This window comes from Ursus arctos, unplaced genomic scaffold (genome assembly GCF_023065955.2).
Source record: "Ursus arctos isolate Adak ecotype North America unplaced genomic scaffold, UrsArc2.0 scaffold_1, whole genome shotgun sequence".
Lineage (NCBI taxonomy): Eukaryota > Metazoa > Chordata > Mammalia > Carnivora > Ursidae > Ursus > Ursus arctos.
In genome coordinates, this window is record NW_026622763.1 from 68,411,407 (window position 1) to 68,699,764 (window position 288,358).

Sequence of the window (288,358 nt, forward strand, 5' to 3'; positions counted from 1 at the left end):
AAAATGATAATTTTATATACATCATACATTACCACAAGCAGTAAACCATAGTATCAATTCTTAAACTCTTCTGACATCATTAGGTAGAAAAAGTCAGTCCTTTCAGGACAATTTCGCTCCTTACTATCAGGTCCGCCAAGGGGTTAGGTCTGAAACGGAAGTAGTTTGGGTTCTGTGTGTTTAGGATCAATCCCGGCACAGTGTTCCTTTGAGTATGGCCACTATTCAAGTTAGCTTTTGAGGTTTTTTGATGCTGTGAAACAACAACTCAATGAAGGATCAAAGGATGGAGAATTCAAGGTTGATTCATGAATTTTAAAGTGAGGATGTCTTATAGTATGGGGCATAATGTGAAGCAGTGAGGGCCAGGGAGATGGAAACTCGAGAGAACAGAAAGACCTTGTTTCAAAGAAAGAGAGAAAAAAATCAACAACTTAATCTCTCTAATGCCTCCGATTCTGACAGAAAAAAATTTGCAATGATGAAAAGAAGGAAGCAAAATACAGATGACTAGACCAATTTTCCTCACAAGACCAGGCGATGGCACACTATTTCCAGCCTTTCCAGAGAGGTCTTTGAAAATCTCCCACACAGGCGCCCTCCTGGATACGAGGACTTGAAGGTCTCTTCACTTTATGTTTTGCTGCCAAATAAACAGGCAGGGATTATCAAGTTAAATAATTTTGTGGAGTATACCACGTGCTTCCACAGATGACATGCAATTTGGGGCTAATGACCTGAAAGTTCTTGGTATGCTGCAGGGAGCTGGTTGACCAGGCGAAGTGTTTACAGGTATTGCTAAGGAAATGAACTCAGGCACTGAGTTGAGAGTATGTTTCTCTATTTTTCTATTTTCTGAAAATGAAATCCAATTTGCCTAATTTCAATTTACAGTCCCTTGCTTGCAAATGCAATCTGTTCCGAGTATAGGATCTTGTTCTTCCATGAATTTTTGCAGGAGCTCACAGGTTATCTGGTGTCCCTTTTGCCCCTTCGAAGCCTTTGCTTATGGTGCTCGGCTCTTCTGAGTACTGGATGAAAAGAGGGTTGACAGCGTGGCCACCGTTTGTGGTTAGCCAGCGTGGGGGGCATTCGGTCCCCTTGAGGTGTTTTTGCGTGGCGTTTCGGAGAAGGATTTTCACGTCCCCACTGAACTGATAACGACGAAGGCTCAGGCCCCCCCATTGCCTTCAATCATCTTCTTACTGTGCCAGCTCGGTGACTTTTTTCCAACTCCAGTTTTCTGGCACCAGGTCCCGCAGAGGCTTGGGGAAAAAATTCTTCTGGTGTGGGCTGCAGTGAAGTTCACTTCCAATTCCCTGTTAATGTGCAATCTGAAGTCTTATTCAGAGAAAATTTGCGTTCATGTTTGTGGCCAAAAGGAATGCAGAAAAGTGACAGATGTACGATGAGAGAAGAGGCAGCCTTTAATCATTTTGTTGTCAAAGCAGCTTTGGATCGCCCTTTGAAGAAAGCATTTTCTTTGCTGCTTCTGGAAAACTCGAGACTCATTCTCTCACCCTTTGCAGATTCCTTTACCAGACGGTTAAAGTCCGCACCGTATGCAAGACTTCCGGACGGGAGAGCCTCCCTACGAAGCCCCCCAGTTTATACATTCCCATTTCAGAGGAGGCCTTGGGATCCTTTTGCTCTAACTAGATAGAGACTCTGGTGACCTGGGTGATGCATAATCTTGAGAGGAGAGAAGAGAACGTCGGGTAAAGCCCAGAGACTGCCAGACTCGTTTTTGTTTGTGGTCAGGCCAGAAAGATCTCCTAGGGAGGCTGAGTGTTGAAGCCTATAACGTTTCCAAAGTAAAAGCCCTTTCTCCCTTAATCCCTGCGTGACTGTAATTAAGCAGGAGAGTTAATTGTATGTAAATCATGCATTACTGTAATTGGGCGCCACTGAACATTCATGTACATCTTGTTTAAAAGGGAAACATAATGTTATTCTGTGGATGCTGGTGCAGGGAAGTCTCAGCCCCTGGGGGGACGTTGGTAACGCCACCGGCTCTTTCCGAGCCTCCGGTGTGAGCGTCATCGTGAGTCACGCCGCTCCTGCTGTCCTTCCAAGAACTGCGCTGTGTGCCCTCCCTCGGAGGGGCTAAGGGCTGGAACCCGGGGCCCCCCTCCCATTTCTTTCTTAACCTCCGCTTACAGAGCCCTCGTTTTTCTCGTGCTACTCGTCTTTTCAGACCCAAACAATACTAGCCCATGGTTTGCTCTGCTCGGCAGTTCTGACCCCTATTTCCCCAGGCAGACCGAGATGGATTTGTCTTCTGGAAGCAGGGGCTCGTCCGCTCCCTTTCGTCCTCCCCTCTCCTGCTGCTCAGGGCCGCTCGGAGACGCCGGGACTTTGTGTCGCGGTGTAGTGGCATCGGTGCTCTCGGGCGGCCTGCGTTTGTGTCCCCGAGCGCGAGGGCCGGCCTGGGGTGGAGGGGATGAACTGTTCCTTTATTCTCTATCTGGAGAGCCGATCGAGGGCTTGGGGACAGGCTGTTGTGCAGAATATAAAGAATCTAATCTGCATATCTTGAGGTCAAGAATTGTGAGGAAGAAAATATGCACATGACAAAACTCTTATTTTAAACACATTCTCTTCCTCACCCAGAGGCCCGAGAAATCACTTCGAGAGCCGTGCCTTGACCTCACTCTGCCCAGCTTGCCAGCCAGCGCCTCACCCAGCAACCCCAGACCTGCAGCACACGGGCCTTCCGAGGCTTCAGGGCCAGAGGCCTTTCCGGGCGTCACCTTCCTGCTCCCCGTTTTCTTGAAGCCTTCCCCAAATCGCGCAACCCGGCTTACGTGCTGCAGACGCGCTTGTCCTGAAGGGCTACTCGAATGAACCATCTCTAAATTCCTCTTCCCATAACCACCCTTTCTCCTCCCAATCCAGTTATTTGCTGTCTCCGTTCCTCTCACCTTCTGGGGGCCTTGGCGCCTCTCTTAGCTCTTTCTCCCCTGTTTTCTTCTCCCCCCCACCCCTCATATGGTCAGTTTGCATTCGGAGGGTGTCTTGCTCGACATGCCATTGGTCCGGAGCTTATGGATATGAACAGGTGAGATCGCGTCTAGTTAAGAATTATTTTGTCAAGTAAGTAGTAAGGACCAGTGTTTTCAACTTTGTTTTGTAAACAGACTCTTGAAGTTACATGTAGCAGAACTTGTTAGAAGAATAGACGGTCTTTACTGGACAAGTTCATCCAGCAAAATTCTCTGTCCTTTCACAGTAGCTAACTTCAGCTCCGGTGACCACCGGCTGCTATTTGTGCATTAGGGAAATAATACAACTTTCTTATGGTATTTTTAATTAGTCAGTTTTACATTGTGTCCAATGTAAAGTTTGAAAGTTGGTTCAAGTATTTTGAAAAAAGTCACATAATACATTTTTGAATGGATAAAAGTAAAAATAAGCACATTTCTTAGCTTAGTCATTGCTGTTGTTATTTCACTTTACACTACTTACACTAACCCCTGGTTCTGAAAGAAATTGAATGCCTCAGTTGATGCCACTGAACGGCTTCTTACTCATAGCAATCAAGGCAGGGAAGGAGAGTCCCAGTTTGGGGGAGGACCCAGCTCAGAGGCTTGCACCATCACGAGCTGAAAATGACTTAAATGCAAATTGTCGGGGAATGACAGCATGGGCCCGGTAAGTTGTGGGCACGTGACAGTGACTTGGGCCGGGACTCAGACAGAGGCCTCTCCTGAGTGCCAGTGAAACAGGACTCCCTCGTGGTGAGCAGAGGGTAGAATTGTCAGGCATCTCTAGCTCCAGGCAGATGCAAGGTAGGCGGAGGGACAATTAAGGAGACACTGTCGATCTGGCCCCATCCTTCGTGGGCCCACTCTGGACGGCGGCTGAGCACCAGGCTGAGAGTCCCTTGCCAGGGCTCCCGGCGCGTTGAGAGTGGAAGGGCCCTGGCAAGTCGCGTGGGAGGGGGTGGAAGTTAGTGGTCTGGGAGACAAAGAGAAGGATGCAGAGGGATGCTTTGGGATCCTCCGCTGAGCTCTGAGGGCCTCGCTGATTCATGACGGAGAGGTTAAACCTTCCACGAGAAGCACACCGTGTGTGTGTGTAGTTCCATAAATGATGCTTACGTGACTGTGACACTTTGTAGCCTATCCTTTAGTGAGAATTCCATTCATTAAAAATTATTTTATTGTCTTATAAAAACCTCAACATATATTCACAGAAATTATCTGGAAGGATATATGCAAACACCGTGGTGTTTACGTTTCTGGCTTATCTGTGTTTTCTAATTTTAGTTAAATGTGATTTATTAGAACATGTACTCATAATTTGGTGCACTGCGGTGACAACCCAGGACATTAATCTGTGCTTTGTTTTCATAGCTGGACTCCTAAAAAGGCCTGTTTTTCAAGCCTTTGCTCTGTGGAGGAGAATTAAGCTAGATTGCAGCAGGGAAGTGAAGTCTTTGTGAAGTGAAGAAAAAAGGTGCTTAGGATATGGAGAAGAGAAGGGGAGAAAGCCCAGCCAGTGGGGACCCTCACAGAGAGGAGGGGCATCGAGCCCTCCAACGCCCGGCAGAATGGCTTGACTGTGTGTGTCTGGAGATCGACTGCCTCAGAGATCACTGTGGCTCAGCCTCCGTGGGTCAGGAAGAGCGACAGGGCACAGATGGCAATGGGAGTCCTAGGGACAACGGACCAGTTCTTGGTCCTGTCCTCTCTCTCACATAACACCTGATTTTGGACTTCTCATTAACTCTGAGTTAGGTTCTTGTGCTGAACTGAATTTGGATTGGAAAATAAAGGAAGACATCATTTCCTTCACTTCTTATCTGATGCAAGAGAAATCATGAGAAATAATTAAAAAGTTAGAAGTAAATGAAAAACCTGAGTTAGAATAACTCATTAGTATTACTGGAGATAGATATCAATGAAGGTCACATTCCCAGAGTAGGTGGAATTATGAAGTAGATTTTTGTCCAGAACGAGGCTGGAAGGAGGCCTGAATATGACCAGCTGGGCTGCACTTCACCCCTACCTTCCTGACGCTGATCGCGGAGGGCCATATTCATTTGTATGTTTACGCGTTAGTTATAAACCAATACCCTTACTTTATATAATCCTTCGTCCTTCATATCATGTGAATGCTCGTATAAAGATAGCAATTACTTAAATGAAAAGGTTTTTGTTACTGATAGCCAGATGATTAATTATACAACAAGATGTCAACTCTAATCGGGGAACAGTAACAGTGCAGGTGCCGCATGACTTTGGAGAAAGGAGGTAGCCTCTGAAGATAAACATTAGCAGAGAGTCTAGTATGACTCTGCGATAATCTCTGTCATATTTTGATAGTCTGCACGGACTTCTCCTCAAGGATTCATGAAAGTAAAGAATTCAGCCCCGCAAAGTCACTGCAATATTGACTCACTCATCCTGTGCCTGGAAACACACACAAGAGGTTTAACAGTATGAGCTTTATCAGGCTAGACCTTTTTTAAAATGAAAGAATGATCCCTCCTCTTGTTCAGACATGATGCCAGTGAACCCATTGGAAAAAATTAGAGGGGCTGTACTGTTTCTTAACTCTATATTGCCTCATTTTTCCAGAACCAGCTTTCTTGTCTCCACAAGAGACAATCCTTGGAGTAAGTGTGATAGCTTGATGCCTCCTAACTCTAGCTATATGATTCCCTTTACGTTTCACACAGCTGGTGAAATATGGTTTCTTCTTCTTAATTCCTTGTACAACTAATATTTATTATATCCCTGAAAAAAAGTTCCAGATATCAAAGGTTGACTCTGTGCATGTCATTGTTCTATGACACGGATTGTCTTGTTGACTTCTCACAGTAGCGATTTTGAGTATGGGAAAACATCTTTCTCTCCATTTTATTTTAAATATGATGCATACCGAAATTAGGCAACTTGCCCAAGGTAGAGTAGTTAGTGAAGTGGGACTTAGACTGGGACCCATTTCTGTCTTGCTTCAGAAGCCAAGTTTTAAGTACCACATTGTCCTTGGAGGGATCCAATCCCCCTCCCCACCCAGCCACCCTGAATCACCTCCTTCTATCTTGGATTCTTTAAATAGAACTGATAACTTTATAGCTTTGTTGTTGTTTTTCCTCTATTGTTTAATTAATCCTCTTCTCTCTCTCCTTTGCTAGAATGTAAGCCTGAGAGCAGAGACCTATTATCCACTTCATCGCTATATAACAGACCTAGAAGAATATCTGGTGTGGTGTAGGCACCCAATAAATGATTGTTGAATAAATGGAAACAATTGGCAAGGTGCTAATTTTCTGCTTTCTTGTTGCTCCCAGGCTAAAGGAAAGACAGACTTGTGTGGACAATTCAGGAATAACATGGGAAGTGCTGTAAGAGAATTGGGAAGACTGCCAAGGGAATCATGGAGGCTTCACTGAGAAGCTGCTATTTGCTCTGGGTATTGTGGAGAAAAGAAGGGTATAAAGAGAGCAATGAGCAGTGGATAAAATCTCAGAAGCAAGAAGTCAGAATTTGTAGAGAGAGCGAGGAAGTCATCCTGTGTATTTCACTGTGAAAAGCCACATCTGCCTGGCCTTGAGAGTCCTCCTGCAGCGTCCCCAAGCACTCTGAACTGACCATTAGCATTGCTTTCGTGACATTCTTCATAATTGTTCTCGGGCTCCTGCTAGGACTGTGAGATCTTTGACGCAAAGAACCTGGACAATCTGACAGTGAGCTTCTTTCAGGCGGGGGTTCTGCCTTACTTATCTTCGCATTCTCATAGCTTAGTATGGTGCTGCTAACTGGTGGCCCTCGGTACAGGTATCACGTAAAATAAATATATAATGAATGGGTGAATGACATGGCTTAATAGTAGTTTATTTAAAAAGTTTTAAATTTAAGTTGAGAACAAGCAGCAAAAACAGTCAATGTGGTCTTGGGTAGCAACAACGAAAGGGTAATGTCTGGTTTCTGAATATCTAGAACCTTGGAAATACAGAGATAGAAATGATAAGGAAAATAAGGCCTGTGATGTGAAATGACTTGCTCACGGTTCCACAACAAATTTGTGATCGGAGTAGGAACTTGAATTTAGAGATCGTGGCTCTCAGTTAAATTCGATTTTTTTACAAGTTCAACTATATTCTCTTCTGGCCAGACCACAACTGTGTAATTCTGAGCTCTACACTTAAAGAACTGTGTAGACAAATTAGAAGTTGTCCGAGGGCGCTGCGGATGCTGGGGGGGAGTGGAGACTGTATCACACGAAGATCAGATGAGAACATCAAGGATGTCTCACCTGGAGAAGCAAGTACTTGCAAAGGGGCTGCAGGGTGAGTGGAAAAATGGTCATATCTGTTTGAATATTTTTAAATACATGAGTCATTATTCCTTTGCTCCAGAAAGGAAAAATAAGAGCCATGGGTAGAAATCACAGAGAAGTAAATTTAAACTCAATCTGAGAGGAAAAATAATATCTCAAGATTAGAATTGACCAAGAGTAAATTCCAAATTATAAGAAATATGCAAGTAGAGATGATATGGATGATTATCTGTCAGGACTAGATTGTGAGTTCCTTTAAAGTAAAGATCCTGCTTTACTTGTATTTCCCTAAGACTTTGAATAGTGCTTGGCGCATACTGTATGTTCACTTAGGACTCGCTGGGTATCCTTTAAAAGGACTTCCCAAATGGGGTAGGTGAGCGTGGAGGTGAATAGGAATGCACCGTATTAATAACTCCATGGACTTTTCTAACACTTGGGTTTATGATTCTTTGATAAAAAATCCTGCAAAAACAGCATGCCGATATTTAGCGAAGCAAGTCATTTCATACTCAACAGGGAAAGGTCGGTGGCATTGCCTTTCCTTCAAGCTCCGCTAAGCTCTGTAGTGCGCCGCCGTTGTCGCTCTTCTTTTAGGGGAGGGTGTGTTTGCCATCGGCTGCAGTCTGACAAGGAGACCGCTGCCAGTCCACCTCTCCGCTTGCTGATCAAGCTAGAGCTCCACGCACACGTTCAAATGGCGTCTGTTTTGCACAAGTAGCACAAGACCGACTTATGGAAACCCTTGTGCGATGGTTATGCCCGTAGATTCACGCTTCTCGGAGTGCCGACTAACATAGAAAACCAAGTGTTTCAGAGCCCTAAATCCTATTTAGATTGTCACCTTTTTTTAAATGTTTTTATAAATATCATAAATATCACTTCAGGAAACTTATTTTTCACTGAATATTTTATATCCAGAATGTGTTGATTTGATATTTGTCTCTTTTTTTTTTTTTTTTTTTTGGACACAGGAGTGTCATTCCTTTTAGTTTATGCAGAGGTCATTGAAAGGAGGTAAAGAAAGCTCTAGATTTACTATATTAGCCACGGAAAGCTGGGGAGAACTAAGTGATAATAAGGCAATTATTTGTTTTGTTATTGACCTCTTATTCTCTGAGAATTTTCATATTTTATTTCTTCCCAAAGTGATCATACCTATTTATATGCTCAAGAATTCCTATCAACTTCCCACTAAATTCTCTTAGATGCTATGGGATTAATTTTGCTTTCTTATCTCAGCATATAAATATGCTTACAATGTATTTCTCTGTTTTTTTATGAACTATCATCATCACCGTAGTTCCACTTCAAATAATGGGTCAGCATTAGCCATAAAGCTATTCATAAGGAATTTGGTGGCAATTCTAACTTCTTTTTAAAGAACTCCGTGCTGTAAACGTAGCAAGGAGCTTCTGAGAATCTATGATTCTGGTGTTTCACTTTTAATGATGTTATTAAATTTTTCTGCAAGTTCTTAATTCCACTCACCTAAATGGAACAGATTTCGTGCTCTGTGTATACCTGATGTGTAACTTGTTCCCGACCCTTCAGGTATATGCACTTAACAGTGAGATTCTAAGATGCTTTCCAAATAAAAACCAGTATCTTCTTTCCCTCTCTTTTATGAGTTATAAAACACTTTCCCTCCCCTTTCTTCTTTGATTTAAGTTATGTGCCAGAGATTTTTCAGCTCTGGGGATGAAAATGGAAGACCAGGGAAGAAAGTTGATGAAATAGAGATGATTCAAAGATCTGAAATATTTTATCCTCACTCGATATAAAGTAAATTATTTTTTCTCTTTTCCAATAACCATCATTTCCCTTGATCTCGGAATCACTCAAAACCTAGCCACTGAGTCCTGTGTAAACTAATGCTCTGTCTCAGGATGTGGGGAAAGATGCAATACTGATGCCTGTACAGGCTGTACCGGCTTGATTATAGTGACAGTTATGAGATACCGCAAATTTAAGAATGCCAATTTTTTCTCATCACTGAGTATTTATTATATATAACAAATACATGGGAAAGAAAAAACTATATTGTGTGATATAAATAGTTTATTTACATTACAGAAAAAACATCAAGACAATGTATACTATTTCAAATATATCCATACATAATCAAATATAGCTGTAGTACATGTTTTCATTGGTGTAGATTACCACAAATGCAAGGCAACATGTGTAGATCTCTTGTCTTATTCTTTTGTCTATAATACTGTATTGTGTAGTCCCAGCTCTCGGAAGTCCGGCCACTGTGCAACATGCTCCCTTTAGATTAACCTCGTGGATGCTCTTGTTGTGTTGTCTGAACTGTAGTGCCCTGTATTTTGCTTCTGTCTGTGAATTCTGTTGCTTCTGGGGCATTTCCTAGAAGGTTGGAAAGTTTACAAATCTTAGTCCAGTGCTGTTACCTGAAGTTGGGTCCTACAATTACAGACTGAAGTTGTGGATTAAGCCAATCGTTAAAATATTTCAGACAAAAGAATTTATTATTAGTAGAAGCTGGGATTATTTTAGAAGACTTTTTTTTTTTTTTTTTGCTTTTCCTGCGGTTGTCTTTAAGCGTCTGTCGGGGAGCACTGCAGAGCAGAGGCAGAAGGTGAAGAGGAATACATTTACCTGGTCCTCAATCGCTTACTCAGGAAGGCACAAGAATGACTCAGCACAAGGCAACCAAGCGAGTTGTGAGCTCATCTAATCTCACTTTAAATGTCTTCAACAATTTTATATTTTAAATGTCCTCAGGATGAATGTTATATTGACATTTCAGTGCTAAAAGTTTAAATCCTATCCAACCAGAGAATGAGCCAACTCTTAATATCTGATATGTAATGAAAAGGGATATTGTTTTGGTTCAGCCTGGTATCATTTTTATGTATTAATACCGTAAGCTGGAAACATTAATTGGTGCCAACTACTTCGCTTCTATAAAAAGCTAAATTCAGTCAAATTACCTGAAAAGCTCTGGTCTGGTGTCTTTTCTCTTGCAATAAACAAATGCTTTGATGACACAAATAAGAACAACAATATAAATTTCATATAAAATCTTATTATAAGAAGATGGGTTTCAGAGATTATATATTCATATGTATGTTCATATATGAATACATATACATATTATATATACATATATATTTTACAGAAGTGTGGTAGATCTGTTAAAATGAACATGGAGCTGAAAGTCAAATGCAAGTAGGAGCTGGAGACAAAAAGATTGAAAATCCATCTTCTCAACTCTTTTCATTCCAGAGCATGTCTCTAGATGTCTATATTTTTATGACACATGCTGTATTTAGAAGGAGGGCAGATGTTAGACTAAAATAATAAAAACAAAGGAAGCAATTAGAAAAAAAAGTGGGAGGAGGGGAAGAGAGAGAAAAGAAGAGAGACCAGGTGATGGAGAAATTAAAAGAAAATTGAAGAGAATGAAGGGACCTCTGCCTGGTGCAGTCTGTCAATCTTTCAGCAATGGGATGTGTCAGAATAGGTCTTGACAGACAAGTGTGGTCAAGGTGGCCAGAAAAGGGGAGGGTTAGGGGAGGGGCAGATGAGCTGGGTGGAAAAATCTGGTTTTTGAGTAGAACATTCTCAAAGTGAATAGAATGAATCCACACTGGGGAAAGTGTGGCTTACGGACTAGCGTGGCTCCTGGAAAGACTTTGGAAGACTCGGACATCTTAAAAAAGCTTTATAAAATGCATTACAATAATGCTAATTTAGCTCATGTACTCTTCCTCAAAAGTAAATAGAGAATAGGTTTTGTTTTGTTTCAACATGTAAAATGAAAATAGCCATATGCCTTGAAAAAATGGCTTCCTTCTGATTTGGAGCTCAGCGTGGGCTGTCTTGAGCATCGGAATACACAACATTATCACCAGCCGCGGGGCAGTATGAGCAGGGCGCAAGCGCGCTGGCGCCGACGCTAGGCCGCCTGGACTCCACAGCTGTCCTTATCACTCAGCTGTGCCCACTTAGCGATTCGCTAACTTCTCATACCTCAGGGCTCCTGTTTTGAAAATGGGGATCACTGTTCCTTCCTCATATGGTATTAAATGTATCTGTGTGTGTACACACATGTATGGTACACACATATAACATATACACACACCACGCTTGGTGAGGTAGGGACCCTACGTATTCCAGCTGTTCTAACCTATGGGAACAGGACTGTGATCAATAACAAACTTGAGAACATCTGCTAGGGTACTGAAGGTTTGCATTTTTGTCATAATAAAAATTATTATGAGATGGAAACATGCGAATCCAATTATTATGAGAGGAGATCTATTAAATGGGAATTTGCTTTTTCGCGTGCTGACATTGTGTACATATCAGAAGGCTCAAGACCCTTAGCGTATATGGCACCACTGCTTGTGTTTTAGATTCTTTTCTATCTTTCCTTTAGACTCAGTATTTTTGGTTTCTTGAGTTATCTTTATGTTCCCTAGAATCTATTTTCATATAATCCATTGACTCACTTGGCATCTAAACGTGAGAGTCTAGTTATGAGCTCAACTTGGCTTGGAGCAGCACAGAGCTCCAGTCAATGATCTTCCCTTAAGCTCTTAGGCCCGGCAAGGATTTATGAACCATATTTTGTCTTTTTCAAGAGCAAATGCCACACTTGTCCTCAAAGAAGATAGTGCAGTATGGCTACGGAGATGTATTATGGCCTTTATTTTCTAAAGGTCTGATACTTTCTTTTATTTTCTTGTCTTTAGAAAAATAATTTGGGGGGAAACATTCTGATTTACTGTAGAGCTGTACAAATGAATGAAAGTTAAAATGGCTCGTGAATTTGGCAAAAGCCTTGAAAAACTTTCTGGGAACTTTTTTCTCAAGGAGAGTGAAATCAGGTCAGAAAGAAGTATCTTCAATAATATTTCCGGTTAGGCAGGGCATAAATAATACGGATTTGGTTGCCATGAATTTACACACTGATGAAGTTAAGCAAGTAAATACCTGGCCTTACTCCTTTACTCCAAGCACAGTGGCAGACGTCACTAATTAACCATGATTTTCTCTCCTATTGAAACTGGCTGAGGTCTCTGGATCCCTCTCAATCTAGCTCTCCAGGAAGCAATTACCATTTGATTGTTCTGGGGGTTTGATATAAACGCTTGTTGTCATATTTGCTGCATGTTTCCATATATCAAAGGTTTTCATGTACTACAACATAGTCTTTTTTATTATAGCTATTTTCTTTGAATTTTGTGATTAAAAGCTATTTTAACTTAAGATAAAAATGTACCTGTTGTTTCTATCAAATGTGTTAAAAATGATATCAGAGTTATAATTGGAAATATAGGTACCATAAATGAACGCTATACTTTAACACTCTTCTAGGCCTTGTATACAATCTCTTCTAACCCTTTTTGTCATACTGATCTGGGTAAATAAGGCAACACTGTCATCTAAATAGTCTGTTAGTAGTCTGAATGAAGACTGACTTTCTACAGCCAAAAGAGAAGAGCATATTTAAACAAAGATTGGCATCACATAGTAGAGAAAAACAAATCTTTGCTTCAAAAATAAACAATCCTCATCGATATGCAAAAATAAGGAAAATACTTTGTAGCACTCCAGCATGAAAATCGATGCTATTCACATGCTGTTATGATGAGGAAACAGGACTCCTGCGAACAGCTGGCCGCAGAGTCCGAAGGGACTCCTAAGCAGAGAAATCTAAGTAAGGCAAGGAGGAACAACAGATTCCTTTATCTCCGTGGCCATTGAGGACAGTTACTGACCTTGTGATGCAGAGAACCACCACGCAGATGACAGCAATCTGAAGGGTTCCAATCACAGCTGCGATTAACACATACTGAAATCGTACAGGGCCGGGAACAACGTACAGTACACTGTAGTCCTTTTTTTCACAGTGTTGTCCAGTATAACCAGCATCACACCTGGAAGAAATGGTAGTGTCCAGTTACCTGTAGCTGCTGGATTCATTTTTATAGTTGGCCCATACACATTTATCTTCATATCGGGGCTGTTTGTTTCCCTCTTTAAAAAAATGCTACTTTGTAGATATGGTTTTTGACTATTTATTTTCAACAAGATTTCTTTGTGTTTTTGGTTTCAAAGATATGAGGTTTACTTTTATACTTACTAATAAATTTTGAGGACAGGAGTGTTGGTATGTAAATTTTGAGGACAGAGAAGCAGTGGATGTCCAGAAATACTCGTTCTTTCTATATTTTTTTCAGGTGAATTTTTATTTAACTTGTTCTTTAATCAACTTAAATCGACATGATTACTTGAGAAAAGGTTTGTTTCTGAGGATATGGGTGTAAAACAGAGCTATTGCTTATTTTTGGATGAAGTGTTCTCTATGCTACAGTGAGAATAAATGTTGAAAAACGTTTAGCACAAGGGTACAATAAGTGATTTCTTTAATTTGTTGATCATAAAGTTGTCTACTTATGTTAGAGAGCTAAATTTCAGTAGGAAAAAAATAATTATGGTGTAGACAATAGAGTTCCGCAAAGTAAACCCATGTGCTATTCATCTCAGAATGAACATTGCTTCTCACTCACTGGACCCTCATCAGAAAGCTCCAGTCAACCATCAACGTGTTAAAATTAGCATTTGACAATGAAATGAAGGAACTGTTCACATAACAATACCAACAAGGGTCAACTTGTCAGTGGCTTTGTGCAACTATTTTAGTATTCACTTGGAATTTCTACATCCGGGGTCTTTCATCTTTGCCTCGAAGGGTTTAATAACGGGGACCCTGCTAAGGATGGCAGGGCAGCAGGAACAACCTCTCAGTTTTGTTCACTCTACCTGGCTTCACTGGAAGGTGGTAGTGTATTCAGTTAAGGAAAACATAAAAGGAAGACAGTTCTTGAGGGGAGAGAGAGATAGAGAGAAGAAAGAGTAAGGGAGAGGAGAAGCAGAAGAGAGAGAGAGAAATTCCTTTCGCTGTATAACAATACACAGCCTGTTTCATCATATGCCACTTATAGATTCTTTTAATACAAATACATTTGTTTTTCCACCTTGACTTTACCATCTTTTTACCATCTCAATAATTATGTTCTATTCATGAATATTCAGCAGATACTTATATTTATTAACTAAGTCCAGACAAGCAATTTCTTTGTGTCTCAACTGAGTTAGAATCTGTGGCGGTATAGCTAATAATCTCACTCTACAAGGCATGAGGATAGCAGATCCACAGAAAAGAGTATGTGCTCAGCAAAACCAAGACTGATAGTATTGATTAGAACACCTGAAGGACTTTGGAAAAGATGACCTCCCTAAAGCAACGACGTTATCTTAGGTACATTAAGTCTTCATCCATTCATTTCAGAAATATTTATTGACCACCTGTTATGTGCCAAGAGCTATTCTATGTTCATGGGAAAGAGTGATGAATAAAACAGAGGAGGCTGAGTCTTTAAGAAGCTTGTAATGCCCAAAGTACAATTTAAAATTCTACCAGAAGAGTATACATAATGGTATATTACATAGTACTTGGGTATGTAAGGCACACACATTTCATGGTTTTCGTGTGTGTGTGTGTGTGTGTGTGTGTGTGTGTGTGTGTATAGGAGAGGCAGTAAAAAGTTTTGCTGCTCATCACCCAGTCAGGCAAAATGTCATGCAATTCTTTGCAAACATCCAGAATTTAGTTCTCTGTTTTTACTTTATACATTTTAAAAGTTAAAGAGTAAAAACATTACCTGCAAGATGGCTCCTGCATATTGACAGAATGTTCACACTTCCCATGCATGCAGAAACCATTGTAATGTTCTGGGCAAGGTATATGGTGTTCTCTTGCACTTTCTTCTAACTTGTTAGCATTCTCTGTGAATACAGATAAAAGCAGGCACCCTTTGTAAATACTTTTTAGCCCAGTAAGATCAACCAGTGCATTAAGAAGCAAAGCTATAGTGGGAAAAGATATTTAAAAGGGCAAGAACTAAAAGGCCATGCTTCAGAAGAAAGACGAGGAATTGAAAGACAGACATCTTCACAATTGTGTTTAGAGATGAAACTGCAAAATTACCCAGTGCTTTTCATGCTTTTATGCAATTTCTTCCATCTTTAATAGCCAGTGATGCTTCTATGAGTTGTCAGACAGCTTTAATTTTCCTTGTGTGGAGACTGTACATTGATCATAAAATAATTCAAGAAAAACTATCTTATTTTTTGAATTTCAAAGCTCAACATAATGTCCCTAAGAGTAAATTGCTGCAATACCTTGATACTTTCTCAGTGTGGGAGCTTAAAAGTTAAAATATGGCTGTGTTCAGTTGTTAAACAGATGTTTTCCAAAACTAAATGCAAATTGCAACAAACGTATTCTTTCAGGCTTTTTTCATCTACTGTGAAGGGGAATTCTACTAGCACCCATACATTTTCTTATTGCCAAAATAAAGATATTGAAAGAGCAAATGTTATATCAGAATCATTTATGGAGATACTAACACAGTACATATTGAATGCTCTAAGTGTATTCCAATGCATAATAGCTGGCCTATGTTAACAACGTGATGCGAAAGTTAAACTTAATGATAATGAAAAAATTTGTGTTCTAAAGTGAACCCTCTCCTCTGCCATTAACAAGTTTTGTTTTCTCATGTTTCTACAAAGATATTAAAATATTTTTCCTGACCTTTAGCCTAAATACATTTGCTTCATATTTGTAATACTATCTCTAAATAGTCTTTTGATGATATTCATCTTATAATATAAAGTTTTGCCTTTTTTGAGTCTTTTCCATAATCTGTGACCTAACCTAACAAACTTTAAAATTCTTGCCTAAACACATGAAAAGTATAACTTTCTTGACTTCAGTCTGAGATATTCTTCAACCCCACGGTAAGCGAAGTAATGGAAGCAGCAGTAATGGAAGATTAAAAATGAATTATTATTTTTATGAAATAGATTATTTCCTAGGATTTCACCTACAGGTATAGCTTCTATTACAGTGCACCCTCCTAGCAGTCATGGTTGATGCATACATTCACCAGGAGAAAAAATACCTTTAATATGGGTGAATCGGACAAATACATCATTTATGTCTAAGCAGAGCTGTAAAATATCTATACATTTTAAGATCTAGCTAGTCATCTGCAGAATTTTAAGTTTGAAGTATACTGTTAAATATGTTAGGTGCTTTCCTGTGTAGGAATATTCATGCACATTTGTATGATGGGTAATATTTCAAATCACAACTCTAATTAATAAAGGATTTATGATAAGTATGCTGGTGAGACTGGAGATGGCATTTAAATCATTCCTTTGTTCTATATTTGTGTCTCTTTACCTATTTAGGCGATATTTTGTTTGTATTCTATTTCTACTTTGTTGAATGTTGTTAAAATGAATGAACCACCTTCCATGGAAAAGGCTAAAAATAGACAAAGTTTTCTCTTTTGGTTTCTCCCCCAAAAGCTGGAAATAAGATGTTGTTCAGAGAATTAATCTATCAAGGCAACAAAAACTGAAATAAATAATGTTGGGTGAAATTTCCAATATGGGAATATGTGACCAAAACAGAAGCAGGATGATCATGCTGTTTTGAGGCACCTTAAGGTGGCTTGTGGCCATTCGTGAATCTCTGGGGAAGGCTAGGCTCATTTGTTGCCGCTGCCAGGAGGCTACAAGCTACAGTGGTCAAACCATGCACCTGCCGTTTAGAGGCGACTTTCACAGGGAGGTTTGCCAGCCCCACTGCTGATGTAACGGACCAGCACTGATTCTCATTCTTCTCCCTGGATCTTCTCCCCATCACAAACTATTCGACACTTCTATTTAGTGTTTGTTAGTAACCCTTCAGTGCTTCCGCACACCTGCATGCAGGAGAATTTTCTGTAACTTGCCTACACTTCAGTTATACATTGTGATTTCAGGCATGGTATTTTTCAAACACATCTTATTAGGACTATTTTTCTTTTTTGTCAGTTATGAAAGAAGATCAAGAATTTTCTTAACTCAAAATCCATTTTTAGGCTATTTTATTTTTAACTCCATCTCTCGTCCCATACTGATTTTGTTTTTGGATTTGTACCATGTTCACAGTTACAAACCAAAGTCCAAGGGCAACGTAAGAGCTTGTTTGAGGGAGGCTGCTGCTTTAGTGTAGTAGGAACCAGATATTTTCACAAAGTTCATTATCCAGACAGGATGATCACGTGTGAGGGGAATAGTTTCCATCATAAAATCTGCTAATTAGTTTACACCATTCCTTATGAGCTTGGGGTGCCCTGTTATGCTGCTCATAGGGTACTGTCAAATAAGAAAGGTAGAGAGATTGAAAATAAATGAGTAGAAGAAATGATCCCTGAGCAAGAAAATGAGGAATCATCAATATATGTCAACAAATTTATAGTCAATCCAACCAAGTAAACCAGTTGATTGAAAACCTGAATATATAACCACTTTTAGTAATGCAATAGACATATTTTAGAAATGAGATTTGAGCATATTAAGAATAGAAACAGAAAATCTAATATTCCAACCAAATATGTGTATGGATGATAGTATTTGTGATCCTGATGTTTATGCCTAGGTATTCAAGCAATTCTGAAGCATTTAAAGATTGAAAATCATCTAAAAATGATACTTTGGAAGTCCGTATTTTTCATACAGTGGCTGATGATTTAGACGTCCATTTCTCTGTCCTCCATTGAGAAAGAGATTTAATGTAAAGGTTGTGCTCTTTCTGCCAAAGGAGATAGTGACAATGGTAGAAACTCTCCATGTTTTTGCTTAAAATCTTCAACTAGTTTCCTACTAAATGCTCACAAATGATTTATTCTGAAAGGGATCCTGACCCTTTTAAGAAACCATTCCTGGTATAACATGAGTTAATTGCAGCAGAGCTAACAGGGTTACATGCCCATCACTAGTCAATGCTTTAGTCAAGAGCTATAGAAATGGGTTGTTCTAAAGCACAGCTATATGTATTGTTTCTATCCTGGCACATTCAGGGAAAAAGATGGGGAAGGGAGGCAAGAAACAGAGGGAATGAGGACTGGCAAGGTTTTACCTTATCATAACTCAAGTAAGGGAAGTGGGTAGAAAAGGGACAGAGCGGGGCATAGCATTTCAGAGCCTTAAATCAATACAGCCCACACTGTGTGTACGTGTGTGTGTTTAACATTATCCCTGCCTTTTTCTCCCCCCAAAGCTGGAAATAAGATGTTGTTCAGAGAATTAATCTATCAAAGCAACACATTATGGACTGAAGCAGAAATATGACAGTATAAAACTTGCCTAAAACTATCCATGTAGCCAAAGAAAGAATGTTTCCTGACAAGGGTTAGAGCTTGACAAAAGAAGCTTCTGAAAGCCATGTTCTCTATTCAAGTGCTCTCCAGGGTGGTGCTGCCTTGAGAAGCCAACCTGAACTTGCGAACCTAGAGTCCCAGTTGCAGAAATGGATGCACAAAACTATTAGTGTCTGATGCTGCTATTCACTCAGTCAACCCATTTCCCTTGTTCTGATGCTCTGTTCTCTGAACAGGCTTAAAATAATTTGATTTCTATGTAGCCTACAGTACCACCTGGAGTTCTCATCCATTTGACAGTTACATATTTCATATGAGTTAAATTGATTGGTTCTGACTCTCTGTGTATTTTTTTTGGCATAAGTCAGCTTTTTCCAGCCCACTCAGTTCTGGCATTTTTTAAGATCAAACTTCTGCACCTACAAGCTAGAAAACCGAGCCATACCCATGGTGCACTGTAGTCTGGGAGGCCTTTTGAGGGCTGGTCAGATGATGTTTCTCTGGAGAGAGCACTACTTAGCTTTAATCAGGCCTTTCTTTGGGATATCTACAAATCTCTTGTACCACTGATTCCTGAGGAGTGGTCTGCTTCTGTGTAAGGGTTTCAGAGTAAGTTGGAAAGATCCTAAACTAGAGGTAACATGGAGGACTCACTGGATATTTGAGGGAGCCAGATTTCTACTGCACAATTTTAAGCAACTAGAGCTGTTCAGTAAGTGAGTGAGTGGTATAGTGAAGTAGTGAGTTTCTGGTGGTGTTAAAAAGAAGCCTTCTTACTATGGCTCAGATATTGTAGGGTGTTCCTGCGTGGGAGATTTGATTATTTCAGACCTCTAGGTTCTTTGAACTCTAATAGTAATATTTATTTCTACTGTTAGTATTTACTTAAAATAAATTACCAATAAATACATACTAATATTTATTGTAAAATATTATTTTTGATACTCTGGGAAAAAGAATTAGATAAGTAGGAACATTATTTAGGTATAGTAAATAAAGGAAATCACTTTGGCTTAATTATGGGGACATTTTACTTTATCAAAGCACATAAGATATCTTCAATATTTACAATGTCTATAATCCAGACGTTCTAGCATAAAGTGAGCTCTTTTATGCATTACCTTCCTTTGGGGGAACAATGTGTTTGTGGATTAAATTCAATTTTTAACATCATGCTTTAACATCACCAATTATCTTTGACAAGTGCAGGCACACAAGTGGTACTGTCTTGTTTACGATGTTTTTAACAAGCTTTTCCCATGGGCACACAAAATGTGCCACACTTTTCCAGAAAACTAAAATTTTCCATTTTTAATATGTTTATATAATACTTCTATTTTTTTACATTTAATAATGACAAAAGAAAACCCCAGCCCTGGAGTATTCATGTACCTGCACATCGGTACTCAATCTTACCTGTCCCCTACTTACTGCCATAGTTCCAAAGCCATTTGAAAATAGTTTATTTAACTAACGAGGAAAAAAAATCGTCTTTCTTTCTACTATATTTATATTGTGCCAGGGACAGAATCAAATTATGAATTTGGAAGTGAAGTCATGATTGTCCCCGTTGTTGATTAGAGTTGGTTTCAGAGAAGATATATAATTCTTAGGATTTCCTCTCCTTATCTTATCACGTATAAACATATGAGGTGGCAGTAAAGCCTCATATCTAGCTTGAATTGCAATAGAAGTTTTTTAAAGACCAGAAAAGCATTCCTATTGAACAGGTTCTGAATGTAATGCAATAGGAGTTCTTGCAACTTAACAAATTCCATAATAGCTTCACCTGCTGTCATAGTTTCTTCAAGGCACAGTCGAGTAGATGAGAAGAGTCTCTCCTTTTTTAAGCCTCTAAGACAGAGACTCAAATGAGAATGCCAGCTACAAGTGACAGGCGAGTGCAAGGGACACGAAAGCATTTAAGGACACAATCAATTCTCAAGTTTTGTAAAGAGCAGAGACTCAGTCACAGTGTTCCTAGTTATTTAATCTCTGTTAAAGATTTGGAAAATAACTTCAAAACAGAAACCAAGTCCTTTGCTACAAATGCAGCATTTCTTTTAGTAGTCAAACCTACTTTTTTTCCCAGAAGAGTCATTGAAACTATTTGGATCCAAAATTTTGCCAGTTAGGCAGTGTTCTGGGTTGGCAAGTAGGATGGGCAGAGATAGGGAGAAATTCTTTCTTACCCCACCATCAATCATGCACTAATATAAGATGTGAAATGTGATTATCCATATTACCTCTTGTGTATATAAATATTCCTGTTGGACACACAAATTAAAATAAAGCAGAAGAAAACTAATTTTCACGTTACTACATTCTCAGGCAAGGCCTTAATGACATTATTCAAGAATTGCTTGAATTTAAATTGGAAAAAGTACTAGCATCTGAAATAGAAATAGTAATTTGGGGACTGGAGTGATTGAAATGCCACAATATTGCACGATTATTTGCATGGGGCTTTATTATCTCAGTTCCTACTGGTAATATATTTACATAGATAAAAGCTGAGAAATCTGTACAATCTTGGGAAAGAAATTGTGTGTAAGCATTTTACTTATGACATCCAGATACAGTTATTATAATTCCAGGACTTGGCATCACAAGGCTAAATCACAGATTTAGCTATAAATTCTGGACCTCCAAAAATATATTTTATCTGTATATCTATATCTATACACACACACACATACATTATATAAAATAAATATATATATATCTGCTTATTATTAAAAGAAAAATAAGCAGATTTTTAGCCATTTGCTCTATCTTCTGCCCTGAAATGCCCTGCCTGGCTTCGGATGGCAGAGCCCTCAAAAGCGTGAAGGGAGCAGGCTACTGGGAGAAACTGTACTCGGCCTCTAATGGTCCTTTTCAAACTTCACCATTCAGTCAAGAGCCTATTAACTCTCAGCAAGTGGGTAACTCCTATAGGTTTAGAGGATTTAGCTTGAAGACCTTTTAAAAATATAGTATTTTATGGAACTTTAGATGTCTTTGACAACACTTCATAAATATCAGGCCTTGAGAAGAGGTAGGGATCGTTAACCTCTCAGGAGTCCAGAGCTGGACTTGCCTTAAGCTTATCTGGGACAACTTGCTAGAGCTTTCCCCACTGAGCTTTTGCTGCAGCAACCTTTCTTATTTCCAAGCTGCTCTTCGACGATGAAGTTAACTACAAACGTGAGAGAAAGAAAAAAGTACGGGAAGCCATTTTATGTCAAGGATACTCCTCTTCCCTTCTTTAGTCTTAAACTAAATCTATGCATTTCTGACGAAATTTATTTGCTCAATGGCTGACTGGGCATGCGTTCTTAGTGAGCCTGTTTGGTGACAATGCTGAAAATGACAGAGCAAGTGACAGAGGGTTCAGGTCCTGTTCACTTCCGCCTTCTGGGCTATGTGAGTCAATTATTTTTCCCTTCATAGGATGCATTTGCAGAAATGGTTAAATCGTTCAGAGAAACCTTTCTAGGTGACACATTTGTTTTCCTCTGTGACTCTGAAGTTATTAGCCAACAGAGAGTGAGGAGGATTTAGGCTGGAGCATTCACTGAAATACAGCAGAAATAAAGGTTTTAATAATGTAAATAGGACAAAAATGGCTTTTGGTAGTTTGTTATATGAATATTTCTTGAGTACCTACTACGTGTCTGGTGCTGTGCTATGTACTGTATGTAATAAACTCTATCTTTTGGTTGTCTTCCCATAATTTTGTTTGTCATCTTCTAAACATAGCCGAGAAAACAGATTTGCAAGACAAGCTGATGATAAATATTATCTACATTTACTGGAGAATCTGCAACATGCCCAACATTGTGTTAATACTTCACATGATAAAAATATTTCTTATTACAGCTCTTTAAGGTAGGTTTATAAAAATCCCATTTTGTAGAAATGAAGAAACATAAGCTCAAATAGGTTGAATGAAGAAACATAAACTCAAATAGGTTGAATGCTTATCTTAGAGATTTGCACGATGGATAAGCAGAACCAGGGTCAAATCCAGCTCTTGCCAATGTAACACGCAGACCATGTAGTTAAGAACTCATTAAAACAGAAGACAATACCAGGCCTCCATATCTTATTTATTGTTTGTCCTTTATGATTCCTGATTCTTTATCCCACCTGGATCCTACTCCTGCTCTGAAAACCAGTCCTTTTCTTTTCTTTTCTTTTCTTTTTTCTTTTCTTTTCTTTTCTTTTTTCTTCTCTTCTCCTCTTTTCTTTTCTTTTTTCTTTTCTTTTCTTTTCTTTTCCTTCTGTCCCGGGAGAGATACCTTGGCCAAGGCCAAACCATCATGAGTCCCAACCTCTCCATCCTCCTCAAGGGCTCTCTCCATCAGTGATCTCCTTCCTCTCCTGTATCTTCAGTTCTCTTTCACTCTTTGCTCCTTGCCACTAGCATTTAAACATTTTTGAGTGTCTTCCTTTTTAAAATAAGAATTCACAAACTTCTCTTAATGCATGTGCCTTCGTAGGCCTCTTATCTCCCTTCTCTTCTTCTTAAGAAGCTAAACTTCATATAAGTGTTGTTTCCACTCCTGTTCTTTATTTCCTGCACTAACTCCCATTCACTATTTACCCACTGCTTTCTGGTCACCCCTTCAGAGAAACTGCTGTGACTGCGGTCAACCCACAACAGCTTTATTAATAAAACTAGTAGTACTTAAAAAAAATGGGGGTGCTCAGGTGGCTCAGTTGGTTGAATGACTCTCGATTTTGGCTCAGATCATGATCCCAGGGTCTTGGGATCAAGCCCTGCCTCTGGCTCTGTGCTAGGTGGGGAGACTGCTTGAGGTTCTCTCTCTCTCACCCTCTCCCTCTGCCCCTCCCCCCTCTCAAATAAATAAATAAATAAATAAATCTTTAAAAAATGACAGGTAAGGTGCAATATGGTGGACAACTCTGGTATACTCACTAAAATGTATATATTCAGTATGACAGGAATAGATGCACAAGTAAAAGCCATATTTGCTGTGCTTCTTCAGTCTTCTTCAGTGAAAGACAAAAGGCTGGAGAGCAAAAATGTGTTGCTAACCATAAAAGACAAGAAAGACACCTATAAATGACTCGAAAGTGCAAATATAGGCAATTGATGGGTTGATGAGTTTGCACATTTCTCCTGAATGATGTCATGGCCCGAAAAGGCAATTAGAGAATTTATAGTGTAGATTTGGATTCATTTGCAAAGTTGGAGTACTGCCATATGTTGGTACCTGACCAAATTAATGTGACTGATTCTCATTGAAAGGGTTAGAAGGTACACCATCTTTTCTAATAGTCAACGATGAGACAAAATAATTTTAAGAAACAAATGTAGCTGATTGTGCTATGAGTATTTCTGAAAGCTGGTTTAACATTTCAAATTAGCATTCTAAATAAAACTGAGAATAAAAAAGTCATGGAGTCAACTCTAAGCAGAATTTTATAGTTTTTCTAAGAAGTAATTTCTGAACATAACATAGCCCCTGAACAGTTTAATGGCATTGAAAAGTTATTCTGTTTTGATGGTATTTCTCAATTATATCTCAGTATACGTCTACAAATCAAGTATCTTTGTGTTTAAGCAGAATAAGACAGCTAATAAAGGTGGTATTTTTTCCTAAAACAAAAATTTTAATGATGTGATAATCCATCTAAGATTTCCATGTAGTTTCTCCATTTAGCCTGTTACATTAGAGACATGATAACACAAATGAGCAAGTCTTTCTCAAGCCCAGTATTATACATTTTTTTTACCCTCAGTAAAACTTTCTAATGATTATCCAGTAATACAATAGCCAGATATTTTATTAGTTACTGTATTGGGTTGAATAATGCCAGCACCCCCCCCCCCCCCCGCCCCCGCCAAGAACTCATGCCTACCTGGAACTTCAGAATGCGATCTTATTTGGAAATAAGTAATCAGTTCAGATGAGTTCATACTGAATTAGACTGAATCCTAAATCCAATGACCATTCTTGTAAGAAGGCTACCCAAAGACACACAAGTGGAGAGTCATGTGAAGATGGAAGCAGAGATCAGAGCTATACTGCTACAAGCCAAGGAATGCAGGAGCCACCAGAAGAGGCAAGGAAGGATTCCTTCTCTCTTTGAGCCTTTGGAGGGAACATGGTACTGCCAACACCACCTTAATTTCAGACTTTTAGTCTCCAGAACTATGAGATTATAAACTTCTGTTGTTTTAAGTCACCCAGTTTGCGGTAATTTATTATGACAGCCCTAGCAAACTAATACAGTTACAGTCTAGCAATCAAACACTTACACTAATGAAATATATTTTCTAATAACCTATATGGAATCAGTGAAAATGAGCTGAAAGATTGGTTTCAACTAGTATGTGACTTCGGCAGTCTCAATTTATGTTTATTTTTCCAGCATAATTTTACTCTCAAAGTTTCTGAGTTTGGGTGATAAATGATATGATTACCTTAGTTTAAATTTATGTTGAGACATCTGCAGTTCATTGCATTTGCAACACAAAAACCATGTTTTAAAGGTGCTGATATGTCTAAGGATGCTAATAACTCCAGTAAAGAAGAATTTTTGAGGGGAGAGGAAAACTTCATGGAAGGCGCTACATTCATTTTTGATTTATTAATTCATCTTGTAAGAAAGGCAGTTATCTTACATAATCACTGTTATACAACTAATGATGCTGCGTTTTACCTTTATTAGAAAGAAGCAAATGACCAAGAATCAAACTGATACCAATGACCTTTCAACAAAAAGATTCCAGGTCACATATGGGGTATGATCTCCCACAGTATCTCTGTCTGTGTTTTCAGGATGCCTGAAGAGCTAATGCCTTATGGAATTCCTAGTCATTAAGAAAATGTTAGTTTATTTAGTATCTTCTGTTTAAGAAGGATGGGAGTTTATAGTACTCCATTAAGAAAATTTGAACATTAAATGTTCTTTGAAGTGTTATCCTTCAGTAAAATGCAAATCTTTTAAATCTAGGACAATTCATTCCCCAAATATTCTAAATAGCTGTGGTTTTATACTCTCTTTTTTTCCTTTTCTTCCCAGTTTTGAATAACTGATTTGCTTCTGGTACTTCCTTAATTTCTAATCAGTGATAACTTTGAATACAAAAAACTGCTCTCGAAATAGTTAAGGATGAGGTGTGGATCTTAGCTTCTTTCCACTTGGACAGCATTTAGGGCTTGAAATCAGTTATTAAGTAAATGGTACTTTGTAGTCTCAAGTGTTAGTTTACCTTTTAACAGGTCTAACACACTCCCAGTGTATTATTTATACTCTCCAAGTACACGGTTAACCACTCAAGAAATCAATAGGGGTTATAAAACATGCACAAATTTGAATTTGGAGAAAGTCAAACACCTATTTTATCCATTAGAAATAAAACAGCTGACATTTAGAATTGGAGCCTATAAGGAACTATTTATTTTGAAATAGAAAAAGCGCAAAATGACTGTGTCCAGAGATGGGAGTGGAGTATGGCATAGATAATTCAAACAAAGCACCTCACTTGTTCTATAATGAATGCTATGAGTATCAGCCCACGACTTTTGGCTCTTGGTGTGTGACTGTGTAGACCTTTGGATCCACAGTAGATAAGAAACATTTTCTCTTATGATGTTTTGAAATTTACTAGATCTTGGTTGTATCTATGCTTAATTAATTCATCAATTTATTTATTCAATTAAAAATATTGACTATTCCTTCTATATGCCAATTACTACAAGTACAGGATATACAGTGGTGAGTCAAACAGACAAAATTTCTCTCCTGAAGGGCATACACATTAGAGAGGCAGAGATGGGCAGTCTACAAAATGAAAAACAAATAAAAACCCAACATTTCAATTAGAAATGTTACAGGGAAAAATAGGGTGTTCAGATATAGCAGACTAGGGTGGGAGACCTACTTTGAATGTAAGGGAAGGTATAGTAGAGAAGGAAGAATGAAAAAGAGCTGGCCAGAAGAGCCTTGGGAAGACTCCCGGCCTGAGTGAATAACACAAATGGGAAAAGACTCTAACGTAGGGAAGAGGTGTTCCAGGAACCAGCATTGTGGCTAGAGCGGAGCAGAGAGAGGTGGAGTAGAGAGACAAGTAGGATGAGTAAGAGAATCAGTGAGTTCCTTTTTACATAGAACTTTGTAAGCCATGTTAAGGAGTACTGATTTAAAGTGCAGTGGGGGGGCGCCTGGGTAGCGCAGTCGTTAACCGTCTGCCTTTGGCTCAGGGCGTTACCCCGACGTTCCGGGATCAAGTCCCACATCGGGCTCCTCCGCTGGGAGCCTGCTTCTTCCTCTCCCACTCCTCTGCTGTGTTCCCTCTCTCGCTGGCTGTCTCTCTGTCACATAAATAAATAAAATCTTAAAAAAAAAAAGTGCAATGGGCAACCGTTTGGATAGTCTTGAGCACATCTGACTGATATGGAAAAATAGATCATTGAAGGGAAAGAAAAAGGACAAAGAACAAATAGGAGACCATTGTAGTAGTGTGGGTAAAAGACAATGTTTAAGTCTTCGAACTGGGTAGCAGCAATGAAGGGAGAAAACGAAACAACAAAACTTCCATTGCATATAAATCTTTAAGGTAGACTGAATATGACTTGTTTGTGTCCTGTAATATGGGAGGAATGAATCAAAGATGACTAGGTTTTTGGCTTGAATATCTGGGTAGTGTCTTTTTTGTGTAAAGGAGAAGACTGGAGGAGAATCAATTAAGCTCTGATGTATAAACATGATGGATCTCTGATTATGATTTTTGAAAATTCTATGTTTATGTTTCGGTATGTATACTATATAATTGATGTTAACTGGAATAAACTCATAGTTTAGTAAGAAGATTATTAAGGGGTGAAACAGTGAAATGTCTATTAATAATATTAAGCAAATTTATGTTTATTAAATGGAAATCTGTAGTAGGAGGAAGGACATCTAAAGTAGGAAGAAGGACAGTTATTATGGTCTACAAGGGATTTGAAGATGTAAATTTAAAGGCAAGATAAAAAATATCATGAAATGAAAGGGAAAAATTAGACTGTGAAAAAACATCACTGAGGAATGCTTTTAAGCAAAGCACTTTTCTCTCTTTTTGAAAAAATTATCACAAGAAAATATAAATAATTTAAAGATAAGAAGTTTGCTGTCTTCAATTTCCATTATATAAAATAGGTTCTATTTTGGCCAAAAGATTATTAAATTATATTATTATTTTACTCTGTTTAATGATTTGCATTTTTAAAGTTTTTTTTGTAGCTATTATTTTATACGTGACTGCAACACCCCTAAACATTAGGTAATGGACATGAATATGTGTGTGTGTGTGTGTGTGTGTGTGTGTGTGTATGTGTGTGTGTGTGTATTTTCCTTGATATATTAGGAGGTAGAGGCCAGAAATATTCAATTATTCCCTAATGTCATACAGTAGCTCAAAGGCAGAAAACTAGCTCCAGAGGCCATGTGTTCTCATTTTTTTAAAAGAACTTTTTTTTTAGAACAGTTTACATTTATAGAAAAGTTACAAAGATAGTACAAAGAATTCTCATATACCCACAACCCAATTTTTCTGTGTTTCCCTTCTTAATCTGGAGTTTTCTTCTCAATTTTTCAATGGCAAAGGATTGTCTTAGAGTTGTACATGTAGAGTTAGGGGAAAAAATGAAAGAGGCAGTCATCTGGATAATTCCAGGCCAGAAAACAATTTCGTCTGAAAGATATAGATAATTGAGACAGAAATGTTTTTTTGCCTGGAGAGATCCCTATGATTGCCTTACTCCCCCACTTGAATTTGTAGGTATAGCTAGGACTGAAGGTGTTTCACTTACTAATAGGAAACTGTGTATCACTCAATGGGAAGAATGTGTGGTTTTTGAGAGGGCTAAATTGCTTAGTTTCTATATTTTTTCTTAAAAATTAAGTATATTGGGTATTTTTCATTATAAAAGCAATTCACATTGATTTAAGAATAGTAGAAAATATAGAAAGTAAAAGAAGGATAGAAAGTCCTCATTGTTTACAACCTAAAGACAACCGCTGTCAACATTTAATTTATTTACTTCTAGCCTTTTTACTACATGTACTGTTTGGGTCTGTTTACTTAGATGATACATGGGACATTATTTTTTTTTAAGCTTTATGTCAGGCTGTGTCTAAGAGCTGATAGCAAATAGCAGGACAGCTCAACTGTTTAGCACGGTATCTGGTTAAGTAGGCCCTTCAGTCTATCTGGACGAGAACTGTACTAATTGGAAGTTCATAGCTTCTGTTAGTTGCGCAGGAGTTGATAGTGCAGAGACCAGAATTTAAGATATCATTGGTGGAAAAGGAAATGTACAAACTTTCAAAAACGAATATGGTATTATCCATCAGGAGGCTCAGAAGCAAAGACTCATGTTATAAATAAATCAATTGCAGCATCCTTTATAAAAATGAAAATTGGGAAACTACCAACATTTTCAGCAACAGTATAATATAGTTAAGTAAGTTGTAGCATAACTAAATGATTAAATATTACTCAAGTAGAAAAAATTGTGAAGAATTTTGAGGACACAGGAAAATGAGTAGGATACTAAAATATATAATGTGTGGAAGATACAAAAATCTCGAAAGAAATCACCAGAATTTTGACAGTTATTTTGATAATATCTCTGGGTAGCAGAGATAATTCCCTATAATATAAATATTTTATTTTTATAAAAAGTACACTAATAAAAAAAGTATCAAGTGATTCTTCCTTTTTTTTTTTAATGGGGAGATTAAAAAAGAATGATTTGGTCTTTGAGTTTAGAATTTACTTTTATGGGGCACCTTGGGGTGGCTCAGTGGGTTAAGCATCTGACTTTGGCTCAGATCATGATCCCAGGGTCCTGGAATCAAGCCCCACATAGGGGCTTGGGTGTCTGCTTGTCTCTCTCCCTCTCCCTCTCCCTCTGCTCCTCCCCCAACTCGTGCTTTCTCTCAGATAAATAAATAACAACTCCATCTCTATCTCTATACAATTTACTCTTATTTGATTAGCATAGATTTAAAGCTTTTTATTACTTATTAACAACTTCTCAGAGTAGAAGTGTGAAATCATACTTCCTTTAGCTTATTAAAACTTCAATATTCACTGTCTTCTTGTCCTTATACTGTTTTTAGAAAACAGATTCTCTAGTTCCCAAACTTGACTGAGTGTATTTCCATGCCCTTGGAACTCCACAATCTTTTCTATCATAGTTGGCAGTGCCAGGGATGAACTAATTGTTTTTGAGGGTCAGAACTTCTTTCATATTTCTATTTTTTATTGGTCTCAGGTCACTGGAAGCATACTACAGTGTCCCGACTGTGCTTAGACATGACAAGACTGTCCTTTCAGAGCTCTGCCAGGCTTAACCACATACAGTGTGGGGATCCTTGTCTGAGAGTCAGAACAATGAATCTTCCACACCAATTAAAGAAGATCAGTTTATATAGAGGAGATGAAGTATGCCCAGCAGAGGAACAGCTTTGCAGAATCCCAAGATCCCATCTGTCTTTGTGCTAAACAAAGTTGGACCCATACAAACCCTTTATCATCTTTTCAAGCTAGGTCATTCTAAAGAAATTAGGAGCAAAATATGAGCATGAAGTGCTTTAGGCACACTCATTTCTCTCTTATTCTCTAAGGATTTATCAGTTTTTCTAAAGGGTAGTGAACATAAGTGAACATAAGGCACGTTTGCTGTTAGGCTCATACAATTGATATGTTATATGAGTCAAAGTGCTTTGGTAAATGACACTGAATTTTTGGTAACATGGAAAATAATGTCTTTTCTCCTACAAATGAGGAGTTATGTCAAAGTAAGTTTAAGATCTAGATCCTGCACCTACCAGTTGTGGATTTAAAGCAAGCCACATACCTCTCTGTGGATCAGTTTCCTCACCTGCAAGGTGGGGATGATAATAGGGTTTGCATGACAGGGTTACTGTGAGGAATAAATGAGGAATAAATAGAACCCTCCGAAGAATAGCTAGCAAATAATAAGCACTTAATAAACTTTTAAGTTATTATTAGTTATTGTCATCACCTGTCCTCATAGTCATGTTTTAAAAACATATTATCTAAAGGAACCAAACAAGAATGAAGCAATAGACCTGGAAATATTCTCTGTATCTTTGCAAGTCATTCTGCTTTTGTTTTTACTCGCATGCACATCTGTGGAGAGATTCTCTGGTTCACACATTTATAAGAGATTGTTCAGCAGAGGGAAAAATGCAGACTTTGGAACAGAGAGAACCCAAATCTCAGCATGGACATTTAATATTGTTAGTGGTCTTCTGGCAAGTGACTTCCCTCCTCAAGACTTCTGTTTCCTCATCAAGAAAGAAGGAAACAGAAAAGCAAAATGGCAAATACAACGTGACATGACGACTGGGTAAGGAGAGAGGCCAAACAGCACGTGGAAGAATTTATGTCCAGACTCCAGCGTGAAGGTGGGGAGCAAGGGGCCTCTGCTTCATCATTTTTAAAATGGTTGAAATGACAGTCCTACCTGAGAATCTTGTGAGGCAAAAAGATTGCAGGTTTGGGAGCTTGACTTAATGTCTGGGTTCAGTTCTGGTCCCCCCACACCACACTCCCCAACTCCATGACCACAACCAAGTTATTTATCCTTTATGCATGTCTGTAAAATGTCTGTAAAACATTTAAAGCAATATCTGGAACATGGTAAGTACTCAATAAATTATAGTTATTTTTAACTAATATGCATAATGAGTAAATGAGCTTCTAAATGTAAAGAAGCATTTATTAAGCACAGTGCCTGGCCCATAATACGTGCTCAGTAAATGAAAGTGAGTGTCTTAATCATCATCATTCCCAGAGGAAGGTTATCTAAGTTGAAGCGAAAAGAATACATAAGAATTAGACAAACGAGAGAGGCATGTGAGTATTCCATATATATACAAAAACCCAGATGGCAGATAGAGCATGGCTTGTAGGGAAACTGGCAGTTTCTAGAGCATAGGGTAAAGGAAACGAGGGTAGGGGGTACGGATTAAGGCCTGCAGTACATGTCATACCAGGTGTTACAGCAGCCTGCTCTGAAGTAAGCGCTCACCGACCGGCCCGTGCAAATGCGTGTGGTGTTCCCGCTCACGGAGAGGCTGCCTCTCCGTCAGGAACTGCCGTTCCACTGTCATGCTGATCTTAGCCAGCCGTTGAGGATATGCTGTCGCTGGTGGTTTATGGAAGAGATTCAGTTATATTCGGTAGTAGAAACTTGCAAGAGCTCTGCGTAGACGAAGGAGCCCTCGATAAAAGCCAGGGGGTAGGATTATAGAGTCGGGAAAGATATACTTCACTTTGACAGTCTACAAAGGAGACAAAGCCATGGTGTCTCTATCTCTAATAAAATAATCTCTCTTCCATGAAGTCTTATGAAAGAAATGGAATTATCTCTTGGCAAAACAAAAAAAAAATGTATAACAGATTTAGGTCATTTTTCAAACGAAAGGCAATATTGATCGTGTAATTTGAATCACCTATTAATAACAAATCTTATGACTTGAAATGTATTCTTATGTCTTAAATACAAGAGGTGCTGACTCAATACGATCTATTATGATGGAAACGAGTTTGTTACAAGAAGATAACATCCATATTCCACTCTTTAAAAATAACTTTATGTTTTCTTATTTGATGGAATGATGAGATTCTGTAATACATTGGAAAAAACACGCATAATATTCATTCATTGTGGCAGTGTATCATAATTACTCAGCTTCCTTTTATCATTAATAATGGAAGCCTGTGAATAAAAACATACTAATATCCACCAGATGTTCGGAAAAACATAAATATCTCCAAATGTCAGCACATTTCAGCAAAAAGTCAACAAAATTTTGTCTACTTCTTTTTCCTTTTTTAGTTTTCTGAACATGTTCTTTGATACGATATTTTTAATCCTCATAAAGGATTTGCTTTTGGTGTCCTTAATATCTGCCACAAGAGACTGACTGCATAGTTCAAATGTAGCCAACGTACATCTTGCTACCCTTTTCCCTATCACTCTAGATGCCAAGAGGCAGGCTGGTGTAATGGAAAGAGATCAGCCAGCTTGGCGGTCAAAGAAGTATCAGTTTACACATTTTCTCGACTTCTTACTGGCTACGTGACCTTGGGAAAATTGCTTAAACTTTCTGAGCCCACGTTTCTTTATCTTTACAATGGTGATAATAATTCTTTCATTGGAGGGTCTTTTCAAACAGAAGCACTAATAAAATGCCAAGCACTCAGCCATATTCAATAAAAGGTAGCAAATATATTATTCACCTGAAGATGAATAATATATTCTGATTTCTTGGGTTCTGATTTCTTGGGTTCCTCTGACTACTGCATTTTCCCTTTTCTTCCACACTGATACCTTAAGCCTATTAAAAAAAACTTTTTTCCTAGTGTTTCCTTTCAGTGATCATTCTAGAAGCTTACTCTGTGAGCCCCAGCACCCTCATAAATATGCTATGAGCCCAACATGAAATTGTGATCTAGGCACTACCTGACAGATTATAGGTAGCCCCTCCTGTGTTGGGGAAACACAATTCCCATGTGGACTCCATAAAATGGAAAGTAAGAGTTGCATAAGAGAATTTATTATTATTATTTTTTTCCTGTGATGAATTCTATAGTCTTAACTTGGAAAGGAACAGATGACCTATGGTAAAAATAACACCTGGGTACCTGGTCCCCATGAATGGGCTGCCTGTTAGGATGAGGCTAATTAACTTTTCCAGAAGCAAGGAACACCCTAACAATGCAGAAAAAATATACGTTGTAGAGTGGTAGCCTAGTGTCCTGGAAGGATAATTCATTTAATATAAAGGAGTTATTTATCCCCATCTGGTAGTTTACATGCTGTGGGTTACCAGAGGGATTTTTCCAAAGTAACCATTTTGTACCAAGGTATGGTACAAATATGAAATAGGAAAGAGGTAAGAATTAGAAGTTTTTGCTTTTCTGGTACAACCTTTAAAATTTCACATGAAAACAACTCCTGGCATAGAGGTTAAGTATAGAAGACATCACAAGGCCATTGATTTCTATGGCAATCCCTTGATTTCTATGTCAATATTTGGAAGGAAGCAAATACTTGATAAGAAGTTGTCTCTTTCTCTCCCCCCCCCCCTTTTTTTCATCTGTGAGTCCCTTTTCTTCTAGCTATTACTAGTCAAGTATTGTGGGATTTGATTTCATTTTGGTTTGAATTTGGCCAGGTGGTCTATGACCTGAAGTGCCACAAATGTATTAAGAGGTAGTGAAGATGTGTTCTTCCATGTCTTGAGTCATTGCTACTCTATCAGTTTATTTTATTTTGATAAAGAAATTGGCTGATACTATACAAAGTCTCCCTTCCCCGGAATTCAGAGAGCAGCTTATTTATATGTAGATGTAGCTATATGACATTTTCAAATGCCATACATTTGCATATGAAGGTCTCTTTCTTCCCCTTTTAGTAAACAGTCTTTGGTATTACTTCCAAAGCAATGTTTAGAATTATATTTTCCATACAGGTCCTTCCTTAAAATGTTTTTTAAATGCCCAGTAGAGATAAAAAATTAAACCCTCAAACTGGAATACATTTTTGGGGGGTGAAAATTTATATATATCCTTCAGCATCTTCTTTTCTGTAGTATTGCTCTAAAAGGTCTGTAAAATGATAAAAATATTAATATGATCAAAATTTCTTAAGAACAAAGCAAAAATGACATTAATTTGATATGGAACTTCCTTTAAAAGTTCACATAGTTTTGTTTCTAGAAAGATGACTGTCAGTCTTATTTATTTATTCAACAAATAATTATTTAGTGTCTATTATACGCCAGGCATTTTTTTCCAGACTGCATTTACAGAACAAGAAAAATTCCCTGCCTTCATGAAGTTTATATTGTACCAAAAAAAGAGAGAAAACAAAAAGGTAAAAACACAAATACATTTCTGCTCTCACTCAACACTGTGAAGAAAAGCAAACATAACATTGGCAGAGAGAATGCATAGAGTGCAAGTGGACATCAAGTATGGCAGTCGAGCAGGCTTTCTCCTGAGCGGTGAGAAGTGTCCTGCTAGGGGAAGGTAAGAGGGAGGGGCATCTCCGAGAGCACAGAAGAGGCGAGGTTAGACATAACTGCCCAGAAAAACAGGTTTTGCAATAAGAAGCGTGTTTTTAAATACAACTCTCAAAGTGAAATGACCATTTATTTGACTTGAGAGTTTTAAGAAATGTGAAGTAAGAAGGAAGAAAGGACAAAAAAGGAAACAAAGGGGAGAGGATAGTGAGTGTTGTCACAACTTCTGCTTGCTTCAAGATCTCCCCGTTACAGGCCCCCTTGCTCTCCGGGGATTTATTCTTGGTAGTGTTTGCTTCTCCCTGTACCTGAGTTCTCTGGCACCCTCAGACTCAACTTCTAGTGGAGGTTTATTACCTCATTATTTTTAACTCCACTTCTGTCCAGACTTCCAGCCTCATATGCTTACTTCGATGTTGATTCCCTCAAGCAAAGCAGGGGAAAAACCGATGAAATATTCTCCCCTTCCTCATGCCGAGGAAACTTCACATCAGTTCTCCCCTTCTCTTGGCATTCATATCTGGTCAGTTAGCAAATCTGGTGACCTTTTATCTCCCGAATCCACACAAAGTCTGTTTCTCTGCGGCCATCACCGTCTACAACATTCAAGCTTCATTAACCTCCGTGTGGTTAATACTCCTACCTCATCTTGCCTAGAGGGATCCTTCCCCTCTAGCCTATTCCTCACTTTGCTGCCAGTGTTGTAGTTTTTAAAAATTTTTAAAAATTAAAAAAATTTTTAATAAAAAATACAACATCATTTAAGATATCTCAATATACCTCTATTGAGCAGAGGGCAAATTTCTACTTTCTTTGCAAATGAGTAAAGAGCCTTATTTGAAGCTCCAAACCACTATTCCAATTTTAGTCCATTTATTCCTCCTCCTTATTCCATGCTTCAGCCACTCCCAAGTATTTGCATTCCCTAAAAATGCCTGCTCATCAAAGCCTTTTTGCCTTTATCAATGCTGTTCCCTATGTTTATAATGATCTTTTCTCTCCTCTGCCAGGTGAGCCCAACGCAAATACCACCTTCTCCATGACACCCCTGACTTCTCATATTGCCAGTCACAGTTACTCCATCAGCTTGAATCTCTGCTCTATTACATAACCATCTCTGAGCTATACTTATTTCTAGAAAGGACTCATTATACTTCCTCCCAGGCAGGTTGTGAGGAGATAAGTCAGTGTGTTGTATATATAATAGAGGAAACAAAGTAAATAAAAATAAATATGGTTTTCTATTATCTTGTTTCTACTTCAACACTCTTAATGTTTTATTTTCTATTTGCTGTAAAAAAGTTATTTCATAATCATCACTTAGTATAAGAGTGCTTATTGGAGTAACATGCCTCTCTGAATTTAAAGTTAGAGAGAGGCTTGGGTATAATTTGCCTCTGAATTTCCTTATTTCCAAAAAGAAAAAAGAGAGAGAGATAGAAAGAAAGAAAGAAAGAAAGAAAGAAAGAAAGAAAGAAAGAAAGAAAGAAAAAGAAAGAAGAAAACATTACCAGTATCAGTGAGGAACTGATCACCGCTCATAAGATGTTCATCAATTAAAATTCTGAATCCAAATAACTAACTAATCACAGTCTTTGTCTTCACACAGCAGATTTTGTGGGTCTCAGGTTGTTTTGTTATATCTTCCATTCTGAAGTCCTGGGTACCACCATCCCAAGAACCAGAGCACTTTACCTCGAGGGTGTCACAGTTAAACTTACATCACTTGATAGTGTCTGAAAATAACTGGCACTGTTCTTGGTTTAGAATTTATTTTGATGAACTTGGGGCAACGATGTTGACGATAGCAAGAATGCTTCTGAAGAGACACTGTACTAATTGGCTAATCATTTTCAGGAATTTCATCATATTTATGCAAATTCTGGGGAAAGTCATTCTTTAGCTAGGACTGAACACTTCCGTCTCTGGCTTCGTACATCATCACTGTATAGGGTATAGAAGAGACTCTTACCTGGGAGACACTGAGATCATCTCTATAAGACCTGTGATGGACACATAAGAACACTAAGGCTAACCATAAAAGAAAGAAAGAAAGAAAGAAAGAAAGAAAGAAAGAAAGAAAGAAAGAAAGAAACCTTACCATTTGCAACGATGTGGATTGAATTAGAGGATATTATGTTAAGTGAAATAAGTCAGTTCAGAGAAAAACAATTATCGTAAGATCTCATTCATATGTGGAAGCTAAGAAACAAAACAGAGGATCATAGGGGAAGGAGGGAAGAATAAAATCAGATGAAATCAGAGAGGGAAAGAAACTGTAGGAGGCTCTTAACTATAGGAAACAAACTGAGGGTTGCTGGAGGGGAGTTGGGTGGAGAGATAGGGTAACTGGGTGATGGGTATTAAGGAAGGTACTTGATATAATGAGCATATACATATAACTGGGTGTTATATGCAACTGATGAATCATTAAATTCTACCTCTGAAACAAATAATATACTATATGTTAATTAAATTTAATAATAAAAACAAAAACCAAACAAACAAAGAACACCAAGGCTCAGGGAAGTTATGACCAAATGCAGGAGCTAACACGGGTCCCTGGGGACTACTGTGTAGCAAAGACTGGGATCAAGGGTGCAGTAAATCCCAATCCTGCGATTTTCCCACCTGGGTGGAAATGCCTCTCTTATTCAAAGATACGATAACCCATTTCACAGGTGATAGCAGGAGATAACGGACACAGGTAAAAGAGGGGGGAAAAGGTGAGGAGGGTGAATAAAGAGTTATACTAGTTTTAAAATTATATTAGATGTAAAAGAAAAGTGTTAAAATGATTTAGGATCAGTAAAAAATTTGACTTGCCCATTTTAGGGATTATGAATTTTATGTTAAGAATAATAGTTGAGATGTACCATCATATTGTTAAAGTTTCTGATGCTGAATCATATTTTTAATTAAAATTTTAATTTAATTTAAAATTTTTCATAGAACATAATATTTCTAGGCATTTGAATGTTGACAATTTTACCAGAAAAGCTTTTCTTTAACCTCTTAATTTTAAAAGGTTTGTTTCATTTATAAGGTGTGCTTTTAATCATTTGGAACCATTTCCCAAGACAGGAATATTGTGGAATTTATAATGAAAGTCATTTACCAGAAATTAGTTGGCAATAGAACTTGCAATAGACACCGGAACCCCAAATATATGCATTTTCCATTAAGCATGGGGAGACACTGAGCATAGTAATTTCCTGGTGAGAACTCTGGCCTATAGCAGGATTTCACTGCCTTTTATATATATCTGACACTTTCAAAAACATCTTATACCCTAATACTCTAAAAACACAATGCAAAAGGGAAATGACCAGTAATAGACATTGGTAGGTCAGGATAATATGACAAATTGGATGAACTGACAGGTAGGTGATGAATAATTTTAACATGACCCTAAAAATAGTGAAGGGATGTTTGCACATTGACACTTCTTTAAAGGCAGATAGATATGCATGACCTGCGTTTTTAGACAGGTGTCAGGAATATTGATGGTTGGTATGGGAATGATCATTTTCTTGGCACTGTTGCAGTAGACAGTTTGCATGATTAATGATGCATCTTAGTCTTTTTTTTTCCTCCTAGGGGCAGAAAGGGAGATGAACTTTTGTCACCCTGAGGAATGTAAGAATTCCGCCTGAAGGGTAAGGCAGGAGAGCTTTGTTCACCTAAAAGCACGATTTCTTTTTGGGGGGTGAAGAAATAGTAGTAAAATATACAAGTGATCTTGGCGATAGTTCCTAGAGGATGATTATCACATGCCCTTATTAACAGGGTCCTACCCCAGGGCGTAGAAGCCTTGCGTGGCTGTGAAATGTGGAGGGCAGGGAGCCTGGGCGCTGGCAAAACCGAAAGTGAACTGTGGCTTTGGGATGGATCTGATCACATACGGTGTTTGGTGTTTGAGTGAATATTAAGAACCACTCAAAAGAAACAGCACAAGACCAAGGCAGGAAGTAAGAGGTGAGATCATCTTCCTAATGTTTGTATTCATTTCAGGTTTTCAGAGACAATTTTCTGATTCAAATCAATTCAATATTGTTTCTAAATCCTGAACCTAGTGAGAAAGAGCTTTTCTTTTCCAAGAATAATACTGTTTGCTCAGGTTTTTAAAATGTCACATAGAACAGTGAATGAACTATGCTATTTCAAGGCTCAAAATTAAATACAAAGTCTAATAATAGTTTGTAGATGTATTCTGCTGAACCCTGAGTAGCCTATCTACTAAAAATATCATGGTAAGTAATGGTAAATATAAACTATGGACGCAAACGACAAAAGTTTTTTTTTCTTTTTCTTTTTAAAAGACTAAAGGGCAACCGTGGAAATCAAGTCCCAATGTGGGGAAAACTTGTTTATTAAAAAAAAAAGCATTTTCTTTTTTTATATTGGGAGTTATTAGCTAATGGATTTAGGTGATTAAGAAAGCAGGCAAGAAAAAAAAGCAGGCAATTTATATCTACAAAGGAATTTAAATACAGAATAGAGGCTCATTTATATGAGGAGAAGGGAAGAAGTGAGAATTTAATCTTTATGAAGTCAAGGGACTAGATTGTTTCTTTATTTTTTGTTTACCCAGAGAGGATAGGAGTTACAACTTAAAATCCATCCTTTGCCTTACTAGAAATATTTATGTATTTACGGATGAAATTCTCAGTAGGTAAAACTCATAACCAAAATGTGGGAATGATGGAGTGTGTCTTATCTGGAATAGGCCCTTAACATTTCTAACTCATAATTTTAATTGGCATACTGCTACATTCAAACTCTGTAATAGAGTTCTCTTAACAGGGCTAAATAACATTACCTTAGAAAAATACAATTTTTACTCAAATTCTGAAACATTCTATACATGTTGAGTACAATGAACTCTTCATTACTTAGGAACATACTGAGGGGGGGGAAATCGTTGTAATAATATGAATGGTTGTCCCAAATAGCCCTTGTGCTTTTGGAAAATGGAGTTTGAACAAGGCGTAAGCCAATCAGCAGGGAACAGAACTACCTGGGGCATAAATTCAAAGCTTTAGATATAGTCAAAAGAAGATTGAGTCGAACAGCCTTGTCATTTATTTACTTTTTATATCACTCAATTAATATATCCATATGCAGAAATAGAAAAAAATAGAAATTTAGAACCTAAAAATCTTCAGTTTGAATTTTGTTAAAATTAGATCAAATTATGTTATCCAAATTAGATAACTATTTCAATCTGAAAAATAATTAAAACTTTAATGACAATATGGAAAACATGTCAGAATAAGTTTTCATATCCTAAATTTGTGCCAATAATAATACCTTATAACTGCATAGTGAGTCACATCTCACAAAAGGACTTTCGTTTCTAAAAATGTGAAAAAGGCAGAAAATATATAATCATCATTTTAAAGATTCTCAGAAAGGCTAGGAGACTTTCCCAGATTGTATAACATTTGTAAATTGAGCAGCTAGGTTTAGAATTTATGTCTTTTGATACCCTGCCCAGTGTGTTTTCTACAAAATCAAAACATTTCAGTAGGGAATTAACAAACTTTATACAGAAAAACTTTCAATAAATGGATTTCTATAAATGGATACTTCTATGTTATTTTGTTTGTCCATTCTGGAAATATTTACTTCAATTTTTTTCTTTTAACAATTAACTTTCAGCATAAAGCTAATGTAGATGAAAAAAATCGTCCCACCTTTCAGAGATAGTCTGTTTCCAAAATGAACATCATAAAATTTTAAAAAACATTTACACAAATCTCTCAGTCAATTTATTTACCAACTCCTCTTTCTTACATACTTTTTTGTTCTAGTATAAAGGCCAATAGTACACATGCTATATGAATTGGTAGTAGTATAATCTAAGACAGAAAATAGCATTGCTGTGAAAGTTATTCATTTGTTTCAATACTAAAGTAATTACTGTAGCAAAGACTTGCTCATTTATCATTTCCTGTTGTCTCTGCTATTTTTTCAAGTTGTCTTTTTAAACAAATATCCTCATTGTCCTTGTTACAAAACCAATAACTTTATTTTACTAGCTACAACAGCAAACCGATGCGGCAGGTTTATTCCCCATTCTAAGGAGCTTCTGTGCCTGGGAGCTTCTAAACAGTATTGCCCATTAGTGTCCTTTCCTGAGGAGTGTGGCACAGTCTAGTCGACCACTAAGTTACCTTTAAGAGACACCTTCAGTTTTCCTCCCGTTTCAATTATGAACGTTTTCATGAATACCCGAGACCTAACGTCCTCTCAAGCATTTTGCTCCATGAACAGCAGGTTTTAGTCTTAAGAACTGCTGTTGGATACTTTAGTAGAATTCAGCCAGTTGATTTTACATATATTCCTGTGAACCAAGGTTTACAAATATTTATTCTGTGAAAGTGCCTGATAATAAAAAGAGGCTTTGAAATAGTTACTTTTGGCTTCTCAAAGAATATCATTAAAGATCTTTCAAACAGGTCAGCAATTTGGCCAAATTTGTAAGGAACAGTGAATGTGAACTAAAAGGTGATGGAGTTTTGAACAGAAGCAAAGCAGGGACCCAGGTTATTAGGATAACCTGGGAATAGTGAATAGTTAGGAATAGTGAATAAGATAAGAGGTCCAATTATGACTGAGACTTTCCTCAATTACTATGATAACTAAGAATATAACTTTCTTTTTAGCTAGATGAATTTTTATTATTCTGATAAGGCTTTTCAGAAACCGATATTCCCTCTTATTTATGAAACCCTGAAGCACATTTCTATTAATGGGACCACTGTCATTTTAGAAAAAGAATGTGTGTGTTTGAAGCAGTGAGATAAAATGTTTGGACTAAGCGAATGATCCTCGGTTTGGGGTTGTATCTCCTTTTGGGGCACAGGAGAATTGAAAAATGCTCAGGAAGCTCAGCTCTGGACTTCTTAGTGTCACTTAATTTCTAGAACCCATGTCATACATGCTCGACCATAATTTCTAACACTATAAAGCAGGATTTTCAAACCTTGGCACTATTGGCATTCCGGCTGGATAACTCTTGTTGTGGAGCCCTGTCCTGTGCATCGAGGGATGGTTAGCAGCTTCCCTGGCCTCCACCCACTGGATGGAAGCAGTACCCCCTCTCTCCCAGACAATCAAAAATGTCTCTAGACACTGTCATATGTCACCCTATCTGGGAACCTCTGTCATAAGGTAATGGTCAACAACTTGCCCTCAAGTTCGTGATTTCTGAACTAAAGCTGTATACTTGGCTATAGAATCCTAAACCCAGAAAAAAATATGCAATATTATTACCGAATTTTACTCATGGGAAAACTGAGGTTCTGAGAGGCTAAATACCTATTTAAGTTTCAAGTTAGCTTGAAGTTCGCTTGCACTAGAGATGAGACTAAGCCAAAAGTTTCTGCATTCCTATTCCAGCCTCTTTCTTCTACAAAACGCTATCTGTAAGTCATGTGCTCTGAAATTCAAAGGAATTAAGAAATAAATATGACCACTCATGCTATTGGATAATAATTTTTTGGAGAATTCAAAACAATAGATAACAAACATAATTTCTCATTGAGTTTGGAATAAACTAAGTAATCTTATTTCAGTTGTGTTATTTTCCTGATGATGATGATGACCATTATTACAATGAAGATGACAATGGTTTTCTTAGGGTAACATTACAATCAGCTCTGTTTCCTAAGCATATACCAATTCAAGGCCAAAGTGAACAGCTAAGAAACATGCTAAATTGCAGAAAGCAGCCAGCTAGAAAGTTAGAATATAGGCCTGATAATGTACTGCGATAACTGAGAGTTAATGACTGCTTATTGTTGTTGATGGGGTGTTATGATTAATATTGATTATTACACTTATAGAAGACAATGTGGCCACTTTACTAAAACTACCACATAGATAATCTTCCCTGGCCTGTTAGCTCTTTCTCATGCTTCCACCGCTAGATTTCATTAAAAATCAGAAACCAGAACAAAGGTATTTTTGCCAACTGTGGGGAAGGATGAGTAGCTAGGGATGTGGGGAGAGGCGTGGGATTTGCTCAGAGATTATTTCAAACAACTGGAAACCTCCAGCTTCCCTGGGGCGCTTTAAATAACAGAAAATAAATAGGAAGAAAAACCAGTGGTGCAAGATTTGTAAAATAATTGTGACAGTACATGAACAGTCAATCGGCAAAAGTGAATTTGGATGTGTATTGCCTGACAAAACACTAATTGCTTGTTGGTTTAAACTCTGTAGACTAGTAACACGCTCTTTCTGGAATACTTAATTTCTGGAGGACAAATGGGGCTTGCTTATAAGCTTCATTTTCTGAGTGATTTTTAAACATTTATTTAAATTTTTTTTAATTAGACATTTATTTCCATTATCAAATGAAAATTTTAATGAAATACTCTTGGGAGGAGTTTTCTGATGTATGACACACACAGCTTTGAATCTTAGAAAATGTAAAAGAAAGCGGAGAAACAGTGGATTTTTTTTTTTTTAGTGGCCTGGAATATATATTATAGGAATTATTATGTAACACTATCAAACACTGATAATTCATTCACAACTCTGCAGAACTCTCCATCTCATTCTGTGTGGGATAATTAATAAATTCATTTTATTTGTGTTTTGAAAACATTGTCACCATAAAGGACATTTGTTAGCATAGATGCTAAGAATTATCTTAGTAAATACCAAAAATATCAAACTTGCCTTTTAAGATTTATTCATTCTTCTTTGTTATTGGTCAGATGTCTTTGGATTATATATTAAAGAATGGCCTTCAAAGTTAACTTTGTGTAAAAACTTTTGTAGTTTTCACAGTGAACTTGAAGGACCTACCAATCCAGTATGGCTAATGCTGACATTCTGTACTAATGTTGTCATTTCTAGGGTTATTGAGTGAGATCCCAGAGGAATTCAGAAATAAGAACAAGATTGCTGTGTACTTTTCAAGAGCACCAGAATGCCTTACTGTCATGAAATGCTTCTGGGACAACAGGTCTAACTTTACCCTGATTAAACTGATTATATCTAGGAAAAGAGGTAGATTAGACAAGCATTAGCTAGAAATGGACATGGAAACTCAGACAAAAGAGAATAACACAGGGCAGTAGTGTTAGGTAAGCTCCAAGGGTGTCCTGGCTAAAGGTACTTGTCCTGATTTGAGGGTAGGGATATCTTTATTGTGTAGTCATTTGCATCTTAGCTTGATACCTTAAACATCTGAAAAATATATCGTCTATTCATGCTCACTCATTATGACTGGACTTCTCAGAGAATTCAACTCTAAGAAGAGAACTCATGGGTCATGGGACCCAAGTCGTCCAGGTAATGCTTTCTCATTACAAATCAATACACAGACATTGAATTTGGTTAATTTGAGTTCACTGCTGAACAACAGCTTACTCTTGGTGTGTTGAAAATTTAGATTTCTAAGTCTACAAGTCCAAGAGTTTTTATAATGAATTTAGTCAATATCCAATTCCTGCCCTGTCCTGTCCCAGTTGTCCATCTCCACTGAATCACCATGTCCATGATGTGTTGCCATCGTTGGTTCTCTACCCTAGACTAAGCCTATCTTTCTGCCCCCAATTTCTAGCCACTTCCCAAAGCTCACCAGGACCTGTGCTCCATAATCAGCAAACTCCCTTCTATCTTCAGAAGTTTTGCTGAAATTCTCATTTCTCTTCTTGCATCCTGAAGTACTAGCTTTCTCCTAGAACACCACATCCCTTTAGTCTTCTCACAACATGGCCATATTCTCTACCCTCTTCTATATCTCAGGACTCAGAGGTGGAGGAGGGTGCTGACCTTTTGCGTCCTTTTTACTATTACTGGACCACCTCTTCCCTTAAGCTTTATCACTGATTTCCATACATTGTTATGCCTGGAGTTTGGCTCACAAGTTAGATTTCTCTTGATTGCATTTGAACTCAAACTAAAAGTCTAAGCAATTTCCAAATGAACAACCAGGGGGAACAAGATCTGACCCATGAAACAAGTAACAGTGTTTAGAAACACAATTTTTCCGAGAGATTTTTAGTTTCACAGATATTTAAAAATATTTTTAGTTGATTATATTTGTACACAGTCCCAAATCATCAAGATGTGAGAACTGAATTTTTAATGTGTTTGATAATGTGGGTTCATAGATGTGAAGCATATCAGACTCATTAACAAAAGCAGCAATCAAAGTGCTCTGGATATTTCAATTTTTTGAAACTGCTTGAATTCTATTTATTAGTGTTATGGAAAACAGCGTGTCTTGCGATTATGTAGAACATTTAAGACATATCCTACTCTTCTTCCAGGTTTTCATGTTCTGGCCATACTTATACCAGTTTTCCTAGGAATGGAAATAACATGCTTGAGGTAAAAAGGTAAGTTAAGGTGGAGAGTATGTCACCTTCACTAGTGATATCTAGATGTTTGAGGTCAACCAGCTTTTCCTCTTTGCCTCCTGTGCAAAACAAAACAACAAAAACTGATCATCAAGGAAAAACAACTCTTTCGCTTGATGATCAAGTTTGGTTGTAAGCATTTATTTTTGACCTTGATGCTCTGGCTTTTCTAGGTGTGTGTGTGTGCGTGTGTGTGTGTGTGTGTGTGTGTGTGCTAACTGATGATATATAAACATGAACTTTTCTGAGTGGAAATAATGGTTTTCATAACAGACATAAATTCTTATATACCACATTCCTGTTATTTTTGCTTGATACCTTCCCATCACTATGATCGCCCATTACACAGGTTTCTTTTAAATAATGAATATGTAGGTCTTTCATACAAATATCCTGGGATATAAATGACTAATTTTAAAGATCAAGTAGAAAAGAAACATATGTGATATCATGATCTTGCAGTTCTGTCAAATCTTATGTCCTCCTACTAAATTTCTATTTGAAACTCATGTTTTAATAATCTGGTGGTCATGTTATTTTAAAGTAATCAAACTATACTGTACATAAAATTACGTTGACTGGAGGAAAACTGAAAAGTTAGTCATGTGAAAATTTAGACCCATCAGTGTGCTAAAGACTTGTAAATGGTAGGTGCTCAATGAATATTTCTTTATAGATGAATCAAAAAGTCAACCAGAATATCTTGCAACAAGTTGTTACATGTCTTAAGTACGAAAGAAATAAACCTTTTGTAATTGTATGAGTTCATAAATGAAAATATTTGTACAAAAACTGAATATATATCATATGGACAGACCATAGCCCATAAAAAATGTGTTATATTTCCCATAAGTAAATTTTCAATTGTCAGACCAAAAGGAAAATAATAACAGCTGGCTTACTAGTTTCTTGCTAATATCATCTATAATGTCTTTTAATTGAAACTTTAACCCTAAGGAAATAGGCTTATTATGTCCATTGAACAGATGAAGAAACTGAGGCTCAGAAAGATCAATTAATTGGCTCAACATTAAATAACCAAAGCGTGGCAAGTGTTTAAACTCAGCGCTGCCTGATTTTTAGTGGCCTTAATGACTAAACTGTCTGCCACACCTTTATGGAAGAGAAAGGTAGATGAGTAACACCTCAAGGTGAACAATTTGTTTCAGGAAGGATCGTTTCAAATAGGAAAAAGTGCACATAAATGATGCAGAATGCATTTATGAACTAGGGCATAAACACAAAGTTTTCCAGAGCCTACCAGGGCCCAAGGCAACTCTTCAGTAGAAAACCTTCATCTGTATTGCAAATACTATTTCTGTGTTTATCTATAACCATGAACATAGCATAATATTACAGATGACTGGCTACATGATTTTTTGGGGAAAACAATGAAAGCACAGAAGTTCAAGAGAGCAGGAAAAATTGTGAGCTAGAGTTCATAGAAAGCTTTATGAATTTTGCAGCACTCTAATGTCAATCCCAGAGGGGAAAATACTTGAATTGAGACACTTTCCCTCAGAAATCTTGAGAAAATCTTGACATCTTAATTCATTTCCTGAGCTTAAATATTCTAGGCTAGTCTGGTGGCACTGTAATAGCCTGGGCAAACATTTTTATTTATTTCACTGTTGATACCAATATTTGTGCTACAAGCTGCTGCCTGCATTTGCTCCTATTTATTTCTTTCCTACAGATCAAATTATTGGCCTAGACATAACATGCTTTCCGGTGAAGTGCTCCTTGTGTTCATGAGCAAATGGAAAAAACTTCCATTTTAAATGCAGATTTTTTTTCCACATGACTGAATTAATTCATGTTATAAATATGATATGTAACCACTTGATAGTCATGTCAATATATCTATAGTGGAAGAGCAATCAAGACAAATAGTAGATGAATCAAGCAAGTGCTATATTTGCATGGGTGGGTGGTCAATGTGCCAAAATACTGTGTCCAGTTCTGGGTCAGCCACTTAGCTTTTCAGAGCTACAATTTTACTTCCCCTAGTATTTGTAATCCTGATTTATTGGATTGACGTGAGAGCAAATAAGGTAATGTGAATGGATCTTTGTAAACCTAGAAAGTCTCACACACGTATTTTCTATTAATGTAGGATTACTTGGTAGCAAACACATCTCTTTGGTTTCTCTTGTCTATGTGGGGAAATAGAAAACAGAAGAGTAAAACTTAAGAATCAAACAAGATAGTGCTTAAATGATGCTTGTGAGATATAGACAAATCAAAGAGAGGAGTAACTCTTTGGAGCATTTCACAGCAATGTAGGTGTCACGGTGAAACATTTTTGAGTCTGGAACTCTCAAGGGGTTAACCTCGAAGGTGCAGAGTGGGTCCCAAAGTCTCTAAGAATGTTAGGTAGTGACACTTCTCCCCTGGTCCCATACCATTCACACTTTGCTGGATTCTGGAATTAGAGATGATGGTTTGAACCTTCGCTCTATCACGTACTCCTTTTTTAGTTAATCTCCCTGAACCTCCATTTCTCACCTGTCAAATGCATATAATATCTCCCTCACATTTCTGTCATCAAGTCTGAAGGAGACAATAACGTGAAAGGCCTTTGTAAATTGCAAAGGCTTCCACAGAGAACAAGTTATTATGACAATTCACTTAGACTAGATACCCTTTCAAGATGTCAGTTTCCTCTTAGTGTGAACAAAGGAGTCGATGGAATAATAGGATGTATGGAATTTGGTTTAAATGTATATTTCTGGTTTCTTTCTTTCATCTTTTAGACCTGAGCTTAATATATCTAAACTATTGCTTAAAGATAAGGAAGAGGTTTCTAAAGAGAACATTTCCCCCCAAATTAAGCCTCCCTCAATGTTACAAGAAATGGTGAATGGCCACAGTGTAATGCACCATTAGAAGACACACAGACTCCATGAATGCCTGTACCTAGACACAGAGCTGGGGAACCCTGGCTGCCTCCCAAGGCTGTGGAGATGACTCAGGACTAACTTTTCTCATTAACTGCTAATAAAAGCAGGGGAAATTTCTTTTCCCCATGTACATACTATAATTTAACATATTCTTTATTTTTATTCAGACTTTCTGACTGTTCTGCTAATCCAGTTCCTGTTAAACCTGTAGATACCTGAGGAAGATAAGCTGAACGCACTCCGCCTCATAACCATTTCCCTTGGTACTCTGTGTTATTTTTTTCCAACTTGGAAATATACATAAATATAACTCATTATTTAATCTGCCACAGAAAGACTATCGTTGACTTACACATATTTTAATGCAGTGCTCTAGAATCTTATAAAAAATTGTTATAAAAAATCCCCAGCCATGTGAAAAGCCTTGGCATATTTTATAAAAATCACTATTGAAGATATTATCCATTCTATGTTTTCCAGAGATAAGAAGATCTATGCCAAATACTTTTGAGAACTTAGCATTAGAGAAGTTATGTGTTTGGTTTCTGAACTAATTATTTTTTCATTTTTTTTATCAGGCAATGGAAACCTAAATTCCATCTTGGCAGAGCCCTAGAATGATGTGTTCACCTTTGTAAAGCCAGTGGAGTGCATATAGCAGGGACTCTAAATATTTGCCGAATGAATTGATTCAATCATATTTTCTCTTTTTACATTGGTTGCAAGGAAGCTTAGGGCTAAATGCAGTAGCTGTAATAGTCTGTGTTGCTGACATATTTATTTCCCTCTACAGTTCTGCCTTATGTTTCCACTTTCTCTTTAAACGAACTCATGGAATATATTTTAATTATAAGCCACTACAAATCCTTTTGGAAACTGGTGCAAAATGTCATAAAAGAAAATTCATTTTATTTTCTAGATGATAAAAGACAAAATCGTTTAAATTCATGGTTTGTTTTGCTTTTCGTGTGTGTGTTTCTGTGTATCTGTATATTTTTTACAACTAACAATTTATAAAATTAAGTACATTTTTCACTGGGAAAATATGCAGCTATTTTTCCTGAAGCATGATCAGACTTTTAGACAGAAAAGCAATACAATCAGAAAAGACACATACCAGATAAAGAAAAACAAAATGGTTGAATTTCATTTTTTCATTCCAAGACACGAGGGGAAATTTTTTAAAAAAAGAAAATGTTGCAGATTTCAAGAAGTGTAAAACATTTGCTATTTATAAAATATGCTATTTATAAAAACTTCCAGAAGGAAAGTTTAATATTAGCATTTTGAAACAATGGAAATCCCTGAAAGCTCCAGCTCTGTGGTTTTATACAATTTTCCTCTCTGAGCCTTTCTGCAAGTAAAGAGAAAGACCTCAATCTAAGCCCAAGTCTTAGACTGATGAAGGGAGAATGACATTAAGTAGCCTGTTTAGCTTATCGGACAGAGATCCTGTCACTCTGTCTTGAAACAGAGATCCAAAGCTCTTGATTCAGGACTTGGGTCTCGTTACAGGAGAGAGGGCAAAATAGAGACCCAAGTCAAGCACAACCGGAAAGGAATGCTGGCTGGGATGATCTGGCAAATGCTTTGGTTTCCTAGAGCCCCTTTCAGATGTATCTTGCAATTCAAAGCTCTGCACAAGTTTGGTCACCCTATAGCCCACCTCCCCTCAGTCTTATTGGAGGCATGGCTCTCTGTATTTGCTTTTTTGTGAATCGGCCCTTGCTCGTCCTTACAGCAGTCTCTATTTTATAAATGATATTAAATATGAGACATGGCATATTTATTTTTAGATTTCGGCTCTCTTTAAATTATTTTTCATTTTTGTAATCAGTAACGTGTGGTTTTTGTACTAACAGCGTTAAGGTAGGCTCAAACGGGAAAAATGGGGGTGTTGCTAAAGGTTTTTAACCTCTAGTATTAACAACATCTAAGAAAAAAATGAGAGTGTGTTAAGATCGGTACTTCCCTCCAGTGGGAGCATCTATCCATGTTTGTCTAACAAGGGAAGTGACTGCGACATTAAATGAGCTTGTGAGCAGATAGCAAACTTCTAGGAATGTGAGTCACACAGTTCCTGTTTTCCCTCCTTGGGGAGTTTTGAAAATGTGAAACAGAAATTAAGAGGAGAGTGACATACTGAGCCTCCATTTGGTTCCTTTTATTTTTCCAAAGTTTGTATCCCAAAATTTATGAAAATGCAAATACCACTGAAAGCCTGGAAATGTTGAAGGATGTGGCTATTATTTAAATATTGTCTAACAAGGGGTATACATCGTATTTTAATAAGATTACCAATGAAGATAAAGACATCTAAATTAACTTCCATGGGAGTTTTAAAGTATGTAATCAATGCTTAATTAGAAATTGCAAGCTTCAATTGATATTATCTTTGTTCCTGTCTTAAATTTGGATTTCAAAAAAAAAGTATGTATAAACTTTACTTTTATCTTAAAAGTTTTTCTATGGAATTTACTAGATAAATCTGATGTCAAACTAGCACACCTTGGACAACACTAAGGGTCTGAACGGTTTTCATTTGCACGGATTTAAAAACACATTTCTTTCCTTCTCATATTCAATAAAGGGATAAGATAGGAAATAATGCCAACTAAAAATATTGACATTGAAGGTCAGAAATTATCTGTTTGAAACCAAATTCAAATATGAATTTTTTTGGAACAAAAATTCAACTCCCAAACTCTTTGAAAATGGGCAATCTGTACATAGGTAATATGAGTGATAATGACAGAGTGATAAACTCCAATATGATATGTAATGTACAATTTTATAAACTTACATATATTTGCATATTGATGCTAATAAACTTGAAAAGTTTTTTGTTTCAGGGAGAAGCTTGATTTTCCTATGAGTTCAATGATGACTGTTTCAATAGAGAAGTTATTCATATAACATATACATTTTTGAAGATTTTTTTTCCAAGTGAATTAGTTTGCAAAACAAGTATAAAGGTATTTTAAGTTACCCTTTATATGAAAGTAAAATCCTTATGAAATCTTCGAATACTTTAGGCTACAGTAAAATTAAATAGACCAGGTAGTGGCTTATAATACCTTCAAGATATAGCTATTGTTTATAACAAAATATAGAATTTAAATTTGATTTCATTTAACATTTAAAATGTATATTATTAGCTTCAGACCTTGACTTTTCATTTTCTTTTATCACTTTCAATACTTCCCTGTGGATCAGCATATTCCAAAGTGCATTCTTGGGAATACCAGTACTGCAAAAGTGCCGCAAAAGCATGTGTTATTTATCAGATAATTGATAAAAGCTACATATTATAAGGAATTATTCATTATTATTTTAGGTGTGATAATAATGTAATTTTATTTAAAAAGGGTTGATCTTTTAGAGTTGCCAGCTAAAGTATTTATGAATAAAATGATGCAATTTCTGGGATTTCTTTGCACATATTTTGAAAATGCTAAAAGAGGATGCAGTTGGAGATGGGGTTAGGTTAGCCATGGGTTGATGTTACTGCAATTGAGTGATGAAAAATGTGGTTCATTATACTACCCAGCCTACATTTGTGTGTATTTTGTATATATTAGAACAAAAATTTAAAAAAATAAATAAAAGATGCATATCTTGTAAAAATTCTACAGTACACACAAGAGCTGTGAGGTCTTCTGGGTAAGAAAGCCATTTGTTTATCTGGGCTTCTCCCAAACTTATTGACCATGGACTGTTCTTTTCAAGGAATACCTGCTAATATCTCTCCTGGACATTTGGGAATAGCTATCCCATAGTAGAACTAATGTTTTTCCATGTATCATTGTCCATGATAATTTCAGGCTTCTAGCACATGAAAAGTTTTATTTACATGTTGAAAACCATTAAGATAAAAATGAAAAATTAAAAAAAAAATTTTGTTATTTCCAAATTCTGAGAGGTGTGACATATCCATAGTACAACATCCAATTAACATTTTTCAATTTCATTGAGATTAATTTTGTATATAAATATAATGTCAGAAATAGTGTTAAAACACAATTTCAGAAAAGAATGAATGATAATACATATTTTGAAAGATAAGAAGCATTTCTTGATTGACTGTTGACCATAAATGTAGTTATAACTGTCTAATAGTTAAGTGAAAAGCTCTTTAAAAAACAAAACTCTACATATATTATCAACATCAATAATTTTACTTTTATATTTTTAATCCTTTTAAAAAATTACCAATTTGTTAAAAACCTATTTGCATACCCATAAACTATTTCTCACCCTACAAGAGTTATATTAGATAGAAACAGTTCTCGAAATAATATTCTATAATTGCTAAATAGAATTTACATTTTTATATAAATTCTTGATAATTCTGCATAAGTCAAAAGCTACATTGTACTTTTAAAATAAATTATTATTTTAAAAATAAGTTACACATACTTTTTTAACTTTGCATTTAAAGACAGCCTATATTATTTATAGCCGTCCTTTCTAGCTATTTTAGAGACTAGCAAACTTTTTCATTGTTGACTTCAATGAAAATTCAAACAAGAATGTTTGCATTCATCACAATATACTGCCAAAAACTGCATTAATTTCCACTCATGCCCATTAATTTGATAAATGTTTTGTCATTTGTATCATTTGCACTGTCAAAACAAGTTAGTTATATTTCACTGACATTTTTGACAATTGCTTTAACTCTGGCAAAAAAAAAAAGATTTTATTTGCTTCAACAAAAATTCACTATTGCCTATTGAAAGTTTGAACCAAGCAAGAGAAGATTAGCACATGTCAGAAGTCTTGCAAGATTGAATTTAGGATCAATGGTAAAAAACAAAAAAAACCCCCAAAAAACCAAAAACCAAAACAAAACAAAAAAACGACTCCCCCAGGACTATTTTATAGAAGTGCTCATATTCTGTAGTAGAAAATATTATATGTACCTGCATAATCTGTTCTTGCATAATGCCCATCTTCAGATTTAGTAGTTGCAGTTGTGTTATCTGTGTTAAAAAAATTAACAATTAAGATTGATTAACTGCTTCCTAAACATCTAATGTCAAATTTATATTATTCTACCAATAGTACCCTCAGTGCGATTAAGGAAATCTTACAACTATTGTTCTAAGCTACCTTTATGCAAAGATAGATTTACATCAGTTTGCTTGAGAGCGTATAATAGTACGATATCAGCTTTCTAGAGTTTGGGGCAAAGAGAAGGTTCACAATCATAACTGAGATAAGGTGGAAAAAGGAATAACAAGTCAAAAACCAAGAAAATGTTTGTTTCTGAATAAGAAACAAAATAGAACATTCTCATACATCCTGCTTTAAAAAATGTTCTTGAAATATTTCTATTGAATGAAAACATAAAAATGGTGTGATTTGTTTTTAATTTCAAGGTTTTCTAGTAAATCCTCAGCTTCTTTGCTAAAGATGATTTTGACTTTTTTTTTCCCTGTGCAAAGAGAATGTCTGCTGAATATTGGCTTCTGTGTCTACGGCATTGTGAAGATACAGTCGCATTATATAGAAAAAGATACGGACTGTTGCTGATAGGCTCTCAAACTCCTATAATCACCATAAATGCTACAGTAGACTCTACTATCCATTATAAATCAGACCTGTCTTCTGGAAAGGAAATAGCTTGCCTAATAAGGAGTTATCTTCACTTTTCATTTCTACACTAAGACTAAAAACATTCTTTGAAATGAATTTTGGTACGAACATTACCTTGACATCGACCCAACGACATGACTTCAATTTTCTCCTGTTTCTGACATGATGCTTCTTTGATTTGACATGCATTATCATAAGATTTCCCATCAGAAGCACAGAGGGGATTGAAGTTGGTTTGAGAACAGTCGATGTTGCACACACACCTAAAGGAAGAGAGAAATAAAAATGGGTAAAGGGGTTTAATTGTATGGTGATTGTCAGTAAGGAGACTTACGAAGGCGATCACTTCGAAGTGTATACAAATATCGAATTATAACATCATGTCCCTGAAATGTATATCATGTTATATACCAATTTACTTCAATCAAAAAACCATAACATCAATAGTGTTGCTATCACATTATACATAAAACAGAAAGTGGAAGAATTGCTAGGTTGGCAACATACAAGTTGGCAAATTGAATTGTATCCTTCCAGGGAAATTCCTTCATTTTTCTACCTGAGATGAAAAGAAGCACAGAACTAATTGAAAATAATTCAAAAGATTGACAAATGGATAAAAAATAAATAAAAAGGGAAAATTCAGAAAATAATCATCAGTAAATCTCTGCCATTGGAACTTTCAAAACATGTACATAAACTTACATGCTGATAGCAGCAGAATTTGAATAGGGCTGAGGTAGCCATGAAAGTCTGCTTTACAATTTTCTCAAATGAGATCTTACAGTGTTACTTCTATTCTCAGGATATTCTAATGGTGAGAGCATGAGGAAAATGATTCAGAGGACATTTGCAAGAAAGTGAGCAAGGAGATTATTTGCAGTGCAATCAAGAGTTATATTTCTTCAGCTACATGAGGATGCACATGACATGTGCTAGCAGGAATCTTTGGTCGTCCTTAACATTTGGGGGGGTACAAAACCCTTTGAGAATCAAATGAAAGGTATGGCTCTCTCTTCAGAAATACTCATGCATGAAACAACTTTTTTGCATAAAATTCCAGAGTGTGGGCCCCTTGATGCCTGTCTCATCGACCCCTTTCCCAGATACACACTATTTTTTTTTCTAATTCTAGTTTTAAGTAATAAATACAAGTTGATTACCATTCATGATTTTAATATTTTTCTACAGTATACATAAAAAATTGCAAATTAATGAGAATTAGGTTGCCTGAATTAGACCTTTTCAAGCAAACTTTATATGACTTTTCCTATGTTCTTATAATTCTCTGTACTTTACAATCTATTTTGTTACTCAGAATATTTTTCATATGTGTGTAAATATGTTGTTGCCTTAGAATATAAACTCATATTTTAAATTTCTATTAATATTTACATTTCTTTTCTAAATAGATTATATGCTTCCCAAAGTGGTGAAGCACTCATTTTACTTCTGTAGATCCTACTTAGAGCTGGGCATATAATATAATGATTATAACAACTAGCTTACTACATGCTGGGTTCTTAACATGCATTGCTTTATTTAATCTTACAACAGCCATTTTCTAAACCAATGATAGCACAATTACAAGGTCAGAGACCTAGTAAATTGTGGAACAAGGACCGCCTACGGATGTGTTAAAGTAACATATAACCCCTTTCCTCTCACCATAGGCTGTGTATTAGAATTTCCTGGAAAACTTTTAAATACACTGATTTATAAGTAGGTTTCTGGGCCCCAGTAACTCTGGGGGCAGAGCCTAGGATTCTGCCTTCTTAGGCAGTCAGCCTGGCATCACATTCACTTCCTGGGAATCACTGCTTGATCCATTTGTTGATCAAGTGAGAGAAGCCTTGTCTACACACCAGTGCTTCTCAGAGTGTAGTCCTTAAACCATCTGTATCAGAATTAGCTAGATCTCTGTTAAAAGTGCTGGCAGAAATTGTGCCAATGCACTTATTTATTTATTTATTTATTTGGTAAGAGAATTGCTTTAGGAACACTTGGTTATTTTTAATTCACATATTTAGGAACAAATAGCTGGGACAGATGGTAACCACGTGCAAACGCTTAAGTCATTGAGGAGTGGTGCTCCCACCTCGGCCGCGATGCTGCTACTGGGGCCACAACGTTGCTACCTGGCCTGATTCTTGGCGTCTGAAAGACCTGAGACTGAGAGCTGCCCACATGTTCAAGAGCTTTTGGTCCTTTTCACTGTGCATTTGGGGAAGTGACTTTGTAGGTCAGCCTTGTTCTCCTTAACCATTTGTAGTAAATAAAGAGGTGAGGAGATTGACATTGTGTGTGTTTTAAAAGTTGGTTCCATTTACCTTAAAGCCCGTTTACTGTTGTGGTGTTGGACTCTGGGGACTATCTCCTTGAAAGACACTAACATAATTATCTGTTACTAACAGCAGAACAGAGAGAAAGTCATGTTTTCTCATCTATCTAAAGAGTAAATTATATAGGATACAAGGGCTCTGCAGGTATCTTCAAATTATTTTTAGTATCTGAGTTTATTAAACTTCATTAATTAGAAAATCATGCAGGATTCCAGGACCATAGTCTGAAACTTTATTGATAGTAGCTAAGTTATCTTTGTATTCCCTGCACCACCCAATACTTTGCATACACTCATTATTCAGTAACTGCATGTAGTAGATAAATGAATGAAATGAATAAATATAGTGACATGATCCCATATTCTTAAAAAAGGATGAAATTAATATAAATTATCCTTACTATATTGCCATAAAAACAGACACAGGGTAGCTAAATAATTTTCTTGGCAGATATTAAATGTTCTTACTGAGATCAAATAATGACAATAATACTACTAGCTTTCTTAATGATAGTGTTACATGCTTTATATGCCATTACTCCTTTTATCCTTCTATCTTTATGAGGTAGCTACTATTACTATCTCCATCTTACAGATGAGAAAATTGAAGCTCGGAGAAGTCACATAGCTTGTACAGGGAAGCTAATTTCCAATATAGGCAGTTTGATGCCAGAACCTACACCGTTCAACGTACTGTTCAGTACAATGAAAAATAAGGCAAACCCAAATTCCTACTATTAACTAATTAAAAGAATACTTTGAATGAATAGGACTTGAAAAAAGAAGACTATGTCTACTCTTGGAGTATTTATCATGATTTCATGACTAAGTCACAATGTCTCTTAGTCTCTGTCTTCCCAAACAAGTGATCCAGACTTTTTAGTATCATAGGGATTATCAGTGACTATTCATTTGAAGGCATTCTGAACTAATACCCAGTTATTAGAATGAATAACAAATCGATATGAATTAAATTAATCTGACTACTTAAGAGACCACTTGTTTAGACTATTTTATCCTTAACAAAATTCTATATAAAATTGTTTCTACTTTTTATAAAAACACACATTTAGACAGACACACACACACATACACACAAACACTCCAGCTGACTCTTAAGTTTTAGCACCAAATCTTTTCCAAGTTTCTCCTTCAAAGCTTTATGAGACCCTGGAATTTTTGAAAGTTCAGATTCACGGGGCAGAGAGATTTTGCATGTTGATATGATTATATGAATTTGTGTATGTGTGTGTGGAGAATGGGCTCTGTGGTGGCATTTACTTCATTTTTCATGTGCCTATTTATTGGTATATACCTTCACTTTACAACCTTCTTAAAGGCAATATGTCTTTTTTGTCTTTGAATTTCTGGAACCTAGTAAAGGGCATCATAGAAAGTCATCAATAAATGATTGTTGAATGAATTACTGAGAGAATGGCAGGGTGGACTTGGATGAAGTTAAAGAGATAGTTATTGTCTAAACATTAACACATAGAAGAAAGAACCAGTGATACGTTCATATAAACTCTCGCCTAACTCTCCACTTGAAGAAGGCCACCTGCCTCCTTTAATTTGTGTCCCACAGACAAAGGAGACAGACCACTAGCCCTTAGCGACCTCAATGTCACCAGAATACAGTTGCGAAAAGGACATGTTTCACCATGCAACTCACTACTCATATTTTGTGGTATTTGGGTGCAGTTTTTAAGAGCCAATATAATTTAAACGTGGTAGTGACTTGTCAGTTTATTGCTGTTTCAAACCATTGAAAAATACAAGGCTCCAATAAAAAGGTGACAGAATTATCATAGAGTGTAGTGGTGAAATTGCAGGTCACTCTGTGCTTTAGCAGTTTATGTAAATTAATCCAGGGTTTTTCTTTTTACAGAAATGAAAGGCAGATATTTTTTAAAACAGAAACTATCCCTTCTTCACTGCTTTTGGCAAATAATTGCATTATTATTCATTCTGAGAGGAGTAACTAGTTAATTACAGCATGTCACAAGTATTTTATGTGAGCCAAGGATTTGTAAGGCTGAGGACTGCACGGATGCCTTTAAGGGTTTTTTTTTTGTGTGTGTGTGTTTTCTTTCCTTTTCTTCTTTTTTCCAACCTATCTCAGTCTTTTGACATTTTGACACTGCGATTACATAGATCTCTTTTCTTCTAGGCTACAAAGAAAAAGAATCAGCCCTACTTGAAAATAATAATTTTAGGGGTCTGTATGTGGAAATACTACCCTCTGAAATCCTTCAAAGAAAATTAACATTGACTGAAAACCTTAGTTCTCTGAATTGTAAGAAAGAAGAGAAGCATCCAATAATTTAAAAAGACCACTTGATGGAGTAAAGAACTGAAATTATAGGAAGTAAAAGGTGGTGTCTGTGATGGCCCACATGCATTTATAATTATCTCATGAATATTTTGGGGGGCTTGACATTAGTTTAGTTCCCTGCCTCTCTTGAGATGTGTCCTCTGAGAAGATCTGCAATGAGTTAAGGAAACCTTTCCCTTACATTTAGGAATGTCTCATTGTCCTCCAGGGTGTACGGATGCAAAAGCTGCCAGGTAGCAAATTACTTATTCATGTGTCTGGTTGGTGGCTGCCCTCAGATTTCACTAGATTTCGTTTCATCTATTAAACATGCCTGTCACTTGTTCCTCTCTCAAGGTCCTTGACTTGCCCATTCCAAATATTGTCCATACAACATCCCTAATCAGTTTTAAAGTACCCAATTGTACTGCAGTGAGGATGGCTTTCTGGGTTGTTTTGAACCTTGACTGGTTTGTTCCCCTTGAGCCGGGTTGTCTCTGCGGCTATTATGCAGACCCTTTCTGGACCGGCCAGAAAATGAGGTCAGAGCCACTGTCTTTGCTCTCCATCAGAACTGTAATGGATGAGCAGCATTATATTAATAACAGCGAAACAGTGTGTATTTTTCATTCAAGACTCTTGTGATACTTTAAGCCCATTTACTCATTAACTCTCATGTAACTCCTTTTGATGGAACTTGATTATAATTTTTTATCTGTAAAGAAACTACAATTCAGAAATGACTGGGTTGTGAGGCAAAAAAATGAAATAAGAGATGTGAAAATCCACCAAAAACAAAAAGCCTCTATACAGAGTGTGGAAAAGCATTGACTGGGAGGTAATACTAGTAAGTCTACTCGATTGTTACTCAGGCGATATATGTGAGCTTGTTCATTTTTTTGTTTTTGTCTTTAAATTTGGGAAGGGCAATTCTGTTAGCTTTGAAATGTAGGAGGAAGGAATAATGCCCTTCTTCAGACATATTACCAAGGACTACAGTGGGGTTTTCCAAGGGGGACCAGGGTTATCTTGTACACGGAGAAGGCTTAGTTGTCATTAATATCTATCTCTTTATAAGGAGGTAAATATAGCAGCTGGTCTATTAGATGGAACGCCTTGGGAATATTGAGGAAAAGCCTAGGGCAACAAAGAGCTGGTCGATGGGTGTCTGAATGAAGAAAAACTAAGCTGAGAGACCCTTCCCTGGGGTGGTGTCAGAACCTTCAAAAACAGAATCACCTACTGAACAAGTGGAGAAATTCTTGGGTAAAAGACTGACGACCATGTATCAAAATTATGTCTAATACAATAAAGGTAGATGGGGAATGTGACTAGAGCTTGGAATTTGGTATCAGATAGACCAGTGTTTAATTGAGGCTTGATCATTACTAGCTGTATGGCATTGAACGAGTTACTTCTCTGAGCCTGCGAAAATGGAGATTTAAGATTGTAGGGGTTAAATGGAATAATGCACATAAATTACTTAATAAAGTTTCTGAGAAGTCGTAATTACCCAATAAATATTGGTCATCATTAACTTCTGGCTTAGCGGTTTCTAATCTTAGATGCAAAGAAAAATCTTCTGTGGAATAGTTCAACCTTGGGCAGCAACCCAGAGATTTCCACTTAGGAGGTCTTGTGTAAGGCTGCAGTAACGAACTGGAATTGTCAAAATTGCTGCAGGGGATTCTGATGTGCAGAATTACAGAAAATACTCTTTCTCACCCTCTAAGTCTAAGAGATTTTCTAATTTAGTGTATGTAACATTCACGTGAGAAATTCTGATGCACTGGGTCTGCGGTAGGACTCAATCAGCACTTTCAGCAAGTTCCTTAGCTCTTTCTAAGGCAAATAGCTTGCATAGCTTATTGGAAAACCCCAACTATTTTGGCTCCAAAACACCCTTTTCTCTCTTCCCTTCATTCCATCAGAAGGAACTTAATATTCTTGTTTAGTGTACATGATTCAGTGGCATGTATTAAAAGGTTTTCCTCCACATGCTACAGGTGGTACATGTGTGGTGTCAGGTGACAGGGACAGGTGGATAAATGCACTGATACTAAAACATCACTGGTGGAGCAGTCAGCAGAAGTGATTCACCAAGTAAAACCAAGGTAGAGTGGTGGGAAAGGATGTGAAGCAGATCTGTGATGGAGCAAATGAAGTGGGGAAATGTGCAGAGACAGACCCTACCGGGGAGCTGGGGAGCTGCAAATAGATCAGTCTAATTGGCATGAACTCTTCTCAACCAAAGTGGCAGGATATAGCACTCTGGACGGATTGTAAAGGGGCTCAATTCCATCTAAGGAGTGGTCTTTATCCTCTACACAATGAAGAGTCCTGAAAGCTTTTAGAGCACGGGGTGATGAGCAGGTCAACATGATGGAAGGGGTGTTTTAGGGAGATTACACTTGCAGGGGAGTGCAGGCAGAGGGACTAATCACCAGGCTATTGCTGCAAACTTGGGGGCTAGCAAGGAAAACCCAGGGCAGCGGTGTTCATTCCAATGAAGAAAAGGAAGAATTGATGGTGCCTAGTGGCTCCGTACTTCAGGTGTATTATAGTGAGGTACTAAGGCACAAATGTCACCACCATGCCCTTCCTGCTCTACCCTTTCCTGCTTTTTTCCTGATTTGTGTTGTGTTCCAAAGAGGAAACTGATGAGAGGAGCAGCCAGGCAGCTGTGTGTGGGACTCCGGAAGACACGATTTCCTGTTAGGGAGAGTTTTCTTTCTTTGCTGTTGGGACAGGGGCAAACAGAATTCCATCACGATAGCCATTATCACGTAAGCATCCTTACCTGCAGTTTAAGCAGAATGATTCTTTGTGTTAATGTGTACCCTGCCCGATTCCAGGACTGATTTAAGACAACTGCAACAGAACTGGCAGCAGGTGTCTATTAACGCCTGCTGCCTTAGAGAGCAAACAAGGCTTCCTCCAAGGCAGCAAGTGGCCCCACGCCCCTCGTCCACGGAGACAATACAGCTGAAGCAGGCTTTGACTGGAGCTCCATTTTCATGTATCATGCTTGCATTTTTCTCAGGATTATTTTTTCCTTTTTGAAGCAGCTGCATTTACATCTTAAAATAATCAAAGTAAACAATTCTTCTTACTCATATACATTTTTAAAAGTATCTTGAAGCAAAAATCCCTCATTAGCATTATGTGTACGCTCTTGCTCATTAAGCTGGAAAACATATTCAATAACCAAGGGTGACTCTGTGATTACTAAGAAGTGCGGTCGCTCTGACTGGACGGCTCTTACTACACAGTGAAGTCAGAAAGCATGAAAACCCCAGAATAAGAAGCTGGAAGTTAAAACAATACAATGAACTCAGCATTTGAATAAGGAGATGTACTGAATTCCCAGTCGCCCCTTTCCGTCAGGATCCTGTTGCATGTTCTAGCACTTTCCTTCAGGCCCAGCTGTGGGACTCCTACCCTCACTTCCACCAGCTCCATGTTTATATTTTGCAAATTGGCCCTCCAGTAGGCTTTCAATTGACCAAGGACTTTCAGGAGTAAATATGTTTGAACATCTTTACAGTCTAGATTTTCCACAAAACTACAATTTAATATCATACTCTTGGATTTCATCCATGAAATATAAAAAAAGTAGAGGAATAATAGGTCTGCATTGTGATAAAACTTCCAGTTCGAAAACATTGTCCAATACATTGTTCAGGTGGTTTTCATGATGATGGTTTCAGGTGCTGGCATGGACTCATTCCATTCATAATTAAAATGTGCATTAAATGATCTCCCTTATGCTTATGTCATCCTTTATTTTTCATTTATTAATCAAAGGGTCAATATAATTTAAATTTGCTTTTAAAATAACAGTAACTGTATATTATAACATGATATCAAAATTTCATTATTTGAATAATGAAAAAATATAATAAAAATATTCATAGGGGGCCACACGGGTGGCTCAGTAGGTTAAGCATCTGCCTTTGGCTCAGGTCATGATCCTGGGGTCCTGGGATGGAGCCCTGAGCCCAGCTCCCTGCTCAGCGGGAAGTCTACTTCTGCCTTTCCCTCTGTCCCTCCACCCAGCTCATGCTCTGTTTCTCTTTCTCTCTCAAATAAATACATAAATAAATAAAATCTTAAAAAAAATATTCACAGGGATGCTATGCTGTAACCCTACAAAGGGGAGGTGGGAAACATGACTGAGGAAGGAGGATGCCCTAACTTTATCTGTAATGTTATGGTTCTTAAGAAACAATCAAAAGCAAATATGGTAAAATGTTTGTGTTTGTTAAAACTAGGTGGTGAATGTCCAAATGTTACATTATTTTTGATAATTTCAAAATATAATTAAAAATAAAAATATTAGATTAGATTTGCTTAAAATGATTAAATTACCAAGCTTGGTAAATATTTTTTGCACTGATTGGAGCTGGTTAATGTATTTCTAAACTGTTTAAGCAAAGTTAAAATATATATATATGTGTGTGTGTGTGTGTGTGTGTGTATATAGAGAGAGAGAGAGAGAGAGAGAGAGAAATCCCAGGGGAATAAAATCACATTTCTTTGTAAATAACTATTTAAAATCGATCTTATGTCCGTATAAAAATGACTTTCAAGAAGAGTTTATTATACGAAGAGACTCATCTCTGTGTTTCTTCCTCTCTCCTCATCTTACTTGTTCGCCCACTGAAATGTGAAACTCGTGAACACATGGTGGCATTTTCGTTAACGGGCCCAAGCCAGCCTTCTTCATTGACTTCCTGCAGCATTGCCGGTGAGTTTTGATTGCTCTGAAGCAGGGCTGTATGGCGGTGCTGTCGTCCAGAAATAGTCATGAGCTATTCTGAAACCCTTGGGATGAAGGACTCTAAGTTAGAAATGTTTGAACATTTTGCCTTGAAATAAGAATACTGTAGTTTCTCAGAAATATTAAGCTTAAAAAGTAGTAAGGGGAAGGAGGTGGGACTGCCTCCCTGCGGCCAGCTCCCGGGGAAGGTTCTGCTGTCAAAGGTGTTGGGAGGGATGTAGCCATCGCTGCCACGCTTTCTTCATTTCTGTTTTCTTTCCCCTCATTTTCATTTATCACACAGCTCATTTAATTCAGTCGAATCCCCTCAGTGCAGTTGAGCACCTGCTTGGTACTAGGTAGTGGGCTAAACATCAGAGACGCCAATATGGCCTGGGTGATTCCTACTGGCAGCAGAGATCACCACTAAAGGAGAAAAACAAGTATCTATAAAATGGTGTCATCAGGGTGAGACTTTGTGGGAGTGAACAGCATGTTTTGAGAGCACTGAGGAGGAATAATGACTTCTACCTAGAGGCTCTAGAAAGGTTTCATAGAGACTGTGACTCTTGACCTGGAAGTTTAAGGGGGAGGAGAATTTCCGCAGATGGTTTCCATGATGACGCGTAGCAAGAGGACTTTGAAATCTGTCACTCTGCTGAGGATACCTCCCTAACAATTAACTTCTCACTCTCGTCCCTCGGTGGATGCCTCTCCTGTGTTTTCCTTTATACAGTAAGTGATACATCAAAACATTTTTCTCTTTCCCTAAAACTCTTGTGTCACATTCCATGTCAGAAATGACAGCCATTGTGTCCTCTTGAGGGCCCAGAGCCACAGAGGCTTCTGGAAGTCAGGCCAGGCCATTGAAAGAACCCCACTCAGGAGTCAGGGCTCTGGGCTCTGGTTTGGACCTTCTCATTCTCCAGCTGCTGGACCTCTGGCTTCAGGATACTGAAGGACAAGCTGACCCAGTGAGATGATGTCCAGGGTGGACCGCTCTAAAATTTTGACGCTTTGTTTCCTGATACTCCTATTATTAGTTATTTCTATTTATCTAGCACATCCTTGCCTTCCTATCATCCTATAGTCTCTGCTGCTTCTTTTATGCTAAAGCCTCTTCTAAATGAGTTTGACATTCATCAGAATGCTTCCTTCCTAGGGCTGATGCTTCTGCTACTGGTTGTTTACTCTTTCTTCATCTACAGCCTTACCCACTTGCCCTCCAACCTGTCTTGTGTTACAGGACAGCTGAGTGGGAAGAACATGGACTCATGAATCTGTTTGTATCTAATAAATGCATGATGAATAAATAATAGACTTAAATTAAAATCTTAATTCTGCAAGTTGCTTGACATATTCATAAAAGGTGGAAAATAACTCCTGGCTCATAATAACACCTACCTGAAAAGGTTTTTCTGAGAGTATAAATCAGAAAAAATGGAAGCAACTTCACGGGACATTTGGTGCCTAGCAGGTTCCGTTGCTTCCCTTGCTCATGGAGAGTTCATTCTTCATTTTGTATCAAATTTGTCTAGTCCTTGCCAGACTGGCCACCAAACTACAATATTTTTCCACATGCAATTAATTGATCAACTGAAGATAACCTTTGACCCAGTGTGGATGAAAGAACTACTTGGCATGAATATTTACCTAAAATCTATAAATTGAGGGTTTTTTTTCTGTCTTATTTGGAAGTACAAAAAGATTAATGTCTCTCTTTTTTTTGGTTAAAAAAGAAAGAAGCTATTAATAGATAGCATTTCTAATATTGTAGCTAATGTATTCTATCTTATTTTATTATTTTATTTTATTTTACTTTGGGAGGGGAGGGGGCAGAGGTGGCAGAGAGAGAGAATCTTAAGCAGTCTCCATGCTTAGTGTGGAGCCTGACACAGGGCTCAATCTCATGACCATAAGATCATGACCTAAACCGAAATCAATAATCAGACTCTCAACTGAGACACCCAGCTGCCCCTAATGTATTCTGTTTTAAAGATGAGATATTTGGCATTGTCCTCTCAACTTTAATATCATTGAATTTTATGTAACTTTCAAAAAGTAGAAACCTATTTACCTGAATTATTTTAAATTTACTTATTTGAATTACTAAAAATATTATAAATTCTTGTAAAATTTTAGAATATCATTATACTGAATAATGTTAAAAATAAATTTGTTTCTCTCCTCCTTGTTTTCTAGCCCTTGTTATCTCTGTCTTCTTCCTTACCTTATTCTCTTTCTACTTGCTTTCTCTCTAAAGTGTACAGTCTAAGTTCTTAGGAAAACATTTCCTGCCATTGATGGAGCTTACCATCTAACAGAGAAGCTTACTGTTCAGAACATGGAAAGGTTCAAAATTCTTGCTAATAATGTAGAAAAACATACTTTAAATATGTTGTCTATTAAGATGATGTAAATGTATTGTATTTATTTGCAGAGACAAAATTAATGAAATGAAAGAGATGAATCTAGTCGTTTTTAAGCACAGTAGAAACAAACTCAATTTATAGATTTTAGATAAATATACAGAGCAACATGCAAAAAGTCGCACTGAATTCTTTTATTCTCATTCATTTTTTCATGCTAAAGTTATTTGCTAATGGTGCTATTCTTTTTATTCTAATTAAAATGTCTGCATTCTGTTCTTAAGCGTGGCTGTGCAAAATGGTCCTGTTCTTGGTTTCATCTTGGAAGGTTTTTTAAGCTGTATAATCAAATGTGGACTTTCTTTCAGTAATAGCAAATGGCCACTACAGGAACACAGTATATTTTTTAAAAGAGGATTTTGAATTACTTCTAAGAGGAGAAATTGTTTTAATGAAATCAATAAGCTATTGACTATAACAAACACTAGAATTATCATAAGTAATTACCTGAAACTTGTAAATGGATTCATTATTTTAACTTTGTTTTTGACTATATATTATATATAGAATATATTAGGGATTTGATTTATCCTTACCCATGATATATATATCCATTTCATAAATTGTCAATCTTCTATCTTAAGCAAGTTATATTACAATCTCTTTGAATTCAAAACAATACTTACTATCACATATTATCTTTTATTTTTTCAAATAAGTATCTTTAAGTGCCACAGCATAAATGAGCATATCATAAAACATAAATAAATTCTATTTAAATAAATCAGCCTATAGTTGATTATAATTTAAAATCATTGAATACGTGTATCCTACGCCTTTTTCACTTACAAATGATCTACAGAGGTTTGCCAGTTGTCAGGCAGGCAGACTTGGGGCTTGCTGAGATCATTATCAGATTCCTATCAAGGCACCATTGGGACCAATGCCAACAATCCATACAGGATGCTCTCATTACTCATCCAGATGTTGTATCAGTCAGGGGCCCCTTCTACAAGAGCTGGAGTTCAAGCTTGTATTTTCCTTGATAAAATGTTAGTCCTAAATAAATAAACTGTTCTGTTCTCTAATTTGAGATTTTTCTAATATGAAAAAAAACACTTTTTAAATGTGAAGTTCTAATCAAGATAACATAATATAATTAAAAATACATAAAACATATAGAAAGAAATGGGACGACTTTAGTTTTGTGTTCATACACATAGATCAGAGAGTAACTTGGATCGCAAGAAAATCAAAATCTTGTACTGAGAAAAATTATCAGCATATAAATTGGAATACCAAAGTAAAGAAAAATTAGTAAGAGTGTATACAAATTAAAAATTCTCTTTTCTGAACACAGATAAAAAAATTAGGGGCTAATCTAGAATTAGGACATTATGATGCTCAGAATCGAAAAACAGCTAAAGATGTGTATGCATGTACACTATATTCGAAATCACCAGGGAAATGAAAGGGCCTCTCAATTGCTCTATTTCTTCTCTGCCTCCCTTGAGTCAGTTCACAGCACAGCCCAGGTGATGCTTTTAAAATGTAAATAAGATCAAATAATTTCCTTGCTCAAAACCCAGCAAAGCCTCCCCATCAACTTTAGAATAAAATCTATGGTTCTTACCATGGTTGATGAGGTCCTGCATAATCTGGCCCTTGGTTACCTCTCCAATTTCATTTCTTGTCAATCTGCTCCACCCTTTCGATGTTCCAACCGCACTGGATTTTTACTGCTTCCCGAAGACACCATCTATGCTTCTGCCACCAGGATATTTCACTCGCTCTTCTCTCTGCCTGGCATGTTCTAAATAATGACCTTTACAGACAAGTCCTCCCTGACTACCCTGTCAAAATCAGCACACTTTCATCTCCGAATCCTGACATTACATTGCATATTTAAGTTGTCTGTTTTCTCCACTTCCCTGTATACTATGTGTAAAAGGGACTCTGTCTGCTTTGTCTACTGCTATTTTTTTTCAGGCCTAGAACAATATCTGACACAAAATAGGCACTCAATAAATATTTGTAAATGAATAAATAAATAAATATACTTCTGACTTTAAAATATTCTTATATTTTAGTGATCTAGACAAAGTTTTGATTTGAATTATATGATTAATTAGATCAATGTATATTATTTTGCTTCAGTTATCAAGAAAAGTATTTCTGATTGTTATATACAATAAATATTTATTAATGTCTGTTAAAGATTTAGCCCACAGTGGATGTGCAGTAAATATTTGCTAAATAAATGGAGTGCCACCATGTACAAATTGTTAGACACTGGTACTTAATTATATATATATATAAAAAAAAAGGCTAAGTATGCCTGTTAGGTGGATTAAGTTGTTTTTAACATGTTGATGGATTTCATGTCCCAAGAACCAGTCTTCAGTAAGGGTAAAGGCCCCTACAGTTTGACAGCCTTAGGCTTCATGCAGTGCTTACAATTAGCCTTTTACATTTTTGGCGATGAAATCCATATTATATAATTTCAATCTTTTTTTTTTTTTATTGTGATGCTTAAGGTGGTGTGGACTCCCCATCTGTCAGAATCTTCTTATTCTGAACAAAAACTCAAATCAACTTTCTTTCTTTTAATGATTATTTAATTTGTACCAACCTTTGTTATTACTACCTTTAACATCATCTATCCTTTAAAGTATGAGTCAGTGTTTACTGTGGCCGTAGAGAATGATTGAAGGCTACTGTCTGCCATAAGCGTTTGCCAATCAAGCAGTTTCTTCATCTTTAAGTGATTCAATTTATTTGTCTGATTTAAGTAATTTGGTCATTTGATCATTCTGATCTGAATTCCAATTATACTTATATCAACAGCTCTATTTCATTTTAAAGATGCAGCAGCAACTACTGAAACTGAATAACTGGGTCTGTACTGGTTAAAAGTGCTCTCTGTAGGTTCAAAAATTTAGACAGAACAGGGGACAAATGTATTATCAATGTATTGCTTATATTATATGCAACCATTACTAAATCATGAATAGGAATCCAGAGGCATGTTAAATACTGCACAAATATCTTGGAGTGAAAGACTGCATTTTCACAGACATTTTTTTATTTTGACTATGGTTTCTGGAGACTACTAGTTAGAGGGTCTACTCTGCAGTTAATGTGGGTAACAAACAAGCAAATGCAAAGCAGACAATACCTCCCTTTGCCTAGCAAGATTTCTTAGGCAACAGCAATGATCTACTTTTTGGATACATATGCTGTGCCTAGGGAGACAGCATGTTGCTAGGGTGGTTTTTAGGTAATACTAGGGATTGGACTATATAAAGCTATATTTACAAAAATGATTTAAAAAGTTAAATCTAAAAAGTATAACTATGACTTTTTGGAATATTGTTGACAGAGGGACATTAAGATGTTTGAACACCATTCTGGAGACTGTCATCAAACTCTTCTTGCCAGGCTAGTAAGGACTAAAAACTGGTTACAGGGTTTTAGATGTTAATTCTGAAGGTGGTCCATTTGGCTACATATTCTGCAACATGTGTTTCCCTTTGAAAGAATTTATGATTAAAGGCTGAAACCGGGGCAGAATTGCACAATTTATAGTCTATTTCTTTAAAGGCTAAAGAATGATCATCTTTTTGATAATGTTTTTAAATCGCAGGAAACAAGTCTATTAAATATAGGAATCTTATTTAAGCAACCTATACTAAATAAAACATCTACTATATTTTTAAAAGAATAATCTATATGCAGGAAACAATGGTCATTTAATAAGCAGATCAAAACATATAAATAATAAGTGTGACATTTAGAAGACGGCTCCTTTCTATGGAAGGTACACACCATTTTACTTGGTATCATTTTCAAGAAAGTGGTATGAGAGCTGTCAGGTAGCTTGAGAGACTAGGGTCCGTCCTCTTTTCCTTGAAGCATAATGCCAGTGTCACAAAATGTTGGTGTTGTCTCACTATATCATAGCAGAGTGTCATAGTTCAAGCAATCACCGTGTCAGCCTAACCTAACGGCAGTGTACACTCGCAGTCATAGATAATGAAAAGTTTCACAGGACAAGACATTTAAAATGAATGTTGGCGGAATATAAGGTTTATACAGAGATGAACCAATATATCTATACCATGTCTTGAGTCATATAGGAGGATACTCACTTTTTAACCTATAAATTCTAAAGACTGCTTTAAAGGGAGAATGATGATGGTACCAAGTTTTGGAATGGTGGCCATACCATAAAAAAGAACTCGCATATGGACCAAAGATGATAGAATCCCATGAATTGAGAGATATGATTAACTCTGTTAACAAATTATTAGAAACATGCAAAGAGGTATTAGGCTACAGGGATCTGAATGGGATGATTCTCATTTCTGGTCAACATAATCTAATTATGAATATATATCTACCTTTGTTTATTAACAATTCATAATTAGATTAGATTGGTCAAGGGCCATTTACACTTTCAATCTTTTTGAACACTACAGCTTGACCACAGTAACCCAAAACTCTTTGACAACTATCTGCATTAAGCATTTAATCAAATAACTAATATAATTTTAATCCCATGCCTCGTCAACTGGGACATGAACTGTGAATCACTGATACTAAGAGACTGAGATGCACCTAGGACCCTGTGAGTTTACCTCACGGCCTTTCACACTTTTGTACATGATCTCTTTTACCAGCTGGTTATTAGAAGTTCAGTGAAATTGGACATTTCTCTATTTCAGCCAGCAAGTGAGATTCAGAGTCCAAAAGGTGCTTCGCTCAACTGAAGGAAGAAAAAAGAAACTAGGTTATATTTTCTTTAACGTTATCAAATTCTACATCTTTCACTGGGTAATAATAAGGCAGCATGGCAGAAAGCTGGAAAAGAAAAAAAATTACAAAAGGCAGAATCTTGATGTACTCATTTGTTCAGTCATTTACTCACTAGACTTGTGCTGAACATCTAACTTGTGGCCACATTGGTTTTTTGTTTTGTTTTGTTTTGTTCTCGTTTTTTGTGTTTTTTTTGGGTGGGTACAAAGGTAAAGACGCCTCTACCTACGGTTAAGGGCAAAGGGCAAAATATTAATTAGAGAGTGCCGTTCTAGAGGCATAAACAAGGTTGAGAGATTAACTGAGCGTGGATGTAGAGTGTCAAGGCTTCCTTGATGAAGAATGGAAGTTGGGTAGCACTTGGGCACAGGAGTGGGAGACAAATCTGCAAACTGGAGGGAAGAGCTTGTGCCCATGCACAGAGGAACAAAGCCACAGCTCAAGTTGCTGCAGGTGGCCTGTGTGTCAAGAAAGGAGTAGGGTGAGGTTGCAGAGGTAGGTGGGGCCAGATCATGGGTAGATCCATGACGGGCTAGGGACTTTAAACTTTACTAGGAAGGCTCACAGAGCTTTGCAGAATGGAAGCAGAAGAGGAACAGGGGTAGCGGGAATGGGTTGCAAAGATGGGGCCAGGAAGCAGGGAGACCCGTTCAAAAGCCACGCGCCCATACAGAGAAGAAATGGTGAGGCCCGAATGATCTGATTACCTCTGTAAGCAGCTGACCCTTCTTTTCCTCTTTTCACTTTCTATGTTAGTGTTCTTTCCTGGTTTTCTTGTACTTCTCTGGGCCCCCATTCTGAGCCTGTTTAACCTCTCCTTTTCTCTCTCACACTCTACAGGTTGGTGTTCTTCAAAGCTCAGTCCTATTTTCCCCTTCCTTCTCCTTTCATGGTGTTTCTCTAGGAAATCTCTTCTATTCACCACCTGACAGGTTCAAATTTATTTTTTCAGCCCAGAATCCACTAAAATCCAACCCCTGGTGTCTCACAGGCACCATAAACTAACATTAAAAAATTAAACTCTAGTTCTTTTTCCAGAAATTTACTTCTACTTCAGTTTTCCCACCTACATCAACCACATGGGCAAGCCAGAGCCGGGGCGGCAGGGTTGGTACTTACTTTCTCTCTTGCCTCTCACCACAACTACTCCTCACTCTCCCCTCTGCTACCTAAGATGGCAAGCTTATCTGAGATGACAAACCTCTGCTTGTTGGCAGAGTGAGAGCAAGGGACTAGGGGGGATGCTGGGTGGGGGGGACTCACTGTTTGATTCTGTGAGGATAATAAGTTCTGTTGAAGTCTGAAAAACACAAGCTCTGTTAGGGGCAATTTTAGTTTCTCTAAGCCTCAGATTACTACTCTCAGTCAATAAACATTCTTTCTAATTGGTAAAGTCATTTTAAAAAAGCCAGAAAAAACATTCTATATAACTATTTTAGACTTTTTACTCAGAAAAACATTAAAGTGGGTCAACATCTTCCCTTTGCTTATAAGGCTTTAGTTTATCCTTATTACAGTTATTTTTTTAACTTTATATACATTAAGATACCATAACTAACCACTTCCTGATTCTCCTTTCTTCTCAATTTTGCAAACAGTTTTTGTTTATTCACACTCTAAGCATTTAATCTAGTGTATTTGTCTTTCTTTCTATCATTGTATTTTATTCAATCATTATTTAAAAGGGGACTTGGTTGGCTTTGTCCAACTGAATTGGCATCTTGAAGTTGTCGATGTCAGATGGGGATTGGCTGGGAATGCCATTAAATCTCTTTCCTTTCTCTTACTCTTGCCCTTCCCCACTCAAGTCCTGTGATGATTTCTCTGTGAAACTTTGATCCAATTGCAGTTACAGTTTTTCCATGAAATTAGACAAATTATATTTTTGGTTTATTTGCAGTATTTTTTAAGGTAGAAAAATTAAATTTGCTACATTTATGAAGTAACCAGGATATACTGAGATCTTAATCTTAATTCACTGTACCTATGGAATCAAACCAGTTCCTTCTAACCACAACAACAGCAATATTATTACATAATATTGTTACTCTCTATTACACACCTTCACACAACATCTACTCTAATTCTTGGTATTTATTTTAAGGCAAAACATTCTTGGAAGTAATTCTTCTGGAAGGAAAAATCTGGTGAAATTGTTATGCTAACTTTTACTTTGTTTTATTTATAACAACATTTATTGTTTTTTAAAAGATTTTGTTTATTTGAAAGAGAGAGAAAGCATGAGCAGGGGGAGGGGCAGAAGGAGAAAGAGGCTGCCCCCTCAGCAGGGAACCCGATGATAAGGGGCTTGATCACAGGACCCTGGGATCATGACCTGAGCCAAAGGCAGACTCTAACTGACTAAGCCATCCTGGCACCCCTATAACAACATGTATTCCTGTAAGTTAAAAAAAGTAAATAAATATCTAGAAGTCTAACATTTTATTACTTGTCACTATTTGGATGGTTATTAGCACTATCGCAAAATATTGTGTTGAATGAGTATTTTTTTATATTAATGATTACCTGCCAACTGTTTGATTTCTATAAAAGAGGAGAGCCATTAAAGTAGATGAGGCCATTTTTTTTTACATTTATTATTGGAACTCTTAACATAAAAGATGTTAATAGATTACTGAACACAGAATCACTGAGAAGTATTAAGAATACCTTCACCTAGATATGCTACATAGAATTTGTCTTTTCAGCTCACAGTACTCTCAGATGTTTGAATAAAGGGCACTCTCATCTAACTTTGGCTAAACAATTTAAATAACAAAAAATAAAAACACATTGCATACCAGGAAATTAACTTTGACAATTCTGAGCTTAAGGAAGGAAAAGATAACTCTACCATAATGGTTGTACATTTAGAAAAAAATAATGTTAGTGTAAAAATAGCTTTCAAAATTTGTTTTCAGAATTGCTTCCTTCCTCTGAAATGATGATTATAACATGCACAAGATATTGCATTTATAAATATTGTCTTTTTTTAATCTTTAAGGTTCTTGAATTTCGTATTGACTTTTCATGATGGTTTATCTATATGAAAGTTTGCACATTTTTCTTTACTGGGAATAAAAAGCAATTAATAGTTGCTAGATGGCAATGCAAGAGGACAGAAAAGGTTAGTCAAATAATTAGAATAATACATAAATTATGCTCAAAATGATCAGAACATTACATGGAGAACTGGTTTTGCATGATGAGAATTATTTTAAAGGCCTTCAGGTTTCATAATATGAAGAAACTTACTGTAATACTATTTTTGTTTGCTCATATAGAGAAAGTGTTCTGTTTTGGAAATGCGTCTGAGCCGATACACACTAAAATAGTAGGTTTCATACTATGCTTCTAGGAAACGATTCTGTTGGGAGCTCAACCAAGATGTTCTGCCACTAAAATAAAATAATAACAGGTTTTTTTTCCAATTCTCTGAGAAAAACAGAATGTTTTTCTCTGATTTGTAAGTTTTTCTCCTCTACTTCTTTTTTTTTCTTTTTAGTTTCCTTGGTTCTTCAATTTGTAATTGGCATGGGCTGCTATGTGATGATGAAATGAATGAACCAAGAATTCATCCGTTAGAAAGCACAAATCTTGTGCGTGTTAATTCTCAAATATATGTTATAAATCATTATTCTTTATGTATTGAGACTTGCATACATATAAAAAGAGTCATGTTTCTGCAGGTGAATTTCCTCCTAGTTCTTTCAGTTCAATTAAAATACCATTGTTTCATGGAAATCTGCAAAGAATGTCACGATGTCCGGGTGCCCAAGCACTTAAGCACAACTGAGAATACGGAATTAAAATGCTAAATTTATTTATTGGATTTTTAAATGTTCTTGAGTGTAAATTGCAATCCAGAGATTTTTAGCTATATTTGAGAATCATGATTAAGTATGATGACAGTAGTTTATATTGTTTGAGCTCAACATTTTCTCTGAAATAGCAAAGAAAATACAAAGAAGTTAGAAAACACATTAACTCATGTCTGTGTTGGGGAATTATTTTCAAAAAGCTTTATGTTAAGTGACACTATTAATGGCTGCACATCTAATCTAACTCAAGACCTTGAAGATGGTCCCTGGTTTGCATTCCATTAAAAGTTTTTAATAAGATTTCAACAAAAAATAATAATAAAAAGCATTCTATTTCACCTTTGCTTCCCCTTAACAATTCAGAGTATCAATTATAACATAACCTTCATTTGACTTGCAACCATCCCTGTGCTCTCAACAGCATATTAAATTCTATGTGAACACTTAAAGGGCAAAATAAATGTCTTGTTTTACTTTTTAACTTTTGTTCCATTTTAAAGTGACCTCTCCAATGTGTAACACTCAACTATAAGCATTTGTCTTCTTATTTTACAAGCGTTTTGAGTGGTTGAAAAAGTGTTTTAAATAGTTTAGGAATACATAGTCCTTATTCACGTCTTAAAGAGAGACTGCATCTCACCCAATACAGGTGTTGTCTTTCTTCTTAAATTATCACACTAATACTATTCTGGGATTGGAAGAGTTGCTTAGTGGACTTCCCTTTATTTTACCAGTCTCTGGCTTAGGAGGGCTGATCACAGGATTCTTAGAAGAAATCGGCTAAGGCAGAATGTCAAAGAAAGAAAAAGGAATTTTAATTATTAAAAGTTCCAGAGTTTGCCACACCTTTGAAGGAGTATAGAAATTAAGGAAACAGAATAAAATTTGAAAAGAAGGAAAATGAAAATATACAGGAAAAACTGAAGGATAAAACAGATGAAACACGTTTGGTGAGCAGAGAGCTGTCATTTTTAAAAGCAGACTCAGCAGTTCCTACCCTCTGCTGATCAGTGAACAAATATACCATTAATCTGCTTTCACAATAGTGTTTCTCAAAGTCTGGTCTGCAAAGAGGATGAAATGAGGACCTCTGGGAGTTTGCTGCAAATGGGCGGGGTCAGCCCCATGGAAGCAACAGTGTAAGGCATGGGGACTCCAGACTGATTAGCTAGGATCCTTTGCCTGGAGGGTATCACTCCTTCAGGAATATTTTTGTTAATTTAACTTAGCCATGAGTTTTTCATTTATTATCAGTGGACAGTCTAAATCATTTGAATTTGGTGAAAAGAGCTTCAACATAGCTCTCAAGTGACAGCCAAAGAAAGAGCTAAGCCTTTGTATTATATAAATAAAAGTTCGTGTTACAACAAGGATCATACCAAATTGATTTATACTCTATTTTCCTTTTTGTTGTTGTTATTTTTTAAAAAGGAAGATTTAGTTACCGGTATCTTGCCTATGTATACCATTGATTTAATTAACAGGGGATGAGATTGTTAGCTCTTTCCCCCCTAAAATTCAGTATTTAACTTCTTATACATTAAGTTAACCGATTTAAGGAGGATACAAACAAAAACAAAACTAACATATTCTAGAGTACCTACAATTTGTGGGCTCAATTTGGTGACTGGAACTGGGAAGCAAAGTTTAGGAATCACATGAAGAAAAGCATGGCACGAATTGGGATCAAAGAGGGCCTGGAATTTTGCTAATGAACAAGGATTTGGATGACCTTAAAGATTGTCTTTTTAGGTATTGATTTTGTGGTAAACCTGGGCTTCTGATCGTAAGAACCACAGTAGGGGTACTTGGGTGGCTCAGTCAGGTAAGCACCTGTCTTCAGCTCAGGTCATGATCCCAGGGTCCTGAGATCAGAGTCCCATGTTGGGCTCTCTGCTCAGCAGGGAGCCTGCTTCTCCCTCTCCCTCTGCCTGCTGCTTCTCTCTGCTTGTGCTCTCTCTCTCTCTGTCAAATAAATAAATAAAATCTTAAAAAGAAAAGAAAAGAAAAAAGAAAGAACCATAGTATACCACAGGCCAATTTAAAGGATGACTATGGCTGGACATGAAATAAAGTGATATAAAAATAATGTTTATGAGTCTAAGATTCAGGACTCCATGTACCAAAGCTAAGAGTGAAAAAATGTAAGCAGACACGTGAAGTTTGGAGAATTGCCCAAAGGATCATCATAACCATGAGCTGTGGAGGATTTCGAACAGAGAAAGGACAGTGTTGGATGGGGTATGGGGAACCTAACAATATTCTGAAAATCTGAGTGAACTGAAGAGGACACATATCTTCAAACATGAAACTAATTCAGAAACCATATCTTTGGCTTATAGCTTAGTGCTTTCATAATTCAGTTATTATCGTTCCACTGTCTTCTGGAATTAAAATTTTCAGAGAAGTCTGAGGTCACTCTCATTTTGTTCCATTGTTCTGGATTCCCAGAAATCCCTTTTCTGCGTTGGTTCTGGGCCACAAGAAAACTAGCTGGAAGTGAGCAGCAGCCATAATACCCAGAAAGTATAGGAGCAGCTGCGGGCCACACTGATTGTCACTGACTTGTTGCTACCTCACGTCATCATGGGGCCGCCGCGGAGCCGGCAGCATCTCAAGCTCCCACGAGACTCCCTCCATCGCTTCTCTGGGTCCTGAGCAGGGGGATGTGCACTTCCACAATAAAAGGTACAAACTTCTGCAGATCACTTGTGTTGGTGAGGCTGGAGGCGTTAAGCGACAGATGTGTGTTCCAGTTGGTCCCTGACAGCTCCAGAATGTCCCTGCTGTCTTCCTGTCTCTTACTCAGCTTTTCTTTCTTACTCATGACCCTGATGACCTACAGTAATATCAGCGCCAGCACTAGATGCAGAGACAGCCATCTTTCTTCTTACTTCTTCACAGTTTCCACAAATGTGCAAGGTCTTATTCCCATATAAAATCCCTCATTCTGTAACATTCACAGTGGTGCTATTTTCTTGGCTGACCCTTTTTGAGGGAGTAGGTAACTTGTTTCTTTCCACCTAGGAGTTCATCAGGTCTTTTTTTTTTTTTTCTCTATCTTTATTAATAAAAGCATTTCCAGAATATGTTTTGGAATGGTCACGTATTTCACTAATTCATTGATTCTGCTTGAGAATGTTTTCTTTTAATCAGCACTCAGATTTTGGATTTTTGTTTACAACTCAAGAAAGTAGTTTCTGATTATCTGTTTAGTTCCAATTGTTTACCAATAAGAACACTTACTCTTTCTTGGATGTTTACTATTTGCCAGGAGCAATAATCCTATGAGGTAGGTATCTCCCAATGAGCATATTAAGTATTATGTTGGATTTCCCAATGTCATGAGTATGAAAAATAGAGAAGATGTTGGGGATTTTTATTTGGTTGATGTTTTGGCTTGCTTATTCATTGATGAACAAGTCCTGACTTACCTCAATCTAGTTGCCAATATACAAGGTGTGTGGATTATGATATGTGTTCCCTGACCTTTTCTCTATCTATCTATCTATCTATCTATCTATCTATCTATCTATCATTTATCTATCTATCTATCTATCTATCAATCTATCTAATCAATCTAATCTGTCTATCGCTTATATTTCTTGTTGTTTAATTACTAGGAAAAAGTTTCATTAGCTTTGCTAGCCAAACCTAATATTAAACTGAGAGCTCTTTCCCCTCACCACACCCGGAATCCCCTTTTTAGGGATGTTTCTGTTATCCTTAGATTACCTGAATTTGGGACAGGCTATACTTGTTGAAGGAAGGGTTAGCAACTTGCATTGATGGAAGATAATCACAAGTTTCAAAGTGATTAAGAGTCATGTTAAAGGAAGAGGAACACTAAATAGTCTTTTCTCTGAAATTCTGTGAAAGAACACTATAGATGGGAGGGCTTCAGGACCAAAGCTGGACCAGCTCACAGAAGTATTTGCAACGAATCTCCCAGATGCACTTACTTATTATTGTGAAAGCACAATAGTCCCATATTTCTTTATTCATGAAATAATTTTGAATGTGTTTCCCATATATGAGGGTCTTTCTTAGCTGATTTATCATACATACTGAAAGGGAATTATATTTTATGGATACTTTCCATTCTTCATTTTGTTACAAGTTACATTAAGTCAACACAAGCTATGTTAAAGCAACACATTATTTCAATTTAAATACAGCATAAGATTGTAGCCTGTAAAAAATTCATGGATGCCCTTCAGTATTTTGTTGTTTTGTTGTGTTTTTTAAATTGGATGGGTTCTTGTCTTTTTATGAGTAAAATAAAAAAGAAGCTATGAAATTTATCAAATTCAGTGGAATGCTTCCTTATGTTAGTGTCATACACCACAGAGCTGTGTCAGGCATGTAGGGAACATTGGTAGTTCTTGAATGGAATTCTAAAAGCAATTCTACAAAAAAATTTTAAAAATTTGTGTTAGAATTTACTTATTATAAATTGTGTATACCAGACCTATTTTCTAATATTGAAGACACAATTTAAAATATACACTCTGAATACAGGGTCAGTGTTTCCTGTGCTTTTTTTTTTTTTTTTTTTTTTTACCTTAAGGATAGGAAGATGGATGCTAGCGTTTACTTTTTCAAGCATTTAATTTAGAGTCTATCCTCAGTGTTATTTAACAGTTGTCCGATAGTTTCTATAAACACATCTTAAATTCAGTGTCTACTTCTATGTCAGTGACCATGGAAAGGCTGTAGCATGAAAAATAAACATATATTGGACTCTGAGAAGAATAATGTTGCCACCTCTTTATGCACAGAGTTTTCTAAATGAGGCTTATTGCATGGATAATTTCCTATAACCACAGGGGTCCAGAGCTGGCTGGTCGATCGGGAGAAAATTAACGAGGAACAGAGAGGCATGCACAAAGAGGGGAGGAATGAGGTGTACTATTGCCTAATGTAAAAGGAGATAGACTAATGTCCCCACGAAGGGAAGTGGTCAGATCCTAATGTCCCCATGAAGGGAGGTGATCAGATCCTTTACGCAGCTGGGACTAAATAATTGATCTGGAGAAAATGTACCGGCAGTCAGTGAGAAATCCATACTTTAAGTTACATCAGGTGTTGTGTTGGTGACTGAGAAAGTGCCTATGGTAGTTTTGCTTGAATGATGCCCACTTTTCTAGGACTGTTAATGGTGGTTCAGTTTCAATTTAAGGCATTTCTATTGAGCTTCTGAATTATTGAGTAGGGGATAATGATGGGCCTACGATCAAGTTGTGAACTTACTGGTTAAGTTAGTGCCGTGAAACATCTTATCTGAGAAAGAAATGCAACACACAGGAAAGCCTTTCACTATAATATAGGATTTTTGTTGAAAAAAAAAAAAAAAAGCATGGTTGGGGCGTCAGTGTGGCTCAGTTGGTTAAGCCTCCAACTCTTGACTTTGGCTCAAGTCATGATCTCATGGTGGTGAGATTGAGTCCTGAGACAGGCTCTGCGCTCAGTGGGGAATCTGCTGGAAATTTTCTCTCTCCCTCTCCCTCTGCTCCTTCCCCTCATTCTCTCTATCACTCAAATAAATAAATTTAAAAAAAAGGAAAAAAGAAAAAAGCATGCTGGTTGAGGAAGGCATAGAAAACAGCACAGTTCAAATCCAAGAATTTGGTGACTCTCTCAGCCATCAGTTATAAAGGGTAGAAATGTTTTTTTGTGTAATGAAAAGCAAAATTTCTGCTTCAGCATATTATCATGGTATAAAATTCAGTACTTGCGTTTTCTATAGGAAAAGATCTGAAGATGTGCCAGTGTAATAGAAAATCTGTCTGGAAGCAATACTTTGATTTCTGGCATATGTCTTTTTAAATTGGGAGATTTAGAAATGCATAAACAGATTTCCCAGTACTTCCTTCCTATCTAGGTGTGGTACTAGTCTAAAATGAAGCAGGATATGGGATGGGTGCTGGCTCGAGGGGGCGTGATAAACAGTGGGGAGGTGCAATGTCTGAGTGCAGTGCACCCCGAAGCAGTTCAGCTTTTGTAGCTTTGTACAAAGAGAAAAATATATACTCAACTGAACTATTTAACCAACACATTTATTTCTAAACTGCAGAGCTGAATTGTTGCTTGGGTATTCATACATTCTTACATGAAACATGATGAAAATTCAATGCATTTATTGCTCAAATGCTGGTAAGAAATTGGTAAAGAAATAAACACACATTGTGAACTTCTGCCCTCTACTCCATCCCCCTAAGCTCCTGCATGGCTCTCACTTTTGCTCGGTTCACATTATCATAAATCTGAAACAGAAAATATCATTCCTTTCTTGATCACACATTAGCCAATAGGTATTCTATCATAAGAAAATAGACCACTGTGAGGACACCAGTCACTTTGCCGCCAGAATTTCCCCGGAGTTGTTGGTTAGGGTACAGTGTGCTTTGTTTTGTTTGGGCATCAGAGGAAGAGGGAAAGCTGAAGTGTGAAGACAAAGGTGAAGAAAGGCATAACCCTACCGTGGCTTGGCGTGGGCACTTTGCAGCTGTAATAGATGACTATGTGTCGACGGGCATTAATATTTGATGTGCATCATCGTATTATCCTTTATGTGTACCTTCACAATATTGTGAAGGAGCAGGTTGCTCTAGACAAGGATTTATATGGCCAAGTGCAGTGACTTTTACTTGGTGAAATTAGCACACATCCTGTTCTTACAACGTCAAAAGGGATGCTTCTGTTTATCCTGAATAAACAGGCAGAGGCTGGGTCCAGCCTTTTTTAAAAACAGTGTATTATCTTGAGTGCATAAACAAGACTGACAAAGTAGTTTTTCTTAAATGGCACACTGATGCATTTTGTATTCTGCTCCGTGGAAACAAAGACTTAGCTTCTGTCGTTATAAAAGACCCTTGAAACAGATCTGGAAGTGAAAGCTTATGCATTATGGGCTAGACCAATGACGAAAACTGAAGAAAATGCTTAGATCTACAAAGACTTCTGCTCGTTTTTATTTTCTTTTTCTGAAAATTGAATACAAGCTCTTGGAAGCATTATTTGCTCACACAATGCCTGACCACATGTGCAAACCATTAAAAGGGCGTAGTTCCCCTGCCATTTTGATGTAGTCCAAAATAAAAATGTAAATGCTAATGGAACGGTTTCTCCAGATACGCTCCAGCCGTCCTTTATATCATTAATTCTCTTCTCAAATACAATGATTCATTCATGACAATAACCTAAGTCAGACTTTTTAGAGGTCAGAAAGAACCCATGCGTGAAGGGAAAGATGGTCCATGATGAGGGGGTAAAAAAAGAAACCAGTATATGTGGTTTGTGGAAAGATAAGAATCTGAAATCACAAAGGCAACCAGTCATAAGATCTAGCAACATTTGAGGAATACATTAAGGTCAATTTCTCTTATTGATTGTTTTTCACAAAGATCACTCACCAGAATATAAATCAAGCTTCCACGTCATCTATTCATTCATCCATTCACTCATTCCATAAGCATGTTTTCAGTGCTTGCTCTGGGTTGCATATTACATATAACAAAGGAGTGCCAGGATGCATATTGGGGAGGAACCCTGCCCTTGAGGAGATTGCCATCTAGTACAGTACCGAAGATAATATGCACATAAGTAACTACAGAATACAAGGGAGACAGGAGCAAGTCAAAAGAAAAAAATGATATGAATGTGGTAGACAGCATCCAACATGGCCCTTAATGACCCCAGCCACCTGTTAATTCATTTCCTTGTGTAATCCCCTCCCTTTGAGTGTGGGGCTGGATCCAGTAACTCTTCTTAGCAAAAGTGATGGGCAGGGCTTGTTTCATGGATATATGACCTGTCCACACAGGCCCTGCACTTGATTTAATGTTCTGTTGTCATCAACTTGAAATTTTATCTTCGAATTTCAATAAGTGAAATTCGGTGACACCATGGAGCTTGCACATGAGCAGAAAGGTGAGATTCAGTATGTGTGTGTGTGTGTCTCGTTTTCTTGGCCACCCAATTCCCATATAAATGTTTGTGATGCTCCATGAGCACAGTATCCCAGTGGAGCCTTGATTCATGGGAGTTCAGCGAGCCTCAAAGCAAGTACAAAGTCAGCAGTTTACTTCCACAATTGAGTAATTGGGACACTGACAGCCTGACATGATGTCCTTTCTGTTCAAATAGCTTGCTTAGAGCATAGGAAAAAGGCAATAGCATCTTAAGAAGCATGAATGACCAAGGAACTCCATCATATATATTTTTTTGCATGTTACTTCCCCCAATTAACCGACCGCTTGCACTAAAAATTATGACTTAGCAGGAAAAAGAAAGGATGTCCTTTTGGATGTCCTTGTCCTTTTGGTCCTTTCTTACTTACCAGTAAACAAAAGGTAGAGAGGGTTGGTAGGTTGTGTGAGCATCAAGACATAAAATAAAAGCAGTTGAGTTAGTTTTGTGTAGCAGTTTCCACTGTTGTGGTAAGAATGAGATGTACGTGCGTATACGAGCTACAAAGTACGACTGTATAATTTTAGTGGCTTTATATACAAATTAAAAGCTCTTATATTTGCATTTAAACTTGGCTTTGCACAATATAAAAATTAACAGTAAAATACATACTAATAATTTAAAATTTTAATCTTTTTCTATTCAGAAGGACATAGCAAATAGACATCACTATGACAACACAAGAAAGAGAGACTAACAGAAGAAAGGAAGAATGCCTTTAATAGAACTTTTCTCTGCTTTTCGAACCAGAGACATCACATTTTCCTTTTGCATCAGGCCCTGCAAAGGACAAACTTGATGATGGCATGTCACTTCTAAAATTAGGATATTGAAATATTCTGGCTTTAGTGATGGAGGAAATGGCATTGCTGGTAGAGGAGTCTATGCAATCTAGGCTAGGGCAACACTTCTCAAATCTTTTGATCACAAGACCCTTACAGTCTTAAAAAATACTGAGGGCCTCGGGATGCCTGGGTAGCACAGTCGTTAGGCGGCTGCCTTCGGCTCAGGGCGTGATCCCGGCGTTCTGGGATCGAGTCCCACATCGGGCTCCTCCGCTGGGAGCCTGCTTCTTCCTCTCCCACTCCCCTGCTGTGTTCCCTCTCTCACTGGCTGTCTCTCCGTCACATAAATAAATAAAATCTTTATAAAAAAAAATACTGAGGGCCTCAAAGAACTTTTATTTATGCAAATTATAGCTATTGATATTTACCACAATAGAAACTAAAGCTGAGGCATTTAAAAATTCATGTTTATTAATTCATTTAAAAACAATAATATATTTATTGCTTATTGACATAAATAACATTTTAATAAAATATTTTCTAAGAATAACATTAGTGAGAAAAATGGCAATGTGTACATTTTTGATAATCCCATAATGTTTAACTTAATGGAAGAAAGCTAGATTCTAATTGAATCTGTTGAATAACACATATTAAGTAGCCTATAGAAAGCTCCACTGTGTATTTGTGTGAAAATGAGAATGAAAAAGGCAAATAATATCTTAGTTCCTGGACTGCACATTGGGAACAACTGATCTAAGGCATGGAGATAGGAGAGATCAGAGTACATACTGGTTAAAACATGCTATAAAAGGAAAAAAAAAAATCTCAGGAAGATGGATCTCAGAAGGCTTGAGTATCATACTCAATATTTTCTTCAGTAGAGGGTTTGGCAGAAATTCTTTGTTGTTATCCAAAATCTACTCCTACTCTCCTTCTTGTTAAAGAATGCTTGATCCTATTCAGATTTTGGAAGCTCATGTTTTTTGGGGGGGTGCATGTTGTTTGGTCTTCTCCCTTTCCCATGATTGTTAGAAGCCCAAATATGAGACACAAACGGTAAAGAAAAGAAGTCTGCCATTGCAGGTGGTGATGGCAATGTGTAAGTTTTCTTTCAGACAGAGGCTTCCTCCGTCCTGCCCTTGGATGCAGGGCTGTAAGAATATGACGCATGAGCTTGCGGTAACCATCCCATTTAATGATGAGAAGCCCATGGGAATCTGAGAGAGCTGGCCCAGATCCTGGATATTGTTAAGGCAGTGAATTGTTGAAGATTTTGAAACTATGAACTGACAAGTCCCTTGATGTCTATGAAGATTGAACTGATCACCATGGATTGGATTTGAGGCACCAAATAGATGGCTATTAAAATAGTCCAAGTAAAGGTAATATGGGTCTGAAATATGCTGGTATCAACAAAAACAAAAGAGAATAGAACAAATGTGAAAAAATTGTGGCAAGAAAATCTGTAGGACTTGGCAGCTGAGTAGATGGACATTGGTGTGTATGGACAGGGGAATGGAAAGGGAGCATCAACAATGACACAGTTAATTCCTCACTTGAGGGATTAGAAAAATGGTGGTGCCAGAAACACTGCAGATGTAATGGGTTTAGGGGGGAGATGATGGATAAAATTTGGACATGTGGAGTGAAGGAGATACCTAAAATACACGGCGCATGGTTGGTGCTTAATAAATGTTTGTCATACTATCGGACATAATCGATCTGATATCTATAGGGTTTGTTTCCTCATATCCTTCATCATTTTGTTAAATTTTGCCTTCTTACGAAAAAGTATATATTATACTAAAAGTATAATATTCACTCCCCACTTTCTTAACGTGTGTTCAACATGTCCTAATTAAGTTCCACGTTACTTTCATGCTCTCTTTTTAACCTGTGCTTTTATCTCTAATAAACTACTTATATTTACTTATCATGTTTTCCTAATAGAAAGTAAGCTCAATAATGAAACTTTTTATTTGTTTTGTTCACTTCTGTAACTCCAGCACCTAGACCAACACCTGACACATAGCAGATAATAAATACGTGTTAAATAAATAAACGAATGCTCAGACCCTGGGAGTCAGAGCTGCAAAATATTTGTCGATCACATGCCTAAAGGTAGCAATTGAAGCCTCAGGACTAGATGAATGTATTATAATTGGATGCTGAACTCACAAAGATAGTATCAGATATTTACTGAGTACCAAGGATTGTCCTAGATGTCTTAGCATCTAACATTTATAAACATCCTGTGCGTAGACAGTTAGCTCTCCCACTTTATAGATGGAGACGCTGAGGTTCAAGAAAGTTTAGATAACTCAACTAACATCACAAAACTAGTGAGGGAGCTGGGCCTGTATGTAAAAGACCAGAATAAACTCTTGTGGAGAAGCTTTAACAGAAATTTCACCTCTAACAGATTTTAAATTGTGTTCAGCCATGTATGTAGTTTTCGAAGAAAGTGATCTGGAGTTATTCCTGCTTTCTGGCTTTGTAAAAGGTAGCAGTGACCCCTTTGTAAACTTTCAGGGAAAGTAACTCCCACCTTTGAAATCAGAAGATTATTCAGATAACTATACATACTTGTACACATCTCTTCTAAAGTCTGAATAAAGCAACAGTAAAGATTGATGAAATAAAAAATGAACATTCAAAAATAAAATTAAAATTAATCGGTCTACTGAAGAGGCAGAGCACTGTTAGCCCCATTGGTTTGCCACCTGGAACTGTAGTGAAGTGACCTGGAGGACCTTCGAAAAGGTGTACTACTAGCCGTGTAAGAGAGATTACACTTTTCTTAAAGTCATGTGTTGGCTGTAAGTTAAAGTTATCTGACTTAGAAGGTCAGTCCTGACATCCTTTCCCTTAATGCCTCAGAGGTGTTCTTCGCAAAGAAAATGACTACACGCTTATTTCGTCTAAAACAGACTCAGCATAAGGATGATTTTCCTCCTCCCATGAAAAAGCAGGCTATTAGTGGAGATAAGGACTCTTGGCTTCACAACATGTTTTTACATTTCGTTCATGGACAGGAGATGGAAAAACAAGATGAAAATGATTCTTTTATTGAGCATTCAATTAAAAAATGTCATGACTTCACCATTAGTTTGTATAAATCCTAGAAATGAGTTTTAAACGAGAGTGTGTTATTATGTAGAGGAAAAGATGGAAGTGTATAACCTTGGGCAGATCGTTTAACTTCTGTCTGCTTTACATTTACAGGCAGTAATACAAAGAGACAGGATTATATGATCTCCAAGGTCCCATCCAGCCAGATTTAACGCACTATGATTATTTGAGAGGCAATTTAGTGTGGTAGTGAGGAGCCTGGGCTCTGGAACCAGATTGCCTACATTTAGATCTTGCTTCGTTCCACTTATGAGCCATAATATATGACATACGGTTTATCGTGGCCCTGTAAGCCTCAGTTTCCTCACTGGTGAAGTGAGGATAACAACCCTCATAGGATCCTTTTGTATATTAAACATAATCTTCTTTATAAACTATTTAGCATTGGATTTAACACAAAATCAACAAATAATAGTGTGAACAATTGCTATTTATATTGCAAATTAAACTCTTTTTCCCCCCCAACAACAACAAAAAATAACTTTCCTAAGAATTTGGAATGGTGTGATTTTTCATGGTTTAAACTCTTTAATCTATTTAACACCCATACTATTTTTTGAAGTATAACAAATAATTCAAAGCATTCATTTCATTTATTCAATCCCAAATAATCAGTTTATTTTCACTCTCTTCCCATCCCCCACTTCAGTAGAAAAAGTGCTAGGATTCAAGGCCTATTTAAAAGGCTGCTTTGGAGACTTATGAATTTCTGAGATAAGCTAAGACACCATCACACAAGTCACCAATAATGAGAAAATGAATAATATTTCTCCAAATCACAGTCTGAATAATAAGGTATTATGATATAGGCAAAGAGGAACATTTTTGAGATATATGTTTATGAATAAAAAATTCAAACAGAACTCAAGTTAGTGAAGAATATTCTTATGCACCTTCCTAACACCCTTATATAATAAATGTTCCAATTCGCTTTATGTGGATGAAAACACTGAGACTCAGGAAGGTTAAGGAGCTTGCCTAAGGCCGCACAGAAGTAAGTGGCAACACCAAAATTTAAGGTCAGACAGTTTGACTTCAGCATCTGAGCTCTCAGACCGATTTTAGCATGAAAGTTCATTCAGCCTTCTGCCTTCTGTTTGTTTTACACATAGTCTATGGTCTCTCAAGACACTGATCTGCCTCAATCTATCTATCTACCTATATGGTATATATCTATTCATACAATCACCCGTCCATCTATCCATCCATCAAAACATGCTTTTGTCTATTAAAATATGACCAGCAGGATTCGAATTCTTGGCTCATGGCCAATGAATATAGTTTTCTCAGATATATTTTAAGTATAATTCCTCAAATTTAAAATTAGGTCACTACAAGTAGTTGAAGATTGAGTTAAAAAAGATATTCATTTCCCCCCTCTTCCTCCCTCTTTCTCATCCCTCCAAGGGGGAAAAAAATCACGGATATGTTGCACATTATAGGAAGAAAAAAAATTTTTTTTCTTTTCCTTTTACTAGTCTCTCGTCTCTACTAGTCTCCTTTTTTTTCTTTTACTAGTCTCTATATTTGTAGGCCTCCTATGGAAAATTAATTTCTGCTTTATTCTTGTAAGCTTGGTTTTCTCTCTCTAAACGTATCCCTCTCATCAGAAGCCAAACAAGCATTTTGCTCTCCCCTGTTTATAAATTGTTGTCCTATTTTATGCTTCTGATTCTGATTATCTCCAGTGCTTTTTTCCTCCTTTTTCATAGGTACTATGGTGCTGGAGGTCTGGAAGCACCACTAACTGTCCTCTCAACTTCCTGATCCTCAGCAAGTCAACCTAATGCATGTTAGGCCTGAAGAGGAGGCAGGGAGGGTGACACAGCCGGCCAGCTGGAGGACTTCACCAGTCCCCCCTAAAGAAGACGGACAGCCTGTTTCTCACTGGGTGGAGCGTGGATGGGCAGTGGGTATATCTACGGCCAAGTTTACAGGGCCACCCTTCCGCCAGGCCTTTGGGATAAACACACTGGAAGCTTAGCCAATGTTTTGATCCATTGGGGCTGCTATAATAAAAATACTAGAAACTGGGTAGTTTATAAAAACAGAAATTAATTTCTCACAGTTCTTGAGAAGTCCAAGATCATGGTACCAGTATCCAGTGGTGCCCACTTCCTCACAGATGGCTGTCTTTTTGCTATAACATCACAAGGCAGAAGGGGCGCGCTAGCATTCTGAGTTCTTTTTTATAAGGACACGAATCTCATTTATTAAGGCTCCACTCTTGTGACCTAATCACCTCCCAGAAGCCCTACATTCTATTACCATCACTTTGGAGGTTAGATTTCAACATATGATTTTGGGGGGAAACAAATGTTCAGACCACAGCAGAAAGTATCATCTGCCAACTTTGAGTCTCTGTCTTCTTTAATGACCCTTAATTTCCCCATTGTTTCCTGTCTCAAGAGTCCGTCTCACTCCACATCTATGTTTTCTCACTGATGTCATGTTTATCAGTTAGGATAAGATGTTATGTTGCAGTAATAAACATCCCACCTCAACATCTCAGTGCCTTAAAACAACAAAGATCTATTTCTTGTTCATGTTATGTTTCACCCAAGGGCCCAGGATGATGAGGCAGTCCCCTACTTGAACAATGCCAGTTACTATGCCAGAAAAAGGAAAGAACTTGGCAGAGTTTTGTACCAGTAATTATTTTTCATAAATATTTTGTGTCCTTTTATCTAGCAGTCTCACGTTTTGCTAGTCCAGGGTCTATTTTCATTGCTCCTTCCCAAATTCACTTTCTTTATTAGATGTCTCTGAATGCCTGCAGCTCTTTCCGTCTGCACCACACAACTTAACCTTTAATTTGCCTATGGGGCATTCCACGTGTTTCTGCCTTTTATCAGCTGAATCAGAATGTAACTTTCTCACCACCTTCCTCTCATGCTCCAAATCAACTCTACCTCCTGATCCCAGTTCCCATTATTCTTCCCTAGTGCTCAGCCTCAAAAATCTTAATTTCTCTTTGGCTCTTTTTCTAATCTCTTGCTTCTCATAATTGTGCTATAACCAGACTCTTCCGCCGCACCCATTGTGATCATGTGGATCAAGTGACACGGTGAGAGGGAAAAGCCCATCAGGGGCTCCAAATACAAGGGGATATTGCTCTTTATCCCTTTAACTGGTTTTCTTTCCTTCATTTATTTATTCATCATTCATGTATTCATGTACTTACTCAGGCCCTACGTGCTTTCTTGGAACTGTGTTTGTTACTGGGGGAGCCACAGTTCATATACAAGTCTCTCCGGGAGGTTACATTTCATTTGAGGAAATCACACAGCTACACTTTCAGGTAACTAGGTACTGACAAGATGGAAATGAGGGAAAGTGCTGTGGGATATGGGAGAAGGGGGCAATGACTATGTTCTGGAGTGGTCTAGGAAAGTTCAGGAGGGAGTGACAGTGCAGATGACTAAATCATATCACTTCCATGTTAACACATCTAAAGGCTTCTCAGTATACTTAGAATAAAATCAACACTTGTCACTAAGGCCTGCTGGAAGCTTCAGGATCAGGCTCCTTTTCAGCTTCATCTAAGACCTTCTTTTTAATTTTCTGGCTCTAGGTGCACTAAGCTTCAGTCATTCCTTCAGCACACCAAGCTCACCTGCACGCTTGTGCCTTTGGACCAAAGGTTCTCTTTGCTCAGAATTTTGTTTCTACAGATTTTTGCGAGGCTGGATTTTGCCCCCTATTTGATTCCAGTGGCAATCTCAGAGAGGGGCTCCCCACATACCCAATCTTAAGCAGCATCTCCCTCTCCCAGGACCCTGATTTTCAGAACATTTATTAACTGAAAGTATCTTGCTTGCTTACTATTTTATTTCTTTATCACTTATCCCCCTCTCCCATCTTTCCTCTTCTTAGCATGTCTATGTCACCATCTTGGATGAGAACCTCTCCCAAACGTAAGTTCTTTATGGGCCGGAACTTCGTGTCATACACAGTATTGTCAGGGCTCAGACAGAACCTGGACAGAACCTTAATAGCTAAGTAAATTTAGATGAGTTACTTAATACCTCTGTGTTTCAATTTCATCATATTTTTTTTTAAAGATTTTATTTATTTATGTGACAGAGAGACAGCCAGCGAGAGAGGGAACACAGAAGGGGGAGTGGGAGAGGAAGAAGCAGGCTCATAGCCGAGGAGCCCGATGTGGGACTCGATCTAGGTACGCCGGGATCACGCCCTGAGCCGAAGGCAGACGCTTTAACGACTGCGCTACCCAGGCACCCCCAATTTCATCATATTTAAAACTGGAATGCTGATAATACCTAACTTTTAGTTTTATGAAGATTACATCCATTAATAAACACAAAGCCCTTAGAGGAGTACAGGGCACAAAGTAAGTGCTCACTAATGCTTAGTTATTATTTTCAAGAAAAGTATAATCAATTAGAATTAAAATGCACATTTCAATCAAATATATTATTTTATTTCTTTGTCATAATTGACAATTCAATGCTGTATTTGAATGTTTTACAGTATTACATTTATGGGGTGCCTGGGTGGCTCAGTCAGTTGAGTGTTGGATTCTTGGTTTCAGCTCAGGTCATAATCTCAGGTTAGTGGGATCAAGCCCCACATTGGGCTCTGCACTCAGTGGGGAGTCTGCTTGAAGATTCTCTCCCTCTGCCCCTCCCCCCACTCTCTCTCATAAATAAATAAATCTTAAAAATAAATAAAGTACTATGTTTATGTAGGTATCTATGTTTATTACAGAAATATATCACTAATTTTCACTAATGTGAAGCTAGCAGTTATTTTTTTTTATTATTTTTGCATTTCCCCCAATTTTTGTGTACAACACGTCTTAATAGCCGCTGATTATAGACACTATAGCTAGTTGTGGTCTAGTATTACTTTTATTTTCCTGGATAGTACAATTTTGATTGTAGAAAGCTCATTTTAGAATGAGCTCAGAGAACAGAGTAAACTACTACGTCGAAGACTTTGAAAAGACTGCAATGAATAAAAAAAGAGCTGTGGTAAACAATCGTTAGAAGATCATCTGTTCCAAGTGCATCATCCTGATTTCTTATGTTTCATTCACAGCTTAGTGATGAAGGGATGAATGGATCCACTCCTGAGTAATTTTACTTGGCATTGGCTGGAAAAATCAGATATCCCTTTCCTCCATTTCTTTTCCTTCTTTTTTACTATAATAAGCATTTAGATCTTTAGTAATATTGATTGTTCAATTGGGTGTTGCATGTTATTTTGCAATTTGTTCAATCACTATTAGATAGTACACATCCTGTTTGTAGGGGAATGTGTCTGGAGCAGACTGATGCTGGCTGCCGAGGATGGCTTGCTGATTTGTTGTTTAGATGAACCAACACATACAATATATTACTATTTGGAAGTAAACCATTGAAGACTAGCAATAGTTTCTACCCAATTTAAAACACCTTTGGGAGGACAGTTTCTCTGTAAATAATGCTTATACCTCAGAAAGCTATTTATTATGAATGCTCTGGATACAGACAATGAAATGTTTTCAGTACACATACTATCCAGTCTCTTGGAGTTAACCAAGAAAAATGTCTAATGTAGACTTAGAAGGGATTGAGGTTTTGGTAAATTTTTTAGATCGAAAATGTTAGGACACTACTCTCAAATCCATTTGTCTTGAGAAGTGCATAAATTTTAAAAGGATAATTAGAATATGGACCACATAAATCATGTTAAAATCTAAATATATTCTTCATCAATTTGTTTAGCATTCCTAACGATCTCCAAACTCAGTCTTAATGTTAAGTAAAATTTTTAAGAGAGAGGCTCTGTTGATGTGGAAAATATGAATCAATTTTCATTGAAAACATATACAGACACGTGTATGCACACATACATAAACACAGACGTGGGAGGGGAATATACCTTTTACAGTGGTTATCTTGGAACGGTGGGATGATGGGTTGACATCTTAATGGAGTTTTTATATTTCTAGTTTTTTTTCAAATTCTCTGTGATAAACATGTATCATTTTTATAATTAGAAAAAAAATCCATTTTAATGTAACCTTCAAGAAGATACATTAGATTGAGAAATAAGAGGCTTGACATGATATGTTTAAGTGCCAAATAGAAAGATAGAGCAGGGCAGTGCCACCAGGACAGGGATTAAAACCCACAGGCATATGGGCCATTTTAGTTGCCCTTTAATTTAGTGATTTTTCCCTCTTTCTCTACATATCACAATTTCTGTTCTGTAAGAATATGCATTTGTAACAAACTCTCTTTTGCTACTCAGAAAGGGGCATGTAGCCCGTCAGCTATTCCCAGATATACTAAGGACAGCTTCACTTGGCAGATGGCTTACTGGACAGGGCCCTTGCTCCTCAGGGCTCCTCAGTGCTCTCTGCCCTTTGAAGTGATGCTGAGAGTAGCACACCAGCACTGAAAGAAAGAGGAGTGTTCAATGGCTCGTCTCTAACAGCTGTGTTGCATGCCTCCTGTCTGGAAAAGAAGGGATCTGAAATCTACCAGTAGTTACTGTATAAATAGTGTTCACCCTGGTGCATCATCAGGGTTGCTGCTGTCACTTCAACACCAGCTATGTGAAGCTGAAGCCGCTCAAAATAACCAGGTTTTGGTGAGGATTTGTCTGTTCTTCGCCACCCTTATGCCTAATAACCTCATCTAATTAGGCACGCACATTGTCCTAAGGGTGTTCTCCACACATAATTCAATGCTTCCATGAAAACAAAGCAACAACAAAAAAAGGAAAAGCACACAGTTTCTAAGGAAGTAAAGTATATACACTTAGTGAGAAAGAAAATACATTGAGGTCATCATAGACAATGTGGACTTGTTAGTGGTGGATTTCATCACTTAAGTCTTGGTTTTCATATTCTATTTCAAGAAAAAAATGTGAAATTCAGTATATGTGTGTATACACATAATGTATGCTACACACACACACACACACACACAATTTATGTCACTAAATATCTGAGAAGACAGTGAGTGGTGGTCTCTGGAGTCAAGCTGATGGGGTTCACATCCTACCACTCCCACTTACTGTTGGGCTTTGGGCAAACGACTTTGGTTAACTACTCTGTGCCTCAGTTTCCTTTCTTATAAAATGGGAATTATTAGTGTATCTAACTTCACGAGATTATGAAAAGGATTAAATAGCTCCATGAACGTAAACATTACAATGGTGCCTGCCACATGGGAAACAAACTTTTGAAAGTTCTGATATTTTGATAACTATGAGATTTATATTTTTATTTCTGAGACTGGGGCATTACACTGGGATGCTGGAACATGGAACAGGAATCTTTGACTCAGAGTATACTAGAAACTGAGACTCAGGGGGTGCCTGGGTGGCTCAGTCGGTTAGGCGTCTGCCTTCGGCTCAGGTTATGATCCCGGGGTCCTGGGACCGAGTTCCACATCGGGCTCCCTGCTCAGTGGTGAGTCTGCTTCTCCCTCAATCTCTCCCCTTCCCCGTCCCTCCCAGCCTTTTGTTCTCTGTCTCTCTCTCAAGTAAATACAATCTTAAAAAAAAAAAAAAGAAAAGAAAAGAAACTGAGACTCAGAAAAGTCAAGAGAAAATTGAGAGTGAGCTTTTGGTGAGCGAGCATTGGAAATAAGGCAACATCCCATGAGCAGGGGACAGACCAAAACAAGATTCAAACAGCAAGTAAAAAGAGAAACAAGTAACAAAAACAGTTAAGTTAGTGGTAGTGGTAGAAACACAATATGTACTTAGGAATTTTGTTTCCTTTGTTCTGCCTTCGTGCAGTATTTCATTATTTTTATATAAAATGTAAGTTATGTGATTTATATTGCATGATCTAAATAAAAATGATAAAAAAAATATATATACAACATATGTGAAAGTTGAGAATACTTTATTCTGTGTTTCTGGGCAGTCCACCCCAGATCGTGTTTGTTATCTGTCATACCCTAATTAAATTCCCTTAATCACTGTGTGATAGCACAGTTGTTGCATCGTTACTGAGAAAAATTCAAAAGGCTTCAGAACTTAAGTGAAAATCCAGTCCCTTTCCAAGGAGCCCAGCAACACCGAAGACCTGAGATAAGCCTTCGTTTTAAAGACCCTGGTTTGTTTTCAAATTTCAATTTTATTTTTTAAGTTTTACTTTTCACAAAGTAGAACGCTCCATTTTTGGAGAGTGGGTTAGTTGTTTATTTGTTGCTTGTTTTTTGAGATTGCCTGTTGTGCATTTGAAGTGGCACTATTATTCATTTATCTTTCGAAATGACACTCAAAGTGTTCAGATTCTGTTTGCGGGTTTGTCTACCTTCTGGCAGCTGCTATAGAAGGAAGTCTGGGTCACAGGTAAGGTATTTGTCGGCACAGATCTTTGTACAGACCATGTAACAAATACAAGTCTTCTTTAACTCGAATTGCATTCTAGATCATATTTCATTGTGCGGAATTTAAAAAATCAACAAGATTTCCCCCTCTTGATTCAGATAAGTAGAGAAATAAAAGAAGGAAATAAAATCAAACTTTTACATTTGGTTATGGATTAGCTAAAAATATCAGCATTTTCCCTTTAAATTGTGGGAATGGAAATATGTGTGTTACCCCAAATCAAGAGCTGCATATTTCAGTCTCTGGAAAAACTTTCTGGGCAAATGGAAGCATGGAAGAGAAAAGAGATTTGTCTTATAAATAAATAAAATCTTAAAAAAAAATAAAAGGGGCACCTGGGTGGCTCGGTTGGTTAAGCATCTGCCTTTGGCTCAGGTCATGATCCCAGGGTCCTGGGATTGAGTCCCGAATTGGGCTCCCTGCCCCTCTCCTTCTGCCTGCCGCTCCCCCTGCTTGTGCTCTCTCTCTGTCAAATAAATAAATAAAATCTTAAAAAAAATTAAAATTAAAATAAAAAAAGGAAAGAGATTTGTCTTTACTCTTCAGTTCCCCACCCACGTATAGAAACAGAAAATGCCATGGCAGTTTTCAGAGGTGACTGCACTGTCTTCACGGTGGAGGAGAAGAGGCAATTTGAGGGAGGCAATCTCCCAACTATAGGACACTTGAAATCAAAAAGGTTTTCTCGTGAAGCCATATTTACATACAACAAAAACCTTGGATTTTCAAGAACAGACCTATTTTTCTTGTTGTGTGAGTGTTTTTAGTCTCTCCATGAGTAAACTCCTGTTAGAAGTCAGTCCTAATTATGGTAAGCACATTTATAGTTCTGGGGCAAGAGAGCAAAGGAAACCCATAAAAGGCAAACACCCTGAGGGGAGAATGAATGGACTCTTAGATCACTAAAATTTTGTGACTAATCAGCATCCTCTTCTTTAGATATCCCATATATAATCCTAACCAATCTTCTTTTCACTTAGTAGAAAACAACTGGAAACTTTCCAAATGCAACACAATCCTTTTGTTCAATTGTTGACTGGTAGTAGTTTTAAAAGAAATAATTTTCTGTATTCTCCTCAGAGATGTCTTAATTTTCCCTATCAAACTCATAATCCAAAAGCACTAAAGTCAGCAGGACCTGATGCCTAATTTGCTTATATGTATGGTGAAATCAAGTGCCGGCGATCATCCATGGCCATTGCCCTGCTTCAAATATTCATGATTCTCCACAGTCCAAAATGCATTAAGAGTGGGAACGATGCCAGCAACACACAGCCTTCCTAGTGACAAGGAGCCTTCTCAGATCAAAGAAACAAGATGTTAAAGACTTCAAACTAAACTGTCTTTGTAAGAGACACTCACAAATGGAATGCCAAAGCCCACACCCTGTCTCAGTTATGAAACATCAATGAAATAAAGAAAAACATGGATGCTCATTCAGTTTTTCTGAGCTCATTTTACTGCTTTGCTTTTCTCCTTTCTTCCCATTGCAGTCAAACTCAAGGGTGTGATGCAGTGAAACTGGAAAACACGATTAATGTTTTCAAAGATAAAATGAATGACTACTGAGGAATTAATAGCATTTTAGCCAATATGATTTTGCTAATGGCGCCTGAGTAGCATGTAGAGAACGATACAAAAGCAAAGGTAAAAATGGGAAGCAAATACACATTATTTAAATTGTCCCTTTATATCGTTTGTCATGAGCCACGTCTGCTTTTGCACCTGTGCTCCCTTCCTTGATCTATCCTGACACCCTGGAAATGTTAGGCATGCAGCCAATTTCTTACCTAGTCATTCCTGTGATCAGACCCAGCTATCAGCTTGCTTTTTTCTTATATTAAATCAAGTATCAACCCCGGGGCTCTGAACTATTTCTGACTGACAGGACCAACAGAAAGTTCTAGGCTAATTACTTCTTCGGAGTAGTTCCCAGTGCAAAGAGAGTTACCATTGACCTACTTTGGACTTACTGAAATAATTTATCAGGTAAGATAATTAAGGGAATAAAAAGCTGTTTCTAAAACTAACCAAGTATCAGAAGTATTTGTTGAAATCATAAGTTGGTATTCCCAGTGCTATCAGACGGGGCTTTATGACTCGCAATGAGTCAATTTTATTATGTTTGACTTATTTATAAGCCATTCTTTTTCTTTATAAATTATATTTGGCAGGATATATTTGAGAGTCTCTTTGATGTATAAACATATTAGTTTTGAATTTTTTCAGTGTAGATATCAAGAGACACAATCTTTTAAGCCCTTCTTTCCTTCCCCTTTTAGCCCCTTCCCTGTGAATAAGCTTGCACATCTCTTTGCACAGGTGTTGCATTTGTTTGAAGCCCATCCTGAAGAAAGTGACGCCTCCATATAGGAGTGGGTATATCTGTGTGGTGAGCCATTTCCCATGTGGACTTCTAATTTTCTCTTTTGGAAGCTTAATTCTTAATTCTTTCCTACACTTAGGTCAATAAATAGAACTTTGCTATTGAGAAAACCTGACTGTCTTCTGATTTCTATAGCCTTGATGTTATCCATAAGAAGAAAAAGGCAAGAGAAAAACCTTGAAATGAAATCAGAGAATGCAAGTGAGGGGCTTATATGAGCTTATAAACCATCTAGTCTCTCAAAGGTATTAAAATGTCATGTGTTTAGGATCATGGTTTATCAATGCCATCCTCTAATTATTAATTTTTCTCCTTTTCCTCCATTTTCCTTACCCTTCTACTATCTATCTATCATCTATCTATTCTATCATCTATCTCTATCATCTATCTCTCTCCATGTCCAGTGTGACTTGTGTAACTCAAAAACTCATCTAACTATGAAAAGAAGATCAACCGATTGATTATAATTGATCAACTGGCTTTTTAATTCTAACAAAGATTTAACTTCATCCAGAAAGTACCTAAGCATTTTTGAATAACTAGACTTAATTTTTGCGGTGAAATGTAAAATATTAATTTTTTCAGCCAGGGTTAAAAAAAGATCAGGAATTAATTTTTCATCTTTGTTTCAATATTGCAGATACAATAATAACATAATAGTATTTCATATCTTCTTATTGCTTCATAATGCAGGATTGAGGAGATTTGTATGCATAAAACTGTAGGTTAGTTAGTATCAAAGGAAAAAGTAAAATTGAAGACTAAGTTGTACCCTTTGTTGCCACACAGCATATGCAGTGTTTTATGTTTGCGAGAGGACCTGGTCATGGTTTCATCCAAAATCAACAGCACATCAAAACTCCCCTGCTTCAGTTGACTAGTACTAGAGTCAGATCACTCCCCAACTGCTTCCTATCGTACTTTATAGCCTCTTTCATTCCATGCCTATTTAATTTCATTTATTGCTTTCATTTATTCTTGTGTCCTTCAGCTGTTCCAATCTGCCCTTCATGGTCATAACTAAATACAATATGTTAACATACAAAGGTATTTATGTAAATGAGAATCAATACACTTACCATTTTTAGCACCATTCCTCCTTGCTTACATTGGACATTTTAAGTACATTTTATTTAAATGCTAACAACTTTTCATTCTTGCCTGGGAAGTATAATGATCTTCTTGGCTCCCTGCCCCCTGCATCCCTCTAATCTTCACAGCTATAGCCACTTAGCCCCATCTGGAGGTTCAGCTTTATTCCGCATTTTGGAACTAATCTTGTCTCTAGGCTGGGGGCGTACAAGATGTCCTAGCCAAAAGCTAACTGATTCAGCATCCAGTCAGCCTTGCTGCTGGTTTTATTCTGACCTTGTAATTTATTTCTGAGATCTAGACGCTTGTCTCAGCCCCTTGTAACCAAGGTTTGGCTTTCTACACCAGTTCCAGCAAGTGGCTATCTATCCAGTCTTGCCCGTATCTGTGTCTGTTTCCCTGATTGATAACCAGTTCCTTGATAATTGAAGTTCTCCTTTGCCCTTCTCCTTGTTCCCTTTGTAATTGAGTTTCTTTTTCCGAAGACTGGGACCTATGACCTAGTGTTGAATCTTTCTGATGCCACCAGCCTTGTCCATATCTCGTCATTCCACCTGCCCTCATACCATAGATCTGAATTTTTGCTAGAATGCCTACCAGGAGTGACACTACCTGCCTGGACATTTTCCCATTGCCTGCTGCAGGCATCTCCCTTGTCACCAGCTCTAACCCCGCAGGCCTTGAGTCACTACATCTAAGCTGCTCGCAATCTGGCTATCTTATTATTCCAGACATGGCAGGAAAGAAATATGATCTTAATTACATCTTTGGTTGAATTGTTAATGCTAACACTTTCTAGTTATTTTCACCTCATATCTTTACTGTGGCCCTACCACTTAACCACTTCAAAACTCAGTTTCGTCTTCGCAAAGTGAAATAATGGTGGAATCTACCCCTAGGGTTATTTTGAAGGTAGCTAAGAAGAAAAAGTATACAGATGGACCAAAATCCATAGTAAGCAACCAGTAGTTTTTATTTGTTATTTATCTCATTTCTTAAATCTTTGCATTTGCAAAGCGAACTATGTTACCTAAAGATGATCACTGAAGAGACAAGAAACTAGGGGAATGGAAATTCTTAAGAAAAAAATCAGGAAACTGTGTGATTTTTTTTTTAAAGTAAAATAATCGACAGCAAGATAATTAACAGCTTTAAAAATGATGTTGAAATACAGATGTGGTCACCAGCAAACATTTAAAATGGGATGTTTAAAGGATACCGTTCCTTTTTTTTTTTTTTTTTTAAGATTTTATTTATTTATTTGACAGAGAGAGAGACAGGCAGTGAGGGAACACAAGCAGGGCGAGTGGGAGAGGAAGAAGCAGGCTCCCAGCAGAGGAGCCTGATACGGGGCTCGATCCCAGAATGCCGGGAGTATGCCCTGAGCCGAAGGCAGACGCTTAACGACTGAGCCACCCAGGTGACCCAAAAGGAAACATTTCCTATCTGTGTGTCTTAATATATAATGACTATGACTATATGGAGCCCTAAAGCATTTAGGGAGCAAAGATTCTTTGAGTCGGTCATTTATTTTAGAGCAGTGTTTCATAGTCTTTTGGGGAGTTTTAGAAAAGTAAAATTTTAAGCCCTACTTCTCTGAAATTCTGATTCATTAATTTTGAAGTGGAACTAAAGAATTAGTGTGTTTTAAACATTTCCAAAGTAATTCGGATGATCAGCCAAGTTTAGGAACCATATATTCTTTAGCCATTAAGATGTCCAAGATGTTCTGAGGAAAATATATATTTATTTACCTCAGGATGGTCAAATCATTACATAAACTCTCACCTGGCTGCTAGCTGCCCATTAGTGACAAATGTTTGACAGAAATGGAAACTCTACTGATGTCTGCCTTTATTAATGGGTGGCTATTTCACTGGGCTATAGTGTTTACCTATAAGTACCTGACTAATTTACCCCAAGAACTACAGTTGCTCCTTTGGAATCCTTAAAATCCTTAATATATTTTAAGTGCAGACTGTTTTACTCCTGCCAAAAATTATCTTGCCTTTAGTTTTCTCTACTTGTCCCTTAGATGAATTGCTCTCTCCACCCACAAAAGTTTGATCAAAATTACTGTTTTTCTTCGCCAACTCTATTGAGATATGATTGACATATAACATTGTATAAATTTGGGGTGTACAACGTGTTGATTTGATATGCTTATATGTTGCAATATGATTACCACCATAGTGTTAACTAGCATCTCCATCATGTCTCATAATTACTATTTCTTTTTTTGTGGTGAGAACATTTAGGATTTAATCTCTTAGCCAACTTGATCAAAATGATCATAAACTCCTCTAGACAAACATAGTCTGCACAATGAAGGAAACAAAGAGCACTTGGCTGTTTTCCTGAAAGATATATGTGTAAGAGTGAGGTGTGTAAACAAGGGGTAACTCTGTCTCTTTCCGCTATCATGCCACAAAGACCTCACTCTGAACTTTGGGTTGCTCCCTTTGGGTATGATTAGGGTAGGACCAAAACATGTGGATGCCCTAGAATACTAACATTATGGGACTCATGCAAAATAATGAATGTTATTCACTATTTGTTCAGCATATCTTTACAGAAGATGCTGAGTATTGCTCAGGTGAAGAGAGAAGTTGATCCTAGACAGAAGCCCAGAAGTCATTGTTAGCTTTACTGCCCTCCCAATTCAGCTATGGGTGTGCATATGCATAGACCCTTAAATAAATTCTCTGCAGTTACCCAGATCCACCATCTTAGAAAGCAGATTAGGAACTATCTATTGTTTATTGATCATGGTTCTTGAGAGATGTTCTAATAAATATGATTTTTCTTTCCATCTCTTAATGTTGACAGTATCTGGGGGTCTAAGTGGTACCTTAAATGTATCTTATCAAGTAAGGCTTTTAGCAACTGCCTGGCTAGTCCAGCTCTTAATTCAGCTTCAGAAATTCCTTGCTGTTATTATAGCCCTCATTTCCCCCCTCTTAGGAACTGGATAAAAAAAGATGCTGAAAATATCTTTTAGGAAATGGTTGATGGAGTAAAAAGAAATTAATTATTGTTATAATTTGTTTAAAGAATAAAAAGACCACGTTACCAGACATCCTCGGCATCTTCATCACATTCCGCACCGAATTGGCAAATGTCACAGGTTGAAGTCTCCTTTTGACTGGTTTCTCCTGAGCCTTCATGAACTAGAGAACAGAAGAAAGTAAACAAAAAGAATTCAGGTAAGTATGCTTAATACCAACACTCTAAGACTATTCTATATCAAAGCTGCTACTTTTTCAATAGACCTGTTTGCTTTTGGGGGCTTCAAAGAATGTCTTATTCACCTCCTTTCTTCCCTAAATTTAAGGAAAACACTAGCAATAATATGCCACCCGTTGGTATTTAGGAAACACTTCAGCTTTTTACAAGCAAAAGGAAACAACAAACAAGAGGGTTTACTGGATTTATCAAAAAAGGTTGGCTAATAAGTAGACTATATGAAAGAGTTATTAATTAAAAGGGATTTAGATTGTTACTTGCCTGGAGGAAGTATCTAGTGTTTATTCTATAAACAATAGTTAGCATTTTCTCTTTCCTAAATTATAGATTTTTTTTCATTTAAAGGCTTTTATACAAAATTAAAAATATTTAGATGGGCAGTTTGACATTAAATATGTCTTCTTTTTTTTCTCACAATGTTTCATACTTATAAGGAAAATATATTGATTATAAGTTTTTAGAAAACAGCTTTCAGTTGGTTTATACAGTAATTTCTTGAATTTTATATAAATACTACACAGAGCCCATCATAGTGATTTCCTCTAGGAGGGTTATGAACATATATTTCATTTTAAAAATATATATTCTCACTGATGATGATTATTGATATTGACCTTTTTTCCCTATAAATTACAAGTATAGAAATATGCAATATATAACTTAATTATAAAATTAAGTTTTCAAAATCAGGACACAATAGTGTAAGTTGGACTCAAATATTTTGACTCCCAGGAATGAAACTCTGAGCAGCACTGTTGCGATGATGGATTACTATTTACCCAATTAAAAAATATGTAGTTAAAAGAAAAAATAGTTTTGGTTATAGATGAAAAATTGCAACAACCTAACTACCATATAGATAATTTCGTTCTGTGAGGGACAGATAATATACTTAAAAATGGATGTTTAAATCAGGAGAATCTTTAAAAAGTGTACTTCTGTGAAAGGTTGGTATTTCCAAGAGAAAAAGAACATAAGCTATTTAGTATGGCATTGGCTCCAATCTTTATGAGCCCTAATAAGATAACTTCTTTAACGAAGACACATATATTAACATGCACCCTGAAACTAACAAATCCAATCTGACTTATTTTGTTTTAATTAGCAAGAGAGATTTTAATATTTACAAAAGTAGACATCTTTATTCCTTGATTTTCTTTAATTTACTGCGTGCAGATAAGTGATTTAATTTACAAAAAAAAAAAAGACAAGAAGACATCTAAGAAAGTTCTCTGCTTTACAGTTTTTCCAGGAAAGGTAGAAATATTTATTTTTTCTAAAGCAACCTTTTTTCTCCCCGTACTTGATGGTTTGCACTTACATGTCAAAAAAGTTACTAAATAAACAGATCAACTTCAGTTGCAAGTATGGATGGTATAGTTTTAAATTTAGAAATCTTAAGAAAAGGTATTCCTCCCCAGAAAGAAGAAGGCATTTTAGACTTTGATAGAATAGCCTGCACTTATTATCCACTCTATTACTTTAATACAGGCAGGACCATTAGAATGGACCATGGGGATAAGAAGGAAGCTGCGGCCTCTCCTCAGGAGAGACTGAACAGCTGCGGTCTCTTTATTACTTTCTTATTATTAATGCAACACAGAAGCTGCTAATGGGAGAGAGCCTTTTAGTGTTAGCAAGATTAGCAGCTTCTAGACTGAAACTTCCCACCACTCAGGAAACATACGAACGCAATGGGAAGGTCCTTAATGAGCAGTTACAGTCACTTAGGGGCAGCCCCATTTTCTTTTGCAGTAGAGATCCTTGGTTAGGGATCTACTGGAAGTAACCTAGGGAATGAGTTGTGCTAACTCAGCACAACTAATAATATTTCTAATGGAAATCAAATTACATTTCTATAAAATGACAGTTAACAGTAGAATCAAGATGTTTGCAAATTCTCACATATGGATGTAGCGGCAAATTCAGAAGTAGCAGTAGCAATGCCTCTATCAATAAATATTCCAGGAATAAAATGATTTTCTATGAAGTCATCCACAACGAAAACTAAAGTGAAATCTTTCCATATTACCTGCAGCACAGGTTTGCACCTTTGTAAAAAACAAATCAGTACATAGTTTTTAATTAACCAAGTTGACCACTTGCTCTTAGTGGGGCTCAGCAGCTCTGGTAAATTTTGTGTGTTCATTTATTTAGTTTTTAGCATAACTGCCCTGGGGTATCCTTGGAGATACTGAATTGTAACCTTGATGCTGGGATGTGTATATTCTAAAAGACGGACCATCCCTGTGTAAGAATCTCAGCCCTAAATAATACCAAGTAGACTTCGTCTGTCTCAAGCATTCTCTCCACGCATTGTTTAGCACAGGACTTGTGACAGGTTACCGTGCACGGGTAGCACCTGGAGGCTTGATTAAAATGCAGATTCTGATTCAGCAGGTGTGAGGTGTGGCCTGAGGTTATGCTTTTCTTACTAGCCCCCACCTACTGTCGCTGCAGGTCCGTCCACAGACCACATTCTGGGTAGCAAGGACAGCACCGTGTTTTTCAGACCACAATTCACAATTTATTAGTGAGTAATGAAATGGAGTTAGTGGGTCACTTACCAGAGTTTTTGTAAACGTGAAATAGAATATACTAGAATAGAAAACACTGAGTGCATCTCATTTAGCAAGTACAGGTTTCATTTTATAACACTGTTTTAGTTACCCATATGTACAGCTACACAGAGCTGCAATATAAATTTCATTTCTTACTAAAGGTCACAGTCATAAAAGCTTGAAAACCACTGATTTAGCACACGGTAGATGCTCAGTAAATGTGTGTTGAATTGGACTGTTTCTTCCTGTTCTTTCTATATTATCAGAAATGAGAAGGGTCAGTTCTTCATCATTTGCGTTCATCCACTGATTACACAGAAATAAAATTCATGTATCCTAAAGTATTATTTCAACTATGCATTTGCATTTTAGTCCTTTTATTTTGTGAAGTAAAATAATTATTTCCCTTTATTTGATAGAAACTTAGATTTCAGCAAGTGACTGAGGGAAATTGGAGGGGTAAAGGAGGCAGAGCTCCTAAAAGCATATTCCATCAAATGTGCTGCCTTTAGTTAGAACCGATTTAATCCTTTAAGTTTCTGGATTGGGAGATTATTAAGAGATAAGCAAATTACTTCTCTCTCAACTCTCCTTGCCCCATTGGTTTCATCTGGCGGTTACCGAAAGTTCCTTTATTACCACCTTGTTCTGGCCCATTATAGGTCTTCACACCGGATGTGCCAGCTGGACCCTGTTCTCTTCCCGATCCACTAGAGTGCCTCCTGGGTCTCTTACAATATCCTAACCCGTGTATGCTGTTTGCGAAAACACGGTGAAATATAATGTTCAGTTACTCAATGCCATTTATTTTGTTAAAAATTACAGTAAAATTTATATTCATTGAAATGCTCAGATCTTAAGTGTATCTTTCAATCAATTTTGAAGAAAGCATATCAAGACAAGGAACAACTCTACCATCCCAGAAGATTCCTTTGTGCCCCTCCCCGCCATTATCCTATTGCCACTCTGTCTCTATATATAGACAGATTAGTGACCTGATTTCTGTCACCACAGATTTAACTATTTTAGAATATCGCATTAATGGAATCCCACAATATTTAATTATGGTGCCCACCTTTTTCACTCAGCATCATAGATTTTGAGATTAATTCAGGTGGTTGTGTGGATCAGTAGTTTATTTTTCTGTACTGCTTGGTATTCAAAGGAATGAAAATATCGTAGCTTATTTATCCCTTTTCTTGTTGTAAGACATGATTGCTTTTAGTTACTAGCCGGGAACAATAAGTGTGCATTTATTAATAAAGTTGCCATAAATATTAAAGACTTTTGTGCATATTAGTTTTTATATCTTTTGGACAAATATCTAGCAGTGGTATAACTGGGTTTCAAGGTAAAAATTAATCTTGTTTCTCTTTTTATTCTCAAGTTGCAGGAATTTTTAAATATTTTGGGTATCAATTTCTGTCAGGTGTGAAAACTGTCAGATGATGTAAAGCAGAGATTGAGGTTCTGTCTCTGTTTTTCGCCTATGGACATGAGTTTTCTGTCATGACCTATGAATGTAGTAAAATATGTTGATTGATTTTCTTATGTTAAGCCAACCTCCCATTCTTGGGATAAGCCCAACTTAATCATGGTATATAATCCTCTTATGTAATGCCGGATTTCATTGGCAATACTTTGTTCAATTTTTTTAAATCTACGTTCATAAGATATACTGGCTGTAAGTTTCTTTCCTTATATTGTCCTTGTTTGGTCTTGCTATCAGGCTTAAAATTGTCTCATGATAGGAGCTCCAAGTGTTCCCACTTCCTCTGTTTTATGAAAGAGTTTGGGTATGATAGAATTATTATTTGATTTCTTTATACAAGGCCGTTTAAATTTTCTATTTTATTGATTTATGCTCTTTTTTTAATAATTTCCTTTGTGCCATATACTTAGGGTTTAATTTATTATTTTTCTAGTTTCTTAAAATGGAAGCTTGATTTTATATCTTTCTTATTTCCTAAGATAGTCATTGAAATCTATTAATTTCCTTCTAAAGGTTGTTTAGCTGCATCCCACAAATATGGATATATTGTGTTTTCATGTATTTATGTTCAAAACTTATGTTGTAATATCTTTTGATATTACATGATATCATGTAATATCTATTACATGATATTTTTTTCTCTGATCCATGGACTATTTTGTAAGTATGTTTTTAACTCCCAACTATTTGCAGGTTTTCTCAGTTATATTATTTTTATTCATGTTTAATAGTTCTATCATGGACGAAGAACATAGTCTGTTTAGTTTAAATCCTTTGAAATATATTGAAACTTGTTTTATGGCTCAGAACCTGGTCTATCTTATTGAATATTCTATATGCATCTTAGAAGTTGTAACCTATTTTGAGAGTAAGTTTCTATAGATGTTACTGAGCTTAAGCTGATGGTCAGTATTGTTCAAATCATCCAGAAGTGTTCTGAGCTTTTGTTTAATTGTTCTAGCTTTTCCTGAGAAAGGAGTGTGAAAATCTCTCTCAATGACTGTAAAATTGTTTCTAGTTCTCTTTTGCTTTGTTCTTTTGTTTTGTCCTGTATTTAGAAGCTTTGATATTAAGTATATAAACATTTTACAGTCTTATGTCTTCTTAAAGAAGTGACACTTTTATCATTATGAAATGCCCCTTTTAATCTCTGGTAACACTATTCATCTTGAAGTCAACTTCGTTCTGATATTTATATAACCACACCAGCTTTTGTTTGCTTATTGTTTCTATCCACTTACACCCAACATGTTTGTTAACATGTTTAAAGGGTGTTTCTTGAAAGCAACATAGAGATGGATCTTGGTTTTTTCTATTCAGTCTGAATACGTCTTCATTTAATCAGGATGTTTAGTCCATTTATTTTAATGAAATTATTGATATGTTTGGTTCTAAGTCTACCATGTTGGGCTTGATTCATATTTGGCCAATCTTTTTGGGTTTCTCTGTTCTCTTTTCTGTCTTTTTGTTTTGTTTTGTTTAGGTGAGTCAACTATTCTATTTTATTCATTTTATCTTATCTATTAATTATTTTTTTGGTTTTATTTGGATGGTTGCTTTAAGAATTACAATATGCATCTTTATTGCTTCATGAGCAATTTAAGAACTTTATGACAATATATTTTTAATTACTGTAATTCACACTTTGTATTTTTATTGTCATGTATCATACTTCAACCTATGATGTAAAATTTGCATTCCTTTTTAAAATTAGTTTTACTTTACACAGCTGCCCTACTCATTTTTGTTAATTTCCAAGGCAAAAGCCAGAGATTTCAGTACTAATGAAGATTCATGCCTGTCATTGTTAAGTGATTGACTTCTGACACGTGTTTGCTCTAACTTTTCAAACTTACCTATAGTCTCACATTCTTCATGGAAGACACTATTGGCAAATGACACTTACTGTAGATTGTTCTATTTTTTTCCATTATTTTTCTACCCTTTCTGATAAAAGGATCATATATTCCTTTTCATAGTCATATTTCCATTGAGTTCCATGATACCACTATTGGTCTTGTGACTTGCTTTTGCCATTGAAATGTGAATGGAAATGAGAAGCTATATAAAAGCCATCATGTGGATTTCTACTTTCTTGCTCTTTCCCTTTGCATTAAAAAAAGGCATATTCCAGAATAGGAATGGTTCCTTTAACCAATCCCAGAATAAAATGGTATTTAGAGCAGAGCCACAGTTGAGAGCAAGCCATGAGAGCAAGAATTATGCCACTGATGCTATAAGCCTCTGAGATTTTCAAGTCATTTGTAACTATGGTGTTACCTAGTGAAAGATGAATAATAAGACGCCAATTAATGTTATTAATAAATTCTAACGAAATGTATTTTCATATCATTTTCCACACCTTGGATTTTGGTTGTATTACCTACCTACGCAACCCTAGATATTCTTTTAATTTTCTCCAAATCTGCCTTCAAACTTTTTACTATTTATTTTCTATACCAGCGGATATTCTGCAATTGTTAAGGCTTGTTTCTTTTCTATATTTTCATTTTTTCACCACATAACAGTATGTATCTCAGTCTATGCATGGTTCCCATTTTCTTCACCATGTAGCTCTCTAGTATATCTCTTTGACAGACATATAAGGTGTCCCATTTAAATTAAGCAGAGCATAAACATTAAACACAGTATAAACATGTATGAATAGAAACCTTCACATGCATTGTCTGAAATAAAGCAGGCAGTCCCTGAAACATCAGACTGTATCAACAAAAAGAATGAGACTTCTAAGCTTAAATATGATCCATATATATCTGATTTTTTTTCAAAACCTAGAATACATTTTTTCCATTTTATACTTAATACCAACCTAGTATTCAGTTTTTTCCCCCTAAGTAGGTAAGATGACAAAGTAATTCTTGACAGACTTAATTTTTTCCACTTTGTTTACATAGAAAAAAGACTTATCAGTGATAATATTTAATGTATCTGTTGTAACTAAAATTACTCCAATTACCAAATTATAAACAGCAATATTTTCAAATATAAACAGCATTTTTTTCATTTTGAATAATGCTCAGAAGTTATTATTTCATTATCACCAAAAAGCTGAACTTTGAGTTTACCTTCCAATGAAGAAAACATTCTACTTAAACAATAGAAATAAATTTTTAAATAAAAACTCTCCATTCTATTCTTTAATTGGTACAACTTGTCTGTTTCGCGTTTTGTACGCCAGTTTTACCTCTCATGTGCCTTTCCCACATGTAAGTTGAATTTAAATGATGGGAGTTGCTGATAGTTCTTAGAGGCTCAGACAATTCTAAGCCATGGTTTTTGAGCCAAAGTCATGTTCCCTTTTATATTTTCCAACATTTCCCTAGAAACCCCAATAGGACTTTAAAGAAAAATGAGAATAAGAAATATTTTCCTTTTGTTCATATTATAACGTGAGGATATTGTTATATGAATAATAATTATACTGTTATATCATATTATTGACATTTTAAAGCAAGAGAAGTAGCATTTTGGTCTGCTGTTTATAAAACTAACACAGATTAATTATGTATATGTATTAGTGCCACAATGCAGTAAGATGTACTCAGATTTTAAGGAGGAAATCCATTATCTTTGTTTCATTTTAATTAAAAGAGGTACAATTCCACTGATAATTTTTAATTTTTAAGTGATTTAAATGCCAAAAACTAAAGGAAGGCTGAAATTACACATAATAATTCAAAATTCTAAAAACCACTTGAAAATCTAAGAAGCAAGTTCATGACTGAGCAAATGTAATTTTATGTTAAACACTCAAAAGAAGAGATCATTACAGAAAATTTAATTTTTCATAATTAAACTAGTTTGCTAGAGCTTGACAAAACTTCTTTAGAAATCACACATAATTTATCTTCTGCACAACTAAAAATAATTTAAGAGATTAGTACGATGCTACTATGTTGAGGACAATTCTATTGCCATCATTGAAGTCTGACTGATTTCATTCAGTCCTATCTGAGCTAGAACCAAAGATACTCAGTTGATTAGAAAAAAAGAAGCAACAGACAAAAGAAATAAAGAAAGAAGAAATGAGAGAAGGAAGGAAGGATGGGACAAAGAAAGGAAGAAAAGAGAAAAGGAAAAATGCTTGTTTAGTTTGATATCATGCATGCCAGAATTCACAGGAGCAAGTTACTATGCCAGACTTCAGGAAACTCTATCATATCAATCATATGATAATTATAAACAAAAATACTTTTATTATTCTCAGTATAATTAAATTTAATTATTTTATGCAAATCCATATAAATAATTTCAATTTTTTCTTATTATATGCCTAAAAGATGAGAAATTTATTTTTCATTAGTAAATTATGAACACTGGCTTGGGCTAAATGAGCTCCTATAGAGCATGGTGAATACCACATCCCTATGAGAGGAGACTGAGAAAGATTAGGAGGTTAGTAAGTGGAAACAGCAAATGTGGGGGACAGTTTTGTACAGAGTTGCTGATGAAGACAACACAGAATGAGGCATCCGTTGGATAAGGATGTGTAGTCAAGAAACGGATTTTTATGGAAGGCTGGAGCTGAGGCATCACTATATGCTGACAAGAATAATGGAGTGGAGAGGAACAAGTGTATGCAGGAGAGAAAGAGGACAATCAGGGAAGCAACGTTCCTGAGAAGGGCTGGGTTTACGTGTAGGTGTAGTGGTTGGTCTCAGAGGCAGGGACGTGTCTTCCACTCTTGGAGGGATGGCAAGTCTGTGGGTGCAGATGTACAGAGGAGGTGACACTGGACAGGGGAAGATGAAACAGATCTTCTCTGGTTGTCTTTATTACCTTTACTATATGTTCACTTTAGAGAAAGGCCGGCGGTTGGCAGGATGTGATAAGAAAGGAGAAGAGGTGAAATACTGTAGGAGAGTGAAGGAAAATAAAGACCAAAGGCTTTCTAAATCTTTCTTATACTAATTTGTTGCTTTCCAATTTTGTGTTTAATTCTTCCAATTAGCAAATATCTGCTGAATAAAGATATATCTTTATTAACTTGCACTTCTGTGTGTATTTAGTACGTGAGGTTTGGTGTTGATAACTTTTTTTTTCTAAGAGTTTATTTATTTGACACAGAGAGAGACAGTGAGAGAGGGAACACAAGCAGCGGGAGTGGGAGAGGGAGAAGCAGACTTCCCTCTGAGCAGGGAGCCCAATGCGGGGCTCGATCCCAGGACCCCGGATCATGACCTGAGCCAAAGGCAGACGCTTAACGACTGAGCCACCCAGGTGCCCCATTAGTGTTGATAACTTAAAGGCATTCTGTGACATCAAAGTTTCACTTGAATCATCACATAAAGACTAACCTGGCAACAGAGTTGACTTGAACCTGCTTAATGTTTGTTTTGGTAACGGGACTTCACAATCTGGTAACATCTTACATGCTATGTTTATTTTCTAAATATTTTCCCATTCCGTCATCACTGAGCTAGTTGAGATCTGCGTCACGCCTTGCCAAAACTTCTAACTACCTGACCTCTGTACTTGCAAACTTGTCTCTCTTAAATACATCTCCATGTATCTCTTTGAGATGCAAATCTGATCGTACTATTTAAACTTGAAAATGACATGAAGTAATCTAAAGGCAGTTGCATGATATACAAAATTCAGGCCTAGGGCTGGGATAGCTGGATTTGGGTTGTCTAGATTCTTTCCTAATCCCCAGATTGCTGATTTGTAAAATGAGAAGCCTGCCCTGCTCAGCTTACAGGCTGATGTGAAGATGAAATGGGAGGATGTGTGAAAGCGTTTTGCACCCTCTAACTTGCTTTGTCACCTTAAGGTGTTAACGGTAAGAAAGTGTTAAAGGTGAATAAAGTCATTATCTTATTCCAAGCAAGAAAGTTCTTTGAAGGATGTCTGAGGCTGAACATCACAAACATGAATTTCTGCCCCTTGTTAGTGGCTTTGTACTGATACTGAAGTAGGAGTCTTTGTGGGAGTGGGGAAATAAGAATCCCAAACAATATAACAAACTAGGGAAAGAAGAATATTGAGGAATGTATAGGGGAAGTCCTGCACCAAAACATCCTCATTTAATTTCTTATATTAAGGAGTAAAATGGGTTGAAGAGGGTACAGGTGAGAAGTGTATGGGAAGTCCCTGACAGATATGCTCAGAAATTGTCCAGAGCTCCATGCCTTTTTGTTCTACTACACTGGGTCTTAGAAGAAAGAAAGCACTAAAGTGGTATTTTATTTCTTTTTTTATTGGTGAAGAAAAGAATTCAATAGGGCTTTATCTGTTTTTCCCCCCTACTTGCTTGCGATGGGCTTTGGTTTTCACTGAAAGTCTGAAAAACATATTCCATCTGGTTCTGACTTCCAAGTCCAAATGAGACTTAAAAATGAAATTTATAAAGATCAAGACTTGTTTAAATATATAATATATTGATATAAATAGGCCAATGAAATAAAAGAGCAGCAGTAATAATAAAGCCAATTCGAAGAGGTCACAGCATTTCATAAAATTGGTAGTTAAAGCAATAAAGCAATAATTTTTCTGAACTGCCTGTACTATTTTCCAGCCTAGTTTTGCTATAAGGTCCAGTCTTTAATTTTGGGAATCACAAACACTAAAATAACAGGAAAATGTCAGGGCTGGAATTCAGTGTTTGTAATTAGTTTGTGATTAGACTGGTCTTGAGCTCGATCTAGAAACACATCTTCCTCCACCCCCACTTGTTCTATATTGAGAGTCCTTGTTTCATTTCTACAATTTCCCTTCTGCCTACAGGCTCTAGTTGGTGGAGCTTGGTTACTCTTGTGATTTCTTTTTCCAGTTTACAGCTGTCTCTCAATCTGTAGCTTATTGCTTACTCCTTAGCACTCTTGAAGGCCTCTCTTGTGATGCCCCATTTTGGAATCAGCCCCTGCTAGCAGGGCCCCACTAGGCAGGCCCCACTATCCTCTGTTTCATTCCCTTCCAGAAAAAGTGCTTTCACATACTCTACTTCCGGTCAACAAAAGAAAACAAGAAAAACTGGATTCTCAAAAGTGTTGAGGATAGAAAGGTCAGAATTATCCAATTTGAGGTGTGAAATAAGACATGAATGACTTCCACAAAATGAAAAAAAAAAAACACAAAACAAAACCCACAAAATGGTCTAAGAAAGCTAAATGCTGGAATAGGTTAGAAATTGACTTCAAGCTAATCAATACGTCTACTTACGGAACCATTAGCTCAGTCTGAATCTGCCAAGTGGAAAGAATGAATAATTGTGGAAAGGACAACTAGATTTTTTTTTAAAAAATTACATGGACTTTAGGAAAAATTTTATTGCCATTAGATTGCCAAAGATATGCAGAGATAAATGGAAAATGATAAAATTTTTAAAATTAACAATGTTCTATTCAGGATTTCATAATGAGACCAATTTTCTCAACTCCAGGGTTTTAAACTCAGACCACTTTCATTTATAGTTTCATCAAGATTCATGGACCTTTTATTTTTGAACACCTTAAACCTGCATTATAAGATAATTGAAACTAAATTAGTTTCCTTGTTTTTGCAGATTTGCGGAAAAAATCTTCTGTTTTAGGAAAATTTGCTGTTTGCCTAAACCATGAAGATTTAAGTTTAATAGGGACTGTAGCTTATTACTTCTGTTTAATTTTTGTTTTAATAATTATAGTATTGAAAAACATGTATGCTAAAATTATCAGGAATAAAAATATGATTTAACTTTGTGAATAAATAAAAACACATTGGTAAATAAATACAACAGACCCAAGAAGAAAATATTTTAAAAGGACAACCTATTTGTATTATGACATTGGGGGTTACACTAACAGAATTAATAACAAAATTTTGTTTTTATCACTTATTTATTTTTTTAATTTTTTAAAGATTTTATTTATTTATTTGACAGAAAGACAGCCAGCGAGAGAGGGAACACAAGCAGGGGGAGTGGGAGAGGAAGAAGCAGGCTCCCAGAGGAGAAGCCTGATGCCGGGCTCCATCCCAGAACTCCAGGATTACACCCTGAGCCGAAGTCAGACCCTTAATGACTGCGCTACCCAGGTGCCCCCAAAATTTTGTTTTTAAATCATATTTTTGTAGAGCTTTTCTTTTGTTCATTTAGTTTAAGATTGTAGTTTCAGTTTTGAAGTCAATAAAGTATTTCTAATGACTATGAAATACTGGTCAATAAGCAAACTTGAATGATACATATTATGTTTAAAAATATAAATCTTGATTATGTTACAACTCTGTTTAGTTTAAAGTTTTCCTATTACCTTTAGGATAAAAGCCCAGTCCTTACCACTGTATTTAAAGTCTTTTATGAATTCCCACCAACCTGTCACTCCATCTTCCTCTCTAGCCTCCTGGCATGCTCCTCATGCTATAGCTGTATTTGCCTCTTGGCTGGGATTTACACATGCAGTTTCCATTGTCCAACAGCTGATTCTGATAACTTGAAGACTCAGCTGTAGCACCACACTGTTCAGAAAAGATGCCCTCGCTTTCCTCCCTTGTTCTGTACCCCCAGGCTGGGTAAAGCTCTTTGTCTGTGCCCCCAACACATTCTTTCTACTTATCACATTGTAGAAGTAGGGTTACTTTCCTGATTCTCCCAACAGTCCTGTGAGTTCTACAAGGCCAAGTCATATGCCTTATTTGCTTTTATATCTATTCTTAGCCCAGGACTTGGGAAATGATAGGAAGCAGGGGCCAGAGGGTGGAATTCCAAAATCTGAGGTGTTTGTGTTGTAGCAGTTCCAGGTAATGACAAGGTGTGACCATATTTCCAGTCAGCTCAAATGAAGTTGAGGAGTCAGCATTGAGAAAAAGCGTAAGACAGACTTTGTGGTAGTTACATGTTGTCCATAAAATGTTTGGGCACAGGGCAAGATGACCTTTCCCCAGATGTTACTAGGGCCTGGAACCAGTTCTGGCTAAAGAATTGTTGAGTAGAAGTGATTGATGGTTGAAGACCTTCCCTACTATTGAAGAGTGCCCAAGAGGGGCAGGAATGGAGGCAAATGAGGAGGCTATGGCACAGGAATAGTAAAAAATTGTTAGACTTGGCACAGAATTTGGAGAGAGAACTGAAAAGGTCTACTGATGGATTAAGTGCAAGTATAAAGTCAACATTCAAGAGAGCTGCTGCAACTGTCCAGGTCCCTGAGTGACTGCAATGGGCCGAACCCTCACTCAGTGCCTTATCCAGTCGACCTGTAGTAAACATGTAGTGAGCATAAAAAATAAACCTTGGTTCTTTTAAGCCACTAAGTTTCAGGAGATGTTTGCTTCTACCGCATACCCTGGCGTAAGTTAGCGTAACGTGACTATGTCAGAAGATGAGGCTAAGAAGTGTGAATGCAATCTGTTCCATTGTGTTGAATTCACCAACTCCCAGTTACCTAAGTGATAGTTACCCTGGAATAGACTATATGAAAGTGACACAAGCACTGATTCATTGAGGAAAATGGCAGTGATGTAGGGTTCAGCACCTTATACCTAAAATATGAGAAGGGGTGGTATCGGTAAGTAGCATGAGTTTTGAACAAGAAGCAGTTTATTGGGTAATAATGCCAGCTTTCCTTGATGATGGTTTGAAGATGAGGGTATGAAGCCAGAAATATATGGCCTCTTCCTAGCTTTATATGGGAATGTAGAGAAGTAATTAAGGTTTGGAGGGGTATTACGCTGTCACTGGGGAGAATTATTGAAATATTTAGGACAAGTTAACCTTACTGTTTCACTAGAGCTAATACTGATAATAGCTATCCAAAAAGGGCAAGAATATACTAAGTTCTTGTATCCTTAAATAGGCCCTATTTTACTTTCACGGAGCATACAGGAAATATTTCCTAATAATTATTGGTATTTTAAAAGCTATGCTCACATGCATGCTCTTAATGCCTTCAAGCCCTTTGACATAAAGGTCAGATTGTGGCTGATTCGGGGTATCCCCAAATGGAAAACACTTTTTTCCTATCTCAAAACACATTCTGCTGCCTGCCCAGATTCATGCCCACAAAACATTCTGTACTGTTGCTTTCATTTTCCCCAACGCTGCTTAGATTTCCTCATGCATATTCGTATTTTTAGATCAGATAAAATGAATAGAAGTTTCTTTCCCTGAAAAATATGTAGTGTGATTCAAAGAAAATGTTAATTAAATGAAATACTTAAAGTCTTGTGAAATATTGATATGTAGCAACTAATTTTGTCTCTGTACTCAATTGCTTTTTCTTTGTGTGTCTGAAGCACTGTTCTTACGGAATTATGTAGCTGTACAAGCACTGGTATTGACAGCATTTTTAAATGGAAGAGAAGGCGGATGGAGAATGGATTTAAGTGTACTAAACACCATCCCTTTCAAAATATGCCTAAATATGAGGTAGTACTCAGGGACTTACCATATCTTTACTGCGTTATATTCATTTTTAAGAAAAACCACCTCCATCAAGAAATACTTTCCATCAACACAAATCAAATACAGATATCAAAAGGAAGAGGACCCTTCCTGTGTTATAAAATTCTGTGTAGGAAACATGGGCTGTCTTTCATGACAGCAGTTTCACACCTCCTCTGCTCCCACACTGCCTGACAAGCAGGTCACTGAGAAAGGTTGTAAACCACATTCCTTTGCCTAAAAAGGGATTTTAAAAAAACACGTACTTTAGCTTTACTCCTAAGAGGGTCAGACGGATGAGGCAGAGATTTGTTTGTGTACAGATGAGCTCTTGCGAAGGGATGGAAAAATATTCAGGTGAAGACTTTCTAAATGGGGAAGATGTCTTTTAAAGACAGCTTCTATGACATATCAGCTATACCTGGCAGAGTCACAGGGCAAGGTGAGTATACTAGAAACAATGAAGTCTTCTTAGTGAAAACTGCTGCATATTGAGAGAGATCTGTGGGTGGGATATAACAGCCAAGAGTGTCACTTTGATAGTATATGTTTTTAAAAGCAGGCTTCACATCAGTTTTAATGCAACTGGGAAGGATTTCAACTTTTTTTTTTTTTTTTACGACAAATTACCTGGATTTTACTACCATTAAAAAGCCCAAGACTATATATGATAAACAGCCACATTAGACTGGAAATAAAATTTCAATAAAATTAATTCAGATGTTGCATTCTTAGTGCATAGAAATGTACATTAAAAAAACGACTAGTTTGTTTAGTGCATTTGTTAAATGATACAATATCCATATCCATGATTACTCCAGAGATCAAATTAAGAACATTCCTCATTTGTTGGTTTGTCTCTAAGGAAAATACAGGAAAACAAATGCTAATCAAAAGATTAATGGACTTCTCAATGTATAATACATTAGCCACCCTTTCAAACCTTTGGGAAACAAATAAAACACAAATAAAGTGTTGTCTAACATATTCTTGGTAATTATTGTACTATGTTAAGGTCCTCGTCCGAATGAATTTGACTAAGTCTGTGAACCTTTTCTGAATATTCCTATAGCTATCAGATAGAAACATCATATATATAAATGTTCTTTATTCCAGAACAGATGAAACTCCCAGTGGTAAAAGATTTACGTATCTCTGAAGGTTTCTTATCACCCAACAACATAACTCTCCGATGGTTCAGTGCCTGAAAGGGTTGTCCAAGATCACTCGTCAAAAAAATCAAATAGTTGGCTGGCTAAAAGAGTGGGAGCCTATAGTCATCTCATGTCTTTGCTTTCAGACATCAAATCTTTCTTCTAATAAGCCAGTAGAGAAGTTAACAGTTACTTGGTGTACCCAACTCCAAATATCAAGTTGCTGTTACTGGTTCTGAGAAGGTGGGACCAACTAGGCAATAAATATATCTAATGTTAACATTTTAAACCACAAATTTCAAAACCTTGATATGTTGAAGGAAAGGTCGTGGTGAGAAGGCTGGAAATGTACTGAGTTTCATCTCTAAATACCTTAAAGGGATCTTACTGAAACATAGAAAATCCACTTCTGTGGAGTGATATTAAAATATTCTATAAACATTTATTGAATGATGGTAAAATTATATTTTATGTAACTTCTTGGTTAACATTTGACTAAAAGCAGTATTTTAAATTACTATAGTAAAAATGCGTCTTTAAAAAACCAGAAACCAGAGGCTGTAGGATCCTATCGTCCCTATAGGTGCTTAAATATATGTTAAATTAAAATGAAATAAAATTAAAAATCCAGTTTCTCAGTTGCACTTGCTCCATTTCAAGAAATCATAGCAACATGTGGCTAGTGATGACCTGTATTGGAAAGGCCAGATACAGAACATTTCCTTCAACACAGAAAGTTCTACGGGACAACACTGCTCTAGAAAGATGCGACTCAGATATGACATACGATTGTATTGATGAATCAGTTTTTCCTGTTCAGTACTTTTGTTTTAGAGCCTTTCAACCTATATAAAATAAGAGATGGCATCGCTGCCATTTTCATCTTCCCATGACCTGGAGACAATATCTTACCATGATGCATACATGTGTGGTACGACTATGTGTGTCAATTTTGATATATGTCCCTTGATGAATAAATAAACACAATAGAGATTCTTCTTTTTTAAAAAAAGATTTATTTATTTATTCATGAGAAACACAGAGAAAGAGAGAGAGAGGCAGAGGCAGAGGGAGAAGCAGGGTTCCCGCTGAGCAGGGAGCCCGATGTGGGTCTTGATCCCAGGACCCCGGGATCACGACCTGAGCCGAAGGCAGACGTTTCACCAACTGAGCCACCCAGGCGCCTCAACACAATAGAAATTCTTAATTAACAAAGCCTTGTTTTCTTACTGTATCTCAAATGCTCAAAACATAGCTATCTTCTAATTTAGTCTCTAAACATACTGATGATGAGCTTCAGGATCCCCGTGGCATCGAGCTCAACAGGTTAGAACTAGCATGATGGAATGAATGTGTTTTTAATGAGTATGTTTGATCCTCTGTCCAAGGCTCTGGCTACCAACTTGCACTTTTATCTATAATTCGGGTTAGCGTGCCTACCTCAAACACCAAGAACAATTACTGTGCCTGGAGTTCAGCACTGATTTATATATATATATATATATATATATACTGCTTAGCATAGATCCTTGAAAAAAAAAAGTTTCCTTTTCATGGGGGCCTAATTCTTCCGTATATAAACTTAGCCATGTGAGTTTAAACCAAGACAACATGGGAGCCTTGAGAAGTATATTATTTGTAATAGAACAGGCTTGATTTTTGGAGGCTAAAATCTTCCTACAGAAGAATTATCTTCCCAACTGACATCAACAGGCTTTTCATTACTAGCAGTATGAGGAGGGAGATTAAAGCAAAATGAAGGCATATAGGGATTTAATTCTGTGTTCACATCTAGAAGCAGTGATAAGCTGGGGATCTGCCATTACCTTGATATTTTAGAGATAAATGGGTATCTGAATAAATAGAAGCCTTTGGTTTCTGCAGCTGTCACCAACATATCTCACCCTAATTGCAAAATACTTATTTTAAACACTACAAAACACACTGAGGAAACTAACCTCAGCTGGTGAAAAGAAGATTTTTCAATTGCTAACTTTTCTAAATTAATTCAGTGTGAGAGATACTAAGGATACCATTTTATCCTTTATACTTTTTACTTTGTATTCTGTATGTGAAGAAGGAAGAAATTACCTCTATGGTTTCTCTGTGGGTAAGAACGGTTATATTTTGCTCTGTGCCCTAGGACTCACATATTATTTGGCACATGGTAAAGCAATTAGAAAATATTTAGGAATAAAAGAAGGAATAGGTTTCGTCTGAGACAAGAAAAAGAGTCATTTTTAAATTTAATATTTACAAGTATATATTTTTAGTTATAATGTTTCCTTACTCAAGTATATGTATCTATATATTGCTTTCTTACATTTGAGAAAATAGTGTGCGTCAATGTCCCTTCCACCCTCCTTTCCTTCCCTCTCTCTCTAATCCTTTCTCTCCCTCTTCTATTATCAACGGGAGTTTTAGATAATCAATCACATTCCTGATCGGGAAAGTCTGTACCACAAAAATATCTTCTTCAAATGTTGATTTACTTAAAAATACGATGACATTAAGAAATTAAGATAAAACTAGATACTGAATTTTTAATTCAGTGATATCACCTATTTCTCTTAGCACATTCATTCATTCCACCAACTTTTACCAAACACCATCTATCCGGTATAAATGGGGACAAAATAGTGAGCTAACTAAAGTTTCCAACATCACGGAAATTAGACTATTGTGAGGAAATATTTTAAGACATCTTTGAATAATTAAGACTGCACATACTCTCTTTTAAAAATCAGTAAGTTCATTTACTCACTCCCCCTACTTCACCATCACCCCCTTAGTAGGACGTGATGAGAGAGTGAAGCTGAAGGGACCAATTTTGCAGAACTGAACATTGATATTGTCGAATCTGGGCTCTGGAGGGTCCCAACACAGATGGTGAAGCGGCATGTGGTGAGCAGTGAGGAGCCAGTGAGCCAAAAAGTCTGCACAGAAAGGGCCTAGGTGTGTAATTAGGGTACGAGTGAGGATCAAACTCAAGGCTCAGTCTTCTGACCACACTCCGCCCCTTATAATTCTCCAAAAAGGGCAATCCAAGCTCCAGTTTGACCCTTTCCCTACTCTTTTTCTTTCTCAGAGATATCTGTTTTCAGGAAATGCTATCTAAATGATAATGTGTCATTGTGCTGATGAGTAGGGTTACAACGCTTGAGACAGACAGATACAAGCAAGAAAGGCAGCTAGATGGCAGATCAAAGGAATTTCTTGACCAGAAGGTGGAAAATAGCAGTTGGGAGTTTTAGCAGATGCACTTAAGAATCTAGAGGAGCTTCTCAGGCATTTATTAGAAGCTAATTCAAACCCTTAGGGTTATGGACGACTTTGTGAAAAGCACCTCTTAACTGACCAACTGTCAATTAGCAAAGGAGAAAATGCCTCAAGTACTCCATTATGATGATGATCAAATAAACGGGCTTTGATTACTATAATAATGGTAGAATAATTTATAAAAAATCTCTGGTTTTAGATATGAAAAGAATTCATAACTGGTGATCATCTGTAAAACCTACTGTGGAAAACTACAAGTATAATTGCCCAGTGATGCCAATTTATTTTTTCTTTCTCAAACTTTTCAGATGATCTAATATAATGAGAAATAATAATCATTAAGGTTTGATCATGCTAATCTAATTTTCTGGATGGCTTATTAACCTTCCAAGGATGTCTTTATTCTACTTCTTGATCATTAGATCAGGCAATAATTAGGGTAAGAATGAGGAATGCCAATTATATAATGATATGTGAGAAGATACAGAAAGGTATCCTGGATGTCTAGGTGTATGTTTCAAGTTTGGCTACATTCATGTACACACACACACACACACACACACACACACAACTTGCTGATTTCTTATAAGAAAGATATATATGTGTGTGTGTGTATTTATTTATTTAAAGGTTTTATTTATTTGTTTGACAGAGAGAGTGCACAAGCAAGGGGAGTGGCAGACAGGCAGAGGGAGAGGGAGAAGCAGGCTCCCCACTGAGCTCAATGCGAAGCTAGATCCCAGGATCCTGGGATCATGACCTGAGCAGAAGGCTGATGCTTAACTGACTGAGCCACCCAGGCTTCCCAACAAAACATGTATTTTAAAATATAATTCAAGTATTTTTCCTAAACTGAATCTGGTCCCATGCGTGTGAGCTCCAGAAAATACAGTAGCAAGTAAAGAGCTTATGAAACAGCTACATACAACGTTCTTTCACCTCAATTTCTATTGAACTAAAGTCCTTTAGGAACAGCAATAATTTCCAAATATGACTAAATGTAAAAACTCTTAAAAGAAAGATTATCCCACAAGGATTGTTGATTTTAGAAAGACAATGGAATTACTGAGGAATGATGGGTGCTGGTATCATGGGTTCTAAGCTCAACTCCAGGTAAACTCTACACTAGTCATATGCCTTTGTGCAGTCACTGAAACTCTCTGAGCCTTTGTTCCATCATCTGCAAAATGGGGATAACAACAACTACTGCAGGGATGTTACAAGATTGGATGCAACATACGTACAGACCTTGATATATAGTAAGACGCTCAGTAAATGATAGAAATTATTATCTTTACCCTTCTGAATGGGGAGCTATTTCTTTACTGAATTCATTTATTGAATCTGGACAAAGCTATTTATATTCAAACCTACTCTTTTGTGTTCCCTTTCATCCAAATTAATTCCCGTTGTTGGATTTGGATAACAACGGTGAGTAAGAATTCTTAAAAAAAAACACCTTTTTATCATGGGTGTTAAAGGTATACTGCAGTAGCGCTTTTGATGTGAATCAGAAAAATTTGCAATTTATCCCTGCTGATTCTCTATATCTATATTACAAATTATTTGTGATGACTTCAGGCATAGGGTCCTCATTAGATCTTTCTCAGGGTTTCGGTTGAATCTCACGTCATACAAACTGACAATTACAATTATATTCTATGTAGTGTCAGCTTATAAATAAAAAATAAATCACAAACTTGACAACAAAGTGCACCCTATAATCTACTACATAAATTCTGGTCTAAAAGAGGAAAAATATAAACACTGCTCAAACTCAGAGTAGGTATGATACTACCTGCCGTGACACTGTTCTCTCGTTGGTAGGTTTAGCAGGGTTCATCCAGTGATTGAATCCACACTTCTTTTTATTCTATTTCTACTAATCGTGTGTGTGTGTGTGTGTGTGTGTGTGTGTGTGCGTGCGTGTGTGTGTGTGTACTGTGTCAATTACTGGTGTTCCCTAAATCCAGTCTGCTTTTATTATACAACATAGCAGCTATGGAAGTTCCCATCTCAGATCTCATTTTAAGGAAGAACTTGCCAGTTAGCTGGAAGATATGCAGTCAGTTGGGAACCTCCAGCTGCTAGTAACTTCATGATTCACCTCAGATTTTAAGCCCAGGCCACTTTCCTCTTGTGCAGCAACAGCCAAAGACCAAGCATAACGGGGGCACTAGGGTCTGGCAATTCCTGACCAACATAGGACTCCCCTAATGGGCAATATTTGCCCTGGATACGAACATAGGGTTGACCTAATTTTGCCGGATATGCATCTTGGTCTGAGATTTGCCCTGCCCAATCCCATTTCCCTTCTTTCCTTTCACAGGTATTAGATCTGCGTCAGTCTGAGGACTTTCCCAGCCCCGTTCTGCTTCCTCTACATTTTATGTTTCACTTCTCCAATAAACTTCTTGCACTCCTAAATTCGTCTTGGTGTCTACTTCCCGGAGGACCAAACGCACACATATGGTACTAGAGCTTCAGCAGGGTATGTGGAAATCTACGTAGAGACTTCATTTGCCAGCCCGTCTTATGCCTAGATATGGCCATATGGCTAAATCCTTGGCAATGGAATATGGCTGAAAGTGATGTGTAGAATGACTGCTTTAATTCCTCAAGAGGATATTGCTTGCTTTCTACTTCTGTTGTTTTCCTTTTCCTGAAGTTGGTATTTGATGCGGCATTGATTAAGCTTCTAGCATGCAGGACATTTCCTTTAAGAAGGGGTTAGCAAACTGCAGCCCACAGGCAAAAGCTGACCTGTGGACTATTTTGTACAATCCATAAGCTAAAAATGGTTTTCATATTTTTATACCATTGCTAAAAGAATAAAAAGCAGAATACATGACAGAAACCATATATGGCCCACCATCTTAAAACAGTTACTATTTGACCCTTTATGGAAAACGATTGCTGACCCCTGGTTTAGAGGACTGCAGATCAGCAAGTTAGATAAAAACCTGGGTCTCTGAATGACCATGTGGAGCAAAGCCATCCATCTGTCCTGCAGGCCTGGTCTGTAATATGAGACCAAATAAACTTCTTTGTCTTCTGAGCCACTGTGTTGTTGTGTCTTGCTGTTATAGCAACAGATCCTAGCTCATATGTGTACAAACAAGTAAAAGGTTAAAGATTAAAATGATTTTCCCTTCCTCCCCAAATTGTATATAACTCAGCCATTTCTTCCTCTAACCCGTGACCAGTTTTTTTTTTTTTTAAAGATTTTATTTATTTATTCGACAGAGATAGAGACAGCCAGCGAGAGAGGGAACACAAGCAGGGGGAGTGGGAGAGGAAGAAGCAGGCTCATAGCGGAGGAGCCTGATGTGGGGCTCGATCCCATAACGCTGGGATCACGCCCTGAGCCGAAGGCAGACGCTTAACCGCTGTGCCACCCAGGCGCCCCCATGTGACCGGTTTTTTAAAAATTAATTCTTCAGTTGTTTATTAGTTTTTAAAAACCTAAACCTTTTTTAATGCTTGCTACTTTATATCATGTTGCACAAATAACACCTAGGAAGACAGAGAAATACGTAAATTTGAGATATCATAGTAAGTATAAAGTCTATTTTAACTCCCTCTAATTCTAAACATCTTACCATTATTTCTAGAACTGGCCTCTACCTTACCCAAAAACATGGTGATGGTGGTGATGTAGTTGAGGTTGGGAAACAAAGTTAATTTTACAATGGCTAAACAATGATTGCATATGCTAGAGAGTAATTGATTATAAACACAGGGTCTGTTAACTCACATCAATTAGACTATATTATGACAAAATCATTTACAATCATATAGACTTTCTACAGTCAGTCATTCAGGAACTTTTACAGCATTTATTTGTTGTACACTTTTCTGCGCCTTGATTGAGGTAGTGAAAGTAACTCATTTTGGTATTTCCAGATACACAGCAACTACACAAATTTTATATGTATCAATTTAAATGACCAGTTTTGCTACCCGCTGATTTTCTTTTTTGATAACAATAAAGAACTGAACCGTATAATCTCTTTGCCAAACCCTAAACATGTCCTCATTTAGGCTACTGTTTTATATACCTGAAAGCTTATTTGCCTGCCAAATTTTTATCTGCTTCTCATTCCCCAAAATGTTTTGCAAAATATTTAATCAAATAGATGTGATATTTACAAGCAAATCTTTTTTAAAAAAGACAAAAAACTCCTATCTTTTATAATTTTACTTGTGCTACCTAAATAAAATATATTTTGAAAAAATAAACATCGCAGTGGTATTTAAAAAGATGATAAAGGAATGCTGTAAGAACAAACACATGTTATTATGACAGATGATGAAGAATGCAAAAAGAGCTTCTTGTGATAGGTATTTTCAGATGTAATCCTAGGACCTAATTCAAAATATTTTAAGTGCTGGAACAATAAAGTGGAACTCTGTTCTTCCAGCAGCCTCCTGTGCATAGCTTATTGGTTTACCACAAATCTGCCGAAAATGCAGTATCCTTCGTAATACAGTCTTGCAGCTTTCTCTGAAAAATGTCTTAGCAAAGAACCTTGTCTACTCTAACACTAAGACTGTAAATGCAGGGCATAAAAATATGTTTTGCTCCTAAGTAGTCTGAGGTTTTGTTTAATTAGCAAATTTCACTATAAAGAGGCACAAGATGGAAGCCATTTCTTTCTAGTCTTATTAATTTTAATTTAATAAAGATAGAACAATCAGCCTGATGATATGCCAATTTATTAAATTCATATACCTGAAATTTAATTTCTACTGAATTAACTGTGATAAAATATCAAGCTTTCTTTTCCAAAGAATCAGGAAGTAACTATTACAAAAAATGCCAAGGGGGAGGGAAATGATATAAAACTGATCTCAGTGGCAAAACAGTCTCAATGTTTTTGAATTAATTTATTATTTTGTTTGCCTACCATGGGCATGTTATATAGAGAAAATATAAAGAAGGAAGTGTTAGAGTTTTCTATGTGGTCTGTAAAACCATACTTTTCAATGAAGCATAAAACTCAATGATGAGGCTCATAGTTCATTAACCATTTTACTTGTTTTTGATATTGCTCTTTTTTGTCCTTTTCTCTTTTTTTGGCCCTTATAATTAATTCTGTGATAAACACCTTCATAAATACATCATTGTTTTGTCTTGTGTTGAAACATGTGCATAGGAGTGGAGGTTTTTTAATCAAAGAATTTGAAAATCTTCTATCTCTATTTATTTTTATGCCCTTACCCATAGTAGTCACTTCTTGTCAAGTCTAGTGCTCTTTCCTTCTAAGACCCCATGTGGTTTAGAATTCTTAGAGCATTGTGTTTCAAACAACCACTGTAGTTATATAGAAAGTCAGAGTTAGCATGCTGAATATTACCTGTCATCTTTCTCCTATGATTTTTTAAAACAATCATCCAAATTTCAATGCTACTGAAAACAAATGAATTTAGCAACATCACTGAAACTTTGTTAACATTTTATCACTTTTTATCATTTTTAAACTTTACATCACTTCTATCATAAAGCTATTGCATTTGTATTCCCTGCACCACGTGTGAGGATGAACTTTCTTGTATATGTATGTTTGCTAATTACCTTTACTTTGAAATGAATTTTTATTAAAATTGTTTTGCCTGGGGCCCATGGGTGGCTTAGTTGGTTGAGCATCAGACTCTTGATTTTGGCTCAGGTTGTGATCTCAGGCTCGTGAGATCGAGTCTTGTGTCGGGCTCCGTACTGGGTATGGAGCCTGGTTAAGATTCTCTCCCTCTCCCACTATCCCTCCTCCCCCGCTCTCTCTCTGTAATAAAAAAAAAATTGTTTTGCCTATTTATTGGGATTCTATAGATGAATGATCTTCCTTGGTAGTTAAGATTTATATATCTTTTCTCCACCTGCATTTATTTTGGTGCATTTCCCTAAAAGGTTATAGTTAAAAACCACTATTTTCACTTTGAATAACATGACTTATTTTTAACCATAAAATATTTTCAATTAAATAAAAGTAGAAGACAGTAAAAGACGTCAAAATGCTAAACAGAACATTGCATTGTAACAGTTACGTTTCTTGCATTTGGGAACATGTCTACATTAGCAAAATTTTTAGAGTTACAGGAGAAAAGATGTTACTATTTTGTTTGAAGTCAAAAAGTAGGAGGAAAAACCCTCTACCTAACAGTTACCACATGTAGTATTTAGAAACAGCTCGTCATCACCTCTCAAAATGGATATCATAATATTCCTCTACACAATCACCTCCCCCCCGACATAAACATAATAAAATAAAAATCCAGTATTGTTTCTTGAATGCCCTAATTACATTTTCAACTTGCAGAGTTTGTTCACTCTTTATTCACATCTGAAATGTCCATCTCCATTTCTTTCTTTCTTTTTTTTTTAAAGATTTTATTTATTATTTGAGAGAGAGAGAGAGCACGAGCAGAGGGAGGGCAGAGGGAGAGGGAGAAGCAGACTCCCACTGAGTAGGGGGCCCCATGTGGGACTGATCCCAGGATCCAGGGATCATGACCTGAGCAGAAGGCAGATGCTTAATTGACTGAGCCACCCAAGTGCCCCTGACTATCTCCATTTCTGAATTTCTAAGATTTATTTTGACTTTGTGTTCAACTCAAGCAATTGGAGAATTAGATTATATTGTAAGTGAAGAGAAGGGTTAGGAAAGGGAACTAAATTTTATTTGGGGCCTTTTCTTGCCAGACTCTGGTCACAGGCATTTCAAAAATGCTCTCAATACTATTACCACTAGAACCATTGTACCACTGAATTACGCCCACCTAGAGATAAACCCTGGAGTAGGTACTTACGTGCACCTCCTAATTTAGTACTCAAAATAACTCTACGAGGTAGGCATAATCATGCCTACTTATACATGTGGAATCAGAGCAGTTATAAGTCCTGCTTAAAGGCATGCAGCCAGAAGTGGTAGAGATGGAATTTGCAAATAGTTCCATTATAATCCTAAAGTCAGGCTCTTCTTACTGTCCTTCACTGTCTCCTGTGCCTCTGATCTGAAAGGTTCACTGTTTGCTCTGACATTAGTTATTTCCTATCTAAACACCTGTTTTATTTACTGTGTGTGCCCCTTACTTGGCATTCCCTTCTTTCCATCATAGACGTATGCTTGTATCAGAGATGTATGCTCTGTTCCACAACCAAATTGTAAAATTCTTGAGTGAGGAGGTGATATTTATTACCCAAATAGTGCCAATGCTGATGCCTTACACATAGTGGGTGCTTAGTAAGTGATTCTTACTGAGGATAATTATTAATCTAAGTACCTGTTTGAAAGAAAATGGAATTTCTTCATATTTAAAAAATAAAAGAAGAATGGATCCAGAGGAGAACTCTTTTATTGAAAGAGAAGAAAAGGACAAAAGTCACATTTTATAATTTCTCCACTTTTATTTTCACCTTTCTGCCCCTTGACTTCAATCTTAAACACTTAGATGTTGAGTTTTTATTTTTTGTGATATTATTTTGTACTGGAGCTCTATATTGGTTACTCTATTATCATTTCGATTCTCTATTTAAGTGGAAAATGAGATTCCACCAAAAAAGGGAATTGATGCTATGTATTTTTTGATGGCAGCAAGTATTTAAAAATGTGTGAGTGGGTGTCTAGCACAGGTTGATTTTTTTTTTTTAATTTAGTTTTACCTTAACGTTTAATCTGAAGGAGATTCATTAGGTTTTTGCCACTGAATTACAGGCATTTTTCAGTTTCCTTGCTTTACCTACTGCTAAAAAATGCAGTTGTAGCTATTCTTAACCTAATACTGCTTGGTTTTCCTTTTAATATTTTAAACTGAAAACTGGAATAAAAGTCCTTTTAAGATAAACCAGCCTCCAATACAACTAAAGGTTTAACTTCTTTCCTTGTCTCCTTCTCAGAAATGAAATCTGTATTCAGGATGTAACGCTTCTTCTGAAGTGCTTGGAGAATCAGAGAAAATGGCCCATTTTCATTTTAATGAATCATGCTGGAGAATAAATTTACATGATGTTAATACTGAGACCTGGAAGATGGTATGGTATAATGCTCATAATAAAGGATTTAGGAACCATGACAGTTCTGGGGTATGAATTCTGGTAAGCCACTCATGTGTGACTTTGGATAAGTTACTTGAGCTCACAGTTGCTCAGTAAATTGAGATGGAGTGCTAGGGAGAGGCAGCACATCGCTGAAAACCAACTGCGTGAGGCCAAAATGAGATAAACAAGGCATCAGGGCTATACTTTCCTTATGCACCCCGGGATTTTTTGCACATAAAACAGCAGGATGCAGTCAGGCGTCACTCATTGTGAGTTCTTTAAATGAAACTGACAGCAGCTGAAAGGCTTTTCTCATAGAGGTTGAGGAACGTAATCCCATCTCAGACAGTCTATGAAGAGGTAAATTGGGAGGATGCGGACCTCGAAACAGTATGTTTGGCTCCATCTCTTTCTCTGCAGTGGAATCTTCAGCATATATCTACCAATCATTTCTAGGAGAAATATGAAGGGGAAATCTATATCTATGGAGACAGAGAGATGAACTCATAGAAGCAGGGGGAAAAAAAACCCCGCTAAAGAGGTAACTTCAGGATTCAGTAAACTAGTTGGATCAGAAAAGGCAAGTGTGCAAGGGTGCAAAGCTGCTTGCAAAGCTATTAAGAGAGACTTTTACCATTACCTCCCAGCATTGCCTCATCCTGCAATTAGCACTCCAGAGAGCTCTGCATTTCAAAGGATTTACTCACAAGGGCAGGAGCCATTTCCCAAGTGTGAAGCAGAGCCACTTAAAAATGGCTACTGTGGACTTCAATAGGTCACGTTATCTCTTCTGTGTGTCAGTTCCCTCACTAGAAAAAGGGACCCTCCGAAATTTGACAGGCCATTGTCAAGATTAAAGGCTTTAACATATGACAAATGAAATGTTTGCATCTTTGGCCAATATAAATCATCAGCACTATCAGAAAAAGAAATATTTAATAAGTAATTGGTTGTTGGATTCATTGACATCTTTCCACGACTAAGAGCATTTAAGCTTTTGGTACATTCAGTTATTTGTGGGTTTGTTTTTGCCTTCATAATCTTTATGCAGTATCAGTGAGCTGCCACGAAAACTGTATAAAAATCCGTTTAAAGTGTTTCTTTTTCCTTCAAAAATCATACATGAGTAAAGGTAATTTCGATTATCCTGTAATTTATCCTTTTTTTTTTTTTTTGAAAAAATAGGCTTCTGACAAGGTTTTGCTTGAGTAAAAGTTTACGTAGACTATTTCAAATCACGGATTATGGAAACTGCCTACAATCTGGTTGCCCATGAAATATTCCTACTAGAATTCTTTTTTTAGTAGTGCATGTTCTGTAGTACGTACCACTCTGGTAACACTCCAAAAAAGGAAAAGGCTGTTAGCTGATGAGATAAAATGTTCATAGTAACGATTCAACTTTATAATCCTTCTATATCATGGTAGATGCCAAACTAACAGAAAATTTGACAAATCTACTAAGGGACAAGGAACCTTAAGTTCACATGTCTTATTCCTTATGGAATACACCTCCCATTGCATTTGGTCTATATGCAAACTCTGAAGACACTTGCCTTGAAATATTTTTATTTTGTTAACATATAGTGCTGCAATTTATTACCTCACTGTGATACATGACAGAAAAATATATTAGAAGCCAATTATCTCTTTTAATATGACATGTGTAATAAAAACTAAGCATCACTTGTTAGATTGGACTCGAGAAAGGAAGACTTGGGATGTATATCTTCTCAACATTAAAGAAATTCGCACTATACATAAAACTCAATCTGGGAGCTCATAGGTAGATATTTATACCCTACTCTGGGCAAGAACACTAGGGGAAAAAATCTAGCTCTTTAATCAATGAGGAAGACTTTGCTTGTTGTTGGGAAAAAATAAACAGTCATTCATTCATTTATTTCCTAACCACAAAATAGTTAATACCCAGCCATAGTGATTCTAAGGAAGTATATGAAATACCTTGAGAGAGAACAGCCTATAATTCTATTCAATAAAGTGTCAGGGTTGTGGAAGTTGTTAGGTAGAAAGAAGACAATATCCAGGTTGGAAAGAAGCGAAAAATCTAAGGAATAAACATTGGTCTCAAAGTGTGTGGATTCCACTTTCGCAGTGTCCTAAGTCTCAGCACTAGCAGAGTGAAAAGTCACCTTAGGGGTAATATTACAGCTGCAAGAATTACTTGAGGGGCTAGGGTTTAGAGACAGCCCAACAAATTTTTGTTTGTTTAATAAACCTAAGGCATAGTGCCAAATTCGTTAAATGTACCATGTCTGTGCTCACTCAAGCATGTTACCATAGTGAAATTAAAAAAGAAACAAAAAGGGAACTGATCCATTATAACTAGATGCAATGAAAGAGACTACAGATGATATTACAAACTTTTCTGTTTAATGTCCAGTAATGTGATGCTGACAAATAATATTTCTGAGGAAGTTCTTTAAATCATCCCTGATAGATTCAGATCCCTGTATTATGTCTGCTGACTTCCTCTATGAACATATCTTTATTAATAAAACTAAATTTTTAATCATTCACTATCTTTCTACATTGCATATTTCAATTGTATGTTTGAATACAAAAGACAAAGTAGCTTGCTTATTAAACCAAAAATGAATTTACTTATAAAGAAGTTATGCGGGGAGGCAATATTTAGTACATTAGTTCCTGTTCTTCCACTTGATCCAAATGTTGATTTAGAAAAGACAAACTCCTTCCAGGATGGCTTCAATCCCTATAGCTACCTGATTCAATAGGGAACTGTAGTGTTTCCGTGTAGGATTTTTCTGTCTGTAGCTCAACAGTGAGAAAACAGTTCCCATAGACAGGCTGTGCAAGGCAATATAGGTGTTGGGACTTCAATTCCTTCCACCGCATCTAGAAACTTTCTATTAGGTCAAAATAAATAAATTTTTAAAACACATTCAAGGAGGCTGAATTGTGCCAATATTGAAGAAAGGACTGAGTCCATGAAGGGCCATGGAAGATTGAAGTGGTAGTGGAAAAGGAGAGGCTCCTACTTTTACTAACACTAGCCATTTACAGGGTCTATTAGCCACAGGAATGTATTTTTGTATTGGCAGAAACAGTGAGTGACATTTGGCTTGGGGCAAGTTGACCCTCCTAACATTACTAGTGGTGTCAGCATCAGCTGTTTTGAATGAAACAGCAGACATGCACAATGTAGCACAAAATTGAATCAATTATCCTGATATTTCCTGAAATATTCATGTACCCTTTGCTGTCTAGGCAAACCCAAGTACTCAGTCTGTTTCTTATTCATATTTCATGCTTTCCTACCTTTCAGTCTTTTAACTCATGCTATTCCTTTTGCCAAAAACTGGATTTCTTCTCCCATCTCTGAAAGCCCAAAGTCTATTACACACATTTCAAATACCACCTCCAAAATAGCTTTTGTGCTTAGGCTTCCATCTATCCTTGTCCTCTTTTTCTCAAAGTAGGTCTTCCTCTTCTGAAATGTGGAGACTTAGCTCTTAACTTGGGCTGTCAATCATGTACACATCGGCTATGAGGATTAATTATAGGTATGTGTGCTCATAATTCTCAATGAACTCTTTGAGGGTAGGATCTGTGTCTAGCTTATATTTGTACCCTCTAAGCCACTTACCATGGTAGGCACTCAATGGTTTTTGTTTAACAAACACATATTGAGAATCAAGACAAAATGACATTTGGGAATTGAATCAACTAATTGCTGCAATTTGTCACTGAGTTTAGGATATCTAGACAAAACCTCAGCTCCCTGGGCTCCAGCACAGTCTTTCCTAACCTCCTTTCCTTTTCTTTTTAAATCTCTCTAGGTTCAGGTAAGGCCTTTCTCCCCACCCCCACTTGTCCGCTCTTCCTCCTGCTTGACCTAGTTACTATGATAGAAGAACTAGGTCAGCAGTCTGGGGACCAATCATCTCACCTTTTTTTTTCTCCCAAAGGTGAGGGTGACTGAATATTAGTCTCCAAGTGGCAAAGAATCCTGTTCTTGAAGTTCCTTGATAACTCCAAAGAGTGTGGGGTCTAAGAGAAGAGACTCTTATCTCTCTTTCTGAGTTTTATGGTCAACACTCATCTTGCAGGTTAAAATTTTTAGAGTCCTCTTTGACAACCCCCTTGCCTTCCTCCATATCCAGAGAGCCCTGAACATTTTCCCAAGAAAGCAGCTGTGCTCTGGGTCCACTTCTGGGTTCTCACAGCTTCCAGCCTAGACTAAGCCTGCAGGCACCCACTATGTGCCCTGTGCTCCTCTTAGAGGACATGCATAGACTGGGCTTCTTTTGCTTCCCAGCTGTGGGAACTCTTCCTAAGGTTTTGTTTCCTTACCTATAAAATGGTAATGATAATGTCTACTTTATGAGAGGATTAAACAAGAAAAGGCATGTAAATCAGTTGGCACAATACCTAGAACAAGGTCATCTTTAAGCTTAAAAAATGGTCTCACCTGTTCCCTGAGTAACCACATTCTTTTCGTCCTCCCTGCATTGATCTCTTTAAGTTGTCTTTCTCCTTTTTCTTAACAAAATCCTATTCATCTACCACTTAACTGTCAGACTGTCCTATATAATTCTACCCTTACTGATCCGTTTCTCTCTTCTGTAAGCATCACTTATTTTCTGTAGCATGGAAATTAGAAATGGTATGTATGATCTTGTATTCTCTCATGTTGCCTTACATAAACTTGACTACAGGATCTTTAAGGACAGGGTCATGTGTATGGTCAAGTGTTCTACATGGGCTAAGCCCAGTGCTAGCACGTAGACAGTCAAGAACATTTATTTATTGACAATTGAAAGAAATGCCGAAAGACAAAAATTGTGCATTCTTTAGTGGAATGACTGTGATTTCCCAAGATTGTTTATTACTGTTCTGGCTTGCTAATTTTAAGCGTGACAAAAATGCACTAGCCCATTCATAAAATTCTCTGGCATCGTGACATGTCTTTAATCTTCTGTAGTTAAATATCATCACAGCCAAATGCAGTGATATAATAAAAAGCAATCTATTATCATAATAAGTTGCCAGGAGTACAATCAGTCAAAATGGCAGTTCTCTGACATCTTGCCATCCCCAGGCTCTCCCTCCACAATGTGTGACATAAGATAATTTACATGTTTTCTATATAGAGGAGAATCAAGGAAATCTGATAATTGACGTAGAAACACCAGGAATAGCTTAAAAATGGTCACATCAAATTTGCAACTCAGGATGCAACTCAGATGTGGGCATTTGTCTATTAATTTATTAGAGTGTTACTGAATTCTGAAAATGCCTACCTCATATAGCCCAGGTGCCACAGGTAGTTGAACAGCCGAACTAGTGTAAGAAATTGAATTGAACAGGTATGATGGCCCAGGAGTCTCATTAGTTATACACGGATTTTTTATAGGATAAGAAAGACTTCATTGCTCTGACAAGAAGTTATTCATCTACATTTTAAAACTGGCAAGACATTACCAATTTCATGGTTCTATTCCTGTCACTAAGCATGCCACGATCTCTAATGCTCTGTTAATGTGTTGGAATATCACACGTGGGAGAGGGTGAACGCAGCAAGGAAGCAGCATCTGTCTCACACACTCAAGCTACATGCTCTTTCGCCTCCAGTCCTTTGGACACGTTGTCAACACCCAGCTCCCAAGACTCCTACTCTAAGTAGTATCACACCTGCTGCAAAGCGTAGGGATTCTCTACGACCAGCTCATGGCAGTACTTGTGGTAGGTTCCCACGTGTGTAGCTGTTTAATGCTTTGATAGTTGTTTAATGGCTCCTTTCAAACACCTCTTCCTGAATGACAGAATTATAAATCCCAGCCAAAGCAAGAGTCACACAGTAGCAGCAACATCAGGAAAACCATGGAGATGGTTAGGACAGTGGAGTAGTTACTGGGCAGTTACACTCAACATCCTCCTGTTCTGCCCTACCCCCATCTCCACACCCCCACGGTACCTACGAAATTTGTAAATTCATAAAAGAAAAAAAGGATAGAGTACTAGCTCTCCAAAAGAGAGAAAATGACTTCCTTTGCTTATCTGCAATCGAGTAAGTTTATTCATACATTTTAAATTAAACTCTTATTTTAATAGCTAAATACAAAGAACAAACACTTGGAAAGTGGACTGTCTCTGTAACATTTGCTGGGAGAGTTTTCCATGCTGTAGTTGGCATTCTGGTTTTATTATGTGACTTTATGGGCAATAAGATTAGATTTTTTTTTCAAATGCAATTTATCTGAAGGAAAATATTAATTTGGAGGTTATTATCACAGTACTGAATTTCAATGTAAATCTCCAACTCATTAAAAACCATGAAATGAAATGTGCACTTCATGTGCAAGTATTCAAAAACTGGGGAAAAAAATAAAAAGATGGGGATAAAATGTCTAAAGTCCAGTGATATCTATGTCCTACTACTCTGCTCTCTTTCCAACAGGTGTGCATTACTCCTTCTTCAGAATGATTTATTGTTTATGATATTGTGACTCTTTTCTCTTAAGAGTTTGTTTTAAAAACACAAGGATTGCTTTCTTTGTCAGAAACTTAAATATCTGAAGTCCGGGTATTTGCACAGGATTTGAGCTTTCAATTCCGAGCTCTTCCTGTCTTATTAAAGCTCTGTTACAAAAAATAATATTCCTGGAATGTTGTCTAGTTATTTATTAATGGTGATTCCTCTTGTATTCTGTGTGATGCTGTCTCCTGTTTCTTATTGAATCAATGTAAACAAAGTGGAATCATGATAAAATTTGACTTTGCTACTCAGAAATTCTCTTCAATATCCTTCAATTATTTTCAAATATATAATATTATTTTATATTATATATTACCATATGGTAATTGGCATTTATCAAATGTGTGTTTGTTTTTTTTTTAAAGATTTTATTTATTTATTTGACACAGAGAGAGAGTCAGCCAGCGAGAGAGGGAACACAAGCAGGGGGAGTGGGAGAGGAAGAAGCAGGCTCCTAGCGGAGGAGCCTGATGTGGGACTTGATCCCAGAATGCCGGGATCACACCCTGAGCCAAAGGCAGACGCTTAATGACTGAGCCACCCACCACCCCAAATGTGTGTGGTATTTGAAGACAAATGATATTGATCCGGTTAAAAAGAATTTGAGGACTTTATAAATGGCCAAGTAAAGAATGTTCCATGTTTCAGAGAAGCCTTCAGTGTCCCCAAGGACAAACATGTCATTGACTGGGGAATCACTGGGAAAAAGGTTTGTATAGAAACCTGGGACAGAATAGATAGAATAATGGCACCCCAAAGATGTTCACATCCTACTCTCTAGAATCTATGAACGTGTTATCTTACATAGCACAAGGTTCTTTGTAGATCTGATTAAAGGTTTTGAGATGGAAAGATCCTTTTGATCATCTAGGTGGGCCCAATGTAATCACATGGGTGCTTGCAAGAGATACGCAGCAGAACAAATGAGCAGAAGGCAATGTTGACAATGAGAACAGAATGAAAAGTCAATGTGATGCAGGGCCATGAGCTAGGAAAGGTGGGTGGCCTTAGAAGTTGGAAAAGGTAAGGAAACTGATCCTCCCCTACGGCATCAATAAAAAACATAGTCTTTCTCATACTTTAGCCCCTATAAGATTCATTTAGATTTCTGATCTTTAGATCTATAAGAAAAAAAATTGTTTTTAAGCCACTAAGTTTATGGTACTTTGTTACAGCAGAAATAGAAACTTGATATAAATCCAAAAAACAAAGGGTTTACTTAGGAAAGCCTCTTTTGATATTTTCTCCAGCTGCCCCTTTGTTGGGCAGATGCACATCGCTGCTGCTTATTGAGCTGTTCCTACTTCTCCAGCTTTATTCATAGACTAGGGATCATTTTAAGGCAGGTGCTTTCCCTGAACTGTGTGTCCCTGTTCTCATGGAGCTCACATTTTACTGCGAAGAAATAGATGGATGAATAGGTACTGGATACAGTAGGTGCAAAAAAAAAAAAAAATCAAAACAAGGAGTTGGAGGAGAGCAAGTTTTAGTCCTAGTTACTTATTTTGGAGACAGTATTTGATCTGGTTTAATAACTTTTTTTTCTAGAATGCATTTCAAATTCTGTTCCTAAATTATCAGTTATCTGCCCATAGAGAAGTCTTCATTTGATACTCCTAAGACTCCTGCCTTTTCTTAAAGAGCATCTCACTGACTTTTCAGATTTTGAAAGGCTAGGTATACCTCATCTGTAAGAGCTAGCCATAATTCGACATGTAGAAAACAATACAACAAATCATTTGGATACAAGTCCCACATCTGAATTTCAAGGCCTCAACTGCAACAGCGTATCAACAATTGATTGTTGGTGGCTTAGCAGTGGCAAGATGGGACCCAGACAGGAAGAGACTGTGCAAGAGATCTCCAGGTAAAATTTGCCATTTCATGACATGTCAACCAAGGCCCAATCAGATCTTATTGGTCACTTATAGATCAACTGCAGTGATTTTAGAGTGGAAACCCAAGGTGAAAGACAGTATTTAAATCCCGAAAGCTCTAAAGTTAGAAGGAATCAACAGAACAAACAGAAAAATAAAGGAAAGAAGAAAAAAAAAAAGGTAAGGAAAGGAGGGAAGTCCTGGGTTTTCATATATGTAGGGGCTGGTCTTACAGGCACAAGTATTATGCCCAAGGCTAGGTTTCTGTTTTGGTTTGGTTTGTTTTCTAAACCTCTGGATTGTTTCTAGACTCATGGTATTAGCAGTAGGGCATGGTAATTCTCTACATGGTACATTCATGTGTCTTGAACTTTGATCTTCTGGGCAGTTACATTTGAATGTACTTACTATTAATTTGGCTTGAATCAAGCTTATCTGCTTTATTTAAATGACCTTTTGGACAGGAGGAATGTTGACAGACTGTATCCTAATTGATGTTTATGAGGTCTACTGGGACTAAGAGGGTCAAGTAAAGTTGGGGCCCAGGACACAGATGAAAGTTTCGTATTATATGAATTCTATTATACTGCTTTTCATGTTACTTTGTTTGTTTATGTCCTCATTTTAATGTATAATGAAGCCTCTCCACCCACCTGTGTTCCATTTAATGCAACAAAGGCTAAGTTCCACAGACACTGACCCAAACACATTTTGAGTGGTATTTTAACATCCACCATTCAAAATAAAATTCTACCACATACCCAGGGGAAAAACATTCTTAGCAATTCTGTGTGTGTTGTGTGTGCGTGTGGTTGATATGTCCATCGCAATTTTTATGTTGCTTTTAAGCTCTTTCTAGCTGAAGAGGATGTGTCACACTGATGGAAAGAAGAAATAATATTCAAACTTAAAAAGAGAAGTCTCTTCATAATATACATTAGCATAGATTTGATTGGACATCATGTTCTAACATTTAGTCAGATTTTACTTACAGTCAACTGAAGCCCTTTAAATGTATCCTATAATTTTAATATGTAATTAAGAAAGTATTTGGAAACATCCTTCCTCCCCTCTACTAACTGTTAAATTCATCCTTAAAAATTATTACAGTTTCTATTTCTGTCTTGACTTGCAAAGGGCATGGTAATCAATAATAACTGTAAAATAGTGTGGAACAATTAGTTTTTCTTGCATGCTCATAATTTGTGTTGACATCAGTTGGCATTAGTTAATGCACATATTGGAGAGGGGGAAATTGAGGTGCCAATAACCAAGTTTCATGTTCACTTTTATTAATAACTTTTTTTTTGCTTCAGATAAAGAATTTTTTGAAAATCTGTGTTCTAGCATCCTACTGGCAACAGAAATGGATATACAGTATTTTCTCTTAAAACCCAATGACTTTCTAAACAACGACTCTCTTAAAAAATGAGTCAACATATTCCTTTGAGTTTTACCAGATTAACTGGTTACACCTGTTACAAAACTGAGTCTATGCTGCTTTTCATATTCTGAAAGCTCATGATAATTTACTTGAGTAAGGCAGTTTTCACATTTATATTAAGCATAATAGTTGATGACAAAAGTTGAATTTAAACATCAGAGTTGAACTTTCCTCAAACTCACATGGCTCCTTGTAATGACAAATGGTCTACCAATTTAAATTATCTTTCTCATCATTTCTTTTTTGCCTTTGTTCTGTCCTGGGTAGGTTTGCTATTGGTCTCCCTTCATTTTGTGTGTGTATGTATGTGTATCTTTATATACATTATAAACGTGTGTGTGTGTGTGTGTGTGTGTGTGTATATATATAAATAATAACGATAAATAAATAAATGTTTATTTATTTATTTATTTATTTATTTGCCATGTGGTTCTGATTCATTCATAACCAGTTTTCATTTCACCGTAGATGGGAAAGTCCTCCTGAACTCCCCTGCTCAGATTTTACAAAGGCGGGAACTTGGAATGAGGGGACAGAGCTGAAGACATAAAGAGGTCCATGTTTTGAGCCTTATATTATTTTACAGCTAAAATCCTAAACAGCAGTAGAATTATACACAGTCTACTATTTAGACTCAGAACTTGCTGCTTATTTTTCCACTGAGCCAAAGCCCTAAATGATCAACTATTCTTTTAAATAACAGCTTAAAGAGGAATATAATTCAATTCTTTTCAGCACCATATTTATTGGAGACAGTGGGAAATGTTATAAATATAAATGGAGGAAGTAAAAATTTATCCCAATGAAGGACAGAAATGGATAGAAATATACCTTTCCAATTGGATAGACACTTTTGTCAGGGTGCTTCCATGTATTATCTTATAGATATCTTATAGGTATCTATAGGTATCTTATAGAGAGTTTTTAAGGAAGTACTTAAGGAAATTTTGAAATAACAACATCATGGAATTAGTAAGGGAAAAATGCAGTTATCCTTCTTGCCTTGAAAATAAATTCTAAAAATAAAATCACACGTTTTAAAATGACAAGGTCACAAACTGTCCTACTTTTATTTTTGAAAGTGTTCATAGTAATATTGAAATTATAAAGTAAGGGGACAACTCAATAAACCTGACACTTTTCTTGAAGAAAAAGAAATATAGAAAACAATTTTTAAAAGCAAAAATAAAGAAACAATAATAACACAAATCCTTATGATACAGAGAATCTTGTCAATATAGAGAATCTTGTCACTAATTCACTTTGGAGACAAAGACCAAAATACTTTCCATAATGGTACTGGGATAAGCTAATGGCAAAGCCAGATATCATCAGAGTATTTAATTAGGGCTTCTAATTCAAGCCTAGTGCTTCCTGCACTCTGGGAATAAAAGTCTTCTGTAACATACTTTAAACACAAAATAAATAAATAAACTGTCAAAATACTTAGAAGCCACAACCAAAAAATGAAATGTATATAATATAAATATGCTTCATAGTTTTTGACATAATCCATACTTAGAGGTTAAGTTATATTCATAGGTGATATGACTAACTTAAAAACTGCTTTGGACATTTGTCATGGCTTAATCTTCTGTTCCATTATGGTTTTTGGAGACATTGCTCCACAGAACATAGAAGATAAAATTTGGATGGATGTTCTACTGCTTTGAAAGAGGAAGCAGTTGATATTATATAACTTTCTCTTCTGCTTGGGCTGTGACCAGGTCATCCATTAACAATGAAACCAACGGAACATTAATTGGGCATTATTCCAAAGGAAAGTTGGAATTTTTTATGTGAAGAAATTTGCAACTGAAATTGAAAATTTTATATACATAAATGTAGATGAAGCATTAATATAAAACAACAGAAATGTGACTATATTCATTAGACAGGTGATTTTTTAATGGTTTATAGAGTACTATTCCAAAGCTTATTCTTTGCCATTTAAAAATTAGATACACATTCTGCTATAAGAGAATATTTCTCGCATGACTGATTTCTTTCAAATTAGTCTTCTATGTTTATAAACAATTTCAGGCTACAAATGTACTCATTATTTTGAAAATTATGAAAAGAAAATATATTTTAAAATTTGGATGCATCTTTAAGTTTGAGTCTTCTGAAAGTGTTCTAAAAACACAAATATATTTTTGCATCATTTTTACTATTATTTTTTATTTATATGTACGAACAATATTTGGTAAGGAATTAAATTATCAGATTTGTGTATACAATAAATTTTGCAGACAGAATAGTTATAAGCACATACATTTTTAAACAACTTAAGAAAATCATGTTGACTTCACCTTAGGTATTTTTTGAGATGATTTTTTAAAAAATTGCTTGTACATTTCTCCATTGTTTATTACAAGCACACTTACCACACTGTGCACAGCATGCTTTGCAAAGAATTGAAAGTTAAGACATTTCACAATAGAATTATGTGGATTTAGCTATAATTCCAGTTTATTCGTTTCCTAATTCATGTACCATATCATCTTATCTACAGCCAAAGCTTATAAAGAGCGTATTTTTTTTAACATAGTCTCTTTCGATCTATGCTAACAGAAATATATTGTTAGCTTGGATAGCAATCACCTGTCAATTTAGACACTAATTCACTCAAACATTTCAAATAGATTTTAAGATACAACAGATACCTTCAGTTGACCTACCATACACTCCTCTCTCAGAGAAATAAGCATTTGACTGCTCATTTCAGATCTAACCAAAATGGAATAAATTTTCATTGCAATTCTAAGTACTGCCTTTTGTTCTTGTGGTAGAGCAGAAGGAGTAAGACAATTACAGGTCATCATATCTCAATGGTACTTCACTGTGCTCTTTGACCTCCATTATTAGTATCTTTTATGGTCCTCTTATTTCTATAGTTAATTGGGTTATGGAAATCTATCACTGACAAAATATATTCCTATTCAGAGTTCCTGTTAGCCTAAAAATCTTTTAAATGAAGTGAAGAAGGTGCAAGGCTATGATTATAGGTACATTACACGTTATCACCTTTAGACTTCATCAGAATGGTAATAACGCACTCTGTTTAAACAACAGCTTAGAGGAAAAGAAAGATGAAGAAAGGTCACAAGCATCTCTGCCTCAATTAACCAAATACAAGAGTGAAATGTGTATAATTCTGTGCTTGGCATTTAATAGCATCTAATATCATTTAATAATCCTTTAGGGTAGGAAGTGGCCCCCCAAATAATAATATCTAACTTAAATTTAACCACAATAGCAGGGCAAAATAAAACACTAACATATACTCTTTAAAAACAAAGTGACTTTTTACCCAGTGGGTAGTATGCAATTTAAGGTCATATTCTACTAAGAAAAAACACTTTCAATCTAAATCTCATTTGAATGGACCCATGATTTCCCTTTGTGAAAAAAACAAACAAACCCTTCTTTTTTAAAATTTTTATTGATGTGTAATTTTAAAAGTTTTGGTCAATATAAAATCAATGTTTTCAAATTAATCAATTTCCTTGCCATTCAGAATTAAAATAATTTGCTCCAAAAGTGCTAAAATCACAGTAGGTAAAGTATTAAGAAATCAAGTCTTAAGGAAACAGAGTTTCCTTGTAGATGCTTCCTGATTAGACAGACAGGAGAGTTTTAGAAGCAAGGGTGAACCAAGGTTCCACCATGTTTTCCCAATATCACGTAAATAGCAGGGCAACTGAGCTAGAAGCAGAAGCAGTCTGCTGCTCTTCTCTCTATTGGAGGATAAAAGTAAAGTTTGAAAAGTAAGGACAAATTAGCTAAAGTAACAGTTTAGTAAAACTGTAATTCCTGAACATTTTTTCTTATGGGTAAATGGCCATCGTCTGAAGGGTATCAGAGGAGGATCTCTAAAAGCGTATCTTCTGCCAGCTGATCATCATAATTCATTACATGTATCTGAGTAAGTATTGCAAGATTTTTCTTAGAGTAAGTACTGGAAAAAACAATGGTAAAATACTAGTCAGTTTAGTTATGCAAAAGGAATTGACATGAATTTTTCAGAGTATTTCAGGAATAGAAACCAGGCAGCAAATTGTGTTTAGAGTTGGTTTTTAAAACAGAGGTATTATATTTTTGAAATTCCCAAGAATATCAACTTTTTCAAAACTACATTAGCATTTGGTTAATATTCTCAAAAGACAGCCGGATAGCAGCCCCGGGGGATACACATTGGGAACTGAGGAAAAATCAATATAGACCTCCATCCTTCTTTTCTCTCTCCTTCTTCCATCTATTCCAGTTGTTTCTACTTCAATCTTTAGAACAAACAAATGGAATTTTTTTCTTCTCACTAGAAATAGGAACTGAAAGAACTTGAGCAATATTCTTAGTAAATTACATTCTTTAGTAGTCAACATGCCTGTTGTATTTGTTTGATTATTGGTTTGTATGTTTAGTATCTGAATAATATTGAATTAGGTTTCACTCCTTGAAGGAAGGTCCATGAACTTATTCTTTGGGAAGCTTGGTACATTAGGGACTCTGACAGCTTTCAGATCCATGTTTTTATTCAAATACAGTATTTTTTTTAAAAGGTTAAATTATTTATTTTAGTGGGAGAGACAGAGAGAGGAAGCATGAGCGGGAGGGGTAGGGGGAGAAGAAGAGAGAATCTCGAGCAGACTCCGCTCTGAGCATGGAACCCAACGTGGGGTTCAATTTCATGACCCCGAGATTAGGACCTGAACTGAAACGAAGAGTCCGACCTCAACCCAATGTGCCCCCAGGTGCCCCCCACACCAAGTATTATTGTACGTCTCTTGTTGCTATTGTGTTTCACTTGGATTGGTAACGTTCCCTTTTCCTAAACCCTTGAACTAACACCAACATGAGTTTCCTTATTCACAATTATGTAAGCATAACTTGAATTGTCCCAATTCTCTGATAGTTCCAGATGGCTCATATACAGATCCCCACAACTTAGAGAGATTGGCTTCAGTTTTTTAACAACTATGTCAAATTAATTACTGGCAGCTTCAAAGGCTGTTTAAAGGAAAAAGGGTTTTCTACTCAATTTTCTCAGTTTGGCATGCAGAATTGCGTCATATGCCTCAAACTATGCTGGTACCCAACAGATTCAGGCACTAAAAGCACATAGACATGCATGTTCATTTCAGGAATTTATTTTTCCCAACTTCATTAGGTAGACCCAATCCCATTGCCTTCTTTTACATCTAAGGAATCTGTGTCACAAAACATTTAATGAATTGCTCAAAATTACATCGGCAAGTACAAATCAAGCTTGGATAAGAAGCCAGGGTCCTATTCCCATACCTATGTCTTCCCATACCACCTGGTAACAGCTGAATCACTTTTTTTACACCTTAGGAGTAACAGTATATTTTGGTTGCACAATGCCTCTGAATAAAAATAGGTTAATTAATGGAAAAAAGGTAGACGACTTTTAATTTTTCAAAATGTTTTTATAAGCATTACTCATATTCAAGTGTATTATAAATTTATACACCACTCTATGTCATAGAAGTTTCTGACAAATGTTCACAGAAGAAGAAATATTATACTAATAATGGATTATGGTTCTGTTCACATTTTTATTATCAAAGTTAGTAAATGCCCTAAAAGACCAAAAAAAAAAGATTTTTTGTAAAGATTTATTTATTTCTTTAGAGAATGAGTGAGAGAGTAGTAGAGGGGGAAGGGTAGGCAGGGGAGAGAGAGAGAGAGAATCTCAAGTGGACTCCCTCCTGAGTGCAGAACCCAATGCAGGGCTCAATCTCAAGACTGTGAAATCATGACCTGAGCCAAAATCAAGAGTTGGAGGCTTACCCGACTGAGCCACCCAGGCACCTCAATAAATACTCACTCTTGTAACTAACTTCGTATGCTTTCTTTTAAAATTGAACCCAAAATCTTATAGGCTTGATAGAGATTACATTAAATCTGTAAATTGCTTTGGGTAGTATGGACATTTTAACAATATTAATTATTCTAATACATGAGCACAGTATATCTTTCCATTTCAACTTCTTCTGTCAATGTCTTATAGTTTTCAGAATACAGATCTTTCACCTCCTTGGTTAAATTTATTTCTTGGTATTTTATTCTTTTTGATGTGATTGTAAATGGGATTGTTTTCTTAATTTCTCTTTCTGATAGTTTCTTATTAGTTTATTGAAATACAACAGAAATCTGTATATTAATTTTATATCCTGCAAGTTTATGGAATTTACTTATTTTAATAGGTTTTTGGTAGAGACTATAGGGTTTTTATATGTAGTATCATGTCATCTACAAATGGTGACAGTTTTACTGCTTCCTTTCCAGTGTGAATGCCATTTATTTATTTATTTATTTATTTATTTATTTATTTTTCTTATTAATTGTGCCGGCTAGAACTTCCAATACTGTGTTGAATAAAAGTGGCAAGAATGGGCATCCTTGCCTTGTTTCTGATCCTAGAGAAAAGCTTTCAGCTTTTCAGTGTTGAATACAATGTTAGCTATGTGTTTCTCATATGTGGCCCTTACTATGTTGAGGTATGTTCCCTCTATGTACATTTTGTTGAGAGTTTAAGTCATAAGTAGACATTAAATTTTGTTAAATGCTTTTTCTGCATCTATCAAGATGATCATATGATCTTTATGGTTCAGTTTTGTTAATGCGGTATGTATATCACATTGATTGATTTGCAGATGTAAAACCAACCTTGCATTTCTAAATGAATCCCACTTGATCATGATGTATGCTCCATTTATTTATTTATTTATTTATTTATTTATTTATTTATTTATATTTGTTTAATTTTTAATTTTTAAATTTATTTTTTATTTGTTATTATTTTTATTTTTTATTTTGGTGTATGATTCTTTTAATGTATTAAGTTGAGTTTGAATTTGGTTTACTAATACTTTGTTGAGGACAATTTAATAATATATAAAAATACTGAATCACTATCATGTACACCTGAAACTAATATTGTATGTCAAATATAATTGAGCTATAGGCTTGGATCCTACTTTAGGTACTATTATTTTACAGAAGAATCAGAAGGGAAGGGAAGTCATGCAGGTAGTAAATGGACAAGCTGGGATAGGAACCCCTGTGTTCCGATTCAAATGCACATGTGCTGAATCACTGGACTGTACTGCATCTCGGGCAGTACCTCAGGCTGTAACAAGCATCTGAGGATGCAGACTCTGTCTTCTTGATTAGAAATCTAGTAAACATGGTTACTGTACTTTCTCCTACCTAAATATTAGTCAATCTAAAGAAAACATCTGAAGAGGGAACTCAGATCCACAAAAACAAGTGTTATGTCAACCTTAGGCAAAGCACATGCTGTGGAATTCCTAAGTTCTCTGCATTACAGTTTCCTTATCAACATAATGGAGATAATGATTATTCTAAGTTGTTGGAGAAATAAATGAGATTCTTCATGTAAATCATATGGCACAGTGTCTGGTACATACAAAGACTCAATAAATGTAATTTAATTTAGCTTTAGGGCAACTGATCTAAAAAATTAGAAGGAATTGAAATGTTAAGTAATACAGCATGTCAAGGAGATGTGTATAAAACATACCACACAGAAATTATTGAATCTTCTATAGTAAGACACTAGTATCACATAAAAAATAAGAACAAACAAAATTAGTCATTTGCTTCTCTTTTAGCTTTTAGTCATTTTGCAATGGTTAGTTCAAGAATGAAGGTCATACTTTGAGCCTACCATCATTACATAGATCATGCATTCTTCTGTTAAAAGCCACTTAATGGGGGCGCCTGGGTAGCGCAGTCGTTAAAGCGTCTGCCTTCGGCTCAGGGCGTGATCCTGGCGATCCGGGATCGAGTCCCACATCAGGCTTCTCCGCTGAGAGCCTGCTTCTTCCTCTCCCACTCCCCCTGCTGTGTTCCCTCTCTCGCTGGCTGTCTCTCTGTCACATAAATAAATAAAATCTTTAAAAAAAAAAAAAAGCCACTTAATGGCATTCTATCTCACTCACAATAAAGGTCAGAGTACACACAATGGTGGTGTATAAGGCCCCCAGAATGTGCCTTGACCCCAACCTCATTTTTCATGTTTCTCTCCTTCCCTCTGCTCCAGCTACACTAGTCTTGTAATTCTTCAAACAGGACTTAGAATGCTCTGCCCATCAGATATCTCCATGGCTCATTCTTCCTCACATCTATAAGTTTTTATTTTAATGTCACTTCTCAGCAAGGCTTTTCTAACCATCCTATGGGAAATTGCAACCTTTAGTGTATTTCTAACACAAAAATCATTATTTTTTTTTCTCTATGAGCATTCTGTGGTGTGAAATATTGAAGCTGGGTCTCCTTGAGTTTTTCTCCAAATCCTAGGATGGATCACTTCGGGACCTAAGTAATGGGAATAGTGATATCCTACTAATTTAAAATTAGAGCTGGTTGCCCAAAAACTCAGAAACTGAGTTTTATTATTCTGTTAACCATCTTTCTTGCCCTATAACTCAATTTCTCATTGACTATGGTTTTTCTGGATATTATCTTTTCCTAAAATTCTGTTTTCTGATGGTTATTCCTGATTCCAAGGGATATCCTTTTACTGAACAGGAATATACCAAACTGGGTACAGTTGCTGCCTGTATGTCCTTTCCTTATGTCCATTTGCTAGCATCAACTGACCAATGAGTACCTTTATCAATGGCATGATGATTAGATTTCCTCCCATATCCTGTCATACCTATGCTTGGATCTTGGCCAATATATGGACCTTTTGGTTTGGGGTTCACCTTCACACATGTGTCCTCATGTGTATGTCCTTAGAACAATTGGTCTTTGTTTTGCTTCCATTTCGAAATTGCAGCAATCTTTTAGTTTCATGAGGGGTCAGATCTAACCTTTGTACCTTGTCTGGTTCTTTCGCCAATTATATATTAACAAAACCCTAATTGTGACTCAGTATCTAATTCTTAATAGAAGCTTTTAAGAAGATAGCCTTGCTTTCAATTCTGTAAATAAAATACCTGGTATGGTGCTATATAAATCATAAATTATTATGTATATTGAGTCAGGCAGTCTGTCATAATGTTAGCATTTAGAGTTGGATTCCAGGTTCTCTTGGTGAAAATCAAATCAATGGTGAGGTCACTAGTAGAAGGAGAATGAAAATGAAATTGTATGCCTTTGTTTTAAATGCAGAGCTGCTTTAACTTTGAGATGAGAGCATACTTGGTATGCTGAAAGAGCTGAGGAAAAAAGAAAAAGAGTGGTAGGAGATAAAATCAGAGATGTAGCAGAGGTTAGATAATTGTTGTGAAGTTCATTATATGACTTTTGAATTTTATCTGAATGAGATGGAAAGCCATTGGAAGTTTTGAGTAGAGGATTGACACATTCTGACTTTTATTTATAAATTTATTATATTCATTTATAAAACTTATTTTTTATTCTGGCTGCTCTGTTGGAAAGAGGCTGTAGGATAGCAACCATCAAAGCAGGGAGAAACATTAAGAGACTACTTTAAGAGAGAAAGACAGAATCAGAGACAGAGGCAGATCGAGACTGAGACTGAGGCAGAGGGAGAGACAGAAGAAGGATGGTGGCTTAGGTAGCGGTGGTAGCTGTAAGCATTTGTGAGAATACTGTATATGTTTTGTATATAGCTTCTGATAGGATTTCCTGATAGATAAGATGTGGATTTTGAGAGGAAAAAGAAGGTAAGTGTTTTGGGCTAAAATTTTTGGTATGAACAGCTGGAGAATGCCCTTAGACACAGAAGTTGGGAGAATAAGGTGGGTCAAATTTGGGGGAGATTATCAAAATAATTTCCAGCTATGTTGGTTTTCTTTGAAAGAACATAAACCTACTTATATGAGATTTTATTTTAATGTCTGAAGATATAGGTCAAGTATTTACAACCCTGCAAACTCATTATATTGTGTACTATAGCTTAGTCTTCTAATTCATATTGCAATATATAAAATCATTAAATAGCAATAAAAAAAACAGAAAGTGGTTATTGGCAAACATTTTAATGCAAAAATCTGACAATTTTAAATCTCTTCTATTCATATTGTATTCATCTTGGATAATTTAACTGGATGAATTAAAGATAACATAAATTATTCAACTGTAAATGATTTAAAAGCAAACAGCACATTCGTTTTATCATTTTTTTCTTAGAGCCTTTCATTAAAATTCAGCCATTCTGCAATTAATTGTCACAATTTTCTGGCCAATACATTCATTTCCTATCATATTCAAAGAAAATTATTTGAATTTAAAAAATCTTATTCTACATGTAGTTTATTGAACATTTCAAATCTTGACAGTTTAATTCTATATTTGTGTTATGAAAGGCAGTTCTTTTCTTTTTACCTGTCTTATTTCTTTAAGTTAGCTATAGGTGAAATTGTAACCCTGATTGTTACCTCATGTTAACTCAAGACAAGAAAATATGTATGAATATCATGAAGAGATTTGACCTGCAAACTTTTCATTTATTGAAAAGGCTGTTTTTGGATTTTACCACATGAATTATTACCAGAATGCTTTAAATATTCATAAGAATTCTAATTGATGTTGTAATGTCAAGCAACACACTCTTTTCATTTGACCTATCCCAAAATGACACAATTTTTTTTTACCAAATTATTTCAATGTTCATGAGATAGAAGTTGATTACATACGTATTTCATGAACTGTTATGGAAGTGAACCTCAAGTTTAATATTGTTTTTGCATGTCCCTCTCTCCCTTAAAGTAATATAACCCATTTTACAATCAATATAATCAAAATAATCATTTCTTGAACGTATCTACCAAGTAATGAACCTGTACTTTAAGCAGCTATTTTCCAAAACTGTAGGTGAAAATAATAACGGCTACTATTTTGCAGAGATCTTTTAGGTAGCAGGCGCTGGGCAATGCACTTTCTATCATTATCCCACCCAGCTTTCACAGTATCCTTCAAAGAAGACACCCTTGTTATTTCTATATTGTGAATACAGAAATGGGAGCTAAGAGCTATTAAGTGTGCAGCCCAACATCACACAATGGTAAGTGGTAGTAGGTAACAGCTTAACTGGCAGTATAACTCCAGAATTGGACTACTAAATACTAAATACAATGGCATGCTTCTTTAATTCAGTTGGCATTTCTGAACTTGCAATATTGAGTCACCATATACTATCTACCAGGACTGTGTCATGATGCAGCTACAAAACATGTATTTCCAGATGTGCAGAAAATATAAAAGAGAACTTCATTATTACATCCTTAATCCCATTGCTTTTTAAGGACTTGAGCTAACGTCTTCCAAGCAGATAAGAATTATAATATGTCCCAATTTTGAGGAATACTTTAGAAAATGCGGCTTGAGTCAGAAAAAGGAAGTTTAAGAAAGTCACTACTGGGCACTCTGAAATACTCCTGCTACCAGTAGAAACTGGCAAACAAGACCAAAAAAGCTTGAAGGACAAGTTATTAATGCATATGAATAGCTTTAACACTATATGTATATCCCGAGTAGTATAGTTCTATTTCTAGAAATTTATCCCAAGTAACGAAGATGAACATAAAGATTAAATCCCATGGATGCAGATTAAAGTGATTTAGATACAGTGAAAAACTAGGATCTGACATTTCTAAGAACAGAGGTTATATAAACAATAAAGGAATGCTAGGCCTTCATTAAACACAATGTTTCAGAAGAGTATTTATTGATACAGAAATAAGGTCGCAACAAACCATTATTAGGAAAACACAAACCATGGAAAAATATATAAACTATGTTCCTCTTTGGGGGTTTAAAATGTATCTTGGTATATTTGGGGGTTATCTTTGTAATGCCAGTAAAAGTAATTTTATTTTTGTGGATTTTTTTTGTTTCTCATTATTTTTTTTTAAAGATTTTATTTATTTATTCGAAAGAGATAGAGACAGCCAGCGAGAGAGGGAACACAAGCAGGGGGAGTGGGAGAGGAAGAAGCAGGCTCATAGCGGAGGAGCCTGATGTGGGGCTCGATCCCGTAACGCCAGGATCACGCCCTGAACCGAAGGCAGATGCTTAACTGCTGTGCCACCCAGGCGCCCCTGTTTCTCATTATTTTATACAAGAAACAGTTAATGACAATAAAACCAGTTATTTTAAGAAAGCCGCCATTTCATGTGTCTTCCTTTCCTGAAACACTGCCACTGCTCAGCTTGTATCGTTTTCAAAAGAGGTCCATGATTTACTAATTTGTTTGTTAATTATCTTACAGAATGACAAATAAATTATACCCTTTTTAAAATGACTTTTAAAGAATAATCTATACTTGAAAATGTGAAATCCATTTGTTTCAAAATAATAAACTTTATTTTAAGTACTTCCTTTCTGTACGATGCTTTTTTAGTGCTTTGGGAGATTCCAAGATCAAGGGCATATGGCCCCAGCCTCTACGGAGCTCAGAAATAGAAGAAGAAATAAGACACATAAAACCTAACTATAATTTCAGACGAAACATAAGAAGTATGTCGATAGTGATTAAAAGTCCTTCAGTAGCAGGGAGAGAGACGACATTTTCCAATCATTGAACCAAGAAAACTATAATAGAGATGATGGCATTTGATCTTGAGGTTGGACTTGAGGAAAGGATTGGGCTTTTATAGAGGAAGTCAAGGAGTTCAGCATTTCCAGAAGGTGGGAGTTACATGAGAAATACTTTGGAGGAAATCAGAGTAAATAGAATGGTTTGTTTTATATAGTGAATATTTGATAAGTGATAGTGAAATATAAGGCTGGAAGGGGAGTTAAAGTAAGTTCTAAATATTCTGGGGGGAAAAGGCTAAGTTGTTTGGACTTTATTATCTATTGATTAGAGAACTACCAAAAATTTTTGAATAAATAAATGACATTACCTATGTTAAGTATAAATAATATTAAGGTTAAATATACTTAGCGTCAAGGGACTATTAAATCATACACAGGTCAACTGAGCCATAGATTCTGAGTACTTCAGCATAACCTGAAATAAAGAATCTTGATATCTTGATTGATCGGTACAAAAGTAAAAGAGAAAAATCTTCAGGATTTCTTTATTTCAATTATAGTATGTAGAAAATAATCTGTTCTCTTACTAGGGATTTCTTTTAAAGATTCTGAAACTGACTTAAACAATATTCTAAACTTACCATGAATATCAGTGCAAATACTCATGCTAGCCACAATCATTTGTGGATAATTAAGAACCATAATAAGGAAAAAAATAGGTTTTCTAAAGCAGAACTGCCCAAAGGATATGATATTATGTGCTGATAAAACAGTCTATTAAAACAAGGGTCAGTATTTTTTGTGGACCTGGAAAATGTGCATGCATTCAAAAGGTATTTATTCTATGTTTATAAGACACCGAGATCTGTTAATTTCCCAAATAAAATAATTCAAGTGACTTCTCCACATATGTCATTATGAGTGCATATCCTGCAGTAAACATTTCTGTATCTCAAGGAGAATTACCTCAATATATAAGTAGTGTTGGATAGCAAAGAAATCACAAGGCAACAAGGGAAATTAACAGATCATCTTGCTCATCTTCTGTTTGCTTTATCAATATCTTCTTGGGTGCTATACCAAAGAAACCATGTGACCTCTTTTTAAGAAAATAATCAAAACAGATCATTTCTGTTTAATAATATTATAATGACTATGTGTTATAAAATAAGTTCACTTGTTATTCTGGAATTGAGTGAGGAAATGAAAATAGTTAGCCAATCCTCTAATAAAAGTGATGCATTATTTTAGTTAATTCAAGCAGGTCAACCTTTTAAATTGATTTTCCAGGCAGGCGATTAACTGCTCATTTCCACAAACAGTTTACTAATCTGGCCAGCAAGATCAAAATGAGTACTTTTGGTTAAATAGAGCTTGGATACAACAAATAAAATAAACAGCTAAATCAAAACAATTTTTCGATAACCCTAACAACAACTTGAATTGAATACCATACTCATAAAGGTTGTTAGTATAATCTACTTCTAGGAAGGACAGGACTTTATTTAAACATAAATCTGTTTGTAATAAAAATGAATGTTAGACAATTCCGTAGCCTTCTCTAGACTAAAAGAATTTTCCAGGTCATTGTGCTATACCTTATAACTTTCATTTTTAAATTCTTGAATAATCTTTGTTAATCCATTGCAACAAATTCTCTATGGCAATCCTAAATTGTTAAGCATTAAACTAATACTATTCTTGAAAAAGTATCAGTGAGAAGGATACTGTACATTACAGGTGCAAATGTAAAATGGTGCAGCTGCTGTGGAAAATAGTTTGGCAAATCCTTAGAAACTTAAGCCTAATTATCATATGCCTCGGTACTTTGACTCTTCGGTATACACCTGAAATAATTGAAAATGGGAACTCAAACAGACACTTGGATACCATGTTCATTGCAACATTAGTCTCGAAGGTCAAAAGGTGTAAACAATCCAATTGTTCATCAAATGATGAATAAACACAATGTAGCATATATGTACAGATAGAATATTATTCAGCTATACAAAAGCGATAAAGCTCTGATACATGTTACAACATGGATGAATCTTTGAAAACATCATGCCAAGTGAAATAAGCCAGACACAAAAGGACAAATATTACATGATTCCACTTACGAGAAATACTTAGAATATCTAGGCAAATTCTTACAGCACTAAGCTGATTAGAGTTTATCAGCGGGGAGTTATTGTTAATTGATAGAGTTTCTATTTAGGGTGACGGGAATGTTTTTGAAATAGAAAGTAGTGATGGCTGCACAGTTTTGTGAATGTAATTAATGGCACTGGTTGTACACTTAGCAATGGTTAAAATGGCAAATTTTATGTTACACATAGTTTACATTTACACACAAAGGCATCAATGAAAGCTATGTGTAATAAATAATTTGTATGAGCCCATGCACTGTATTTTTATTTATGGATCCTAGAGTGTACTTGTAAAAAATCAATAGAGCCATACAGTTGGTTCATATATAATCTTCTGCAGGCTAATATCTACAAATCCCTTTCTGCTATATTGACGCATTGCTGGTTGCCGTTTTACCAATTTTTCCATCTCCTCAAGATATTTTTTTTTCCTAGTGCACTGATCCTCATTGCATTTAATTCTAACCACTTCTATTTGAACAGGACATGTTAAATTGTTAACCAATAATAAATGGTTAATTATTGAAGATGCCTCTGGACTTAATGAACACTCTCCTTATTATCTCTATTACGGATGATGAAGAAGGGAAGAAGTATACAGCTTCAAGATAGAATTTGAGTGCCAGGTCCATATGACACAACATTACAATGTACATGGTAAGGAGATATGAGGGAGGGACAGATAATCATAATGACTACTAGGTTTCTGGCTTACAGAATTGAGTTGAAATAGGAAATTCTGGAAAACCAGATTTTGATATGTGTAATATGTTTGTGTGTATGTGTGGGGGAGATAAATTTGGATTTGGAAATACTAAGTTGCAGGTGTTTTTAAAGAAATTTTGAGATATATCTAACGGCCATGTTGTGTAGGCAGTTGCATTTCCAAGTTTAAAACTCAAAAGAATTTTGTACTAGAGACAAAAATTAAGAAGCCAGTAGCATATAGATCACAATTAAAGTCATAGGCATAGATGATACAGCTCAGGAGGAAATTTTAGAATAAACATGGAGATGAAACAAACAAACAAACAAAAAAACAGAGGAAAGAACAGTAGAGCATCGTCAACCTTCCATTGAGGAACTTTAATATTTAATGCCTGGATGATAAGGATGAGCCAGCAAAGAGACAGAGAAGTTGCTATCGGAGCTGCAGGAGGAAACTTGGCCCAGCAAGCCATGGAAACTGAAGAAACAGAGGGTTTTCAAAAGCTAAGAGGCCAGTGGAGTCACCTCCTTGTTAGCGCTCAAATTGAGAACTGAAAAATGTCCTTTGTCTTCCATAACCCATAAATCACTGGTAACTTTATAGAGAGCTGTTTGTGTGGCAAGATGAGGTAGAAAACCAAGTTGCGGTGGGTTGCATATTGAGTAGGAGGTGAAGTAATTGAGTTAGGGAGTATAAACACTATTAAAAAGGGAGAGAAAAGGGATTGGTACCTAGTGGTGGAAGGAGATTTTGCTGGTTGTTTTTAGCTGGTGTCCTTCATCTTTAGAATAAAAATCTAACTATACTTTTTTAAAAAGATTTATTTATTTATTTGAGATAGAGACAGAGAGAACACCGGGAGAGGGAGAAGAGAGAGACTCTTAAGCAGACTCCCTGATGAGTGTGGAACCTGATGTGGGGTTCAATCTAGACCCTGAGATCATGACCTGAGCCGAAATCAAGAGTCAGCTGCTTAACCAACTGAGCCACCCAGATGCCACCAAAAGCTAACTATACTTATATCTTCTTTTCTGTCTAAACAACAAATCTCTTCTTAAACCCTTGCCCAACCCTTCTACCTTTTCCAGGAAATATAGCATTTATTAAGTATTTACTATATGCTAATTCATTATAAACAAAAAATTTTAAGATTTGTTGCAATTCTGGCACACCCCTTTGTATTAATTTCTCATTCATTGAGAACTTACTCCTTTTCTTTCTAGCATAGCTGAATCAATTTTTTGAAGATGCTTTGTCTGTTATTCTGTATACATACAGCTTTTCTTGGATAATAACTGTAAATACATATTTCATAATTTCATGTGTTTTAATTTGCTTTCACTAATGCTAAAAGTTGTACAACAGCACTTAAAATTAGTATTACCATTTATTAAAGGTATTTGTTGATTTCAAAATGTTTAGGCTTATGTATGTTTGAAAAAATATCAGCACTGCAACAAATGTTAGAAAGATTATTCCAATTGTTTTCTTATTTCTACCAGTGATTGCTAATAATGAAAAGATTAATCATTGGGTAGTTTGAATAGGCAAGTCATCATGTTGCTATTTTTCAGGTAAATTACAATGTTCTATAGAAAAGATGACTTTTTAAATATATTTTTGAATGTCTTAGTTATCATATATCATATATTAATATGAAACAAGAAAGCTAATTTATATGAACTAATACTAGTCTTATGATTATGAAAAGTAAATGGATGCACAGGTTATAAAACATGTTTTTGTTTTGGGTATTTCTTCATTAAGAAATTTCTTTTGTCTTAATAGAAATGATATAAAATAAGTATATGGCATTTAACCACATTAAATTAATTCTAACAAGCTATTTTTGTTTTGAATATATATGATGGCAAATACAATTAACATCTCTAAGAATAGTAGAATAAAATGAAAGACATTTTTCAATAAATAATAAACTTATAAAATGAACATAATACAAGTTCTGAAATAGTGATTTTAATATGGGCAGTTGCTCAAAAGTAAGTGACATTAAGAGTAGCTAACAGTTGCTGAGTACTTAGTTTTCACCAGATACTTTATCTCATTGTTTATGTACAACTTCCTAATGAGGTAGGTATTATTATTATCCCTATACATTGACATCAACTGAAGCTTGGAGAAGGGGACATCACTGATAAGCAGTAGAGCAGGCACTTGGACTTAGATCTGACTTCAAAGCTTGGCTGTTATCCTCGATGCTTTAGTAACATTCACAACCAAAGCTGATACAGGGCTTCTTCTTAGAATTACTCTTTTCCCTGAGAACAGGAAAGAATTAAGCTTCGAAAGTGTGTGTGTATGTGTGTGTGTATTTGTGTGTATGTGTGTGTGTGTGTGTGTATTATAGACCTTAATCAATGCTAAGTTTGGGGGTATTTTTCATTAAAAAGCAAAAAACACAAAAGCAAATATCAAACTAACAGCTCACATTATGGACAACATGAAAATGGTCCTTAGTCCAAAAGAGTTATATTAAGGTATATGAAAATAAAAATCACATACAATTATCTGTTTTTGTAGAAGATAATTTTACATTATCATGTAATATTTAATCTTGAATTTTGAAAATATATTTGGAGTAAATAAAATGAAAATTAAAAATATAATGATACATGTAATCTTAATTTAATAATTATGTTTAATAAGGTAAATCACAAGACTTGCCTGATAGAAGTCTGAATGTTATTCAATAAGCAAAATGAAAGTAAAGAAATGAATCAATTCAATGCATATACAGTGAAGTTTCTATATTTTACCAAAAGAATATTATATGTTGATATTATTAGTTATTGGGAATAACCATAAAGGAAATCATTTTGTAATTCTTGTTGCTGATGTTAACAATCTGAACAGTTTGAAAAAAGAGCTGCATGATCTTATTCAAAATGGAACAACTTATATCAAAGAAAGTACTCCCTGAGAGCTGATCTGCATCTGTGGGAGACTCATCTTTAGAAATATTTTGATATAAGCTAACATTATTGCTAATACTGTGACGTAAGAAATGAAGAAATCAGTTCTCACATGAAAATCAGAATTCTGAAAAATGTTAAATCTCATTGCAACATGTTATTTACAATTGCTGATATACATTTGTAAAACTTTTAAGCAAGAGATCAAACATTTATTGCTCTATAATCATTCAGAACAATAACATTTTATTTATGTAGTTATTTTATTGAAAAAGTATTTTTTTTTACTTTCATCACTATCTAACAGCTCCATTTTAAAAAGTGCTGCTATATATATTCCCAATAGATGGTTTGTGGTTAAGAACAGTCCTTCTTTTTCTTAGCTCTGATATTTGTGATTTTTTTTAACCAACTATTTTTATGACAAATGACACTTTAAAATATAATTACCAATAGATGGGGGCTACTAGAGAATAGCTGTAATCTAAGGTGGCAAAAGGATTATTTGTTTCAGAAATCTTATGTAAGTGTGGTATTCTCTCAAAGTTTTGGAAAGCTACATTTAGAGATATTTTTCATAAACTATAGATGATATGGAATATCATCTGAGAACTATAATCAACTCAATGATAAGCAGACCTAAAAATGATCTAACATCAAATTGGTATATACGCCTATAAACTTGTCATAAGAAAAATAAAAATATTGGTAATAGGTTGACTACTAAGTAGAAGTGATAGACACTTGAAGCGGGGAGGAATGGCAATTTTTTTAAAAAAAGAAAGCTAGGGATGCAAATAGAATATTAGGAAAGAAAAAATGAGTTAAAAGGGCTTAAATAAATGGAAGGCCCTTGGTTTCCATTGATAAAATTGACAGAATTGGATTAAATCCAAGCCACTAGAGAATACTTTGCGTTTATGCCTCTATGATTTACATCTGAAAGACTACGAGCCTTTTCACTCTCAACTCTACAAACTCAGATGTTCTAATCAAACTGGAAGGCGCGTACCAAGAATTTTAGACTAGAGCTACTTCGTGACAGAAGTCATGTGCCAACAGATGCCTTGGATCCTCCTCAGTTGTCTACCTCGAGAGGCTACTAGTTTTTGAGCAGGTTCTCTGAGAATCCTGTGTCTAATGGGCAATCACTTTGTGGTGAAAAGTTCAGGAACGACTCAGCTAATCCACTATGAGAGCTCTAAAAGAATCAAAGTTTCAACACAGAAAATTGTTTTATGTTTAAGGGATATATGCAAGTTATAGTGAAACAAAACACCTTTCCTCCTTCTCCAGCTCTGAAGAGCCCTCAGCGTGTGTTCCATAATGCCTCCATATGACGAGATGCTCAGTAAACAGTGAAGAGATACTTGCTGAGTTTAATTATATAAGCTGTTTCAGGAACTGGGAGCTTATTCAGCACAACTAAATCTGAAGACTGTTTTCTGCTTTTAAAAAATTATAACAATTTATGCCTGAAAAAGATAAATTCTCTGAAGACAGGTTTCCTTTATATAGCAGATTTAAAATGTTTGGAAAGTCAGTTTCATCTAGACCTGAGTTGTTCAGATATGGAAATTCTTTATGTTTATTTCCATGTTTGCTTCCCATACAGTTTTTATAGCCCTTTCTTTTGATGACTATTCTCAGAAAATAATTCAAATACATCTTTAAAAACATACTATTTTTATTGTTACATATTTTACCAAGATTATTTAGGGAATACGTGGTAATATAACTTCTAAATTGGTGAGAATGTCTACACACTATTCCCAGATTTATTAAATATGTTACCCACTTTTAAATGTTTAATCTCTTTGTCTTTGGTTCTAGAGCAAAGGTCAGCAATTTTTTTTCTGTAAGGTGCCGGACAGTCAGTACTTTAGAATCATGGGCCACAAGGCAAAATCAAGGACATTATATAGGCACTCACATGGCAAGACAGAAACTAAGTTTCCACAATTTTTTATTGATGAAACTCAAAATGTAATAAAAATTGAGTACAGTTTTGTGTAATACAGATCTACTCTTGAGAAAATGTAATTTTTCTTTGGGAGGAAGATAACATTTTGCTTAATTGTGGTCCAAACTTAGTGTTCCCTATCATCAAAATTAATTGTAAATGTTCTTCTGTAATGTGATTTCATGTATTAATTCTTTGAATATATTTTTTCACCCAGGTAGGTTATGCCAAATGCTGATATAAATGCATGAACACACTGTTTTAATTGAGTATATTTATCTCTTGGAAGGAATTTATGGAATTCTATTAGATCATCTTCATATTTGCCTTTTAGCTTGTCTTTAAATTGTAGATTAATGACTTCCAGTTGAAGGTTAGGTGGAAACTCCTCAATTGCAAAGTAAAATGCATTTTGAAAAATGCAAATTTCCCTTGCACTGGCATAGAGGCTTGAAAAGTGCTGTGGGACTATAGTTTGAGTTCAGAAAATATATCTGCTACAAATTTGTGTGAAAATGGAGATCTCACTTGTTGATTTAACTTTATAGCAAGAGTGGCTAAAGCACCTTGACATTACTTGTGATTCAAACAACATCAGTGTTCTCAAAATTACTTTATAGCAGTGTACGTGTCATATGTGGACGCTGTTTGCTTTGTAATTTTAGGTTGAATTTATTAAGAAACATTATCAAATCTGCAGCAAACACAAATTTCTAAGGCCAACTTGGCATAAATCACAGTGGCTGAAGGTTAGACTTAACCTTGAGGTTGTTGGTTTCAGACCCCTGTTCTAAAGGATACCAAAGGCAATGGTTTGCATTGTTCCACTGTAAATATTTATTATTTTTTATTTGCCTTGAGCAAGATGCAGAGAACGCTTATAATGGCCATTATTTCATGAATTTCTTGAACAATCATTTGTTAAGGGCCTACCATGTTATTTGAAGTCTACTAGATGTCAGGGAACTAAAAACACAGTCCACTGTTGGAGACATGGCAGCAGGCATTCCCATATAATATAGTAAGTGTTAAAAAGAAATAGGCAAATGTACTATAGGAGCAAAGAGGAGAAAGCCAATTAATTGTGATTTATCAGATTTATCAGTCTATACTTTGAATCAAATGCCAAATGAGAAGATATCAGGTCTTGGTCATAAAGCATCTGTAGCAATTTCTTTTTTTTATTTATTTTTAAATTTTTAAATTATGTTCAGTTAGCCAACATATAGTACACCATTAGTTTTTGACTTAGTGTTCAATGATTCATTAGTTGTGTATCGGCAGTAACCTCTTCGACATTGGCCTCAGCAACTTCTTTCAAGACATGTCTCCAAAGGCAAGGGAAACAAAAGCAAAAATGAACTTTTGGGACTTTATCAAGATAAAAACCTTCTGCACAGCAAAGGAAACAGTCAACAAAACAATGAGGCAACCCACAGAATGGGAGAAGATATTTGCAAATGACACGACAGATAAAGGGCTGGTATCCAAGATCTATAAAGAACTGAAACTCAACACCCAAAGAACAAATAATCCAGTGAAAAAATGGGCAGAAGACATGAACAGACACTTCTCCAAAGAAGACATACAAATGTAGTAATTTCTTAAGTTGAGAAGTCAAGAAAGGGAACTCTAGACAAAGAGACCACTTTGTATATAGAGGGCTAGAGGCATGAAAAGATGCCAGAGAAATGAGAGCCAGTAGAAGCCACGTGGAAGGAGAGGAAGAGAGTGGGTGAAAGTTGTGGCTGGAGAGGCAAGAGAGGTCACTGAGGTGGTCTGGGGAACCAAGGTTTCACAAGCTTCGATGTGTAAACAAATCACCTGGACTATCTGGATAAAATGTAATTTCCAATCCAGTTGGTGGGGCCTCCACTCTGCCTTTCTAGCAAGATTCCAGGTGGTGGTGATGCTGCCGGCTGGAGGAGCATACCACACACTTGAATAGCTAGACCCTATACAACGCTAAGGTTTGAGTTTTCCCCCTTTGCTAGCGAATGCAATGCTGTGGATATTTTAAGCGGGGAAGTAACACAATCAAACTCTAGAATTTCAAAGATAAAACTGTAGCTAGAAGGAGTAAGGACACATGCAGGAAAAGAATGAGGATAAGGTAGAGCTGCTGAGAGAAACTTGTTCAAGAGAGAAATCCTGAGAGCCCACGGTAAAATGTGATAATGATGATACAAATTGTAAAAACATTCAACAGGTAAACATGCAAATGATGTGGAATGGGTTGATAAAAATAGTGAAGTAGCAATAGCAGTGTTCCCTGAAAAATATTCATCAGGCAGCCATAATAAAATCTGGCCTCACTCCATGCCAACCCCTCTATTCTCCAGTGAAAAAGCAAAAGCAGGATTTGATTTCCTCAGCGCTAAAAAAAAGTACTTAGTAACAGGACTCATTCCAACAGGATATATACAAGAAAAATATTTTGGCATATAATAGCTAACCTCCACTCTGCTAAAAGTGATGTCAGAGGAACTTAGACTCTGCCAAAGTAGGAGCTTTATTTTAAGGTTTCAGAAAAAAAATTCAGATGGTAAATTATGTGGATTTTCTTAAGAATGGGACAGGCATTTCTCTTTTTGGACTGGCTTAGTTCTGCCAAAGAACTGTGTGATTTTTACCGTCCTTTTAAATGCAGTGCATGGTACTTCACTGTAGGGCTTCTGTAGTGATCAATAGGCAATGAAATCAAGCTTGTTTATGAAATTATCTGTATACATCTGTTTGGTACAAAGACTAATTTAGTGAAGAATAATGAGATCAGAAGATTACCCTTACGGAATGAATATGCATATAAACACTACATATAAATAAAACTATCCTTTCTTTTATATACCTTTTAAAAGAATACTATCAGGTATTAATAAATAGATAGAGCTATATGCTTGCCTTACTCAATGTAATTTAATCATTTACAAATACAGAAAAACATAACAGAATGGCAAAAATGTAAAGTGAGGGTATAAGAATCAGATTGGAATCCAGAAATGAAATTAAGGAATGCATATTATTTTAAGATATATATGTAATAACAAGGCACACAGATTGGGCTCTGAGCTTTATAGCAGCGATGCAATAGATAAAGCTATTTATCTGTTTTTCTATGTGAATGTTAAAACAACTTCTCCTTTATGCCAAATGGGAGAAAAGTGACTAAGCTACCCTATAGCTTCACTGTAAAATTATATTAAAGGAGAAAATGACTTTTCAACCTTTGGCAAGTTACGTGTAGCTCATTCTTGATGTGCTAACGGCTACTGTTTTGTAGTTCTGGAGTAAAGATTTGCTCTTTAGCGGATTTACTGAGGCAATATTTGTGATATTTGGCAGCGTCTTTATTTCACATTTAGTTATCCTGTGCTGAACTTCAGATATGATGCGCTAATTTGATTTTCTCTTACTTGTTTTGATAAATAAATTTACTTTTTTTTTTTCTAGAGTCAAAAGCTGAGGTAATTTCTCTGGGTTACAAAAACACTTTAATTGAGTGACTCATGGGAGTCAACACCACTTATTAAATCTTTGAAGTTTAGAAACATGACCTACAGTGTGCATACAGAATTGGTTTCCCGAGTGTAGGCTGTAGTGACAGGCGAACATGTAGTAAATCCACATGCGCATTATTAGGATGACAACTAGGAGACGTATTATATCTGCTGTTAGAAAATCATAGTTTATTTATTTTTTTAAAGGTTTTATTTATTTATTTGACAGAGATAGAGACAGCCAGCGAGAGAGGGAACACAAGCAGGGGGAGTGGGAGAGGAAGAAGCAGGCTCCTAGCGGAGGAGCCTGATGTGGGGCTCGATCCCAGAACGCCGGGATCACGCCCTGAGCCGAAGGCAGACGCTTAACCGCTGTGCCACCCAGGCGCCCCAGAAAATCATGGTTTAAAATGGACCTTCCTTCCATGGCACTGATTTCCTACTACACCGCTACATGGGAATCCTTAATGTAAGGTTTCAAAATCTGTATCAACTGCTATTCCCAACTAAATCTTATTCTCTTAAAATCAATATTCTTGTTTATAAACTAGTTCTCTGAGTTATTACAAATCATGATGATGTTTTGAACAAGCTAATGGTCACAAGAATGTTAATCGATTTTCCTGCTTGGAAAAAAACTGTGCAGATAGCTGCCTTTTATTCAATACCGAGTTGGTTCATTTGTAGACTGATTTAATTTTGATTCAGGAAGATTATGAGAAGGAAGAAAATGTTTGAATTTTCAACTCACTTCTTTCTGTTGTGACATTTTGTTCTTTCATTCCATCATCTCCATTAGTTTGCCAACTGGCACTGACAGGAGTGTAAAACTACTGCAAATTGTTACTTCAGCGGTACCCTGCCTGCCAAGATCTGATCAGCTGCTCCTCTAAATGTACCTTTCACTCTTTCCTAACTGAAGCAGTCTGAGCCTACAGTGCTGCTGGGTAATGAGTCTCATCCAGCAGCATTTAGTGGAATCACCTGACTTCCACCACTTTAAGATAAACATACATGAATGCAATCATGAAAATGAATGTCTAGTCTGCAGATTGGAGGGGTTGTGGAGTACGTACCACAGGGGCAAGAGCTCATGCTCTTTTCTATTTGTGGCTTCATCTGAACGGGTTTATCCATCTCTTTCTCATCTCCCCTGTCTCAGCAGTTACAAAATGCATCCCCTTTCCTTAACCTGAGAATGCAGTCAAGCTTTTCCCTATTGAAGACGTTCTAATGGGGCTCTGTGGGTCACCTGACAAAAGCCGGGGGAAGTGATGGATGCTGTATTCTTCCTTCTGTAGGTCTGGATGCTTTCCACCTTCCCTGGGTCAAATTAGAACTCCTGAGAATAATATCTGTATCCTCTACACAGTTGTGAAATGTCATGATCTTCTGAATGGGTAAGATCAGCAAGTATTTCAAATTTATGTAGTCAACCTCAGAGAACTAGACAGAACACATAAAACTTTCCAGATGACAGAAAACAGGAATAAGCAGGTAGAAAATGGGTTTCTTGGCTGACATCTGGCAAATGAAGTTTAAACATGTAAGGACAGGAGAGTAATTCATATTGATTGTAAAACTAAGAGGAAACACGAATATAGTCTTCCAGTATTTCACATTTTGTCACAAGTCATGGGTACCTCCTTATTTCCCATAATCCATCCTCATTGCCCAAAAAAACACATGCCTTCTGAAGACTAGATATTAGTCACTCTAGAACTATTTTGCTTCTTGCATAGTAGTGACATTTTAAATTTTTTTATCCATAATATACCCAGAATTAAGTCTTTCCCATTAGCTAGTAGGGCCTTATATTCTCTCAAAAGCTGTAATGACCAAACTTCTCACAGACGAGGCATTAATTAATTGGGAAAGCATACCATAAAAGAGCCATTCCCATTTATTATCCCAAACAACATCACTTGAATGAAGTTATATACTACAGAAATTTTTTTATTCAGTTTTCTTATTTGGAAGGAACACTTTTAGAAACCAGTGTGTCTCTAAGGTTTGAGAAATTACCTTCCTTGTCTTAGCTCTAACTGAATATTATCTTAAAGTAGAAGTTGGGTCTTAAAATATATGCAGAAGAGATAAATAAGTAAAACAGATAAAATTATTCTTCAGCTATTACACAAGGAGAGTCTACTTATGCAGCAAGAAGAAAAATTCACCACAACTTCAACTTATAAAGTATATCTGTAATTAAAAAAAAGTTATAGATATATAAATGTTCTTGTACTATAATCAATATTACATTGTATTGAATGTTTCATTTAGACATCGTTCTAAAGGATTAATTTTTAAATTCACTGAGAATATCCTAACAATTGAAGTAAGGTATTAATTTCACTTAAGTTCAGACAAAAGTAAAATATTTTAGAGAAAGTTTAATATAATTTTTGCTTTAGAAAATACCAATAAACATAGACATATCTACCTAAAATCCAGATGGAAATGGAAAAATTCAGTCTATTATTCAAATATCTGAGAAAGAAGCAAACAAAAAAGGTGAGGTATTTGTAGAGCATTTTCTGAGACATTTTTATCTTCATTCATTACATCTAGTTGGATACTGCTTTATGCATAATATAAATCCTTAATATGCTGTGCTAATTAATTAGGTGATGGGGAAAAAGTACAATCTGAATAATTCACCATTTCTTTTCTATGGAAATGTTCTCATTGTGAATACATTTGCCAAGTCTATATGACAGGTTGGGTAACAGAGAACATCCTATAAATTATTCAAGTATCTCAAATACATTCAATTATTTGTATGATGATCTATATGATATATTTCAGGAAAAAAAAATCACCAGGATTTGTATGAGAACAAAAGGTGACAACTAAAACTGCCAGTCGTGATCTGCAGATACTAACTACATTTTTCAGGTCTCGTGTCACAACTTGATGCACTCTAGATACTGTCATGCTAAACGCATTTGAGATAAAGGAAAAGACACACTTGCAACTGGAAGGAAGGGAAACTAACTAACACTTACTCAATTATTTGGTGTTTCTTAAGACCTTGGTATCTTCTCCTCACAGTCATACTACGGAAACTGAGGCTCATAGAGGCTGTGTACGTTCTCCAGGGTAGTAAATGCCATGTTGCTTACACCTAAAACCCACCCTCTTTCACTATGTGGGGCTATCTCCCAACGACATAGAAATACTTGCTTTGGCTGCTTTAAAAGAATGCCTCCTTTTTTCACTTAGGCAATTCATTCCCTTTTTCTGGGGTATTTATGGATTTATTTTTATAAGTAAAAGAGTAATTCTTGCTTTGGGTTTTAAAATTTTGTTGTTTTGCTAAATAATTTAGAACTACTGTATTTAGTGATATGTTATGTCAACAAAGCATTCTTACTCTGACAGCTATAATGCTAAGTACATGAATGAGGTTATTATCGCCAAGCAACTCTTCCCTCCACCAAGCTTTCTGACAGATGAGCGTGAGCCTCCTCCCTCAGTCTTGAGAGAATCTGGCACACTGATGGCGTCCCGATGGCCTCAGACCATTTCCATATGATGTTCTATCAGCAAGGAGAAAGAAAAATTTACCGGACCTTATTGCTCATCAAGGTATAATTTTGTAAATGCTTACAGAACGCCACATATTGACTAACAATAGAGCAAATTATGCAGGGTTCATTAAATATCACAAGCCACCTGATTCACAGCTGTTATCTCTGTGAATTCTTGATGGTGTTAGAATAGTTCCCCTTCTGTCTTTAAGTGCTGCCCCTCCTGCTTTCTCTCCTACCTCTTTCTTTCCTAAATCCAAAATGTAAAAAATTATTCCTTTGGGGAACATTTGAGAAATCAATAAAGCAGTTTTTGTTTATTTAAACTAGCTTAGAAGTCCTTCTATTTATTTTAGAGAAATCGGTGACTTGCTGGCATGGAACAGTTATTTGGGGCAAATGTTGAAGCCTGTGCTAAGGCCTGACAAGAACAGAGCTATGTCTAAAGTGAAAAAAAAAAAAAAAAGGGTCAGCAGTTCAACTTTATAATCTTAATTTTATTTTACACTAATTGAAAACCTCAATCCTTTAAAAATCTTAAATCTGCTAGTTTGAGAAATCTGGGGCATTTTAAGTAATAATCTCTTTATATTTGTATATTATTCTTTCTCCTGAAGATAATCTCCCGAAAATTCTTTCTCCTGAAGAAACTTAGCAAAAATCCTTAAAACTATAAGAAAAGTTGCCCAATACAACTTACATCCATCAACTCTTAATTCTAATGATGATATCATAGGTACATACTCTTTGACAGCCCATTAGTATAAAGTTTTGAGATACATACCTCTGAGCTACTTTGTAGTATTTCTTAGTGCAAAGTTGCACAATTCTACTGGGCAGAGTATTGATATGATTCATGTTTGCGGCCGTGATTTGCCACTGAAACCTTAGGTTTCAGATCAGTGCTATTTTTAGTCTTTTATATAAAGTTAGCCTTTCACTGATTAAACTTAAGTCCAAATAAATTGCATCTGTCACATTTTTTTAATTTAGCATTTCAGATAAAGCCTATTTTCAAAGAGCTAAAAATTTTATTTTACTCAATGCCTATACATGTATTTTTCATTTTTTCCAAATCTCTCAATTTTAAAAATATCTAAGAACTGACATATGAAAAAGCAACCCAGCATCAGCATAATATGATGATATTCCTAGTTTTTATTTAGATTACTGACAAATATCCTAAATCACTTTAACCTTCAAATTTACTTTTAATATCACCTATTCTAAATATGCCCAAATTAGTTTTCCTTTATAAATTCTCACGCAGATATTATATTCTGACAAAAGAAAGGGTATGCTAAAAATGAATACTTGAATTTACAAGTAGAAAATTAACTTAGAACAAGTGAACTGTTGCCGCTTTATCTCAAGAAAAAAGTAGACAAACAGCATCTATTTTAGTTCTTGTGAAACTCACTTTCAATAAGAAAGAAAGTGCTGGGTAGTCAGCATTAGTAAGGCTGCAATATTTTGAATATGCCAGAAGCTTATCAGGTAAAATATGTTAATTTTTTTCTAATAGTATAATGAAGTCTGAAGCTTTCGGGGAGATGTAGCTTTGATAATGGGCCTGTTTAAAACAACATTAAGAAAACCTTGATTATGGGTTTCTCAGCAGCTTCCAAATGCTACAGGAGAAGGCAATTTCTTCATAGGAGGTTGCTGCTCACAGAAAATGCGTTTCCATTCCGAGGGCTGCAGCAGCACATTCTGGAAACCCCCAGGAGCTAGTGGGACTCTAGTGTGCAGCACAGGCTGTGCATTCCGGATAATTTGTGTATCTGATCGATATTGCCATTGTATATCTTTCAGGAGCCACATATTTCCTCTGGGACATTCCTGGGTACCCCTTCTGTGTGTTGAGAGCAGAGTAATCGTAACCTGTTCTGGCCTAGGGCTCCTAAATTAGGTAAGTTAGCTCTGGTGCCAGTTTATATTTCTGTGTAGCTAGATGGGCAAGGCTGACTAAACTACTAGGACTCCTGCAATCCTCCTGCAGGTCTGAGAATCAGCTCTTTGAGAGTTCCCCAACTGTACATTCTGGATAATTTTTCAGGTCTACAAATTCTCTCATCTGGACCTCTAATCATCTTGAAAACTTAACCCAGTGGTAGATTTGTAAGGGGAAAAAGTGAAATATCCTGACACTTCTTACCAACCTGTTATTTTATATCAATAGCATTATCCTCAGAGCAATGCTCTCTGGTCATGAAGTAGGGAGTCCTTGGGCTATTCAAGGAAAAAGGACACTTTTAGAGGGAAACATTTTATTTAGTACTTTTAGCTCCTGTCACCCTGAAAAATCCCCCATGTGGTGGGATAAGAGTTTGAAAACCTCGTATTTGTTCTTACATGTCATCCTGATTTTTAAAATGTAAAAATATGAAACTACTGTAGCATTGATTTAAGGAAATATGATTTTATGATTAAGGATTTGCCCGTATTGCTCCAGAACTGCACCATCTGAGGACTTGGCCTTAATGTGTACATCTATGGGAAGGCAGTCCTTTTTGATATGCTCGTAGAAGTAGCTGGAAAGATTGAGGCACACCACACTGTATAATCTACCTTATGCACATAATAAAATAGTCATTTAATTTTAGTTGTGTAATTATTTGTCATACCAAGAGTCATTAATTTTTTTAAACATCCCTCTTATTCATATGTTTCCACAGCTTTTCTAAAAAACACACGTTAACATTAAAGTATTACATCTGATGCTAACACAGGTCACTTGGCCTAATTTAACTGAAACTGCATGATTTTGATAAATATGCAACAAACAGATACAAAATGTCTATTGTTGACTTAGATTGTATTGCATTGTGATTTGTAATCTTAAAAGTAAAGTTGTCATTTAATACTGTTATTACTATTATTTTCAATTATTACTGTATTATATATATTAATAATCTTAATTTATCCAAGGAAAGGAGAAATTAAAAATTCCTATACTTTTTTTAAGATTGAGGGTATAATATAATAATTTAAATTCAATAATATAAAATTAGGAACTTAGATTTTTTTCCCCAAATTTTATGTTATGCCATTCTTTCCTGGGATTCTTCTATTTTTTTGTTTGTTTTTAAATAATACAACCTCCACAATTTTAAGTTTATACCAAAATTTTCAAGTTTTCACATATTTCAAGAAGTATTTTTTCATTCTTTCAAAATACATAGGAATCTACTAATTAAACTCAGTATTTCATGACCTATTAATTCAGCAGTTATTATAATCCATCTTTAATTGGATTAGCTATAATTACAATTAAATGGCTCTCTGAATCATAAAAGGTTAAATACAAGTCATTTTCCATTTAAAGACTTAAATGTGAGTTGATCATGGTAAGAAAGGAAAGATAAAGATACTTCAACCTAGGTTAATTGCTAAGCCTTTTCCCCTATTTTCATTAAGCCAACTTCCTTATCTTGTGCTTTTTTTACGGTTCATAAAACCTTTCCACTCTACAACATACTGTCCAAATACATGGTCTCTTCAACAAATAATTTTTTATAATTTATAACTCTTATAACCACCACTTACCTATATGCCAATGTGGAATAAAATAATTCTGTCCCTATATTCAATAGGTTATATTTATATTTAAATTAAGTGTGTAATAGTTATACTACTGACAGGAGGGGACAGAAAGATCGAAGACCTCTGTGGCCAATTCAGTCTTTGTGAATTCTTTCTTTTTTCTTCTCTTTCTCCTTCCCTGCCTTCCTTTCTTCCTCTTCTACTCCCCTACCCACACACACATATACATTTATTATGTCATTTTTTAACATCAAGTTTTTAAAGTTACTATTTTTCACCTATTTCCACCAGAAGCAAGTCGTTCAAAGGTGAACAATTAACTTTAGACTTATCAAAAGAACATTACGCTCATTATACTTTCATCAAAAAGATAATACATTATTGTTTTGAATCACTAAGTTGAAATAATTTAGAAGCAAAGCCCTGGATTTCCTATTTAGACACATTAACTACATCATTTGAGAAAATTTTCGAAGAAGAATAAAAAGGAAAGAAAAAGATGCATAGAAAAAATGACAGTATTGCTACAGCATGATATTTACTTCAATTCCATAAATATGGTTAAGGAGGAAGCATGTATCAGAAATGTCTTCTTAATAGAAGTATATATAAGTCCCCAATCATATATTGTACAAGGTAGTAGTTCATCAGGAACAGAAAGTGTGACATTTTGTGTTCTATTGGTATTCACCAGAGGGAGAGGAGGAGAGATGACATCTGACCAAGTTACATAGCAAAGGATTCACAAGGTGGGGTCCCCAGAGGGATATGAAATAAGAGGATGGTACATACCATGCCAAGAGGAAGGACAATCATAAACAAAGGCCTGTAGGCAGGGAAGTCCCAGGAACAATACCTAGTCCCACTGAATTGGAATATTGGCTATAAAGAAGGGAGTCATGAAATGAAATTCTGGAGAAAATGGTTGAAGTTATATTATGGAGAGCCTCAAATGCCAGTTTGAGGAGCCCAAAATCAACAAAGAATTTTCAGCGAGGAGATGACATAATTAGGGCTGTGTTTTTGTAGTGCAACAGATCAGAGCGAAGGGAGTCTGGGAGTAGAGAGAGTAGGTATAGAGTGGCTGTTATAGTCTGAGCAAGACCAATAGGGGAGAGGGTACAAGAAGTTCTCGGGAAGAAATAATCTGAATGAGTCAGATGAACTGAAAGGCCTCAGTTACATACTTATACACTGAGTCTGATGGGTAACATATTTTTGGAAACACTGGCAATTTAACATTAGAAGTTGAATTATCTTACAAGTATCACAATATTTTGGGTGATGCAATTATATCTGTGATATAGAAGACTCTTTATTCAAAAGAAGTAAGTCAATAGGAAAGGCAGAAACATTCTCCTATGTGGTAATAAGTACCTCTGCTTAAAACCTGTGAGGTTAATAGACAATACCTGAGCCAGCATAAGTGGTTAAGGGTTAGTACTCTGCCTTGCTCCTCAGTCAGAAGATATGGATGATGCTTAACAACAGTGCTTCTCAAACTTCAGGGGGCAGAAGGATTAACCCGAGGGCTTGTTGAAATGCAGATTGCTGAGATCCATGCCCACAGTTTCTGATACAGGCATCAGAATTTACATTTCTAATAATTTCTATTAATATTTCTAATAATAATGTTGATGTTTTATTACAAAGGTCACACAGGTGTTAAAAAAGGCAACTTATGGGAACTTAAAACACCCAGACATTTACTAGAAATCCCTTTCTCCTAATAAAGAACATGAGAAAATTGTGCTGTCTTGCTGAAATAGCATTCTTCAGGTTGAAAACAAAACAATGAAGATAGTTTCTATTCCTGATTTAATTTTTACTGGCAATGAAGAGCTTAGTCTTGAATCTAAAATAATGGAAACTTTTAGAGAAAGCATACATTGATATTTTAGTAGTCGAGAAAAGGCTACTAAGCATATCTTAATTTTTAGGAAATTATATCAAAAAACAATTTAAGAAGAAATAGCTATTATAGTTCCCCTGGGGGTTCCATGGCCAGAAAATTTAAAGGAGGTAGAGAATAAAAATTGAAAATCTGATAATACAATCACAAATGATACTGATGAGGAAAATAAAGAATCAGTATCCAAGGAAACCAGTGTGGTTGCTTAGGGCTCTCTTTCTGATGAGCTCCAATTTAAATGAGACGTGTGTAAAATATGAAGGGAAGAACATATAACCAAAGATGAATACAAAAGAGAAGCAATAATCTTTAAGAATAGGACCAAGAGGCTAAAATATCTGATATTTCTTACCTATGCTAAGTACACTGAAGAGTTTTCTCTTAAATGTGCATAGAATATGTGTATATATGAGATAAATACAGGATCAGACTAAAAATATTTTTTAAATGATGGATACAATCACTGCTTAGGAAAAATGATATACTGTTAAATGTGATAAAATGGTGGTTTCCTTCAATTTCCCTCCACTGGGAGAATTATCTTCACATTAGGAATGATAGCATCATAAAGAGGTAATTGAAGCACAAAATAAAAGCAAAGATTATGAGAGCATTTAGCCTCTTTAAATGAATGTTCAAGTCCAGATACAGATGAATTTCATTTGAAAGGTTGTGAAACAAATCATTCTGAGTAATCACTAGGAAATGAGGGTGAATAGAGGAAATCCCATAAGATTAGAGATGAGCAAATAATCCAATTTTCAAAAATGGATAGAAGTCAAAGTATGGAATTCACAGCGTTGTCAGATAATTACTAAAGCTAAAAAAATTTCATAAAATATTGTCAAACTATTAGTTCAGAACCTCTAGTAGGTGGTGAACATGCAAATGAATAAATGAATGAATAAATAAGTACATAAACAACATCAAGAATGCACTCAGAGTAAGGCACACCAAGCCAACTTCATATTTCATGGGATTTCTATCAGACTCTAATTAAGACACTTAAAATAGTTTCCTGATGCCCCTGTAGCTATGACAGAGAATGTACAACAAATGCCAGACCATTTAGGTGAATTTGTTGCTACAGAAGAGCTCTCCTTAGGGATTCTAGTTACGAATCAGAAGAATGAACTCTAGAGAGCTAGTTTCCCTCCTTAGGTCTCTGCTCCACTCAGTTCAACTTTTTTCTATCAATACCTTAGCTGAAAACTAAATGGTGTCCTTATCAAATACGTAGTTGACTCAAAGCTAGGGAAACTACTATCTTTGACACCAGAAACAGGATATAAATCAGTCTCGACAGGCTAAAGAGATGAGGCAAATCCAACATAATGAAATTTAACTGGGATAAATGAAAAGTCCTAGATTTGTGTTGGGATAGCAATTATATGTGCTGAAGACAGAAGATCTTTTCTTAACAGCAATTCGGGTGACAATGACTTCAGAGTTTTAATCAGCTATAAATTTACCGAGACAACGTATATGGAAGGGCTTTATGATGCCTGGCAGATAGCAGGCACTCACTAAATAGTCATTTTTTGTTGAATCTCACTTTGAGGCAACCACATGACTTGGCTGCTGAAGCTGTCGGCTAAATTGCAGAAGTGAGGTGTCCACAATGGGGGAGAGAATATTTCTATTGCATCCTGGACTGGTCATTATCATTCACAGAGCATTTTGCCCAGTTCTGAGTTCCTCATTAAAAGAAGTAAACTGATAAAATAAGTAATATTTTAGAAGGGGTGGCTGAAATGTTATCATATTAGGAAAACAGAATGTGGGGGTGAGGGGTGGGTGAGGTTTAACAGAAGAAGAGCATGACTAGGATAAGCACAATATTAATATTTAAAGCCTTGCCATGTGGAAAAGGGAAATATTCAATATGTAAATTCTACAGGAAGAGCTGAGAGCAAAGTAAAAAAAGAAAAATATTTCAGTTCAAAACAAGAAAGACTGTCTAATGATTTCAATTTTCCAACAAGGAAAAATACTATGTAATGAAGTAATGAGATTCCACGTGTTTCCGCCAGGGGCTGAGCAGTGGGGAAGGCGTAGAGGGGATTTCTAAATTGGTTTAGGAAGCTGATCTTAACAGCTCCCATGGTTTCTACCAAATCAATTCAATAAATATTTATTGAACATTTACTATGTGGAAGGCAACCTCTCCCTTTGGAAGTATACAAAAATGAACGGGATAAAGACTTTATCCTAAACATACCTGTGATCTTGTAATAGAGCTGAGGTGTGTACTTCATTAATTTTAAGGTGGTAATACTTAGAGATAAGTGATTTTAAAACCACACAGTACTCGAAGTAGAGAAGGGGAAGTGGTGTAGAAGTATCCCATTGAACTGCACCCAAGGATGTGTAAGATTTTTATAGGCTGTAATTGGTGTGGGAAAGAGGTAGTAAAATAATTTCACGTAGATGGAAAATTGTAGTAAAGATATCAACCTGAGAGAGAAGCTAAAGAGAAAGTTGTTTAGTTTGGATAAAGCATGATGGTAAAAGGGAAGGAATGAAAGATAAGCTCAGAGAGGGCCTTGAAAGATATGTCCTATCTTCCAGAGGCAGGAATCATCCACTAACATGTTAGAGTATGGGATTATCACGATTGGAATTTTATTTTAGGAATTGGCATATGTGGACAAGATGAATACAATGGGTGCATGCGGAAAAAAGGCAGCCAAAATAAAGGTAACTATAGATACTTGTATTTATCGAATATCTTCTATATTCTAGGGCACTAAGATCCTTCACATAAAAACATCTCTCTTAATCCCCAAAAGTTTATATGAGCAAATATAACTGAAAAAAATGGTATAGAATCAAGTATATGTTATCACACTGTGATAATATAAACCAGAAACACAGTTGTAACTTTCAGGCAATGAAGTCTTCTCAGGAAACGTAAGAAAGCAATTCATTAGGGTACTTTTGAAAGACCCTCTTTGGGGAGTCAAAGAGGAAAAGGAAGAGATTCATGTGTGTTTTTATTATATCTAGGATCAAAATATCATATTTAGGATCTTATATGAGAATGTACGTTTGCAAATTTAAATTTTGAACATGATCTAAATGTTGGATACCGTGCATTTGTTATATATAGATTGAAAACAGGTTTTCCTAGAAACGATGAACTTAACCTGGCATATAGAGATCACTAGTGAATGAATTACTTCTGAGAGGGCCAGATATGGTACCCTTTGGTTTAAAATCATATATACTTTACAATATTGAAGACAGCACCTTTATTTTTTCTTTATTCTAAAGCCATGAATGAGTGAATTTACATTAATTTGTATCACAAAGTTAGTGGTTCCCTGCTGTTATTGAGGCAAAAATTCTGTCCGAAGATTGACAATAAAAGTAACAATTAGTAAATTCTTTGATTGGAATCTATTTAAATTTCTGTTGTGAACCACAATTGATTGATAACTAAAAAAAAAAAATCCATGGTCTGGAGTACAAGAACTAAGAGATAGGGTTTATCTGGTATGCATCTGAGAGCCAGTGTCCTCATAAATGCACACTTATACCTATAGACTGCAACAGTTATCATTTATTAAAAGCCTGTACTGATAAAACACAGTGAGCTATTTCATATTCATAAACCTACGGCTGAGAAAATGCAACAAGACTCCAACCAGATTCCAACCAACAAATTCTCTATCAGATGTTAACATATTACTTAGGACAACTGTACATAAAGACCTCTGAGAAGGGCACAGAGTAGTTACTGGCAGCTGTTCTTTTGTGACCCATTAGATGATTTCAATGTTTTATATTACTTGCCCACATACAAAAATTAGGTTTTGAATAAAAACCTTGGTCTCTGGCTTCCCATGAAAAATCAGAGCTGGCAGGTGTGCCTGAGTGGCTCAGTGGGTTAAGTGTCTGCCTTCAGCTCAGGTCATGATCCAGAGTCCTGGGATCGAGCACCCCCCGCCCCCACCCCGTGTAGGGCTTCTCCCTGTCCTTCTGCCTGCTGCTTCCCTTACTTGTGCTCTCTCCCTCTCTCTGTCAAATATATAAATAAAATCTTAAAAAAAAAAATCAGAGCTGGCATGTATGGGTACAAATTCACACAGAACAACTATAAGAGAAAATTAACTTGCTCATTTGGTCAAGGCACAAACTCTAGTTTACTGTGGGCTCTACCAATCTCTATTATTTCTTTGTTTTTTTTTTAAAAACTCCCACAGTATTCACTTATTTGCCTGATCTATTTTTCTAATATTGTTGTTTTTCTCTCTTACATTAGCAGCAAAGTTGGGCATTTGAAAGCTGCTCTAATTCCATCTGAAGTTGTGGTCTAGAGCTCAGCACTGTAGCAATTTTTTACACATCAGATGACTTCTGTTGTATGTGGCTATTATATTCACTTTGATTTATTTTGTTCCTATTAAAAAATGTAAAAAGTAACAAAAATTTAGACTTTTGTTTTTATAAGTAACTTATATATGTATTTATGCAAACTCACATGAGAAAATTAAAGTCATCAGTGAATAACTACACTTTATTGTATTTGCTATGAACTTCAGTGACAAAATTTGCCTAATTTACATTTATTGCAAATATGGTATTTATTCATTTTTTTAATCTCACGGGTGGCTAGACATTCACATAATAAATATGCTTTTACCTTGCATCAGTTGAACTTCAAGAAAAATTAATTACATTCATCATTTCCTGATTTATTTCTTTTTGTAATTTAAGTACCTCCATGACAATGACATTTTTTTTGCTAATTTCTGAGTAGTAGGTGCATCTTCCTATAGTATTCTCTGCATTTATCAAGTTGTTTCTTTGAAAGACATAAGAACTATCTATAGTCTCTTCTTAGTGATATTTCTTTAATAGTCACCCTTAATTTAGAATGAATGATCATACGTGCATTACAACTGTTTATTTCTCTTGAGTTCTGCATAATATCCTGTTCTTAGTTGAGCCAGTCTGAATTCCATTTAAACATTTATTAGCTGTGTGTTTATATAAGCAGTTACATTAAAAAATAACACTGCCTGTGTTACTGGGTTATTTTGAAACTTCAACTGATATAAAAACACTTACAAAATTATAAATCATGAGTTATTTGATATGAAAAACATATAATTCCTGTTTGTTTTAAATTTCTGTTCAAGTATACTGAGGAGAACAAAGAAAACACATTCAAGGCTTGTATTCCTTCCCAAATTGTCACCATCATCATCGCCCTCCTCGTTGTCTGATTTCATTTGTTAAGTATCACTTGGGAAAACTTCCCCTCCTTTTTCTGTATTTTATTTTATTTTTGTTTTTTAAAAGATTTACTTATTTATTTTAGAGAGAGCGCATGCCCGTGTGGCAGGGGGAGGGGCAGAGGGAGAGGGAGAGCAAGAAGCTTAAGCAGATTTCCTGCTGAGCACGGAGCCAGACCTGGGGCTTCACCTCACAACCCTGAGATCATGAGCTGAGCTGAAATCAAGAGTCCGATGCATAACTGACTGAGCCACCCGGGAGCCCCATTCCTCCTTTTTTAAAAAAATATATATATTTTTTGAAAGATTGGTATGAAAAATTAATTTTTCCTCTCAAGGGTGAATGATAATAAGATAATGATATTTATATGATGGAGAATAAGTAAGTAGATTTATTTTTAAAAATTGACTCTACACATTTCCATCTTTCTATTCCCACTCCATTTTGTTTCCTCTGAGTGTCCCACTCTCTTTGTTCACTAATAGTGGAACAGAGACAGAGGTCACTCTCAGCTCTTGTTTACCCATCCCTCAGCCAGCACTATTTTTACTGAATTGTTTCTCATACTTCTTTTATTTTGATTCTGTCCTTTGTTTTGTAAACAACCATTAGATAGCTAAATAAATGTGTGTGTGTGTGTGTGTGTGTGTGTGTGTATTTTAAAGTTGATTTGATACTTTGAGTCTCATTCCAAAGTGAGAAAAAGTGAATGACAGCAGGTTAAACAGCTTATTTAAATGTAATAAGGTCAAATGCAGAATTGTTTTGCTGTCATTCAGCTTTTATGTTACCTTATTCAAAGACAAAATAGTGATCGTGTACATGTTGAAAATGGTGGTTTAACACGTATGGTTTCTCTATTAAATTTCATATTCACTTGTGTGATTATTTCCAACTTGACTTTATGAATGTCAACTCTTCTAGTGTAAAGATTAAAGTAATTAAAGGCCAAATGATGACTAATTTAAGATTCGGAAGTTTCTGGAAGTTTCAAAAAAATACTAATTTTAATGAGTTAAAACAATAACATACATAAGTCATCATTATGAGTTGATACACTTGAAATAAATGGATATTATTTTCTGGAATATTTTCCCTTTCTCTAAGGAAAATTGGAAAACATTTTTTTAAAAGATTTTATTTATTTATTTGAGGGGAGAGGGCAGAGGAAAAGGGAGAGAGAGAGTCTTAAACAGACTCCGGCGCTAAGCCTGGAGCCCAACCCCCAGGGCTCTATCTCAGGCCCCTGAGATCGCTAACTGAGCCAAAACCATGAGTCGATCACTTAACCAACTGTGCCACCCAGGCAACCCTGGAAAAACATTTTTAACAGAGCAAAACCCATTTTCTAAGGATGTAAAAGAATATGTTATATAGTGCTAGCCATAGTACGTAGAACATTAAATTATTTAACAATATTTAACATTAACATCATTTAATGCAAGGAATCTGAGTTTGTGTTTTTTTGCAAGTTACCCAGTATTTTAATTTAACCAACAATTTTCACTAAAAAGTGTGTAATTGTGTATTTATGATTCTGCTGGTGTATTCTATAAAATTCCTAATGAATGTCTTCTATTATCATTGTACATATGAACCTTTAAATACATATGCATTTCTTACTATAAAATTTTTGGCTGAAAAGGGAAGCAATAGAGAAGAATGTGATAGCCCATAGTACCAACTCTTAAGATAATTTTCATTTAAAATAAGATATTTATTTTTATATGAACTTGATAGTAACATTTTTAAAATCTATATTATGCTAGAGATCAGAACAACTACAATTAATAACAATTTAATGCTTAAGTTCACTCCCTGACTTGTCCAATTACCAGATGTACAGTCTTGGAAAACGTCTTTATGCCTCGGTTCTCATCTATGTTTTAGAGTTGCTGCAATGATTAAATGTTTTATTTTAACTATAGAATTTACAATAGAGAGCAGGATATAGCAAGTACCATATAAATGTCAATGTGGCACTTCTAAAAATTGGAATCCTTTTGAAGAAGAGAAAAAACTGAAAAGTAATTCAGTGGTGTAAGTGAACTGATAAGTGAAAAGCCCTCACATCCAATGGTAGCAGGTGAATGAAATAAAGTACATTTACTTCTGTGTTTACTATCCTGGGACATCCAGAAGAATGAGCTCATTAAGGCAAGATATAAAAATAACCATAAAGAATCTTTGCAAAAATGTAAATACCACACAAGACAAAAACTGAAACCTTGCCATTTTACAAGGTGCCATCCTTATAGCAACTAAGGAAAATTTAAAAATCTTTATTGTTAGGAAAAACTAGATTATTCTCAGAAGGTAGGCTACTGGCCAATAAAAATACTGTGAAGAAAAAAAATAACAAACTCCAGATTTGGTTTTTAAAGAGTCTGACATTTGATATATTGTTTTTTTGTACTGGGTTAGATTACAACACTATAGGGGGTGGGTGTGGAAGGGGGAAGGAGTATGAGAACTAGAAAAATTAATGGCCTAAAAATATTTTAATTAATTTTCCACATTGACTTTCCTTAAGTGATAATTATGTTAGATTTTTAGAGTCTGATGACAGCATTCTCCCTACAGCCCGATTTGCAAGCTCTTCTCCCGAGTGTCTGCTTAGTCATGTGGACTGTTACATTTCTGATTCATTGAGAGAATGTGAATATCCTATTTTCTGAATTTGTAAGCTTTATAGAGCCCCGTAGCGACAGCCTGTAATTTGTGTGTGTGTCTGTCTGTGTAAATTATTTTCCAATTGCAGATTTTCCAGCAAGTCTTTCAAATAAAAAAAAAAAATCTTCCGATAAAGTATTGGATAATACTGGCTACAGAAACTCGCATAAGAGCACCCAATACTATATTAATGGCTTGGTGATTAACCTTGAACTACTGTGTCCCTATCTATAGGTTAGTGAATGCTAGGTAGTGCTGATACTCTATGAGCCTGCATGGAAGTTTTTTATTTGGAAAGCACAAAGGAAGAACCTTAATCGCAATAAAGAAAACATAAGCATTTCAGTTTTAATTTTCAAGACCTAACATGCAGGTTTTATTTTTAACCAGAGTAATATATTAAGAGACATCATTAAGATACTGTGGGGATATAAAGATCACTATTGGATTCTGCTTTAGGCTACTGCTGTTGGGGGGCACCCTTCATCTTTAAAATAACTTTAAGATCTCTCTTTCTAGTATCATTGGTATCAATAGTCATAGAAACAAGTAGAAATTCTTGTATATATATTAAAAATATGCATTGATATCTAATGGCATGGTAAAGACTAAATCACAGTGGGTATACATATACTCAGGTATACACGGTGGGGCTAGAAGTAGCATACAGTAGTTTAAGAGGCTTATAATGACAAATAATGCACTTCAGTTCTCTTCCTTCATGTTTTCGACTAACGTTAAAGAGAATTAATATCCAATTGTGCTTATATCTCGATTCCATTTCAACTGACCCTTCTATCTCATTATAACCAATTCCAACCACTTGACTGAGGTCCAATGGAAGCATTTTTTTTGGACTTCCAGAACCACAGCCATTAGTTATTGAATGCCTATGTTTTTCAAGCAGTAAGCAGTTTGCTTTTTTTGCCTTACATCCCTAAGGTGCAAATAAATAGATACAGTACTGTATTAATGCCTGTTTTATAAAACTGCTTCAGTTGTGATATACATTTTTAATATAATAAACTGACTGCATTATGAAAAAAAATTCCAGAATGAATAAACTCATAAAAATTCATTGGTAATGCCTGTTCCTCAATTAAGGAAAGTCTGTCTATCGAGCTTAGGAGAATTGCTTGTAATGAGTGAAAAGCTCCATCATGTTTCCCACAATCACTGCAGCTAATGCTTACATTGCATAGAGTTATCAGTTTGGGCTATATTTCAAGGACAAGTTCCACTGACCTTTTTGTTCCTTTCATCAGCAGTGATGCTTTGGTTCAGTCGAAAAGAAAAAAGCCTGATTTTTGAGATCCTGTTACTATTCCATTTGGAAAAGCAGCCATGTTATTTGTCCAAATAGAACATGTATTCTGGGGAGAAGGTGCTAGATCTGAAAGGTTTCAGCTTCCACTATAATATGAATGTCATAGAAGGGGAAGCTGAGGTTATCAGAAATTATAATCATAGACTTGATCGACAGTCCATGGAGAAACTTGAGATTTCTGTTCCCCTAGGTTTCTGTTTCCTTGCCTTGTCCTTCTTCCCACACTTGACATGTTACAGAATTTTGACAATTGAAGAACATCTCTAGAGTACTGATTACTCTGCCTGAGATCTCCTTGCCTATGTGGAGCCGTGTAGTAAGTCACTGACTATCAGAGGAGCCTTTAAAAAGACAGTTTACTCTCCATTGTTATTGAAGAATGCTACAGTGAGTGAGTGATCTGAGGAGGTCCAAATGGCCAAAGGACACATTTTTAATTTGTTTTGTTCCAAGGCATTATAGAGTAAAAGCATGGTGCAAAATTAATCTCATCGGCAAGAGCGCGGGGTACACAAAGCGTCTGCTGGCTGCCTCTGGAATAAAAACACTGCATTTGTCTAGACTTTATTTATGATCCGTTTTTGGCATAACTAGTCGTTACGGTTGAAAGCCAAATTATAGCAGCCTTGTGTAACAGATTACCTCAAAAGAAGACAAATTCTAGAGTGGATTTTTAAAAAAATTTTCAAACAAATGTATTTTTAGACTATCTTCTATGTCCAGGAGGTCCCTAAGTCCCACAGCATTGCCAGCTTTTTTAGAATGACAAGAAAACCACAAAGAGAAGAGAGAAGGAACAGAGAATGGCTTATTTTTTTCTATTTCCCCACAATCACAACCCACCAATCACTTTGTGACTACAATTTTCAGGCCTTTAATTTTGCCTTCAAATACTGTTTATTGTCTAACGGGTTTTGGGGGATTGGGAGGTCCCGTGGTTCCTGTGGAGGGCCTTGAGAGGAAGGGAGCTGCGTTCCTCGGAGTGGCATTCAGTGAAAGCTTTTCCAGAAGTACTTGTTAGTCTGATGGGTGAATTTCAGCTTCACATCAACATTTTTTTTTCTTTTTGCAATTTAATTTGCACAAAAAGCAAGCAGTGATCTTCTGCCTCCAAAAATATGTATGAGTGGGTGTGTATACAAGAGCGAGAGAGACAAGCATAGTGAAGGGAGAGGAAGGAGGAATTGAAGAAAAAGCTCAAATTATGCTTGTTCCATCTTTCAAGCTTCATTTGGGCTTTTTCTTTATTAGAAAGCAGTGCTTATTAAAGACTCTCCTGGGAGGTTTTAATATTTGAAGAAATGGAGCTTTGAACTAAGAAGATGGGAAGGAAGTATTGGAGGCACATTGAATCTATTTTTTTTTTAATCTGTTCCTATTTCTCTTTATTTTTTTTGTTTCAGATTTTTATTTAAATTCTACTTAATTAACATATAGTGTAATACCGGTTTCAGGAATAGAGTTTAGTGATTCATCACTTACATGTAACACCCAGTGCTCATCACAAGTGGCCTCCTTAATCCCCATCACCCATTTAGCCCAACCCCCACCCTCCTCCCTCCATCAGTCATCAGTTTGTTCTCTATAGTTAAGAGTCTCTTATGGTTTGCTTCCCTCTCTCTCTTTTTTCCCCTTCCCTTATATTCATCTGTTTTGTTTCTTAAATTCCACATATGAGTGAAATCACATGGTATCTGTCTTTCTCTGATTGACTTATTTCCTTTAGCATAATGCCTTCTAACTCCATCCACGTCATCGCAAATAGCAAGATTTCATTTTTTTTTTTTTGATGGCTGAAAAACTGTCCAAATATGAAGTTCAGAATAGGAGCTTAGTTGGTAAAGTTCTTTCTACACTTGCACCATGTAATTGGACTCAAAATTAATGCTTACAGTCATGATAGTGATGGTTACACTACTATACCCTGAAGAACAGTGAGTAACCGGAGGTGAATTGTGTTGTAATCACACATTCCAATGAGAAAGTAAGTATATCTTATCCTTACCATCATGTGTTTTTATTTAATTTCTTGGTGAAGGAAGTGACTAAACACAAAATCCAAAAACAAAATACTGTATAACCGCATGACTAGCATTCAACTACAACAAAGTTGTATTTTGGTGCCTTTATGAAACACAACCTCTACCTAGTATTGACTGCTCCAGAAAACCCATTATAGAACAATCCCACTTAAAGCTCTGGAAACCAAATTGTTGAATCACTATATTGTACATCTGAAACTAATGTAACACTGTATGTTAACTAACTGGAATTAAGATAAAAACTTAAAAAGCCCCCCCCCCCAAAAGTAAAGCTCAGGAAACCAATGTTTTGTTGCCATACACTATGTAAAGCTGATATTAGTAAGTTCCATGTGTGATTTTTGAGACATATTTTGCTCATCTCTATACGGCCGCAAAATTAATTTTAAAAAATTAATTAGTGGGGCACCTTAGCAGTTTAGTCGGTTGAGCATCAAACTCTTGATTTTGGTTCAGCTCATGATCTCAGGGTCCTGGGATGGAGCCCCTCATCAGGCTCTGCACTCAGCATGGAGTCTCCTTGGGATTCTCTCTCTTTCCCTCTCCCTTTGCCCCTCCCCCTTCTCTCTCTCTAAAATAAAAAAAAATCTTTAAAAAAAAATTAATTAGTGAGCAAATCAACCAACTATACTGTCTTTTTGATTTTTATAAATTTATGTTTTTGTCTCAATGGAAACTCAGCTACCAAATTGTATCTCTAAAAAAAAAATAGACAAACAAGGACAGTGATGCTTAGGAATTATTATTATTGGCAATGAAATGTCAACCTACACTGACCAAAGGATAAAAGGAGTAGCCAAGTGTCACCATGCCCCTGAGAATAAGGGCCACTGTGGGAAGTGTCATTTGTCTTAATTAAGCTTTGACTCAGCATCTTGGAAAAACCCTCACTTGCTCAGCCCAACACTGTCTAGGTCAAGGCTCTTTGCAATGTTTAAGAAACAAATCTAAGTAGCAGAAACCAAAATTATCATTTAGAGGGTGATTCTGGTATAGCCTACAATGCATAATTATTCCCCAGAGATATGCCCAAAGGGTATATTCCACCCTTGCATTGCATCCTAAATTCTTTGCGCCATTCTCATTATTATTTGGGTCACTCTCCCTAATGTGTATCACATTCAAGCCACTGAGAGTAATCCCTGGGCACCATACACTATGGTCCAAGCAGCAGATACCTCATACCTTCCTTTTACAATCAGTCCTATTCAGTCCTCCCTAGGGAACAAGTGGAGCTGGGGGGGGAGAACCTCCCACTCAGCATGCCTCTCCTCATCAGCCTCTCTTTTGTCTTCAGGTACACTTTCTAGCTCCTGTTCCATAGCCTTAGAGAAAATGCTGAATTTAGTACATGCAGTTTACATTTTTTCCCCAAGTTCTTATTTAAATTATGGTTAGTTAACATACAGTGTAATATTAGTTTCACGTGTAGGATTTAGTGATTCATCACTTACATACAACACCAGCGCTCATCACTTGAGTTTACATTTTAATTCTCTTTAGAAAGTTCTAAAACTTTATGGATGGGGTGGGTCATTCATTATATTCTTTGAGTTTTTCTCCTTTAAAGATGTCTTATTACTTAGGTTAAGAACACAGGCATCAGGTATTTTTTTTAAAAGCTCTCTGGGTGATTCCAATGTCCAGCAAAATTTAAGAACCACTGACCCAAGTGGCATTTTAAGATGATCACAATGGCTATTGTATGGAGAACTGTTTAGAGAAACCAAGCATTCTGTTTTTACATGCTAATTGTGAGATATCTGAAACCCTAGTCCACAACTATTAAGGAACTAAGGGGAAAACTGGGAAAGGTGAGATATTTTTTTAGTGAAAATCAAGGAAGAGATGATTGGAGTTTGGAGGTTAATTTCAAAGATCAGTGCCTAGACTAGAGGTATACCTAGAAACTAAAGAGTAAGTTGTTTTCACACAAACTTTGACGCTTGGAAGTGCTACTTGTTAGGGAGCATCATGTCATGGCCTCCTTATTCTCCCCACTCCTGCAGAGGGACTTCAGTGATGTGTTTGTACAAAGTCTGACCTTGGGGTAGCATGAACAAGTGACAATACCAGTGGGATGAAGCTGTATCCCTAGCCAGCCTGCAGCGGGTATTCTGAGCCTTATGACCAATGAGAGGCACAAGAGGATGAAAATTGGTAGATGTTCCACATTGGCTGAGGGTAATTGTTCAGGAATCTTGTGAGTCATGTCCTTAGGGGACACTAGAGTAGTTGGGAAAGATTTGTTCAGGGAGGAAGAGGGCTGGAGGTCCCATAATAGCAATTAGGGGGTGGTAATCCAAAGAAACATGTGTTACCCGCAAAAGAATAATGAATGCATTCATGCATAATCACAAACTGAGTGCACTAGGATGTCTGCCAATTTTTATCTCATACATAACTCAGTAATCCGTACTGTCCAGCTCAGGACTACACTGAGGTGACTGTGAGTGACTGTGAAGAGCCATCTTTTGTATTGTTAAATACTAAGGCAAGCTTGGAGTAAGATAAGATAATCGGCCATAGGGTCCCTTCACTTCCATATCTATACCATTTTCAAAGGACTAAAGTAGGCATTACAGTCAGAGACCTCCTTCCACTTTGTTGTACAGGCACTACATTATTTGGCATCATTGCTGTTATAATTATTTCTAACCTCATGGAAGATAGTTAAGCAAGAAAGAGACCAAGATATCATATAATACGGGAGTCATGCAAAAAAGATTTGATGCTGCTGTAAAAGTAATGAATGGCCTCAGGGAATACAGTCACACTTATCAATTGCTTATTTATCAATTTCTTATTTGAGGGTTGTTGTAAAGATTGCAAAATATAACATCTATGAAGGTACCTAGTATAGTGCTTGCACATAGTAGATAGTCAGCAAATATTTTATTAGAAGTGAACATGAATGAGTAAAAAGAAAAATTTTTTAATAAACTTAAAATCATTTGATCCTTTATGATATCTGATTTATTTAACTATTGCATTTGTCTGATACGTACAAAAGAACTATGTCAGAATAACCTACAAGCCACAAATATTAAAAGTTGAGAAATGCAGAAAATTGTTGTCTAATTATTGCTATAAGCAGAGACAACTATCCTTAGAAAATAGTTAATCAAAACCTTATTTCAGTGAATTAATTAGAATGCACAGTAAGAATGAACTAGTCATATGTCAGTATTCATTAGAACCCTACAATTTAGAATCTTATGCTTAAAAATATTAATTTACATTTTAGATATGAGAAAAAAGTGGAGACTAAACCAAATTATGTTTTCATATATATTTTTTTAAAGATTTTCTTCCTTCCTTTCTTTCTTTCTTTCTTTCTTTCTTTCTTTCTTTCTTTCTTTCTTTCTCTCTCTCTCTTCTTTCTTCTTTCTTCTTTCTTTCACACATAGAGAGAGAGTATGTGTGCAGGGGGAGGAGCAGGGGAGGAGGGAGAGAGAGGGGGAAAGAGTTTCAAGCAGACTCCATGTTGAGCACGGAGCCTGACCTCATGAACCTGAGATCATGACCTGAATAGAAACCAAAAGTCAGATACTTAACCAACTGAGCCACCTAGGTGCCCCTGTGTTCATATAATTGTTAATGCTAACACTTATAAATAATTTGAAAGCATTTTATACAACAGGATATTCCTGGATAATGGTAAGTTTTTAAAAAATAAGAATTTTCACAGATGATTCTGCATCCATTTTTCCAGTATACGTTTTCCTGGTATACATTCATTTCATATCTGCTCGTGTATGGATGCATTGTCAATTTTCCATTGCATAATGTGCTGATGCATCACCACTTGTGTGCACTCACTGATGTGGGCCAATGGTGAGGTGCCCGTGTTCACTCTTACTCTGACCGTGATAGACTAACAACTACTGAGCAGACTGACCACCATGTATTTTGCCAACCATATGACATTCTAATTAGACTATTTAAAATTGACATTCAGAAGACAGATCATAACTCATGAGGGCTAGTATCTGTTGATTTACTATTCTTATATTTCCTAGGGGAGAAATCAACACCTGTGGTATGAAAAATGCATACTATGGACTGTCTATGGTGTTTGTTTTCTGTTTTGAAAGATGCTGATCTGCCACAGACGCTGATGTACATTGTAATACTTGAAATACTGTACACCCGACTAGAGGTAAAAGTGCTGATGCTGCTCAAATATGCATGAGGTGGCTGGTGCCTACTTGGGAATGCAGCAGGACTGCTGGCACGGGTTCAATCGGTAAATAAACATAAAACAGCTTTTCATTTTTAGATACAATTTTATCAAAACCAGCTTATATTCGTTCATGGTGGCGGAGGGAGGGATGAATACAAAACAGTGCTTGTATCTTAAATTTGAAGGCAGAAGAAATTAAATGTAACGCTAATTCCATTAGCTGGTTTTTGATTGGAGATATGGTTGCTTTTGAAAATGGGGAAGATTTTCTGGGTGCTTCCAGTGGCTCTCTTGGGTTCCTTTGATTAGAGAAGTCTAAGACTATAAGGAAAAGGGATCTGAATTGGCCGTGTCACACTGCAGTGACTTGTCTCATAGAGAAGTGGCAGGTGCGTGTGGGTGAGGATGGGGAGGTACCAAGTAATATGACCCCGTATCAGCTATCTCTGATGAACAGGGCAGAACTGGTTGGAGCTTTGTGGAAAAGAGATGGCTCTGATTGAGGATATGGCTTGAGGACATAACAGTAATATGAACACTTCACACATTAACACGATGAGCATGCTAATTTAAATTTCTGACTTAGACATGACTAATATTCACTCCTCAAATTCTACAGATCAAGAATAGTGGAGAGTTTCTATTTAGAAACTACTTTGTGCCTCTGTTTCCTGTGAGAACCACAGATAGAGCTTTACATCAACTTTAATAAATTTTATCATTTTACTTTCATCATGTATTTATTGTTTTGTGGCAATGAGTAAAGTAGTATCTCTTTTGAATAATCTATCTAAATTGTGTGTGCCTCCATATTGCTGATAGCAGTTATGTTCTCTTCTCTGTTTTGTCTGGAGACTGTTCCAGCAGTCTCTAGAGGCTTGGCTCTGCTTGGATTCCACCTCCACAGTCTAGTGAAACATAGGGATACCCTCATGAGGCTGGGGACAGTGCACTACCTTCTGCTTACAGCTGATTTTAAAGCCTCGCCTCCCCTGCTCTTGCCACTTTCCTCTTTGGAAAGCATCTTCCTCCAGTCTGACAGGGTTCTCTAATATTGCATCTTAAAAGAATGGCTTTGGAAGAGAGTTTTTGGTTTTGGGTTTTTTTTTTTTTTTTTTTTTTTTTTTGTCCTTTTCCTCCCAGAAAGCCCATGAGATCCTAATGTAAAGTCTTCCACAGCCTTCCCAAAAACATTAAATTGGGTATCTATAGCTCTTCCTGTAACAAAAAGTGAAGTTTCTTTCATTGGTTAATGTACCCCACTCGATGACAACCATTAGATTTTGATATTATATGTAACTCTTTGTTTTCAAAGCTTCTGCTTCCAATAAAATCATTTAGACAACAATAAAATACTAAAATAGTATAACACTGGAAGGCACCTTAAATATCAGCAAGTTTTTTTGACTTTGAGTCTGTTGGGAGGAGTAATTTAGTTTCATTAACTAAAGTGACTGTCCTTGTCATTCTGGCAGATCAACAGTGACTTGGGAACAATGTCTGTGTACGAAAGAATAAAGAGGAGAAACCCCCCCCTTTTTTTTTTTTAAAGAAGGCTCCATGCCCAGTGTGGAACCCAGTGCAGGGCTTGAACTTAAAACCCTGAGGTCAAGACCCAAGCCGAGACCAACAGTTAGACGCACAACCGACTGAGCCACTCTGATGCCCAGAAAACATAGGTTTTTAAATAAAATAACATAAAAATTGTGAAAATCCTACAAACACTTGGATACATAACTGTAATTCTGAAATTTTTTTTGCTAAAACTGAGACTGTGTGTAAGGTTTTTCTCAAACTTAGAGGATTTAAGATAGGCATGGATTTGTATGGGGAGGGGCAGGATTCTTAAATTTGGAATCTATGTTCTAGGGCATAGCTTCTAATTGAGCAAGGGACGGGAGGCTTCCCAGGATTTCTGGAATTCCTATGCTGTTTTTCTCTCTGAAATCAGTTTAAAACCATCTGAGGTAGTTGGCCATGCTGCCCAGCAGCTGCCCAAGTAGCAACTGCAGCAGCTGGATCCATACAGCTACTGTTGTAACACAGAGGACGGCCAAGACCCAGGAAATGTCTAAATAAGAAGAGGTCTGATTTTTTTTTTTTTTAAGATGAAGCCTAATAAGTGTTTCTATGATATCTAAGATTTTCAGATATCTCTGCTTGCAATATCACAAAGAAACCGGAACAGACATTGGGCTAGAGACCAAAGCCATTAGCACTCATTATATTATAGGATTTATAACATACAGGATAATGCATTTGAATATAAGAAACATTAAGATACAGAGGAAAGTTGAGAATAAACAGAACAATAGAATCTTCAGCACCATTTACTCTTGGCCCATTCTTTCATTCAACAAATATCTACTGAACACCTAATCTGAGCCAGGCACTTAGGCTGGCACTGAAGGTACAGCTAGGAAAGAAAGAAAGAGAACCCCTGCCCTCTTGGAGCTTACCTTCGGTGTTTTTATTTCATACACTAATCCTATAGTTTCTTTAGTTCAAATGAATGATGTCTCATCCAAAATGCTAACAACAGGTAACATCTCATGAATGTCCATATGGGCCAGGCACTGTTCTACGTACTACACGTACATTGGTACATTTAGTCCTCACGGCAACCCTACAAGGCAGAAACTATTTTACAGGTGAGAAAATGAAGACCCAGAGTGTGGAATTCACTTGCTTAACCTTCCACAGTTAGGAAGTAGCAGCACTTTAAAGGGTTTAAAGCCACAGTCTGGTCACAGAACGAGTCTGCATCCTTAACCCCTCCACCCTACTGCCTCTCGTGATAATAAAGAGTTTTCAGTGTTATTAGTAGGTATTCCTGATTATTTGTTTCTATTGATTTAAATAGTAAACACATTGGTACTTTGTTTTTAAAGAACAACTTTCTGTTTATAAACTGCATGTGTCACCAGTAACAAATCCTACATATGCCAGAAATATATGCAGGCCATGAGAGTACTTAAAAATAAACACAAAAATCACAGTTCTCAAATCTGATTCTGATTTTGGCATTTATAAATAATTACACTTAAAGTGTTCTCTCACCTCTATGCCAGCTTTTACTGTATCTATAGAATTAAATGCCATTTATTTTGGAGTGTGTGCAAAATCCTGAGGCCAAGCAAAGGGACCACTGGGATTATTAGTCCAAACCCTTCATTTCAGAGATGAGAAACTGAGATCGAGAGAGGTTTCTTAAGGTCACACTTGAGAGCTTCATTCCATGGAGAGACATCCCACTTGTTCTTTAAACAAGTTGGAGAATTAATGGACCAAGATAAAGTTTGTATAGAAAGCTGAAGATAAGATAGCTATGAAATTCTCTCTCTGATAATTTCCAGAATGTTTAATATGAATATGGTGACTTAGGGAAGTCAATGCCAACATTTCCTATCTGACTCTTGGGACAGTTTAATGAAGGATTTAAGTTTTCTTCAGAACAGATAACGTTCACATTCAGATCCGACATAGACGAGGCCTGAGCAAGGGAAAATGGCAGCACAGTATAAATCGTTAAACGTGGTGTCAAACAGAACTATGCTTGAATCTTGATTTTGTCTCTCGGTAACCTGGAAATCTTGGGCAATTTTTCTTCCCTAGCCTTAGTTTTCCCATCTGTAAAATGGAGAGATGAATGTCTATTACTCAGGTTGCTATACAAATTAAATAGGACATGCATTTTAAGTACTAAAACAATAAAAATACACAAAAATTGAGTTTCAGTAGCTTCTGTGGTTAAAAAAGAGAAATAATTAGCTCACAAAAAGTAGACGTCACTTTGATGCCACATATGCTGCACTTCTAGGCCTATCTGTACCATTGGTTCTTCCTGTCCTAAATCTCTCAAATTTTAGTAAAAGTATCTCTGAGCAGCTTATTAGAACTTTCTTCTAGACTACGGCAAAAAAGACAGATAAAATCTTTGATAATGCAAAGTCTTTTTAAGCTTAAAAATATATTTCATGGTCTGGCCTAAAATAACATTTTTAGCATTATGCTCACCCTTCCTCTCCTTGCATTTTATGTTTGAGTTATGCCAAACCATTTGTTGTTCCCTGAAAATACCATGGTGTTCCATACTTCCGTGTATTTACATGCCATTTCCTTTGTCTCAAATGGCCCTTTTCTTCTTGTTCATTTGCCAAACTCTTGCCTGTCCCCTGTACTAACAAAGCTGACAAGAGGCAGGATCCATGCCTTTCTGGCACAGTGCCTGGAACATAGAGAGTATGAGGACCATGCAAATGTTTGTCACAGGAATGAATGAGGAAGATGGTCAAGCAGGGCAATACCATTTTTGTTTTTAATAGATTTCATAATAATGTAAGGGAAATTGTGCAGTTGTAAAATGGCTCTCTACAAAAGAAAGAAACACAGACTCAGAAAATCCAATGGCCGATGGAAGTATTATTGTTCAACTGTTAATTATATTTTCATGAAGGATCAAATTTGAAGGACAATCCTTATTTGCATATGTTTTGATGATTAAACCTCTAACATATTGTGTGTCAAAAATTTTAAATCTAGAGTCATTATTTTTAATGTGAAAACTAGACAGATCTAATACTAGCCAAGCATTTTAACCATCAGTAAAGTACATTACATGGCACATAGTTGGCACTATTAATATAGTTTCAAAATACTACTACATGTTACTCAATGGAAGATAATATATTCAAAATCTATCTTAAAGTATTTATATCAGAATATCACAAGTCATAAAAATTACCTATGGTTACAATGATGAGACTAGAAATTGCTAATTTACCTATCTTTTTGTCTCAGTAAGGTTCCCTGATGTTAGAATTTATTACTCAGCACGGTAGTACCTCTAGTATAAATTTTCTCCTAGAGCTAAAAATATAAAACTGGGGTGCCTGGGTGGCTCAGCTGGTTAAGCGTCCGACTCTTTGTTTTGGCTCAGGTCATGATCTCAGGGTGGTGAGATGGAGCCCCAGGTTGGGTTTCACACTCAGTGCAGAGTCTGCTGGAGATTCTTTCCCTCTCCTTCCCCCCTTCCCCTCCCCCCACCCGCATTCACTTCCTCTCTCTAGAATAAAAAAATAAAATCTTAAAAAAAGAAAAATAACTAAAACTATTCATAAAATGATCAGCTGAAACCAGGAAGAAAAATAATTTTTCATTATCCATTTGCCAATAGGAAATGGTTAGTTTGTGAATTAAAAAAAAAAAAAGCAAATTGGAAAATGACAAAAAATGCCAAATTATTCAAAACCCAAACTCCTCTTCAAAGTTTAACTCATGTCCCATCTCTTTTCTGAGGTTATCCCTACCATCTGATCAATCATTCCTTTCTAAATGACTACATACACATCATGCCTTTCAGTCTGATTATTTCTCATATGTATGTTTTCGCTCTCCTAGAGGACTATAAGCTCCTCCTCAAGGAGAAGAGATTATCTTATAAAGATTCCTTCCTAACCCCACTATGCTGTAAACACAGTAAGTACATAATAAATATTTGGTGGTTCCTATTTGTTAACAAATGCCAAATGGGGAATTGCAACCACAATAATTGAGATTGTTTTGTACTACTATTATTTGTCGTTAAGGAAAACCCCCAAGGCAAGAGTGTATTCAAGGAGGAACAGAGCAGATAGTCTTGTGAGGGGAGTCAAGAAAGAAGAATAGCATCAGGGACTAATTCATCATTTGAAAAATAGATTGTCTCCTGTTCCCTAGGCAGTCTGCTGCTGAGCATAGATGAGCTACAGTAACCAGATTGGTTCATTAAAATATGGTCCCTTTAGTTCCCCATGACTCATCTTTATGATGAAGCTGTGATTCTGGGAACGGAATGCGCTAATTTTGTTACTCTCATGACACACAAAAGAATAACATAAAACTTAATTTTTAATGACTTCATATTCAGTTTACTGCCATTGTATAGCACAACCTCTGTATGGACCCAACATGTAATAAAATTTGGTAATACAAAGACCTGTCATAGCAGTCCCTTTGAGCAATGGCCTACTGTAACTGCTTGGTATTGAAAGTTTGTAGATCTGCCTCAAGGAAATACTGTAGGTAATTAAAAAGTCTTTCCCCATCCTTCAATATCTCCTACCACATTGCCCTATCCCACTAAACATCACTGCCACGTTAACACGATTATTGTTTGTTTTTCACATCTATATCCCCAGAACAAGTGCCCGATACATACAATGTTGAATTAATGAATAAAAATCATTTGCTAGATCAGTTCTAGACCTGAAAGTCTAAACCAAGGACTTGAACTTCAGTTTTATCTGAGACCAGAGCTAACGTTGAAAAGTAACAGGGGCAGTGAGAAATAATGGGTCACCATTTGCTTTAGCAAAGAGTTAGACAGGCTTTATGGTTGCCAGAGGCTTAGTATTCTGAGGACATTTTCCACTGCGATATTACCGCCTAGGAAGTGTGCACCTTGTTGGAACTGCCTTCTAAAATGTTGAGAGCCTTCGACCTCTGAGGTGGAGAGAGTATGTGTGTGTGTGTGTGTGTGTGTGTGTAGGGGCGAGGAGGCAGAGGTGGGTGGAATTGAGGGAATACCCAGTAGATTTCACAAGGAGCCTAGTTTCAAAGTCACTGTACAGCCTGAAATTTGAGTCTCTGGAGGAATCACGTTAATGGTGTATATCACCATTTGGTTTAGCTCAAATGTGCATTTTATTGAATACATTCACATAATATCTATATTATAAGATCTAGTGTTAGAGATTTAAATACCACATTTTATAAGAATAGTTGAAAAATCCATTAAATTTCATTAGAAAACCTAGCTTCTGACACAACTCTGGACTAAAAAGTTGTTTGGGAGAAAAATAAATAAATTAAAAATATTCATTAAGAAAAGAACCAGCACCACCACAAGCCACCTACAGAACCACAAAACAACAACAAAAACAAAACCACAAAGCAACCGAAAAGTGAACCAAAGATCTGAATATTAAAACTCACGGGCAGAGACAGATCCAAGTTTCTGTACAGTCTGAGCATATATCATTTAGTGGAACCTCTTTAGAAACAAAACAAAACAATATTACAAATACACAATTATGCATGGAGGACTGGAAGGGGCCCGGAAGTTGAAGCTATGCCCATTTCACGACGTAATAGCCTTGCACATTGCCATGGTCAGTCTGCTCATGCAAGACTGACAATGTTTATAGAATAGCTTTTTCAGGTAAATTCAAGTCAGGAAAAATAATACACATGGAAAAGGAAATGTGGGAAGAATAGGGAAAGAGGCATTGTAGCAGCAATGATGCCATGGTAATTAAGCACTGAAGCGGGAACAATACACAGTAGTAATTCTGACAGCAGAAGAAAGTCTATTTTGAGGGGAGACAGGAAAAAAGAGCTTTGCTTTGTGGGAGCCAAAGAGCTATTTAAATCTGAGAATCCAGTCTAGGGTCATCCCTCTGTCATGCTAAAGTCTTATCAACCATAGGACAGCTATTTTATTGCTAGAAAATTGCTAGACAATTGCGGTGCTCACCCTGAGGAAACAAGAGCCAATGCCTAGGAACATTTTTCCACCGTCCATTTCACCTCACATTCCTCTCTGCTCTTTCTCCTGTCCTGCCACTTCCACACCAATGTTTCCACACGGATTCCACCTATGAAATAGCACATTCCTTTGGATGAAAATTATATGACAGAAGTGGTTACATTGGTAAAGTCCATCCAGACGCAGGCATTGTACACTTTCAAATTCAAAGACCTCCAAATTTGTTATACATAATGTAAGCAATTAGTCAAGTGGCCTGAGAAATGATTTGAAAGTCAAACATTCAGACTAGCTTGGAGACAGTTATGCCTTTTCCTTCTGATGAAGAAGAAAGGCTTTGGAGCCATTCTTTCCCCAGCACACCAGGTAGTGAATTGCCTAGATCATGAGCTTGTTGGGGGTAGAAACCAGTCTTGTTCATTTTTATTTTTTAATCTCAGGTCCCTCATTCAGTGTGGCATTAGTGGGTGCTCAATAAAGTGTAAGAAATGAACGTTTCCTGTGAACACATTAAATGCCAGGAGAGAAGAAAAAACCACATTCAGCACGAGATACTCAATGTCCACCCTATTAGAGATTCTAAAATTACAGAGGGTAATTTGAAGGGTGCTGATAACTCGAAGGACATAACAACCTTGAAGAAGAAAAAAAAAAATGGGAGAAGGATGATTCAGTCCCTGCATCCTTACTGATTTGGGTAAAAGTTAGCTAATAATGATCCCATTGTCTGTCAGATAATATTTGATACTAATTTAGTGAGAAAGGCAAATAGCCCAAAAGTAAACTTATTTAAGAGACATTTATGAGGAAAAACAAGTTTAAGAGTGTAAGCAGTATCCATTCAACCCTATGTCCATTGCCACTTCATCTGTGACCTGCCATGTTTATATTGACCTATAGTCATAAACAAACAAACAAACACAAACCCTTAAAATCAGGTGCTGTGCCTGTTATTTATGGAGGAAAGTAATTTCATAATACGCACCAGGGAAGAAATCTTTTAACATGTTTTAAAGGATGCACATTTCAGCTATTTGAAAAAATTCAACCACTAAATGCAATTTCATTAACCAAAGCCACCTAAACTTTTACTGTAGTTGAGATTTACAACTTTAGCAAGTTTTAACTTTTCAACTGGAGCAAATAACTTTTTATCCCAATCCATAATCTTTGTTGGCTTTAGAATTAAAATAGCTCCACCCTAAGTATACAAATCTACAAAGTAACTTTTCTACAACCCACAAAATAGGCATGGTATGAGCTCCCCCTACTGGTACAACACTATTCCCACTTCATGAATCTAGTTTAAGGATCACGTCTGTGAGTTCAGGGTAAAACAGAATTGCAATCAAATGTTAAAGAGGAGGAGGAGCTAAACAAGTTTTAAAGAACCAAGTAACAACTCCAAACAAAACAAAACAAAACAAAACAAAACAAAACAAAACAAAACAAAACAAAACAGAAAAACAACTATACTCCTTCTAAAATAGTCTCTGTGAAAGAAACACGCAAAAGACATCTTTACAAATACTTGACAGAACCTTTTAAGTCCCCACTCAAGACAGGACAGGGGAAGGAGAGTGAATGAAATGACTGTCACTCTTAGGATGTTCTGGTGTCCCCATCTGCTTTCTGAAATATCAACAAGCAGAGTTGTTGTTGTTGTTTTTTTTAAGATTTTATTTATTTTTATTTAACACAGAGAGAGAGAGAGCAAGAGAGCACAACCAGTGGGAGAGGCAGAGGGGGAGGGAGAAACAGGCTCCCCTGAGCAGGGAGCTACATGTGGGACTCAATCCCAGGATCATGACCTGAGCTAAAGGCAGACGCTTAACTGACTGAGCCACTCAGGCGTCCCTAGCAAGCAGAGTTTAATTGTAGAGGTGTTTATATATCCCTCCAACAGCACATGTAAGATTTTCCCCTCCAACAGCACATGTGAAAGGTTACAGGCTTTAGAGAAAAATAGGGTAGCACCATGGAGGTTCAACAAAGTCTATCTGAGGGCCTTGGGTTTTTTGAATTTGAAAGTGATTTCTAATATATAGCTGTGTGACCTGGGAAGCTAAAGGTGGAAGTCATAAGTTTTATATTTCAAGCCACTCAAATTAGTTGTCCCCAGAGAAAAAAAATTCAATGTGAGAATCATGGCAAATATAGGTAAAAGTGCTATTGTGGGGACAGTGGCACTGACAAAGCAGGAGAACTGCTACAAAGGTGTTGCTAGTGATAAGCTGTTACAGAAAAAAATATAATGAAAGAAATGGAACTCCCACTCTTTGAGTCAGCAGAAGGGAGCTGTTTCATGATATTTGCTATATTCGTAAGGCTGCAATTTGATTATATTGGATTCTGTTATCACAATCTGTTACATATCCTACATAGAATATAAATACATAAAGCCATTTAAAGGCCAAATTACAGAGTTGTCTATTTTTATATTTTACCTTTTACTGCCATACCAGTGGTGATGCTTAAGGGGTATAAATTAAAAATGGTAAATGAAAAACAAAAGCATTAATATATGAAGGCTTTATTGAAAAGCCACTGGTTGAAATCCCAAAAATACATCAATCATTTCACTCTTGAAGTCTGAGAAAATTACCCTAAATGAGTATAACAGGCCCAATGCATGGGCTTATTTTTCATTATTTTTTTTTTATTTTTATTTTTTTAGTGATACTTTTTATGAAACATTTTCATGTCCTAAAAGTAAAGTTCCACATCCACTCATGCTGAATGTGAATGGAGAATTTGAGGACTACAAAATGAGGTAATGCAATTATCTTTTCTCCTTCCCCTTTCCAGTTCCTTCTTTACATTGGCCATGTAACATTTTTGCTCATCCCAATGTCAATATGGAAAGGAGTGGAAAGTAATTGGAGTAGATCTGGGACACTAGTACATCTGTCATCTTCTTACCATCTCTGTTGCCACTCCCCTGGCCAGGTCAAGGTCATATCTACTTGTCCTACCACAATAATCCTTTTCACTGGTTTCGTGCTTCCTCTTTTATTTCATCTGCAACATATTCTCCACACAGCAGAGAGTAGTCTTTTAAAAATATAAACCAGATTATATTACTCCCCTTCTAAGGCTTCCCCTGACACTATGAGTAAAATCCAATTCCTTATCACTTCTCCACTTTCTGCTTCTACCATTTTCCTGCTCAATCACTGTGCTCAAACTACACTTAGTTTCTTTCTGTTTCTGGATTGCACTAAGATCTCCCTCAGAGCATGGACGTTCGCTCCTTCTTTGCTCCAAATGCCCTGCCTCTGGATCTTAGAGCACCTTTCTTTTCTGTAATTCAGAAGTTCAGTGCAAATCTCTCTCTTCCCACAGAACCCAGTCTCTTTGGACTACATCCCTTTGTTTTATTTTATTAAAAGAAATGATCACTGGATGAAATGTTCTTATCTATTTATTTGCTTACTTTACGTCTCTTTCTTCCCTTTCAAATTAAGCTGCATGGGAACAGGGACTTTTTCTGTATCTCAAGCATCTAAAGCACAGCCGGCACAAAGTCTAATAGCATCATGCTGTAGTATCAATACCAAGAGAATATACGGTATAACACAGGGATAAGCACTATGTTATCAAAAACACATGGAATACATGCTTTGAATAAAAAAATCTATGTGTGTGTGTGTGCACGTGTGCACACACACATGCGTAGGGGACTAATAAGCCAACGTCACATCACACGAAACAAATAGCACAGATGTTCCTCTGATGAGTGCAAAATTCCTACTTAATAGCAACACTTTCCTTTCAATCAAAATAATAAATGTTTAATATATTTCCACATAAAAGATTGCAATTTTTAAATTTAAATCCCTGACTTTAAAATATATGGCAGACTGCACATGAAACAATGGACAAATGGGAAAAATCGGACCTCCAGGGGCTTGAGTTGAAACGCTGGCTGTGCCACTAACTACATGGTCCTTGACAAGTAACTCAATCTTTGTGTCTTTTATTTTCTTCATCGGAAAAATAGAGGTGATATGTCTTTCTTAAAGAGGTATAGCAAGTATTTACTGTATGGCTATAAAATACCTGACACATAGTAGGTATTCATTATAAGTTTCTTTTTTTTTTTTTTTAAGATTTTATTTATTTATTTGACAGAGAGAGACAGCGAGAGAGGGAACACAAGCAGGGGGAGTGGGAGAGGAAGAAGCAGGCTCATAGTGGAGGAGCCTGATGTGGGGCTCGATCCCAGGACCCTGGGATCACACCCGGAGCCGAAGGCAGACGCTTAATAACTGAGCCACCCAGGCGCCCCTCATTATAAGTTTCTTAATAAAAGTATGAATTAGTCTTTGGAGTGTTACACTGGGCTTATCAATTACTGGAGAAGATTAGCTCTATGAATGTTAGTGGTTCATGTAATTATATATACATACATATTTGTAAATTAGCAGTGATGTGTCTTTTTTTTTTTTTTAAAGATTTTATTTATTTATTCGACAGAGATAGAGACAGCCAGCGAGAGAGGGAACACAAGCAGGGGGAGTGGGAGAGGAAGAAGCAGGCTCATAGCGGAGGAGCCTGACGTGGGGCTCGATCCCATAACGCCGGGATCACACCCTGAGCCGAAGGCAGACGCTCAACCGCTGTGCCACCCAGGCGCCCCGTGATGTGTCTTTATCAGCGTTTCTGTAATTACTCAATTTGAAGCAGCATACCTAAAAGTAATGCTCTACTTGAAGCACTTTTCCATCTATTTCTTATCATTCCCAGTAAGCTCAGGGAGTAGTATGCAACTATTGCATTTTTCTTCTGCTTGGCCTTGTCCCAGACATACAAAAATTAGAAACTTTGTCAAAAGAAATGCTCCCTCAGCATTATTAGTAAATACTGTGTGCTAGAAATGTCAGTAATAGTACTCTTTAATTCTCAGATATTTAGAGCTAAAACCTACTTAGAAAAAGTTAGAAAAACAATCTGAATTCAGAAAAAAATAAGTCTTTGTTAAACCAAATACATCATTAAATAGAATGATGTCCCTTTCATAAATTCATTCAGCCAATGATTTGGAGTTCGAAGTATGCATTATAGATTGTGAATTCCTTTGATTTTTTAAAAAAGATTTTTTATTTATTTGAGAGAGAAAGAGACAGCATGAGCAGGGGGAGGGGAAAAGGGAGAGGGATAAGCAGACTCCTTGCTAAGCTGGGATCCCAAACCGGAGCTCCATGCCAGGACCCCAAGTACAATGACCTGAGCCAAAGTCAGTTGCTTAACCCACTGAGCCACCCAGGCACTCCTCCTTTGAATGGGGGGAAGAGCAGAGGGAGAGAATCTAAAGCAGCCTTCACCCTTAGCGTGGACCCCTTCAGAGCTGGATCCCACAACCCTGAGATCATGACCTGAGCCGAAACAGAGTCAGATGCTTAATTGACTGAGCCACCAGGCTCTCCTGATTTTTAATAACTTTGTTTAAGAAAAATGTTTCATGGTCAGGTGTTCTTGGAAAACACTGTTTGTTTATTTATTTATTTATTTATTTATTTATTTATTTATTTATTTTGAAGATTTTATTTTATTTGACAGAGAAAGAGACAGCCAGTAAGAGAGGGAACACAAGCAGGGGGAGTGGGAGAGGAAGAAGCATGCTCCCAGTGGAGGAGCCTGATGTGGGGCTCGATCCCAGAATGCTGGGATCACACCCCGAGCCAAAGGCAGACGCTTAACGACTGAGCCACCCAGGCGCCCCAGTAAACACTGTTTAAACAAAATGTAACGTGCTTCTTACTGGAAGATTTTTCCGTCTTTCTCATGTGACTAAGGTAAGCAATGACTTCAGTTTTAGCAGAACTGAGGAGTTTGCTGAATTTTCTGTGTTATAAATTGGAAAAGTCTTGGGCAAACGGAAACAAGTTGGTCATCCTACATGTCACTCTTCCAAAGGGGTGAAAATATACTGCATTTCCCAGTCTCACTTACCTGGATACCCTCCTGTTTAATAGCATCCTGAAGCATTCAAGTTCCACAGAACACGTTTTCAAAAGTGCCAGGGGAGGGACAATCTCCTACTCAGCAGTATTAAACATTGATTTCAATCTTTGTCTTGTCTGGCAAGAATGAAACCGATTTTTTCCTAATGAAATATGTTCTGGCAGCATTAAATGCTATTTTAGATTGTGGGGAAAATGTGTATGTGGTAGAATTAAGAAGAAAATCTATTGCTGGGCCACATTTTTCTTGGTTTTCTTAAAACAAATGTGTTAGGGGTGTAGAAACAATTGAGAGGGGAAGTGCATTAAATGAGTAAATATTATATGGGTTAATAATAGAAAGAAATGTTAAGAGTTGGAATATACAAAAACAATACAGCTACCCAAGCCTGAAGCTACTTAAAATTCTGTTTTGTTTCCTACTTGGACACTAAAACTCTGTTTCTACAAAATATTAAACATCATTGCTTTCTCCTTTCTTCTTCTGACATTTTGCATTGAAACATCCTTTTTGCTCTCATCAGATTGCTCCCCTAACTTATTTCTCTTTTTATCTCCCATAAATACCTTCTTTTATGTCTGAGCACAGCATTCCCACATTGCTCCAATTTCATTTATGGGGGGAAATAGATGGGATAGAAAAGGATGGAGTGAGAGCTGTGACTCAGAGTTGGTAAAAGAAATAGAATCACTCTCTCTTCATTTCTTAAGGAATGATGTCTCTCCTGGCATTTCCAATGCCTTATCTAAGTAAGTTGAGGGCATACTTAGCAGTTACTGTGAAGGAGAAGAGTGGACTCCATATTCACATATGCATCAATTAATTGCTATTGTAGGAGTTGATATCATTGCCCTGTCAGTTCATTCATCTGTCCATTATTTTATCCAATATTTATCAAGCACCTACTACATGCCAGGCACAGTTCTATGAAATTGTGCTGGTTGCATCTTTTCTTTATACTCTAAAATCATTGCTCTAGAATCCCCATGGCATCACATGGAGGCTCCATCTTCCCCTTCCCTAGATTGTTGCATATTTCATAACAGCTGAAGTTCAGAGTTCTGTTCCCTTATTTCATTAGCTCAAGAAAAAATTCTAGATGGAAGGAACTAACATCCAGTGTTTTATTTTGCAAGTAATATTCTTTGATGCTAAAGTACATTTTATATGGGGTAATCATTGTAATTCCTTGAAAACTCAGAAAACAGAGGATTTTTTCACTGGTTCAATGTCAAATAAATGAAGGCATCAAATAGATTTCCAATTGATTCTATTCTCTGGCCAAAGTCCTTTGGTATTTTAATAAGTAATTTGGATGTGAAATAAAGTATTCACATAGGGTAAAATTACCTCAATTACCTACCAACTAACTAACTAGAATCTTAAAATAACTTCAATTTTTTTTTCTCTGCACACCACTTTTAGGAGAATGAAGTAAATCACAAGTGAACAAGTTGATATACTAGTATCAGATCATGCTTTTCAAAACTAAAGAAAATGCAAAGGAAAAAAGCTTCCATAAAAAATAAAAAATAAGCTTGCAGCCTATTTTCGCTAGACTCCTCTTTGATTATCTTGATTTTCTTTGGGTCTTGGATATATAAGCAGGTGCTTATTTTTGAAGCTGGTTTAGGTTTGTAAATATCATCTTCTTGCCTACTCTTGGTGGGATGGGTTATGCTCTAATTTTTTTGTTTGTGGTTTTTCAGTCCTCTTCTATGAAATTAAAATAACTCTAAGGTTATTTTAGTACACAAAACCCTTCACATTCAACTTTTATTTCAGATTTCAAATAATTTAATCTGTAGTTTGTAAATGTGAATAGAAACATTTTGAAATTCAAGCACACTTTTTTGCTGTTAGTGTCAGAGCCTATTTCAGCTGAACAAATACTTAATGAGATCCTACTAAGCACCAGGTCTTTTTGCCTCTGTATAGGGGTATTAATTACGATTATCTCCAGGCAAATATACAAACAGATTATTTCAATGAATCAGGTTGATGATACAAAGTAGAATTGATGAGAGGTATTTAGACCAATGAGGGGATAGAAGGAAATCTTCCTGTAGAATATAATCCCTGATTTAGTTTTGGAAGATTAATAATATTTAAGCAAAAGCATGGGAAGAGTTTCAGGAAGAAGGAAGAGGATTGGCAAAGCAAAGAGGCATGAAATCAACTGCATTGTATCCCAGTGAAATACTGTTAATGAAAAGGTATGCTGGAGTGTCGAGTCCGAGATGAAGAAGACTAATGATGAGGATGGAGAGGCAGGTACTGGAATAATTCTGGAGGTCTTTGTTTCTCCTACTGGAAGACTGACTTTAATCCTAAGGATGATGGACAGCCATTGTTGGGGTGTAAGCAGGGCAATGATATGTTCAGGTAAGTGTTTTATATAAATCATTCTGACTGTGTGAGTAAGAAAAATTTTAGGATAAGAAGACAAAGCAGGGAGACCTGTTAGGAGGTTTTTTTTCAACATTATAGACAAGGAATGACTAGGGACTGAAATAGGGGATTGGTGGATGGTTTGGAGATATAGATTTGAGAACTATCCACAATGGAAAAATCCACAGTGTGTGCTGATTTATAGGATCAGACTCACTTTATAACTTTGCCACATCCTATTTCAAAGCACAGCCTGGCATACGGGAGCTCTGTCTTAGTCAAAGGCCAAGGGAGTTTCCTGAATCAATGCCTGAACATTGGACAATATGGACCTCAAAAGCAGTGAGAGTGCGAGCTTCCAGAGTATAACCATTCCATATCATCCTACCATTTAAGACGCAGTATAATAACTCTACTACTAATTCCCTTCTTTTTCTAAACTGCCAGCTGTGTTTCTCTTTAATTATATTTAAAAATAACACCTACTTTCAAAGACAACCACATTCAAGCTGCTATTATGGTTGTCTTTTGAGTAACTGAATAAAGTCTTCAACATTGTACACTCTCCAACCCTTAAAATCTCAAAAAGCATCACAAAGCTCGAAGGGTTGAGGAAAGATAATGCTCTCTAACTCAACGTGTCTTTTCACCAAGTTTCCAACCAATACCCTTTAAATCAATGCGTCAGAAACTCTACTTGCCGAAGGCCATGCATTTCTGTTAGCACTACGGTCTCTGGAGAGGACTGTCAGTGTATCTGGAATGACTCTTGTCCTAATTTAGTGCTTACAAGATCATGAGAAATTTCTCAATTTTGCCAGGGACAAATATGTGTAGAGCACATCAACTTTACCTAGAAGTCATCATAAAGATGGGTTTCCTTTATAACTGATTTCATAATAATGATCTTTCTGTTTGTGGCTTTTATCAAAAAGAAGGTAATAGAAATACAGTTACCCATTCAGCCAAACTATGGGACTAAGGAGTGAGAAAAGCATCTGGAAAATGAGAAAATGGGGGAAAAGATTAAGGGTGTAAGACATATTTAATTAAGAAAGGATTCAGTTTAAATGATCCATCCAAAGAACAGGTTCTTGGAAGCATCAGACCTTATTTAAAATCGAGTTAGTTCCCCTTTTATTCTTCTCAAAGAGATCAGTAAGGAATATAAAACTATAAGATTTTTCAGAACCAGTTTACTAACTGACAGGCTCTGAAATGATTCTTTTGGTTTGACTCATTGAGCCAGGATGCTAACATTATTTAAACATTGTTTTCTATTTATTCCTGGATTTGTTTTTTAATTCTAAAGCTATAACAACTGTGTAATTTACCAGAGAAAATGAAATTGCTCTTTGTTAAGTACACATTGAAAATCACATGCTACAATACGTATTGTACATTTAGTATAGTAAAAAAAAAAAAAGAAAAGCTGTATTTTCAAATCCAAATTTGAAACCAATTCAGTGCAATTTGGCATGCACTGCAGCATACAGAGAAATTCCTATGTATTGGTAACAAGTGAAATTTTCTGCTTGCTTAAAAATATCAAAACAGAAGAAGGACATCTTAAATAAAACCCCAAATAAGAAGTATTTTAAGAGAAAAAATGGATTTGACTGTGGTAAAACTTAGAATATCTGTTCAATAAAGGACTGCAGACAATGTCCCTCAGATGGGTAACAGACTGATATATCTAAAATAAACAAGGGATATTCTAGAGAATATACCACAAACTCCTGAAAATCAACAACCACCAGACAAAAGAAACTTTCTCTCATTTCTTCCTCCCTTACTTCAATACAGTGCAGTGCGTTCTCAACCCAGATCTTGTAAAATCACCAGTGGGATCACAACAGCCTCTTCTGCTCCGGAACCCCAATAGCTTCCAGCTCTCTGACAGGAAGAACCAAGGCTTGCATGAAGGTCTACAGGATCACCCCCACCTCTCTTTCTCATCTCCAAGCACCGTCTCCCCTCACTTTAGTCCAACTAACACCCTTGGATCACCCAGCTATGATTTTGCACTCACAGTAATCCTGGAATGCCCTCTCTTTGATTATCTGCAAGGTTTGCTCCTTCATTTCCTCCTTATCTTTGTCCAAGCCTTCCCGATCATCCCAAACTAATTAGTAGCCTCCCCCCACTCCCCACCACACTCAACCTTTACTTGTCCCGCTTTTTCCCTCCTACAGAGAAATCATTACCATATGACGATCTATATTTTCCCTTGCTTATTTGTTTATTGCTTGGGTCTCTTCACAAGAAATAAGCTCTATAAGATCAGAAATGTTGTCTGTTTTTTTCCTTGTTTCAAATTTTACAGGTTATAAAAGATGTTCACATTTCCACTTCTCACCTACTGGGAGTGCTGTATACAGACAGTTCATAGCTGAATCTCTCCCTAGGTCTAGTGTGCAGCTAAAGAGAACCACCTGGCCCAAGGTAACACTCCCTTTCTGGGGTTGCCCACATCAGTGGTGATCAATGGTGGGATGAGAAGGCCAGCCCCATTGTTCTGATTCAGCACAACTCATAGGGCCCCTCCCCTCCTGAGAGCTCCATACCAACCCTGCTGTGGCTGTTTTTTACTTGCACCTGTTCAGCTTCTCCCTCTGCCCAGTCTTACTTTCTACCCTTCTACAGATGCTTATCTTGAGACTACTACTCAGTACACTTGAATGCACAAATTTCAACCTCAAGGTCTACTTCCTGGGAAACTCTGACAGGATCACAGATGAAGGAAACAAAAACAGAGAATCTAAGTAACCTGCCTGTGGTCATGTTGCTAGTAAGTGGTGGAGCCAGGATCAAACCAACAGATTCTCACTACACAGCTTGTGTTTTTAATCATTACTGCCTGCTGCTACACACATAACCATACTTCCTCTTCCCAATACCAATAATTTAAAATATATTGAATACCTTGGAGTGAATACTTAGGAATGGGACTAAAGATGGAGGATGAGCGGAAAAATTAACAGAAGAGAATAAATGGCAATCATTATGTGCCATGGACTGAGGAGTATGATTAACTTAGACAACAGACAACAACAAAACCCATAGTGGTTTGAGTACTACGTTGAGTAGACCAGATGATTTCAGAAATTAAAAAATGAGAGTGGGAAGGGGGCAAGGAGATGGGATAATGAAATCTCATATGGTTGTTGATAGGGTTTGTGATTTATATAAATCACAGAATATGGGGTCTGGTGTAGTTGTGGTAAACTGCTCCTGAAAGAGGCAGGGTAAACTTGTGCCCTATAGTTTCCTTCATTCTTGGAGTACAAGGACTGATTTAGTTGTCATATTCATTGTTGCTGGGTTTGCGGGTAAGCTGTTCATCCTTCATGGTCTTCATTCACACATGCAAAGGCTATTGTTGTGTATAAATAAATTAATGTTATGATAGTGCTTTTTATAAATCATAGTGTTTTACAAATAGTTATAAATGAGATTAGACATCCTTACAGATTTATCTAATCATGCTCTGACGTCAAGTGGAACTATAATAAAAACTTTCCATCTATTCTGAAAGAATTTCTTTCTAAGAAGCTCAAGCCCCCTTCAAAACCTATGCAATGCTTAGAATCCTAATGGAAATTCTTCTTAGAAGGTGTAGCGAACCCCTCATAATGTGAATGCAGCCCATTTCTTCTTTTTTTGTTTTCTGTGGAGGCAATATGCCTGCCATTATAGTTTCAAGAGTAATTATTTACTCTTCTGAAATTTTAAACATTATTCCTTATTTCTTGCCTATCTTGTGTAAATGCGATTCCTCTGATATCAACACTGATTACACTTCCCTGCAAGATGCAGAGCAAGCTGTCTCCTCTAAATACTGAACACTGTGATTGGATTCGTAGAGTTCTTATTATCTCAGCATCAATACTTTAAACCATGGACTTAAAAATAACTGATTAAAAGATTCAAACTTCTAATTAAACTCTTCAGAGAAATTATATTCTTAGAATAAATGGGAATAAAGAGCAAAGGTAATATAAATTATTTTAATTTCATTTTTAATTTTTTGGAGTTCAAAGTTTCTTGCATTAGTTTGTTATAATCATCTTTCCTATAAGCAGATATTATTCTTTTTTACTGATAAGATAAATGACTCTCCAAGGAGACCGAGAGTAAAGATCAAATAGGCAACCTTCAAGCCAATTAAAAATTTAGAATACATATCTTCTGATTCGTAATCCAAAGCCATTTCTATCACACTGCACACAATGATTCAATTTCTTTTCCTAGATATGGTTTTAAAAAACCCAAATAGATGATTCAGACAAAAGTTTGTAGCATCCATTTGACATTCTCAAGCAATCTTCTCTAGAAATTCAGATAACTATTACTATTCTACTAGGGGGAAAAGATATTTTTATTTTTAAGATGGTAGTCATGTGTGAAAACAAAGTATAACCACGTTGATAACAATGGTTCCTTTCTCCTCCTTTTTCTCACTGTTTCCCCACTTCTGTTTGCTTTTTGTATTCTTTTCAATTTCATTATCCATTACATGTTCCTCATTCATTCTAGCCTTATTTCATTACTCCATTGCAATATTGCTTTTCTTTGAGCTAAAGAGAAAGTAAAATGGATTGCAACCCAGGAAAAGCTGGGATAAGATTTCAGTTGCACCTCTGATTGCTGTCTGCCCATCTCCAGGCAAAAGAGCAGCTCTCAGGTGTAGGACAGCAAAAGCAAGGATAGTTTCCACTTTCTCCCCATGTGTATTGCCCTGGAAGAATCTCAGACTTTGCGTACATGGTAGAATTTCTTTATCGAATCAGTATTTCAGCAGAAGCTGCTTACAACTGATGCCTGTCAGACTTTGGCTGTCATGGAGAAAATGCATGGTGAGGCATATTGTGCTTGCTAGAACTTGACCATGACAGTAAAGTAGAGAAGGTACAAATCAAGGTTAGGAAAGGGAATGTATACAGCAACATGGAAGAGAAAAATTATTTAGCCTTACATAAGAATACTTTATGGAATGAATATTCAGTTTCTTGTTATTTACAGTATATTTAACATTTTATTTCTGCAGGGGATTATTTTTCTTTTGATAATTAGAATCATAATTTTTCCCATTGTGTGCTGAGAAGAGAATTTACATGTAATCTCCTCGAGAGTAAAACACTGTGTCATATTCATTGTTACAGCCGCAGAAACCTTGCCACAATACCTAGGTTATATTAGGTTTGTTCAGTTCAACTGAATTCCTGAATATCGTCAAATTCAGCTTAGAAACATAAGGATTTTTAAAAAATAATTTTTAAGTTCTCAAACTTTTTACGATACCGTTTGCTAGTTTTTAGCAAGCCACAGATCAGAAATAGCAGCTTAGGGTCTAAAATTCGTTGTAATGTAAACACGTCTTGCTCTATCCAAAATGTATACAAAGTAAATGTCTTAATTATGGATATCTGAGTAATACCATATACAGTTAATTTGCACAGGACAATTTTGCATTAAATAAGAATATATCATAAATGATTTCTCACAGTGAAGTTATCACAATTACCTGGATATTAAAAATCAGTCTTTATACTAATAATGGATATAAGATTGATTTACTATACATATCTGACATTCATCTATTAAATAATTCTCTTAAAACTATGTGATTATATAAATTCTATAATAAGGCCCAGTGCTTCCTTTAACCTCATGAAATGAAAATATACCCATGGTATCTAAGCTGTATACCTTGGAGACATTTCATTTCTATAGACATTATCATACAACTTCCTATAAGATGTTATTAAAATTTAATTGTGGATTTTCACAGACCCATAGCAGGAAAAAACATTTGCAATTATTTTAATAGTTAAAATATAGTTTTCACTTTACTGGACTTATTTTTTTTATTTTTAGGAATCTATCAAAAATCTAATCAATCCAGAAATATTTTTAAAAGAGAATAATGGAAAATATTCATAGCTTTGTCTTCATAATATGACTAAGAGACTGAGAGAAGATCAGGGGTTAAAAATTATCTTTAGCCACCCACACACCCCTGGATTTTGAGAGGAGGTTTCTTTAATACTTTTTTCTTACTGCAGTATTTGTTGCTTAAGGAAGTCTGTGGGTGGATAAGATGTTATTATCCCTCCCACACACACCCGTTTTCTTATTTACAACATTAAATCTCCATATATATAAGTACTTGAAACACCAACCCTTTTCTTTCAACTATGTTCTGAAATTCTTTGGAATTTGGTCCACATATTATCACACATTACCTTCCTATAGGACACATTTATAGTTAATTACAGTTTATCCTGATTTTTTTTCAAGTGTGAGTCTATCCAAAAAGGGTGTTTGAAGTGGATGCCTTTCCAACTTTTTGTCTGAAAACAGAATTCCAACACTCCTTGTCTGAAAACAGCAAGTCTTATGTTCAAAACTAATAATACAAAATTATTCTTTGTATTAATAAGTTTCCTTAAACACTAAGAAGATACAGTCACTGACATGGGGAAAGCCAACCTTTAAGATTTGTATGCAGTATTTCTTATTACACTACAGATCACCTTTATAAGTGAACACACATTTGTAGTTCATGCTGGAGACATAGTAATCATGTTTTACCTAAATAAAGTTAGCCCCTTGAATTGTTTCATCTGAATAAATAGATCAATAGTTAAAAATTTTTAAACTCCCTATCAAATATGTATAATGTTATGAAACCTTTATATCCCTTTCTTATTGTAGTAAAAATGTTCCATCAAATATAGTGAATGACAGATATGCCCTTGTACATATGGGTTAAACTTAAATTATTTTAAAGTAATCAGGTCTAATCTTCATTGCTTATATAAAATTCATTCATTTAAAGAACACAAGACAATTTTTAAAAAGTAAAAAATTTATGTATTTTGAAGTAATTTTAGATTTGGAGATTTAATGATATCGAATAGCCATGCATACAATGTGTTTTGCAAATAAATTTGTTCACTTCACTATTCAGATCAGTTCTTTCCAGTTGGGAATTATATTAACTTTTGTTAAAATAAATTAGAAAAATAAGCATTAACCATGCCAAGTGCTTGCAAAGATGTCCCAGTTATTAACTAAATACACATTATTGAGAATATATTCTACGGAGACCAGTTAGAACAATCACAAGCTAGGATTGATGTGTTAACCAAACAATCACAGGTAATTTAATCACTTCTGGTTAATTCAAAGGAAACTGATTCTGGCTCCTCTGATACCTTGGTAATAGGAACTGTCAGAATACAGAGGCAAGTCCATCTTCTACATAGCAGAGGTAGTGAGTCAAATATATTTTATGTACAATCCAATGGAAATGTGAATTGGAATTCTGCAGGTTACTCTAAACTAGGTTTTTAAGTTATAGTTACTTTATATTCCAATGATGAAATATCTACTCAGGCAACTATCTTTTACCTTTCTTTTTCTTTTTAAGATTTAATCTGTTCTTTTAAGCTCTTCTTTTCAAACAGCTAGAGAAACTTTCTTAGGAATACTATGTTAATCAGCCAGAGGGGTTGGCAGGAAAACAATTTCTTAGAAGTAGTGAAAGACTGTTCTAACATCAAATGACTATCCAATGTCATGTGACATTGAAACAAATTTTATGCTCTCATGGTATTAAATCTTGACTCCTGTTCAGTTTTAGTCTTTATGGGAAAAAACTGTGCTTCAATGTTTTGCTGTAATTGTGTTTTCTGGGTATTGCTTATTTAAACTAGTTAAGCCTTTCATTGGATAAAGCACCTTGATAAATCTTTGAAGTATTGCCCAAACTAGTCAAAGTATGATAAATCAGATATTTCCTGAACTCAAAACCTTCTTTTCTTTATCTTTTATCAAATTCTGCATTTAAAAACTAAAATTTACTTAGAATCATACATTTGATCATTTTATACAACGTAAGCAAGGCCTTAAAAATGTGTTTTTGTTCATTCTCTTTTTATTTTTCTTCTTGAAATTTTATCTAATTTTTTTTTCTTGCTGTGTATAAAGGTGGAATTTTGTTTGGATTTCATTTGAAAAAGCATTTTAGGAAATTTATAATGAAGAATCAATTCATAAATAAAGTCTTATTTGGCAGGCAGTACATCAGATCAAATTTTAAAAGCTTCTGCCTGTCTTTTATCTTATGTACTTCCTTAAACAGATAATTTAATAATGAAAACATGTCTTACTCAGTAAAAATACATTAATTTAATCAAAGAAGAAAAGATACTATATTATTTTCATTGGCTTAAATTGTTTATCATTTTTACTTTCTTTTATGAAAAGAAAGTTTTCAGTTTCAAATTATTGATTTGATAATTAAGACCTTGTTTACACAATAGTTATGTATGTGTTAATATCAATGCCTGGCAATTTAGGGTAATATTATATATTTTAAAATCTCAATATTTAAGTGATTTCTTCATGAATTCTTTCTGCCCTGCTGAATGATCTTGGAAGTTTCTGTTAGGAAGTTTTGACATGCATATGTATCTCAAGGATAAGTCGGGCACAAACAAATAAATGAACAGGAAAGATTAGATGGGATAAAGTTCTTAAGCAAGTTTCATAAATATAGTAAATACACTTGCATGATATATACATTTGCTTAATAAGTAGAATGATACTTTTTCATTTGCCTCTTTCCTCAAATGAAAAATGTGAATTTGTCTCAGATATCTGTAATGGTAAATACGTAAGTAAACATCCAGAAATAACATCCACATGTAAGTCTTCAAATATATAAAAAGACAAATCTTACCTCCATCTCCAGATCCTGATCCTGCGTCTGGAGGGAGAAAAGAAATACTTTGGTTTTGTTTGAAAAACATATTCAAAAACTATTTATGACTTTATTTAGTTCATGTTTACTTTATTAATACAGTGATATAATGGAGAAAATTACTAATTTTTAATCTGAAAGTGTATATTCACACCAATTTAATTTGTATAATATAATTTATAAAATAAATTCTCTTCTTCATTCTTAAACTTTGTAAAAAACTATTATCTAGCTTTGATGTATACTATTTTGATTATTATATTCTAAAATTGACCATGTAAAATCTCTCATATTTTCACTTCAACCAGGATGAATTTGGTGCCATTAACCAAAAAAAAAAAAAAAAAAAAAGAAAGAAAGAAAGAAAATGAAATGCTTATAACAGTGAGATTCAGAAATTAAACAGGCTAAGACATGTGGCAAATAAATTCATAATTAAGGCTTATATTATTGTAAATCGCATATACACAAAAAGAAAAGCAGTATATAGATGATTATCTTTTTATATAATTGTTAATATGTTCCAAATACCACAATTGTGGATGAGTTATCTGCCACTTGCAACATCCTTTGTTTTTGAAATCAATAGAAGAGGGAGATTAACTTTTGTCTTTGTGCTTAAAATTGGATACACACTAAGCGATGCTGGCAGAAAAAAAAACGATACCCTCCTTCTGCATTTCCCTTTATTTCTTCTCTCCTGTCCTTCCTACATAATTGCAGTTGGTCAAAGTTGTCTATTTCTGACAACTTAGTTCCCAGAGATACCCAGTTTTCTAGTTGGGAGTCAAGACCATTGGGTTTCCGTCTGGTTCCACTTATTAAGTGTAGACATCATCTTCCTTCTGCCTCCCCACTTCTTTTCATTTGAAATTCATTTGGCTACATATTTTTTAATGTTAATACTGGGGAATAAGACTAATATTGGTATTTTTCTGTCTGAAATGCCCTCATTACACACTGAAATCTCAACCAGGATTCAAGAACTACACCAAATGCCACTTCTATGAATTTGTGTTTAACACTTTAGTCCAATTTAAAAAATAAAACAAAGCAAAACCCAAAAACCCCATTACTTCTACTTGTTTGCCTCCATGACAGTTTATGAGAGGCACGGCATAAAAAATGATATGGTATATGAAAATCCACAGAAGGCTGACATATGGAAGAAGTCATGCTTGTCACCATGTTAGGCATTAGCAGTGTCATGAAGGAGCAGTGGTTTAAATAATAAGCCTTGGTGGAGACTCATATTAACTAAATTGACAGAGTCTAACACTGTGTTAAATCAGAAAGCCAAGTTATTTATGAACTGCTGGTGTGACTAAGACATATGTTTTTAGGCCAGCAGATTTCTTCCTTAAGGCAAGCTAATTGGTAAAACAATTTATAATAAAAACCTTTCTTAGTAAATACAAAATCAAATAAGGATTTGATCATATGCCTTGACAGTTTAATGATAACAAATCAAGAAAGGCTGAAGCATTTGTCGCCATCATAGAATAGTCCTGTCAACTTAACTGCTAATCATAACTCATGGCACCATGAATGGATGGGACAATGCTTGAATGGTCAATGTCTGTATACTTTCATAGCTAAAATTTTAACTAAATTTATTTCAATTAATTAGAAAGTTTAATTCACTATTACTTAAAACCATCAGAAGCTAACAGGTTGTACATTATATATTATAGCACTAATATATATATTCTATGTGTTTTAGTTGAATGTATACAGTTTCTTTTTTCTTCCTCATTATGACTGTAAACTTCTTTAAATCAAGAACCATGTCTTGTTCAGCTTTTTATACTTATATGCACATAAGAGGAAACACCTAAAAGCTTATAGATTCAAACCTCCAAATATTACTCGTTTGATAGCATAAGGAATGTTATCTAACCTTCCTAAGCTTATTTGTCCTCTATTCAATGAGTATAGTAATGTCTATCTCATTGGGTGATTTTGAGGCTTACTGCACAATAGCAAATTTTAAATGCTTATCACTGTGTCTGGAACATAAAAACTAAGATTTTGATTAAACATCTTGCTTATTCATCTATATGTTTTCTAATAAATACATACGGCTTGGGAAAAGCCAAAAAAAAAAAAAAAAGTAGCAGTAGTATATTGGTTTGTATTTCTTATGCATCTTTCTAAAAATCAAGTGGCATGGTTCTTAAAGCAACTTGTGTTTGATTTGACCCCGATTAGGTAAGTAGGAAAGAAAGGAGGAATAGGTGGAAAAAATAATCATAAGTCCACTGCATCATTATGAAATAGTGATGGGAAGCTTTAATGGTTTCTCTAGTGTAAGATAAATAAGTAGCCTACTGAAGTCTTACTGGTGGGACAGAAACACCTAAGAAGTCATTCTCTTGAACCTGAAAGTCTGAACTCCTAGTCAATGCATTTCTTATAACACAAAAAAGTGAAACTGACAGCAAGGCAATTGAGCAGGCTGCCCAATAGGAAATCACTTTTGAACTAAAAAAAAAAAAATTGTAAGTTCAATGAAATATAATAAAGTTATATCTTCTATTGCCTTTTATTCCTAGAGATCAGAATTTGCCATCTCTATTCAGTGTCAAATAGCATTAAAAAATAAATGGAAAATCTACAAAGAAAAGAATGAGAATTTATTTTAGATCAAAAGTCAGAACTCTAATTTATTTACAGTCAGACCTGGTTAATCAAAATTACTTTGGTTCCTCCATCATTATTCAGATCAAAAACCTTTTAGATTTACAAGTCAATGGGAGACACATTCAGCAAGACTGGCTTACTAATTAAATCCTACAGAAATCTAGTATGTGAATCAGCTAGGTGTGGATTACTCAATTGTGATTAAATGTTCTACTTGGCTAAGTATTTATTTTCATAGTATAAACAAAACATTAAGGACTAGCATGTAAAAACTTGAATGAATCAGGAGAATATGATTGCCTGAGCCTACAAGAACTTGGAGGTTGGCAAGTAAGAGGAATTTTGGTACCAAGTGTTAGCCATACCATACCTTCAGGACTCTATTATAACAACTGCCCACTGATTCTCATTTGACTACTGTCAGAGACAGATTGGTACCTATATGATCTTGAGTAGACAAACACTTTTCTCAGTACTCCCTGGTGTTTGCCTCCATCATTCTTGGTTTCTAAGAGTCAGAGTTTCCATATTTTTTCCCCAATGCAATTTGTCTTAACACATCACTTTAAATTTTCTCCATAGGTATGGCAGATTGATTTTTCATAATTAGTTTGCTCCTTGTTTTTCTTTCTGTTTCCCCCATCTTTACTATGAGAGTAGGATGCTGGTCCTCCTCCCTCCTTACTGGGGAAGCAAGTCCACTGACTCTCACCCATTGCTGTCACTTTCACTCATTACTTCTCAGACAGATGGAGTTGCAATGATCTGTTTGCTTTGGCAAATAAGAAGCAAGTGGGGAACCAGAAAGGACATTTACTTCATATGGCAAAGAATCATATAAAAGAAAAGACTACTGAAAAACCAAAAGCAAAACACAAAAGCCTACATCATCATCTGTGAGTACTAATATTCTCTACTGCTAATTCCTAGGAATTTTAGTAGTCACCAGTATAATTTGGAACACTATCAATTACTAACAATCAATAGACTTAAGATAATCTTTTAAAGAATACAAGCCTTTCTCCTTGCTCATTTACCATCCTGCCCCAACTACATGTAACTTTTCCCTAGAATGGAAATACTTGTTATCGAAGAAATAGTTGTTATCTAATACTTGTTATCTTTCCAATAAAATAGATTTTTCCTGGCACTATTCTATATTTTCACTTTTGAAGGAAGTTCATACTTTGTGTCATTATCATTTTTCCCTGATATACTTATACCATCCAATTCCTCGGAAATTATGACTTTCTAGAAAGATGCTTATATGTCATTCAAGACAACTATCATAGACACTAAAGTTTCTTTAATATATATGATTTTAATATGTCAAGCCTAACCTGTAAACTCAGCTTTATTTTAAAGCATTGCTCTATCAAGTTGGGTTTTTGTTTATTTTTCTTCCTGTAATGCTATTCAGCTCTAACAATCACTGTACAAGAAAGGGAAACCTGAAAAAGTGAAGAGCATATGAAGCCACTCTTCCTCCTCACTTCCTTCAGAGCATTCTTGGTAAAGACAACTACAAAGCTTTGTGGAATCCCAGGCTGACTGTGTTAGAAAGGATAGATGTCCTTCAGAAATACATTCTTCAATATAATCAGCTACATGGTAAGAAGAACATTTTATAGCACTACTGAGGTTACCCACAGTTTCACTTCCCAGATCCGCAAAACTGCCCTCCAGCAGACGATGCTATTGTTCAAAACAAACCAACCAACTTTGTGTGTGCGTAGATAGGTTTCTCTATATTTGGCACCGAAGCAGGAAATCTAGATTTCTAATTTTATTATTCAACTGTCTGCACTCCATTAAATAACATATGTATTAAAATCAACATCCTTATGGCAGAAGTGATTTGAAATGTAAATGTAAAAAAGACAAAATAAGAATAATGTATGCTTTGTACAAAAGAGTGAGAGACTTATCCAGTCAGTATATAGTATGAATTATTTATTTGGAGATAACAAAAAAAAAAACAAGACATGGTTTCCAAAGGTTTCAGGGCGTCTTTAGGATGACACACATACCTGTGGCACACGATCCCTCAGACACCACAAGTATCTCACTCTGCTGTTTGCAGGCAGCCTGCCGCAGGTAGCACTCATTCTGGTAGCTCTCCCCATTGGAACCACACACAGGCACATAGTCACTGTTGCACTGGGGGACACAGAGATGGAAGCTTATGGTTAGTACTGGAGTCTGCATACCTTTGACACCTGAACAGAAATAATGATTACCAAAGAAAGCACTTGTTTTCATTTTCAGCAATCTCCATTGTATCCATTAAAGTCTTTGACCTTGCAAAGGCATCTTTCAAAGATACACAAAAGTAATGTCAAGTCAGCTAATCATTCATTTGATTCAGACAGGAGGAAAAAAAAGCTTCTAAATTGATCAGTAATTCCAACAAAGTGATCCGGGCAAGCAATACTGAAAAGGTATAGCAACAAATGTATCAACATTATTTAATACTGTTTTTCAGATATACACCCATCTGGCTTGGTGGAAAAAATCAAAACATGCTATAATATTCAAGTTATTAAAAATAGGTAATGCCTATCTGTGTTTAGAGTGGAAGTATATAGCTGAAATGCCAATGAAATCAGTTACTCCTTAGTATGGTTTTTTTTGTTTCATTTTAGTCTTTACAAACTTCTAAATATTTGGGTAAGACATTTGGATTACTAATTAATTTGTCATATATCTTTAGATATTGGCAGATATAGTGCAAGAAAAAACAATAAAATAGAGAATACAGGGGAGAAAATCAACAATTATTGAAGTATATGTAAACTTTATTGAATATTGAAAAGTATGACTATTAATATATATTTCATAAAGAGAAAAGTTCATTTTTAAAACAGCCTCATTACAAAGAAGTACTCATTTTACAACGGAAATTAGGCAACCTACAGGGTATACTCATCATAATATAATCACACTCAAAGGCATTAGAGAGACTTGGCTATGTCCTATACCTGCTAATTACACTAGAGATGTGATTATCTCATGATTACTACTACTTATGTGTTTCATTATTTAATTGGAACAAATGTAATAACCAAGATGATTATTTAAAAATATCCACCTATGCCAGAAACTAAGTGAAGCAAATCATACATATACATGCATGTGAAAAAACTTTTTTGTTTTCCAGTTCTTATAAAATATTTGGATTTTTTGATGGCTGTAAATTTATAACACATACAAAATAAACCAATGATCTAGTGAGATGGGAAAGAAAGTTTTAACATATATGATAATAAACCTAAAACTCTATCATAAGTTAAATTCAATGCAAAGATATATGCCAAAAAAAAAAAGAACAAATTCCCAATAAGGTTATAATCTTATAATAAAAATCTGAAATTTACTTTTTTTACTCTACTTCCTTAGAATATCTGTACTTTCTCCTCCATCAACCATTTAACTCTTGATCTTTGCACAATGTAATGTAACAATGGCTTAATCACCCTGGTAATTTATACATGAAATGGGATAAGCCAATGTTCTCTGAAATGAAAGTCTTATTTTATGAATCTTACTTTGTATCTGTTATTGACAAACTGAAATATAGCTTAGTAATAGTGATACACTTTTCTTGCGATGGTAAATCCAAATTGTATGACACTCATATTATGATCTCCATAATTGCTAACACGATGATTTAGATATTAATCATATCTATTTAGAAGTTAGTTACATGTAATTAAAATGATTTAAATATTTTAAATATGACATATTTTAGAAATCTTCTTTATTTCTACAATTTCTAATCTAGATATTCTGGAAATTGCTATGCAGTATTTCCTTTCCACAGTTACACTATTAGCTCCCAGACTCAGCGTATCTATGTTACTATGTCTTAAAACTGTTTTGATTGAACCTTTTATTAATGAGGATCTTTAACTCAATAGACATTCATTTCTGATCAGGTGATACCTGTATAAGGGCTACCTTCCACAAACTTTCTAAATATACGTGTATTTTTTAACTTACATTTGAGAATTGACCTACCATAGGACCCAAAATCATTATCACTACTGACGAAAAAAGGCAATGGCAAAATGTCAGTGAGGAGTCAAATTCTCCAGTGAGCAGTACAGAGGAAACACCAGCTAAATGGGACTGGTGCTCAGGCCAGAACCATAGCCTGAGGGGCAGGTGGATGGACAGGTGCTTGATAAATGTGCTGTGTTCAGGACCAGGGAGTATTTATGAGGACCCACTAACACTAAAATGGTATCTGAGCTAATGGAGAAGAGATCAGAAAGAAGTGAACAACTGGTAACATATCATAGTCAATAGATTTGTTGACACTTTCAGTAGGCAGAAGATAGTCAAAATTAGTGTGGTGGCTGGACTAGTTAGCTTCTCATGTTCAGGTCCTAGCATTCTTGTCTTTGGCTACCTTTTAATCTCCATCTTCAAACCTGCCTACAACACTTTGTAGATTATTTGGGTCCTCGTTTTCTTCTCTCCAATCCCTGGAACCTCTCTATTTTTCTTTCGTATCTACTCCTGCAGAATACTCAGATGTAGTCAGTGGACAGGGGGTGAGGGGTGGGAAGTATTTATTATCTCTGTCAAGTGCTAGTACACAATGCTGATATGAATCTTAAAATATGGAATAAACTGATAAAGCGCTCATATGCCACTTCTGAGGGATGCAGTAAGCCAAATGTGAACAGTGCGAAAAACAGAGCTGCCAAGTTCCATGCACAAGCCAAAAGGGAGATTTGTATGGAGCTGAAAAGAGCTTAACTGTAGATTATCAGCACAATGTTTTTGGCCTTTGGTACCATGACTTGCACTCATTAATATGAATAATACAAGGAGGACGCATACTCTAAATCATTACGGCTCAGGAATGGAAGCCTGGTCCTAGTTTCTCCAATTTCTCTCACTGCTCTGGTATGGGGCCTCTTGTACATCACTCAACTATTAAACATTTAACAAGTTTATAGCTCAGTTTCCCCATTTGAAATGGTTAACTATGGCATTTGGGAGGATTAACTGAGTAATGTTTTTAAAATACTTTGGAATATTCATTTATAAAAAGAAATATAAATTATTTGTCTCTCGTGATAAACATTTTTTTTATTTGAATGTAGTTGACACACCGTCTAACACTGACACTGATCACACATATCTAAAATTAGAGAAATAAAGCAAAATAGAATAACCCTGCACATAAAAATAAGCTAAGTACTACGTTAAAACATGCCAAATTATTGGAAATAGTTTTTAGTGGTAATCATGATACTGCTCAGTTTCAGATGAAGGGACAGATTCAGATGTTAAGTGACTTGCTAAAGGCCACATAGTTGGCTGGTAAGAGAAAAAACAAGACTCAGGCCCAGATGGTTAGACCCATAAATGTATGTGTTGTACAAACTCCCTCTCAGGGGAAAAGTGATTCTATTTTTCTTAAGATGTTATAAAAATCTTAAGTTTATTTTCCAAATATGTGTTTTTCCAGTGGAATGATTTTGCTACGAAGTGTCCACATTGCTTAAGAAAGTAGCTACATATCACACTAGTGGATTCAATGACTTGACACTCTAGGATATATGGAATTCATTTTACTACAAATGAACAAAAAAATATATGTGAGAAGTTTTTTCATATGATTTATTGCTTGTTTGGTTAATAAAGATTTCTTTTAGCTGAGATTTCAGCATCTCAAAGCTATGTATAACTTATATTTTATAGATTGTCGGCACCTTCCATAGAGTCTGGCATGTAGAAGGTACTCCACAGATGTTAAGTGAATTCTTGTTATATTCCCAGTTGTCAAAGACTTTAAGAATAATGGCTTAGGATATGGTATGTTTCTTTTCCAAAAAAGAAAAAGATAAAAAACCTGCACATGTCCCAATCCTTTGATCATTCCATAAGTAACTTTTCCTCCTCTGTAACCACATTTCTTTAAATGAAAGAAAATATGACTTGAAGAGTGGGCAAGCCTGTGGCTATGGTGAAAGTGACTCCGTGTGACTTCTCAGGCTAGGTCATTAAAGGGTATAGCTTCTATCTGGTTCTTTCTCTCTTTCTGGATGCTTGCCCTTGACACCCAGCCATTGTGGTATGAGGAAGCTCAAACTAGCACAGAGGGAGAGATCCACATTAAGGACCATGGTGTCCAGCTGACAGTCAGACATATGAGTGGGAGCCCTGAGAAGAGTACAGAACCAAGCCTTTGAGTTCTCTCCCTCCCTCAACTAATGCCAAGGGAAGTAGATACGAGATGTTTCCACTAAGCCCTGTCCAATTGCAGATTCATGAGCAAAAGAAATGTTCATTATTTTTGAGCCACTAAGTTATGGGCAACTTGTTATGCAGTCTTAGCAAGTGGAACAACTGTAGATCTAAAGCATGATTATTAAATGCAAATATTGAATATTTGAAATAAATAATATCTTAAAAACATAAGGCTTCATCACATTTTTAAATTACAAACTGATATTTGGTCATTGTATGACCAATGCTATCTACGAATAACTACTATGCTCCTTTCTTTCTCCCTTCCTTCCTTCCTTCCTTCCTTCCTTCCTTCCTTCCTTCCTCCATCCATCATCCATCCATCCATCCATCCATCTAATTGTCTTTAAATTTCCCTCTCCACAACTGATTTATCAGATTGACCAGCATGCCATCTGATATTCAGATAGGAACCAGGTTCTGCCGTTTCTGGAACTCATACCATCACCTAAAAATCAGTTGTACTACCTTTGATATTGAGTTGTCTACAATAACTTGGTATTGTTGTTGCTGTTACTCGTATTTTCATTTGCATGTATAATGTTTTGGGAGAAAATTAGATTTGGTGTCAAAGGACCTAGGTTCTTACTTTAAGATCACCACTTAATGATGGTTATTTGTATTTCTGGGCCTTAATTTTCTCATCTGTAAAAGGAGGAGAAAATAATTACCTCACTCAGTTGTAACAAATAAAGGGGAGAATATGTTTATTTTCAATCCTCTAAGAGAAGTGAAGGCAAATATATGTTCGCTATAGTGCTCCAAGTTGGAAAACTATAGATCACATACACACACTTCTATTTGAAATTTACCTCTCAGCTAGGATGACCATAGTTTGCATCCTAATTTGAATGAAAGAATTTGGGACTGTATCTCTAAACACAGGAGAAACAGAGAGTAGAAGATCTACTTTAGAATAGTATATAGGAATAATTTAGAATACCTAATTTAGAATAGTATATAGGAAAATAGATTATCAGGACATCTCCCTTTTCATCAGATACAGAGGAAACAAACAAACAAACCTCGAATTCATTGGAATGTACTAGAAAGGACTGAATCAAGATGCTCTTAGCCTATAAAATATCCTATTATTCTTTGTACAACTTGCACATTTTCTTTGATCTTCAACTTAATCCAGCCACTCTATATTCTTGCTACGTGCAGAGTTTAAATTTTCCGTGAAGGAAATGTTTATTTTCTCTTGACAGACTGACAACTATCACAAAGCACAAGCTAATGGCAGTAGTAATCTCATAGTAAATTTAAATGCTACAGGCATTAGAAAAAAAATTCATTTTAGTTTCTTATTCAAACTTGCATTCATTGCCCACTCCCCGATCTACTCCACTCAAAAAGTATTTAAATTAGTGACGTATGTAACTGGCTGACCAAAGCATGAAAAACACAAATATTTTTGTTGATAAAAGTTTTACCAAAACCCTTTGTGGAACAGGAAAACAAACACAATTTCTTTAATAAGAAAACTATACATCCCTTTTAGTAGCATGCATCCATTTAGAATTTTGTGAACTCCGTTATTTTTCTCTTGTTTCAGTCTTGTTAGAATTATGGCTTTCCACCTGAAGAACATTCTTTTTGGTTCATTTTATACTGTTTATGAATTTACTTCTTTTGTCTACGCTTCAATAGGAAAGTAAGACAAATTTTTGGGAATCACAAACTCCAAGGGGGGAAAATCCACAAAATCCTTTGGAGCTTTAATTAATAATGATTTATCCACCTGTATTTTCTCTTTAGTTAACATTTGGGGAAAGTATGAATTGGAGAGTTTACATGCTCCATCTCTCCCATGTAGTTCATTGAAAGAACATAATTACATTGTTCAGTGTGGCTGGAGACATTAGAGGTTGGTATCACATGCATATTAAGTATGCACAAATATGTTTCTAACACCATAGTATGGTCTGAAGGACTGTAGCACGGTCATAGCAATACTCACCCACCAGGAGGTGGTGCACTTTGCAAATATCAGTTGTATTACTGCTTCTCTTAGAAAGAATAATGTGCAAGCAGCTTTGAGCTTATCTACAAACAATTCAAACTATATTTAAATAAGAATTCCCTTATCTCTCTCACTGGGAGGTTGAATTCAATTTAAAATATTTAATTTCATCAAATATTCTAAGTACTACATACTATAACAATTGTTTAGACCTGAATTCGAGTTTAATGTTTTCATTTGTTCTTTACTTTTCTTTCTCTCTTCCTTTCTTTCTTTCTTTCTTTCTTTCTTTCTTTCTTTCTTTCTTTTCTTCCTTACGATCTTGGAAAGTTTTCCCTGATCCCACTTACATAGTTTTGTATATGCACATATTTTTTGGTTGAACCTTGTGTTAGATTTCATGTGTATTTAAAAAATTCAGCAACACTCAAAGGCGAATAAAAGCCATTAGTATGAAACCTATGATAGGTGAAGGTACGTATGCTTGTATAAACATTTTGAGAGAAAAGAAGGTTTATAATTTATATGGTATAAAGCATTTCTTAGATGATGATTATAATAATGACATGAAGAGTTCTATCTACAGTAGATACTCATAACCTAGTTTTGATGATGCCAGTGCTGCAATGTCCCTCTCTTTTTAAAAAAATATTTAAGTTTTATTTATTTTTCTAACATGCAGCAAAGTACACTTTTCTAAGATTTATGAAATGACTTGCAGCTATTTGCGCTCTTTTGGATTCCTGGGAGAGTCAGCTGCAATTGAATGTGGTACCCATGAAAAGTTGATATATATTAATAAGTTCCATGATTTCAAAAACTAGCACAGCAGTTTTGAAGTCACACTAATAAGGAGTTTATTTAAATACTTAACCAGCTTGCCCGGATAATAAAACCCAAAGCCATTAAAACAGAGCAATATGATCAAAAAATGATAGCCCCAAACAAAAAGAATGAAAGTACAAATCCACACTTCCTATCCATTGATTATTTTGGCTATTAACCCCAGCAGTTGACTTATAAAATGCACACTAGATGGGACACATAAACATAATTTACCTCTGACACACCAAAAGAACAACCTGAAGCTTTCTACCTCCAGTGGCATTTGTAACTCTGGCATACACATTTCTCCAAAAAACTATGTCTTTTTGACATCCGTTGGCTCTCTTGGCAGTACAGTACTTTTGCTTGGTGCCAGCTCTCCTCTTAGCTTGCATAGCTATAAATTGCCAGGTGATGGGTTGTAAAGGGAGATCCCTCCTTTGTAGTCTCATTAATGAATAAGAAGATGCAAAAATCAGATTTCTTACCTTGAACTGACAGACGCAAGTCACAGTGTCTCCAATTCTTAAACATTCCCCATCAAATTTACAGGTGTTGGTGTCACAGAGGAAGAGATCATTTTCTCTGTCATCATAACCTCAAATTTAAAAAGAATACTCCAGTCATTAAAAAAATGTTATAGACTATAGCAAAAAAAAAAAAAAAAAAAAAAAGCACTATCTTGAAGCTTTAAAGGAACTGCTCTAAATTTTAATTCCAATAACCACGGTTGAACTGCAAGGTCATTCTCTACTGATAACCTCCAAAATCTAGTTAAGTGATCAATATTCATTTCTTTTTTCACAATTCTTTTCTAGTCAATTCTCTTTTAATATTCTTTTTTTTTATATTGTTATTTTATTTTAACCAGGGTTAATACTGGCTGCAGTGAATGAAGGTTTAACACTTGCTTCCTAGCTTCCTTATTTTTTTCTTATTAAGTAGACTATAGTTTATGATCGCCAAACTCCACATTTTAGAAAAGAGCTGGTGATAGTCTCTGAGTGTTGTCATTTTACCATTTCTCCATTCTTAATCATTCTTTTGCTTTAAGGTCTGGAACAACCTCTTATTTGGAATTTCTCCAGACAAAGAGGAAACAAAGCCCCAATAATAAAGATAAACAGGCACAGTGTTTTCTGTGATGGTCTGTCTGGGTCAAATGAAGATTGATCACCTCTAAGTTAACAGGGGTGGAGGAGTGTGCCAGGTTCTTGAAAATCTGCTTGGAAAACAAGTTTATTCTCTTTAGTTTCCGCAGATCTCCTTAAGATATCTGGTTAATAATAAATTTCTTAATTGCCAACCTCAATTTCACATTTAAGTTAGTTATTTCTTAAAACAATACAATACTTGGGATGAAGCAAACCAGTCATGTTGGACTACAACGCTGTGACCATTTCGAACAAGTGATTTTGCAGGTTGTTTAACACGCTTATGATAAAGCACCTAAAAAGTGATTAGACACCTGCAAAGTGGAACTTAGCTTTACAAAAATAATGTATATGCTCCCATGAACCACGAATAAGTTAAGTAAACACATTAAATTTTATAAAAATACCAAATTTAGATATTGCCAAAAACAGAACAAAGGCAATGTATTGACCCAAATCGAATAGGATTGCAAATTCCAACCTGTCTTTAAAAAGCACAAACTACAATGAGGCATAACAATTTTCCTCATGGAATTTACATCTGTAACAACCTAGGACTACATGTTCTTTCATCCTATGAGTTACAGTTGGTCATTCCCACCTCTCCAAAGTTACATACACTTCAGCTTACATATATCCCTGGAAGCCACTTTATTCAGAGCCAGATTTAACTACCGCAGAATTGTATTTACAGAAGATGAAAAATTACATGCACACTTGCTAAAACTAGAACAGACCAGACCTAGGGGACAATACCCAGGCATGTTAATGCAATTTAAAATGCCAATGAAATCACACCACAATCCCGCCAGGGTATACTATGGGCTGTCATACTGAAATGTGAAGCCAGCTCAGAGTACAGCAACTCCCATCCTCGGGCCCTATTTAATTAGGAGGCTTCAGCAGAGCAAAGTCTGCCAAGCTCTCGCGTTCAGACTCGGAAGGGACCCCAGCGAGCAAGAAGAGCGCCTGACCCAGTCCAAGGAAGCCTGCCCAGAAATGGAGTCAGCGTCCACCCGGGTCGGTTCCGCCCGCCTGCGCATCAGCCTGCCTGGCTCGGTTATGCCACCCAGGCCTGGGAGACCGACGAATGAATCTTTTCTCAACTTCCCTTCACCATCTAGGAGCTTAGGGAGGCAAGAGAGAAGCATCTCTGGGCTGCAAAAACAACGTCTTTTGCAGCCAAGTAGACTAGGAGGATGTGAGAGAGAAGAGAGGGAGGGAGGGAGTGACTGGCGGCGGGGGTGGGGGGGGTGTGGGGTGGGGGGTAGGGGTGGACGAATCTCTTGAAACCTAAGCTCCTTTAGAATCCGTGTGACCTGGTCTTGAAAGCGAGACCAGTGCACCTCATAGCACTTTTGTCAGGAATCAGTGTTTCCCCTGCAGTCACTATTTGATTTATTGCTTTCTCGCTTGTTCTTTCTCATAAAGTTATTTCTCGATCGTTTTAGCTAGACTTTTTTCTTTAACGATGGGAAGGGTTCTGTTTTAGTGTTTCCCCCCAGGACTGGTGCTCTTTTAGATGGATCCACAAAAACATCCCGTTTAATATTTCTTAAAATATCCGCAGTTCTAAGTGCAAGGATGCAAAAGTCCCTACACCTGCACTTTCTGCCCACCCCAGACCCCCTCAGCCCCCAGCTTCCTCAGAGGCCTGGAATGGTTCCCTGCGCTCCTCTGGGTGGAGGTCGGTCGTCTCAGAGGTTTGGGGCAGTAGGAATCGAGGGGCTAACGAGACGCACTAAGGTAGGCTGGTCTGTGCTGGAAACACGTTTCCTCTGCGGAGCTAAAGGGGGTCGGCAGCTGGGGTTCTGGACTTACCGGAGCAATTCCAGCCGGTGGGCGTTTGGCAATCACTTAAGGAGGTAGGGAAAGCCGCGAGCTTCACCGGGCGGGCTACGATAAGTAGCATCACCGGCAGCAGCAGCAGCCAGCAAAAGCCCTCGCAAAGTGTCCAGCTGCTGCACTGCCGCGGGGACTCCCACAGCACCATGACTAGTTCGCGCAACTCTGCAGTAGCAAACGGCTTCCGAAGAACACACGATCGCGGGGGCCGGGCAGCGGGCTACTGAGCATCCCGCGGACGGCGGCAGCACAGGCGGCGGCGGTGGCAGTGGCACCCGACGGGGAAGCAGCAGCCAAACCCGCGCATGATCTCCAGAGTTTCAGAAACATCCAGTGACCCGGCCCAGCCCCGGGAGCGAGAGGGTCGTCCGCTGACAAGCTGAGCCGCAGACTCGGGGGGCTGCTGCCATAAGGAGGGGGCTCTGGGAAGCCAGGGAATCACGAGGAGAGCGGAGTCCAGAGGGCAGAGGAGAGGAGTCCAAGGAGGCTGGGTGGAAGGAGAGTCAAAGCGCCCCACAGCCCAGCAGCCGCCTCTCGCGCTCTGCCGCCCGCATCCCTCTGGCGTTTGGGAAGCAGCAGGTCCTTAGCCCGCCCGAGATCACGTGGGAAGAGGCAATCGGGCGCTGATTGGCGGAGCGGGATGCAGGTCCCCGGAGGGAGGGGTCGGCGAGGAGGTGCAAGGAGGAGGCGACGGCGGATGCCACAGATGGGCTAGCTCGCCAGGCGCTGGCCCGAGTGGGGCTACGCGGGGATGGCTTAGGGGAGAAGCGCGGGCTTCAGAGTGGGAGACTCCCACACCTTTATATACCACCTGCCCTTTCACTTTCCGCCCCAGGACGCCCCCTACCGAGCTCTGGGTCGGGTCTTGGGCCCCGATCTAGCTCCCCTCTTCGGTGCGTGACCCCGGGCCTCGAGTACCCGCCGCGGCTGGGTGGCGTCTCTCCGAGCTGGAGCTGGTGAGGGCGGAGGTGAAAGAGAAGCGGTAGCAGCAGGGCTAAGAGGGGAAAGCGGGCCCAGAGAGGGTGTCCTGACGGAGCCCCTACCGGACACGCCGCCTGTAACCGGATTCAAGATGGGAATACCGCGGCAAGAGCCCAGGGACCTTTCTTGAGGGAGGTGCAGAGACTAGGAGAGGGTGAGACGCGGTGGTGTGAGAACCGCTCTGGCCGGCCTGGAAGCAGCAGCAGTTCCCACAGGAGCCTGCGACCCTGAGGCTGCTCGCCAAGCTGACTCAGCCAGCCTTCCAGGCTCTCTCCTCTTCCTTCTCGCTCTCTCTCCTCCCTTCCCTGGCCTCCTGCAGCTCCTACCCTGCCTGAGGAGCCGAAGGTTTGGAGCCTTCTCATCACACGCTCCTCTCCAGCCGGGAGCCTATCAGGGCGGCTGCCTGGGAGGTGCGGGTAAATGTGTTTCGGAGGTCAGATTTTGTCCGGACAAGTGGTTAGAGAGAGGCAGGGAGGGCTCCTCGGCACTGGCAACGGGTGGGTCGCAGGCGCAGCCTCCAGGAAACGGCTTCCAAGAAGAACGGCTCACTTTGGCGGTGCGGGTGGCGGCCCTGGGAGCTTTAGCGGATCCCTCTGCCGGATCGCCAGTGACCTGGGGAGGCGAGAAGGTCTAACTCCACAGGAGTGTGTCGCTCAGTGCCCTTCTTTCTTTCGCTCCTGCCGGCGCTGAGCAAAGGCGTAGCGGGACCCGCCTTCCGCCTGCTGCATTCTTCACGCAGTTAGACACTCTGTAGCCTAATGGTATTTTAGTCGCTAGTAACTGGTCCAAGAGCTTCCCGGGACACGGATGGAGAGGAGCATCTTTCTGTAGTGACCCGGGTCGTTATTGCGGTCATAGTGTTTTGGATGACCGACAAGGAAGAATTTTCTTTTCTGTGTGATTACTCAGTGATTCAAGATTTTTTTTCCTCTCTTTTCCCTCAACACCCTCCTTCTAAATCTCTTTTTCCCTCCTTCTTCCCTCTTTCGCCCTTCTGCTTCCTCCCTCCTTCCCTCCTACCTCCCTTCCTTCCTTTTATCCTTCCTTCCTCTCTCCCTCCCTCTACCTACCTTCCTTCCTTCCTTCCTTCCTTCCTTCCTTCCTTCCTTCCTTCTTCCCTCTCTCCCTCCCTCCCTCCCTCCCTCCCTCTTTCTTCCTAACTCCCTGCTTCTCTCTCTTTCTCTCTACCCCCTCTCTTTCCTTCTTTCTTCCCTCCCTTCCTTCTTTTCTTTTCCTTTTTCTTTTCTTTATTTCAAGAGGTCTCATCTCTGTTTCTCTCTTTTTAAGTCTCGTCTTTCCTTCTCTTCTTCTGGTCCCCCGAATTTAGAAGAGCGTGTTTGATAGAATCTCACAGGCAATTAGCGTCCATCCCCAATCACTTAAAAGAGGCACCAGTACACTTTGACAGCAGGGACTATCTATCTTTCGCAGGCACCGCCAGAAAAACAAATTGTGCCCGAGCTATCCTTTTAAGTACTTTAACCTCCAACCTCCTCCCACTTCCTTGCTTTTTAACTTCTCCTTTGAGAGATGTGATCGTGCAGCACCTCAGAGCCTCAAAGAAATCTCATCTTTTTTTCCTGTGTGAAACCCATCCCTTTATCTTACATCTCCGCCTCCGCCCCAAGATTACCCCCCAACCCCCGCCCACTTCCAAAGATTTCTGAACCTCAGTGTCTCTCACTCCGGCAATTAAGCAGCAGATCCCAGCATTCTAGTCGGTGGCATCTCGCTCCTCACCGACAAAGACTCCATTAAAACAGATCAATTAGACCAGACGTTGGAGGCATCAGAAAATCGGCTTCTAGACAGCGCAGCTAAATTCTTTAAGGAAACGGAATGCTTGTTAGATAGAGCTGCCAGCCGATATTGCAAAAACAAGGAATCAGAGATGTCTTTCGCTGCACCCTTTCAGCAGAAGCGGCAACATAAATATTCGCTTAATGTAGATCTAGATTTAACAACTCCCAGTTCAGAGTGAGAACATGTCATTTTCCATAGCAAGGCTGGTGTGGTAACTAATCAGGCTTATGAAAATAAGTCATGCTTGAAACTAAAGGCAAAGTCCTTAAAAGTGTTTATGCAGTAATTATGATAATGAGACAGGACCTGCTAGGATTTCAGCACTTGGCTATATAAGTAGAATTTTACAGAACCTCTTAGCAGAGTCGAACTGTTATTGAATTCTCTGCTAAGTAAATTTTTGGCATGCTTTCTAATAATATGTACTCTTCCTAAGACATTTTGCCCAAAGTAACTTAAAACTCCAAAGGAGTTAATTACTGGTTGTGACTGGTTAACAAATGCAGTTACTTCCACAGAGGTTCTTTAAATTATTAAACAGTTTCAAGCAAAGCCTTTCCAATAGGAATGCTGTGATTTTGTTCAGCTTGCTTTGTACTTAGTGTTACAGTGCCACCAAGAAACAAATTCTGAAACTGGCAAGCACCACCAAGTGGCAGAAGAACATCACTCACTGAACAGAGCTAGTATCATCGAACACGTAAATAAAAATATATACATTATTTAGCCTCATTATTAGTACCACAGAAATAGACAGGAATTTCATTTTATGGCAATGAAGATTAGATTAGTGATTGGATGAGTGCTTCAACTTTTCCCCCAACAGGGTCAAATCAGTTTACTTATTAGGACTGAATTTAAAACTAGGTCTACAAATCGCACTTTGCATTGTGCATTATATGAATACTAGTTATACAATCCAATTGTATCATGCATTTGCAAAATTTCTTATTTTAAAAGAGTACAGAATATTTTCTTTCAATATTCCTAAGCTAAAACAGTTTATTTGTGGCATACACACTCTAGAATTGACTCAGAGGGTGTAGAGTCAAGTTGTCATATTTTTAAGGAGAAACAGCACAGAAATTCTTTCTATATAACTTTTTAAAAACATTTTTTCCCCTCTACATGGAAAAGGCATTGTTAAGAACTGAGATTTCTCAGAGCTTTAATGGGGGTGCAGTTGGGAGAAGGGAGAAAAAGTTGTTCTAGAACAAAAATAATTTAAGATAAACAAATGAACCCGAGAAAATAAGACACTGCCAATCAGAACTCTATCTCCTTTCTGATCTCTACTACTTTCTGATATGTTGATAATGGTAAGCTATATCATGTGCTTCTTACGTGTCAGACTTTGTGTCATGCAAGGGGAAACACATTTTTAATTCTCACAAAACCCCTATGAGACAAGGAATTCCTTATCTCCATTTTATAGAAAAGACATATAACTTTTAAAACATCAAGGGACTTGCCCAATGTAACAAATCTAGTCGGTGGCACAGTTGGGACTCAGCACAATTTTGTCTGATGTGAGAGCCCAAAACCTAAATCACCATTTTCTGCTGTATGACTACCTCTTAGCCTCTGAAAAAGAAAATGAACTGGGACATACTCATTCTGTCCGTGCAGCCTTTTGTCCTTTCTGTGGAGTACCAGTAAGACCCAAACACTAAATCCCAACCATGAGCAATGAGATCCAGTGGTTTCCACACTTGCAATTTTTATGAATTAATTCATATGAATTACTTAAGAAGCTTTTTCAAAGATAGACAAATTCCAGGTCTCACTAGGACGGACGCTAACTCAGAAAGTTTCGGGTTGACTATAGAATCTGTATTTTATTTTTTTATTTATTTATTTATTTTAAGATTTTATTGGTTCATTTGACAGAGAGAGAGACAGCCAGTGAGAGAGGGAACACAAGCAGGGGGAGTGGGAGAGGAAGAAGCAGGCTTCCAGCAGAGGAGCCTGATGTGGGACTCGATCCCAGAACACGGGGATCACGCCCTGAGCAGAAGGCAGATGCTTAACGACTGAGCCACCCAGGCGCCCCTGGAATCTGTATTTTAATACAGAACAAGGGTACTACCTCTACCTATATGACAAATGAAAGAATATCTGGATTCTTGCCCAGTTGTCACAGAACTCTTGGCAGAAGTTTCTAAGACAAGATAAAGGTTTATACCTTAAAAAAAAAAAAAAAAAAGGTGGGCGGGATGCCTGGCTGGCTCAGTCAGTAGAGCATGTGACTCTTAATCTCCAGGTCATGAGTTCATGTGTTTGAGCACCATGTTGGCTGTACAGGTTACTTAAAAAAAAAAAAAAAAAAAAAAAAGATAAGGCTTATACTTCGTGTGTAAATGAGCTGTTATACGCATCTATCTCTATAACTACCATTAAGTATTGAATTTCCCTATGAATATGTTTACTAAATATGTAGTAAGCTTCTATTATGTCTGACTTACTAGCTTTGTGACCATGGACAGTTTCCTCATTTGTAAAATAGAGGTAATAATAATATCAAACTCCAAGGGCTCTTTTAAAGATTAAGGGAGAGATATGCTTTAATGACAATGGCCTTGGGGTGAATCCCTATATAAATGAATGAGTGAATACATAATTATGTGTGCATTCAGTCAGCTATATATTTATATATGAATTATATATATTATTTATATAAATAATATATATATTATATATAAATATATAATCAAAAATAATTGAGGATACACAAGTTATAAGTGTGTGACATTAAAGTGCACAATATGTTGATTACTAATAATGAAATATGGTATCATTTACATATCTAACCCAAAACCTTAATATTTTATCTCATAATTTCAAGCCTACCTAAGATATATAGACACAAATCATTATTTCATCAGTTTTCATTTATAATTTATTAATATAAGAAGTATATATTATATTATCATAACAAATATATTGGTACATCAAGTGTTTAATTTGTAGATCAAATGCTATTGATAATGTCTCTAAGAAGTCATCTTCATTTCAGGTTGATTTTTTTTTTAACTGAGAATAAATTTGCTATTTTTCCACTCTTCGCTGTAATTATTTAATGATGCGTAAATAACGAGCCATGATTTAAAGAAATCATTTTATAATGTAAGTTCCAATGCCTAATTTATTCCTGTGCCTTTAATTATTTCTGATAGTTTATGTGTAGATTTATAATGTCAGTGCTAGAGAAATAGTTTATTTCCTATTAAGGCAGTGGGTCCCAGTCATGACTGTACATTGTAATCACTTGGGGGATTAAAAAATATTGATGTGGAGTCTTTACTCCAAGGCTTTGAATCTCTGGAGGTGAGTTAGAGGCACTGGGTTTTTCCAAATTTCATGATGCCTGCAATGCATAGCTTTGGTTGATAGCCACTGCCATAGGGAAAGTAAATGAGTGGGTATTTCCTCCTTATCCAAGTATCCAAGTTTCAGCATTGTTCTTCACTTAAACCTTTAAAATAAACATCTCACAAGAGATGTTGTGTGATTAAGATATTTAACCAAACAATATGCAACATGCAGTTAATGTTTGCCACTAGCTTGCCAATAGTTTGGGGAGGGGGGGAAACGCTATTATTTTGAAAAAGCTAGATATAAAAAGCATTAGGCATCTCAATACAATTTGGTGTCTGTTTATTTACAAATTCAGACAGTGTTCAATTGCTATTTAATTTAATCATAGCCTTATCTTAGAGCCTAAGACTCTTCAAATCATTATGAAACTTTATTTTTTTCAGTTAGAACCAGAAATTTGAAACAGTTTGGAATGAAATTTGCTTTTCAAGTCCCTCTTTGTTTTAATTTAGTGGGGGTTTTTGGGTTTTGTTTGTTTGTTTTTTTTATTTGGGTTTTATTTTTGTTTTGTTTTGTTTGTTTTTTGCCCAACTTACTTGTCAGTAGCAGACTGGGTCTCTTAGGAACTAACATTCTCAACTATTTTGATCCTTCTTCTACCCAAGTGTTTCTCCCTCCTCTACTTCACTCCCCCAAAAAGAAGAAAAAGAAAAATTGAAGTGGAAAGTGTTCTGTCATAAAATAAATTTGGAAACGCTTCATATAAACTCTACTTAGCCTCACAATTCACATTTGCATATTAAAGGCGCTGAGGAGCCCTGCAGTAAAATCAAACCAAAACAGCATCAAATAAAACTAAACACCTACTTAAGTTTATTGAACTCAGGTTTTCCAATATTATTTGATCATGGAATCCCTTTTAGCAAGAGAACACTGCAATAAACTATGGCAATGGATTTTCATTTATTACACCATTAGTAACAATAGTTTAAAAGAATGAGGCTTTAAAAAAATTGTGTCCGCATGCTAGATAAGGCTGGTCATTTCCTCTGACTTCTGTTTCACAGAAACAGGAGCAAAGCCCGCTCACAGTAGGGTGAATAGTCTACAACTCTTATCTTCTGATACAACTTTGTCTGGCATTATAAACATTTACAATGTTTTATCCTACAGAGCAGTGATTGTCACACAGGATCAGATACAGATTGTATCTAATAACACTACTTTCTGAAAAGCTGTATTTTACATTGTTGAACATGCTAAAAGTGTTTAAATAGAGAATTTCGCAAGATTTTAAAGAGAGTTTGACTTCTTTACACTTCTATACTTACCTCTTTGCTTTGCAGCATAAATCTGGACACTTAGCCACTCACTGACTATTATTAGAGCTTCTGATATAATGGCAAGGCAAGGCTATCTGGCAGGGCCAAAGTGCATGCATGAGTTGGAATCCTTGCCCTGACACTTACAAGCTGGGCATTCATGGGCAAGTTACTTTGTTTCTCTGAGTCTCAGTTTTCTCCTGTCCAGGGTTATTTTTATTACTTGAGTAACAAGAAAGCTTGTTGTAAGAAAATGGAGAATCAGGGTGGGGCTCTAGAGGAGGTAGAAGGCAAGTTATAGGAAGGACTAAAGTCTATAAATAGAAAGCCATCCAGAGAGTTAAGGCAGACATTCATTTCATCTTTCTGGGGCAGCAGCATCTTTTTTTTTTTTTTTTTTTTTTTAGCTTTTCTTTAGCTATTTCCATTATTCTTTTTCCCTATAGTTTTCTCTGCAATCCGAACATCCCCATCTCAGAGATGTTTATAAACTTCATTCACCTGCGTTACATGTCTGCTGAACATTATCTGTTACTGTGATATTGTATATATTTTAAATTTTAGTACATCTGATAATGGAGAAGAGATGCTTCCATGCCAAATTATTTAAATTATTTAATAACTATAAAACTAGTTTATTTATAGTTTATATAAGTTCTCCCATTTACTTACTTACTTTCTTTTTTTTAGTTGTTGTCAATAAGGAATTTACTTGTTTTAAAAAAATCCAAATGCTGGCATTGTCCATAAACATTTAACAGGTTTATTTATAATTGTTATAAAGTTGAACTGCTGAGACTTGTTCACTGGAACATTTTGACTTGCATTTTTGACTTGCATTAATGCTTTATGTCCCCACATTTATATTAAAAATTCACACACAAATGAAAATGTAAAAACTGTCAAGACCTGATTTCTGTCCCCTATTTTTCCATTTGCAATCATATATTTAGGTATTTTTTTTATTCCCATGGGAGGAAAAAAAATCTGACGTTCAGAATTACCAATAACAGGAAGAAAAGAAATTTTGTTTAAAGAATGAAATGTATTTCATCATAGTGGTTTCGTACGCACATTCTCCACCTATGTGGCATGCTAGCTAGATGTCTTTGGCATAATTGTTAGAAATTTGACACGGATAGCACACAGGTTGGTGTGTTCAAATAAAGCCCACCAGATAGGCCTCACTTGCCTCCCTCAAAGCACCAACAACTGCACTCCGGAAGCGCAGATCTGTTTGAAGTCCCGAGCAAATTCTCACATCAGACTCTGGAAAAGAAGTTAGCGAATCAGAAGTCCCGTCAACTTTTGATAAGGTCTAATTTCACGGAGGTGCTACAGTACCAAGCTTGTAACGATGCGGTTTCTCCACTCTTCCAGTAGAGGGCGCAGTCTTGAGAGCGGGTTTTGTAGCTGGTTGCTTCCTGGGTGCTTTACCACAGGTGGATTTGCAGACAGTTTTGACTTTCATGGTATAGAGATTTCCTTACTTAACCCCCTTCTTCTTAAGCTGGAGCCTGGTGAGCTAGAGGCGGCGCTGGCGTTAGAGAGCGATCTTCCCTATTTACTTTTTATAAATTCTGACTTTTATATGTAAGATTTACTTTCCATGCACAATAACTAGTCAAATAATATTGAATTTCAAAGATCTTTAACTTCAGCTCAGGGACATCATACGTTGTCTATGTATATTCTAAGGATGTAGCAAAATGCTTTATACATAGTTGGCAATCAACAGATGATACTAAATTAAGTTAAAATGTTAAAGCTAAGCACATTAATCAACACACTCCACAAAGAGTGAACCTACCGACACTTTTACCAAGAAAGATAGTGAAATCCCTTTGGAATAACCTGGAAGTTCTTAGTAAACCTTCTTTTAAAAGGCAGGGCTTATTTTGGTGTAAACAGCCGGCACTAAGAAGGTGACCTTTAGAGCACAACAGGGAGTGCCTCAGCCATGGACAGTGGTGTTGAACTTCTCACTTCTACCCAGGTGTTCCCTACTAAGTCGCTCTTAGTCTCAGCGCCTCCTGTGGGCAGCAGGTTTTTTTTTTAAGATTTTATTTATTTATTTGACAGAGAGAGAGACAGCCAGCGAGAGAGGGAACACAAGCAGGGGGAGTGGGAGAAGAAGAAGCAGGCTCCCAGCAGAGGAGCCTGATGTGGGGCTGATCCCAGGACTCTGGGATCACGCCCTGAGATGAAGGCAGATGCTTAACAACTGAGCCACCCAGGTACCCCTGTGGGCAGCAATTTATTCTGGTCCCAGCCTGTAATTGTGTCTTTATTTTTTTTACCACCTTTGTATTTCCCATTGCTCAAGTCAGGAGATCAGCCACTCAATTCATCAGACCATGAAACAAATAACAATTACTTGATGTGAAATTTGAGGTTTTCAAGTGATACGAATAAAGAGAGAAGAAGGTAGGCATCAGGTGGTATTTGGGGACCTCTCTCTTACACACATACCATATATATGTATATATATATATACACATGCATATGCATGCATGTATATAATATATACATATATGTGTATATACGTTTGTGTGCATGCATAGGCCTCTACACATGATAATTCAAATCATAAACAGATTATACAGAGTCATCCTGGCATTGTAACTTCTAGGTCTTTTCATTATATAAAGGTACCTGCTGCCACTAGTCTTTTAGAATCCTTCTAGATTTGTCCAGGAATATTTTCTCTATCTCTCACAGATAAAATGTGTAGAGACATATTTAAAAATGTGCTGAGCAAATTGAAATGCCACGGATAGAGAGATAGATAGATAGACAGACAGACATAGAGATATATAGCAGAGAGAGGAATCAAAAGAATACACACAGATATAAATACAGATAAATATGTATTCTTTTGATTTCCAAATGGTCTCTCAACCATATACACTGTTCTATTTCTTGCTTTATTCATTTAATAAACACAAGATCTAATTCATGTGGCTTGGTAGAATTTCACGTTGGATGTCTCATAATTTATTCAGGGCCTTGTTTATGGACATTTAACTTATTTTACTTTCAAATAAAAATTAGTGCAGCAGTGTTATATGATACACTGTCTTTTCAATAAGGGTATCTGCCCCTTTCCCCCAAGAAAGAGACTAAAGGATACACTGACAGCACAGCTATGTTTTTAGAGGGAAATGCTGAGGTGAAACAAAGCCTCACATTTTGGTTCTTAACTACTTTCAGTGAAGAATGTATTTAACCTGAGTATAATATTGGAAATATTAGAAATATCTTTCAAATTTAATTCTGATATTCTTGCACACAAATGTTACAGTTAGAACATAATTTTTTACCAGCTGATTTTCTTCCATTTGCTGTCATAGTACATAATGACACTGCTGAAATCTAATGTAATACCAGTTGCCATATTATAAAATTCAATGTAATGTGAGTTGGTCTTGAACTCTTTCCAAGGAAGTTTAATTATATCATACAAAGATAGTTGCATCTGGGAGACATACAAAGGACAGTGTTTAACATGATACACCAGTGTAGACAGAGTGAATTAGCTCTTTCCTCTCATAAAGCTAAGTCTTTCTTTGTCTGAGTTACAGAATCTTTAAAAATGGCACCTTTCCCCTTGCATGGACAATTGCCCAGGGATTAGCAATGACACAAGCCGCTTTAGGGTAATGGCAAGGACTCTGAATTTGAGTTGGAATCTGATTTCAAATTCTGGCTCTGACCCTTGAAGCCATGTGAAGCCTCATCTCACTGATTCTCTTTATATCCTTTTTATGTATGTAACTTGACAGTTACAGTATGAGGATTAAATGAGATCTGTAATCTGCAAAGCTCTCTGTAATAGGGCAGGTATTATACCTGAAGTGTATATAAAACAGAGGCAGTTTATGTGATTTGGTCTTTGCTGCTGAAGTCTGAGTCAGAAACCGTGACAATGACTGGTGACATCTTAGTCCCCAGCACTCTGCTTTTACTCCTAATTGCAGAGCAGGGTACATCAAAGGAAATGTACATATTTGGAACTGTTGGTTAAGTATATTGTAAATCATCTTATAAATGATATTTCCCATTTTTTGTATGTGAACTAAATCCACTAATTCCAGAAAACTAGGAAATTTTATAAGATAGGACTTTATGTACTTTAAACACAACTAAGTCATTTTGTCTAAAGCAGAAAATAATGGGTTTTCTTCATAAATCCATCATTGTTTTGAAAGTTTGATCCGTGATTTTTCCTTAAGTAATCAAATGTAATAATTTAGAGGTTTTTAATATTTTTTAGGTAAGAGTTTTGTATTTGACTTTTACATCTTTAATATATTTGTGATATATGATGCCGTGAATCGATGAGGAAAAAATGTCATTGGTGAATGTGGGAAAAGCCAATGTTAATTTTATGACCAAATATACTTTTTGTAGGTCAACTGTTTAATTATGTATTAGTACTAATGTTAATAATATCTACACAGCACTTGCTTCTTACAAAACTTTTAAAATAATTCCCATCGTCCATACAACATAGGTATTTTTTATTTCTATGTTAGTGGACTGGAAATTAATACTAAAAATTTATCCAATGTTTTCTAGCCTAAGATTCAATGTTCTTTAAGAATAAACTTACTTTTTGAGTTGTCAAGATAACCACAAAGAACTGGCAGAAACCTACTCTAGCCAGTCTACATAGATCACAAGTATCAGTTTTTTAAACTGTTATTATAAGGTAAGTGATCACTTCCTTGTGGCATGCATTCTCTCACTTGCCAAGTTGTACTGGAAATGGATGCTAATAACTTGCATTTGGCTTGTGCTTTAATGCGGTAGAATAGCACATTTCTTAATTGCATATCACTTAAAATGGTCTACCATTTAGAAGAAAGCTCTGTTCAGAGGCATTGCACACATGACCGGGAGGATATTGTGGTGAAAAGATTCAACAATAGCTCCATTAATGTTTAGCTTATACCTGCATCTAATGGGTACTAATGCATCTTACATGACATATGTGAAGATAAATTTACAGCATTAATAGACTTACATTCCATAACAATAACCTATTTCTCTAACAAGTTCTATTTCTCTAATAAAATATTGTCTTGCCAGTGTCATCTGATTGAAAGGTACAGGGTTAGATGCTGATGCTTTTATTGACTTGCAACAAAATGCCCTCATCTTGGCATACAGTATATATTTGTATTATATGTAAACATATTAAGAGCATTACCGTTTTGTAGAAAGTTACATTTCATGAAAATGCACATTTAAGAAACATTAAGTTATCTATCTGGAGACATAGGTCATCTCCATATAACATCAGTTCAATTTTTAAATGTTATTTATTTTTACTCCACTTCTGTCACAGAAGATTTAAGACAATTTAAGCCAGTTGATTTGTCATTTTGATATCTCTGAAATTGTGCACATGAGGTAGCAATCAATCATTTCAACCATTTTAAAATCTGATTTCTATAGACACACCTAAAGTTATTTTGGTCATAGATTCCTGACCTTAAAATAATTTAGCATGAATTTTAAACACACGAAAGTCTAAATAATGTTAATTCACAGATGAAATAAATTTTAAATTCATTGTTTTTCCCATTTTAGTATTATGATGACAGCTGTGTATAAGAAGTCTTCTGAAATCTCATTAATTTCACTACCTATTTCACTGTGGACTCGTAGATCATTGTCTATATAGTATTGGTGCTTATATTTTAGACAATCACATAACTGAGAAGTGGTTTGAAAATAAGGTTCTTCTTCCAGAAAAAATACTCATGAGCTTACACCACAATATTTTTAAATGTATTTTCAGGAAATAAAAAATCCTTCCAAAGTCCATTCATGACCCTTACTATAAACGTTCTATTTTATATGAGTCATTTTTGTTACTTACGGGGAAAATAATATCACCAAATTATATAAACCATTTTCATAAAAAAGAAGCAATTTGGTATGGAAACCTAATAGGTTACTTCCAAATTACTTGGTTCACTTTTTGTTTCTATTATATACATCTACTCTTTGATTAAAAAAAAAAAGTAGCCCTTTTATAAGAAATTCACCTGAGAAAGTTGGTTGCATATGATTAATGAACTACTTAGCATTATATTATATTTTATATTATTATATATTTATATATAATTTATATATAATATATTTATATTATATTATATAATATTATATCTATATTATATAAAATACATAATATAGTAATATACAATATATATTATATTATTATATAATGTATGGTATGATATTAAGTTGCATAAGGTTTGTTTTTTTTTTAACATTTTATTTATTTATTTGACAGAGAGGCAGCGAGAGAGGGAACACAAGCAGGGGGTGTGGGAGAGAGAGAAGCAGGCTTCCCGCTGAGCAGGGAGCCCAACTCAGGGCTCAATCCCAGAATGCTGGGATCATGACCCGAGCTGAAGGCAGATGCTGAAAGACTGAGCCACCCAGGCGCCCCTAAATTGCATAAGATTTCAAATTGGGGAACATAGGAGAAATAAAATATGAAGAAATACTATGTTGAATGCATATCTTATTACCAAAGAACATATTTGTATACATGTCCATGATTGTTTCAATGTTTTTGTATATATCAATCTAAACTTAGGTAATAGGACAAATGTATTTCAAATATATATACACTGGTATAGCTTATAAAGCATGTCTATTGATAGCATTATCCCACTTCTTTCATTATCTAGTGCTCTCTTTAGAAGTAAAATTTCTAACTAAAAACAAAAAATTGTTGTTACCAAAAGGATTTGTAGACCATTTAAAAAATTATGGTGAGGGGCCCCTGGGTGGCACAGCGGTTAAGAGTCTGCCTTCGGCTCAGGGCGTGATCCCAGCGTTGTGGGATCAAGCCCCACATCAGGCTCCTCCGCTATGAGCCTACTTCTTCCTCTCCCACTCCCCCTGCTTGTGTTCCCTCTCTCACTGGCTGTCTCTATCTCTGTCGAATAAATAAATAAAATCTTTAAAAAAAAAATAAAATAAATAAAAAAATAAAAAATTATGGTGACTTTGAAAAATATCTCTGTATCTTTGAATAAATTACATCTCAGAATCTGGAATTAGTTATTAATGACAAGGACACAGACATAAAATTCACTCCCGTTGTTATATACAATGATAAAATATAATATATGACTCTGCATGTTTTTTCTTGATTCACATTACTTGTTGTAAAAACATCCAGTGAATTTATGATGAGTTGCTTATTTTTAAGCAAAGCCAAGAAACACCTCCTATAACAAGAGGGAGGTGAGAATGCACTTTGGATCTCTTATCAGAGTCTTGTATTTAATTTTCTCAAGTTTTGGCCTCGTTTCTCTTCTATATACTCACCTCTGCAACATTTGAATCACTATCTGTTTTTACTTTCTAGGTTAAGGTTTAATTGGGAAACATTATTAGAATAGTAAAATAACAAACACTTAAATCCCTTATCAATGATCTTTGGTAGCATTCGGAAAGACCATTTTGCTGCGGGAGTAATCATAACTTATGAATACTTTTTATTTTCAGCTTTTGGGTAACAACCTTGAGAATTCCCTCGGTAAGATCCAAAACAAAGACAGACCAGTAAAACAGGCAGACAGACCACTCCAGATGATGGACAAGGGAACCTACAAAGAAAGGCTTGTCTTGGCTTGTCTTGGGTGGCTTCAAGTTGAGTAAATCTCCACATTGGCCCATCACAAACTTGGAAGTTCATGTAGGGACCTTAACTGTCCAAATGGTCTCAATAACATATTGCTCTCTCAAGACTGCATACTTGGAATCAGAGCCCCCTTTGGGAACAATGGGCAGAACATACTTTCTGTGGACTAGCAAGGGGGTGAGGACCCTCCCACTGCTCAGGTGCAGCTCAAGGGTCAACTAGTGGTTACATTCTCTAGATGACCTCCTCCAACACTCCACTCCTTGTGACTGGCTCTTTCATTCTTATGCTCCCCTTTTCTGTGATGTGCCCTGAACTGTCAGCAAGAGGGTTTTGTTTGTTTGTTTGTTTATTTAGCAGGGAGGGGGCTGGTTTGGTGGCTATTCGGCTGCACTGGAGGCAGATACCGTAGCAACAGTATAGGCACATGCAAGAGAAAACACAGATTAAGATAATGATTCCCAAAATAAGTAACTTTTTTTTTTTTTTTTTTTTACTAAGAACACTATGATCTGAACCGCTGATTTATTCAATCCGTAGGCTGAGGGTCAGGTCAAACAAGGCATTCACCTGTGTCTTCATGTGATTTAACAAATATGACAAATTAGCAGACTCATCAGGTATGAACCCACAACATTTTGTTTGGGAAATGGCACAGGTGCCTCTTTGCAAGCCCATAATAATGTCCAATGCCATTCTATTTTGGAGGATAGCTTTTCTCATTAGAGACATTTCAGTATTAGCTAAACCTAGGTTTTATTGGCTATCATTTAAGTCTCAGTGGGTAAATTTAGTAAGAACTTCTATATGTACTATAAGATGCAATGGAAGTTTAAAGTCCAAACAACAGATATTTAGTAGAGACTTGTATGGGAAGGTATTCTCCTTCTATAAAAAAATTACAACTGTGCCCTGATTGTTAGAGAATGGGGCTGCAGCTTTAGGAATTTGAGCTGGTTGTGCACACCATACATGTTGGCTGGGGGAAGCAGCACTGTCAGGCATGAAATGGACTGGGGGAGAGATAGGATCCCCAGCTGCTCCCTTCTTTCATTGGTGTGTGTTCCGTTTCAGGTAGTGCCTTTCAACACTTTCGGCTTGCAGCTATTTTACCCAAGCAGACAACTCCTACAACCTCTGCAGCAGTGCCTGGGCCTTGAATTTTTGTGGTTGACTGCTCATCTTCTCCCTCATAGATGTTCCAGGAAAGTCTGCAGAGCGTTCTGCAATAGAGGCAAATCTTCACATGTTAACATATACCATCAACACTGGGCCCATTTTACCGAAGTGGGGAGAGAGAACAGGGACAGGTCTTGGGCTACCATCCCATGACATATTGTGGGCCTGTGCAGGTAGCCTTGGGGGACCATTTGAAAGATCCTTTTTTGCCTTTCTTTTGTGAAGGCATATTGATCCTGTGATTCAGAGGTCATACTCAACGATATACTGGAACAGAAAGAAAGAAAGAAAGAAAGAAAGAAAGAAAGAAAGAAAGAAAGAAAGAAAAAGAAAATGCTAAGTTCAATACAGCAGAGTACACTCCTAGGATCATGGACAAGGTGTCTAAGATGGTGACAACTTTGGACATGGCTGCATAGATGAGGGGACACCTCCTTATTCAATCCTCAGTAGTCCATGGTGGTCTGCCATGAATCATCTGGCTTTTTTACTGGCCATACTGAGCTGCTGAAAACATTATGTGCAGGGTGTATAATACCCACTCATGCAATTCTTGGATAGTTTCTCCTCTCCTTATGCTCCCAGGCAGTTTGTATTATTCGATGGTTACAACTCTTTGAGGGGCCAGTAGACTTACTGGTTCCTAGTTGGTGTTTCCTCTCAGCGCTGGTGTGATTACACTAACCCAGAGATAGAACTCGCTGATAGAACCTTCTTGCATGGTTGGTGGGAATGAAAAGTGGTACATCCACTCTGGAAAACAGCATAGAGTTTCCTCAAAAAGTTAAACATAGAGCTACCTTAGGATCCAGCAATTGCACTACTAGCCATTTACCCAAAGAATACAAAAATACTAATTCGAAGGGATACATGCACCCCGATATTTATAGCAACATTATCTACAATAGCCAAATTATGGAAACAGCCCAAGTGTCCACAGACAGATGAATGGATAAAGAAGAGGTGGTACATAAATACAATGGAATATTACTCATCCATAAAAAAGAATGAAATCTTGGCATTTGTAATGACATGGATGGAGCTAGAGAATATCATGCTAAGGGAAATAAGTCAATCAGAGAACAACAAATACCACATATTTTCACTCATATGTGGACTTTAAGAAACATAACAAATGAGCAAAGGGGAAAAAAAGAGAGAGGTAGAGGGGCCTGAGTGGCTCAGTCAGTTAAGCAACCGACTCTTGGTTTTGGCTCAGGTCATGATCTCAGGGTCCTGAGATGGAGCCCCTGATCAGGCTCCCTGCTAAGCATCCCCACAAGCATCTCCTAAGCAGGGAGCCTGCATCCTCTCTCTCTCCCTCTGCCCCTCCCCCCACTTGTGAAGTCTCTCTCTCAAATAAATAAATCTTTTAAAAATTATTTTGAAAAAGGAGAGAGAGGGAGGCAAACCAAAAAAACAGCCTTTTAACTATAGACAACAAATTGGTGGTTATCAGAGGGGAGGTGGGAGGAGGGGTAAAATAGGTGATGGAGATTAAGGAGGGCACCTGCTGTGATGAGCACCAGGTGTCCTATGGAAGTGTTGAATCTCTATATTGTACACCTGAAACTGACATTACACTGTATGTTAGCTAAATGAAATTAAATAAAAACTTTAAAAAAAAGAAGTTTGCAGAGTTTGACATTGTAGGATGTCAGTGCCTAAAATATTCTCTAGTACTGCACAGATCAAAACCTCATATTCTCATGGGAGAGAACACCCAATGCAGCATCAAAGGGACTATCCTGACCATGACAGTTTGTCCTCTGTAACCACTGATGGCACCGAGGAGGCCAGAAAACTTTTGAGATTACTGTGTATTAGGGTATATTCAGCTCTAGTATCAACCAGAGCTATCACTTCTTGTTTATTTCTGGGGGACCAGTGAACACTAAACTTAACATGAGACTGAACGATGATTTCCAGTGCCTCACCTGGAGGCAATCTTGGCCTATATGCTATGCCCTGAGCATGAGAGGGACCCACCCTGAATGGGACTGTATCCCTAAGGCCTACTCTGGAGCAGGCAGGGCATCAGGGATGGTAGAAGCAGGTGGGGTAGATGTTAACTGTTGTTCAGGTGTTTAGGCTTTCCACAGGCTTACCAACACGACATTGGGTTGCCAGTCTATCTTTTTAAATGGGCTCCTGACAGCAATGAGGTCAAATCACATCTATATCCAAGTTACTGTTACTGGACACTTGACAGCTGATTGGGGGAGTCTTTTGACGTCTCAAGTTTCTTTTCTGTCTTGAGTCTTTCCCACAGCTTGTACCCATTCCTGAGATTTGTCTATTTCCTCCAGATCGATAGAGATGATGTGCATGAAACCAGACAGCTTTTTGGGGACATCTCTGTACTTATGGTGGTCCACAAGCATCTAACACTTGGGCTACCCTCCCCACATCGAAGCTGATGGTCAACTCGGGATCTCCCTTGTGGATGCTCCTTTGCCAAGGCCTATTTCTTTGGTCTCCATGCTGGCTCACCAAGTTTTGGTTCCCAAGATGCCTCCATGTGTGGAGGGCAAAGATAGACCTAAGAAATAGGCAGAATCTTAAAAGTTTATAGAAAGGCCTTAATGGGGTTCAGTCACATTAAGGTGGCCTCAACAACACATAGTATTCTCAAGGCTGCATCCTTGAAACCAGTTCCTACTGTGGGAACAGTGCGCAAAACATATATTCCAAAGAGAGGGGAAGGAGGAAGAGTCTCTAATTACCCAGATCCAGCTCAAGGGTCAACCAGAGAATACATCCTCTTGATGACCTCCTCCAATATCAGTATATTGACTTATTGTTAGTAATTTAAGGGCATTAATCTACCTTTTTCACCACCTGGATGTTATACACACAGGCACACAACAGGCACTGAAAAGTATGCAGATGAATGTACAAACATGGTGGGACTGTGCACTCATTTATTCCACAATATTAAGTGTTTACTATGAATCAGACCCCAAGCTAACTCTGAGAATGCCACAGGGAACAAGATGAACAACTTTAGGGGGTTTAATTGGGAAATGGGTTTAGTGGGAAAGATAAAGATTATATAAGTAATGACACTGGTAAGAAACTCTGAAAATTTCCATGGAAGAGTAGTAGTAGACTACTGCACTTGAGTCTGTAGAGATGTACAATAGAGAAAACTGATCTGATCTGGGAGCTCAGGCAGTGATCTATTCTTTTCCTATTCCACTCACTTAAATGTTAAAGTTTCTGGGGGCTTCTCTCTCTCTCCAACCTTTTCTCATCTTCTGCCTTGGGTGAATTGTTACAGGAGTTGGAGAATAGGTCATTGTTTAAGTAGGGAAAACTCATGACACAAGAGTGTTTATAGGGGGAGCAAGGGGACAACTTGCCAAAGATTTTGGAGATGGTAGGTAAGATGAGGGTTAAAAATATAACACTTGATTTTTCATTGTGATGTTCATTGGTGACTTATTAAGGGCAGTATTAATGGGATGGAATTCAGGGAGGAGACGTTGGGTTGGGAGGTAGTATAAAGAGATTGATTTAGCTTCATCTGACCAGCAAAGCAAACTCTATGAGGGCAGGAATTCTGCATCTGCAGCAACTGAAACAATGTCTAGCATATATTGCTGTCATAAATATTTGTCAAATAAATGACCGACAGGAGTTATGGAGTTTAAGTGTAAGCCAAATCTTATAGATTATGCATGGTCTTGTAAATCACGTTAAGGATTTTGGCTTGCTGATTTCTGAGTATAATGCTTTCAAAGATTTAATTCAGAGCCTTGCCAGACTAGATTTATGTTTTAAAATGATCCCTGTGGCTCGTGGGTGTGAAATGGATTTTAAGGGAGTAGGCACACCAGTTATAAGGGCTTCCTTAGTTTTCTTAATTGAACAAGAGAATCTGGAGTGATTGGTCAAGCAATCTATGGCAAATGACCAGAGAAAGGGAGGTTAGAAAGTGGTATGTTTGAATCTGTTTTGGTAACAACCAGATTAATAATATCATGCATATAATGATAGAATGTGGTATCTCCACTCTTGAATTACTGATATTTACAGGTGGCATAATGCCTGATGCTTTTATCATTTAGCATATTGACCAGTCCGTGACTGAGGCCTAGCACTGTCACAGTATAACTCTGAACTTGTAAGGACTATTTCAAACCTGTCCTAGAATGTGAAATCATTCACTCTTTCCATAAATCAGTAATTCTGTACTAATTTATTTAGCTCCTACCATATTCTAAGCACTATTTTAAGTATTGTGGATAAAATGGTAAAAAAAAGAAAAATGGTCTCTGCCTTCATGGTTTAGAAGGAAGGACAAGATGAAATAAATCAAGTACGAGGAGTAATATGAAAGACTTAGAACCAGAAGATGTTTTGGAACATCATAAAACATGGAGATTAAACCTAGTCTAGAAGGTCAGGAAAGCCCAACTAGAGAAAAAAAATTTAAGCTGAGACTTTGCTGTCCAGGGTCAAATGGAAATGGGGGAGGAGTAGCTTTTTGGTAAAGAAAAGGTGAAATTTTATACAGACGCTGGCTTACTAAAAAGAATTTAATCACTAGAACAATGTGAACAATGATGTCGTTTTGATAGACTAGGGTTAAATGAAGTAGTCTTATAATTCATGTCAACAATTTTGGATGTTATTTTCAGGACAATGGGTAAATTAAGAAGCTTCAAGCAGGCAGTGATGCAACTCGCAATTTAAATTGTAAGCCAGATGTCATATCATAGTTTCTTGCTCTTGAAGATTTTGTTTGGCTTGGCCTGAGTTCCAATTCCTCCATCTGTGATGGAATTCAAATCCTTCCCCACAGTCTCTGTGAATTTCAAAAGCTTACTATTTTATGCTTCTCTCTGATTCTGTGCTCCAGGCTGCTGGAGGATTGTATCTGCTCTTCCCCGACATAGTGCAGGGATTTACAATTCAACCCCTGAATCTATTCCATAAGCGATCTACGCAGTAAGCATTACATGGTTCTAGTGGCTTTCCCATGGCACTAGGAGGTTGCTAGGAAGAAACTCATCTCAAAATAAGTTCCCTTTGCCATTTTCCTTGTTTAATCTCATTTTTCTCATCTTTCCTCTTTCAAGGAGCCAAAGTAATGTTTTCCCACGTCTTATTTAGAAACATTTCACTCGTAATAATAACTCAGTGTCTTTTCTTCTATAATTAAACACCTATCAATACATTTTTCCAAACAATATGGTTCTCTACCTAAGATGAATTTTGGTGAATGACTATTTACATAGACTATGTTTTTTATCCTGTAATAAAATTAGCACTCTAACCTCTGTATAGAGCAGTTATAACTTATGAGAAGTAAATGGAATTATTCACAAAGATAATCTAATCTAATTCTTTAATATAAAAGATGAAGACATTTAAACTCAAGGAGGTCAAGTTACTTTCCATATTGATAGCAACAGAGTCTGGACAAAGATTTAGGCAGCTCTCCTAATTCAGCATTCTTTCCGTTGGGAAAGTGGCCCTTCCTAGTGTGTCCTTTATATCTCAGGAGAACACATCCAGGCTCCTAAGTTCTCTCCATAAATATATCTTTACCCCTAATGCCAAGTTGTTTATGTGTCTTGGTCAAAATATTCATCCATCCAAGGGAATGATAAAAAGTAGCTTTTATTATACCAATTGTGTTGCAGAATTATGCCCACCCCTTCACATACCAATTCTCCACCATCATAAGTTTAATTTCCATATTACTATCTGTTTCAAAGTACCAATATGAGGTTTGAGGTTATAACCAAGTACAGAAAAAACAAAATTCTAAAGAGAGGCTGAAACATATTTTATGTGTTGTATTATTATAATTTTTTATATCTTATTATTAGGCTTGTTGAACCCACATAGAATGCTGCCGAGGTGAAACAGCAAAACTGCAAATATTCCAAGTTAAACTATTGCTATAGGTAATATCTATGGCAATAGGTAAATTTAGTTTCTTCTATTTGCTTTGTTCCCTGAATTATTTATTTTTGTTCTTTTACAAACAATCCCATGTTCTATTTTAAGGATTATAATGCATAACATAAGTACATAACTTTTTCTCTGCTTACATTTATTACATATTAAATTGCCTTAAAGAAAAATATAAATATTTAATGAGTAACAAATTTATTGAGCTTTTCCCCAAACAGAAGACTTCTGTAGTAGCTGTCTTCAAATTCTAGTTTTCAATTTTTCATTGATCCTTTATAGTCAAGGAAAGTTACCCAAACATAATTGTAGAAATACAGATTTTTTTTTTTAATTGGAGAATTATCAAGACCATTGACTCCAATCTCTACATCATCTAAATATCAGTTAAACAGTAAATTGAGGAATAAGTAACATACAATATACTTCAATGTTTCTGATTTTGTTCTCTCTTTAATGAAAAACCTTTTGAAAAGAAAAAGCTTTAACCACTCTACTATTCTTGGATAGACACCAAATTCTATATAGACTGGGTTTGAATTTCAAGTTCCACCACTTAGTAGCTATATGACTTTGTGCAAACTACTTAATCTCTCTATTTTTGATTTCTCATATGTGAATAATGGGGATAATATGAAGGTTGTGAAGAAAATCACAATGAATAACATATAACAGACAACACCAAAGGACTTTGGTGTCTGGCACATAATAAGTGTTCACTAAATGTTAACTGCTATTCTTATCCTAAAGAAAATACTGAAGGGTAAAGACTTAGGAACATTTTAAAAACGAAATTCTCTAATTTCATTCATATCACAGAATGCCATAATTGTTTTATTAACTAACGTGAAGAGTGGAAGATCAATGTACTCAGCACATTTTTTAAATGAGACTGCATTGGTTTCTTTTTTTTTTTTTTTTTTATAGATTTTATTTATTTATTCGACAGAGATAGAGACAGCCAGCGAGAGAGGGAACACAAGCAGGGGGAGTGGGAGAGGAAGAAGCAGGCTCCCAGCGGAGGAGCCTGATGTGGGGCTTGATCCCAGAACACCAGGATCACGCCCTGAGCCAAAGGCAGACGCTTAACCGCTGTGCCACCCAGGTGCCCCTGCATCGGTTTCTTAATCCATTACAGGTGTTTTCAGATTCCTCCTTTACCCAATTCCTGTATCCAATATGGAGCTTTTAGGCCTTTAGTCTCCTCTCTATATTTTCATTTGCAAAGGAAAATATATCTAAGTCATGATAATAAGAACATTAAGTTAATAAGTTCTTCTACCCAGCTTAATACAAAAAGAGTATCATAAAATTAACTGTATTTAATAAAGTGCAAAGTCATCAATATATCACTGTTTTGAAGCTTTACTGGAACATGTAAAATTATCATAATCGATAATGATATTAATTCTGAGAAATGATAGAATCTAAAGCTTTTTCCCAAAGTTGAACAATGTGTCATTGACTGTGTTTTATATTTTGGAGCAGATTATTCACAAATATCATAAATCCTAAAGAAATGCAATACTGATTGCGCCCGGGAAGCCAATACAAAGGCAGACTAAAAAAAAATAATAATAATAATTGAGTCTGCAGTTAAACTATTTTTAGCCCATCAGTTATTCTTTAGCAAGCATTTCATTAGGAAATAACATTTTGTGTTTATATCAAATTTCTATCCTGCTAAGAAACAAAGGACAAACACTTAAACTTTTTGATGGGCATTTATTTATCCTTTTCAAAGTTACTTAAAAAGTAAAGGAAAAAAATTAAAAGGAAAAAATAACGCAATGCTTCTCTCTTACGGTTTCAAATAGATCACCTCTTTGCCTTTAGTAAGATGGAAGAACTTAACAGGATTCCTAGCTATCACCCTTCAACTGTGTAGTTCAGCGCTGAGATTGTGCCGGGGAGGGGAGGTGACACTGCTTTTTCCAGGTGCAGCTCACTGCTTCATCCTCACTCTTCCTTAGCAGCAAGTTGCCCCGGATATTCCAAGGCGGCTTCACTATACACAGTTGTTCAAATTGAATAAAAACCCAAGGATTTTATCTAGTCCTTCTGCTGAATATCTTAATAGTATTAGGATGAAGAAGGTTTGTTTCTGAGGTTGATTTCTTTTTTCTTCTGAAAGCATGAAATCTGAACAGATGGGATCGCAGACCCGGCTTAGTGAGAACTGAAGTTGTTTCATGCACTTTTTCTTTTTTTTTGTCTTCGGAAACAAAACGAACAGCATGAATGTCGCCCGAATCTGTACAGCACCAGTATTGTCCGTCATAGCTCAATGATGGAGTGTTAACTGCAGTAACTTGGGCTTTGTTTTATTTTTTAGGGTGCAGTTAATAGGCACTCTTTTTTGATTTAGGGCTTTTCCCCCTTTTTATTTGCATATGCTCTTTCAACAAAAAACTTAATTTGTTAAAAGCTGGCGTCAGTAATAACAGGCATACTTCGATAAACTATTTTGGAATTAAACTTGAATTAATTCTTGGCTATCTCTTACTTCCTTAAGAAGGGAGAAAGATTATATGTTGTTTAAATTTATGATTATATTTATTGGCAACTCTTTGTAAACTTCTGTCCTGTTATTGACTAGTGGGTTGTAAAAGATTTCTGTTATTTCCTTCCTTACTGGGTAAATCATTATAATTAAGTCTCAGAATGTCTCTTGTATTAGGTGTGATATAACTTAGAATCTCTTGGGTTCTCATTTACCAAAAATGTATTTTATATCCTTACACTTTGAGAGTCTTTCTCGGTATATCTCAAGATAGTTAGGGCATTAATTAGAGATTAAAAAAATGTTCTGTGTTACTTCACACAGTACTTTTCTGAGCAATGATCGTATATTCACTCATCAGGCAATAAAAATGGTTGCATTATAGAATTTAGAGCCCAAAGGAAATACAGAGCTGATGTAGACCTACCCCCTTGATTTTCAGATGAGGCAACACTTTTTCAGGTAAGTTAAGTGACAGGTCCCATACCTGCCCAGTGACAAGCCCAGGTGAGATTCCTGAGGGGCAATACAATCTCCTTTGTGATACCTCATGAGTGTTTTCAGTGGGTTTGATCCCATTGTTGTTGCTTTCTGCCGTGATATACAGTTACACTCATTCATCGTTTGACACTCTAGTTATGTTAATTATATAAACTACAATTCATCCATTGCATGAAAGCAGAATAAAGCCATTCATGCACGCCAAGGTTGAAGCACACTTTGGACAATGCATTTTATTGTGTTTTGTGAATAAAGACATTAAAACTTTCATATCCTGTGAGCTAAGCTCACGTGTACCTCTCAAACCCAGAAATAATGTTTCTCAAAAAATATGAGATTCATGAAAATACTGTGAAATTCTTGATAATACTTGCTGTCAATTGGTTTTGTTATTCTTTTTACATACTACTGGTAGTCTTTAGTTCTTTATAGTCTTAATCACTTATCTAGACTTTTTGATGTAATTCTGTATTTCCTTTACATGTCAGTTAAGAAAAACAAACGTGAATTCATCTAATGAGATTTATTAATTCAGGAAGCTACTTCCAAACTTGTCACTGACCCAAATGTTTTAGTAAAGAAATTTTTATTTTTAAGTCTCGCCTCTATGAAAACAGCACATTCTTTACTGTAACAATGAAAATGTTGCAACGGGTAGAACCACAACACTAGGTAGTAAATGGGTTTTGAAGTCTGGAATACTTAAGGTGAAACACTGAATTCTAAAGGATCCTTATGTGTTTGTATTGTCACTTTATCAAGATGTGTTCAGCAAGCATTATCGCATATCTATATAGAAATAGATAACTGTCTATATAGATCTCTCTCCCTCTCTGATATTTATTATATATAGCACATATATAACATATATATATATTTGTATTTATATACAAATATACACACATACATATAACATATACATATATTTGTATAAATGCATACATAATATATACATATTTAACATATGAGAATATACGAACACATACATACATATATATGACATATACAAATGTATATCACCTCTATTCATTCTTCAAAATCCTATCTGCATGTTCCTTTTAAGAAGAATATTATCCAGCCCCCTCTCCAAAGCCAGCTTAATTGTTCTCTTTGCTGTATCCTGACAGCAAGATGCTCAATTATAATTACCTACTTACTTTTCTTAAATTTAATCTGGTCTTGAACTCTTCAGTTATGGACCCCAATCATATTTCTATTGTTCATCATATTGCCTGGAATATAGTAGTCACTTAACAACTTTTTGCTGATATTAAAATAACGAGTAGTACACATTACTTAATAAATCAATATTGTAGTACTTATATAATTAAATAGAAACTGCAGGAACTTCAAAGGGGAAGGAAAAAAAAAACATGTATAGATGATAAATGGTGGCATAAAACCTGGATCTAATAATGTAAGGTTTGTAATGACCATCGGATTTCCAAAATTACATTTTAATTCCAAAATAATTTTGAATTTTTGTATAGAAAAGGCTTAAGTATGACTTATCAGTTTAGAATCATTTTATTTTACTATTGGTCCCTGACCACATTTACAGTGTTTTATTTTATATATCATAAATAAGATAAAATTATTAATCCATAAATACCATCAGAACTACAGTTTTCCTGAAAAAATTCCTCTTCAATTCTGTCTTGTTCTTGGAATAACATGCCAAAAATTATTCTAATACCTTCAAAATGTTTACTCCTTACATTAAGAAAAATCTTTTATGCAACTATTATTTTAAAATTTTAATGTATTAAGTTGTATTTATTTTAAAATATTGACATTAAAATGGGACGCCTCAGTGGCTCAGTTGGTTGAGTGGCAGACTCGTGATTTTGGCTCAGGTCATGATCTCATGGGTCATGAGACTGAGCACTGCATGGGGCTCTGCGCTCAGTGGGAAGTCAGCTTGAAGATTCTCTCCCTCTGCACTCACTCACACACGTGCGTACTTTCTGTCTCTAAAATAATAAATCCTAACAAAAAATAAATAAAATAAAATACTGACATTAAAATAAGCTGATGTTTATAATTTAGTTATCTGATATTTCAATCTCTTCATTAACTAAAAGAAATGAAATCTCATGTTTGAATTTGGTGGTAAACAGCTGAAAAGACAGAGATCAGAGTTTGTGGAGGTGAAGACAGCTCAAATTTGCAGTGTGAAATACCTAAGAGGAAAGAAGAGAAGGACACAGAGAGCATTATAGAAATCTGCAAAGAGGTTTCCCTGAGCTTTTGGCTGAATAGCAATCTGTATATTCATAGGGAGAAACTCCATGAAGCCAGTCAGACACAACTTCTGATGAAAGAAAAATTACCATGGGACTGTAAGATAGACAATCCCAGAACTCACACAGGGTTGGGTATTTTACCTTGTAACTTGTTAAATACGTGGGCATTCAGTAGCCATCCTAGAAGGACCAGGTCTTACACAAAATGTTTACTCAACCCTAGAATAAGGGTCACTCTAGATCTACCCTAAAATATAATAAAAGAAAGGATCCAAAAATCATAGTAATCTGCAAGTAATTTAGTGCCTGCCAGAAAAAATTAATCACTTAAAAGAATACCAAAAAACATAGCACTCAACATTCATTCATAGTGTCTGTAATGTAATAAAAAATTACTAGGTAACAAAGAAACAGAAAAATGCAAATCAACTCCAAATATAAATTTTAAGCTTCTTCAATTTCAGTTAGTCAAAAATAGGAGTTCAGGGCTGCCTGGCTGGCTCAGTCAGAAAAACATGTGACTCCTAACCTCAGGACTGTGAGTTCGAGCCTCAATTGGGTGTAGAGATTACTTAGATAAATAAACTTCAAAAAAAAAAAAAAGGTAAGAATTCAATTATTAAATTAATAGCTATAATTCTACTGTCACTAGAATATATATAAATACCACATGTTGTGGACACTTTCATATAAAAGCAAACAATACAACTTATAGCTTATCATCACTTACCAAGAGCTTTTCAAAACTTCATCTCAATAAACAATAAAATCATTCACAAAAAGCTGTGTGGTCACTACTATTCTTTGCTAAATTTATACTTTGGGCCAGGGAGGCTCAAAAATGTAACAATACTTGAAGTGTAATAACTGGGACTTCAATCTACTGTCCCCAAATATACTTTATTTTTTATTCCAGTGCATTATCTCAAGTAGGTGTATAATTATTAAAAGTTGCATGATATTCCATTAAATAAATATTTCTGACATTAATGATGTCATAGCTTGTCTCCTAAACATTTATCTCTCATATAACTGATGGTGACACATTCCACCCTAAAATACCTTCCCTAAAAACCTTAAAATCAAGGCTCAAAGGATCATAGTAGAAAAGCTAATATGATGTTATATATTTTTTGATGTCTCTTATGACAATATCAAAATGGATTTATAAATCACAAAGAGAAGTGATTGACAGCATTACTTGAGATTATTATATTGTACACGAATGGTAAATGTTGTAAAGCAATTATTTATGAAGAAAAGAAAACTAACATTAATTTTTTATGATGTGCCTGGTTTTTCCTCTACGTCAGTAGCTGGTTCTTCTCAGTTTCTTTTATTGTTTTGTTTCTAAATCCAATCCTATTAGATTACAATAATGCTACCCTATCTAATCTGGCCCAGTTAGTTGTTTCTTTCTAATTATTTATTTATATATTGAAACTATCCTGTAGATTTTATCTATTGGGTTTGCTTAGGAGTGAGGTCATTGTTTTAGGATTCTGGTGAAAGCGACAGGATTGGGTTTGATGCAACCATGAGGGACAAAATAATGGAGAGAGATATATGCATATGCATTTACAAATGTATGAATCACTCTGAAGTCTTAAAATAATATATCTAATGAAATTTCATGCATACCTTTTTTTCTTTTAAAGATTTTATTCATTCATTTGAGGGAGAGAGAGAGCGAGAGCGCGTGCACGAGAGGTGGGGGAGGGAGAGAGAGAGAGGGAGAAGCAGACTCCCATGAGAGCAGGGAGTCTGACAATGGGGCTCAGTCCCAGGACCCTGAGATCATGACCTGAACCAAACGCAGATGCTTAACCAACTGAACCACCCAGGCGCCCCGATGCATAGTTTCAAGGACTGGTAATGATCACGAAAGTGACTAAGTCCACATCTATAGGTAAGACAACATGGAGTTTCAGGGGTGGTTTTAACCTCGATTTCAAAGAAATGAACAAGTGATTATTAAGTACTCGTTAATCTTAAGTAGGTCAGAATGGGATATTGAGAAGAAAAAGTGAAATTCAGATAAAGATAGATTTCCTGGAGAAATCTGAAAATCACCTGTGAGGAAACACAGCCAAGGGTAATTGACTCCCGGTGGTGAAATACATAATAGAACAGACACTTATCTACCTAGTAGCTTGAGTGTTTTGTTGATTTTCTTATTTTTAACCTGACAATGAAAGTTTTTAATTTCTAGTCCTTTCCAACTTCTTATTATCTTTGCAAAAAAGTGATTCAGATTATTAAAATCACTTCCAAACTCAAAAATTTTATTTCTGATCTCAGACTACACAATTGCCATCAAGAAGCAAATGAAAAGCAATCTTTTTTGATATGCAAATTAGAATATCAAACAGCCAATTTTGTGTATACTTCATATATCCTGAAATGTCATAACACTTTGTAGAAGACCAGGTGTGCAATCAGAGATAAGCTTTCTATCCTAGTAACAGTAATCAATATGCCTTCGTATTTTGACTTGATAAAAGTGAACTTGACTATGTGATTCTATTCTAAAGAAATCACAATAAGAAAAACTAAACAAATGGATTTGTGCTGTCCCTAATTTTTATGTTTCTAGGTCTATTGCTATTATCCGTGTTCTCTTTGTCTCATTTGGTGTCTCATTTTCTATTTTATTTTATTGGTAGGAAGATAAAGGTTTCTTTAAGGCTGATTAAGAAATAAAATAAATAAGAGTTTAGATGCATTAGACACCAAGTTATTTTTTGTGTAGGAAATAAAAAATTACAGAAATCCACTAGCTTATGTTATCTGATTTATGGCACTATGTTTGACCCACCTAAATATATGTCAGTGATGAAGACACTTATCTGAAAAGCCATTTGATACAGCTTTCAAATAGTTCATTTTAATAACTCATTTAACTATTATGAGAGTATAAAGATGTGATTCAGAGGAATCCTAGTTTGGGTGAACTGGATTTTTAATCCTTATTCTGATCATCTCTGCATGTACCTGAGCAAGTTGCTTAATATTCCTGGATCTCACTTTCCATATTTGGAAGATGGAAGAGTTGGCCTTTATGATCTCTTTATATAAAAGTTAATGCTCTATCCAAATACCAAATACATTGCTTTTAATGAATATGAGGTAGCTTATGTCTTCCCCCTTAGCTTGTTAATACTAGTGCCAGAATTTGATTAGAATGACGAGGTATAACTTCAAAAGACTGGAAGCAACCTTACAACTGTGTCCTCTAAGATCAACCAACAAGTGATGACTGAGTTCCTTTTGTTGCAAAAAAACTGCATGATCTATAGTTGCTGCTCCCAAAGAATTTGAAATCCCCCATATATGAAGGAACAATAAATGCATGATATCCTGTAACTTTAAAGAATGATACTGGCATATCAATTTGCTACCTTGTAATTTCTAGTACAGAAATCTATTTTGGAGAACCCACAAGGGTGTAAGGGGATAGCTAGACCTCATACGTGATTAAAACCGAGATTATAATCACTGTACTCCAAAACTCCCAATCTCTGTCTCTCTTAGCCTGCGTGTGCGCCCCTCTTCTCTGCATGTCAGTTTTATTCTCTGGTATTAGCCACTTTAAGGTGGATACTAAAAGATGGGTCCCAAGTTCACATTTCTTAGATTTACTATAATGATGGGTTACAAATGAGATTTTTTGTCCCAAGTTAAAAACAAAACAAAATAAAACAAGCGTACCAACTAACAAAACACCAAGAAGGAAGCAAATTGGCCAGGCACGGGAGTGTAATAAGATGATTGGCCTGGTGTTGGTCAGGTGCTGACACTGGTTGCTCCATATTGGCCAAGTGACAGCGGGATCTGTGAAATGAAGCCAGGTGCGACTTGAACTGCGAGGTTCAGGAGAAACAAGGAAGGAGCTTGCACTAGAAGAGGAGTACGGGGAAACTGAAAAATAGCTACCAGTAAAAATAGCTAATAAGCTCATTCGGGGAATAAAATGAGCAACCACAGCTGCTGAACAAGTAAAGCATGATCCAATAGCCAAAGACTGGATGCCATCCGGTGGGGTAACAGCACAAAACTGGGAGCACCAGCATGGAGAAGTGCAGGTGTGAATGTGCCTGGGGACAGTGAGCTGGTTAGTTTGGTGGGAACCCTGTACAAATCCAATCAAGCAAGGTCAGTTCCTTGGGAAACGCTATGATTTTTGTTCCCTCTTCATGTTTCCACTTCAGAGCACATTGCCAATTTCTCTCTCTTTAGAGTTTTCTGTGTGGTTACTCTTTTCCTTTGTCATAGATGATGCGATGCCTGCAAAGAAGCCCGTATGCTTGTTTTCTGAAGATACCAGGATTAGTATGACCTGAGAAGACAGAAGTGATCTAGTAAGAAAGACCTGGGGTGTTCGTAAAAAAAAAAAAGAGAGTACTCAGGTTATCTGAACCAAAAGAGAAGAAGGCGTTAAGATTATTGTCGGCATCAGGGAGAGAGCAGTGGTCTGCTGGTAATTCTACTGAAACACAAAGAACTTAGACTTGATAAAATAAATAGAACATTTCACTCTCCACTGGGGAAAATTATTTACGTAGAAATAGTAATCTTTCTCTACTAGATACCAAGGGATCCTAAATGTCAGATAAAAATGTGCATCTTTGGTTTAGTTTAAAATATAAATTTTAAGCCAAGTTATTATGATGATTATTTTATTTTTGACCTCATTTAATATTACTGAGAACTTTGACTTCTGTTTTATATAAGATAAAAGCGTATTACCCAGAGATAGGAGTAGAACAGCAACAGAAATACATCCCCAAATTGATTATCTTCAATAAGAAACTGTCTTTGGGATAAAAATTATTTCTCCAATACAAAATAAATACGTCCTTCTAGTCTTTTAGGACTAATCCTTTGATTATATAGCATTTGCTTCATTCTTCTTCTGAAGTATTACGCTTCCCTCTTTTCCTTGATTAAGACCAATTGAAACACCTATTAAAACGAGAAATTGGTTTTCATTGGCAGGAATTGCAGGTTTTTTTGTGACTTAGAGAACAAGAGGGAACCAATATCAAGAATTAATTTATCAAAACTTACAAGCAATCACTTCTAAAGCTAAGAGGATTGCAATGGGAAGGGTAGTGTGAAATTAGTGCAGTGTTCCAATAGAACTGGTAATGTAACCTTTGACTCAGGCTCTGTCTTTATAGTAAATCTGAGGTTTACTAATATCCACACACTTGCTACATTAGCCTCCTGTGTCTTGATTTGTTGAAATATCACATCAGGCCATACAGTAAAATAATTTTTTCCCCTTATAATCCTAACTGTTCATTATGCCCTCATCACTTTCTTTCTCTTTCAGTTGTGGAATTTATTCTTTCTTGGTTTCTGTGTGATTCATTAGGACTTTCTACTAAAACATAAGAGCAAACAAATAAAAACTACTTCCAGAGAAATGTAATTTAGTGCATGATCACCAGTTAGTGAGAAGGTTGCTGGAGAGTCTGGGGACTGAAATGTAGGAATGACGATGGAGGAACACCCTGGACTCCCAACCATTCTTAATCCATATGTGGAATCATCAAATTTCTTATTTGTTGAGTAATATTGAAGCAAGTAAAGAATATTAAAATAACATCACATGCATTTTGGAGAACTTAAATTAAATTTTATTAATAACAGAAGTTTTTATAAACATCAATAAAACTACATTTATATAATATAATTATATCTAAAATGTGTTCAACATATCACCAATATTTTACAGGAGAATATTGGGCCAACTGTGATGAAAATGTTAATAAGTGGCATGGATAAACTGAGTTTTTCATCATCCAATGAACACTGAAAGCAATAGAAAATTTAAAAATTCAAATTAAAAAATGTGGGCCAGGCATCAACAGGCAGCTTCTCATACTGGTGAAAAGTACAGATTGTGGGGCTTCCTCCCAGACCAACTGAAACAATATCTTGGATGGGGACAAAATATAGGCATTTAGGAGAGTTTCCAGGGGATGAAGATGCCCACAAAGACTTGAAAAATCCTGGCCTATTAGGTCAGAGAGAGAGGGAAAAAAATCTCACTTAAATTTCAAAAAAGTAGCTGTATAAGAGCAGTAACCAGTTTAAAACTTATCAATCATTTTATGAAAAATGCTACTAAGACTCCATAAGATACCCTCATGTAAAATTAAAAAATTGTAAAAGCAGAAGAAAGCATAAATGAAAAAGATAATAAACATTGGATGTAATCTTATACACAGGATTCATATGTGTGAATAATATAGAAGAGCCTCAGATTTTTGTAAATAGTGATAAATTGCCCAACCAGCACATTTTATAAACACAAAATTTGTCTGAATAGTCTAAGGCTTTCTATTTTCTCCCTGGATTCTTGATTGGACTCAGGACAAATAAGACTAGGACAAAGTTCCTGAAAATGGAGTTTAAAATTCTTTTTTGTTTTTTTAAGATTTTATTTATTTATTTGACAGAGAGAGAGACAGCCAGCGAGAGAGGGAACACAAGCAGGGGGAGTGGGAAAGGAAGAAGCAGGCTCCCAGTGGAGGAGCCTGATGTGGGGCTTGATCGCGGAACGTTGGGATCACGCCCTGAGCCGAAGGCAGACGCTTAACGACTGTGCCACCCAGGCACCCCCTAAAATTCTTAAACTTAAAAAAAAAAAAAAAAAAAAAGCATCTTTCTTGGGGGGGGGGTGGGGAAAGATGTGTTTTTTCCTTCCCCCAAAAGTCTTCCTTAAATTGAAGATACCTGCTTCGGTTTCTGCCCAGACAGCTTGGTGACAGGGCTTGCTAGGAGTAGACTCCTGAGGGAAAGAAACCACAGGCATACCCGTCATGGGAGGGCACAGTGAAGTGAGCCTTCCCCAAACCTGCTCCCGATACCACCAATCAGGGGCTAGAGGAATGGTTTTAACTCTACAGAACTCTAAGGTTGATGAATACTTGGAATACTCTTCATTTCCTTCCAGATTTCAGTCTTCCTAGAAGCAGCCAAGCTGTCCTAACCTTTTCTTTTTTTTTTTTTTTAAAGATTTCATTTATTTATTTGACAGAGAGAGAGACAGCCAGCGAGGGAGAGAACACAAGCAGGAGGAGTGGGAGAGGAAGCAGCAGGCTCCCAGTGGAGGAGCCTGATGTGGGGCTTGATCGCGGAACGTTGGGATCACGCCCTGAGCCGAAGGCAGACGCTTAACGACTGCGCCACCCAGGCGCTCCTGTCCTAACCTTTTCTAAAAGTGAAATCCACGTCGAGATAAGACTATTCCCTAAAATATCTCTTCAGATAAGAACAAAGACATTTTGATTTTATTCCTTGTATTTTTTTGCACATATTAAAACTAGAGAATGAAAGTCATTCAGTGAAAGGAATAGATGCCATCATAATAAAAATACAATTTGTTATATTGCCAAAATCACAGGGGCAATGATTTCGCAGCACTGAAGGAAACATGGGATAGAAAATTAGAGACAGCATTAGGCTTAACCCAATTAAGATGGCATACATTTAATGACCTCCGGAGAAAGTTAATTTTTTAAACCACTCTCTCTCTCTACCTGGAAATATCTATTTATGTCTAACTTAAATATCTCATGGTGCAATTTAAATTCATTTCCTTTTTGTGATACTCAATGGAGTAAAAACTATAGACTACTTTCCTTTGAGGGATAAGCCATAATTTGTTTAAAGATCGATGAATATGAAGCTTCTCAGATTTCTCCAGGCTAATGACTCTATTTAATGTTTCCTTAGAGGTCTCCATTATTGTTGTCATTCTACCCTGAACTCTGTCTAAATTCTCTGCGTTCTTTTAAGTTGATGAGCCTCTCAGTCATTCTCCTAGATTGTGACTCTGTATGCCAAGGGCATGGTGCACGGCTCCACAGCGAGGCTTGGCTGCCATACGTGCCCTGCCATTACGCTTAACTGCTCTGCGCCCGGGCTTCGTATTGTCTTAATATACTACACTGGAGTGGAGTCAAGTGTGAACAGAAATGCCAAGCATCTGACGCCACTTTAGTGATATTTGTAGATCCGTAGGTAAAAACGGTCTTTCCAGTATTTACCTTTCTCACTTGATTTTTTTTCCTTTTTATTTTTTGTGTTCTTAAAGGGTAAATTGCTGAGATCTGACTGTTATGTATACAGCTTGGTGGCTGTGCTTTAAAGTTTCCCCCTGTGTTGTTCTCTGAAAACCCTAACAAATAGATTAGAATACCTGATTTCCTGCATTTTCCTTGCTTATCGCTATTTTCTTTTTCGAGCCTTGAGAAAATAACTTGACATGGTGTATGGATGTATACCTTTCATGCCTCTGTTCACCTCCGACGTTTATGGCTCTATTTATTTTTCTTCAAATTATTACTTCGTCAGTTATCCTACTGTTTCCCTAGCATTTCACAGGCAAATCTCTTTTACTTTCTTAGAGTTGTACAAAAAGGTAGTGAAATCATGAATAGACTGAAGCTTTTAAATATAGAATGGGTATTAACTGGACTCAAGTAACTATTTCATCTCAACTGGGAAAAATTATTGAATTTAGAGAACTGAGTACAAGCGCTGTAAGGAAAGATTCGTGAGTGAACACTGCTGTATCTAAATGTTACTTTGTATTTGTGCTTCTATCTTCCCTCTTATGAATATGGTGTAATGAGTTACAAATTCTCATTTAATTTGTATTTTTCTATGGAATAACTGAGGTTATTGCTGGTTAGTTTTCTTTATATTTGCAAATTAAGCATTCAATTGTGATGCGTTCAATAGCTTACGTTTGATGACCATAAGATCACACTAAAAAATACTACTTTAAAAAAGGAGTTGATCTGTGCAACATACTATGTGTTGTCAAGGCATGTCTTCCACAATGAAAGTTTGAGGTCTTTTAACTTCACAATTTCTTGAGTAATTTTCACTTCAAGCTCTGGAATGCTGACAATTTTCACCTATTTTAGTACAATTGTTATAATTCATTATTCTTGTTAGGAGATCCGTTGTATCCAGAGTTAAATTTAGGCTTACTAGTTTTCTTAGAATCAACACAATGTCTTCTAATGAAACAAAATTTATGCATTTTTGAGAATGTACATCATCATGTCCTCTCAAAAGAGTTTTGGATTGCAATTGAAAATGCTAAGTACATAAATTTACTTCAGAAACAAATACTTTACCATAAAAAAATGAGATGGGTAATCACTTTCATTTTAGTTAATGTCCTTATCAGCAGCTACACCCTTTTATAGTGGCAATCATTAATACCTAATATTAGGTAACTATGGATAACAGCATATACTATAGTAACAAGAATTGATCTAATTAAATAGCAATAATATTTTATTATTTATATCTGTAGTTCAGATATGTAAATTTCCATTGTTAGTTTTTCTATGGGACTAGTGTAAATGCATTATTCAACCAGACGATTAGATTGATTCTTTTCTTTCTTTTTCTTTCTTTCTTTCTTTCTTTTTTCTTTCTTTCTTTCTTTCTTTCTTTCTTTCTTTCTTTCTTTCTTTTTTTCTTTCTTTTTTTAGAGGGAGAAAGAGAAGGGTGGGGCCAGAGAGAGAGAGAGACAATCTTAAGCAGGCCCAATGCCCAGTGTGGGGCCCTACACAGGGCCCTTTGTGGGGCTTTTTGCAAGGATTGATCTAAGGACCCTGAGATCATGACCCTGAGATCATGACCTGAGCTGAGGTCAAGAGTCAGAGGCTTAGCCGACTGAGCTACCCAGGTGCCCCTAAAACTGATTCTTAAAAAAGAAAGAGGCGTTATTGCAGTTCTAAAAGTGCTGAAGGTTAGTGTGTAGCAAAATTGACATTACCCACGAAGTAAATAAGAGGTAATGTACAAAAATGCTGGACCGAAAACTGGGACCTGTTTACTTTATGAATATATTTGTTATAGAATTATCAAGCTAGCAGAAACTTAGTCAACCTGTGTGGTGAAAAAAGGATGGTTTGGGATCAAACTACATGCAATGCCACTTAATAATTGCATGATCATGAACAAATCACTCTGTAGAATTTCTTTCTTCCTAGTATAAGTGGTAATAACATCCCTTCATATAATTAAGTGAAATAAATGTAAAAATTCTCATGAATAAACTATTCACCCAACATAGAATATTTATTTTTTTAGAATATGCCATGTGTGGAGATATAGCATATATGAGAATATAAGACAGTCATGCTTTTCATCCTCTGCATGTCTTTTTGGCAAAAATACATTAATCATATAATTATAAATTATTGCATTTGTGATGGGTGCTATTAAGAAGAGGCAAATAGGGCCAGGATGGCAGCTTTTTCTGGGACCTGGCCTAATCTCAAGGATAAATGAAGCCACATCTGACGAAGAAGCATTTAAGTTGGAATCTGAAGCAACAAGAAGAGGCTAATGAGTCAGAGTCTTTCTATCAGGGGGAAAAAAAAAAAAGCTGAACATTCTCAGATCCAAAGCTGCTTGTCATGATCCAGAAATGATGTGAGGGTCAGTGAAGCCATGAGAGGCCCTTAAATTTTGCTTTTCCATAACCCACCTGTTTGTGAACTCCCTAATATTGTTCAAAATCTTTTTGCCCTCCTTAATGCTTAATATTGTAGTTTTGTGTACGACAGAGACAAAAAAATGCTAACTTGGAGTCTGGCTATTTTATGTGGGTAGGGCCAACCTAAGTATGCTTTCCCAAGCATCAAACTCAGCCATAACTATATTTTCATTTGACAAAAAAAAATGTGCACATTTATATTAATAAGAATTCATTGACTGCCAGACTGGAGCCATCAGGAATTCACAGGAATCTCATGGGCTATTCCACATCTTAAAATTTGCTACTGTGTGTAGTTAACAGCACTCAAAAATGTGCTTTGTACTTAGTGCCCCATTCTTTACCAAATCAATTGGGATCTCTCCCGTTGAAAATATTTTTTTAAAACACAAAGATTTTTTATTAAGCATATACATTTTGCTTCTTTCTTTTCAATCCTCTAAAGGATTTGTGAATTCGTCAAATTCTTTACATAGGAGGTTATTTAACATTTGTTTCAGAAAAAAAGAAAAGAAAAAATGAAGATTGCTGAGCTCTCTTCCAGAGGTCCTATCACTGAACAATGTGCTCATTATTTTTAGTTTAAGCATGAACAGATGTGGATTTTTCCTTACTTATTTCAAATAAGAACTACCAGTTCTACCATAAGCAATTTAACAGCCATTCTGCTTTAGGCCAAAGGACTCAATAAATGTTTATTGCAGTTGTCCTAAGGAGCCACTTCTAAATTAACCTTTTTCTACTACTACTGACCTTTAATATAGTGCCTTAAATATGAAATTGAGAAAGAAAATTAGCAAATGTGGCATAGTATCAAAATCAAGTTGTTTTAGTTTTTATACTTCTTTGGTATTTTGCAAATCCTAATTACATATCCCATATGTTTTGTGAGGGCACGAAACACTAAAAGAACTTTCTTGATTGTTTAGTTTAAAAGCTTTATTGCTAAACAGCAAATATATTCAGACTAAAATCTATCAAGTCGACCATCATTTAAATGAACAGGGAAGAGTGTGACAATAGATGTGCTAAAATTGCTTCTTTTAAACCAGTAACATCAGTACCAGTTGAAGTAGACTCTAATTGAAATGCATTTTCATGTATTCAATTCATTCCAAATACAAGCTTTATGCAAGTACCTCGTTAGCCAAGAATGGGCAAACATGAAAATACATTATTTCCGTTGACATTTCAAAGTTTGGATATTATTGACATACACTGATTGATTGATTGCCTAAGCTTTGAAGATACTTCCAATTTTCAGGAGCAAAATTGCAAATCTGCCTGTGAATTTCGTTATATTATGGGTCTTTTTTTTTTTTTTTTTTGGTAGAATGTCATGCTTTCTCTTCCTTATAACACTTTCTTATCTCATTATATCCTGTTATTTCATTTTCCTTGGCTCTTTCTTTTTACCAATCTGGCTTTCAGGTTTTTCTTGTAATTTAAAATCTTCCCAACCTAACAAGGAACTTTCTTCTTCTTCTTCTTTTTTTTTTTTTTTCATTTTACTCTTTGTTGTGCCATTGTTCAAACTGGCTCTTGATTTTACCTGACACTCAGTCCTGTATAAGAGTGTGTTTATTTCCATTATCTGAAGTATTTATCCTAATACATTGAACAAGTAAAAGACAATGCTAAATGTAATATAATATGACTTTTCCTCAGCTGTAACCACAAAAACATAATCCCTTTTCCCTTTACTGATACTCCAAACTAATTACTTGATATTTTAATTACGTTTTAATTCCTGAAATATTTAACATTTTATAGTTATATTTTCATATCGTTATTAACAATTCCTTAATAAGTCAGAATTTCTCTTATACTCATCTCCCTTGCAGCTATGAATGAATGCTGCTTGACATTTTAGGATTCCTACTTCCTGACATATTTAATGGATTAAAAATTGAATAGTGGCTCATACCACAGGTATTATATGAGAAATATTATAGGGGTGTTTCTCTTTTACTGGCTGATTCAGTGGCTATAATTTTGACTGTTAATGAATTATGAAACTGATGTAGTTTTGGAATATAGGTGAGGTTCAGTGGGGTGGAGTCTGGAGCTGACAATCAAGAAAGAATTCTTGAGACGTCTTGGGCGCAAAATGGTGGTTTATTAAAGCAGGGAGACAGGACTCATGGGCAGAAAGAGCTGCTGTGCTGGGGTTGTGAGGGGTGGCTGATTATATACTATGGGGTTGGGGGAGGTAAGGAAAAAGGAAGGTTTCAGGGGAAGTAGTTTCATATGTTAAAGAAGACTCACAGGATACCTGAGGCCTTGCCATTGTCAAGGCAAGGTTGTTTTTCCCTCCAGCAAGACATTAACAGTAAGATAGCTGGGACCTTCCTGGAGGAACATTGCACTGTGCCCACTTCAAATATCTGTCAATGGGCTGCAGGTTATAAGGACATTTGATTGTATCTACATTTCCTTCTGGAAGCTGGGTTATTGATAAAGATGCTTTATTCTTGTAAATTGCTAAGACATTTGTAAACTGAGGGAGACTCCAGTCTTGCAGGACTGTGATCTCTGTAAGTTAACTATTTGTTTTTCCTTCCCTTAGCTTTAGGGCAGCCAGGAGTGCCTGAGGAAGGTCACACATATCCCATGGGGGGGGGGGGGGCTGGGGTGTCAGCTTCTGTTTTATCCTCAGCTTGCCTTCTGTTCCCTCATCAAAACCCTGTCAACATGAAATGGTTATCAAATTTTCTATCAGCCTTTTCAAGAATATTTTCAGCCTAAAACAAGAGTCCTAACAGGCTAGAATATAAATCATTTACGTGTTGGTGCAGTTTATTATTATTATATTGGATGGGATGGATAAGATATTACGACAGAGAACAATTGTTAGCTCTGAGGATTGGGAGTAGCTGGGAAAGAATATCAAGGGATGAGGCTTTCATCCTTTGGGCTTTAGGTGAACAGTGAAGAGACAATGCTTGTTTTCCAACTTGCTTTGAGTATGGCAATGGAAGAAAGGCACTTTATTATTCTTACCTTTTTTCTGTGCCTCCCACTATTTCATTTTGAGTATCTGATGTTTTCAGCTCTGAAAATACCTCTGTCTCCTGCATTTCTTTTCCTCTCCCCTACCCTTTTCCTGTGATCCTGATTTGGAATTTTCTAAGAAGTAATGTAAATGTTTGAAAGAATATCTTGGCACAAATGATTATAAACTTACCCCATGTCCAACAAGAAGACTGTTTCTATACATGACCACGTTTATACTTAAAATTCAGTTCTTTTTTTTTTTTTTTTAAGATTTTATTTATTCATTTGAGAGAGGGAGTGAGTGAGCAGGGGGAGGGACAGAGGGAGAGGGAAAAACAGATTCCCCATTGAGTAGGGAGCCTGTTGCAGGGCTTGATCCCAGGACCCTAGGATGATGACCTGAGCCAAAGGCAGATGCTTAACCAACTGAGCCACCCAGGCATCCCTTAAAATTCAGTTCTTTGGAGTAACAGCTGCCCATACTAAGTCTTAGAACTGTTCATTTTTCCTCCCCTGGGAAATAATAAACTTATACAGAGATTGGTTTTTCCCGTGATTTATGTCAGTATTTCTTTACATGTAGGACAATTCACCCTTAAGATGGAGGGTTCACCTTGATTTTGAGTTTCCTAATACAAAATTTTCTAAAATAATACCTGTATTTTTTATATGATATATCAAAAACATGTCATCAAAATTAAATTAATCTAATTTTGTTCTCCCTTTCTCTTTGAAATCCTAATGTTCATTGTATATCTTGGCACTGTATCCAACAATGCTTTTCAAAAACAAAATGTGACTAAGTTAATTGTTATCATTTTCCATAGAATAATCTACTTTTTTCATCATATTAACAATAAAAGTAAAATATCTTTAAAATGTTAGATGCATTATTAATAATTAAAATTAAAAAAACAGAAAAATAGTATACCATATCTAATTAAAACCATATAGAAAATTTCTGGAAGAATAAACAATAAAGTATTAAGAATGCTACTTTCTTGAGAAGGGGACTTGGAGTCTAGACTCAGAGATTTATTATGGCATTAATTGTTTCATGTAAGTGATTTGGTTATAATAAAGCAAGCAATTGGTTTTTATTTCTGAATAATGAATGATGAAGATCACTGAATAGCACATGACATGAGAAATACAAGTTTGTGTCTTAAACAATAACAAAACTACCAAGATAGCCGTAAAGCACATTTGTTTGCTGAGTAAACCACGTTTTCCAGATATATTTACGTTGTGCACACACTCAGTTACTTATTGTTCAAATATTTGCTAACAAATTGATGAATTGTAAAGTTAAAAGATTTCGTATATATATGTGTGTGTGTGCATATATTATATATTTTATATATATACTCAAAATTCTGAATCGTGGACATCAGTGATCACTATTGAGAAAAATATACTAATCTTTTTGAAGTGTGATTGTATACATTTGTTTCCAATGTTGATCACATTTCTGACCGGCTATTATTTTCACTCGTCAGGGACTAGTCTCAAATCCAGCTAGTCCAATCCCATGCAGAGATAGTACATGCCAGAAATATGGTAGGGCATCACTAACACATGGAGGCTGAAGGCCTCACTCCCTTTGAAAGATTAATCTTGCTCTTACCCCCTTAAAGACAAGCAGGCTGTGTTCCCTCAGGGGAAAACAGGGCCAGAGACCGTGCAATGTAAGCCTCATCATGACAACTTCACTTTGCTAGGCCAACCCTACCCGGATCTGCTGAGGGAAATAAAGACAGTCACTTTTCAAAACCATTATGACTTTAATGCTCTTTGGAAATGAATTCTTGGCTGAGAAACTATATAAAATGATCATATTTTAAACTACAAAGAATTCAGAAATAGTTTATGTTGGGAAGAAAATAGGAATTGCCAATGGTATTCTTATAATGTTAATTTGATTGCATGTTGGTCTGCTTACAGCCAGATGTCCTCCTTTGCTATTGAGCACATTGAGAAATTAAGATTCCATGCATTTCTCTAATTGCTCCCTTGAAATGAAAACTTCTGTGCCTTTCTCACAACCATAATCAAAGACAAAAACTACACATCTATGTTAGTACGGTCATCTTTATCAACAAAGATTGAGAGATAACAGTATTATTAGTTTAATGATGAATGCGTATGAGGATAGCAATTATATTTTCTCCCCGAAAGTGTCAGCTGCCCATACTAAGTGAAACTCTGAAATTTGCAGCTACATTTTCCCACTCGCCAAGGGACTGCAGATGAGTGTAGAGGAAACAGTGCTCTTGGCTAATTATCAGTAGTCACTCCAATTTTGCAACTAAGGAATCAATTTTTAAAAGTCAGGAGGAGATACAATAAACACAGCTTCAGTCATTGAGCAGCAGAAAAGCATGCCAAGTAGAGTAGTCTTGGCCTAGGAAGGAGGATGATAAAATGTAGAAATACAGAGGAAAACTTGGTTAAAATTCATTTATAAAAATTCATCCGATCACTACATAGTCAGTGATCCGCAAAAATGCTACTTTGTGATGGTTTAACTGGGTTGCTTTAAGTTAAAATGAAACATTTAATATATTAGCTGCATCTTTTACTTTTAAAAGTATTAACTGGAAGCATTGAATTATTAAATTCTAAGCTGTTTTCTGCCTCTGTATAACTGAAGGGGTTAAGGAGCTTACTTATTAAAATCAAAATAATTTATTTAGAATTACGGAAATATGCATGTTGATTATGTTCATATTCTCTAAAAGAACTTATCTAATTAATGATAGCTCTTTAAAAATATTATTAATTATAGCTCTTTAATTGCATTTTGTCAATATGATGAGGTATGTTAACTTTTATTTAGATGGACTATTTCATTTGCTACAACTACTCTTTTCATAATTGCTTTCGTGATATTAATTCTCTGGTTTACAATCTGAGGAAAATGAGAGAAAATAGACAAGTTAGCATTGCGTGTATTTGAAACAGGCAAAGGGGGTATTATTTTCTCACAATGGGACATCAAAATATATGATATAAAACTATCACTATAAATAGGATGCATGAATCAATAAAATAAAAACGAGTATAAGATTTTAAGAAGAACCTTGAAAATTTGAGCATATCTGGAGGACAGCCATCAAGATGATAAGGGAAAAATTATGACATATGATAATTAAAGAGAATAAATATATCTGGCTTGGAAAATTATAGATTTAAAAGAAAAATAATTCATATTGATATATATATCTCAATTTTATCTATAAGATACATATGCATATATATGTATTATATACATATAATTTTTATGTAGGAATCCCAGAGCAGAAATCCCAGCTAGCACAGAATAACTAATATATAGTGAGGCAATTTTTGACTCTTCATAAAATATAATGTTTTAAAAGTTGCTTTTACTTCTTTGATTTGTTTATGTTTCTTTTTATTGCCCACTTCTCCCTCCACCTCCACTCCAGGTTTAAGACAGACCCTATTGATCTCTCATTTGGCCTATTCTTTTTTTTTTCATATAGATTTATTTATTTTTAGAGAGAAACAGAGAGAGAGAGCACCAGCACGTGAGTGCGGGGAGGGGCAGAGGGTGAGGGAGAGAATCCCAGCAGACTCCCCGCTGAGCATGCAGCCTGACCCAGGGCTTCATCCCAGGACACTGAGATCAGGGCCCTGAGATCATGATCTGAGTCAAAATCAAAAGTTGGTTGCTCAAGCTACTGTGCCACCCAGGCGCCCCTCACTTGGACTATTTTAATAGCTTGCATACTGACATCCATGCTTCATGTTTGCCAACTCTAATGTTAATCCTTTATTTGCTGTCAAAAGAACTTTCTGAAATATAAATATGAGCATGTCTTTCCCTTTGGTTTCCCTTCAGTGGTTTCCTTTTACTTAGAGGATAACATTCAAACCCTGAAATACATTGAAACCCTTCACAATCCAGAGAGAAATACAATTCAAGTGTCTTCTTTTATTCTGCCAGTTATTCCATATGCATCTTACATATAAGTTCTGGAAACTCGATTTATTTGGATTGTCATACATACTCACACTTCTAAGCATTTACTACTTCTCCCGTGCATACGTGAACTACACTTTCTCCTTTATTTTTCAATCACTTGGCAAAAATTGTTTGGAGTCTACCTCAAATATTATTTCTTCTATAAAATCTTTTCTGACTTTAAAAGAAGAGATAGTCTTTTCTTACCTTCTATTGATTTGATTCCATTTTGATACATGTGATACTATTATCTAGTTATTTGTTTATTGGTTAATTTCTCCAAGGAGAGAGCAAGTTCTCTGGGAACCAACACACACAGTATTCATATTGATAACTCCAACAATAAGATGATGCCTAGAGCATAGCTGATGCCACATCTTTTTTTAAGTGTAAAAATATATGTGCAGGAAGCGGTTGTTGGTTTTTCAGGGATCTAAGAGGAATTAGCTATGTTGACATGAGTCTGGATGTGGAATCTCCCAAGAATGTCAGCAAAACACTAAGATTTTATGTTTTCAGAGTAATTTCGGAAAATCAGATTACATATGCACTAACACACACATAAACTTATACGCACAACTACAGCAACAGCAAAAGGGTCTCTACATAGAAAGTCATTAGGATCAACAATTTTCATGAAGTCATCTGTACTGGAGACAATTGCTTTCTGCCTAGTGTGTGGAGAAAAGTCATTGAAAGAGAAGATAAGCATCATGTGATATGGAACGTAGTCTTCATTAGACACTTTCGACTAACCTGGTATGGTAAAATGGAAAGTTTCAAGAATTGGAACAACTTCTTTACCAATAAATGAGATTTATATTTTGCTCTATTAGTACACATTATTGAATAGAAAATAAGTCCTATTATATACTGCTTTAAAAAATGGGACATTTGTAAAAGACTTGTATATATCTATCTATATATATATATGTAAATAAATATTTAAATATAATTATTTAATAATTATATTTAATAATTAAATATTTATATTTAAATATATACACACACATATATATCTATATATGTAGATATATATATGTAAACTGGGTCACTTTAAGTTAAAATGAAACATTTAATATATTAGCTGCATCTTTTACTTTTGAAAGTATTGACTGGAAGCTTTGAATCATTAAGTTCCAAGTTATTTTCTGCCTCTGTATATTTTCTGCCTCTGTATAACTGAAGACACTGAGGAGCTTAATTACAAATCCAAGTAATTTATTTGGAATTAGAGAAATATTATGCATGTAGATTATCTTCATATTCTCTAAAAAAACTAAGCTAATTAATTATGGCTCTTTAATTGCATTTTATCAATATGATGATGTGTGTGTGTATATATATATAATATCTTCTGAATGATAACTAGATAGAAAAAAAGAAACTCTCAGAAACATATAAAATATGTTTGAAATTAACAGGTGAAGCAGACTACATTAATATCTGGTTTCAATTGAGATCAAATGAAAGCAACATGTATTAAGATAAACACTATCATATAAGCATAAAGAGAATTGCATAAAATATAAGACGTAGAAGGCTATATATTTAAGATTTAGATAAAGTTCAAAATTTGATTTTGTTACAGAGCAGTATTTCAATATGGCCAAATGTCTGCTATATTTTAATTCTCTGCCAGTGTTCTATTTTATCCCAAAATTTAAAAAGATGTATAACATAAATACATGACTTAAAAACAACAATAACAAATCAGTGTATTTCAACTTTGCCTGTGATAGGGAAATATATGAACCCAGTGATACATCGTTGAGAAAGGAGTGCTAACATTCTAAAGCTATTATTTCCATTGTGGCATGATATATATATACACATATATATATTTTTTCTCTCTCTACTTAAAGAACAAATAAACATGTTGCAGAAGAAATGTACAGATGGAGGTGGACAGCAGCATCTTAACTCTTAAATTAGTTCTTTACAACTTCGTTCCCAGATGTTTGTTTCTCATGCCCCTGCTATCTTACGAAGAATTTGCTATTGTCTGTCAATGAGTCATATACCGTCTTCTCAAATTTGGAGAAAATGCAAAGCTGCAGCTGAATATGGCGTGAGTCACTGACAGACAATGGAAAGCTCTGAGATGATGCACTCAGAGCTACTTTGCATTTTGAAGAAAAGTGATCAGTGTCCTTTTTTTTCTTTCTTTCTTTCTTCTTCTTCTTTTCTTTCTTTCTTTTTTTTTTTTCTGCCTGGCAACAGCTTCCAAATACGCAAGGTTTTACTTCCTTGTCAAAGAATGCAGCCATCAAGAACAGGTATTCCATTCACAATGATAAATATGTCTTAAATCCAAGCCATTCTTTTTCCTTCCGTCCTGTTCATCTCTCATCACTAACCGTTTTTTACTGTATAAGCTGAACATCTTTTTCCATCCTCCAGGTGCAGTACATTACCTTTGACAAGGCATACAGATGGGCAGCTCTTTATTGAGTCTATGTATTCGTGGCAGAGGGAATGAGTCCTTCTCACAACATTGGGTCGTCTGTGCCAGATTTCCAAACAACCTCTTCACAGGTTCATGAGAACCACACTTGAACTTTGTGCCCACCCAAGCTAAAAGAGCGCATCTTTTCTGCATCTTCAAAATGCACGTAATTTGAAAATTCCATTTTCCAACAATGAAACGTTTAAAAGCAGATACTGTCTGGATAGCTCATGCCATATTAACGTGTGTGAGAGGAAGATCTTCACAATGAGGTATTAGCATAGTTTAGAGTTTATCATAGAGCAAAAATGTACAAACATAGAAATCTGCTTAGGCTGAAGCAACTGCTGTTCTTTAAATTTCAGATATTTGGATTTTCAAAAGCATAGATAAATTTAGTGCAGTTTTAGCTTGGTTAAAAAAATGAGGGAGTAGGTGAGCTACTGCAAGGAAATATAAGAGCCACCTTTCAGATATTTGAAGGGCAGCAGTACCAAAGAGGGTGCAGGGACGCAGTGCTCCATTTAGAGGAAACAGTTGAAACTAGGGAATATCACTCAGAGGAGGGCAGACAGCTGCACAATATAAACAAATATTTAGTGCTATGAAGAAAATGACTTTATATGGGCTAACAATCCTGACGTTGACTGAAGAGTTTGTTGCCCATCTGTCCTACAAAATACTTTGTAGAATTTACCAGAATGTAAACATCTTGTGGGCAGAGATTGCTTTGTTTTGCTTTGTTTCGCGTATACTGCTGTCTTACTCCATTTGCCTAGAACAGAATCTGCCTCATGGTAGATGCTTAATTTGTCCCATAATGATAATCTCAAGAATTAAGGCTTCTGAAGATTGTGGTAAAACATCTTTTAGATTTCCCTGAGATAGCCTCTTTATACTCAATGTCTTTGCTTATAAGCACAGACTTCAATAGAAAATTAAAATAATTTTGGTTATACTTTAAAACCAAAAGATGTTTTTAAGGTGTATATCTCTATCTCTATCTATCTATCTATCATCTATCATCTATCTATCTATCTATCATCTATCTATCTATCATCTATCTATCTCTATCACCTATCATCTATCCAGCTATCTATCATCTATCTATCTATATGGAGGACTTTGTTTAAGTAATGTTCAAAGTTGCTTTCACTCTCCTTTGATTTAATTTTAGTTAATATCACCAACAGCTAAACATGAATTATAAATGAAATTCAGAATAGAGGCATTGATCATTGATGATGGTGAGTAAGCATCTCCTTTTTCATGCCCTGTATGCAAACCGAATGAGTATGTGGACAATTTTAATTTTTACAACAAGTTTTTTCTATCAGATTAGCACCATGGAAATGATATTAGCTCTCTGATGTTTGTGACAAATTATTGCAAAATTTAGCGACTGAAAAGAGCAAAAGCATATTCTCGTACACAGTTTCTGATGACAAGGAGCGCAGGACTGGCTTAGTTGGGCAGTTCTGCTTTACGAGGTTGCGGTCAAACTGTTAGCTGAAACTGCGGTTAGGGCTCAAAATTTTCATGTGGTTCTTGGCAGGCCTCAGTTTCTCTGTTCTGTGCTGCTTGTTGGTCAGAGGTGGCAGTCCTCACCCCATGGGCTTTGAGGGGGGCAGGTAGACTATTCAAGAAAGAAGCCAGAGTCTTTTATAACCTAATCCCAGAAGTGGAATACTTATACCATTATGAGTATTACAATACATATTGTGATCTCACAAGCCATTCCTACTACAGTGTGGGAGAGAGCGGACCTACGTAAGAGTATGAATAACAGGAGAAAGGAATCATTGGGGACCGTCTTGGAAGCTGCCCACCATAGAAATCATTCAATCAAAAATGTGTTCATTACTTATGAACACTATGATTTATCACAGTTGAAAGTGGGGGCTTGAAAACTGTGACCGCAGGAAGGGGGAGGCCAAATGAATTTTCTAGCTTAGTTGTCTACATGGATCAAATCCTATAGCTTACATTGATGTGATCCTTTTTTTCTATTTTGTTTTAAAAATTGCTTATTTTTTCTAAAAATATTCAGAGGCATAAAATAGATGGCCATTTTCATTATGTATTATGATACTGCATACTTTCAAAGAAAGAAAAACTGAAATAATGACTATTAACAGTCCAGAATGTCAAAACAATAGTGTACATAGCAAGAATAGGCCTGCCTTGGCTCTTCGTCTAAGAGCTGAGATAACTAAAGATCTGATTCCAGAGCTTTTTCTTGGGTAATACATACATGTAGTATTAAAATATCACCCTCATGATTATTAATATCATCAAGCGAGCAAAAGAATGTTCTTTTAACTGTGGGTCAGAAGCAAGACGCTCTTCAGTTTCTATTCACATGTAACAATTCACTGGCAATTTTTCTAGAAATACGTGTTCTCCTCAAGTGTAATATCCTTGGGAATAATAGCCACAGAACAAAATGCTGGGTTTGTAAAACATTTTGAGCTCTGTGGGGAACAAAAGTTGCAAGGAAAGTACAAATTATTATTAGCATCAGATTCACAATTTATTGCAATTCTCTTCAAAAATACTTTCGTCTGCCCTAAGAGAAGAAAGTTCCAATAAAGAACAGTTAGGTGCCCCAGCTGGTAAGTCTAGCTACGTTGCTGGGATGAAATGTCCTCTGGGCTCCAAGGAGCACAGGGATCTTCTGTCAGGATTCTTAGTTTTCAACAAAAAAAAATTGTCTCTGACAAATTTAAGAAGAAAAAGGCATTTGTTAAAAGAATACTGGGCAGGGGCGCCTGGGTGGCTCAGTCAGTTAAGCATCTGCCTTTGGCTCAGATCACGATGGGGTCTGGGATTGAGTCCTGCATGGGGATGGGGGGGGGTCCCTGCTCAGCAGGGAGTCTGCCTCTCCCTCTCCCTCTGCCTACAGCTCCCCCTGCTTGTGCTCTCTCAGTCTTTCTCTGACAAATAAACAAATAAATCTAAAAAAAAAGAAAGAAAGAAAAGAAAGAAAGAATGAATACTGGCCAGCTCAGAGAATCTCTCTGAATTCTTTGGAGGTCTGGAGAAGTAGGCTTGGAAGACAAGCAGCCAACAATCATTCCAAACTAAATAAAGAGGAGAGGGATAGGGAAACTGATTCCCCAATTAGGAAAAAAAATGTTCAGCCTTTGGCATATATGTCATAACTAAAGTAACCATAGACTAATGCATGTAAACAGGAAAAATTATTGGCACATTCATTATTCAACATGTATTTAAAAATATATATTGAGCCTTGGGCCAGGTATTGACTTAGGTATTAACAAGAGAGTCATTAAAAAAAATTCAAAGCTTTTGCCCACATGGGGTTTATATTCTGCTGAACTTCATCAGATAAAAATGTGGTTTACACTGCTTTTATCAATTTTATTGAATTTTATCAATTGATAAATTTATGACTGATTGAATTTTATCAATAACTATTTCAACTACATTCACCTCATTAGGCTTTTGTCCTCCTCTTGTATTCCCATTTCTGCATGGTTGCTGGAATGTAGAAGCCAGATTTCTCACATGGCTTTTTCTAATATGATCCCATAACACCAGACACAGTAAAAGAATAACAAGACCTGATGTAAGCATCCAAAAATTCTCCTTCATAATAAAATGATAAGCAAAATCTTAATTGTAGGATTTTCTAAAAGTTGTTTCATGGTGTAAAAAGTAGTTAAGCATTATTTTTAGTCATTTTGTGGAAGTTTCTGTAATTGCAAATATCAGTATTCTGTGGACTGATACATATATACAATTAGTAGTTTATTAAATTCCACTCTTTTTTTTAAAAGATTTTATTTATTTATTTGACAGAGATAGAGACAGCCAGAGAGAGAGGGAACATAAGCAGGGGGAGTGGGAGAGGAAGAAGCAGGCCCATAGCGGAGGAGCCTGATGTGGGGCTCGATCCCATAACGCCGGGATCACGCCCTGAGCCAAAGGCAGATGCCTAACCGCTGTGCCACCCAGGTGCCTCTATTAAATTCCACTCTTTTATGAACTAATAAAATGTTCTACAGGAGGGACAGTCCCTTCTGGATATTATCAGTAGATCCTTTGGAAATTATATAATCAGTCTAACACATGTTAAAGCAGGAGGCATGATTCTTTTTTTTTTTAAGACTTTATCCATTTATTTGTCAGAGAGAGAGAAAGAGAGAGAGAGAGAACGTGAGCAGCACAAGGAGGGAGAGCAGCGGGCAGAGGGAGAAGCAGACTCCCTGCTGAACAGGGAGCCCAATGCAAGACTCGATCCCAGGATCCTGGAATCATGTCCCAAGCTGAAGGCAGATGCTTAACCTACTGAGACACCCAGGTGGCTTTTTTTTTTCTTTTTAAAGATTTTATCCATTTAGTTGTCAGAGAGAGAAAGATTCTTTTATCCTTTATTTAGATTTACTTCAACTTGAATTGAAGTGTGTTGGAATGAGATGATAAAGCTCTCTTGGAAAGTTGGGAGCTGGGGAGCTGAGGGACAGTGTGAGGGCTCTTAGGCTGGAAGAGAAAGCTCATTACATCTGACTCATGATTTTCTCATAGTAAACTCATGCAGGATGTTATTTCTCACAATGTATCATCTATTTTTGAAAGATAATTGTTTAGCAAATTGCCAAATTATGAGACATATGGATGGCTTAACAAGTAGGAGAGATAAGTTACTCTGGCACTAAAAAAGCAAGATGTCCCAATATTAAAAAGTATATCCATATAACCTAGAAGAATTTGAAAGTCATTTTGTAAGGGAAGACTTTTCTTGACCCAGGAGCTACATTATGAAAGAAGAGAATTTAGAAACACTCCAAAATTTAGTGGTACACAATCAGAAAAAACTTCCATGTAATCCCACCATCCTTCTTTATCCCTGTCTTCCCATTTATTTTTTGGAAAAAGTGTGGATCCTAGCAAAATTCAGACCTTTCTCTCATGCGTCAGATCTCATTCCCTGGCTTCTACTCAGGGACGTTATCTCCAGCAATTGTTCTAGCCGACTCTTGTACTATCACAAAACGTACTATAACCTCTTTTTTTTTAAATTACAATCTCTGACACTCTCTTTTAAGCCCTATTTCCTCTTCTGATACCAGCATGTTTCTATGCTCCCTTTTATTATAAAATTTATTACAAATTTATTTCTGGTTTGTCTTCTTGAGTTCTTCCTTGATCTCACCCTACTATTTCTCTTTGCCCACACAACTGTATTAAAACTATTCCTATCAAGTCTACCAGTGGCACATCTATCTATCTGCCATCTATCTACCTATTTCTCTCTCTATACATATGCACATATATATTAATATTACAATGACATATATATCTGACTCATGATTTTGTAGTAATATAAATATGTATTATATTAAATATATACGATATATACATATTACTAAATCCAATAGGCAATACTGAGTTTTCATCTTATTTTTACTTAACAGCAATATTGGAAGAAGCAGATTTTTTGGAAATACTTCTCTGACTTCTTTCACATTACTCTACCAAACGGTTCCCTTCCTCCCTCATTGGTCACCCACATCCCTTGAGTTTCAATGGTAGCCAGATCTTGTATATCTTTTCTTCATTACACTCATTCTTTAGGTGCTCTCGTACAGTCTCTTGACTTTAAAATCATTTATATCCTGATGACTTACAAATGTATGTCTCCAGCTTAGACTCCTCCCAAGAACTTCTGGGTTCTAGATCTGATTATCTACTCCAGAGTTTTGGATATCTTTACTTTGTTCTATGCCTGTTAGAGACATAAGAGATTAGCAATTTGACAAGCATCTCAAAATCTTCCTTATCTAAGCATCCTCCCACATCCTTCTCCATTTCTATTATGGCAACTCCAACCCTCTTAGACCCAAACTTTGGAGTTATAGTTGAATTCTCTCCTTCTGTGACATACATACATTGATGCACTAGCAAATCCTGTTGACTCTTCTTTCTAAATATATAGTTAGAAAATGACCTCTTCCCACCTCCACTGCTCCCACTCTGGTCCATGCCACCATCTTCTCTCACTTGAATTGTTGTCAGAGCCCACGAGTGGTTTCCCTACTTATGCCCTTGGCGTTGCTACCCACAAATTATTTTCCACAAATCTGATAGACTTCTCTCTTTAAAATGTAGGTAGGATCATGCCACTTCTCTGATGAAAACCTTCTCTTACTCAGAGTAGATTAAGCCATTACAATAGCCAGCAAGCCCACATTTCGGTGGTTCTTAACACAGACTGTGTATATTCAAATCTTCTTGGAAGACTTTAAAAGACCAGTGTCTGGGCCTCATAGTCAGAGATCCTAAATTAGCAAGTCTTAATTACTATTTTAAAAGATATTTTCTTAGGTATTAATGGACAGCCTGGAATGAGAACAACTGTAACTCATGATCTGGTCTCACTGTATCTTTTTTTTTTTTTTTTAAGATTTTATTTATTTATTTGACAGAGAAAGACAGCCAGCGAGAGAGGGAGCACAAGCAGGGGGAGTGGAAGAGGAAGAAGCATGCTCCCAGCGGAAGAGCCTGATGTGGGGCTCGATCCCAGAACGCTGGGATCACGCCCTGAGCCGAAGGCAGACGCTTAACGACTGTGCTACCCAGGCGCCCCTCACTGTATCTTTGAACTAATTTCTCCTCCCGGTTTATTCTGCTTCAGTCCCATCAGTCTCCCTTGCTATTTGTAAAACACGTCAAACATTTGTTCACCTCTGAGCCTTTTCATTTGCTTAATTTTCCCCCATAACTTTATTACGTTATGACATAGTATATGTTTGACTTGTTTATTTTCCATCACAATGCAGTAGAAGATAAACTCAGGAGGGCTGGGATTGTTTTTCCGTTTTCTTCACTGATATGTTCCCACCTCCAGCGCAGTTTCTTCTCTATTAAAGGCCCTCAATAAATATTTGCTGAATAAATGGTCTACTTTATAATTTTTAGCTCAGTACAAATATGTGCAATACTTAAAAACTTTTTTTTTTACAGATGAGCTCTAGAGAGTGGGGGTAGAAACTTTTTTTTTTTTTTTTTGGATGTACTGATCTGAGTCGTCAGTTGAATATCCACGTGAAGATGTTCACCAGGAAGATAAGAATATAACTTTATAGTTCATGAGTGAAGCCGGGGGCTTAGGCACAATCTTGTGAGCTCTCCAGTTGGAGTTGACAGCTAAAGCTATGGGAGTGGATGAGAGTCCCAGTGGAGTGTGTTTAGAGGGGAAAGAGTGATTGATTTGGGAAAAAAAATGAAAAATAAGAAACAAAAACCAAAACACCAGCATTCACAAGAAGTTAAAGAGCAAGATAAATAAAAGAGACTAAGGGGCTGTCAAGCCAGTCAAGAGGAACAGTGAAAGCCCACTGAGGAGAGCTTTCTGCATGAAATGACATGGTTTACTCTACTTCCCTGACCTTAGCCCCCTTAGTGTCTCTCGTTGGTCCCTTTGCTTCTGCATGCGCCCTGAGTGCAGCCGCCAGCAAGGATCACAAGTGGCTTTGCTCTAATCATGATGCTGCATGAGATAAAGCTATCAGAGGCTTCAGTTTCTCTGTGTCAATAAGGGACGAATAAATAGTCTCCTTTGTATTACTCAGGTGAAATCTGGGACTGCACCATGTGAATTTATCCTGTGCTTTGAGTTCCTGTGAGGTAATAATACTACTTTGTATTCAAAATGGAGTTTAACTGGTAATGATAAGCATCTGCAAAGACTTCACAGCACCCTTAGCAGCAGGGAAATGTGGAGTGGAAGGTGCTAAAACTGTAATTAGAACAAGGCATCTGTCTCCCAGCTCCTACAGAGCAGCCACTAATCAATGTGATCACTTGCTTTGAGTAGGGAAGTGCTCACCCATGGTTCTGCTGGACATTTTCCCAGCCACTAGCAGACTGGATGCTGGTGGAAAGCACCCTTGGCTTGGAGAGACAGAAGAAAGTATTACTGCTTAGGAAATGTAGCAGTTTACTTTTTAAAAGGTGTTTGGTAGGGGCATGTGCTGATTTACATTTCCTGTGAATAGCATATTTGCAGAACAATCTGGAGGCCAATTATTACTAAAAGTATGGTTCACTCTGAAGCATTTGCAGACTGATTATCCAGAACTTTTGATTTCTCCTCCCATATGTTTACTTGCCCTTAGGAATTTTGCTCTTTTGGCAGGTTTATCAAGGAAGATAAAGCAGATTTAGTGCAATCATATAAACTTTCTATCTATTACCAATTCTGTTTTGAGCACCATTTACCAATGTATGATCTATAAAATTCTCCAAGAATCTTCTTGGGAAAAAAAAAAAAAAGGTGTTTAAATCCAATACATTGGAGTAATGTTGCATATTACATCCCCCTTTTTAGAAATTCACAATGCACAGTAGGGTATTAAAGGCTTCTAGCTGTCCTGCAATAAAGAAACCGGTTTAAACTCTGTCGAACCTAGCATTTCCCAAACTTATTTCTCTAGAGACTTTTTTCTTTTCCTTTCCTTTTTTTTAGGACATAAAACAGAATTAATGTTCCAAAGAAAAGACTTTAGTAAAAGCTAGATTAAATATTTCTTATCATTGACATTTAAATTATGCCTAAAATGAGGTACAGAGATTTCCTGAGAATTTCTTCATCTTCATTCTCTATTACACTGATAACTGCACATTATGTAATCATTCAGGATAAGTGGGCCAGGATTCCAGCTCATTCTTCTTCTCAAAAGAATAAAAATATAAGTCAGTTCTTTTATCATAATGATCAGCCAACTTAAAAGTTGACTCCTGTTCTCATCCAGTTTAGCCCCAGCAGACAATCCTAGTGTAAAGTCTGCGTCCCCCACAGATATCTCTGCCCTGTGTCTCTGAGAACTTTACTTGCAGGCCAAGACAACCTTCTCCTTTTTGAAATCTTCACAGCGGAGGATGTTCAGGAGCAGATTGCAATAGAATCTAGAACTTGGAATGATTTCCTAAAAAGCTGAAAAGGAAGATTCACTCACCAGTTGCATTAGACTCTATGTTTGTGTAAAGATTTAAGAGAGGCAGAAATAAACGATGTAGCATGCTATCCATATCTATAAAGAATGAAAGTGTGAATAGCTATAATGTAAAGGATAAAAAGATTAAACATGCTGACAAAATAGGTAGTAGAAAAAATATGACCGATGATTGCTATGACATCGTCTAACTGCACATGGTAAAATGCTACTCGAGAGAATAATCGGACATTTCTGAAGTGTGAAATCGCATGGCTCAGGAAAGAGTAAGTCAGCATGAAAGTAAGGAAAGTTGGGGAAGCCAGCAGAAATACGCAGGCATTGTGTTAAGGGGCCAGAGAAAAAACAAAAGTTACCAAATGATTAAGAAGTTTATATTTTATACCGGAAAATTAAGTTCTATAGAATCCTTTTTGTCTTAGAAAGATTATGGCTAATAGGAACATCTTTTGTTTTGCCAAATAAGGAGATATTTGGGGTGCAGAAGGAAAGTTCAGCCTTGTTACCCATTTTTTAGATGATCTGGAGAAATAAAATGTCCTAGAGATGGTTCGGAGGGTGTGTGTGTGTGTGTGTGTGTGTGTGTGTGAGTGTGTGGGTCAATGGGAAAGAGGTGGGAAGGAAGGAAAACAGAGAAATCTAGAAGGTTTGAGATGACTAAAAGACCAAAACATATGTTTATAAGTATGGTTGGCTTTGTAACTCTCCTTTCTCAATATCCTGAAGGGCTTTCTGCAGTTGGATATGTGTTTTTATTTAACGGAATGACACACTGTGGAAGAGAGAAGATGGAGACGTTTGGTTTCTGCCTAAATATGGAACAATAGTAATTGAATTAAGGAAGGTTTAATATTTAAGACTTAAGGAGCAGTGAAAAGAATTCATGTTCTGGTGCAAGAGATACTGTTATAAAGAAAAGCCATCTGCATTCTACCTTCAAAAATAAAGACTGACACTGTTTGGATGCCAAACATATGTATTTTAATCATTTTATTTTTTAAGATTTATTTAGTTATTTGAGGGAGGGAGAGCAAGCAAGCAGCGGGGAGTGGCAGAGGGAGAGGGAAAAAGAGTCCTAAGCAGACTCGACTCTCAGCCCAGAGCCTGACCCAGGGCTCTATTCATGACCCTGAGATCCCAACCTGAGCTGAAACCAAGAGTCTGTCACTTAACCGATTGAGCCACCCAGGTGCCCCTCATTCACTTTAATTCAAATTTATTGAAGAAAGTTTATAGAAAGACTATTCCATCCAAGGTTCTCGCACTACTGGTAGGTGCTTAGGGTAGACTCAAGGTGTTAGATCTTCAATCACATTGTCCAGAGAATTTAACAATTTTACAAACAAACATGGTTGCACATGGCTGACCAATTTTGTTGATCATTTTTCCACATTCATAATCAATCTCCTCTGTACAGAACAATAACTGTTTTAGTCAATGTTCTCCAGAGAAATGGAACCAATAGGATGTGTGTGTGTGTGTGTGTGTGTGTACACAGAGAGAGACAAAGGGACAGAGAGAGATTTATTTTTAAGGAATTGGCTTAAGCAATTATAAGGGCTAACACATCAACAATCTGTAGGGTAGGCCAGCAGAAAGCACTGACGCTGCAGTTCAAGTGCAAGGGTGGTTTGGTGTGGACAACGAGAAGGATAAAGGATTTAAAAACGGCAAAAAGATGGTGGTGATGTAATTGAGAGAAACAACTGTAGAAAAGAAAAATTGTCTATCATCAAGGCAAGAAGAAACAGCAAGCTCTTAGTTTTGGCATTAAAAACTAAGAACATGCTAGTGAAAGGTTTTTTTTTTTTCCATATTTGGTATTATATATGTTTAAAGAGCAATGCTAAAATTATCACACATACACACACATAGTGGTCTTACAAATAAAGACAAATGAAATAAAAAAATTGCTATTTGTAAATAAAAAGCACACACATGCTTTTGTAGGCTGCTGACTCACTCGTTTTACTTAAACAACAGATCAGATGGTCCTTTATTTTCCAATCAAACTCCTGAGGAGAAATTTTGCCATGTTACCCCAGGCTCATAAAAATCTAAGATAAATTCTAGATCTAAGTAAATAGGATTTAAGTGTCACCTTGCCAGCAGAAAGTGGGATTGTGTGAATTTTTCCACCATTTCAATAAATGCTGTCAAAAACATTTTACTTTGAATTTCTTAAACCTAAAAGATTTAAATTCAGTTAATGTTTTTGGAGAGATTGTGTATGTTGTCTCTAGAAACACTGTTCTTTCCCCAACCCAACCCTAGTCTCCGAAGGATGTCTTTATGATTCTCAAAAATTATCCCACTTGCTTTAAACTCTCCAATAGTTAGGGTGTCCACAGCAGGGCCCAGTCTACTTGTTCTAAATCCGTTCAAAATCCTTCCACCCTAAGTGCTGGCACGGCCAGGTCCGGTGCCAATCAGACAGTTCATTGTTCTTGGTAGCCCACACAGCTGCTCATCAAATGCACAGCTGTGGCACTGACCTTTAATAATATTATTCAGAGAATCAGCCTCATTTTATGAAATAGGCACATCCTCATTTAAAATTCCCAAGGATCTTCTATTGGCTTTGTAATTGAATCTGTATTTTGTTAAACTGTCAAGAAAGTTGGTTTTTTGTTTTTTTTTTATCAACAGTCAAATATTAGTAAAACTTGTCTAGGACCTTGCACAATGCCAGCTAATATAACCAGGATCAAAATGGTCTTTCTGCACTATGAAATTCTGGTAAAGTAAAACAGAAGGGGCTTAAATGATTTGAGAAAATGTTCATATGCTGTGGTCTCAGCATTACTGAGGAAATAGACAATTATTATTAGGAGGTTTGTTTAGGATATGGTTTGGAGCAAAATAAAATAAGTCTATTTATTGAAACAAGGGAATGTTAGACCACCCAACACCCATCATTGTTTAGGTCACAGTTCTAGATATTTTGAGGCCCATCTTTTAACTTTACAAGATTTGGGTGAGGTGGTTTTTTCCAGTAACATGACTATTCAAAAAATACATATTCCCAAGGAGATGAGGCCTGGTATTCCCTTTTTAAAAATTTTATTTTTTAATTACCATACTTTAAAATGGAGTTTTTTGGTGTAGAGTTGTATGAGTTTTAACACGTGAAAAGATGTGTGCAACTGCCACAATCAGAGACAAGACGCTTACATCTCCCTCCAAACCTCCCTCATGCGATTTATAGTTACATTTCCCTCCACTTCTCTGCCCTTAACCCTGTTACCCTACTTTTGTGTTCTTTGAGAATGTCATGTAAATAAACTTATAAACAAATGAGAACTTTTGAGACTGGTTTCTTTCACTTAGCAAAATGCCTTTGAGATTTATCAATACCTTGTCCCCTTCTATTGCTGAACGGCATTCCACACATGACTTGTCCACATTTGTTTCCATTCTAACCATCACAGGACTTCTGGGTTGTTTCCAGTTTAGGATAATGATAAATAGAGTAGTTACTAAAATTTTGTGCGCAGGTTTTTGCTTTTGTGTGAGCATGTTTTCATTTTTCTAGTCTAAATACCCAAGAATAGTGAACTGGCAAGGATATTTTTGACTTTATAAAGCACTGCCAGATTAGCTTTACAGGGGTTGTATCATTGCAGGTATGCCAGCAACGGATGAGAATTCTAGTTGTCCTCTATCCTCATCAGCACTTGATATTATCAAACAACACTCTGGTATTATCCAGCTAAGGCAACCTAATATGTGTGTAATTATATCATCGAGGTCTTTTAATTAGAATATCTATTAAGTATTGGCATTAATAGTGAATGATATTGAACAACTTTCCATGTGATCATCAGTCATCCATATAATCTCTTAGATGAGGTATCATCTGATCAAGTCCTTTGCTCATTTTTAAATTATATTGTATGCTTTCTCATTTTGAGAGTTCTCTATCTACTTTTAGCAGGTGTCCTTTAATGATTTACAGTTTGTAAATACTTTCAGTCCGTAGCTTATGTGTTTCACAGAGCAAAAGGGTTTTTTTTATTTTTTATTTTGATGAGTAGTTTTATCATTTTTTTTCTCTTTTTTCTTTTCTTTTCATTTTGAACTTTGGTTGTATATCTAAGATTTATGTGTCCAATCCCAGGCCATGAAGGTATTTTCACTTTTTTCCCAAAATTTCTATAGTTTTGTAGTTTCCATTTATACTTATGATCTACTTGGAATGAATTTTGTGTGTAAGGTATGAGACTTAGGTTGGATTCTTTTTTTTTTTTTTAGATTCATTGGGATTTTCTACATGGACAATTATGCAGTCTTCAAATAGAAACCATTTTATTTCTTTAATTTCCTTCAGCTCCAATTGCACATATTTTATAGGCTCTGATATTGTCACACAGGTCACCAACAGCTTGTTTGGCTTTGCTTTTATTTCTCCCCTGCTCTTCATTTTGGATAATTTTTGTGGATCTAGTTTGAAGTTCAGTGATGCTTATTTTTGTCATCTTCATTCTTTGGCTAAGCTCATTTAGGAAAGTTTTTGTTTCACGCACGGTACTTTTTAGTCCTACAATTTTGACTGTACTTATTTGTATTATGTTGCCCTGTTATTGTTGGGATTCACCATTTGATCATTCATTAGGGACCCAATTTCTTTCTTTTTTTATTGTCTTTGAACTTTTTTTTTCAAAACTGTAAAGTCTTTATCAGATAATTCCAATATTTAAGTCATTTCAGTGTTGCTGTTTTCTTTTAACTACAAGTCACATTTTTTCTAGTAATTTTAGATTATATTATAGACATTGAGATGCATATTGGTAGAAACTCTGGATTTTGCTCTCTTCTGAAAATTATTAATTTTTCTTCTAGAAGGCATCAGCCTGTCTGGAAACAAATTCTAAATGATGTCTCTTCAGGAAGGGGAAGGCTGGAATCTGTACTTTATTCTTTCTAATTGCTTTCTATTGAAACTTCTAATCTACCCTGGACATAAGGTTCAGGTGTCAGTCCAGGCTCAGGTCAGGATTTATATACAGAGTTTGGAGGTCCATGCAGCATATCTCTTTGTTTTCTAGAATATCTTTTTTTTTTTTTTTTTTTTTTTTTTAGCACTGTGGTAACCACAAAATTTATCCACTGATTTCTCAAGCCAGTAAGATCATGGCTTTCTGCTTGAACTTCATCTCCCTAGTGTTGTATTTATGGGATAGTGCCATCTGGTGAAAAGCTACATAACACAAATCCCACCCAATGCATTTCCCATGAAGTGTTTACTCCCTCCAGTTTGTCTCCTTTTGGCTACGCTCTAATTCCCTCAAACATGTTTTTAAAAATATTGTTCCAGAATTTAAAATTGTTAATTGTAGAATAATTAGTCTAGTACAAACCATGCCATTATCAGAAGCAGGTGTTCAAAGGGTCATTTTTGAAATGATTAAAGTACAAAGACCAGAGTTGTTTGCTTGGGGAAACTTTAATGAAGTTATTTTGTGGAAGGAAAAAAAACACAGTATAATTATAGTGTAGTGAGTGTGGGCATAATGATGCTAGATAAGTTCAGAGAATTCAGTCATCTTTAACATTTTGAAAAAGAAAGTCAAACTGAGGAGTATTTTAAGTAAGGAGCCATCACGCAATGATTGAGTAGCTCTTATCAATGCCTAGCACACCACTATTTACATAGGAGATATTAAAATCATGCAAACAAACTTTTGAACCTAAAACGTTTGTATATATATATCTACATATATAGATATAGATATCTCAACAACATTTATCAAATAAAAATAAAATCATTTAACCCAAAATAGTTTTTATCAAAGAAGAAAATGAACAAAGGATATAATGCCGTGTCCCTGTACAGTGACTGAGGACATGCATGTTTCTTGGTCCCAATGTAGATAGTAAATTTAGTGGTAAAATAAATGATGACTAGGGAAATATAAAAAAGTAGTATGAGAGCTATGGCATATCAAAAAAAATTTATTCCAAAATAAAAATGAGGATTTTTCCTAGCATTCTATTTATAAGGAATTATGACTGCTCTCATTTCATAACTAAATAGTCTATTTTGTATGTGTAACATGATTGCAAACTATTTTCTGTATAGGGAGACGGGGGAGAATTTGCTTTTCTATGTCCTATATATTGGCACACATCTATCTTGCTTTTTTGCTGGAAAGATTTGTATCAGTAGTTCTATAGATGGTATAAGCTATACAGAGCATAAAAAGCATTCAATTAAAACTGTTGCAAACAAATTTACTGGCAGCATAAACTCTATTGATTGGGTCTTGTAAATTCATAAATCAGATTTTCCTCCATACGCTCAGTCAAAACACAAAGCCAAAGACACATGTGAATTCCCATCATATAATTTGTTTTGTTTTTCTCTCTCTATATATTTTTAAGATTATTTATTTACTTATTTATTTGAGAAAGAGAGAGCGAGTGAGAGCACAAGCCATGGGGAAAGACAGAGGCAGAAGCAGGATTCCTGCTGAGCATGAAGCCCGATATGGGACTCGATCCCAGGACCCTGGGATCATGACCTGAGCTGAAGGCAGATGCTTAACCATATGATCCACGCAGGCACCTCTTTCTCTATATCTTTCTAAATGATTTTTGAAACATGTGAAGTTTTTTTTTTCAGGGGGGAGCAATTCAGATAATGAAAGCTCAATACCTACCCCAGTTATCTCCTCAAAACACTATTTGTATAAGTTTTATTCACATGAAAGTCATAGTTTTACATTAA

At 36.3% G+C, this 288,358-nt stretch overlaps 1 protein-coding gene across 1 annotated transcript; it reads right to left on the reverse strand.

Moving 5' to 3' along the window:
• Window positions 1-9,333: 9,333 nt before the first annotated feature.
• On the reverse strand, window positions 9,334-225,771 carry TMEFF2 (transmembrane protein with EGF like and two follistatin like domains 2). Its single transcript, XM_026492289.4, has 10 exons — window positions 225,197-225,771; window positions 222,710-222,819; window positions 215,194-215,323; window positions 210,500-210,526; window positions 100,734-100,830; window positions 53,620-53,768; window positions 52,830-52,889; window positions 14,994-15,117; window positions 13,047-13,205; window positions 9,334-9,663 (listed from the first exon to the last, which is right to left on the reverse strand). The coding sequence occupies exons 1-10, from the start codon at window positions 225,366-225,368 to the stop codon at window positions 9,567-9,569; spliced, it is 1,125 nt and encodes a 374-aa protein (XP_026348074.4). The 5' UTR covers window positions 225,369-225,771; the 3' UTR covers window positions 9,334-9,566.
• Between the last annotated feature and the right edge of the window lie 62,587 nt (window positions 225,772-288,358).

Coding starts and splice junctions, on each gene's coding strand:
- TMEFF2 (XM_026492289.4), bottom strand. CDS start 225,368: ATGGTGCTGTGGGAGTCCCCGCGGCAGTGCAGCAGCTGGACACTTTGC. Junction 222,820..225,196: donor CACCGGCTGGAATTGCTCCG/GTAAGTCCAGAA, acceptor TTTAAATTTGAG/GTTATGATGACAGAGAAAAT. Junction 15,118..52,829: donor TGCAAGAACAGATTATGCAG/GTACATATAATA, acceptor CTGTATTCACAG/AGAATGCTAACAAGTTAGAA.